This window comes from Pseudorca crassidens, chromosome 4 (genome assembly GCF_039906515.1).
Source record: "Pseudorca crassidens isolate mPseCra1 chromosome 4, mPseCra1.hap1, whole genome shotgun sequence".
Classification (NCBI taxonomy): domain Eukaryota; kingdom Metazoa; phylum Chordata; class Mammalia; order Artiodactyla; family Delphinidae; genus Pseudorca; species Pseudorca crassidens.
Genome location: NC_090299.1, coordinates 114,473,911 through 114,762,268, shown reverse-complemented (window position 1 = coordinate 114,762,268; position 288,358 = coordinate 114,473,911). Strand labels below are relative to the sequence as shown.

General features: G+C 38.2%; 5 protein-coding genes across 41 annotated transcripts; 3 read left to right on the top strand and 2 right to left on the bottom strand.

The window, feature by feature from the left end:
- The first annotated feature begins 7,921 nt into the window (after positions 1–7,921).
- PLAC8 (placenta associated 8) lies at positions 7,922–44,209 on the top strand. The gene is made up of 5 exons (XM_067734731.1): positions 7,922–8,085; positions 20,319–20,460; positions 22,654–22,778; positions 27,907–28,021; positions 43,885–44,209. Exons 2-4 carry the CDS (start codon positions 20,349–20,351, stop codon positions 28,009–28,011), a joined length of 342 nt encoding a protein of 113 aa, XP_067590832.1. The 5' UTR covers positions 7,922–8,085; positions 20,319–20,348; the 3' UTR covers positions 28,012–28,021; positions 43,885–44,209.
- Positions 44,210–50,052: 5,843 nt separating this feature from the next.
- On the bottom strand, positions 50,053–85,638 carry COPS4 (COP9 signalosome subunit 4). Of its 2 annotated transcripts, XM_067736400.1 has the most exons (10): positions 85,421–85,635; positions 76,708–76,787; positions 74,217–74,368; positions 73,023–73,126; positions 68,282–68,435; positions 67,971–68,121; positions 62,485–62,655; positions 57,647–57,762; positions 55,374–55,458; positions 50,053–50,573 (listed from the first exon to the last, which is right to left on the bottom strand). In XM_067736400.1, the coding sequence occupies exons 1-10, from the start codon at positions 85,492–85,494 to the stop codon at positions 50,440–50,442; spliced, it is 1,221 nt and encodes a 406-aa protein (XP_067592501.1). In that variant the 5' UTR covers positions 85,495–85,635; the 3' UTR covers positions 50,053–50,439. The 2 variants fall into 2 exon arrangements, with proteins under 2 accessions (XP_067592501.1, XP_067592502.1); XM_067736401.1 differs by lacking the exon at positions 55,374–55,458 and having other exon boundaries at positions 85,421–85,638.
- Positions 85,639–102,697: 17,059 nt separating this feature from the next.
- LIN54 (lin-54 DREAM MuvB core complex component) lies at positions 102,698–178,387 on the top strand. 7 transcript variants are annotated; one of them, XM_067736445.1, is made up of 13 exons: positions 102,698–102,852; positions 116,452–116,504; positions 121,515–121,632; positions 127,939–128,081; positions 160,080–160,296; positions 165,225–165,298; positions 165,666–165,863; positions 167,260–167,351; positions 168,162–168,233; positions 169,232–169,334; positions 169,494–169,631; positions 173,144–173,346; positions 176,064–178,387. In XM_067736445.1, the coding sequence occupies exons 2-13, from the start codon at positions 116,484–116,486 to the stop codon at positions 176,263–176,265; spliced, it is 1,581 nt and encodes a 526-aa protein (XP_067592546.1). In that variant the 5' UTR covers positions 102,698–102,852; positions 116,452–116,483; the 3' UTR covers positions 176,266–178,387. The 7 variants fall into 7 exon arrangements, with proteins under 7 accessions (XP_067592546.1, XP_067592541.1, XP_067592539.1 ...); XM_067736440.1 differs by having other exon boundaries at positions 116,452–117,164; XM_067736438.1 differs by lacking the exon at positions 102,698–102,852 and adding an exon at positions 103,495–103,611 and having other exon boundaries at positions 116,452–117,164.
- Positions 178,388–182,320: 3,933 nt separating this feature from the next.
- Positions 182,321–205,113, bottom strand: THAP9 (THAP domain containing 9). Of its 3 annotated transcripts, XM_067736436.1 has the most exons (7): positions 204,857–205,110; positions 202,453–202,547; positions 198,101–198,296; positions 195,807–196,110; positions 193,659–193,809; positions 184,286–186,271; positions 182,321–184,054 (listed from the first exon to the last, which is right to left on the bottom strand). In XM_067736436.1, the coding sequence occupies exons 3-6, from the start codon at positions 198,242–198,244 to the stop codon at positions 184,291–184,293; spliced, it is 2,580 nt and encodes an 859-aa protein (XP_067592537.1). In that variant the 5' UTR covers positions 198,245–198,296; positions 202,453–202,547; positions 204,857–205,110; the 3' UTR covers positions 182,321–184,054; positions 184,286–184,290. The 3 variants fall into 3 exon arrangements, with proteins under 3 accessions (XP_067592537.1, XP_067592536.1, XP_067592538.1); XM_067736435.1 differs by lacking the exon at positions 202,453–202,547 and having other exon boundaries at positions 204,857–205,106; XM_067736437.1 differs by lacking the exons at positions 198,101–198,296; positions 202,453–202,547 and having other exon boundaries at positions 204,857–205,113.
- Positions 205,114–205,184: 71 nt separating this feature from the next.
- Positions 205,185–278,046, top strand: SEC31A (SEC31 homolog A, COPII coat complex component). Of its 28 annotated transcripts, none has more exons than XM_067736406.1 (33): positions 205,185–205,362; positions 205,829–205,948; positions 206,310–206,405; positions 208,045–208,118; positions 210,593–210,667; positions 224,122–224,204; positions 224,840–224,963; positions 226,247–226,445; positions 228,391–228,486; positions 229,754–229,894; positions 231,268–231,410; positions 235,550–235,649; positions 237,962–238,123; positions 238,324–238,476; positions 240,884–241,120; positions 242,018–242,092; positions 243,525–243,563; positions 244,059–244,136; positions 247,009–247,084; positions 247,517–247,695; positions 248,905–249,031; positions 249,984–250,129; positions 251,390–251,563; positions 253,448–253,621; positions 256,328–256,420; positions 257,111–257,237; positions 258,907–259,248; positions 267,105–267,143; positions 268,644–268,702; positions 270,203–270,466; positions 273,410–273,529; positions 275,944–276,015; positions 277,461–278,046. In XM_067736406.1, exons 6-33 carry the CDS (start codon positions 224,126–224,128, stop codon positions 277,638–277,640), a joined length of 3,798 nt encoding a protein of 1,265 aa, XP_067592507.1. In that variant the 5' UTR covers positions 205,185–205,362; positions 205,829–205,948; positions 206,310–206,405; positions 208,045–208,118; positions 210,593–210,667; positions 224,122–224,125; the 3' UTR covers positions 277,641–278,046. The 28 variants fall into 28 exon arrangements, with proteins under 28 accessions (XP_067592507.1, XP_067592508.1, XP_067592513.1 ...); XM_067736407.1 differs by having other exon boundaries at positions 205,725–205,948; XM_067736412.1 differs by lacking the exon at positions 205,829–205,948 and having other exon boundaries at positions 206,379–206,405.
- Positions 278,047–288,358: the final 10,312 nt, after the last annotated feature.

The window sequence follows — 288,358 nt, the reverse complement described above, 5'->3', positions numbered from 1 at the left end:
AAAAGAGATCATGAGAGATTACTACAAGCAACTCTATGCCAATAAAATGGACAACCTGGAAGAAATGGACAAATTCTTAGAAATGCACAACCTGCCAAGACTGAATCAGGAAGAAATAGAAAATATGAACAGACCAATCACAAGCACTGAAATTGAAACTGTGATTAAAAATCTTCCAACAAACAAAAGCCCAGGACCAGATGGCTTCACAGGCAAATTCTATCAAACATTTAGAGAAGAGCTAACACCTATCCTTCTCAAACTCTTCCAAAATATAGCAGAGGGAGGAACACTCCCAAACTCCTTCTACGAGGCCACCATCACCTTGATACCAAAACCAGACAAGGATGTCACAAAGAAAGAAAACTACAGGCCAATATCACTGATGAACATAGATGCAAAAATCCTCAATAAAATACTAGCAAGCAGAATCCAACAGCACATTAAACGGATCATACACCATGATCAAGTGGGGTTTATTCCAGGAATGCAAGGATTCTTCAATATATGCAAATGAATCAACGTGATACACCATATTAACAAATTGAAGGAGAAAAACCATATGATCATCTCAATAGATGCAGAGAAAGCTTTTGACAAAATTCAACACCCATTTATGATAAAAACCCTGCAGAAAGTAGGCATAGAGGGAACTTTCCTCAACATAATAAAGGCCATATATGACAAGCCCACAGCAAACATCATCCTCAATGGTGAAAAACTGAAAGCATTTCCATTAAGATCAGGAACAAGACAAGGTTGCCCACTCTCACCACTCTTATTCAACATAGTTTTGGAAGTTTTAGCCACAGCAATCAGAGAAGAAAAGGAAATAAAAGGAATCCAAATTGGAAAAGAAGAAGTAAAGCTGTCACTGTTTGCAGATGACATGATACTATACATAGAGAATTCTAAAGATGCTACCAGAAAACTACTAGAGCTAATCAATTAATTTGGTAAAGTGGCAGGATACAAAATTAATGCACAGAAATCTCTGGCATTCCTATATACTAATGATGAAAAATATGAAAGTGAAATCAAGAAAACACTCCCATTTACCACTGCAACAAAAAGAATAAAATATCTAGGAATAAACCTACCTAAGGAGACAAAAGACCTGTATGCAGAAAATTATAAGACACTGATGAAAGAAATTAAAGATGATACAAATAGATGGAGAGATATACCATGTTCTTGGATTGGAAGAATCAACATTGTGAAAATGACTCTACTACCCAAAGCAATCTATAGATTCAATGCAATCCCTATCAAACTACCACTGGCATTTTTCACAGAACTAGAACAAAAAATTTCACAATTTGTATGGAAACACAAAAGACCCCGAATAGCCAAAGCGATCTTGAGAACAAAAAAAGGAACTGGAGGAATCAGGCTCCCTGACTTCAGACTATACTACAAAGCTACAGTAATCAAGACGGTATGGTACTGGTACAAAAACAGAAAGATAGATCAATGGAACAGGATAGAAAGCCCAGAGATAAACCCACACACATATGGTCACCTTATCTTTGATAAAGGTGGCAGAAATGTACAGTGGAGAAAGGACAGCCTCTTCAAGAAGTGGTGCTGGGAAAACTGGACAAGTACATGTAAAAGTATGAGATTAGATCACTCCCTAACACCATACACAAAAATAAGCTCAAAATGGATTAAAGACCTAAATATAAGGCCAGAAACTATCAAACTCTTAGAGGAAAACATAGGCAGAACACTCTATGACATAAATCACAGCAAGATCCTTTCTGACCCACCCCCTAGAGTAATGGAAATAAAAACAAGAACAAACAAATGGGACCTAACGAAACTTCAAAGCTTTTGCACAGCAAAGGAAACCATAAACAAGACCAAAAGACAACCCTCAGAATGGGAGAAAATATTTGCAAATGAAGCAACCGACAAACGATTAATCTCCAAAATTTACAAGCAGCTCATGCAGCTCAATAACAAAAAAACAAACAACCCAATCCAAAAATGGGCAGAAGACCTAAATAGACATTTCTCCAAAGAAGATATACAGACTGCCAACAAACACATGAAAGAATGCTCAACATCACTAATCATTAGAGAAATGCAAATCAAAACTACAATGAGATACCATCTCACACCAGTCAGAATGGCCATCATCAAAAAATCTAGAAACAATAAATGCTGGAGAGGGTGTGGAGAAAAGGGAACACTCTTGCACTGCTGGTGGGAATGTGAATTGGTTCAGCCACTATGGAGAACAGTATGGAGGTTCCTTAAAAAGCTACAAATAGAACTACCATATGACCCAGCAATCCCACTACTGGGCATATACCCTGAGAAAACCAAAATTCAAAAAGAGTTATGTACCAAAATGTTCATTGCAGCTCTATTTACAATAGCCCGGAGATGGAAACAACCTAAGTGCCCATCATCGGATGAATGGATAAAGAAGATGTGGCACGTATATACAATGGAATATTACTCAGCCATAAAAAGAAACGAAATTGAGCTATTTGTAATGAGGTGGATAGACCTAGAGTCTGTCATACAGAGTGAAGTAAGTCAGAAAGAAAAAGACAAATACCGTATGCTAACACATATATATGGAATTTAAGAAAAAAAAATGTCATGAAGAACCTAGGGATAAGGCAGGAATAAAGACGCAGACCTCCTAGAGAACGGACTTGAGGTTATGGGGAGGGGGAAGGGTGAGCTGTGACAGGGCGAGAGAGAGTCATGGACATATACACACTAACAAATGTAGTAAGGTAGATAGCTAGTGGGAAGCAGCCGCATGGCACAGGGATATTGGCTCGGTGCTTTGTGACAGCCTGGAGGGGTGGGATAGGGAGGGTGGGAGGGAGGGAGACGCAAGAGGGAAGAGATATGGGAACATATGTATATGTATAACTGATTCACTTTGTTATAAAGCAGAAACTAACACACCATTGTAAAGCAATTATACCCCAATAAAGATGTTAAAAAAAAAAATAGTCACAGAGCCACAATAATATTCATATTGATTTTTTAAACAACTAATTAGATTCAACGATTGGGCAATGTACACGTTTCTTAATTATGGGTACAGAACAGGATGTGAGTTTTATCAATTTCAAAAACACAAAAGTAAAAACAGAGAGGTCATCTGAGTGCAGTGGGATGCCAGTGAAACCAGAGACACACAACTCAGTTCCTGGGTTCCTACTGAGTCATCACACAGGGACCAAAGGACACACTGGGTCAATTGTGCCCTCCTCTTCAGCATGCTTCTCCCAAGTGCCAGGCAAGCCTGTGATAAAAGAAATTTTCACATATTGAGATATACGGAAGTCATTCTGGCTTATGCATGAGTTAACTTGAATTTTATGCTAACTAAAATAGCCTGTTTATGGCCTATCAAACATACATTGTACATCTGCTTTAATTAGTATAGAAAAGGGCACACTGACCAGTAGTAAAGAATGTCCAAGTGAAAAATAAAGATTAAATGCCTCTCTTCCTGGAACACTAACCGTGGTACTCCTTTGATGATAAGACTCCCTTTCCAGGGGCCAAGGCCATGCTGACTTGTGCTGATCTATGTGTTTTGTTTTGTTGTTTTTATATGTGCTGATCTATGTGTGTTTTTTTTGTTTGCTTGTTTTTGAAACCTTGAAGATATGTATCCCTAACTTGTTTAATGTTCTTTGTTCTGACAAGATATAAAACTGTGCTGGAAACCATGCTTCTCCGGAGCAGCTTCTCAGAGTAATCCGGGAAGCTGGCTTCCAGGTTAATCCTTAGTTTGGCTCAAATAAAACTCTTTTGTTATCAGAGATTATTTATTAATTATTTTCATTAACACTGTGCTACCACAGGTTGAATCTTTGCAGTTTCCACTCCAGCCTGTCAAGATGAGTCCCATCATTTTATATGATTTTGTCTATCCTGAGGCACACACCCACTCCCTATTTCAGACAAGGACAGTCTGCAATAAAGAAGAACAAAGATGAGACAGAAAGAGATAGCAACCCTATTCAAGTCCCTGGTTCCAGTCATTTTGAAGAGCTCTTTATATCCCTGCCCTCAGGCTCTTGCTTTCTTATTTTTATGTTTCGTTTGGGAAAAAGGGGCAGGTAAGTGGGTTCTGTTACTTGTAGCCTATACACAGCCTCTCCCTAATGGAAGTTACTACATTTCATGAAGAAAGCTGGGCCTGTCTACAAGTCTGTAGCCACTGAGTATGCAGACAGGGTCACTCCAAGAAATGGAGAATCTTCCATCTAGCTGCAGGAGGACAGGAATTTAATCTGCAGTTAGGATTCCCACAATAATATATAGGGAAACAAATGTCACAACTTCTTCCATAGCACCTCCTCATTATCATAAAACTGTGTTCTCAGTTGCAACCTTCTGGAAAGGTATTTCCACCAGATATAAACTGACGAGTTGCTGGCATGAGCTGGGGCTGAATGCGCATCTAAGCACAGAAATAGATTTCCATATATACTGGTTTTGTAATATTGATCTTCTCCTTTACCAAGCGTGTTGTAAATCATCTGGTCTTTATTGGTTCATTATCCTTCCCCAGGAGACAATGTTTGGTTAGAGAAATAACTACGTGAGCTGGACCCCTTCTCTGTGCTGCACTTACTGCATGAGCCAGCTCCTCCCCATTTAGAGGTAACAGACTCTTAGTCTTCTCTCCACAGGAAGGTTAAAGACTTGTATACTTTAACTAAAAAACAAGAGCTCATAAACCAAAATGATCTTTGGCATCCGTCCTGTTTCGTACAGGATATGACTTCTTCTGCAGAGCTGCCAAGATTTCTAACAACTTTTATAACAATGGGCCCAGAGGACAAGCAAAGGAAATCAAGATTCATTTACACGTGACCTGATAAAAGCCTGAGACATAGAAATGTTTTGCCCTCATGTGCATCTGGAAATGCTCAATTTTCTATGAAAATTTTTATATCATGGCCAGTTTTCTGGCTAGAAGATTATTAATTATAATTTCACAAGAAACTGGCCCTCTATTCGATATGATAGCTCCAGTTATTCCAGATGCTGATTAGAGAATAGCATTGAACACAGAGTTTAGCTCCAGCTGTTTCCTTTTTAAGAATAAAAAGGATTTCTAACTCACGGCTTTTTAAAATTTGACATATGATTCACATACCATAAAATTCACCCTTTTAAAGCACAATTCAGTGGGTTTTGGTATATTCACAAAGGTGTGCAAAGCTGGGGCTGTGGGTTGGGTCTCAGTTCCTCTCCACATAAGTACAAAATAGATAAAGGAAGATAAACCAGAAACTAAAAAGACAGGGGATGGATAGGAAAGGGGGGTGAGGGGATGGTAACAGGACAGCAGAGATGAAGAGGGAGTGACCTTTTTCTGAATAGATCTTACATTACCACACCAAAGGGGACAGGAAAGAAAAGAAGTAACCTAAGTAACTTTGGAAAACAGTGTTTTGACTTGATCCTGTAAAGCTAAAAAAGCAAAAAGAACTGTACACAACACTGTAATCTAGTTGGTAAATTGGTTTCTTACAGAGGTGTCGGTTAGCAATTCTGAAAGCACCATGTGTACATAAAAGGGTTGGATTGAACAAATAAGTAAATATATTGTAGATAATGAAAGCTAAGTTTTTTACTGTCTGAAAAAGAACTTAAAATAAGGCAAGGAGGAAAGCTAGAATTAAACCTCATGGAATTGGATTAGAATTAGAGGTATCAGTGTGAAGTCACAGTTTTGATTGATAGTGATGGGCATATGTATGCATATCCATATATGTACATGTACACACATTCATTCATGTGTATGAGTAAATATACATATATCCCCTCTCTTTACTGAAGGAGCCTAAAAGCAATGAGAACCCAACAGCAATGAGCCCGCCTAGCACCCAGATCTTTTCTAAATGCTGTTCTCCAATGAAAAGACCCAGGGCTCCTTGGAGAAGAGGTTAATTCCACATAGGTACTCTTCAAACATGTCAAAGTCATGAAAAGCAAGAAAAACCTGGGGCACTTCTCCAGATAGGAGGAGACTAAAGAGAGAGATGACAACTAAATGCAGGGTGGAATCCTGGATTGGATCCTTGAACAGAGAATGGAAAAACTATTAAGATTCAAATAGTTTTGTCTGTGGTTGAGTTAATGCTCTTGTACCAATGTTAATTTTCAATTTTTGATCATCTTACTATATGAGATGTTAATTTTAAAGGAAGCTAGGTGAAGGGCATATGAGAACTCTTCTATTTTTGCAACTTTTCTGTTAAGTCAAAAATTGTTTCAAAATTTTAAAAAAGGTTTACTTCACATAGAATTCACTGTCGTTGAGTGTTCTTCTCCCACTGCCCCCAGTGTAGCTCAAAGGGGTAGACTATGTAGTTAAGCTCTTTTATCCCTTACTCTGGGTAGCATAGCAGGCTAAACACAGACTTGACATGATTTGACCCTTTCTTTCCTGTATTCTTTCAGGCCTGGGACCAGGGTGAGGTAAACAAAATGCCTATGAGCACAGAATTTAAGAAGACACTCACTCTTAGTGAAATTGCTGGGCCAAAGGATAAATCTATTTTTTGATTCTGCTATGTATGTATAGCCAATACTGACTGCCAAAAAGAGAGTACCATTTTATAATGCCACCAAAAATCAATGAGTCTATCATCCATTTTGCAAAACCTTGTCAATACTGGATGTCACCTGGGTGGGAGGTGTGCGGGGGGATCATTGTTTCAGATTATAGTTGGTATCTCAACAGTCTTTCAGTGATATCAGCTAACATACATTGAACATTAAAATGGACTAAGCCTGACTTCCCTGGCGGTCCAGTGGCTAAGGCTCCACGCTTCCACTGCAGGGGGCTCGGGTTCGATCTCTGGTCAGGGAATAAGATCCCACATGCAGTGCGGCGTGACTAAAAAAAAATTTTTTTTAATTTAAAAATAATAATAAAATAAAACAGACTAAGCCTTATCAATGACACCCAATGACTTTGGTAGGTAAACCTTATTTTTCTAATTTTAGAGGTAAGGAAACCGAAGTTTAGACTTTTTAGTTGACTTTCCAAGTCCACACAGATAAGAGGTTGAACAACGAGGATTTTATCCCCTGTCAGCTCAGCTACAAACTATGGCACTTTTTACTACATCACGCCCAATCTCTTTATACCGTTTCTTTTACATTTGAATTTCTTCCTTTTGAAATACCTGTTCAAAACATTTTGATTTCTGATTCCGTAATTTGAGCCTTTCAGGCATGAAAGTGGCCAGCCTTCTCACTCCCTCTGAGGTTGTGAGGAACAGCGGATGTTTCCCACTAGAGCGAGGCTAGCGTCAGACTATAGAGTGAGAACATGAGGCAGGATGTGGTGCAGACCTCAACAGACACAGATTACAGTCCTTTTTCAGCCAGTTCCTAGCTGCCAACTTCTAGCCACTTAGCATTGCTGTGACTCAGTTTCCTTGCCAGTTAAATGGGGATGATAATACCCCACAGACTTGTGAGGAGAATTCAATAAATTAATACATGAAAAGCATTTAGTACAGTGCCTAACACTTAGTAGGCATTTACTTAACCAATGTCAGGGAGAACAAAGTAGTCCAAAGAGGCAGAAGAAAAAAAGAAAAGTGTCTGATTAGGTATGGAATTCCAGATAGCCTGTTTTCTCCTTAACCCTACCTACAAGCTCCCCAATTTAAAAATGGCAATAAATACACACTAAATCTTATTTATTGTATTAAAGGGAAAAAGTAAAATTTAAAAATTGGTAAGCTCTGCCAGACATGTAAAACCAGTCAAATTATATAATGAATCAAATCTTCCCCCCGCCCAAAAAAAAAGATACATGAGTGTACTTAACACAATGTAGGAGAAGGAACACAATTCTGCAGGCAAGAAATGCTTTCACTTTCAAAGTAACAGAAACATACCTTGAACACTCCTCTGCCCAGACTGCACTGGCCAATGAAAAATCACTGATTATGTACTTTGTACTGCATACTGCGATGGAAACATACTTCTCTCTTTTCTGTATCTTTCACTTCTAGTGAGATTCTCTCTCAAGCCACAAGATACAGCCTGCCCAGAACCTATTTCTTAACTGTAAGTACTTTGAAATGAAGCACTTCTTTAAAAGCTTATCTAGCCCTGGGGGGAAAAAAAAAGTTTTCTTTAATAGTATTTGATTTTCTTGTTATTATTTCTAACATGCAATATTTCGAGGTCCAGCCGAAAGACCAATGTTCTCTTATCTAATTGCTTTAAATTTAGTTAAGTTAGTCAAATTCAACATGTACCAGGCATGTGTGAGATGCCATGCTTTTCATAAGGTAGTCTTGAATCCTCATCAACTATTGCTTTCAGCAGGATACATATATTAGGCATTGTGTTTATAACTTTATCATTAATTTCACTCTTTATTTCATACATAGGCATGTTTACTCGTGCTAGTCTAATTTCTTTTGAAACTATTTTGCTTGATTTTTTTTCCATTAGAAAAAGAAGACGGAATTTTATAGATTTAGCTAATGAATCATGAGAATCCTTGAATTTTTGGTATGACAGTAAGAAAAACACACTAGAAGCCTTCAAACTTAAATTCTGGTGCTTTATTTATATGTATAAAGAAAGAGACCCTTCTCATCTCACATTTGTTAACTTCTGAGATGAGAAATTAGGAAATAGAAATGTTTCAATCAAAGCAAAAAAAATTAAAATTTAACATTGATAAACACTAGAAAGAAAAGGAAAATCTAAGTGATATATTGATTAATATTAACGTAATTAATGTAGTAGATTAATACTAATTAATATTAATAAGATAGGGGCTGTCCTTCTCAAGAGTGAGGTTTTCCAGGGCAGGGAGACAGGTATAAGATTAGTTGTAACTAAAACTAATGGATGAAATTAGGGTGTTTAAAATGTGGGCCAAATCCTGCAAGGTTTCTGGGCATTGAGGTCATTCCATGAAAGGGGTCTTCTAAAGAAAGGGGTCTCAGTCTCTCTTCAAATCTTGTCCACCAAGATTCCCATTTCAATTCCTCCTGCCTCCATTTTTCCTTTTTCCGGAGTGGCCCCCACCAACTTTTTTTGTCACCTGTCTGCTCTGTGGCATCAAAGACAACATGAAACGAAACAGCTGTGTGGTCCCTCAGTGATGGGCAGAGCTACCGGCTGTGGAGAGGAAACTACAGACTCTCCTGAACCCCTACCATATCTAACACAAGCGCTACACACGTTGGGTGTCCAGTAATGTTTGCTAATGTGGGCTGGATCTGCAGTTATTCTTAACAGAAGAGAAATAAAAATGCCCAGGGCCGTGGGTTACCAAGTGTCCTCTGTAAGGGCACTGATGCTGGAATCTCCTGAGACGCCAGGCCTCTGCATGGGCAGGCAGCCCAGGGGTGAGTGGGGCTAGTTCAGCCTGTGCTTCTCGGGAAAGCTGGAAGCCCTGGCATGGCTACATCTGCCTGGAGAAAGGGATGGTATTTTTCTAATTCTCACCAAGCTGTGTCTATGCAGAGGGGCCACATTTCTCTACATGACAGCACCCTATGCCATAGGGGCAGCAGCCCTGAGGGTGCTCGGTACAGATTCCTGGACCCCAGCCCATCCCACCTAAATCACAGTCTCGAAGGATAGTGCCCAGGAATCTATATCGTAAACAAACTCTCCAAGTGGTTTTTACGCACAGTAAGCATTGAAAAGACGACTGAACGGAGGAGACAAGCTTGTAGACAAGGTCCCAGAAATTCTTGGAAACATTACTGTGCACTAAAATGATTTCAGGGAAGTTGTCTTTTGTTATCTTCCCCTTAACTCCTGCTGTCGATCTTTTACCTTGAATGGTTAAGGTTAAAGACTATTGGGTATTTAATGGCTGAAGCAAAGAGATTTGCAACCGTTTAGGATACTTTGAGTTCGTTTTTATTTTATATTTTATTGTAACCTAAAGGATGCCTAGAATTGTGAAATGATATTTAAACCACAGAGCTGCACAGGAGTAAGTGTGCTTGTTTTCTCTTCCGTTTGATAGCTACGAGGGAGCTCTTTCTGGAGTAAGAAATCTCATGTGAGAAGTTACAAAACCTCTTTCAGAATAAGCCACATTGGTCAAAAAGAAGTCTGGGGCGCTGGTTCCTAGTGCTGTTGTTCTGGGCTGGGCCGGATAGAGTAGCCTTCCCCCCTGCTGTAGGTAACCTTCACTAGAGGTGAACCTTGAAACCTCCTGGGGCCCCCAATCTCTGCTCAGTTCTAGGTGCTAAAGTCCACAGAAACACCTGGGGTGCCCCAGTTTTCCGTATTCAAAAGAGGAAGTCAAAAGTAGTGAAAGAAACAGAAACAGAGAGCTTTTAACTTTGGGGCTAAAGACTGTTGAGGCCACTACACTGAGAAAGTAAACTGTGGTACAAACTAACCGGCAGTCAGCACATGGATATTTCCCACGAAGCTGCTGGCTACAAAATGTGCAGATTACCATTGACTGAACTTCAAAGGCACTCAGAGAATGCTCCAGTCTCTGCTTTAAGGGCTAACAGCAGCCAATCTGAATACACAGATATATAAAGTATGTACAGAGTGAGGACAGTTAGGAAAAGGAAAGGATGGTTAGATAATTGCAGGCAAGTTTTTATTTTGAAACCTTCAGATCATTCTATTCAAAATCACAGCATAGACTTCTTTAAAAAATAAGCAAGTTAAATGAACATGTTTTTCCTGAGAGAGATCATGGGAAGGGTATAAATTCATTAATTCAGCAATTGGTTACTGAATGCCAACTTGTGCCAGGCACTGGCCAGGGGCTAAGGAGAAAAAAATTCAGACAGCTATAGGATAATCAGCACAACCCTTTACTTTCTTTTTTTTTGTTGTTTTTTGTCACTGCATTTGCTTTTTGTTTCCAAAATGGGTATTTCTTGTGTTGATTATAAAAGGAATAAATGCTAATTGTAAAAAATTTTTTCAGACAATGCTCAAAATTATAAAGATAAAAATATCTACCAGCCAATCACCTAGTGATAACCACCAAACATTTTGTATAGCCTTTCCTGTTTTTTTCTGATATTTGATTATTAAAAAGAAATACAAAAGAAAGTTTGAATTTCCTTTTTTTTTTTTTTTTTTTTTTTGAGGTACCCGGGCCTCTCACTGTTGTGGCCTCTCCCGTTGCGGAGCATAGGCTCCGGACGCGCAGGCTCAGCGGCCATGGCTCACGGGCCCAGCCGCTCCGCGGCATGTGGGATCTTCCCGGACCGGGGCACAAACCAGTGTCGCCTGCATTAGCAGGCGGACTCTCAACCACTGCCCCACCAGGGAAGCCCTGAATTTCCTTTTTTTAAAGCATTTCCTGCAACACCTCTTCTTCCCAGGCCCCAAATATGGGAAGCTATCACCCAAAACTATGGTTTCTGTCATGTGAGTACTGGGGTTTGGGATATAGGATGTCTGGCAGTCTAAAGGAGTTCTAGGGAGAACTGCCACTGCGTTTTCAGGGCTGAGCACTAGCCTGTGTCTGATGTGCACCGGCTCCAGCGGGCATCACGCACTAAGACCGCGGTAGCGGGCGTGTTAATGGGCACCTACTGTGTGCCAGGGCCTGAGCTAAGCTTTTGCGTTACATCAGAGAACACAGTCCCCAAAAATTCCCTGCCCTTGTAGAGTTTACGTTCAGGACTGGAAGCTTTCCCCCAAACCAAGGTGATTATTGTAAAAAGGGTGAGCAACAGAAATGACACAATTGCAATTTCTTTATCTCCTTTTTCATGAATCCACAGAACGAGTTTGTTTAGAAAGCTGTGGATGCTTCTTACTAAAATGAAAAACAGGCATGCGCACTAGAAGTAGAATCTGGGGACCACCTAAGAGGTGTTAAAATCATTGGGGCCAGGGGCAGGGGGTTGCTGATGATAGTTTCCTTCTGTATTACTTCCTGATCAGAAGTGAGCTGATCAGCCCATTCACCTGATGAAAACTTTAAAAAATGTATTACAAATGCCTGGTGAGACTGAGCGGCCGCGGCTGGCGGAGCGGCAGGGTGCCGGGCAGCGGCACCCCGACCCCGTCCCAGACCCCGGGCTCCCTCGCGCCTGCCCGGCCAATCTCGGCTCCCACCAAGTCCGGCAGGTCCAGCCGCGTACGGCGACAGGTCCAGCCGCGTACTGCGTCCGCGAGACGCAGCCGCCTGGAGCTGGCCTCGCCCCGACTGCGGCCGACCCTGCCCTCGGGCTCCGCGCTGCCTGCCCAGAGGGATTCGGGGGCAAAAAGTCGGGTCCCAGCAGAGGAGACGGCCGGGTACACAACTCACGTACTGGGAGGCGGAACGTGGGTGCCTGGCGGAGAACACCTTCTGCGCCGCAGCGCTGCGCGCAGTCACCATCCTGAGGGGCTTTTGAAATTTCAAAATTGAAAAATTTTGAAATTTTTTCAAAATTAGATTATGGTGGTGGTTATGCAAGTATGAATATACTAAAATCACTGAACTGTATCCATTTTAAACAATTGAATTTTATAGTATGTAAAATATTTCTCAATAAGATATTTTTTTAAATAACAGGGACTTTCCTGGCAGTCCAGCAGTTAGGACTGCACGTTTCCATTGCAGAGGGTGCGGGTTCAATCCCTGGTCAGGGAACTAAGGTCCCACATGCATACGGCACAGACTAAAAAATACAAAAATAAAAAAGTAATACGCAGAGTCCCCATATACCCCTCACTGGCTTTCCTTGTTAATGTTTTACATAACAATCGTACAAATACAGAAACCAGGAAATTAATATTGGCAAACTGCTATCACCTAATTAATCTACAGATCTTATCCAAATGTTACCAATTGTCCCACTATTGCCCTAAGGAAGAGAAAAGCAGCTCTTGCCATTGTGGAGCTGGCCCAGTGCTGTGAGCTAGGCTTTGGTGTTGCAGCAAGCTGGCCTGGCACTTACACCAGGTCTTTTTTTATTTTTGAGATATAATTGACATATAACATTATATTAGTTTCAGGTGTACAACATAATGATTTGATATTTGTATGTACTGTGAAATGATCACCACAGTAAATCTAGTTAACATGCATCACCACACAGTTACAAAATTTTTTCCTGAGATGAGAACTTTTAAGATTTATTCTTTTAGCAACTTTTAAATATACAATACATTGTTATTAACTATAGTCACCATGCTGTACATTACAGCCCCAGGACTTATTTATTTTACAACTGCAAGTTTGTACCTTTAGACCACCTTCACCCATTTCTCCCACACCCTATCCCTCACCTCTAACAACCACAAATCTGTTCTCTGTATCCATGAGTTTGGTTTGTTTGCTTGTTTTAGATTCCACGTATAAGTGAGATCATCTTGTATTTGTCTTTCTGTGTCTGACTTATTTCACTTAGCGTAATGCCTTTAAGGTCCATCCATATTGTCCTTCCCACTGGGTCTTGATGTTCCCCTCTAGCACATGAACAATTTCACAGAGCATCAACATCAGATAAGACCATGATGGATCAAATAAAAACACTAACACTCTGTAATCATATTTGAACACAGATGAATTTTAAACATTATCAAGCCACAAAATACCAGACATTTCCCTTTCCTGACTAATATGAGTGATTGCTATTTCTTTACCTGTTGCAGGGTTAGGCTTGCTCTAGTCACCTTCATTCCCATAGATAAGATTTATTAATATACCCAGTCATAGCATTGTCTCCACTTTCTGGAGCACATCAGTATGTCCCATTACTGATAATATCAACTTTGGTCACTTGACTAAGATAGTGTCTGTCAGATTTATCCACTAGAGAGTTGCTGTTTTACTCTTTGTAATTAATAAGTAGCCTGTGGGGAGATACTTTGAGATGTGTAAATATGTTGTTTCTCATCATACTTTCAAAGTCTAATTTTAGCATCTATCTGTGAGTCTTTCCTATAACAATTATTACTGTAGTGTTTGCCAAATGGTGATCTTGTATTTCCATCACTCCCTCTATATTCATTAATGGGAATTCTCCCTCATTTTATTTATTATTATTATTATTATTCTGGCCGTGCCGTGTAGCCTGCAGGGTCTTAGTTCCCTGAGCAGGGATCAAACCTTGCCTCCTGCAGTGGAAACGTGGAGTCTTAACCTCTGGGGACCACCAGGGAATTCCCCCCTTCTCCCTCAGAGTAAATAAAATTTACTCTTTTATTTATATCAGTAGAGAGTTACGGATAGTTTAGTCTATGAATTATAATCAGATATTAACATTATTTCGTTACACAAATTGTCCCAGATTTAGCCATTGGAAGAGCCATCAAGTTGGCTCTGAGGTCCTATCTCTAATCCATATTTGCACTCTTTTTTACTTTTTGGTACACAAGGTGTTCCAGGCTTATCTTGTACTTCCCTTTCCCAGCCCTGGAATCATCCATTTCTCTAATGAACTCAGGCTCTTTTTAAAATTGGAAAATGGTATTTAGAAACCAAGATTTGGGCACAAGGTGTGTTCATTGATAGTGGGTTGTTGTTCCTTCTAGGTCCTCTCAATGGAGAGGGCTAGGAAATATTTATGTATTCATACACATTTCTATATCTCTCTGTGTGTATGGGTGTGTGTGTGTGTACTGTAAAGTTGTTGTTTGTTGCCTCAGTGGCTTTCTAAGTGCCTGTTTTGAACTTTTACCAAGTTATTGCCCACTTCTAAGTACCCATCCCCAGTACATGCGTTCATAAGCCTTATAATGACTTCCCCATCTTACCCTTTTCCTACTTTCCACATTGACCAAGTTACATTTAAATTACCCAGTGAGAATGCTTCCTGCATGCCACAAGCTACCCCACTCATGACCCTCAATAAAGGCATTCGCCCATGAGTCCTGGCTCTGCTCTCTCGACGCCTGCTGTTACCAAACTTCAGGCTTTTAAGGGACTTTGCATGGCCCTTTGGGCATGTCATGCCTCCCCCTTTAGGACCTGTGAGTAGAATAAATTCTTTAATTTCATATGCTTGTCTGAATGGGATTTCCGTAGCTGTGTTGGAGTGACCCTTAAAGACCCCACAAAGGAGTCTTACCCCCTCATTTACAACTGTGTGTGTATGTAAATAACCATGAGTTCATACCAATGATTCCAACTCAATAGGACTCATACTAGCTGTCCTCCTTTCCTTATTTGTAATTTCTTTCTCTGACAGGGAAAAATCTCAATCTCATTATCCACAGTATATTATTCAAGCCATATATAGATAGATAGATAGATAGATTTCGGAATTGCTAATTCATACCTCTGTGAAAAACAAGTTTAGTAACTAGAGTATAATATTTGTCAGGTTTTTTTTATAGCTTTATGTTATATAGTCAAAATACTTTCCAAGTTTATTTAGGTTACCTTTTTCTTCCTCAGTGTGGTTATAATATTAATTGTAATACAGTCAGGTCTATTTGTTACTGTTTATATTGCATTTTGGGATCCTGCCACATTCTCTTTGATTTTGACTATCCATTTATGCGTTGACTTGATATGTGAAATATTAGCATGGTTGGAAGAGTCAGAGCCATATGAAAAGGTACACTTAGAGAAGTGTTGCCCCCAGCCCTGCTACTCCATTTCCATTCTCTCATTCTTTCCACCTCATTTACCCTGAACATAACAAGTTTCATTTGTGTCTGGTTTATTCTTCCTGTATTATTTATTGCACAATTGAACAGATACATGTGTGTTTTCTTATTTCCCTTTATCTCTTACATGAAGGATATCATACCGAAAACATTCTTTTGTGCATTTTTTTCCCACTTATATATATCTTGGAAGTTACTTCATGTCAGTTTATAGAGCTCGTCCTCCTTCTTTTTTTGATAGCTGCATAACACTCCACTGTGTGGGTGTACCATAGTTTATTCAACCTGTCTCCCATATAGTCCTTACAATTATTTTGCAAAAACAAACAATGCTGCTAGGAATAACCTCATGCATATGTGTTTTTGCATTTTTGGAGGTATATCTTCAGGATGAATTTCTAGATATGGGATTACTTGGGCAAATGGTAAGCATAAGTGTAGTTTTGTTAAGTATTGCTAAAGTTCCTTCCAGAATGGTTGCACCAGTTTGCATTCTCACCAGAAATATATGAGTACCTGTTCCTCCACAGCCTTACCAAAAGAATGTGTTGCATACTCTTTAATTTTTGCCACCTGACAAGTGTTTAATTTGCATTTCTTTAATATTGAGTGAGTTTGAACATCTTTTTTAATATACTTAAGGTCATTTTCATGTCTTCTTTTGTGAATTATCTGTTCCTGCCTTGTCATTTTATCAACCTTGGGGCTTTTAAATTTCTCTCATTTTAAAGATTTTTTTTTAATACTTAATGTCAGATTTTGTCCTCTCTTTGTGTACCTATAATCATTTTATTAAAACTTAGAAAAATATATGTTTGCAGACCACACTCACTAATGGGAAGGGAAATACCTAGAGCTGTTTTCTGATGGTGATAAAGTTCAACAGACAGAAAGCTTTAAAAAAACGTTTTAAAGCTTCTTCCTTCTTTCTAAAAAAATAAAAATAAACTCGTTTAATAGTCATCCAAAAACACTGTGTCCTTCACATGAGGCTGTTTGCTAGGACTCAGGGGACCATTTATAATGATTGACCTGGTTAATTTACAATTAGCTATGATGAAGCCTGGGCAGATTTAGACATGTTTGAACCATTGTTGATACGCTTTCAATTGTGTGGAAAAACATCCAAGATGTTGCCTTGTTTCATATACTGCTCTCCCTTTTTGTCCATGGGAACTACCAAACTAGCCAGGCATTACTGGGCAATGCAATCTAGAAAGAAACCCAGTTAATTCAAGAAATAGAAAAAGTGTAAAGTAATATGGAACAATGGAGGTAATTTGCTTGTTTTTGACACTGCCCTATGAGGGAAATAATACAAGAAAGCATTAGTATAATCACATTGCCTGAGTATCTCAAAGCACTGTATTTTCAATTTTAGTGTTTTTCTTCTGTCCTGAATTCTGAAGTGGAAATGTATTACATCTCAGTGTCTAGCACACTGTGAGTAAATCAGACATATAATAAGTACTTAATTCAAGAAGACAAGGAAAAGTACCTTCTATTAGACTACATTGAAGTTGGTGCTAAAGGAATAAATATGAAAAGAGAGTTCCAGTTCTCAAGGAGATCACAACAAACCAATGAAAATGCTACCCTGTAATAAGTGCTGTGATGGAGCAGGGCTCTAAAGCTAAGGGGCAAAGGGAGGGACAGGGACTGTGGAGTGAGCCAGAGAAGGATTTGAATTTCATAATTTACTTAAACTCTCTGAGCCTCCATTTCCTCATCAACTCAATAAATATAATAATTCCTACTTGGCAGGGCTGTTGCAACATTAAGTGGACAGTGTGAGTCTAGCACAGTGCCTGATATAGGGTAGAATTTCAATGAATATTAGCTGATATTATTGCCAACAGATATTTGTGGAAATCATCAAAAGAAATTTCCTTGCTGCATTTTTGTACATTTTAGCCGTACTCCCTGATACTAGTCTGATTTTTTTTTATTGTTCATTAAATTCATCCCTAGACTTTATCTCATAGAAGGTACTCATAGAAGGTAATTTTCATTGTCTTCTTGAATTAAGTACTTATTATATGCTTGATTCACTCACAGTGTGCTAGACACTGAGATGTAATACAGTTCCACTTCAGAATACAGGACAAAAGAAAATACTCTCAATAAGCACAGAAGGTGGATAGGTCAGAAACCATTTCCATTTTTAAAGATTAGTAAGAGGAAATTTAAATGATTAGTTAAATAACTAGGCTGATCAATGACTAGTCCAAGATCACACAGTTTAGGAAACCAGAATTTGAGCAAAGATATTCTCACTTCAAATCAAATCAATGTTGCATGACCCCACACTGCCTCTCATGATGGAGAGAAATTAGGACTAACCTAACAAAATGTACTTCATAATAAACGTTGCTGGGGCACACCATCAGGGCTTGCCCCTAACACGTACCAAGGGTCTGTCAGCACTGACAGTCTGCACTGTCAGAGGGATACAGGCTCCAGGTAAATTTGAAGTGAAGGACCAACTTGGATGAAGGAAGATTGGAGAGGACTACTGTGATGTTGTGGTTTTTAATAAGAAATACATATTTGGTCTTCATTCCCGTTCATGGCACAGAGCTCCTAAAATCTTTGGAATTTCTTACATGGTAAGAGCAATAAAGGTGTCTTGTTATTCATAACAAGCCCCTCTCAACTACAGAGGAGTTTATGCTAATGAAGTGACTTTTTTGAAAGCCCTTGAGGGTGCTGGTTGCCAGAGAAACCAATCTTTGTTTAGAGGGTTGGAACTTTTTGCGAAGCTCTCAGACTTCCAGGGGAGGGGAGAGGGGTTTGGAGACTGAATTCAATCACCAATGGCCAATGATTTAATGAATCATGCCTGTGTAATCAAGGCTCCATAAGAACCCAAAAGGACAGGTTCAGAGAGCTTTGGGGTTGGTGTACTGGGAAGGTGGCCCACCCCAAACTCCACAGGCTCTGAACCTCACCCTCTGTATCTTTTCATCTGGTTGTTCATTCTTATCCTTTAATAGCCTTTGTAATATATCAATAATCTAGTAAGTAATCTATTTTCCTGAGTTCTGTGAGCCAATCCAGCAAATTTATCAAACCTGAGGAAGGGGTCATGGGAACCTCTGATCTAGTTGGTCAGAAGCACAGGTGACAACCTGGTCTTACAATTGGCATCTGAAGTAGGGGAGGGAGGGCAGTCTTGTGGGACTGAGCCCTTAACACGTGGAATCTGACACTGTCTCCTATAGACAGTGTCAGAATTGAGCCAAATTGTAGGACACTGTATGGGCAGCCTCCTCAAGATGTCTGTTCTCTTGTTCTCTGTACATTCTCTGCTTACCAGTCCCTGCTTAACCTACATTCTATTCAGATGACTGACCTTCCCTAATCAGCAAATACCTACGTACTTGCCCCCTGCCCCAGCTAGTGATTGTTCTAAGCTTTAGATCAGAATATCTCCCCTGTGATAGCTTATCAAAGGGGTGGTGAGAGGCTGTGCTCCTCTGCTTGTTTCCCTGGTAACCAGTGAGCCAACCTGATGTCAATCCTCCCTAAAACTGGTAACCTCCCTCTCCCCCCATCCCCTGCCCTGGGAGCGAAGACTGGTGGGCTGTCACTCCAGGACCTTGCTTCAGAAATGTAAGATCCCCCTATCCATTAAACCATTGATGTTTCTGTCACTGACTCTGGGCTCTTTCTTCGGTCTCCGGACAAGTACAGGGCTCGCAGGCCTGCAGGGTGCAATCCAATGGACCCCCATCTGGTGTTGCAGAATTGCTTGGTGTGGAAAAAAGCTACCACACATTTGGTGATCACAGGTGACAGTGTTCTGTGAGTAGACAGAAAACAGGGGAGTTTTTCCTTTACAACTGCTCATCAGAAACAAGTCCACAGCAAAAGGGAACATAAAAGAGGGGCAAGAGGAGAAAGGTTGCAAGTAAACAAAAGCTTAGGATGGTGCAATTTTACAGAAGTCCGTTTCCGTAATTCACTACTCCTTCTGTCAACTGAAAAAAAATGCACAACGTGAGTGTTGTGAGTTAAGTTTTATTTGGAGCCAAATGAGGACTATAGCCTAGGAGAACAGCCTCACAGATAGCTCTGAGGACCTGCTGCAAAGAGGTCGGAGGGGAGGTGAGTATGCACGCGATTTTGGTGAAGGGGGCACGTGCGTCAAGCACACATTTTGGCAGAAGGTTGCTGCTGGTCACGGGGAGCAGACGCCTCCGTTAATGATTTTAGTGCTTTTCTAGATATGAGAAGATGTAAGAAATGGGGCTCATAAAATCTTCTCCTAAAAAATATCTAACTCTCTGAAGGCCTGTTCTGCCAGTGTTTCCCAGAACACACAGTGCCTCATTCCTGATCACCGTGCTGAACTCCTTTCAGGGTGTGTTGAAGGTCAGCGACTGCAGTGGCGGGTGACTTCGTTCTTGTAGAACCAAACAGCGTGCAACAATTTTTAGTTGGCATGGTCATTATCACGGGTTTTCTAATTTGTTTCCCTGTCTTGTGTGGAGACCAGGCACCTGTTTAAAATAGTTCTTACAACCCTGTTACGTTCCCTAACACCAAGAGAAGAATCTGTACGTTTTACCAGTTCAGTGAATCCTTTCCCCCAGGGGCCTCTGCAGAAATTCTGGTCTTCAAAGATCAACAAGTCACTTGGTCTAAATTGCCTCACTTGCCCGTGAAGCAGAGTACCTCAAAACAGGCTTCCAAGAGCAACCTCCAGGCTACTTACACCAAGTTTTTCCTTTCAGACCACTGCCACGTAAGACCCTGCATCGAAAATGCAAGCTCCATCTCCAGTGGTCATTGTAACTCAGCCTGGAGCTGGTCCGGTTCCTCAAACCTCTAACTGGCAGACGGGCATGTGTGACTGCTTCAGCGATTGCGGCGTCTGTAAGTGCTGGGGAAAGTGCGCCCGTATCTGATGCGGAGGTGAATTACCAAAGACCAAATCCTTCCCTCACTCCTCCCTTATTGTGTAGTAAACGTTCCCCACTGATGCCAAAGTACCCTGTGTGTCAGGCAATGCTTTGTTAACAGAAAAAACCTGTACGGACTGTAAATTAATTGTTCTCCACCCTTCGAAGAATAGTCTTACTCCTAAAATAAGTTCTGGAGTTAAGATAATAGGCAAAAAGCTGATAACTCTAACAGTGAACAGACTTGGCCTAATGACTATAAATAGACCATACATCATATTAAAAGAGACATTTCAAGTTTTACTTGATTAAAAAAAAGACTGCTCTTGTTACACATAAATTAAACTCATTATTTTATAGTTACACTGTGCCCAGTAAACAAGGGATAATTTTCATCCATGGTTTCAGCATGAGCTCAGAGAAAAATTATTTTATTTGTACATTTAGCTTTGTTATACACCTAAGAATAAAGAATTCTAAAGGCAATTAACTTCTCATTGGGTAAAATATCTCTGACCCTCCTTGTTTTTTGTTTTGTTTCTTTTATGAGAGCTCTCTAAGTAAACTTGGGAGAGAGGAAGTTTGAGAGAAGATGGGGGTGTCAGAAAGGTCAAATGCTTAGTTCTCAACACCAAGCAGGAAACAAACAAACCTGCCTATATAACAAATTTTGCTCTGAGGTTTTTGGTTTTGTTTTCCTGCCTCCTTGAAGTCTACACAGTGTTCTGAGACAGGAAAGGAAAATTTGTTAACCTCTAACTTATCACTGGAATTGAAATTTGAAATCGAGTTAATAATTACATTGAAAAGCCTAAAGGGGGGCTTCCCTGGTGACGCAGTGGTTAAGGACCCGCCTGCCAATGCAAGGGACACGGGTTCAAACCCTGGTCCGGGAAGATCCCGCATGTTGCAGAGCAACTAAGCCCATGCGCCACAACTACTGAGGCTGTACTCTAGAGACTGCAAGCCACAACTGCTGAAGCCTGTGCGCCTAGAGCCTGTGCTCCGCAACAAGAGAAGCCACCGCAATGAGAAGCCCGCGCACCGTAATGAACAGTAACCACTGCCTTCTGCAAGTAGAGAAAGCCCGAGCGCAGCAACGCAGACCAAACGCAGCCAAAAATAAAGATAAATAAAATTTTTTTAAAGTAGATTGTAAAATAATATTTAAAGTAATATTAGATATTAAAAATAATATTTTTTAAAAAAGCACAGAGGGAAAGAATTACCTAGGAAATGGAACAGTTGGGTTTATTGATTTGCTGTCATTGTCCTACTGGATGACCTGGGGTGATGACTTACACTTCTCGGGACATTAGTTCAACATCTGCATATCATAGTGATAATGAAACCACAATAATAAAACCTTCTAAAGATGAACATTCTAATCCCCTAACCCCTAGTATTGTTACTCAAATAAGTGAATTACAAGTCCTAATATGAGCTTAATATCTTCATACAGAATTTCTTAATTGTAGATCTGACCAAATCATTCTCCCTTCTTAAAATATTTCAGAGGTTCCTCATGACTACCATGACCCATTCTGAGCACTCGTACTTCCTCTTTATCCAGTCTCCAACTCGCCATGGGTCCAGCTTCATCCCCGTCCCATCCCTGGCTCCAGCCATGTTGAATGAAAACCAGCCATTGCCTAGACATACCATGTTATCTAAAGAGGGTCTTTTCCCTTTCCTCTACCTACAAAATTCCTAATCATCCTTCAATATTCAGATCAAGCAACATTTCCTTCCCAGAGCACTGGAGGCCCCATTTGTGTGAGTGACTCCTTGGCATCCTGAGTAGGTTTCTGTTGGAGAATTTTTCATATGATCTAACTTCCCTTCTAGACTTCAGACAGAGGCATTGTCAGTACTGAGGATAATCTCTGGAACATGGCTAGGTTTCAGTGAATCATTCAATACATGGATGAAGGCAGTACTACAAAAAGAATACAGACTTTCCAAGGTGTGGTTATTCCAGAAATGATTGGGTGGAGAGAAGGGAGAAGCTGATGCGTTGCTGAGCAAAAGCAGTGAAGATGGACTTGGCAGCAGGATGTGTGACAAAGGCCCCCGGATTTGGACCACCATTCATGAAAGCACACTAATTTTCAGCTGTGGTGGGGGCAGAGTGGAGTAATTTGTACCTCTGATTTCATGTGTCCAGGTCTCTGTGGCATATTTTGCTTCACGTGTCTTGCATGTCAAGTTGCATCTGATATGAATGAATGCTGTCTGTGTGGAACAAGTGTTGCAATGAGGACCCTCTACAGGACTCGATACGGCATCCCGGTGAGTCTCTTATGACACTGTATCATTCAAGTATGCGCCCATGTTCAAAATAATTGTCATAAACATGGAGACAATTTGATGGTACCCATCATCATACGAATTTGATTAGTAGGAGTTTCCTAGCATCTGCAACCTTGTATTCCATTACTGTAGCAATAGATCCTCTGGTTATGGGACCTCCTTCTATGTTTCTGTGAAAACCTTAGAAAATAAACAACTCTTGTATTTGCAATGTATGTCATAGAGTGGAAGAGGAATGTTCAGAGCCTACTATGTCCCAGGTATATTACATATGTTACATCATTTAATCCTTACACCAACCCCGTAAAGTAAGTAGGCTCACCAGGCAGAATTCCTTCTTACTCAGGGGAAGTTGTTCTTTCTCTATTAAGGCCTTCAACTAATTAGATGAGACCCACCCACATTATGGAGGGTTACTCTAAGTCTACTGATTTAAATGTTAATCTCATCTGAAATATTATCTTCACAGAAACATCTAGAATAGTGTTTGATCTAATATCTGGGTACTATGACCTGGCCAAGTTGACACATAAAATTAACCATCACAGGAAACAAATATCAATAAATAGACAGAGGGCTTCCCTGGTGGCGCAGTGGTTGAGAGTCCACCTGCCGATGCAGGGGACACGGGTTCATGTCCCGGTCTGGGAAGATCCCACATGCCACAGAGCAGGCTGGGCCCAGTGGGCCATGGCCGCTGGGCCTGTGCGTCTGGAGCCTGTCCTCCGCAATGGGAGAGGCCACAACAGTGGGAGGCCCGTGTACAGCAAAAATAAATAAATAAATAGGCAAAATATTTTAGGAACTTATCTTATTCCATTGAAATTATTTTATTTTTTATTTGAAAATATTTCTTACTTTTTTAATTATACAAGATAATACATATATAGGTAATTTTATGACAAATCCAAACACAGAGGTATATAAAATAAAAAGTGAAAATCTCTACTCAGTGATAAATTCTATTAGTAACTTGGTGGTCTCCTTCCTCAGGTTTCTTTTTCCTATGCCTATAAGGCATATACATATAGATTAGATGTAGCTATAGCTATAGATCTAGACATATGGGGTTTGGGATATGCAGGGCTAATTTATTGCTTTTTTTTTTTTTAATGAGTTCATACTATATTGTAACCTGTTTTTTCCACTTAATATATGGTAGACACCTTTTATGTCTGTAATACAGATTCTTTTTAATATCTGCATAGTATTCCATCATAGAGATAACATACTTAATCACTTCCTTATTGATGAAAGGTTAAGTGATATTGCAGTTTAAATAGTTGTACGTATATGATTTTGTACATGCACTGGTATTTTTGTAGGATAGTGTACTAGATTAGATTGACAGATCACAGGATATGCACATTCAAAATTTGAAAAATACTGTTAAGTATCCCTTCAAAAAGATTATATCCATTTATAATTTATTAATATTATACGTGTGCCAATATAATATTTTTTCATGTTGCCTGTCAGAGAGGAAATGATATTTCCTTGTCGTTTTAAATTTTTATTAGATAGATCAAGCAACTTTTTGAAAATTTATTGTCCTTTTTCATTTCTTCTATAAATTATCTGTACATATACTTTGTTCATTGTTTTATTGAGTTGTTTTTCTTTTCTAATTGATTTGTAGGAGCTCTTTATTTATTACGCTATGACTATTTAACATGAAAGTTATCAACTTTTTTAAAGGCTTAGTACATAATCAATTTTTTTAAATGCTCATTAGGAGTTTGAAAAATTAATAACAGTCTAAAACTAAAACTTTAGTTGGTTTTGACAAAATTTGGAAGATTGGAAGGAAGAGGAAGAAACTAAGATATTCTAAAGGCTTTGTCTGGCATTGATAGATAAATACACATTTTTTTATAAAAAGAACATTACTGAGGTATAACTGACTTACAATAAACTGCATATATTTAAAATGAACAATTTGATAAGTTTAGACATATGTATATACCTGTGAAACCTCACAGTCAAAATAGTGAACATATTCATCACCCCCAAAATTTACTCACATCCCTTTGTAATCTTTCCTTCTTTCCCCTCCCCTCTTCCCCAAGTAACCACCAATATGCTTTCTGTCACTATAGATTAGTTTTCATTTTCTACCATTTTATATAATAGAACTATACAGTGTGTAGCTTCTTTCACTCAGTATAATTATTCTGGGATTCTTCAAATCGTTGTGTTGTGTAAACTTAAATGTGTTAAGAGGGTAGATCTCATGTTAAGTATATATTTTTAACCCAAACAATAAAATTAGAAAAAAAAAGAAAACATTTGAATGGCAAATAAGAACATAAGAAGATGTTCAATATCATCAGTCATTAGAGAAATGCACATTAAAACCACAATGAGATACCACTACACACCTATTGGGATAGCTAAAATTAATCAGCCTAAACCACACCAAGTGTGAGCAGATATGGAGGAACTGAAACTCTCATGCACTGCTGATTGGAATGTAAAATACAGTTTCTTAAAAAGTTAAATATACACCTACTTTTTAGCCCAGCCATTCTGCTCCTAGATATTTACCCTACAAAAATATATATCCATACCAAGACTTGTACACAAATGTTCAGAGCAGTTTTGCTTGTAATAGCCAAAAACTAAAAACCACCCAAATGTCCCCCAGCAGGTGAATGGATAAACAAATTGTGATCTATCCATTATATGGATACTACTTAGCAATAAAAAGGAATGAACTATTGATACCCACTACAACGTTGATGAATCTCAAGATAAATATAATGTTAATAGCCAGGACATGGAAGCAACTTAAATGTCCATCAACCGATGAATGGATAAAGAAGATGTGGCACATATATACAATGGAATATTACTCAGCCATAAAAAGAAGCAAAATTGAGTTATTTGTAGTGAGATGGATGGACCTAGAGTCTGTCATACAGTGAAGTAAGTCAGAAAGAGAAAAACACATACTGTATGCTAACATATATATATGGAATCTTAAAAAAAAAGAAAAGAAATTGTTCTGAAGAACCTAGGGGCAGGACAGGAATAAAGACACAGATGTAGAGAATGGACTTGACATGGGGAGGAGGAAGGGTAAGCTGGGACAAAGTGAGAGAGTGGCATGGACTTATATACACTACCAAATGTAAAATAGCTAGTGGGAAGCAGCCACAGAGCACAGGGAGATCAGCGGGGTGCTTTGCGACCACCTAGAGGGTTGGGATAGGGAGGGAGGGAGGGAGATGCAAGAGGGAGGAGATACGGGAACATATGTATATGTATAGCTGATTCACTTTGTTATAAAGCAGAAACTAACGCAACATTGTAAAGCAATTATACTCCAATAAAGATGTCAAAAAAATTTTTTTAATATATAATGTTAAGTTGTGGGTAAAAATTTAAGGGTCATTGCTAATAAAAATTAGTTGTGGAACATCTAAAACTACTAAAGGGAACAAAAGGAACCAGGAAAGTTCTATTCAGCCAAAAATGAAAAGAAGGAAAAAAATACCATTTGATGAATACCAAACGTAAAATAATTTGGCTATCTCATGGGTGGGAGTGATTTAGATTTATCAGCTGTGCTAAAATGTCTTTACCTTTTATTATTTCTTTTAGTGTGTTTGTGGTGAGTCTTTGAGAGTCTGACCTCTTATGTGATAGGTGAATAGCTGCCCCACTTATCTCACCCCTCTTCTCTTCTGGGGCCCCAAAGCCCACATTAGGGTCATCTGTTAAACTGCTCTGCAGGCTGTGTTCCAGGCAAGGCCACAGCTGGCAGCTCTGGGCTGGCCCAGCTGCTCAAGCTGGCATCAGTTAACCACTCATCTTTCATTCCCCAGCCCATTCTTCCTCCTTTCTGAACTGAGAGTTTTTGGTTTGGGGTTTATCAAATACCGTGCCTCTGACTATGTTAGGTTTCATGTTCCTTAGCTCTGTTTTACTTTCTCCATCAATGTAATCCCATCTGCTTCATTTTTTTTCCCAAAAATTGCTCATGATTTCTGGCTCACTAAATCCCCCCATCCCTGTTTTCTAGTACAGCTTTCATTTCAGTTAACAAAGCTCTGCAAGCACATAGTTTTTAAAATTATCTAATTTATAAGGTTTGTTAAGGAAAATAGTACTCCCCAAACTTCTCTCCCCTACTTCCTCTTTCCAAAGGCTGATCTTTGGGTGTTTACCTCCGTATCTCCAAATAGTAGACTTGTATTGCTACTTTTTGACTTTGCAGTTTGGGGCATTGTCTCTGGACTTCTTACTGTGGAAGATGAGAATTTAGTTCTGTTTTATCCCCCTTCCCCACCATGGACATGCACCCTACCCCTACCTCACTCCTTCCAATATAGTTATATATAATTTTGGTTAAATCCGTATTTAGTATTTATATTATGATAGCTCTGCTTGCTCTTCAGAGTTGAGTTGAATCGTGTAATGAACTATGATTGCCTTTTCTACTAAACTTTGTTTTTCCTACTATTAATAATGCTTGGCTTTTTCATTAGGAGTTTTTCATTTACTTAAGAGTAGTGCAGTCCCAAACTCTTTCCCAGTTTTCTAAATCTCTTCCCCAAACATTCAATACATCAGACATTCTATCATTTTCGTCTCCTTGATGAAATCACTCCCTGACCCGCTACCCTTTGAACTAGATGCTTTTCACTCCTGGTGCTCTGCTTTTGCCCCGAGATCTCCTTCGCCATGACTGGAGATTCCATTAACCGCTCCCCCATGTTAGTCTCTGGTTTCTTATACCTTTCTTGGTTTGCTCCTTCACTTTGGTGGAGACATCCTCTAGTAGCTTCCTGAGAAAGAGAGAGGGTAGAGGAGAAAAGAGATTTTACTTCATGAAACTCCTTATTTTACCCTCATATTGATAGTTTGGTTAGATATCTTCTATTTTCAATATCACAAATTATAGGAAAACATTTGATTTCATAAAAAGAGACAGGAGCTATATAGAGAAATCAACTAACATTTTCCTAAATGTATCCATCCAAACTCCAAATTCAAAGGATGAATGCCTTCTGCTTCTCTTCAAAATGTCTTGAAAATCCACAAGTCTTAATTCCCAAATAGGTGGATTTTACATTTCTGTTTCTTTTATATTTTCAAACAGGGATCCATTTGTGATGACTATATCGTGACCCTTTGCTGTCCTCTGTGTTCTCTTTGCCAAATCAAGAGAGACATCAACAGAAGGAGAGCCATGCATACTTTCTAAAAAAACAATGGTAAGTCCCAGAATCTGTGAATGTTGAGAAATATAATCAAGGGCTTTGTAAACTCAGCATTATTTTGAATAATAATTCAATAATAACAATTATTTAAGTCTCTCAAATGTTATCTTAATATAAAGATTGACTTTGATTTCTTCAAATGAAGAAAGCTTGTTTGGGCTGCCATAACAAAGTAACATAGCTTAAACAGGTTAAACAACAGGAATTTATTTCTCATAGTTCGGAATGCTGGGAAGTCCAAGATCAAGTATGAGCCAGTTCGGTTCCTTGGTGAGGATGCCCTTCCTAGCTTGCAGTTGGCCACCTTTTTGCTGTGTCCTCAAATATTGGAGACAGAGAGAGAGTTTTTGGCCTTTCTTCTTATGAGGACAGTATTCCCATCATGGGGCCCTCACCTTCATGATCTCATCTAAACCTAATTACTTCCCAAAGGCTTCACCTCCTAATACCATCACACTGGGGGTTAGGGTTTCAACATATGAGTTTTGTGGCTGGGGGGACACAAACATTCAGTTCAAAAAAATAACTATATTTTGAAACTATATTTTAGCAAATAAAGGGATGGTGACTTCTCTAGACTTCTCAGAATTCTGATGGTCTATTAATGAAGCACCACTTGCAAAATACAAGAGTGTGGTGAGATACAAAAGAAGTGGAAAGCACTTTCCCTGCTAATACAAACAAATTGATGAAAGAAACTGGTAAATAATTATAAAGTAGTAGAGCAAATGAAAATTATGCTATGTAATATTTGGATTAATTGTGGCATAATGCATCTATAAATAATGAGGTGAGGTTAAACAGGAAAGAGAAGGTGAACTTTGAAAGAGGTGGAATAGAATACAGAATATTTGGAAATGTTCTGTAGAATGTCATCATCTGAAATTCAGTCAAGTCATTTCCAACTCATTTTTCCAAGATTCTCAGAATTAGCTATTGAGGATATAGTAAAGTAGAAATCAACATGATTTTGTCAGTATTCTATAGAACGTATCTTGAGTATGGGAAGAAAACATTAATTTTCCCATTCTTTGCAAAAATCCCACTTCCTTTCTCAAGTGAATGAGAACTTTGTGTAAGTTAACAAACATAACTCTTGGAAGATATATTTTCAAATATTCATGCATTTAGCAAATAATGCCTCACGTACCTAGTACCATGCAGGACACTGTTAGGGACTGTGGGGAATGAAGGGAAATAAGCTGGTCCTCTTCCCCTTAGAGACTTTATACTCAAAAAGAAGGCATTAGAAAATCCCTCAAATAAAATGCAAACTTTGAATAATGCCTTTAGATGAAGTGCTATTTTATGCTCAGAGGAAGGAAAGATGATATCCTGTGAGAAGTGTAAGTGAAAGTTTCTTGAAAGAAGTGGTTTTAATTCTAAAGAAGAAGTGAGCATCAGGGTCACAAGAGGAAATAGATGGCACTCAAACTGTGATAATACAAGGATTTAATGAAGACCATTTACAAAGGTGTGGGTGGGAGGTACAGGGAAATGACAGGGGATTGTGCAACAACAGCTGAACCGTTACCATCCCTAGGCCTCGGGAGGATGGGAGGGAGCAGTTACCTGCATCCCAAAGGAGAAAGCTGTGTAACGGCTGCCCTGAGAGGACCTGAGCAGCCTGGGGTAACCCCTCAGGAAGGAAACAAGGGGAAAACTACCCTGACCTCATTTTCTGATGTCCTTCTGGGCTTGCCATTGGTTGAACACACCAGGAAGGCAGAGAGAAGAACAGTATTGCTGGGGACCACAGGTCAGCCTCCCAGACCACAGGGCAGGACAGACAATGGTAGAAATGGATTGGATGGGGAAAAGGGAAGATTTTTGACACAAGATGAATAGAAATGGGTGTTGCTTCCCATCAGCAACATTAGTGAAACTATAGAGGCAAAAAACAGAAAAAACATCTTTATGAGCTTAGGTTCGACTTGGCAGGGACATATGGTATAAGTAGGAAAATAATGAGAAATGAAAGATTTTAAAAACTGATTTGGGACCTTGGCATGCAATGTAGTGAATACTGGGCTAATGATTTGGCCTTTTATTTGGTAAGCACTAAGGAGTTATTGCAGGCTATAAAGGAGTAACATATGTAGACTTATACTTTAGAAAAATTAACCCGGTAATGGCAAGTGGCACAGACTGGACAGGATGAGGTCAAAAGCAAAGATTTGGCCTTACACCATTTCAACACTTTACCTAAATAAGCACATGAGACTGTTTGGAAAAAATATCTACCCACACATATACAATAATAAATCCTGGCATTTGAGCTTTTTTTTAACCTCAAGGAAATTATCTCACTGAAATTTTGAGCTGGTTTGACATAAAATATCTTGGTGGTCCCGACTCCTGCTCATCAGCTTGGACCCTACATTATTCATTGACAATAACACTTTAGATATACAAATATCTGAAATGGGAGAATAAAGAGATAAAGATAAAAGAATAATGTGATTTACGTTAAAAACAGATTGAGACAAAGGGATACAAGAACGAACTGAAAAAGTTCCCAGTAGCCAAAACTGGAACAACTTGAGCAACAAAATAAGGTAGTATTGGATTATAACCCAAAGTATAAAATAAGTATCTGAGTATCAGTCCATACTGATATGTATGTAATGGCAATCTTATTCATTACTGTGACCAACCTATATGTAAGAATAAGTTTTCTTCAAAAATACACTAATGCAGGGACTTCCCTGGGGTTCAGTGATTAGGACTCTGTGCTTCCAATGCAGGGGGCACAGGTTCAATCACTGGCTGGGGAACTAAGATCCCACATGCCATGCAGTGCTAAACAAACAAACAGATCAGTGCGGGAGACCTTCAAGATGGAGAGGAGGAGTAAGACGCGGAGATCACCTTCCTCCCCACAAATACATCAGAAATATATCTACACGTGGAACAACTATAGAACACCCACTGAATGCTGGCAGAAGACCTCAGACCTCCCAAAAGGCAAGAAAGTCCCCACGTACCTGGGTAGGGCAAAAGAAAAAAGAAAAAACAGAGACAAAAGGATAGGGACGGGACCTGCACCAGTGGGAGGGAGCCGTGAAGGAGGCAAGGTTTCCACACGCTAGAAGCCCCTTCGCGAGCAGAGACTGAGAGGGGCGGAGGTGGGAAGCTTCGGCGCCGTGGAGGAGAGCACAGCAACAGGGGTGCGGAGGGCAAAGCGGAGAGATTCCTGCACAGAGGATCGGGGCCGACCAGCACTCACCAGCCCGAGAGGCTTGTCTGCTCACCTGCTGGGGCGGGGTGAGGGGGTGCTGGGAGCTGAGTCTCGGGCTTCGGTCACAGCGCAGGGAGAGGACTGGGGTTGGCGGCGTGAACACGGCCTGCAGGGTGTTAGTGCACCACGGCTAGCTGGGAGGGAGTCCGAAAAAAGTCTGGACCTGCCAGAGAGGCAAGAGACCTTTGTTTTGGGGTGTGCATGGAGTGGGGATTCCTTCCCAGTGTGCCCACAGAAGGCAGAACACTGCCTAAGCGAGCTCCAGAGATGGGCGTGAGCCACGGCTATCAGCTCGGACCACAGAACGGGACTGAACTGCTAACACTGCTGCCGCTGCCACCAAGAATCCTGTGTGCCAGCACAGGTCACTATCCACACACTCCCTGGGAGCTTGTGCAGCCCGACACTGCCAGGGTCCCGGGATCCAAGGACAACTTCCCTGGGAGAATACACAGCGTGCCTCAGGCTGGTGCAACGTCACGCTGGCCTCTGCCGCCTCAGGCTCGCCCCACATCCCAATAATGACTACCGTACCCCTCCCTCCCCCTGGCCTTAGAGAGCAAGAGAGCCCTAATCAGCCGCTGCTTTAACCCCCAGCTCTCTGGGCAGGGAACAGACTCCTGAGGGTGGCCTACTCACAGAGTTGGGGCCAAAACCAAAGCTGAACCCCAGAAGCTGTGTGAAAGAATAAGAGAAAGGGAAATTTCTCTGTGCAGCCTCAGGAGAAGCAGATTAAATCCCCACAATCAACCTGATAAACCCTACATCTGAAGGATACCTAAATGGATAACGAATGTTCCCAAAATTGAGGCAGTGGACTTTGGGAGCAACTGTACACTTGCGGTTTGCTTTCTGCATTATTTTTTTTCTGGTTTTATGTTTATCTTAGTTTAGTATTTAGTGCTTATTATCATTGGTGAATTTGTTTACTGGGGTTTGGTTGCTCTCTTCCATATATATATATATATATATATATATATATATATATATATATACATATATATTTTTTTCCCTTTTCTCTTTTTTGTGAGTGTGTATGTGTATGCCACTTTGTGTGATTTTGTCTGTATAGGTTTGCTTTTACCATTTGTCCTAGGGCTCTGTCTGTTCGTTTTTTGTTTTTGTTTTTTTCTCTCTTCCTTTTCTTCTGAGCTGTATGGCTGGCAGGGTCTTGGTGCTCTGGCCGGGTCTCAGGCCTGAGCCTCCGAGGTGGGAGGGCCAAGTCCAGGACATTGGACCACCAGAGACCACCCGGCCCCACATAATATCAATTAGTTAGAGCTCTCCGAGATCTTCATCTCAACACTAAGACACAGCTCCACCCAATGGCCAGCAAGCTCCAGTGCTGAACACACCATGCCAAACAACTAGCAAGATGGGAACACAACCCTACCCATCAACAGAGAAGCTGCGTAAAGTCATACTAATTTCACAGACACTCCAAAACACACCACCAGACACGGCCCTGCCTGCCAAAAGGACAAGATATAGCTCCAACCGGCGGAACACAGATACCAGTCCCCTCCACCAGGAAGCCTAAATAAGCCACTGAACAAACCTCACCCACTGGGGGCAGACACCAAAAACAATGGGAACTACGAACCTGCAGCCTGCGAAAAGGAGACCCCAAACACAGTAGGTTAAACAAATAGGAAAACAGAGAAATATGCAGCTGATGAAGGAACAAGGTAAAAACCCACCAGACCAAACAAATGAAGAGGAAATAGGCAGTCTACCTGAAAAAGAATTCAGAGTAATGATAGTAAAGTTGATCCAAAATGTTGGAAATAGAATGGAGAAAATCAAAGAAATGTTTAACAAGGAACTAGAAGAACTAAAGAGCAAACAAACAATGATGAACAACACAATAAATGAAAATAAAAATTCTCTAGAAGGAATCAATAGCAGAATAACTGAGGCAGAAGAACGGATAAGTGACCTGGAAGATAAAATAGTGGAAATAACTGCCACAGAGCAGAATAAAGAAAAAAGAATGAAAAGAATTGAGGACAGTCTCAGAGACCTCTGGGACAACATTAAATGCACCAACATTCAAATTATAGGGGTTCCAGAAGAAGAAGAGAAAAAGAAAGGGACTGAGAAAATATTTGAAGAGATTAGAGTTGAAAACTTCCCTCATACGGGAAAGGAAGTAGTCAAGTCCAGGAAGCACAGAGAGTCCCATACAGGATAACTCCAAGGAGAAACACACCAAGACACATATTAATCAAACTATCAAAAATTAAATACAAAGGAAAAATATTAAAAGTAGCAAGGGAAAACCAACAAATAACATATGAGGGAAACCCCATAAGGTTAACAGCTGATCTTTCAACAGAAACTCTGCAAGCCAGAAGGGAGTGGCAGGACATATTTAAAGTGATGAAAGAGAAAAACCTACAACAAAGATTGCTCTACCCAGCAAGGATCTCATTCAGATTCAATGGAGAAATCAAAACCTTTACAGACAAGCAAAAGTTAAGAGAATTCAGCACCACCAAACCAGCTTTACAACAAATGCTAAAGGAACTTCTCTAGGCAGGAAACACAAGAGAAGGAAAAGACCTACAATAACAAACCCAAAACAATTAAGAAAATGGTAATAGGAACATACGTATCGATAATTACCTTAAATGTAAATGGATTCAGTGCTCCAAACAAAAGACACAGACTGGCTGAATGGACGCAAAAACAAGACCCATATATATGCTGTCTACAAGAGACCACTTCAGACCTAGGGACACATACAGACTGAAAGTGAGGTGATGGAAAAAGATATTCAACGCAAACTGAAATCAAAAGAAAGCTGGAGTAGCAATTCTCATATCAGACAAAATAGACTTTAAAATAAAGACTATTACAAGAGACAAAGAAGGACACTACATAATGACCAAGGATCAATCCAAGAAGAAGATATAACAATTGTAAATATTTATGCACCCAATATAGGAGCACCTCAATACATAAGACAAATGCTAACAGCCATAAAAGGGGAAATTGAGGGCTTCCCTGGTGGCGCAGTGGTTGAGAGTCCACCTGCCAATGCAGGGGACATGGGTTCGTGCCCTGGTCCGGGAAGATCCCACATGCTGCGGAGTGGCTGGGCCCATGAGCCATGGCTACTGAGCCTGCACGTCCGGAGCCTGTGCTCCGCAACGGGAGAGGCCACAACAGTGAGAGGCCCGTGTACCACAAAAAAAAAAAAAAAAAAGGGGAAATTGACAGTAACACAATAATAGTAGGGGACTTTAACACCCCACTTTCACCAATGGACAGATCATCCAAAATGAAAATAAATAAACACAAGCTTTAAAAGACACATTAGACCAAATATACTTAATTGATATTTATAGGACATTCCATGAAAAAACAACAGAATACACTTTCTTCTCGAGTGTCCATGGAACATTTTCCAGGATTGATCATATCTTGGGTCACAAATAAAGCCTTGGTAAATTTAAGAAAATTGAAATCATATCAATTATCTTTTATGACCACAATGTTATGAGACTAGATATCAAATTAGAGGAAAAAAATCTGTAAAAACTACAAACACATGGAGGCTCAACAGTACACTACTAAATAACCAAGAGATCACTGAAGAAATCAAAGAGGAAATCAAAAAATACCTAGAAACAAATGACAATGAAAATACAACACAAAACCTATGGGATGCAGCAAAAGCAGTTCTAAGAGGGAAGTTTATAGCAATACAATCCTACCGCAAAAAACAAGAAAAATCTCAAATAAACAACCTAACCTTACACCTAAAGCAATTAGAGAAAGAAGAACAAAAAACCCCCAAAGTTAGCAGAAGGAAAGAAATCATAAAGATCAGATCAGAAATAATTGAAAAAGAAATGAAGGAAAGATAGCAAAGATCAATAAAACTAAAAGCTGGTTCTTTGAAAAGATAAACAAAATTGATAAACCATTAGCCAGTCTCATTAAGAAAAAAAGGGAGAAGACTCAAATCAATAGAATTAGAAACGAAAAAGGAGAGGTAACAACTGACACTGCATAAATACAAAGGACCATGAGAGACTACTACAAGCAACTATATGCCAATAAAATGGACAACCTGGAAGAAATGGACAAATTCTCAGAAAAGTACAACCTTCTAAGATGAACCAAGAAGAAACAGAAAATATGAACAGACCAATCACAAGTAATGAAATTGAAACTGTGATAAAAAAAATCTTCCAACAAACAAAAGTCCAGGACCAGATGGCTTCACAGGCGAATTCTATCAAACATTTAGAGGAGAGCTGACACCTATCCTTCTCAAATTCTTCCAAAATATAGCAGAGGAAGGAACACTCTCAATCGCGTTCTGCAAGGCCACCATCACTCTGATACCAAAACCAGACAAAGATGTCACACATAAAAAGAAAACTACGGGGACTTCCGGGAAGATGGCGGAAGAGTAAGACACGGAGATCACCTTCCTCCCCACAGATACACCAGAAATACATCTACGCGTGGAACAACTCCTACGGAGCACCTACTGAATGCTGGCAGAAGACCTCAGACCTCCCAAAAGGCAAGGAACCCCCCCACGTACCTGGTTAGGGCAAAAGAAAAAAATAAACAGAGACAAAAGGATAGGGACGGGTCCTGCACCAGCGGGAGAGAGCTGTGAAGGAGGAAAAGTGTCCACACACTAGGAAGCCCCTTCGCGGGCGGAGACTTCGGGTGGCGGAGTGGGGGAGCTTCGGAGGTGGAGACTGCGGGTGGCGGAGACTGCGGGTGGCGGAGACTGCGGGTGGCGGAGAGGGGGAGCTTGGGAGCCGCGGAGGAGAGCACAGCAACAGGGGTGCGGAGGGCAAAGCGGAGAGATTCCAGCGCAGAGGATCGGGCCGACCGGCACTCACCAGCCGAGAGGCTTGTCTGCTCGCCCGCTGGGGCGGGCGGGGCTGGGAGCTGAGGCTCAGGCTTCGGTCGGAGCGCCAGGAGAGGACTGAGGTTGGCGGCGTGAACACAGCCTGCAGGGCGTTAGTGCACCGCGGCTAGCCGGGAGGGAGTCCGGGGAAAAGTCTGCACCTGCCGAAGAGGCAAGAGACTTTTTCTTCCCTCTTTGTTTCCTGGTGCACGAGGAGAGGGGATTAAGAACGCTGCTTAAAGGAGCTCCAGAGACGGGCGCGAGCCGCGGCTAAAAGTGCGGAGCCAAGAGACAGACATGAGACGCTAAGGCCGCTGCTGCCGCCACCAAGAAACCTGTGTGCGAACACAGGTCACTATACACACCGCCTTCCGGGGAGCCTGTGCAGCCCGCCACTGTTAAGAGTCCCGGGATCCAGGGACAACTCCCCCGGGAGAACGCACGGCGCGCCTCAGGCTAGCAACGTCATGCCGGCCTCTGCCGCCGCAGGCCCGCCCCACACTCCGTGACCCTCCCTACCCCCCCGGCCTGAGTGAGCCAGAGCCTCCAAATCAGCGGCTCCTTTAACCCCGTCCTGTCTGAGCAAAGAACAGACGCCCTCCCGCGACCTACACGCACAGGTGGGGCCAAATCCAAAGCTGAGCCCCTGGGAGCTGTGAGAACAAAGAAGAGAAAGGGAAATCTCTCCCAGCAGCCTCAGAAGCAGCAGATTAAAGCTCCACAATCAACTTGATGTACCCTGCATCTGTGAAATACATGAATAGACAACGAATCATCCCAAATTAAGGAGCCCTGTGGATGAAAGACTCTTGGTGCTGCAGCCAGGAGTCAGTGCTGTGCCTCTGAGGTGGGACAGCCAACTTCAGGACACTGGTCCACAAGAGACCTCCCAGCTCCACATAATATCAAATGGAGAAAATCTCCCAGAGATCTCCATCTCAACACCAGCACCCAGCTTCACTCAACGACCAGCAAGCTACAGTGCTGGACATCCTATGCCAAACAACTAGCAACACAGGAACACAACCCCACCCATTAGCAGAGAGGCTGCCCAAAATCATAATAAGTCTACAGACACCCCAAAACACACCTCCAGACGTGGACCTGCCCACCAGAAAGACAAGATCCAGCCTCATCCACCAGAACACAGGCACTAGTACCCTCCACCAGGAAGCCTACACAACCCACTGAACCAACCTTAGCCACTGGGGACAGACACAAAAAACAACAGGAACTACGAACCTGCAGCCTGCAAAAAGGAGACCCCAAACACAGTAAGATAAGCAAAATGAAAAGACAGAAAAACACACAGCAGATGAAGGAGCAAGATAAAAACCCACCAGACCTAACAAATGAAGAGGAAATAGGCAGTCTACCTGAAAAAGAATTCAGAATAATGATAGTAAAGATGATCCAAAATCTTGGAAATAGAATAGACAAAATGCAAGAATCAGTTAACAAGGACCTAGAAGAACTAAAGATGAAACAAACAATGATGAACAACACAATAAATGAAATGAAAAATACTCTAGATGGGATCAATAGCAGAATAACTGAGGCAGAAGAACGGTAAAGTGACCTGGAAGATAAAATAGTGGAAATAACTACTGCAGAGCAGAATAAAGAAAAAAGAATGAAAAGAACTGAGGACAGTCTCAGAGACCTCTGGGACAACATTAAACGCACCAACATTTGAATTATAGGGGTTCCAGAAGAAGAAGAGAAAAAGAAAGGGACTGAGAAAATATTTGAAGAGATTATAGTTGAAAACTTTCCTAATATGGGAAAGGAAATAGTTAATCAAGTCCAGGAAGCACAGAGAGTCCCATACAGGATAAACACAAGGAGAAATACGTCAAGACACATATTAATCAAACTGTCAAAAATTAAATACAAAGAAAACATATTAAAAGCAGCAAGGGAAAAACAACAAATAACACACAAGGGAATCCCCATAAGGTTAACAGCTGATCTTTCAGCAGAAACTCTGCAAGCCAGAAGGGAGTGGCAGGACATATTGAAAGTGTTGAAGGAGAAAAACCTGCAACCAAGATTACTCTACCCAGCAAGGATCTCATTCAGATTTGATGGAGAAATTAAAACCTTTACAGACAAGCAAAAGCTGAGAGAGTTCAGCACCACCAAACCAGCTCTACAACAACTGCTAAAGGAACTTCTCTAGGCAAGAAACACAAAAGAAGGAAAAGACCTACAATATCGAACCCAAAACAATTAAGAAAATAGGAATGGGAACACACATATCGATAATTACCTTAAATGTAAATGGACTAAATGCTCCCATCAAAAGACACAGATTGGCCGAATGGATACAAAAACAAGACGCATATATTTGCTGTCTACAAGAGACCCACTTCAGGCCTAGAGACACATACAGACTGAAAGTAAGGGGATGGAAAAAGGTATTTCATGCAAATGGAAACCAAAAGAAAGCTGGAGTAGCAATTCTCATATCAGACAAAATAGACTTTAAAGCAAAGACTATTAGAAGAGACAAAGAAGGACACTACAGAATGATCAAGGGATCGATCCAAGAAGAAGATATAACAATTGTAAATATTTATGCACCCAACATAGGAGCACCTCAATACATAAGGCAAATACTGACAGCCATAAAAGGGGAAATCGACAGTAACACATTCATAGTAGGGGACTTTAACACCCCACTTTCACCAATGGACAGATCATCCAAAATGAAAATAAATAAGGAAACACAAGCTTTAAATGATACATTAACCAAATGGACTTAATTGATATTTATAGGACATTCCATCCAAAAACAACAGAATACACATTTTTCTCAAGTGCTCATGGAACATTCTCCAGGATAGATCATATCTTGGGTCACAAATCAAGCCTTGGTAAATTTAGGAAAATTGAAATTGTATCAAGTATCTTTTCTGACCACAACGCCATGAGACTTGATATCAATTACAGGAAAAGATCTGTAAAAACTACAAACACATGGAGGCTAAACAATACACTACTTAATAATGAAGTGATCACTGAAGAAATCAAAGAGGAAATCAAAAAATACCTAGAAACAAATGACAATGGAGACACGACGACTCAAAATCTATGGGATGCAGCAAAAGCAGTTCTAAGAGGGAAGTTTATAACAATACAATCCTACCTTAAGAAACAGGAAACATCTCGAATAAACAACCTAACCTTGCACCTAAAGCAATTAGAGAAAGAACAAAAAACCCCAAAGTTAGCAGAAGGAAAGAAATCATAAAAATCAGATCAGAAATAAATGAAAAAGAAATGAAGGAAATGATAGCAAAGATCAATAAAACTAAAAGCTGGTTCTTTGAAAGGATAAACAAAATTGATAAACCATTAGCCAGACTCATCAAGAAAAAAAGGGAGAAGATTCAAATCAATAGAATTAGAAAGGAAAAAGGAGAAGTAACAACTGACACTGCAGAAATACAAAAGATCATGAGAGATTACTACAAGCAACTCTATGCCAATAAAATGGACAACCTGGAAGAAATGGACAAATTCTTAGAAAGGCACAACCTGCCAAGACTGAATCAGGAAGAAATAGAAAATATGAACAGACCAATCACAAGCACTGAAATTGAAACTGTGATTAAAAATCTTCCAACAAGCAAAAGCCCAGGACCAGATGGCTTCACAGGCGAATTCTATCAAACATTTAGAGAAGAGCTATCACCTATCCTTCTCAAACTCTTCCAAAATATAGCAAAGGGAGGAACACTCCCAAACTCCTTCTACGAGGCCACCATCACCCTGATACCAAAACCAGACAAGGATGTCACAAAGAAAGAAAACTACAGGCCAATATCACTGATGAACATAGATGCAAAAATCCTCAATAAAATACTAGCAAGCAGAATCCAACAGCACATTAAACGGATCATACACCATGATCAAGTGGGGTTTATTCCAGGAATGCAAGGATTCTTCAATATATGCAAATGAATCAACGTGATACACCATATTAACAAATTGAAGGAGAAAAACCATATGATCATCTCAATAGATGCAGAGAAAGCTTTTGACAAAATTCGACACCCATTTATGATAAAAACCCTGCAGAAAGTAGGCATAGAGGGAAATTTCCTCAACATAATAAAGGCCATATATGACAAACCCACAGCCAACATCGTCCTCAATGGTGAAAAACTGAAAGCATTTCCACTAATATCAGGAACAAGACAAGGTTGCCCACTCTCACCAGTCTTATTCAACACAGTTTTGGAAGCCACAGCAATCAGAGAAGAAAAGGAAATAAAAGGAATCCAAATCGGAAAAGAAGAAGTAAAGCTGTCACTGTTTGCAGATGACATGATACTATACATAGAGAATCCTAAAGATGCTACCAGAAAACTACTAGAGCTAATCAATGAATTTGGTAAAGTAGCAGGATACAAAATTAATGTACAGAAATCTCTGGCATTCCTATACATTAATGATGAAAAAACTGAAAGAGAAATTAAGGAAGCAATCCCATTTATCACTGCAACAAAAAGAATAAAATACCTAGGAATAAACCTTCCTAAGGACACAAAAGAACCATATGCAGAAAACTATAAGACACTGATGAAAGAAATTAAAGACGATACAGACGGAGAGATAAACCATGTACTTGGAGGGGAAGAATCAACATTGTTAAAATTATTTATTACCCAAAGCAATCTACAGATTCAGTGCAATCCCTGTCAAGCTACCAATGGCATTTTTTTTTTTTTGCGGTACACGGGCCTCTCACTGTTGTGGCCTCTCCCGTTGCGGAGCACAGGCTCCGGACGCGCCGGCTCAGCGGCCATGACTCACAGGCCCAGCCGCTCCGCGGCATGTGGGATCTTCCCGGACCGGGGGCACGAACCCGCGTCCCCTGCATCGGCAGGCGGACTCTGAACCACTGTGCCACCAGGGAAGCCCTACCAATGGCATTTATCATAGAACTAGAACAAAAATTTTTACAATTTGCTTGGAAACACAAAAGACCCTGAACAGCCAAAGCAATATTGAGAAAGAAAAACGGAGCTGGAGGAATCAGGCTCCCTGACTTCGGACTATACTACAAAGCTACAGTAATCAAGATAGTATGGTACTGGCACAAAAACAGAAATATAGATCAATGGAATGGAATAGAAAGCACACAGTTAAACCCACACACATACGGTCACCTTATCTTAGACAAAGGAGGCAAGAATATACAATGGAGAAAAGACAGCCTCTTCAATAAGTGGTTCTGGGAAAACTGGATAGCTACATGTAAAAGAATGAAATTAGAACACTCCCTAACACTGTATACAAAAATAAACTCAAAATGGATTAAAGACCTAAATGTAAGGCCAGACACTATTAAACTCTTAGAGGAAAACATAGGCAGGACACTCTATGACATAAATCACAGCAAGATCCTTTTTGACCCACCTCCTAGAGAAATGGAAATAAAAAAAAAAAAAAAAACAAATGGGACCTAATGAAACTTAAAACCTTTTGCACAGCAAAGGAAACCATAAACAAGACGAAAAGACAGCATTCAGAATGGGAGAAAATATTTGCAAATGAAGCAACAGACAAAGCATTAATCTCCAAAATATACAAGCAGCTCAATATCAAAAAAAAAATAACCCAATCCAAAAATGGGCAGAAGGCTTAAATAGACCTTTCTCCAAAGAAGATATACAGATTGCCAACAAACACAGGAAAGGATGCTCAATATCACTAATCATTAGAGAAATGCAAATCAAAACCACAATGAGGTATCACCTCACACTGGTCAGAATGGCCATCATCAAAAAATCTACAAACAATAAATGTTGGTGAGGGTGTGGAGAAATGGGAACCCTCTTGCACTGTTGGTGGAATGTAAATTGATACAGCCACTATGGAGAACATTATGGAGGTTCCAAAAAACTAAAAATAGAACTACCGTACAACCCAGCAATCCCACTACTGGGCATATACCCTGAGAAAACCATAATTCAAAAGGAGGCATGGGGCTTCCCTGGTGGTGCAGTGGTTAAGAATCCGCCTGCCAATGCAGAAGACACAGGTTTGAGCCTTGGTCCGGGAAGATCACACATGTCTCAGAGCAGCAAAGCCCATGTGCCACAACTACTGAGCCTGCGTTCTAGAGCCCGTGAGCCACAACTACTGAAGCCTGTGCGCCTAGAGTCCATGCTCCATAACAAGAGGAGCCACCACAGTGAGAAGCATGCACACTGCAACAAAGAGTAGCCCCTGCTCGCTGCATTTAGTGAGAGCCCATGCACAGCAGCAAAGACCCAATGCAGCCTATAAATTAATTAATTAATTAATTAATAAAAAGAGTCATGTACCACAGTGTTCACTGCAACACTATTTGTAATAGCCAGGACATGGGAGCAACCTAAATGTCCATCAAGAGATGAATGGATAAAGAAGATGTGGCACATGTATACAATGGAATATTACTTGGCCATAAAAAGAAACGAACTTGAGTTATTTATAGTGAGGTGGATGGACCTAGAGTCTGTCATACAGAGTGAATTAAGTCAGAAAGAGAAAGACAAATACCATATGCTAACACATATATATGAAATCTGACAGAAAAAAAAAGGTTCTGATGAACCTAGGTACAGGACAGGAATAAAGATGCAGAGGTAGAGAATGGACTTGAGGACACGGGGAGGGGGAAGGGTAAGCTGGGACAAAGTGAAAGAGTGGCATGGACATATATACACTACCAAATGTAAAATAGATAGCTAGTGGGAAGCAGCTGCATAGCACAGGGAGATCAGCTCGGTGTTTTTTGACCACCTAGAGGGGTGGGATAGGGAGGGTGGGAGGGAGGCTCAAGAGGGATGGGATATGCGGATATATGTATACATATAGCTGATTCACTTTGTTATATAGCAGAAACTAACACAACATTGTAAAGCAATTATATGCCAATAAAAATGTTAAAAACAAACAAGGAAGGGAGAATAGACAAATCTCCCAGAAATACAGAATTTTAAATAATTTATGTAGGTACACCTCCCCCAAGGAGATAGAGCATAATTCCCCACCCCTTAAGTGTGGGTTTGCATAGCAACTTTCAAAATGTATAGTATGAAAAGGAGGGAAAAAACTAACTTCACAGTGGAAAAACCTGACAAAACTACCTCAGCCAGTTAATATCAAAGTTAACATCATCAGTGGTGTCCTGTTGATAGCACGTACCCCTAAAATGATGTGATGAGATTGGCACCTTACCTCTAGGGTTTTCCTCTCAAAACCCCACAACTCCAGTCTAACCATGAGAAAAACATTAGACAAACAAAAATTGAGACCCATTGTACAAAATACAAAAATTGAGGCAGATTCTCCTCAAAAGTGTCAAGATCATCAAAAACAAGGAATGTTTGAGAAACTATTGCAGTTTAGAGGAGCCTAAGGAAACATGATGACTAAAGGTAATACACCAGCTAGATGGGATCCTGGAACAGCAAAGGAACATTAGGTAAAAACTGAGGAATCTAAATAAAGGATAGGATTTGATTAATAATCTATCAACATTGGTTCGTGGTCACAAACCTAACACAGTAAGATGTTAACCAATAAGGGAACTGGTGCAAGTTATATGGGAACTCTCTGTACTATCTTTGCAACTTTTCTGTAAATCTAAAATGATTCTAAAATTAGACCTTTATTAAAATTTAAAAAGTAGATTGAGAAAATTTAACCCTATTTTTTGTCTGTCCCTTATAGGTGAAGAGCTCTTTTTTTTCTTTCCTTTCTCCTGTGGTCTCTCTCCTGACCTCGTGAAGAGCTCTTACTGAAGCAACTAAAACCAGCTCTACACCTCTTCAGCTTGAGTGCTTCTCCACTTTTTGCAATTGAAATATGATTGGTATGTTTAATCACAATCAATGGGGTAAAAAAAAATTGAACTTTGATTTATTTTAAAGGAGTGTTGTCCCTTAGTTTTTCTAAATGGTCCAGCTTAGTTTCTCCTTGCTATTAAATTTTCTGGCTTATAAATTTTGTATTACATTTAAAATATAAACCAAATAAAAGATTTTACTAACATGAATCTTTATGCGTCTTTGCTCTCAATAAAATGTCCTTACGTCATTAGTCAATTTCAGGGGTCAATCTCATAATTTGGTTCTCGTAGTTTGGTTTCCTAACAGGAGATTTCGGTCCACAGCTACTCAGCTCTCTTTCCTCTAAGAAGTTTAAGAGATAGAGAAAACGGCTACAGACAACTATTCTAAGACACTTATGGTACATTTAGCCAACACTTTTGCTCCTTTTCACGTAATCTATAAGCATTATCAATGCTGACAAAGCAACAATGCGCTATGCTCTGCTTCCCAACTGCATACCTGATGGTTTCATTGTTGTGTTATTGATTTTCTTTCTCTTTTGGATATGAAGTATCAGAGCAAGTAATAAAAATTCAATTCAATATGATTCAATTTTGGTTAAATATTGATGCATAAATGTATGAAGAAACTATTTTTTCACATTTCTCAACCTGTTTGATCCTCTGCAACATTGTACCCTGATGAAAATCTCACTTCCTAATTTCCTTTCGTTCTCCTCCTACACTTCTGAGTCCATTTCATTTGTTGGGGTGGGGGGTTGAGGGAGGCAAAACTATCTTCTATAATTAGATATTTCACTATAAGTATATTGTGAAATTTCAGTGAGATAAAATGTAAAAGCACCTGGAACTTAAGACGCATTCAACAAACTTGAGTGTTTTGCCCTTCTTTACTTGCCTTATAGATGTAGGTACTTTGCAATGTTCTTTCCTGGGTCCACTCCTTTTACAACTCATGTTCTTCTTAGAGTCCTCTAGTCCCGTGTCTTCAAACGCCCCTACACACCAAGGAAGACTGTATTCCTAGTTTCTCCCTTACTATTGATCTTCAGAATGTCTCTTCAGCTGCCTACTAAACAAGTCCATATGGATGTGCCCTACCCCTTCTCTACACAACAGGTCAAAAGATATTACCACTCAGTTGTTTAAGGTGAGAAATCTAGATATCAGTGAAACCTGAACTGTCTCAGCATACCATTCTCCCTTCTCACATCTAATCCAACACCAACTTCTGTCACTTAAACTCCACTTAATACCCCCAATGGATGATCTATTTTGTTTGTTGCTGTATCTGTGGTGCCTAGAAGAATGCCTGACACCTAGTAGATACATACTGAAATCACTTATTGAATGAATTAATCTGTCCTCTCTTCTTTGTCTGCACTGCCATGGATGTATTCCAAGCCCTAATTATGTCTTTGGAGACTCACATTCATAGCTCCTGAATTAGTGTCTCTGCCTCTAGTAACTCCAGCTCCCATTGCCTTCTCTCCAGTCCATCCTATACACAGCTTGCCATGAGTAAACTGTAAACATCCTAAAAAAATTTGCCTGGTGCTTCACAATATAACCTTAATCTACCTCGTTAGCCTATTCTCCCACTATTTTTTCACTCTACAAATTCCCTATTTTCCCTACTTTGAACACACATACTTTTTTCAAATTTCAAATTCCAGCTCTTCATTGTTATATATATAGGAAAGAAACTGACTTTTGTATATTAACCTTGTATCCAGCAACTTTGCTATAACTGCTTATTAGTTGCTGGAAATTTTTTTTTGTTTTTGATTCCTTGGGATTTTCTACATAATCATGTCAACTTTGAATATAGTTTTATTTCTTCCTTCCCAGTCTGTATTTAAAGTTTAATTTCCTTTTCTGGAGTTATTGCATTACCTAGGACTTCCAGTACAAAGTTTAATAGGAGTGGTGAGGGAATTCCCAGTGGTTAGGACTCCACACTTTCACTGCCAAGGGTGTGGGTTGGGGAATTAAGATCTGAAAAGTCATGAGGTAAGGCCAAAAAAAAAAAAAGTGTGGTGAGAGCAAACAACTTCACTTTGTTCCTGATCTTAGGGGGAAAGAATCTAGCAATCTAGTTTCTCACCATTATGATGTTAGCTATAGGTTTTTTGTACACGTTCCTTATTAAATTGAGGAAGTTCCCCCTGTATTCCTAGTTTGCTGAAAGTTTTTATCATGAGTAGGTGTTGGATTTTGTAAAATGATTTTTCTGTACCTATTGATGTGATCAAATGATTTTTCTTCTTTAGCTTTTAGATGTGATGGATTACATTAACTGATTTTTGGATGTTGAGCCAATTTACACACCTGGAATAAATCCCACTTGGTCATGGTGTATACTTCTTTCTCTGTACTGCTGGACTTGATTCGCCAATATTTTGTTAAGAATTTTTGCATCTATGTTCATGATAGATATTGGACTGCAGTTTTCCTTTCTTGTAATGTCTTTATCTGCTTTTGGTGGAAGGGTGATGCTTGCCTCATAGAATGGATTAAGAAATGTTCTCTGCTTCTATTTTCTGAAAGAGATTATAGAGAGTTGGTGTGATTTCTTCCTTATATGTTTCATAGAATTCACCAGTAAACCCATCTGGGCCTGGTGCTTTCTGTCATGGAAGGTTATTAATTATTGATTAAAAATTTTTAATAGATATAGGCCTATTTAGATTATTTCTTCTTGTGAGGTTTTTGGTAATTATGTCTCTCAAAGAAATTGGTCCATTTCATCTAGGTTATCAAATCTGTCAGCACAGAGTTGTTCATATTATTCCTTAAATATCCTTCTATTCTTCATAGGATCTGTAGTGATGGCCCCCTTCATTCCTGATATTAGTAATTTGCCTTCTCTTTTTATCTTAGTCTGGCTAGAGTTACCAATTCTATTGATCTTGTCAAAGAACCAGACTGGTTTCATTGATTTTCTTTATCAACTTCCTGTTTTCAAGTTTCACTGATTTACACTCTATTATAATTTTTATTATTTCTTCCCTTCTTCTTACTTTGGATTTAATTTGCTTTTTTTCTAGTTTCCTAATGTGGAAGCTTAAATTATTGACCTTGGATCTTTATTCTTTCCTAAGATATGCACTGCTTTCACTGCAACCCACAAATTTTGATAAGTTGTATTTTCATTTTCATTTAGTTCAAAATATTTTTAAATTTCTCTTGAGATTTCTTTCTTTTTTTTTTTTTTTTTTTTTTTTTTTTTGCGGTACACAGGCCTCTCACTGTTGTGGCCTCTCCCGTTGCGGAGCACAGGCTCCGGATGCGCAGGCCCAGCGGCCATGGCTCATGGACCTAGCCACTCCACGGCATCTTGCCAGACCGGGGCATGAACCCGCGTCCCCTGCATCGGCAGGCGGACTCTCAAACACTGCACCACCAGGGAAGCCCGAGATTTCTTCTTTAATCCATATGTTATTTAGAAGTATTTTGTTTATTTTTTATTTATTGGCTGTGTCAGGTCTTAGTTGCAGCATGTGGGATATTTGTTGCGGTATGGAGGATCTTTCGTTGCGGCACGAGGGCTCTTCACTGTGGCTCACAGGCATCTCTCAAGTTGTGGCACACAGGCTCCAGGGTTTGTGGGCTCTGTAGTTTGTGGCATGCGGACTCTCTAGTTGAGGCACATGGGCTTAGCTGCCCCACAGCATGTGGGATCTTAGTTCCCTGACCAAGGATCAAACCCACGTCCCCTGCATTGGAAGGCAGATTCTTTACCACTGGACCACCAGGGAAGTCCTGAAGCATGTTGTTTAATTTCCAAGTTTTGAGGGAATTTCCAGGTATCTTTCTGTTATTGATTTTCAGTTTCATTTCACTGTGGTCTAAAAGCATACATTTTAGGATATCTATTTTTTTTTTAACTTGTTAAGGTGTGTTTTATGGCCCAAGATGTGGTCTACCTTCATGAATGTTCTATGTGAGCTTGAGTGTACTCTGCTGTTGTTGGATGAAGTGGTTTAGAAATAACAATTAGATCCAATTGATTGATGGTGCTGTTGAGTTCAACTATGTCCTTACTACTTTTCTGCCTGCTGAATCTGTCCATTGCTGATAGACGGGTATTGAAGTCTCCAAATATAGTAGTGGCCTCGCCTACTTCTTCTTGCAGTTCTATCAGTTTTGGCCACATGTATTTTGACACTCTATTGTTGATGCTCTGATTTTAACTGAGCAGTTTATGATTACATTTTCTCCATCCTCTTAGCTATCAACTATATTTTTAAAAATTTTACAGTTCCGAAACTTCAATTTGTCTGCTTACATTACCCACCTGTCCTTGCATGTTGTCTACTTTTTCCATGAGAGCCGTTAGCAAATTAAACATAGCTGTTTTAAATTTCTATTCTGTTCTGAGAATTTCAACATCCCTGCCATATCTGAGTCTGGCTCTCATGCTTGATTTGTCTCTTCAAATTGTGCTTTTTCTTGCCTTTGATCACCCTTTGTAACTTTTTGGTTGGAGGCCAGACATGATGTATCAGGAAATAGGAACTGAGGCAATTAGTCTTTTAGTAGAAGGTTTTATGTTAATCTAGATAGGAGCTAGGCAGTACTTAACATTTTCTGTAGCTCTAAGTGGCAGAGGCTTGTTTCCTCTGTTTTCCTTGTTGTTTTGTCTTCTTCCCTGTTGTGTTTTTTCCCTAAGAATTCTTTGTTAAAGAGTCTGTCTTGGAGCTCTCAGTCATACTGCACAGATACTACACTGGAACTCTGTTGTCATGGTGGTAGGGTATTCGGGAAGCATTCAATAATCTTATATCTCTGTCTTTTATTTGGCCTGGGTCCCTGGGCTGTGATTTTCAGAAGTATTTCTTAGACATTTTTTTCTCTTCTCCCATGATATAAGAAGGCTAAAGGGGGCTGAGATTGTCTAACTTGCTTTTCCTCAGGTGAGATAAGGCTCTGGTAGAGTAATTTCCTTCAGAGGGCAGGACTTTGTCATGGAAAATGATATGGGTGTATTTCAAAATAGTTATCTTCTCCTCCTCTGAAACACAAGGGGATCCCTGATCTTAATCATGAGAACTTGGTGGGGTTCCTGGGGATAAATCCTATAAAGTGTGGAGGTTCTCCTAAGAGTGGGGTTTTTAACTGTCAAGCCAGTTAGCATCCAGTAACTTGTCAAAGTTACCATTTCACTGTTCATATCAGTTACTGGCCCAAGCAGGTCTGCTCCTGGTAAGCTGATCTCTAATGTGATTCTATCTGGCTGTTTCTCCAGTTTGGGAGTGGTGGTTTGCCCTATGACCTCAATTCTCCTTCAGATCTAATAAAAGGCATTGATTTTTCTGCCTGTTCAGCCTTTTTCTTATGATTCCATTTTCTCCATCCTCTCTTAGCATATCAACTATATTTTTTAAAATTTTATAGTTCTGAAATTTCAATCTGTCTGCTTACATTATCCATCTGTCCTTGCATGTTGTGGGATATGTCTTGCTGTGAGGATGGAGTGATGACTTCAGCTCCTTATATGCTGGAGCTGAAACTGGTAATTGCCTACAAACTCTTTTATTTTTTATTATTTTTATTTATTTATTTTTTTTGTGGTACGTGGGCCTCTCACGGTTGTGGCCTCTCCCGTTGCGGAGCACAGGCTCCGGACGCGCAGGCTCAGCGGCCATGGCTCACAGGCCCAGCCTCTTCGCGGCATGTGGGATCCTCCCAGACCAGGGCACGAACCTGCATCCCCTGCATCGGCAGATGGACTCTCAACCACTGCTCCACCAAGGAAGCTCCCAAACTCTTTTTTAAAAGTTCTTCCCTGTTTTCACTATAAAGCAAGGCTGAAATAATCCTGAGGAGTCTTCCCTGATCTCTCTCTGCTAAGTGAAAAGCTCCTGCCTATGTACTCTAGTACTTGGTACAACTACAAGTATTTCATATATTGACTCTTAGCTCTGTGACTCTGTGAATGCCTGGAGAACAGGCTTTTTGGCTTATCTTTGCATTTCTTGCATATGGTATAAATAAGTGTCTGCTTAATTGAAAGGAAAAAGGAACAAAACACTGTTCACTAATTAAAAACAAAGTACTACTTTTATTTGGCTCACTTCTCCATTTATTAGATAACCACATGTGGAGAGGCACAAAGCACTTAAGTTTTACATAACTACAAAGTTATCACAAATCCCAAACTTTTTAGCCACAGATACTTCACTTACTCTGTTTAAAGAAAAAGCTTTCAAAACATCTGAGTTAGCCTGATACAGAGACCCTGAATAAATGGGAACTACATATTTTTAAATGCTTGTACTTCCTGCTCTAATAATGTCTTCTTTAAATTGAATCCAGCATAAAAGGGATTGAAATATGTAAGGTCATGATGCAAATGCTTTTGAGAGATAGTGAAATTAATCTGTACAACATGGAAAAAGATGTAATGTGCACACAAGGTCTGCAAGGATTCACTGAGCCATCTGGGCTTCCATGGCTTGTGCTGTCCATTCTGGTGCTGTCTGACTGATTTTCTCCAAAAGGTTATTCACTTGGAAACAAAGCGATTGGATCTGTTTGTCCCATGTTGGCAGGGCTTCTCGTGCTAAAGAAAAAAGGAATAATGTACAAAGTTGAAATTACTCCTTTGCAACCACAGTGAATGTTGAGTTAGAAGATAAATACAGTAACATTGATTTTTAAAAGTTTACTCCAAAAATCTTAGTTAATGAAATTAAGCTAATTAAAAAATAGTTAAGAAAAGTACCCCAATCACTAGTACAAAGTATAAACAAAACAAAACAAAAAACACAAAATAAAACCAAACCACCTCAACTGCAGCAGTCAGACAGACAACTTCACTGAGGCCACCTGTTCCCTCACCAATGTCTACTGCTTCGTAAGACACTGCCACCAACTGGGGAAAGTGAAACTTGAAAACACTACGATCAGTGAAAGAAGCTAAAAGGTCACATATTGTATGGTTTCATTCATATCAAATATCCAGAACAGGTAAATCCATAGAGACAGAATAGAAATTGGTTGCCAGGGGTTGGGGAGAGAGGTATGAGGAGCAATTGCTTAAGGGGCATGGGATTTCCTTTTGGGAAGATGAAAATGTTCTGGAACTAGGTAGAGATGGTGGTTGCATAACACTGTAAACATACTAAATGTTACTGAATTTTTCACTTTTAAATGATTAATTTCATGTTATGTGAACTTCAACTCAATTAAAAAATAGTAGTGGAGGAATAGGTATTCCTTTATTAACAGTAAAATTTACTATAAATTTATTACCTAATATTGTTACAGATCAATGGAACCAAATAGAGTACAGAAATAGATCCGAACATATATGTGGAACCTAATATACGCCAAAGATCAGAAAGGATATTTTATTTAATAAAAGATATTTGCATAATTGGCAATCCATCTTAAAAAAAATAACTAGACCATGCCTTAAAATTATACACAAAAATGAACTGCAGACAGATTAAATTTCTAAATATAAAACAATAAATAAAATATTAGAAGAAATTTTAGGAAAATATTAATTTTATCCCAAAATGAGGGAGACTTTCTTTTTTTTTTAACATCTTTATTGGAGTATAATTGCTTTACAATGGTGTGTTAGTTTCTGCTTTATAACAAAGTGAATCAGCTATACATATATCCCCATATCCCCTCCCTCTTGCGTCTCCCTCCCACCCTCCCTATCCCACCCCTCTAGGTGGGAGGGAGACTTTCCTAATCAATACAGAAAACACAAAAGCCATAAAATTAAAAATGGACATATTTGGCTGCAAAAGAGCTTTTAAATGTGTTTATGGCATGCATTGCGTTACAGAAACACAACTGACAGAAAGAGAAAAATATCTGTAACAGATAGGAAAGGTGTGGAGGGGGAATGAAGGAAATAGACAAGAAAAACTAACATGAATTCACAGAAAAGGAAATACTAATGGCCAATACATGGAAAGATATTAAACTTCACTAGTGCCAAGGAAATGCACAATAAAACAATAACAGAGTATTTTCCCCTCAACAATTGGCAAAAGATAAAAAGAAGAAGAATATCCAGATCTTAAAGATTCATTCTCTCATACTGGTGGAAGTGTAAATGGCTACACCTTTCTGGAAAGCAAACTGGCAGTAGCTATTAAGAATCAAAATATGTATATCCTTTGATGCAAAGTATGCAACTTCTGAGACTCTGTTCTATAGAACTAAGTGTCCCAGTATATAAAGATACGCACAAGGAAACCACCTGAATGTCCATCAACAGGTGAATAGTTGAACTCCACGAAATACTATGCAGCTATTAAAACAAATAAATTAGATTTATATCTAGTGACTTGCAAATATATTCACGGTACATTAACTTAAAAAAAAAAAAAACCACTTTGGGACTTCCCTGGTGGTCCAGTGGCTAAGACTCTGAGCTTCCACTGCAGGGGGCATGGGCTAGATCCCTGGTCGGGGAAGTTCCACGTGCCAAGCAGTGTGGCCAAAAAACCCCCCAAACAAACAAACAAACAAAAAACAAAAAACACTTCATAGAACACTATGTACTTTAAAGTATAATGCCACTTTAAAAAATCTCTACATGTTTTTACTTATCTATATAAGCATGTAGAAAGGCACACGAGACTTTAGACTGACATTAGTTATGCCAGGCAGCTGGGATCAGAAGAATGCAGGTGAAAGTGGAAAGACATTACGGACTCTTCCTTTATTCATCCTTGTAATGTTTTACTTCTTATTATGAGCAGATTTACCATTGTAGTTTTTAAATCTAAGAAAATTAGAAAGTAAAATATCCCATATTCTATCAAGTTGGTATACGTTAATTTAAATTGTGTTTACTTTGTGACGCTTCTGCTATACTCTTCATCATACACTGTGTTTGCTCATTCAATAATTATTTATTTCCCACTTACAACGTGCAGGGCACTGGAAAAGATGTTGAATATACCATGGAGAACAAGAGACACTTAATATCTATCACTAGGAAGCTGAGCTTGGTTAACAGAAACAGACATTTAGACAAATTCAGAAATTCAGGGTGACAAGCATGTATGACTTAAAGCCATACCTAACCTGGGAAGTCAGGAAAATCATTATTGATTAACATTGTTCAAACTAAGACATGGGGACAAACAGAAGATGGCTGGAGAGGCTGCTTGTGGAGAGGGATGACTATTTTGGAATGTTTCAAGTGGGAAAGAATTTACAATGCTGGAAAAAACAAAAAGTCCTGTGAGCTGGATTGGAAAGAGAAAACCATAAAGGATCATGCAGGACCTTTTGGAGACTTTGTAGAATCTTACTCTACAAGCAATGGGGAAGCCATTCATCAGCATGTCAAGGAAGAGAGTCACATTTAATAATTTGGTTTTTATTTCTTTTTTCTGTTTGTTCACATTTTTAAAAGATCACAATCCCTCTGGCTCTACTAGGGCAACTGGACTAGAAAGGAGCTATTGTAGATGTGAGAAAAAAAGCTAAAAGGCTATTTCTTAAGCCCAGAAGGGGTTTCAGGGGTTCAGAACAGGCTGGTGACAGTAAGAAATGAAGAAAAGTACATGGATTCCAGATACACTACAAGGTAAAATTCGAAGGATTCTGGGCAGTGAAGAAGAGAAGGGGTCAAGGATAAGGAATGCTGGAGAAAGCGAACAGTGTAGTTTCTGGCTGGCTGGCTGTTTTGGGAGGCAGGCAGTGGAGGAGATAGTGAATTCAGTTCTGGGTATATTCATTCTGAGAAGCCCACGAAGCAATCAGGTGGGAAACACCTATTAATCAATTAGAGCCGCTGAACCTGGGACTCAGAAGGGAGATTTACACTAGAAATCTAAGCGCTGTCTGCATAGAGATGGTAACTGAATCAATGGGAATAGGTGAGATTACCTAGGGTAACAGTAGAGGAGAAAAAGGCCGAGGAGTATGTCCCAAGCAACCCCAATATTTAAATTTAAAGCACTATAGAATCTACAAAGACAACTGGGAAGAATACCTGGAGAAATAGGAGGAAAAACAGGAGAACAGGGTGAAGGAGATGACAGAAGTCAAGAAGGGGCGGGGGCACTCAAAAAGGAGTGAGTGATCAACCCTATTCAATATGTGGAAAAGTCAGGATGAAGCCTGAAAGATAAAAGGATTTTTGTTAAAATGGAAGAGACCTGACCATGTTTAAATATTGATAAAAAGAAGCCAACAGAGAAGAAAAGGATGAAAATAGACAAAATAATTGCTAAGCTCAGGTTCCTAAAAAAGATTTCTTTTGGAGCAGGGAGTGGCAGAGTTCAGAGAAGGGATCCAAAGTACAAGAGGAAGAACTGGAGAGAGAGATAGAAACCATCTCCCATAAAACACGGAAGAAGAAAAAGACAGAATTAGATCTATATTGAACAGAGAGTGAAGGAGGAGAAAAGTCAGAGGTTTAGGAAAATGAAATTTGAAATAGTCATTGCAGAGTAGGGAAAAAGTGGACTAGAGAAAAGTATCAAGAATCCCAGGCAGCGTCGAGAATTCAGGACCTTGAATTTTGTAGTGGTATCAATCTGTCTGGTGCTCTGACTCTTCTCCAGCAACGTTAGTTAGTTACTTAAGTACAGGCATGGAAAAGATGGAGAATGGGTTCATTCAAGGTGAAGTTTTGCTGGACAGCAGGAACAAAAAGTTCGCAGGCAAGTGTTCTGGGGCATCTGTAAAAGAAGTAACTGAATCATGAAAATGATTGAAATCCTGATTTCATGATTCACGATGAATCATGAAATCTAAGCTGGATAGGAAGAAGAGTAAAGGTTAAAAAAGGGCTGAGCTGACTGAAAGAAAGTGAAAGCAAATAGACCAGAGGCTCCAATGCAGTCAAGGAAGAGGTGAGGTAGAAGTACCTGAGAAAGACCACTAGAAAGGCTGGGAAAAGGTCATGGTCAGAGTGGGATACTTCAAATTAAAACTGTACAAGTGGAATGGTTCTGGGTAAGGTCCAGGGCATAAATGAGGTGGGAAGAAGGGCTGAGGAGGTATTAGACAATGAGAAAGACAAGAGATCTACTTACCTGTCTGTCTTCATCAGTTTAGTGAGCTGCTAAACAGGAAATGCAACTGTCATTTCTACATGCCCAATACACGGTATGTGGTCAATAAATGTTTGGTGAGTAAATGAGTGAACTAACATAACAATTCCAATTTCAAATTTTTCCACGGCATAGAAAATGCTGCATTAATTAGATTCATGAATATAAGTTCATAAAAATTATTTTAAATTATTTCTTTGGGAAATAAGCTCATTCCAGTAGTAAGATTCTGGGTCAAAGGAAATTGCTCAACATGTTTTAATCACAAATATACAACACTTCACTGCCATTTCATTATGATATAAACAAGCAAAACTTCTTACTTTCAAAATGAACTATTCCATCAATCTGATCAATAAATCCATTCATACGTCCTTCTGTTATCATTTGCGATGCTATCTTTTCTGCCTGTTAAAAAAAAACAATAAATTCTTAGACACTTTAATTATCATTTCTAGTTATTCACATATTCTCACCAAGAGAACTGAAAGCTCTTGGTTTAGCTACCCGTCACTAAACTTTACGTATTTGTTCATCTGCCAATCATTACAAGAATAAATCCTGTAAATCTGCCTGTTATATCCCCCCAATTCTTTCTGGGTACAATCCATTATTTTAAGTTAATTGGGATCTGTTTTTCTTGTTGTAAGATTTTAAGCAAGAATCTAGCCTTCTAACCAACTTTTCTCTCTGCTCAAAATCAAACTAACAATTTTTCCTCTCACTGGGATCCACATCTCAAAAAAATCCCTAGCTTTTCTTATTTTATTTCATTTCAATTTTCACAGTATTTATCACCCCCAAAACTCTCTAAGACAGTAATATTTTTGAAGAAAATATTGAAAGGAGGAATAATGTTCAAATTTAAAAGGGAAACGAAAGGATTTAAAAGACCATTAAAGGGGAGCAAAAGGTCCTCTACCTAATTCCTAAAGAAATACTTCATGTTTACTGTCTGTTTAGTAAACTGGGTTGTGACAGTCATTTTAGTAACTCTGACCATCTTCACAATCAACCCTAAATCACTCTTGAACAGACTGTGACTAGCATTTATTGTTAAAAATATATTCACTTCCCTTAGTCTCAGCAAGGGATCAATATGTCAAAGCCTAAGAAGAAAGCACCTTTTAATGGTAACTGAAGCCTTGGTTCCGAAATTGTTCCACGTCCTTTACTGTGTGTTGAATGTGTACACGTAAAGGAATTGTATTAGAAAATACTAAATTTAAATTTCAGTAACAGATAAAAGGGGATGTGACCATAACTACATGACTCTAAGCTCTACAAGTTTTGTAGTGAGGTGGATGGACTTGGAGTCTGTCATACAGAGTGAAGTAAGTCAGAAAGAGAAAAACAAATACTGTATGCTAACACATATATATGGAATCTAAAAAAAAATTGTTCTGAAGAACCTAGGGGCAGGACAGGAATAATGATGCAGACGTAGAGAATGGACTTGAGGACACAGGGAGGGGGAAGGGTAAGCTGGGACAAAGTGAAAGAGTGGCATGTACATATATACACTACCAAATGTAAAATAGATAGCTAGCGGGAAGCAGCCGCATAGCACAGGGAGTTCAGCTCGGTGCTTTGTGACCACCTAGAGGGGTGGGATAGGGAGGGTGGGAGGGAGACGCAAGAGGGAGGAGATATGGGGATATATGTATACATATAGCTGATTCACTTTGTTATACAGCAGAATCTAACACAACAATATAAAGCAATTATACTCCAATAAAGATGTTAAAAAAAAAAAGTTGTACAAGTTAGGTAAAAGTAAGGTTGATTGCTTGCTTTTACTGTTACTTAAAATTAAGAGAATGTTTTATAGATGTTACGTGAAATACCCTCTACATACGACCGGTACTTTTTGGGAATTTATACATAGCCAACCAAACGTTACCACGATTAAGAATAAAATTAACTCCCTAATAACTCAGTCAACTTCTTAAGTTAAATCAAGCACAGAAGTTACAATAGAATAGCCCAGAGTATTACCATAGTCATTCTCTCAAAGAGATGAACTTTTTAAACTTTGAGTCAATCTAGGGCAGAAAAAAGAATTAAGGCATAGATCAAATGTTAGTTAAAAATCAGAAACCACTATGAAGTGGATTTAAACAGATACTAAACAAAGATATTCTTATAAAATGGGTATCATAACCTGGAACCCCTTTAAGATTTCCATTCTAGGTCACTTTACCATAAAATACAACTTAAAAAAAAAACCAAATCAAAGAAAATTCCATTACAGTACTATTTTGACATTCAAATAATTTATTTCCATTTACCTTAGGCTTTTAATGTATATTTTTGTTGCAACTGCCAATATTTATCAATTACAGTCGTCTCTTGGTATCCATGGGGGATTGGTTCCAGTAGCCCCCATGAATACCAAAATCCATGGATGCTCAAGACCCTTATATAAAATGTAGTAGTACAATGAATACAGTCGGCCCTCCAAAATATTCCTCCAAAATATCCACAAATTTTGTATCCGCAGATATGGAGGTCCAACTGTATATATTTTATTTTCTCTTTATGTCAATAATTTAGTCTCTTAACTTCCTTTTATGTATTGGAAATAAGAAAATACCTTAGCTGCAGGAATCTCTAAAAGGGCTCCAAGTTCCTCAAAGGTAATATTATTATATAATTTGCTTGCAGACAATAAATTGTGTTCAATAACAGCTCTGTCCAAGATGCTAGAACCTTAAATATAAATAAGAATGTTATAACTTTGAAACTAGTTTTACACTCTTAAAAGATGCATCTTGTTAAAAATTTTCTAGGCATGTACTAACTCATAATCATTGCCTTTATTCTTATCAAAAATTTAAAAGTAACCAAAATCCCTTAATACATTTTGAATAACATGCAGTTAAATACAAATAACATTTAGAAAATGATTGGCAAGTATTTATTAACTAACTGAACAGATTTAATCCTCTGGGTTTGGGGTTTTGCTTCCTCGGACTAGCTACCAACTTCACTAACTTTTCTTTTCTTGCTATAAGCACATACTTTTATTAGCAAGCAGCAGCAAAACAAACATGCAAACAATCATGCTGTTTGTAAGCCTGATAAGTCAAAAAATACTGCTCAATGGAAATATCTATTCCCCTGGGCACTTCACAAGCACTTTACTCTGAGGCAAACGTGAGAAATGTTTGGAAGGCAGGATCCCTTCATGAGATATCAGGCATAGGATCCTCCCTTAAGTAAGATAATACAGGGCATGACAAAGTTATGGACCTCAGGCCCCATCCTGAAGGTGTGGCTCACTCACTTCTTTTTTTTTCCTTTCCAGTTTTATTGAAATATAATTGACATATAACATTGTATTTATTTAAGGTGTACAACATAGTGAGTTGATATATGTATATATTGTGAATTGATTACCACTATAAGTTTAGTTAATTAACATCATCACCTCACACAGTTACAATTTTTTTTCTTGTGACAACTTTTAAGATCTACTTTTTTAGCAACTTTCCAATATAAAGACCTAAATAAACAGGAACATATGGAAGACTTAATATTGCTAAGATGGCAGTACTCTCCAAATTGATCTACAAATTCAGTGCAATCCCAACTGGCTTCTTTGCAGAAACTGACAAGCTGATCTTAAAATCTATATGGAAATTCAAAGGACCCACAGAAACCAAAACAATTTTGAAAAAGAACAAAGTGGGAAGACTCAAATTTTCTGATTTCAAAACTTACTACAAGGGACTTCTCTGGTGGCACAGTGGTTAAGAATCTGCCTGCCAAAGCAGAGGACGTGGGTTCGATCCCTGGGCCAGGAAGATCCCACCTGCCGCAGAGCAACTAAGCCCGTGTGCCACAACTACTGAGCCTGCGCTCTAGAGCCTGCAAGCCACAACTACTGAGCCCACATGCCACAATTACTGAAGCCCGCGTGCTGCAACTACTGAAGCCTGTGCACCTAGAGCCCATGCTCTGCAACAAGAGAAGCCACCGCAATGAGAAGCCTGCGCGCCACAATGAAGAGTAGCCCCTGCTTGCTGCAACAAGAGAAAGCCCGCGTGCAGCAACGGAGACCCAACGCAGCCAAAACTTAAAAATTAAAAAAAAAAAAACTTACTACAAAGATACAGCAACCAAGACAGTGTGGTACTGGCATGAGGACAGGCATACAGAATAATGGAACAGAATTTAGAGTCCAGAAATAAACTCACATTTACAGTCAACTGATTGTCAACAAAGATGCCAAGGCAATTCAGTGGGGAAATAAGAGTCTTTCCAACAAATGGTGCTGGGACAACTGAATATTCACATGCAAAATAATAAAGTTGGACCCCTACTTTACACCATATACAAAAATTAACTCAAAATGAATCAAAGACCTAAATGTAAGAGCTACAATTATAAAATTTACAGAAGAGGGGCTTCCCTGGTGGCGCAGTGGTTGAGAGTCCGCCTGCTGATGCAGGGGACGCGGGTTTGTGCCCCGGTCCGGGAAGATCCCACATGCCGCGGAGCGGCTGGGCCCGTGAGTCATGGCCGCTGAGCCTGTGCGTCCGGAGCCTGTGCTCCGCAACGGAAGAGGCCACAACAGTGAGTCCCGCGTACCAAAAAAAAAAAAAAAAAAAAAATTTACAGAAGAAAATAGAACAACTTTTCATAACCTTGGATTAGGCAATGGTTTCTTAGATACAACACTGTAAGCACAAGCCACAAAAGAAAAAACATAAATTGGACTTCATCAAAATTAATAACTTTTGTGTTTCAAAAGATACCATCAACAAAGTGAAGAAACAACACACAGAATGGGAGAAAATATTTGCCAATCATTTATCTGATAATAAGATCTAGAATGTGTAAAGAATTCTTACAATTCAATAATAAAAGCATAAATAACCCAATTTAAAAGTGGTCAATAAGCATATGAAAAGGTGCTTAACACCATTAGCCCCCAGGGAAATACAAATCAAAACCACAATAATATACCACATTTCATACCCACTAGGATGACTAAATCAAAAAGACAGATAATATAACAAGTGTGGGAGAAAATATGGAGAAAACGGAACCCTCACACACAGCTGGCAGGAATGTAAAATGGTGCAGCCACTTTGGAAAACAGTCTGGCAGCTCCTCGAAAGACTAAATATAGAGTTACCATATGACCCAGTACTTCCACTCTTAGATATACATCCAAGAGAATTAAAAGCTTATGTCCACACAAAAACTTTTACATAAATGTTCACAGCAGTATTATTAATAGCCAAATAGTGAAAATAACCTAAATGTCCACTAACTGATGAAGAAATAAAATGTGGTTAACAGAATGTTATTTGGCAATAAAAGTGAATGAAGTACTGATGCACACTACAACATGGATGAACCTTGAAAACATCACGTTAAGTGAAAGAAGCCAGTCACAAAAGATCATATATTGTATGATTCCATTTATATGAAATGTCCAGAACAGGCAAATCTCTAGAGCAGAAAGTAGACTAGTAGTTACATTGTAAAACTCTGAGAATATACTGAAACCACTGAATTGTAATAACAACAACAAAACTATGTCTCAAGGTTGCTAGCCTTAGGGTTGTAATGACAATAAACAAAGATGTCCAAGAAAGATAAATAAGGAAGGCAATAAAGTCTAAAATGGAAGAGGAAGAAGACAAAATGCCTGTCCTATATATTGATACATAGTCTCGTATGAGAAATTTGAAAATCATTTGCATTCTCTGAGATCCTAGTGAATAGCCCTCATTTGAGAAAAGAACTATCTGATGTTATCTTTTTTTTTTTCATGGCCAGAATGCTCAAAGTCAAATGTGAAGCTCAACTACATCAATTCTAGAAACTCTTTCTTATTTATCTAGCTTTTGTTTGTCAGATATCTTCTTGCAAAAGAATTTATTTAAAGCTGCTCAGAATACACAGAAGACAAGAAAATTTTAAAGTTAAAAAGAAAAAGAATAACAACAATCAAAACACACACATTACACGTGGGCTACAAGTTTAATTTTTTAAACTTTCTAGCAGCCCATCAAATTAAGAAAGCTGGGACTTCCCTGGCGGCACAGTGGTTAAGAATCCGCCTGCCAATGCAGGGGACACGGTTGGAGCCCTGGTCCGGGAAGATCCCACATGCCATGGAGCAACTAAGCCCGTGCGCCACAACTACTGAGCCTGTGCTCTAGAGCCTGTGAGCCACAACTACTGAGCCTGCACTCTAGAGCCCACAGGCCACAACTACTGAGCCCACATGCCACAACTACTGAAGCCCGTGTGCCTAGAGCCCATGCTCCGCAACAAGAGAAGCCACCGCAATGAGAAGCTCACAAACCGCAACAAAGAGTAGGCCCCGCTCACTGCAACTAGAGAAAGCCCAAGCGCAGCAACGAAGACACAATGCAGCAGAAAATAAAAATAAATAAATACATTTTTTTAAAAAAATTAAGAAAACCAACCAGTTTATCAACTCACAGTGTTTAAATAAGATAAAAATCAATTGCTCTGGAGAATCACAACTAATCCTAAGACTGAAAAGGAATTTTTCTGAGGATCTGCATAAAGAATATCCTATAGAATAAATATCTCCTTTAGACAGAAAGATAATAATCAATTGATTTGTTTCTTAAAGTACAATTAAATAAAAGAAATTCTATAGGTCAATATAATTGCTTCAATAATCTGTAACTCAGGGCAGTAAGACTGGTGAGGTATATACCTTTCAGCCAAATCTTACATAAATAATTCTTTACAGCTAGATTCTCTTCAATATGGGATGACAGTGAATCCAAGGCAATGAGTCTGACAGCTCTGCACGTTTGTCTTGACCTTTTCCATGTTTCTGGTGGCCTACATCTATATTTTTATTATCATGTGTGTTACTATTATAAGCTACTTTAAAACCTCTGTAGATAAACATACATAAAATAATTGATGTTATGAACAAGCATCTATTACAAAATTCTTTCCCAGCAAAGGCAGTCTGACTTAAGCAAATACCTAGGAAACATGACACCAAGTTCTATTCTTATTGGAAACACTTTCCCCTCAGTAACCTTGGGCAAGCTATTGTGCCAAATTTTGCTCTAAAATAGGACTGGATAATTATGCTCTGTTACAAATTGATGTTTAAGATTAATTAAGGTACTTATCAAATGGTTTGAGTCTTTAAAAAACCAGGCACTATAAGCCTAGCCTATAATTCTTCTGCTCTTAGAGTTTCCAAAAAATGCTTTATTCCATGAAATGCTTTCCAATAGAGCTACTCTTATACTTCAAACTCATATCTGTGTATAATATTCATCTTCAGTCAATACTTCTTTTATCAAGTGTTACATAAAAATATTACAGAAAGATATCAAGATGCTTCAAATTTAACATATGTTCTACTAGTGTGACCTCAATATTTACTACCACATACTTATAAGAAGTAATCATTACCATCAGCTGTAGTTGCTTTCTGGTGAGGCATCAGCATGGCAGCAAATTCTTGAAGTTGATTTCCTCTGATGATCCTATCTAGGTACATTTTCTCGAGGATTCCATAAGCAGCAAGTTGCTGGCACCTTTCATCCTTAAAAAGAGTAGCAAGCATCCGAGAACGCTGCTGTCCTAAGGGGAACAAATGAGCATCACATATTCTCACAATCCGTTTTTTCAATGAAAAGCAATCTTTTTTATGACCCCATTTTTGCCTACTAAAATATGCAGGCTGATTCTCGTTATTTCTGGTAGTTATGTTCTATAAATTTGCTGCCAACACTGTATTAGTGAATACTCAACTCCTGCTCCTAGGGGATATATGGGGTTAGGTTCCATGAGCCTCTGGTCACAACATTTTTTTCAGCTGGTCACTATGTAACCTTGTTTTGTGTATTTCTGTTTAAAGGCACCACATTCAATACGTATTGTTGATTCAGTAACATTGAATTCATGGCTTACACTATAACTCATGCCTGAATTAAGCTTACCTAACTTAACACACATCGTTTCTCCAAAAGGCACATCACAGACTTCCCACACATAAGTACACAAGATAGTACTTCAGCACTATGCTAGGGGCCATTTTAGACAGCAAAACCACCAACAAAATGCATGAAAATGTGGAGAATGTGGTATTAAATAGACCACAAAAAGGACACTTGTTTATAGTATGAGAGCTGAAACAAGGTAGAGCATTGCCTTGTTCGATCCCAGCTAGAAACATAAACAGGGAGACTCAAATTTTTTGCTGCTCTGCACATGTCTGCAAATGACTGTGAAAGCATCATACTTTGAGTACTGATTTGGGGGTGATAAATTTTAGGAAGCAGGCAAAGTCACAAATGTGGAATCTGTGAATAATGAGGATTAACTGTATATTCATTTGTGAAGACTATGATATACAATCATTCCCTCAGTATCCAATGGGGATTGGTTCCAAGACCACCCCCCCAATAAATACCAAAATCTGCAGGTGCAAAAGTCACTTATGTAAAGTGATATTGTTTTTGCATTACCTTCATACATCCTCCCCTATACTTTAGATCATCTCTAGATTATGTATAATACCTAGAGATGATCTATCTATGTAAATGCTATGTAAAGCGTTGCTGGCACATGGCAAATTCAAGTTTTCCTTTTGGAACTTCCTAGAATTTTTTTCCCCAAAATATTTTCAATCCACAGTTGGTTGAATCTGCGGATGAGGAACCCCTGGATATGGAGAGCCAACTATATGCCAAAATGCTACATGTGGTTCCAGTTATAGTTGTTATTTTCTTCTTCTTGCTTATCTGTACTTCTACAATGAACATGCATTCTTCCCCTAATAATAAAAAATTTATAAAAGATGAACAAACATTTCTCAGATGGGAAACTTGATTTTCATAGTTTCAATTTATACCTTCAAGGACCTTTAAATGGTGAAAAAATACATGACAACCGATGACATTAAAAACTGAACTAATGGAAATAATATGAACAAACTTTTTCTTTTTAAATTTATTTTTAGCTCTATATACTGAAAGAGCCTAATGACAACGATACCCAGCATCAATGAGCATATCTAGTAACCTGATCTCACTATCCTCATTAAAAGGAACTAGAGATCCTCAAAAAATAGCTGATTTCATGTCTGAAACAGGGAAAATACAAAAGGAGCCTGAAGCATCTTTTTATGCTATTGATACATTTCAGGCAAGTACTCAAAGACTAATGGGGCTGTGTCAAAAAGACATAATTTGGTCATATTTGGGACAAGTTGAGCATCAAAAAGAATAACAACTATAATTTATTGTGACACACTGAATAAATAAAAAAGAGTCAAATATACAAGAATGTTCACAGCAGTACTACTACTAATAGCTAATAAGAAGGCAATAGGATAAACAAATTGTGGTATATTCACATAATGGGATACCACATAACAATGAAAATGAAGAAACTGAATGTAACAATGTGGATAAATTTCATAAAGCTGAGCAAAAGAGGCAAGACAAGAGTATATATACTATATGATTTCATTTATATAAATACAAGAAGCGGGCAAAATAACAATTGCTCTTGGGGGATAGGGGTTGGGGCCAGTGGTTAGGAGAAAGCAGGACAGAATATTTCAGGGTGCTGGTAATATTTTGTTTCTTGTTCTGGATGTTGATTACGTGATGGTATTCATTTGTGACAATTCATCAAATTGTACACTTCTGATATGTACAGTTTTCTGTGTGTATATTATACATGCAGAAAAATAAGCTAAGAAAAAATCCACAGTGATATTTGGGAAAAAAAAAAAAAAGGAGAAAAAAGGAAAGCTCCTGAAGAATACTATCTAATAAATACAGAAGAAAAGAATTAGTAAATCAACATTTTTCATTTTTATTTTATATTACACATATAATGAGTGATCCAGGCAAAGATTATTAATAGATATTAAATTATGGAAAGGAATATGTGAAAGGAATTTGGGGAACAGGATTTTTGTAGTGTCAAAGCAGCACCCCATGAATTATTTACAAAATACACAGAGGACAATGTACCTTTACAATGGAATTTCTACCTTAATCAAATGAACAAACTCAGCATCACTAACAGTGGGACCAACCTGACAGTGTGTGCTCTCTGACGTGATTCAACAGCAAGTACACAGCATCATTATAAGGTATTCTTGCTAGAAAAAAAATAACCTGAATCTAATCTCACCTCTGGCTAACTTCCATTTTACAGGAAATATAGGGGATTAAGGAATAAAAAAACAATATATATGTATCAAAAAATCTAGGATGAAGGACATTTTACCTAACAACTTCAAAGTCAGTATTTTTTCTTTTTTTAAGTGAGGCAACTATACAGTGTTGTATGTCAACTATATCACAATAAAGTTGGCAGGAAAAATAAGGAAACTACTCTAGACTAAAAGAGTCTAAAGATTAAAGAGCCATAATCACCAAATGCCACACATGAAGTTGCTCCTTGTTCAAGGGGAAAAAGGCAGGTATAAAAGATATTCTTGAGCTAACTGGGGCAGTGATAACATGGACCAGCTGCTAAATTCTACAGTGGAATCACTGTTAATTTTTTTAGGGATGATGATGGTATTGCAGTTATGTAGAAAAATGTTCCTGTTCTACAGAGATACATAATGTATAAAGAGGCAGTGTCATGATGGCCTACAACTTACTTTAAAATGATACATCAAAAAATATGTGTGTGTGCGCATTAGAGTGAGAGAGAAAGCAAATATGACAAAAAGCCAGGAAAGTTTAGAAAAAGAGTAATGAAGGGGAAGTAGATCTGCAAGATAATAAAACACTATAAAGCTATAATAATTTGAAGAGCATAGTACAAGTATATTCATAAATAGACAGGCTAATTAACGGAACAGAATACTATGTCCAGAAATCTACTACAGTGTGCTTCAAATCAACAGGGAAAAAAAAGACGGATTATTCAATAAAGAATGCCAGGTCAAATAACTAGCCATTTAGAAAAACAAACAAACAAACGTTAATTTCCTATCTCATTTCTTACACTAAAATAATTCCAACTGGATTAGGATTTATAGGTAAATTTAAGTAGGTGAAACTAATCTATACTAGTGATTACTCTTGGGGGGCAAGGGTTAGAGATCATGACTAGGAGGAAGCATGAAGGTAAAAAATGAAACCCTGAAGCAGCGATTCTCAAAGGCGGTCCCCATGACCTTTTCAAGGGATCAGTGGTTGACACTAAATTTAGAATAACAAAGACATCCTGTGCCTTCTTCATTGAGTTGACATTTGCACTGCTGGTGCAAAAGCAATGGTGGCAAAGACTACTGGCACCATAGCACAAATCAAGGCAGTGGCACTGGCAACAAACTATATTATGCCACACACTCAACAGTCAAAAGAGATAGTTTCACTTAAGAATGTCCTAGCAGCAGTAAAAAATTATTTTCATTAAATCTTGACACTTGAGAACATACCTTTTTAATATTTTGTGTGACGAAATGCAAAATGTACTTACAGAACTTTTGCTATAAACCAAAGTATAATGGTTGTCCCAAGGAAACAGTGCAAGCTGAACTAGTCTCTCTTTCATGAAACACATTCACTTAAAATAACAACTGACAAATTATGGTTTCCAGACTTAGGTATTTGGCAGACATTTTCTTAAAAATGAACAAAGTGAGCCTGTTACCACCAATCAACAGCATTTGCTGCCCTTGATAAAATTTGAGTTTTAAAGAAAAAAATTAAAATTTCTGAAAACTTCTATCTGCCACTATGAAGCTGACAACCTTCCAATACTTAAAGGTTTTTCTGATGAGATCAGTGGTAATACATTGGATATTGGATAATAAAGTACATCAATATTTGGAAGCTCTGCATAAATCAGCAAACCAACATTTTCCAAACAACAATACATGATGGTACAAAATCTTACATGGGTAAAAGATCCATCAATGTTGAAGACAGACCAAGATTTTGACATTATAGAGTGCAAAATGTTCACTGATATGGTTTCAGATGCCACATTCCAATTAACTCATAAGAACTACACTACTTGTCAAGTTATAGTATCAAAGATGAATACCCACGATTATCTGAAAAAATCACTAAACATGCCTCCTTTTTCCAACTACATATCTGTGTGAGGCTGGCTGAACATGTCATTAGGCTCTCAACTAAACACAGTTCAAAAATAGACATTCTGGGCTTCCCTGGTGGCGCAGTGGTTGAGAGTCCGCCTACTGATGCAGGGGACACGGGTTCGTGCCCCGGTCCGGGAAGATTCCACATGCCGCGAAGCGGCTGGGCCCGTAAGCCATGGCCGCTGAGCCTGCGCGTCCGGAGCCTGTGCTCCACAACGGGAGAGGCCACAACAGTGAGAGGCCCGAGTACCACAAAAAAAAAATAGACATTCTAAAATGATTTAGAAAAGCAAGCCATGGCTTAGAATTATCAGCATTTCCTCTCAATGCCCTTTCCTGCTTTATAAGTTGAATGATTTACATGTTACAGTTTAGTAAAAAAGAATACAGAATAGTTTATTATTTATATTTATGGAAGAAAAAGATAAGCACCAGGTCTAAAACTGAGGCTTGAATATAAAAAAAAAAAACCCCAAAGCAGTACATTATCACAGCACTCATTTCTAGATTTTAATTTTCATTTCCCTTTGTCTAATTCTCAATTTAATATCCATTTTTTCAGTGATATTTTAGGAGAACTAAACTTCAGATTACCTCTTAACTACTCCTAATACCTGACAGGCTGATAAATGCATATTTTAAAATGTCTTAAGTTAGCAATGCGCTGTTTTTAACTGTTTAAATTTATCATAATTTTATTAACAAGACATCCTCTTAAAGAATAGCTCCTTGCTAAATCCTCAAATAGTAATGAACCTGAAATTATTAAGCAAAGATAACTTACTGTTCATTAAAGTGTAAATGACATATTTACCTGCTGATGCTAAGATGGTACAGTGCAGAGCATGTTTTAAGGCCTCTAGTCTTTCACTTTCGTGCACTATTGTCTTGTAAGAGAGCTCGTTGTACCTTTGTGCAGCTTCAATGAATTTTCTTCTATAATCAAGAACACGTGCATAGCAGACCTATACGAGGGAAAATGTTTCAATTAGGGAGAAAAATTAAAAATAAAAAGCAAAAGAAAATTTCTATTATATAACAGTATTTATCAGATATTCTGGAGCACCTTATTACTGAAGGATTCTCCAATACAAAATTAATTTTCCAAATTAGCTCATCTGTTACCTTATAATGTATCTGTAACTGTTCATTGGTTGATTCATTCTGAAGCAATGATGCCCGATTTATGTAAGCCTCTGCCTGGACTGGATCATCATCCTCCAGATATAGCCTAGCAATCTTCAGGTATGTCTCCAGTTTATAATCTACATTGTACTGTCTAGGGTATAACAGAAAGACACAGAATAACTAAATATTTCATCAAGAAAATTTTGGGAGTGGTAGGAAATACATTATTTTTTCCTTATATATATTCTGTTAATATAAGGGAATCATACTTTTATTGCAGTATATTATGTAGACAAGCTAAAACATATTTCCAGAATAAGATTTATTGAATTTTTATTATTTTTATCATTGTTCATTTTATTTTAGCTTCTTCTAATCCTCAGATAATCTCACAAATCAAAGATCTTAAAAAAAAAAAAAAAGCTCAGTTCAGGGACATATCATATACTACCAGGGAAACTATGAACATGTACAACCATCCTGGAAAACAATTTGGCAGTATGCTCTCCAAACATCCTTTGAATGCTTTAAAAATGCATATCCTCTTTACCTACTGTATTTTACCTCTAAAAAATAAATCCTTAAAAAAAATCATGGTTGTACATACATATATATGTACAGAATATTCATTTGTAAAGTTATTCATAAATATCCGTAATAAAAAAAATGGAAATCGCCCATAATCATATTTGTGGTAATCAATTAAGTTGTGGTACATAAAGATGGTAGATGCTATACAGTTATTATAATAATTACTTCTGATAATAGTCATAAGTTTTTGCTAAGTGAAAAAATTGGATAAAACAGTACATAAAACACCATCCAAATGTATTTCTATACATGCATATCAAGATAGTAATAGCAATTATCTCTGAGAATACAGGTGGTTTTCATTTTTCTTCTTTATCCCAATAGTCACATTTTATGCAAAAAATGTATAACTGAAGACCTAACATAATTCAAAACTCACATAATTCAAGATTAATCCTCACAGAAAAATTAATTCTATTTACCAGTAAAAGTGGAGCCACCATTTGGCAAGAACAGAGTTTACAACTGACTTGGCCCAGCTTTGAAATTAATTCTGCAAAAATTTTTATATCGAGCTTCCCTGGTGGCACAGTGGTTGAGAGTCCACCTGCCGATAAAGGGGACACGGGTTCATGCCGCGGAGCGGCTGGGCTCGTGGGCCATGGCTGCTGGGCCTGCACGTCCGGAGCTTGTGCTCCACAGCAGGAGAGGCCACGGCAGTGAGAGGCCCACGTACAGAAAAAAAAAAAAAAAAAAAAAAAAAATTTATCAATTCAAAATTTTCCATAAGTCATATATTATTATTTTTTATTATATTATTTCCATTCACAACTCATATTTACATAAACTGCTACAAATAGCACCGTATTTTTTGCATTTCCATATTTTATGCCAAGATATCTATTATGTCCATTATTTTCAGAATCAGAGTGAATCATTTTTTAAAGAAACAGGCTCTCAGTAATTTACCCAAATCACTTTAACTTGTTTAGAAAACCCACTGAATTTTCAGTTCTTGGTATCCTCACAGATAATGTTATAGTACTCTCAAAATGATAATTACCACCACTGCAAAGAACAATATCTATTTTATATTTACATCAACTACCAATGAAAATAAATCATTTGCTCTGTGCTAGGGAGAAACTGTTCCAGACAGAATAAGACCAAAGCAATTAAGAAAGCCTCCAGCCTTTTCAAACTATCCAAGAAAAAACCCAAATTAACAAGAGGCCTTAGAAAACAAAATTCAACATCTGCGTATGAATGAAGGCTTTTTAATATACTGATTGCTTTTTCAACGGGCATCACTGTCTAACAATTTCATAAATGCACAAAAGGCAAGATGCCTGAAGTAGTGTTTGACTTATGATCACAAATATTAATGAAGACAAAAAAAGAATCCCTTATTCACCTGGTAAAAGAGAAGTAACTGAAAATATTTTTTGTCATTCAGTTGGTATTTTTATACTTGCCAACTGAAAGAGGAAGTGTGTTTAATAATACAACCAAGAGTTTCACACCTTTCATCCTTCTATACAATATACTTTGGAGGAATGTTTCATAAAGAACTATAAATATTTTTTAAAATACATATCAAAGGTAAGACTGGCTGGATAACAGTCATCTTAATTTTTTCTAATTGTTTTTCCATCTCATTTTCTCTAGTATCTCAAACCTAACAATCCATTGAACCCATTGTGACTCCAAACCACTGATCCTACTACAGTTATTGTATTTTTCCCCTTAAAGGCCTCACTTCCTCCTTACCTGGCTTAATTCCTATGGTCAATCATTTCCATCACTGAATTGCACGTGCGCTCGTCTCCCTTGCCCCTCTCATGCTGTCATACTGGTTGGGCGAAATCATAATGCTGGTTAAACCTAATAGTTCATCTACTCCTTTCCTGCAACCATGTAGCCGAACTCTGATGAAGAAAAACACCCAACCAATCTGACTGATCCCATTTTAGTGACTACGACCTTTAAATGAGCCTTAATGCTGTACACCGTCTCACTCTCCCAGAGAATTTTTTTTGATATTCTTATATCTCCTCAACCTCACAACTCTCACCCCCATCCACACTTCAGCTGATGACTCTGATTCCAACTTCACTAAGAGTATTGAAACAATCAAAGAAAACAGTACTTGCACAAACTCCATCACCACATTACTAATATCTGCACCCATATACTCTGTGTTCCTGGCTGTTACCATAGATCACTGGGACTATTCTGCCCACCAGGGAACAATCTGCAATGTTTACAGACATTTTTTTCTTTTTTCGGTATGCGGGCCTCTCACTGTTGTGGCCTCTCCCATTGCGGAGCACAGGCTCCGGATGCACAGGTTCAGCGGCCATGGCTCACGGGCCCAGCCGCTCCACGGCATGTGGGATCTTCCCGGACCGGGGCACGAACCCGTGTCCCCTGCATCGGCAGGTGGACTCTCAATCACTGCGCCACCAGGGAAGCCCTACAGACATTTTTGATTGTCACAACTAGGCATAGTGGTGTCACTGGCATCTAGTGAGTAGAGGCCACTGATGCTGCTAAACATCTGTAATACACAGGACAGCCTCCAGGACAAAGAATTATCCGATCTAAAATGCCAAGAGTGCCCAGGCTGAGAAATTCTGCCACAAATGAACTGTCCATGCTCCTATCTGAAGCCTATCCCTCCACTGGATTCCTTCCCCTCTAGTCTACTCCTGCAAGAATCCTCTCCACTACTCCCCTATGTCAAATTTTTGCTTTCCACTGAATCATAAAAGAAAAAATAATCTCAGCCTAACCTCCGCTGTCATCTTCTACCCTACTTCTCTGCTCCGTTTTATGAAAACTTCCCCAAAGAGCTGCCCATGCCCACCATCTCCAATTCTTCTCTTCCCATTCTTTTTTAAACAGCTCCAATCAGGCTTTCACTCTCACCATTTCAGCAAAACAGCTTTTGCCAAGGTCACCAATGACCTCCACGTTACTACCTTTTACGGTTCACCTTCAACTCCTCATCTTACTTGACCATCAACACCATGTTGATCCCTTGCTCCTTCTTGATACATTTTCCTCATTTGGCTTCTGAGATATCACACTCCACATTCTTCTGGTTTTCCTCTTACCTCAATGGACGATCCTCACTTGCTGTATCTTCCTCCTGCCCCTGACCTCTTAATGTCAGAGTGCTCAGTACTCAGTGCTCTTCTCTACCTATATGCCCTCCCTTGGAGATCTCGTCCAATCTAAAGGCTTTAAGTTCCATTTATATATCAATGACTCCCAAATGTACATCTCTAGTCCAGACCTCTCTCCTAAACTCCAGACTAATATATTCAACTCCCTACTAGATATTTCCACTTGGTTATCACATGTCCAAAACAGAACTCTTGATCTTCCCTCAAAATCTATTCTTTACCACTCAGTAGATGGCAACTTTATTTTTCCAGTTATTCAGACCGAAACTCAGGACTTATCTTGGCTCTTTTTCTTGTACTCCATGTCCAAGTTGTCGAGAAACCCTTAGCTTTACCTTAAAAACACATCAAGGGTCCAACATTTCTCACAATCTCCATCTCACCTGCAGTAGCTCATAAGCCTCTTAACTAATGTCCCTACTTCTATCATCGCATGTCTACAGTTTACTCTCAACTCGGTAGTTAGAATGATCTAACATGATCAGATCATGTCAGTCCTCTGTACAAAATCCTCCAATGGCTCCCCACTGTTTTACTTAGAAAAAAAGCCAAAGGCCTTACAATGGCTTACAAGACCCCATGTAATCTGGTACCCAATACTCTCTGATCTCACCCTCTATCACACTCCCCTTTGCTCACTCCACCCACAGTGGTCTCCCTGCTCTTCTTAAAACACTCCAAGCATGTTCCAGTCTTAGGGCCTTTGCACTAGCCATCCTCTCTAAGAGGATCTACTGATAACTCTTCCCTCAGGCAGCTCATAGCTACTCTGTTACCTCCTTCAAGTGTTTGAAAAGGTGATATCAGGACTACCCTACCACTCTAATCACCCTATTTAATAATACATCCTGTCCCCACTTTGCCCCTTTTCCCCATAGCACTTATCACCTTCTAAAATAGTACAAATTTTACTTATTTATTTATTAAATTGTTCATTATCTGTTTCCTGTAACAGAATGTAAAAAAAAAAAGTAAGTGAACAATTATACATGTTTTATATCCACTATTTACTATACTTTTGTCCTGTTTCCAAAGGAATTCCCACCAACACTTGGGCTGCATTTCTCCAATCTTCTTCTTTTTCATATATGGATGCAAGATGCTGTCTTATGGAAGCAACCTGGAATAGGAGGTATACATGTTAAATTACTTCCGCTGATATTAGTAAACTAGTTAAAATAAATAGATGATAATCTATTGTGACAATGCTCTCATTCAACATATTATGCAGGCAAGTAAATAGTAAAAGTTTACCTAGACTACCCAAATTTTTAATGACTTTTGCATTTACAGAATATCAAAAGAGTGAACTAACACATTCTGCAATGTGGATTATGGCAATAATTTAGTTGAAATATTAAGTTTTGCTTTTGTGTCACTGCATATATAATGCTGGAGTTCTCCTATGTTCTTAGCCTAATCAACAATTTTACTGATTTTTAAAAATTATCTAGGGACTTCTCTGGTGGCACAGTGGTTAAGAATCCGCCTGCCAATGCAGAGGACATGGGTTTGAGCCCTGGTCCAGGAAGATCCCACATGCTGCGGAGCAACTAAGCCTGTGCGCCACAACTACTGAAGCCTGCGCTCTAGAGCCCGCATGCCACAACTACTGAAGCCCGTGCGCCTAGAGCCCGTGCTCCGCAACAAAAGAAGCCACCGCAATGAGAAGCCCGCGCATCGCAGTGAAGAGTAGGTCCCGCTTGCCGCAACTAGAGAAAGCCCGTGCGCAGCAACGAAGACCCAACGCAGTCAAAAATAAAATAAATAAATACATAAAATTTTTTAAAAAATTATCTAAAGAGTAATATTTGGTTCATAAAACCAAATTATAGTATATGAGCAAATGTCAGCTGGACTTAAAACATCATGATATTTATTTGATCTTACATTGTAAAATGCTGTTTGGCACGCTGTTTGGCACACTGTTTTGTAAAAATGAAGTTGAATGATTACCTACTTTAAAAATTTAATAGTATCTCTCAAAATAACTGCTGCTATCTCAAGTTTAAAAATCGCCACTCTAATAGCCAATATTTTATAATAACTATAAATGGAATATAACCTTTAAAAATCGTGAATCACTATGTTGTACACCTGCAACTTATAATAATATTGTACATCAATTATATCTCAATTTTTAAAAAAAAAAAACACATAATAAACAGAGTCCTAAAAACAAAACAAAAACCACTGCTCTAGGTTTTTACCTGCTCCTCAAATGAAATGACTCTAGGCTGGATCTTTTCCAAGGTGAAATGATAGATTTCTTTGGCTGTGCTATCAGGTAGGTTAGGGAGATGTGTGCAGAAATCAGTCAGCAACTGGCGAGAGATCACGAGGCTGACATTCTCATTTACCACTTGTTAAAAAAAGTAAGGGATAAGAAAACATGAGTAATTTATGTTTTCATTAAGCAATCAATTTTCACCTAAAATTAATACTAAAAATAATATATACCAGTGTACTCTTCAAAGCATTATTTAGGGATCTCCACACCCCTGTGACCTTATATTATAGAACCAGTTTTCCTTATGCTGAATTATCTGATCACATAACAACTACAACAAAACAGTAAAAATACCACAACTTTTCTAAGAAACAGAAATGGCTGGGAAAAAGTTTTAACAGTTGAGAATTTTAAGTCATTCTTTTCTCTTCTTTATTTTTCTACAAAGTGAAGGCACAGAAACACTTAATATTTTTATTTATGTTCTTACATTCTACCTAGCTACAAAAAAAGAGTTAAAGAAGAAACAGTGAAATAATTTTCACGAAGTTTAAATAAAGCGAGTAGTGACAGTCACTGCCACTTGTACTTTCCTGATAAAAACAACAAATAAGAACTTAGGTCAGCACTAGATGCATAGACATATTTTATGACACTGTTTATAAACATTTATGAGGTATTATTATATATGATTAAGGATGAAAACTCTGGAGCCACACTGCTTCCAAATCCTCCTGATTACATGCCCTCAGGCAAGAGACTTAACTTCTCTGTGCTTCTCTTTCCTCTTCTGTAACATGTGGATAAGGTTGCTGTGAAGCTTAAATGCAATATACATAAAGTGCTTTAAACAATACCTGGCACATAGCACTCAGCAAATGTTAGTTATTATTATCACTATTATTACATTTTAAAAAGATGCATCATGCTTGTGAACCACTCCTTAGATAAGTTTAAATCAGTAGTTACTGGGGAAATAAATGACAGTTCAAAACTATTCAGTTGATGCAAATGATTTTAACAGTAGACTGCTTTTTTTTTTTTTTTTTTTTTTTTTTATGCGGTACGCGGGCCTCTCACTGTTGTGGCCTCTTCCGTTGCAGAGCACAGGCTCCGGACGCACAGGCTCAGCGGCCATGGCTCACGGGCCCAGCTGCTCTGTGGCATGTGGGATCTTCCCAGACCGGGGCACGAACCTGTGTCCCCTGCGTCGGCAGGCGGACTCTCAACCACTGCGCCACCAGGGAAGCCCGACTGCTTTTTTTTTTTGGTGGTTCATTGGATTCAAAGTTTATATAAAGATCAAAGTTTATAAAAAGCACTACTCTTTTGCTACTAAGTGTAACGGTCTTAAAAAAAAAAAGCCACTAAAAGAGTTTTTCTGAAACCATTGCCAGTTTGTCTCACATTGCAGGCCCCAATTTTTTGAGGCAGTAACTGACAGGCCTTGTAACTAATCAGTTTATAGTATATTAATTGGAATTGGATGATACTGGATGTGACTGAGAACAGTTTCATTACAAGTGCCATTAGGTACCTATAACTGTTAGAAATTACTATACAAACTAGGACTTCTCAGGGAAATATAATTAAATAAGAACTATAAGTAAGAAAACTTAGTTTCTAGTCTGGGCTCTGTCACTGACTAACTGAATGTCCTTGGGGGAAAAAGTCACTTAATCCTGAGACTCATTTTATAATATATTATATAGGGCTATCTATACCTGCATTGTTAGTCACAAGGTTATGAAAAGGAGCCTGTGTGATGGATAATGTGTATGAAAGCACACTGTAAACTGTAAAGCACTATCAAGTATCATTAATATTGTGAACTCAGGATAAATTCCAGCCTGAATGTTGAGTAATTTTCCAGATAACTGGATATGTTAGAAGTCAGGGAATGGGGAAGAGTGTCTTAAAGAATGGAAATTTCTAGCTCCCATTCAAAAGAAATGTTCTTAACATTAACAACAGCTAACACTTATCTAGTACTTATCATGTGCCAGGTACTATTCTAAGCACTCCATTATGGATATTAACTCATTTAATCTCCCAACAATTCTACAGGGTAGGTATCATATCCCCATTTTATAGACAAGGAAAAGGAGGCACAAAGAGGTTATATAACCTACCCAAGATCACATAGCTAATAAAATAGCAGACCAGGATTTGAATCCAGACTATTCTTTTTTATCATTTGCTATATTGTCTCTCCATCAGTTGCTTTATCAATAACTATACAAAACCTTAATTGTAAATGTAACAATGGCTTCACATTGAAAAACAATTGAAAAACAATCAAATATCAAGTTGTAAGTAGTTTAAATTCTAAAATCAATCAAGCTCAATGCATATTTAATTTAATCTCAATGTAAATTATACTGACAATCTGATATAAAACAAGGCTTGAGCAAGCTTTTAAGTCCTAACTCAGTAATACAAGGCAAACACAGAATTTTCATTCCACTTACTTGCTTCCACAAAAGCTTTCAAAGCTTCTAGCTGTTCTGCCCCAGATAACTGAATGGCTTTTTCCAGTATCTGACGATACCTAAAACAATACCAAAAAGAAAAAGTGTTTAGAAGGCATTATATAGTCTAATGCTAACTTTGATGTTTGTTCATTTCTATTTACCCTGGTTTCTTTCATAGTGCTCTAGTTTGTGGTTTTCTTCATAGTACACTACAGATTTTTTTTTTAAGTTTCTAGTTCATCACAAGAAACACTAATCTGTAATTCAAAGTGCTACTTCTTCTAGTTTTCTTTACAGTATATCACCATTTTTTAAGTTTTCATGTCTATCACAAAAAGAGTAAATCTAAGTTAATGGATCTAAGGTGCCACTTTTTCTTTCAAGTTTTAGTTTTGAATTTGAAACGTCAATTTTCTTTCAAGTGCCTCAAAAGATAAGCTATATTTCCTTCACTAAAGTACACACAAGAACATTACTTGAGGTGGCCCAGAACCTTTTCCTTATGGACCTAATGAATCTAGGTTTACCAACAATAGAATAATGTTGACTATGCAATGAAGCCAAATATTAGAGATTAAATGTCTTAGTGTGTACAAAATACATTCCACCAAGCCAAATGTCCTGACAGAACATCCTTCAGTGCCTATTAGTTCTTTATTTGCATTCAGTTCCAATAATCATTCTGCCTAATATTCATGATCACACAAAATTCAAATCAGCATTCTACAAATGATGGGGAAATGTTGAAAACAAGAACACTAACAATTATTAGGCAATGGTAAGTTCCTTCCTAAACTGTAAACTCCATGAGGACAGGGATTTTTGTTTTGTTTACTGCTATATATACAATGCCTAGAAGAGTACTTGGCACATCATAAGGACTCAAAGATACAGCAGTATTAGTAACATTTTATTTCTTAAATTGAGTGGTTGGTACATTGGTATTATACTATTCTTTATCCCTTTTGTTTGTCTCAATCATATTTATTAAAAGCATTAGTTAATGCATTTTACAAACCTAACTGCAATTATTCAGAGCATTATCCAGAATATAGTCAAGAAATAAAAATATACAAATAGGGCCCAAACTCATTCAAATTTATGACTTGTATTTGTAGGGCACACCCTCAAGCTACAATTCAGCACTTACTGATTATCAGCTCATACAATATTCTCACAGCCTTGGTGATACGATTTCTCAAAACAGCAGTGAATCAAACTGGCTTTGTAAGAAAGCAGGTATACTGACAGAAAAGATAGCTAACTCCAAAAGAAGAGACAAACAATTCCAAGAAAGCAAGGAAATATTATCAAGCTTTAAAATAAAAAATTGTCATTTTAAAAATTGCTACATTTGAGGGATGAAATACAGTTATCTAAAAATTTATTTACATTAAATATCTCATTCTCGGGAGTTTACCAGTGGCCTAGTGGTTAGGATTCGGCACTTTCACTGCCGTGGCCTGGGTTCAATCCCTGGTTGGGGAACTGAGATCCCACAAACTGTGCAGCACAGCCAAAAAACAAACAAACAAACAAAACTCATTCTCTCTCTCTACATATATACATATATACACACACATATACACATATATTTTCCATATCTATATTTATACATTTACTTTATTGCCCTGGGCATGGTTCTAGTTAATGCATTCAATGGTTTATTATTTCTTTTTTAGATTGGCTTGTTTTTCATAATCAATTAAATGAAGACTATGGCTAAACCCTCTTACTCTTAAATCCCAGTTATTTTATACTAACAATATTGTATTCAAAGATGACAATGTCTCACTTATAAAAATTTGCTAATAATTTAAGTTTTAATATATAGTTTCATAACTTATCAATCAACTAATCTGTACTGAGAACACCAAAAAAAACCCAATCGAAATCAATGGAAAAGATGGAAAAGTGACTGATGTGGAGAACATGACAAGTACCAAATATTTTTTCATTAAAAAATATTATGGAGGAAAAGAAAATTAATTAAGGCACTTTGCATCTGTCCTATCCATTCATCATCATCAACAAATGTTTATCGAGCATCTATTATGTATGTGAACTAAAGTTCAGTATGTCAATTTCTGATTTCTTGGCACTTGAAAGGAATCTGGAGGTAAATAAAACATACACACATGAAACTGTACCACAGTCACTATCTATGCTCAAAATTAGTGTAACAGATATGTATTCACAGATCTTTCATTTACAGTAATGGTGAAATAGATATTGGACCAATCCTGCCTCCAAAACAACATAAAAAGTTGAAAGAAATGAAAAAAAAATTTAATAGCATAAAATCCTAACAAGAAAGAGTAAAGAGAAGAGACTAAGCGCAAAGACGTGAACCATAGCTTCTGTCTGAAAGCATTTGCTGACTGTGGAAAGAGAGCTGAGAGGCAGAGAGGCACTTCTGCTGGGGAAAAGTGGGCTCGGCTCTGGGGTGTTCTGCCATCTGCTGGAAACGCTGAAAGGCAAGTTGCAATTTCCGGCTGACTGATAAAACTAGAACAGGAATCTAAGGTGTTTTACCTGCCAAAGGAGGAAACACTAGCACTTTGGAAGTATGGTTACAAATTCTATTCCAAGGATCATCTAGTAAGAAGACCAATAAATTTGGAAGCCTTGGTCCTAGACTCCTAACCCTGTCAGGTGTCCAGCAGAAGGAAATGAAAATCCTCCCTGAAAGGTAACATCATAGACCTCCAGTTGTTTCTAAAAATACATTTAAAAATAATTTGCCCAACAACAAACATTACAATGCATATGACAATATTAGCTGGAATCAACAAAAACAACAGTCAATAGCAACAAACAGGGACTCCAGATACTGGAGTTACCAGAAAGACTGAAATACACTTATGTTTATCAAGTTTATAGAGACAAAGACAGGCTTTTAAAAAGTTTCAGAAGAAACTAGGAACCATAAATAGTGTCATTTGAAAAAAGAATCACCAAAAGCTATAGAACTAAAAAATAATATTACCAAAACTTGAAATTCGGTGTAGTTCTTAACAGCAGACTAGACACATTTGACGAACTGACAAACTAGAAAGTAGGAGAACTTATCCAGAATAAAGCCTTGAAATGGAAAGTACAGAAGACAGAGTAAGGGGCACAGAGGTCACAGTAACAAGGCCTAACAAGGGTTTCGCCCGGGGCCTAGAGGAGAAAATAGAACGGGACAGAGGCAACATTTAAAGAGAGAGAGGGCTTCCCTGGTGGCGCAGTGGTTGAGAGTCCGCCTGCCAATGCAGGGGACACGGGTTCGTACCCCGGTCCGGGAAGATCCCACATGCCGCGGAGCGGCTGGGCCCGTGAGCCATGGCCGCTGAGCCTGCGCGTCTGGAGCCTGTGCTCCGCAACGGGAGAGGCCACAACAGTGAGAGGCCCGCGTACCGCAAAAAATAATGATAATAATAAAATAAAATAAAGAGACAGAGAGCTGAAAAACCTCTCAGAACAATGAATGATCCAATCCATTGATTCAAGAAACAAAATGAAGCTTAACCAGGATAATGCGGTAGAGCAGTGGTCCCCAACCTTTTTGGCACCAGGGATGGGTTTCGTGGAAGACAATTTTTCCATGGAAGGGGTGTGCTGGGGCGTGGCGGTGGTTTAGGCGGTAACGCGAGCAAAAGGGCGCGATGGGGGGCGGCAGATGAAGCTTCGCCCGTAGCTCACCTCCTGCTCTCTTCTGCGGTCCGGTTCCTAACAGGCCTCGGACCATTAGCGGTCCAACGCCCGGGCAGCTGGGGACCCCTGCGGTAAAGCACTCACAAAAATTGCCCACATTTCTTTTACTCTCTGTATCTATGCCCCTTTGCAATGTGACTTCGTAACTCTTCACATCAAGAGGTAGAGTTTATCTCCCTACCCTTTCATCTGGGCTTGTTTTGACCAATAGAAGGCAACAGAAATAGAAGTAAAGTGCCCGTTCCAAGCCTGGACTTTAAGAGAATTTGTCTTTATCTGCTGGAACGCGGCTGTGCCACATAAATGGGTCCAGGCCGACCTATTGGATGATGAGATATGTAGCCCAGTCACCTGCCACCGCCACAGCCAACAGAGAAGCAGAGCTGCCTACCTGACCTGACTGCCTACATGTAGCTGACTACAGGTGCACCTGGAGCCCCTGTGGAACCAAGACCACGTGGAATACGGAAGAATCAACCAGCTGGGCCCAGCCCAAAGTACAAAACAACAGAACTATGAGCTAAATAAATGATTGTTGTTTTAAGCCGTGAAGTTCTGGGGTGGTTTATTTCACAGCAGAAGCTAATTGACATAAGTAAAATCAAATCCACAGACACATCATAATGAAGTTGCAGAATATTAAAGACAAAATCTTACAGCTAAGTGCTAATATAATTTTTTAGAAGACAGAAATAATTTCCTAATGAGGTTGATCTTTTTTTTTAACATCTTTATTGGAGTATAATTGCTTTACAATGTTGTGTTAGTTTCTGCTGTATAACAAAGTGAATCAGCTATACGCATACATATATCCCCATATCCCTCCCTCTTACATCTCACTTCCACACTCCCTATCCCACCCCTCTAGGTGGTCACAAAGCACCGAGCTGATCTCCCTGTGCTATGCAGCTGCTTCCCACTAGCTATCTATTTTACATTTGGTAGAGTATATATGTCAATGTTACTCTCTCACTTCATCCCAGCTTACCCTTCCCCCTCCCCCTGTCCTCAACTCCTTCTCTATGCCTGTGTCTTTATTTCTGTCCTGCCACTAGGTTCATGAGAACCATTTTTTTTTAAGATTCCATATATATGCGTTAGCATATGGTATTTGTTTTTCTCTTTCTGACTTGCTTCATTCTGTATGACAGACTCCACGTTCATCCACCAATGAAGTTGATCTTTAAGCAGTCTAAATATTTGGACTTAGTTAGTGTTAAATGGGAAAGAGTAGGAGAAGACAGAAATTCTAGGCAAAAAAAAATTTGTCTGAAATGCAGTCCAGTTTGCTGAAAGTAATATAAAACCAAAAGGTAGGTAGGTGTTTCGAGTTAAGGGCTCTGAGCCAAGCAGACAGACTGTATTCTGGCTTTGTCACTAGCTATGTGACCCCAGAGCAAAGGGTTTCACCTCTGTTTTCTCACATGTAATGTAAATACTATCACCTACTGTTTAAGATTTAAAAATGTAAGTAAAGTTGTGCTTGGCATATGGTAAACACTAGATTTTAGGGAACTCCACTCTTCAGATGGGAACCGCTGAAACTTGTGTGTGGGAATAACAGAGAACCAGAGAATCTGCGTTAGAAGAGGACTTTGAGGTCTGACCTCTGTTTCGTGTGTGTGTGTGTGTGTGTGTGTGTGTGTGTGTATCCTCTATTTTTTGACAATTCTATTCCACTGTATTACTAGAAAGCTGTGATCCAAAGTCTACCTCTGTGAGGTAGAAAAGTCTATTTTCTTTTCTGCAAAACAGCTTTTTTAATAGTCAAGGGCAGCTAAAAGGTCTCCCTTTCTCTCCTTTCTCCAGATTGACAGCTTTTTGTAAAATGAAGCATTTAGATTTCAAAGGCCTGATATTTTCCTCTGAATACCCTCCATACCACAGAACTGGGAAGGAAGAAAAAAAAAGGTCATATTTATATAGGATTGACTCAACAAAGACCTATAATCCATGACCTCAAACCTGCCCTCAAAGAGATAACATTCTAGTTGGAAAAGCAAGAAGTAAAAAGACAAAACAAGTAAGTGCTATCATAGAGGTAAACATAGGATGCCACTGGGCATGGGAAGAGCAACTAACCATGTCCTCCATGTGTTGATGGTTGTTCAGAGAAGGTTTTTTGGAAGAAATAACATCTGAACTGAATTTTGAAGAATCACACAGGTTTTAGCCAAGTGAATAAGATAAGCTATCACAACAAATGCTCCCTCTCTCAAGGCTTTTCGCTTCTTCTAAAACTTTATATGAGATAACGAACACAATGCATAATATGTACAAAAGCAGTCTATATAATTTGCAAAAATGCTTCTCATGTGATAATTTCTTACATCAATTTCAGACTGTTGTGTTATTTCATAGTTATGGGAAAGCATTTCTAATTGAAGTTTTGACAAGAAAAGCAGTGTAGTCTGATGGGTTAAAAATGAGCTTTTTAGAGTAGACAAACCTGGTTTCAAATATATGCTCTGCACCTTTTCAGCTATTCATTGAGTCAACCAATATTTATTGAATAACTACTGTTATAAATATTCTGCAAATTGCTGGTAACACACAGTATCAGTATTTTAAAAAGGAATTTACTCCATTACTTCTTAATATGGAATCCTTTGTTACTCAGCTCCTAACATAAAGCCTAAAACCACTGATATGTTCCAAGAGTATTTCTCTCATAAAGCATGTAGCTGGCAGAACTGTTTTCTTATGAAAATAAATATGACACGTTCTTGCCCAGATAGGACCAGGTATGTACCCACAGGCAAGGCCAAGACTTTCCTCAGGAAGCACTGGCTATCAGTTATCAAGCACATTATTTTATTTTATTTAATCTTCATAATAATCCTGTGTACTAGATTGTTACAGTAATGGTATCCAGTGTAACTTGGCCACTCTTCCCATAAAGAGGTAGACTCCATTTCCCCTCCCCTTGAATCTGGCCTGGTCATGTGACTTACTTTGACCAGTATTTGAGAACTGATGTTGTGAGACTTCCAAGGGTAGCTTTAAGAGACCTCGCAGCTTCCACTCTCACCCTCTTGGAACACTCCCAAGGCCCTGTAAGGAATCCTCAGCTAAACTACTGAATGAGAGGCAGTGTGGAGAGAGACCCAGCCAACAGCTAGATGTGTATGTGAGTCCATTTTAGCCCCACCAACCCCAGCTGAGCTGCCAGTTGACTGCACTTGTATGAGTGGGCCCAGACAAGACCAGCAAAATAGCTCAGTAGACCCAAAGCATATTGAGAAATTATAGTTGTTTTACACCACTAAGTTTCTGATTTGTTTACAGAGCAGTAAATAACTAAAGCACCCAATAAGGTGGATACTATTGTTTATCTGCAATTCAGAGCAGAGGAAGTAAATGCTTAGCTTAAGTTTCAGAATCCCGCAAATACATGAAAACTTTATCTCTTCTGATAACTAATAAACTTTTTTTTTTTTTTTTTCTGTACGCGGGCATTTTTTTTTTTTTTTCTGTACACTGTTGTGGCCTCTCCCGTTGCGGAGCACAGGCTCCGGACGCGCAGGCCCAGCGGCCATGGCTTACGGGCCCAGCCGCTCCGCGGCATGTGGGATTTTCCCGGACCGGGGTACGAACCCGTGTCCCCTGCATCAGCAGGCGGACTCTCAACCACTGCGCCACCAGGGAAGCCCTAATGCACTTATTTTTTTCACCAAAACAAAAAGGAGAGCAGGCATGGAAAAAAATATATAAGCTAGTTTTACTTTCATCCAAATCTATTAAAATTACATGCAAAACGGATTGAGCTACAAGACATATTCAATTTATTTCCAACCCAGGGATTATTACGTCCATACGTATTTACTAACTGCTTAATAATAATAGTAACAACGACAATCCTATGGCTGTTTCTAAGTATCAGGTACTGTTCTAAGTGATGAAAGTGTGATATAAGTGCATATACACACACATACTCATTTTGTCCTCAGACAGGATATATATGATCATCCCATTTTCCTGAGAGGGAAATTGCCCCACAAAGTAGTTAAGCCCAAGATACACAGCTAAATTTCCCACTGATAAAGCAGATTACATTTACCACCAGACAAAAACATAAAACAAAGTCAAGGTTTCAGCGGCCAGGTTAGAGCAGTCGTATCCTATTGAATGGATCAAAGTGATCTCAGCCGTCGGGATGTAAATTGGATCAACTTGACAAGCACACTTTAAATAGAATGCATGTTCATTACAAAAAAACCCAAAAAAACAAAAAACAGTGCTGTGAAATCTACAAAGAGAAAACTGACATCTTTCTGTAACTAACACCGCTTGCAGGGCAGGCACATATCACAAATTTTAAGTTGGAGTGCACCTAAGTCTTCCACATAAATTCCGACCAAATTCCTAAACAATCCAGATCCCTGCAAACATCACTACTCTAGACATCCCGACCCATGTTATGGTGACATGCCGCCTACGTGCCCTTCTTCAGAGTTGGTGGCGGAGAGTACCCAAAACACAACCCACAGAAGATGGTTCAAGTGGCTCTGAACGACATGATAGAGGCCATACCTCCTCAGCCCTCTCAGCCTCAAGAAGCCATCTCCCCAGAAAACTCTACACCAAGGTCCCAGAATATAAATTTCCCTTCAACCAAAACGAAAAAAGGGGGGAGCAGGGGCAAAGAGAGGCCACGATTCAGTGTGAGAGGCCGGCAGGCGATGGGAAGGGGCACCAGGGAAGGCTTAGAAGGCCATGGAAGCAGTCGTCCCACAAACCGCGCTTCTAGAATCTTAAGATACAGGAAAGGATGCCATCAGGGACTGCAAACGTTGACAGTCACCCCAGATCTACGGTCCTGAGGGCTCCTTACACAAGGTCCCTTCCAGTTTTCTGCTGCTCCCAACATTTGCCTACACAACCGACCTCAGGCCCGCCCCCTTGGTCATCAGGCCCGCTCCTAGCCTCACATCCGAAAGCCGCCGTCAATCCAAGGAGAACAAGTCTCTGGCTTTACTCTCCACCTCCCAGGCCCCTGGGAAATACTCACTTGCCCGCCAGATCTTTATGAGAGCCGCTCGAATTCATGAGCTGGGCCAAATCCTGTCGCACGGCTGCCGCCATCTTTCTCCCAGCTCAGCGAAGGCTGCGAGGCCTCTCACGGCCAAAAGAAAACGAGTGTAGGCCTCCAGAGTGCGGCTAGAGGGAACCCGAGATGCCACAGAGTAGCGCCTGTGTGGGCCAGACCGCCGAGAGTGGGAGCCTGCGTTAGGCCCGCCCCCAGGGTTGAGTGACGCGAAGCTCCACTCCTCAAGTCCGAGGCCGGCCCGGGCTTCTCTCACAGGCTCAGGCTCGCACGCTCCCACTTCGGATTGGCGGATGAACTCCAAGAGGCTGTGTCGCTTGTGCAACCCCAACAAATGCCCGATACGCAAAACTACCGGATTTTCATCAAGTTCCGTGTCTCACGTCTGTGGTTTACCGTTCCTTGTTCTTTAAGGCAGCCCTTAACTACCCGTGGTAAAGAACGAGTTGTTTTTGGTTACAATTCACCACAGACCGGTACTTTTTGTAAAGTACAATAAAAAAGGTCCCCATTCCCCTTCCCACTCTGCCCCTTTATATAGGTTGATCATACCTCCCAGTTTGTCCAGGACAGTGCCATTTTCCATCTGTTGTTCTGGAGTAATTATTAATAACATGCCCTTTCACTCTACCAACTGTTCCATTTGGATGACAAATTATATGATCACCTTACCTTGATATGTAATTATATTCATTACTTATGTATCCTTGTAGAATTTGCAATTTTTTTGTCCTTTCTAGCTTTTGCAAAAGATAGCACATTCTGCTCTTGATTTTTTTCTCTTCTTGAAGATTTTACCATGTAAGTCCAGAGAGCTTCCTCATTTTTTAGAGCTGGAGAGTATTCCATATAATGAAGGGATGCCATGGTTCATTTAATCCGTATAGCTAGACACTTAAGTTGTTTTTAATCAATCAACCAATGCTGCAATGAATAACCTTGTATGTACATCATTTTATATGTGTACAGGTAGAATACATTCAAGAAGAGAGTCAAAGCTTAGATGTACTTACAATCTTGAAAGATATTACCAAATTGCACTTTATAGGAATGGGACCATTACAAGCAGCAATACATAGGAGTGCAAATTTCTATAGCCTTGCCTACAAAGGATGTTAAACTTTTGAATTTTTGCCACTTTATATGTGAAAAGAAGCATGTTCCCTCTTTTGGGAAGGGGAAAGAAAAGAAGACCAGAACAGGGAAATCCTTTGGGAAAGTAATGTGGTGATTACCCACATCAATTCAGATCTCACTCCATTGTTAAGAACTTAGTCAAATCACCATGCCTGGCAACAATGAGACTGGAAACTTAGTTTCCTTTTCCAGGGAAAAAGGAAAGGATGGTTTTGGAGGGACAGTAGGCAGTCTTTACTGCCATCTGTCCCTCTGACCATAATATCTGTGTGTATCCTTCTTGTAATAGAACACTCATCTCTAAAGAAGAGTGTTCAATTTCCCAATTCAGTTTCTCTAGCAGCTTAAAATCCAGGATGTCTGATGATGCACAACCCTCTCCATCAGGTTGGGATGAAACTTTTCATGGCACTGTAAAACAAATTATCTGCCTCATGCACAAACATGTAATACAAAACAATAGTGGAGCAAGAACAGGAGGAACAGCATAACCACAGTTACAATCCAGAAAAAGTAAGAGTGGGAAACACAGCAGTTACTTGTCCACAGCAATGGTAGAATCCTGGGCAGGAATTATGAACACCCACTACCCTGGTTAGACCCTAGTAGTGCATTTTGAGAGGATCATTGCATTGTTCATTGTATTCTGTGAGCCTGAGCTTTGCCCTCTGAATACAAGTTAACTGGATGTTGGAGAGTAGTCCCTCTTTAGGGAAATGTTTTAGAGCTTGAACAAGTGAGGGCATTTGTAGGCCAGGTTTATCAGTGTTTTTTTTTAACATAATTTCACTGAATAGTCAGTAAACTCTGTTCGCTTATAGACAGTTTCAGGGGCCAATAATCACACCCAAAGTTTTTTCTAGAAGTAGTCGTTAAATATGCCCTATTTCCTGACTTCCACATGCAGCCCATTCTTAACATCTTAATCATGGCATCCTTGAAATCACCTGAAACAATAAGATTAGGTGTAAAGAGGACTCTATTAGTTTGATTTTTGCTTCAGTTTATCTTTCTTTTCTGATGCTTTTTTATTTACTTGCATTTGCAAAAAAGTCATAATGGGCTCTGAGAGATCTTTAAGCCAAGTCTTGTCTTCTGTTATTTAAATTTATTTATTTATTTATGGCAGCGTTGGGTCTTTGCTGCTGCGCGCGGGCTTTCTCTAGTTGCAGCGAGCTGGGGCTACTCTTGTTGTGATGCGCAGGCTTCTCATTACGGTGGCTTCTCGTTGCGGAGCACAGGCTCTAGGCACGTGGGCTTCAGTAACTGTGGTGTGCAGGCTCAGTAGTTGTGGTGCACGGGCTTAGTTGATCTGCGGCATGTGGGATCTTCCCAGACCAGGGCTCAAACCTGTGTCCCCTGCATTGGCAGGTGGATTCTTAACCACTGCACCACCAGGGAAATCCCTCTTCTGTTATTTAGGTTTACACAAGCAGTTGGCTTTTTCAACTTAGTGAAGCTCCAGAATTTCTGGACATTCTGTTCCCTTTTTACCCTGACTTCAAACTTTACTTGTAATACCTTGCTAAAAGACAAAAAGAAGCAGCCACATACACAAACTGGCTCTTTCCAGATATCTCCACTAGAGCTACAAGCTAGGGAGGGAGGTTGTCTGCCTTTCTAGTTATTGTAGGCAACAATTTTACTAAATTTTTTTGACATGACAAGGCCTCCCCCTTCCAAACTCTTTATTACCCCTGCCCAAGTTCTAAGGGAATACTACATATTTTTAGTTTTTGCTCATAGCATTGAGAAAAACAAATCTGGATGGCACTGGAAGCTTATTCTCTCCCTCTCTCCAGTTGCTTAGCAGGAAAGTTACTAGGCACATCCGAGTTAAGGGAAGTGCACTGATGCTAGTTCTTTTTTACTAGGTAAAAACTTGGATCCTAGCCCCAACATACTGAGTCAAAATTGCCATGTTAACAAAATACCTCTAGTAATTTTGCACATTAAAGTTTGAGTAACAATGCTCTAGCAGATGTCACCACTGGTATATGAGCTCTTCTCATTAAATGCTTATTTAATAAGGCCATTTCTCTGGCCAGGGATCTCCCATTTTCACATAATCAACTAGATGATCTCTACCCCCTCACAATTTCCCTACAAATATGCAAAGGGAGACATCCTAACATCTTTTTCCTAGCACATCTTCCACTCAGCATCCCATGTGCCCAGCTCAAATATGCCTTGCTATAGAAGTAATAGAAAAAAAAAGTATAAGTGAGTGTATGTAGTGCTGTTTTCTGAGTACCAATTGCTTCTCTGAATTTGTTCCATATGTTGTTAGTGCTGTTATCAAAATTGTTCTATAGTCATCTTGTGTGTTTACCAGCCTAGTCCCTGAATCAGCCATTTCTCCAAGAAGCCCTTGTTCCTTTAGTTCCTTTTAGGAATGATAGTTACAGATAACAACCTGTGTGCTAGGGATGCTTACTGCTACTGTGTTGGTCATTGGGAACCTTTTCATAGGATGGATGTAGGATATATATATATAGATATAGATATAGATATATATCCTACATATATATACACACATACACACACATAATTAAAGATAAAATAACTCATGAGTTCATAGTGATACTTCCAATTCCAATTTAGGTGATTTTACTTAACCTCTTCTGTATTACATCTGTATCTCCTTAATTCCACATCCAAAGTCCTGGTTCACAAGTACATAGAGGATTACAGAATCAGAAAATTCCATAATTATTCATTTAATTCATCCCACATTATACACACAACAGTTTCAGAAAAACAATACTAAAACTAACACCCTCAATACGATTGCTGAGAAGAGTTCAATCTTCTGCTAATCCTCTCCCATTTCCTTTCATTTTTCATAATTGTACTGTAACTATATGATAAGCAAATACAGCCAGTACAAATGGTACTTTCTTCCTTTTAATCCTTATTTAGTCTTAGTTCTATAAATAATACATATTTAATGCTCACTGTCAGCTCTTATATTGATATCTCTCTAGTCCTTTTTGTTGTCTGAAGGTAGTTCTTTAACAGGTTTCTCAGGAAGGGCTCATAGAAGGCATATTCTCAGTAACATCTTCTGCCTTTTATGTTTGAAAGTCAGTTTTGTTAGATATAATCAACCTTGGCTCACTTTTCTTGAGAATCTTGAATGTGGTACTCTATTTTCTTGGGGCATAAAGCATTGCTGAAAAATATCTCATGAGAGTCTAATTTTCTTTTCTTATAAATGACCTACTCTTTTTGCCTAGATGTCCCAAATTTATTTTCCTCTAACACCGAGTAATTTTACTAGACTAAGTGTTGGTATTGGTCATTCTGGGTCAATATTCTCAGGTACACAGTGTGCTCTTTTAATATGTAGTTTTAATTTTTTTCAACAACATTGTCTTTCATTACAATCTCTTGTACCTGCTCTATTTCTTTGGTTTCTTTCTTCAGAAACTACTATTATCTATATGTTAAAACAGAAGATCTACCTATCTTTAGTATTAGTCACCCATCCTCAAAATCTTTTTATTCCTTTTTTCACATCATTTTTATTTTAAAAAATTTCCTCCTTTTCATTCTCTATTTCTCTTAAGGCATTATTTTTCCTTTTTATTTACTCCTGGTTTCCTTCTAGTCTAGTTTTCATTTTGAAAGTAATATTTTTACTTCTAATTCGTTCCTGAATTCCACCGCTCATTCTGGGTATATCTGATTTTATTATGGTATCCTGTCATGTCCTATATCATATTCTTTTCTATTTAGTAATTACCTTCCCTTTTCTGACATTCACTATCAAACACTTTTTCTTTAATAATATATGAGAACAAGTTTTCAGCCATTTCCTTCCTTCTAGACACTTTAGTTCCCCGTTACCTGTTTATTATACCTCAATAAATGAGGCTTTTAGAATATTTTCTCTGCTATACCCTTCACTCCTAGTGGAGACTTTCAGAACCTACAGTATTTACTTCTGCCCCTTCTACCTCCACTTAATTCCTAGGTTTCGCTGAGAAAAGTTGGTACTTTCTTTCCATTTCACCAAGTTTTTTGTTTTGCTTTGCGGTATGTCTCTTCTATTTTAGGAATCCTTAATTTACCACTGTGTTATAATTCCCACATTGTCATTATTCACTTACATTACTATATAATAAATTCAAGGTGAATTACTCACCACAAATTTCCCTTCTCTTCATCTTCCCTATCTTGATATGAGGTGTCTGTTCTGATTGTTTTATTGTTTGGTAGTATTTACTATTTTTTATTTTCTTTTTTTTTTTTTTTTTTTGCTGCACCTGCGCAGCTTGTGGGATCTTAGTTCCCTGACCAGGGATTGAACCCGCGCACTCTACTTGGCAGCAAAAGCACGGAGTCCTAACCATTGGACCGCCAGGGAATTTCCTGTTCATATTTACTCTTAAGTAGTCACTCAGATGCTGTGCATGGCTAACAAACTTGTGAATCTGTGTACATTCACAAATATCTTTCTGTCATCCTGACAGTTAAATGGGATTTTGTCTGAGCTGCCGTCCTTTTCCCTCAGTGACCTGCAAATGTTATTCCACAGTTTTCTAGCTTCCAGGATTTCAGATAAGTTCAATGCCAGTGATTTCTCTCTCTCCCTCTCTCTCTTCCCCTTCCTCTTTTTTCCTTCCTTTCTCCCTCCCTCCTTCCCTCCCTCCCTCCTCCATTCTCTCTCTCCCTGTTTTTCCCTTTCTCTCTCTTTCTTTCTTCTCTTTGAGAGACTAAATATGCAAACCGGCAATGGCAAGACCATATATGAAAATAAAACTCTGACCCACAATCTGTAGCAACCAGTCCAAAAAATCAACTCACTATCTGCAGCAACCCTTCTAGGATCCAAACAACAACTCCTGTAGCCATCAGCCCAAAACAGCCACTACCTGATCAATAACTACCAGATTCCCGAGTAATTTAATTTCTAATTTAATTTCTAATTTAATTTAGTTTAGTAATTTAATTTCTAATTTAATTTCTAATTAACTTCTAATTTATGGCTAACCAGAGAAGGACAAATATGCCCCCTTACATGGGATACCCCACTTCAAGCTAGGCTGATTACAACCCCCTCAGGTCCACAGCCTCCAATCAGGGAACATTTAAATTCCTTTTTTTCCACTATAAAGCTTTCTCTGCCTGCCTCTGACTCGCTGTCAAACACAAGTGATGGTGACCAATTCCCTTGCTATAGAAAGTTCTGAATAAATAGCTTTTACTTGTTGTCATCTGGTTGGTCTTCCTGTCTATTTCCAACTTTCTTCCTCCTTTTTCTCCCCTGCCCCTCCTCTCCCTCTTCTTCCCCTCCCCCACCTCTGTGTCCTCCCCATTGTTCTTCTTGTTTTTCCTATTCTTTTTGTAGGAAACTTGTTCTTTCCACCTGGAAGTTTTTAAGATCTTTTCTTTACAGGAATTTCCCTCAAATGTGCCTAGGTGTGTCTTTTTTCATTGATCTTACCTGAAATTCAGTGACCCCTTTTATCTGCAAATGCAAGTCTATCTTCAGGTAAGGGAAATTTTCTAGTATTATTTGTTTAATATTATCTTCCTTTTATCGTTTCCTTTGTTTCCTTCTGGAACTCCAACTAGTCATATATCAGGTCTCTTGGGTTTATCTTCAAAGTGACTTGCCTTTTTCTTCATAATTTCTCTCTTTATATTTTCGCTCTGTTTTGAGATATCTTTTCCACTTTTCAGGCCACTTAGCAAGATTCAGTTCTCCTTCAATATATCTTCAACGTTGTATTTTAAAAATCATGATTTTCATATGTCTACTTGTGTAAAAATGTTATAGCTGCTTTATTTATAATAGCCCCAAGTGAAAACAAAAAAAGTTGTCAGGAAAGTGGGTAGAAAAAGTGTGATATATTCATTCAATAGAACACTACTCAGCATCAAAAAGAAAAACTGCAGATACATGCAACAATGTGAATGAATCTCAAAAACAATATGTTGAGTGAAAGAAACCAGACGTTAAAAAAATACATGTAATAAGGTTCCATCTCATGAAGTTATGAATTAGAAAAAACTAATCTATGATGATAGAAAATCAGAAAGTGCTTGAGGAGGAGGAAATGGAGAAAGGTAGGAATTTACTGGGAAGTAGCAGGAAGTGGAGGTGACGGAAATGTGCCATATGTTGGTAGGCGTGTGGGTTACATGGGGTGTATGGATTTATCAAAGTTTATCAAAGTATACATTTACGATCTATGCATTTCACTGAGTGTAAAACCTTAATTTAAAAAGGGAACAAAATCATGCTTTTTGTTCCATAGTCTTGTGTGTATGTTTTGAATTTAGTCTTCTTGAATGCTTTTATTTATGTATTTTTTGTATTTATTTACAGTTAAGGTGTCTTCTGTCTTCTCTACTAGTTTCAAAGGCTAGTGCTCTTCCAGCCTCAGAGGAAGAGATGCTCGAACACAACTGTTATGCTTCCCCAAAACTCCCTCTGGTATCAAGATGACCAACAGATCCTCTTAATAATAGTGTCCAGGTAGGTCTTATCCTTCCACTTGGAGGTCCATGCATCTTCACAGGCTACACTCTCTTCACTATCTAGTGTGTTCTGATACTCTTACCTTGCTATCTCTAGATTCCCTGTAACCTGAGGCTTCATTTGTGCCATCTAGTGCCCACCATGTCTTTCTGCTTGTTCCCTTGTGTTCATATTTCAAGTGGGCTCATATAGTTGAAAGTGAGTGAAAGAGATGTGGTAGCTTGATTGACTTCTATAAACCACCCAGTACCCAGAACTATGTTCTTTGTATTAAGTAATCACTCAAAAAATACTTGTTAAATTGAGTAAAGAACATAGTTGGATAAATAGGAGACCTAGAAAATCCCAGCATCATTGAATGTGCTGGTGTTTCCATCTAAATCTCCCTTCTCTGGAGGTGGCACTAAAATCAAGGAGTATGTAAATCCAAAGGCTGAGTAAGAACTAATGTGGGTAAGGTGGAGAAGATTATCCAAATCTGCCACCAACTGTGGCAACAACCAGAAGCAGATATTAAACTCGAGTCATAAAGCAAGAGTTCTGAGAGCTAGTAAGACAAATAGGAAGGGGTGGGTTAAGAGAGTAAGTAGAAGGACTATCCTGGGTAAAACTTGTGATAAGCACTGTGGTCCAACAATAGAGACCGTCTGACTCTCTTAATAAAATAACACCTGGAGGACTTCCAGCTTCTGCCTAGCTGGAGGGAGCTGCAAAAAAGCATTGCTCCCTCCACACAACAATAATCTAGGTAATCTATAAAATCATAATTTTTTATTAAGCCAATCAAAGATCTGAGGTCATAGGGCAACCCACTAACTTGAAATCTAAGGAAAGACAGGTGCTTCTAAACACAGATGAGATGCAGGCACTGTGTCATCTATGGCAGAGCATGGGAAGGAAGATGGGGCAGCCATACAAACAGGAAGGAAGAATTCTGCTAAATTTTTAAATAAATTGCTAAAGACTGAGTGTGGGCTGGCATGCTTGTAGAACACCATAGAAGCCACAGTCATAAAAGGAGTCACAACTATTCACAGGCTCTTCTCCAGAGACCACCACTGGGAAGTCAGGACAAAGACTGGGGGCAGGGTGGTAGGTAAGGAAAAGACTCCTGGGTCCTTCAAGCCTAGAGGAGAGGAGTGGCTGCCATTGCAGGAAAGGCAGGAAGAAACCCAGACACTTCTCCCCCAAGGAACAAAAGACTTAAATTGATGGGAGAAGGCAGCAAGCCCTGTTGTTCCCCAAGGCACCAGTAAAGATCCATTGCAGCTGGAAGAATAGGAAAAATGAAAAGAAAAGAAAAAAACCCCCAAACCTCTAATCCCAGGGAAGAGACTGGAAACTGTCTACTCTTAGAGGTCATAATGCTCTGGGAGGGTCTGGATTACCCAGACCCAGGGACACAGAGCCTGTCTAAGAATGAAGTTGGAACAGGACCACAGAGACACTGTCTTCCTTCCCCATCACTACAACCATTCTAGTAAGCACCAAGTAACAAGCAGGTTACTGCTGGGCGAAAGGCATGAGCTTAGAGTGACCCCCTCTGAGTGGTAAGAGCATAGAAAGCCTAAAGCTGAAAGTGGAATATCAGCACTGAGAAAAAACTTTAGCAAACCCGCCCCAACTCTAAGCACAAAATAACTTTAGAGGAATTTGAAAATGATGATGCACTGAAGGTAACCATAGCAACAATAAAACCCAAGCCCAGTTCAACTCCTGACTAGAATAACTAAACCTCTTACACTAACAGCTTAGCAGAAAAAGATGCATGCCCATTTTAAAACATAAATAATATTTATCTCCATCTCTCCTGTCTGCACACAAGGTCCAGCATCCAATCAGTAATTATGAGAAACACACATACACACACACTCACACAAACACACACCACTTTCAAGAGACAAAACAATCTAGAGATGTTGAAACTATCTGACAGGGAGTTTAAAATAATTATGATCAATATGTTAAAGTCTCTAATATAAAATGTAGGTAACATGAATGAACAGATGAAGAATGAACAGAGAGGTGGAAAGTAAAAGAAAATATAAAAAGGAAATGCTAGAAATAAAAAGACATGTCAACAAAGATGAAGAATGCCTTTAATGAGCTCATGAATAGACTCAACACAGCCCAAGGAAAGAATCAGGGAACCTGAAGACAGATCAATAGAAAGAACCCAAAGTAAGAATCAAAGAGTAAAAAGAATGTGTAGGTAGAAGAGTGTGGGGTGGGTAGAGCATCCAAGGACTGTGGGACAAAGTGATCCAAAGTATGTATAACTGGAATGCAAGAAGCAGAAGAGAGAAAGGATAAGGCAGAAGAAAAATTTGAAGAGATAACAGCTGAGAATTTTCCCAAAACTATGAAAGATATCAAACATATCAAACCGTACATCCAGAGAATCTCAGAGAGCTCCCCAAAGGATAAAACACTTATACACACACACACACACACACACACACACACACTCCTAGACACACAATATTCAAACTACTGAAAGCCAAAAATAAAGAGAAAAATCTTAAAGGTTTCTCGGGGGGCACATTACATGCAGAGGAATTAAAACAGACTTATAGTCACAAATTATGTGATTCAGAAGACAATGGAGTGACGTGTTGGTAACGTAAGGAGTCTGGACTTTACATTTTAATGGTTTTCCCTTGAGGTGTACCTTCCCTTTGGGGATAATTCACTAAACACTATCATTCCCATAAAAGAGAAATGAAAAGCCACTGCTCCCCCATAACATTCTGACACCCATGTGGACACTGACTTTGCCTTTAATTTACCTCAGGAGTGGTGAATAATGGAACTATTCAGTAATGGTTAATAAGATCTTACTCAAGGCTTGGGGAGAGCAGAAGGAAATTACACATATGTGATATGGTGGACCTAACACTGGTATGGTGCTCAGGGAAGGTAGGCCTTTCTTCATCCCCCAAGGTATATCATGGTTGATCTAGGCAGGAGTCTGCAAACATTTTCTGTTAAGAGCCAAATAGTATTTTAGATATCGTGGGCCACATATGGTATCTTTGCTTCTTCTTCTCCTTCTCCTTCTTTTTGCATTTAAAAATGTAAAAGACACAAAAACATTCTTAACTTGTAGGCCTAACAGAAACAGGCCATGGGCTGCATTCAGCCTGTGAGTCTTAATTTGCTGACCCCTACTCTAGGCCATTTATGGTAATTCCATTTCCTTTTGCTAGTGAATGGTTTAAGAAGACATATATGGTCTGGGTCTGACCAGTGCATCATGATGGGAAGTCTTCTGGGGGACTTACCTTGCAGATAAAAAGTGGTGCATGGGAAGAAATACCCTTCCTCTGTGGCTGATATTTGTGTGTGGTGTGTATTATGTCTATGTATGGTACTAAGTGACAGCCACTGGAAGGCAAGCCTACAATCTAAGACAACACCCTGAGACTGGTGGTGTGGAAAGGAGGAATGAGCCAGGATCTTTGATAATATCTTTTCTCTGCTGAATTATCCTGGGAAAGCCTATTTCTATACTATTTATTTTATGAGCTGTGCAGACAGTTATGAAATATATAAGCTACTTTTACTTGCAGCTGAAAGCAGCCTAGTTAACTGTAGCTAGTAAGTTACAACTATGTAGCAGATAGCTTTGTGGGTAGCTTTGTGAGTTCACAGGTCCCAGGCCAGAGCCAACTCTAGAATTTTTACATTGGAAGAAAAAAGAATAGCAGTTTAACTGGAATAAGGAGGTTAATGCTGTATAGGTATAGCAATTTACAAAGGACTGAAGAGTCATTTGTATTTGTTTTTAAAAGGGGTGTTTTCATGGAGATTGTAAAGTATTAAAGCATTCTGATCTCCTCCCTAAACACCTGTTTAGGCCGATGTGCAAGGTGTCTTCTTGTGCTGGTTTGGATCAATACTCCCAATTCTTTATTCCCTCTTTGTACTAGAATTTGTACTACATCTACACCCTGTGCCATGTACCTTTGCAGTACCTCTCACTAGAGTACCAAGGAATACATATCCTCCATCTCATTGGTGCTGGGCTTGGCAGTAGACTTGTTTTGGCCAATGAAACATAAGCAGAAGTGACAGTGTGCCAGTTGGTTGAGGGGGAGGGGTAGCCTTAAGAAGGATATCATGTTTCCACTCATTTTTTGTTGTGTTCCTGTGATCGACTAGAAGAGCATGCCCTAGGTAGCTAATGCCCTATCAGCTTGGGCCCAGAATTAAGATATATGGAATAGATGGGAACCCAACCAAAAGCCTGGGTTCCAACCTGGCCTACCTGAGCCCAGCCTAGATCAATTCATACAAATCATGAGAAAAATAAATGCTTGTGGTTATAAGCCATGAAGAATTTTAAGATGTTTTACAATTAAAACAAAAAACAGAACATCAAACAGTCCCTCTGGAGGCAGACTTTTCTTTCCCCGACTAGGTGGAAAGGTGGGCACATTCCTTCAAACACATTAAACTCTCCGTGTCCAAGTCCAAATAAGTAAGGCTGAGAGAAAGGAAGTACCTCCCTCTCTCCGTGTGAGCCCTTCTTGCAAGTTCCCATATGCTGTCTCAAGATGTGCCTCCTAGGATGACTGATACTGGCAATATCTACTTCCTCCAAGGGAAAACCCTGCTCTTAACCACAGGGATGGTTATACCCCTAGCAGGACAAGTACATCAGAACGTTACAGAGGAGCCCCTATTTCTATCCTTTTAATTAGAAAGACAAAAATGACTATTAAGGAGGCCAAGAAATCATAAAGCCAGAGGAAAAGTAAATGAATGCTGCCTGACACCAACAGATGATTTTAGTGGTTAATTTTATTTTTTTAGGTGGTTTGACATTATTAATCACATCCTGCACCATAAGTGAAAAAACTTGGAGTGTGTTCAAAGTGATACTGATCTACATTTCCTTATTCCAAACCCTTGGGTACCAATGTGTTTTGGAATTGAGGATATTTTGGATTTTAGATGGCACATGCACAAATTTTAAGAATTGTCTTTTTTTTTCCTTTTAAAACCAACTTTAGGGACCTCCCTGTTGGCTCAGTGGTTAGGAGTCTGCCTGCCAATGCAGGGGCCACAGGTTCGATCCCTGATCCAGGAAGATCCTGCATGCTGCAGAGCAACTAAGCCCCTGTGCCACAACTACTAAGCCTGCTCTCTAGAGCCCGCGAGCTGCAACGACTGAGCCCGTGTGCCACAACTACTGAAGCCCACACTCCTAGAGCCCATGCTCTGCAACAAGAGAAGCCACCGCAATGAGAAGGCCGTGCACCACAACGAAGAGTAGCCCCCACTCGCTGCAACTAGAGAAAGCCTGTGCTCAGCAACAAAGACCCAATGCAGCCAAAAAAACAAAAACAAAACCAAAAACTTTAATGGCGTATAATTTACATACAATAAAACACATCCGTTTTAAGTGTACCCAATGAGTTTAGGCCATTGTATATATCCTTATTATTTTTTCAGGGTGGAATAGTTTTTTTTAATTAATTTTTTAAACGTATATACCCTTATGTAACCAATACCACAATCAAGGTCAAAAACATTCCCATCACGAAAGATAGGATCAAAAGAATGTGTGTAAATAATGTTAAATTAAATATATACACATTCTGGGAAGGGTACCTGCTGGGGAGCAAGCCTGAGTGGGAGATTACTTTGGCTATGTAAGGTACTTTTTTTGTTTGTTTGTTTTGCCATATTGATGTGTAACCTTTATCAAAATAAAAATGTTTAACTTGTAAAAAGAAAAAATTCCCATCACCTTGAAAGCTCCTTCCAACCCCTTTAGCCTTTAACAAGCTCCATAGTGAAACACACTCATGTTTCTGCACTGATATATATTCACACTAAATGTTCTAGAGACTATTAATACCTTATGTCATATTGATTTTCCTACTGAATGCGTTTGTCATAAGCTTCCAGAAATTTTTCAGTTTTCAAAACATTTTGTATTTTAAAATTGTTGATAAGGGGTTATGGATCTGTTACAAAAGAGTTATGTGATGATGAAAAATAAATAAAGGTGATAATTACACTTGTATAGATTTATACATGATAGTTGCTTTACAGAGACATCCTGGATTTATGACAAAGGAACTAAAGAGCAAAGGAACGTCTAAATAATCTTTTGGAACTAATATATTTTAAGAAAATTTTATTAACTAGTGTGTACTTTGTATCTAGCAGTATATCTGGCACATAATAGGTGCCCCATAGTACATTTTGTTTTTTCTTCTATGCAACTCATACCTCTATACAATCTTTTTATTTTTTGTATTGATATCTTCTTCAGAAACTCTATTTTTATTTAAAATCTCTAATTTTTTCCTACTAGTTTTTGACTGTCACTTCCTATAGAACTGTGCTGTCCAATGCTGTAGTCATTGGCGACATGTGGCTATTTATTTATTTTTAATTAATTTATTTTATTTTATTTATTTTTGGCTGCGTTGGGTCTTTGTTGTGGTGCGCGGGCTTCTCACTGCATTGGCTTCCTTGTTACGGAGCATGGGCTCTAGGTGCGCGGGCTTCAGTAGTTGTGGCACACGGGCTCAGTAGTTGTAGCTTGCGGGCTCCAGAGCACAGGCTTCAGTAGTTGTGGCGCATGGGCTTTGTTGCTCTGCAGCATGTGGGATCTTCCCTGATCAGGGCTCCAACCCGTGTCCCCTGCGTTGGCAGGCGGATTCTTAACCACTGTGCTGCACCACCAGGGAAGCCCCGACATGTGGCTATTTAAATTTAAATTAATGACGATGAAATGAAATGAAAATTTCGTTCCTTATCCACACTAGCCACATTTCAGTTGCTTGACAGGCACAGGTGACTAGCGGCTACTATATCAGACAGAGTGGATATAGAACAGTTCTACCATGGCGGAACATTCCATTGGATAGAGCTGCTCTGTCTTGTTTACCACTTTATTCCCAGTGTCTTGTCAGTGCTTAGGATTTGGTAGATGATCAACAAATACTTGCTGAATAAATGCTTTTAGTTCATCTAGGAAAGCTGTCATGCAAATATAAACAGATTCTGTTTTGTTTGAACAGCAGTGGTTCTTAGGGGCTAAAAATGCTCTCCTTGAAAAAGTAAAAAATTACATTATATTTTAGACTGTATTGTAGCTTAGATTATTATTAGTTTTCAGTCATGAGCTCTTACCATATACCAGGCACTATTCAAAGTGCTTTACACATAGTACCTCATTAATCTTCACAACAACCTTATGATGATACTTTATTCCCAATTTACACATGAGGAAACAGAGGTTCAAGAGGAAAGTAACTTGCTTAGGTTCACACAGCTATTAAGTGGCAGGGCCAGAATTTGGATCCAGGCAGTCTGGCTCCAGAGGCCAAACAGTTAACCACAACACTGAGCTCTTTGTGATTATTTTTAATAAGGACAATTTTGTCTCTTCTTTCCACTATTTCAAGCTTTTTTTTAAACGTTCTTATTTAATTGCATTTAGCTAGGACGCCCTGAAAAATGTTAAATAGCTACTATAGCCCTGCATCCTTGTGGGTCCCTGATTTTTTAAAAAGAATATTCATTTATTTATTTATTTGGCTGCACCGGGTCTTATGCGGCACTCGGGGGCATGCGGGATCTAGTTCCCTGACCAGCGATGGAACCCGGGCCCCCTGCATTGGGAGGGCAGAGTCTTTATCGCAGAACCACCAGGTTAGTCCCTGGATCTGTGATTTTAACGAGAGTACTTCTGCCATTTTACTCTAATGTATGATATTACTGTCATTTTTTTATAATTATCTTGATCCAATTAAGGAACTGTTCTTTTATTTCTAGCTTACTAAGAAATTTTTAAAATTCAGAAATGGCTGTTGAATGTTATATGGTACATCTCTAGAGAATATCATTTGGCTTTTCTCCTTTACTTTAATAAATGTCATGAGTAGATTTCTTAATGTTAAACCACCATTCTTTGTTATGGTGTGAATTCTTTTTACTACCACGTTACTGGATTTTATGTCTTAATACTCAATTTTGTCGTTTTAACAAAGTCATGGTGAGAATAGAAGAATTTTCCTTTTTTTTTGGTGCTCTTTGCCTTGGGTTTTGGTAACCGGTTTATGCTAGCCTTGTGGAATAAGTTGAGAAATTTTCTCCTTCTGAAGGTGATTCTTTGTTTCCCTAGATTCCAGCCGGATTTGGGTACCCCATCTCACTCTCTTCTTCCTTCCAGAGGTGCCCCACAAGTACCACCCATCATTTAACCACTTTTTTTTTTTTTAACTGCCAAGGCCCTTTTCTTTTCTTTCTTTCTTCCTTTAATTTTTGGCCGAGTGGCTTGTGGGATACTAGTTCCCCGAGTAGGGATGGAACCCAGGCCCCCTGGGGTGCAAGCATAGAGGCCTAACCACTGGACCACCAGGGAATTCCCACCACCAGGATGTTTTCTTACACCAGCTCTCAAAGCTTCTCATAAACTGGACTCACCTACTGATCCTCAATAAAGCCTGTGTATCATGCAGTTTTCTCACATTCCTTGCACAGGCTCCAGACCTTCCGGCTACCAAGCCTTTGCTAATTTCATGCCACTTGCCTTGCTAAATCCTAACCATAGAGTTTGAGGTGGAAGGTATGGGGTGCTGTTGATTATGGTAAAATAGAACTAACATTTGAGGCAGAGACTGTGTGTAGCTGCTTGACACCTCTCACTTTATATGATCCTCAGGATCTTGGAAAGCTATGTTATTTTTCTTTTGTAGATGGGAAAAGAAACTTGATAAATGTTATACACTTTAGTGGAGGTGCCAGAATTTAAAACTAGGACTGCTTAACCCAAAATGATTGTTGCTTCCACTACAGCATGTCTCACCTCCTCCTTTGTGTTTCCAGGTTACAGTCTCTCACGTTGACCTGCAGGTCCTCCGTGCTTCACTAGCAATTACAAACTGTACCACACCATTTTATACTACGTATATACTCTTTTGTATTTTCTATTGTTTCCTCTGTAGTCTTCTCATACAGGGCAGTTATTCACTGAATCTCTGCCTGTTTATCCGACTCCAAATTTGGGCATCTTTTCTTACCTTATAAAAAGAATACCGGGAAAAATAAAAGTAAAAGGTTACCAAATACAAAGAATTTTGATTGTGTTAGTCTTGACTGTATACCGTAAAAAAAAGTCCCTTTCAAAATAAGTTTAACTCTGCGTGGTCTTCCAGGGGCTTTTTTTAGCGACCCCCGCAAAATCAGTGCCTAAAAAACAAAGAGATTTGGCATTTGTGATTACTGATCACTTCCCCACCCAAGAACATCAAACAACGGCAAGATGCTGGAAATCGCACCTACAGCACAGACTTCCTAACAAGGAAAGCTAGAAGATAACACACTCCCTCCCAAGCTCGTGCGCGACCCTGCCTTCCCCCTCCCAGCTTCAGCTGGATGGAACATTCCGTGCGAAAGCTTTGACAGAGCGCACACTCGGAGTCACGTGGAGCAGGAGCGTACTCGCGGCCGCCTTGCGGGATGACGCTAGCTAGGGTTGCCAAGGGGCGGGGCAAGGCGCCGCGGAAAGGGCGGGGAGAAGGAAGCCGTGGAGGCGGGGCGGGCAGAGTGGAGGGGCGGGCGGAGAGGGGCGCGCGGGAGGGGAGGGCCCAGCGTATTATGGGATGCGGCGGTGGAATGGCGCTGGGCGCGTGATTTTGAACAAACCCGGGTCTGTGTCTTGGAGGCGCCGCCGCCGCCGCGGCTGCGGGGAGCCCAGAGATCGCGGCGTGAGAAGGAGGCGGCGGCGCCGCCGGCTTTGGTGAGTGTCAGCCCCCGGGGTGGGGGCCTCTGGGCAGGCGGGCGGGAAAGGGGGCGCTGCGGGTGGTGGCGCGGGCGGAGGGCGCCGGACCGCCCCCTCCGGGAGCCCGGGCTAGTGGGTAGTGGCGGAGAGCGGGAACCTGCAGTCTGGGGGACGCCGCGCCGCATCCCTGGGCCGCAGGGGAGGGAGGATCCTCCGGGCTCGGCCCCTTCCCGCCGGCACTCGGGAGGGCGGCTGTCACCCAGCGGGGCCGGCGCTCTGCCGGCAGCCCGCCCTTCCCGGCGGTCTGGAGGAAGGGCTCCCGCGGCTGTTGACACGCACACTGCGCGGTCCGAGGAGCCCCCGTGTCGGCCTCGGGTTTCTGGGAACCGGTTTTGCTGCTGTGTCATTTTGTACCAGCTCCTCCTTTCCCTACTGCCCGCCGCCCCGTTCTTCCTATGCCCCTTTGTATGGTGTCTTCTTCGTGTATGTCCGTTTTCCTCGCGAAGCCCACCAGTCAAATGTCACAATGTTCCCGAGGTGCACGGGGGAAGGGAGCGGGCCAAGACTTAGCTTGGCCAACCAACGGTAAACACCAAGCAGAGTGGGGGTGAACAGGGATGGCCGTGGGGAAATAAAGTTTAAAGATAAAGAAATTGGGAAGACTTGATACTCTCAGAGTCTAGCAGGCTGCATATAGAAACGGCGACTGGGCTGGGTGATAGTACTTGTTTAAGCCTGAAGCTACCGACTTTCATATGGAGTTGTCATTCAAGCAAGGTAAGGAAATTAAATGCCTTTTTTCAACTTCTGCCTTTCTCTTTTTAAACTAACTTTTAAAAAAGGCGGTAGAGTGGCTCTGTTCGAAACCTTGAAATTCAATTTGCTCATTTCAGACAGGTCTTTTAGAGCTTATGCTGTAGTTGAATGGTAGGTATAGAATTCAGCTTTTCAATGGGTGGTTATCAAATCTGAAATTAACAAAGGTAGTCAACTTAGTTTTTTTTTTTTAAATTCTGTTCCCATCAGAAGCCTTGCAGCTTATGTTTTCCTGATATTTCTTTGATGATTAAAATTTGCGTATATTCTCTTTTAGTTATTTATTAAACTGCATGATGAGAGGAGCTGGTGGAGCTGGGTGGGTAACTCTAGGGTCTTGCTCTGAAGCAAGCTGCTTATTTTCACAGTATCAAATAAACATATCAGCGGCAGATTTTTTTTTTAATTTGGTGACTTAGATTCTAAAAGCATTTGGCAAAGAATTTTAACTTAGAGGTATATTTTCTGTATTTTAGAAATTGTTCACTTATGAATAGGTTCAGTACATTTTAAACCTAGTGGCACTTTGACGTCTTAAACTAATGACAAACGAACTGGAAGTCACAGTGTTTATGGACAGAAATGATCAGACGAAATTAAGTGGAAAATAGTTGAGAAATTTATTTGAAAACTAGACCTTTTGACTACAGTATCTGCGTGAGAATCAATGCCTGTAACTTACAAATGTATCAGAGAGGTCGGACGTGCAGTTGGAAGTAGCCCATTCTGTCAAAAGTAGTGCTGACGGTGGAGGAAAATGTCAGAGCTGGTGAATGGCATTAAAGGTCTTGATCCTGTTTTTAGTGTCTGAGAGGGACACAGTGAATAAAAGGCATTCCGTCAACTCTCTCAAGTTGCTTTCCTGAAAATGAGAGAGTTTGGGCTCTTTATTGCCCTTCTGCCCCCTTCCGCATGTTTTTTGCTCTTCAAAACAAAAATGTGCCGGACTTGGGGCCCCGCAGGTAGCACGACTTGCTTTCGCGTTGCTACCGGGCCCGCCGGAGCACCATCTTTCGTGGCAGGGTGAAAGGTCTCAGCGTGGACTGTGTGTGCATTAGTATCTCCCTGAGCATTTGAAGGTTGGCGGGGCCGGCGGGAGGTTTCCCCGGATATGTGGGTGTGCGCCTCTCCGGAGGGGAGGGCCGGGGAGGGGAGGAGGAGGAAGGGGGAGGTTACTGGCGGCGGCGGCGGCGGCGGCGGCGGCCCGGGCTCCGGCTGTCGGGGAAGCTGCTGAGCTGTGATGGTGATGACGAGGTGAAAATGGCGGATCTTTCGAAATACAATCCCGGCCCCTGACATACCAGAGGCGGCGGCCGCGGCGGCGTCGCCACCCGGGCTCCCTCCTTGGCCCCCGGGATCCCTGTAGCGCTCCAGTTCGTGCAGACTGGGGAAGGAAGCGGCTGGCCGGAGCTACCGTGCACAGGCAAAACAAGCACCGCCCGGGCTCGGAATTGCCCGGGACCTTCTGGAGTCCCCACCTCGGAGCCGGAGGGAGGAGACAGCGGCAGCCGCCGGAGGTAGAGGAGAAGGGGATACCCGAGGGCTGCTCTGTTTTGAGCTCTCTTTATTTGGGGGAGGGGGTGGGTGGGAGAAGAATTGCGTCGTGGGTCAGGGAATGACTAGTTCAGAGGGCAAAGAATCAGTAGCCTCATAATGACATCAACATTATTCTTTGAGTGTTAAGAGGGCTTGAGTTTGCTCTTACACCTAAGGCTGCTGCTGAGGCCTAGATGAACCGCTAGCAGTTATCATGATTACCTGATTTAATATTTAAAATATCCACTCTGGCGGGTGTTGGTTTGATGATGTTCAGCAGTTTATGGGGTTGTATGTTTCTTTAGGGAGGCAGAGCATTGACATTTTATTCTGCATTTAAGCTCTGTGTCTTAGATCATAGTCTGTGACTTGTTGGGGTGTGGATGTTCACATTTTTTGAGCATATGGACCAGTTTTGTAATCATTAAAACTGTTGTCGTTTTCTTTTATGGCTCTGTCATCTATAGAGGACCCCTTGGGCCCTGCCATTTGGCAAATAACAATTGAGATACTGTCAGTCATATTTGATATCCATGTTTTTCCCTGCCTCTCATCCATTTCATGAATTCAGAGAGTAAAGTTATGGAAAATTTCACAGTAGATTTTATGATCCAAGTGAAGTGCAGCTCTGGGCGCTCTATTTTTGTTCACAAGTTTTACCTTCATTATTAAGAAGGAAGTTGTGATGGCTTGATGCTCGCACTTGATACAAGTCAAATTTTAAGTTGGTTAAAGATAAATTGAGACCTCTGTTTTATTTTACATACTTGACTTGTTAGCCCTTTGTTTAAAGAGCTGGAGAATTGGCTTGATTGACTCTGTGACAGCCATTGTCTAATTTTGTTAGGTTACCTAAAGATTCATGTATGTTTTAGATTGTGCTGCAGATCCCCAACAGTAGTGTTACTGAAAAGTTACATGTGAATCAAATTTTTATACATTAATTTGGGGCCCTCTGTTTTTTTCCAGCTTTTGTAGTGGAAGGTTGGGTCACTGGAAGGTTGAATATATGAGTGAACAGAGAGGTGAATGTTTAAGAAATGGCCCCTGGTCATGTTTATGATAGCAGTGATTTTCCTTATCCAAGTTTCCTACAAAGAGATGATGTCATAGTATGTCATACAATATTATTCACTGAGTGTTTTATTCAGAGAGGAAATATTTGTGTGTATAGCTTGGACATTTGAGTGTCCGAATTCATTCACTAGAAGAATAAGAGACCAAAAAAAATTTTTACGGGAAATAACTGAGATGTACTCAGAGGTTTTAGTTAATGAATTTTCTAAATCATTTTTTTCCCTGATATTCTCGTTTTATCCAGTAGGAATTTGGTTGTTTTTGTTGTTGTTGTTTTTTCTTATAATGTTTATGTTGCAGTTATTTGGGCGATGCCAACCAAGCTGCTAAGTTAATAGTAAAACTAAGAATTTTTAAAATAATTAAAATAAAGAGGGAGATTTAATGCTTTTTCACTGGCTTTCTTTTTTTTTTTTTAAATCACCGAGTGCTATTGTCTTTTTGTGATTCCTTGTGATTGTCTTTCAAGACCAGCTTTTAGATTATTGTGGTTAAAACAATTAATAATTAGAAGTGTGTTAGAAAGAAATGAAGAGTTATGCCAGTGGAGGTAGTCGGTCGTCTGTTTTGGTGGAGAGGAGCATTACAGATTCCTGTTACTTTTTTCAAATATTACTATTGGGTATCTATTATGTGTCACATACTATGCTAGGGATGGGCGATACCTCAGTATCTTTGCCTCAGGAAACTTTCACTTTAGGAATTGGAGATAAAGTTGCTAGGTTGGGTAGGACCTTAATACAGAAGGCCTTGAGACTTACAGAAAATTTTTGAGTAGGAGAGTGACAGCCTCAGAGATGCACTTGAGGGAGATAAGTCCTGTAGCTTTTTCTGTAGGAGGTATTGCAGGTGAGAGGAGATAAAGGTAAAAATACGTAGTTGGCTCTGAGCTTTGGAGATTTGGAAACTCTTGGTTACAGTGGGAAGGAGACATTGTGAAGGTGTAATCTGCATGATATATGACAGATTAAAAGTTCTATGGAGAGGGAATTCCCTGTGGTGGTCCAGTGGTAGGGACTCCATGCTGTCACTGTCCAGCGCCCAGGGTTCAATCCCTGGTCAGGGAACTGAGATGCCATGTGGAGCTGCCAATAAATAAATAAATTAAGTAAGTAAGTAAGTAAGTAAATAAAATTTTTAAAAAAGGGAGAAATCAGGAGAAGCTAATTTAGATAGAAAAAGAAGAGAAGAATTTTCATTTGAGCTTTACTGTACCGCATAACTGTCTTCCCAGTAACCCTGCAAGTAAACTAGGGCTTAGGGCTTCCCTGGTGGTGCAGTGGTTGAGAGTCCCCCTACCGATGCAGGGGACACAGGTTCGTGCCCTGGTCCGGGCGGATCCCACATGCTGCGGAGCGGCTGGGCCCGTGAGCCATGGCCGCTGAGCCTGCGCGTCCGGAGCCTGTGCTCCGCAATGGGAGAGGCCACAACAGTGAGAGGCCCATGTACTGCAAAAAAAAAAAACCCCAAAAAACTAGGGCTTAGAGAGATTATTGCTTAGGGTTACATGATAAGCAACTAGGAGAGTCAAGATTTGGAAGCAGATCTTTCTGATGTGAATCCCCATGTTTTTTCCACCAGGTTAATCTTGAGCATGAATAATATACAATCTCCCTTTAAAGGGAAAAAAACATTGTGGATCCTCAGTATTGGCCTAAATAGTTTTATTTTATTAAAATATTTAATTTTTAGATGTATATAAATTCCTTATGGTTATTGCTTATATGGAAGTATAAAAGAAAAGTAAATTTATAAATGAAATATAAACAAAACTATAAAGCCAGTAAAACCAGTTAAATTTAGGGTGATGGATGATGTTGTTTTGCTGAAATGAAATCTTTCTTTGCATAGTGACTATACTATTGTGGGCCTTGGCTAGGTGTGCAGTTTTCTATATGCTGTATATCCTATGATAACTCAACTCCTACACTACTTTTCTGTGTTTGAATGCCGCAGAGCTTTCCTCCTTAAATCACTGATTAGGTGGTTTGGCTTTCACTTGGCATAAATATATCATTTACCTTGTAAGACCCTTCTATGCCCACTCTAATTCTGGTACCATTGATGGTAGATATGAGGTGGTTATCAAGGTGATCCAGAATATACTTTTAAAAAATATATATTATTGAAATGAAAATATGAACTTCTCAAAATTTCTTCAAGACTCATGTTTTATAGTTCACTGCTCCCACCTTAGTTTGAGAAATGTAGTTCTGTACCTAGTTTTTGAGTTGTTGATGTTTGATCTTAGAAATGAAAGCTAAAATCCAAGTAGTATAGTTAACCAGATAGTGCTGGTGGTAAGCTCTAGGTACAAAAGTGTAATTCTTAAACATTCAAATGTTTCTGTCCCAACATCTGACCAATTACTCACCTATAATATGATGATAGGTCATCACCATTTTATATTAGTATGTGCAAGAATGAAAACAGTTGTTTACCAGGTTGTCCTCCACCTGTAACTAAGGGAAAGAAGAGTGTTTCAGCACTGGTAATATTCTCTAAGAAACCATTTAAAAATGTGAAAGCATAGAGCATTTATCATTTCTATCTTATATTATTTTTTATATTATATTTAACTCATTTCTTTTACTGCCCTAAATCCGTCCCTCCATTTATCTCTGTCTTGAACTAATTACTGTACTAGCCTTCTAACTGATTTCCCTGCCTCCAGTCCAATAAAATACTGAGATGAAGTTAATCCTCCCAAAGTACAGCTGTGATCATGCCACTCTTCTGTTGATTTCCGAGGTCTGTCTGGTTAATTTCCCTCCACAAAGTTGGGAAGCAATACATATTAATTAAATGCTGATAAAAAACATAAATAAGTTTAAAACTAAGGCTTTTAGAACTTGATTTTATGAGCAGAAATGTTGGAGGCATGGAGAGTGCATTGTATGTTCAATATTCTTTTCTCTCCATACCTTGAAAGGTAACCTTTCATACAGATGTGGTAAACTAAAGCTCCTCAGTCCCATTGGCTTGTGAAGATCCTCTCTTTTCTTGGAGTGGTCCTCAACACAGAGATGATGAGGTTGCATGTGCTAGTACATATCTTCCATTCCTAAGGGATAAAATTAGAGTGATGATTCATGTAACTAGATGGCCAAACCCTTTCCTGCCATGCCCACAAGCTCCTTTTGAGAGTTTCTTTTCGCATAGGCCACCATGCCCTGCATGTGACCCTGACTGAAACAGATATGGATGTCTAATCATAAAGCAGTTATCACAGTCTGCTCAGTGGCCTGTGAGGTGTGCTGGCTCCTGAACTCTGCACAGCCCATACTGCTTAGAGACTGGCCAAACGAATCAGACCTTTTCTTGTTACAAGTTTGAACTTTACTCCTACTTCCAAGGGAGACTCCTAGGTCTATAGCTCCTAGTTCCTTTTAATAGGACAAATAGGAAGACATGTTCTGCCTAATAACAGAGCTTTAAAATATATGAAGAAGCAAAAATGCATAAAAGAGGAGAAAATGACAAAGCCACAATCGTATTTGGGAATTTTAACAGCCTTTCTCAGTAATTGATAGAAAAGGAAAAAGAAAGACTATGGAAGATATGCACAACACTATCAACCAACTTGACCTAATTGACTTTTATAGGGTGCTACCCTCAGCAACCATAGAATACATGTTCTCTTCAGGTGCACGTGCAGTGTTCACCAAGATGGACCATACACTGAGCCTTAAACTAGTCTCTAAATTCCATCTACACATGATGGAAATGGTAATTACAGTCTCTGACAATAGTAGGAGCAAATTAGAAATCAATAATAAAAGGTAGAAAATCCCCAAATATTTGGGAATTAAATAGCACACTTCTTTATTTTCCGTGTATCAAAGATGAAATCACAAGGACTATTAGAAAACATTTGAAGCGAATGATAATAAAAACATATTGAGATTAGTAGAATGCAGTTAAAGTAGCATTGGGGGAATTTTTAACATTAAATGTTTATTTCAGAAAAGAAGGTTTAAAATCTTTATGGTAATAAATTTGGCAACTGAGAGGAATAGACAAGTATCTTAAAAGATACAAACTATCAAATATCAAAGGTTTAAAATCAATGATCTAAACCAAGTGTTGACAGATTTTTTCTATAAAGGGCCAGATGGCAAATATTTTAGGCTTTGTAGGGTAGTGTGTGTGTGTGTGTGTGTGTGTGTGTGTGTGTGTGTATACACACACATACACAGTGTATATATATGTATGTGTATATATATGTCTGTGTATATATATATATATACATATACATATGTGTATATATATATGTATATATGTATATATATATGTGTGTGTGTATATATATATATATATATACACACACACACATATATACTCACTCTCGCCCAACTATTTACAAATGTAAAAATCATTCTTAGCTGCAGAGAAATACATAAACAGACCGTGGGCTTAATTTGGTCTGTAGGCTATGGTTTGTCGAATCCTGATCTGTGCTTCCATCTGAAGCTTCTAGAAAAAAATCTAAAGTAAGCAGAAGGAAGGAGATAAAGGTAATAGTTAAGTAAAAAATGGACAAACTGTTGGGAAAAATCAATGAAGCCAAAATCGTTCTTGAAAAGATCAATAAAATTGAAAAATCTCCAACTAGACTGATCAGAGAAAAAAAGGAGAAAAGACAGAAACTACCAAAATGAGGATGGAAGAGTTGCTATCTCTACAGACATTAAAATAAAAGAATATTTTGTATAACTTTATGCTAATAAATTTGGCAACTTAGAGGAATAGACAGATTCCTTAAAAGATACAAACTATCAAATGTCAAAGGTCACTCAGAAAGAAAGAGATAACCCGAGTAACCCTACTCGTATTCAAGAAATAGAATTTATAGTTAAAAACCTCACAAGAAAGCTTTATGTCTAGATGGCTTTACTGGTGAATTCTAACAAACATTTTAGGAAGAAATTGTAACAATTCCATGAAGACTCTTCCTGAAAATTGAAGAGGAGTGAAGACCTCCCAACTCATTTTATTAGACTAGCATTATCCCCAGAGAGCCACTACAAAAAAACTACAGACCAGTAGTCCTCATGAGTATAGACAAAATTGATTAACAAAATATTAGCCAGTAGAATTTGGCAATATATAGAAAATATGATTTTATACAATTTTATATAATTTTGAGTGGAGTTTATTTCAGGAATGCAGAATTGGCTTAATAAAAAATCAATATAACTCCCAGACTAAAAGAGGAAAGCCATATGATTATCTCACTAGTTGTAGGAAAAAACGTATGATTAGATATCCATTTATGATTATGATTGAAAAAAGAAACAACTACAAACTGGTACTATAAGTTAGCTTTCTCAACCTAATAGAGGGAATTTATGAAAAACCTACAGCTAAGGGTAAGTTTGGGAACAAGGTAAAGATGTCTGCTCTTACCACTTTTATTCAACATTTTACTGTAGGTCCTAGCCAGTGCGGGCGGTAAGGTAAGGAAAAGAAACAAAAGACATGCAGATTGGAAAGGAAGAAATACTGATCTTATTCTCAGACACCATGGATTATCTTTCTAAAAAATCCTAAGGGCTCTACATCGAGATTTAGTGAGTTTAGCTAATTGTTAGATACATGGACAATATAAAATAATCAGTTGAATCTCTGTATACTAGCAACAAACAGTTGGAAAATGGAAAAAAAAAAAGACCACTTACAATGCATCAAAAAAACGTGAAACACTTAGGGATAAATTTACCAAAATATATATAGAAAGAAGACCTATACACTAGAAGTACAAAAAACATTGCTAAAATAAATAAGTAGAGAGAGATACTTTTGGGAAACAGTTTTCCCTGGGTCTTTGCATTTCTGTACTTCTTACAAGTGAGGCGGTGACAGCCCTTTTTTCTACTTTTTTTTTATTTAAAAAACTTTATTTATTTTTGTCTGCGTTGGGTCTTTGTTGCTGCGCACGGGCTTTTTCTAGTTGCAGCGAGCGAGGGCTACTCTTCGCTTTGGTGCGCAGGCTTCTCACTTCAAACTGAGCTGTTGTTGCAGAGCACGGGCTGTAGGCATGAGGGCTTCAGTAGTTGTGGCACGTGGGCTTCAGTAGTTGTGGCTTGCAGGCTTTAGAGCGCAGGCCAGTAGTGTGACAGCCCTTTTAAACAATTTTTTCCAGGATGTTTGTATAGCATAAAGCCTTGGATGATAGTTAGCGACTCCTGCTGTTGCAGAGGGCAGATTTGCTTATTGTCCAGTATAGTAAAGATAATATCGCCCTTTGGACAAAGGGCAGGTGTGCTTCAGGTTATAAATGATTCAGGTTCCTTAAGCTCAGGGTCCCTCAGTTGTGATGCAAACCTGCCTGCACAGTGTCTACCTGGGCTCCTCTCCACATCTGCCCTGTAGGACTTGGGGGCAACAGGGGAACTGATACACGCATGATACTTATGTTCCTTGCTGTGCTTGGAGTAGTAAGTCCTGTGTCTCTGACCTAGGCCTACTGTGTTGTCCGCCAGTATCCACGAAACAGTGACAGGCTACTTTGTTAGCTTGCAAGGAGAGGCTAAAATCTCAGCCCCCTCCCAGTACTTGACAGTTTTAGCCATAAGAATGGAGTGCTGACAGAGACATGGCTTTTTGAAAGAGGAAGGATGAGGACCTTGAGGGCTGGGCTAGGGGATATTGAAAGACTCTCTGGCATCTGGCAGCAAATGCTCTCACCCAAGTGGTGGGCAAGGGTGGCAGAGGCAAGGGAAGTAGGAGCCCTTTGGTGTTCTACCTCTTAATGAATATTTAGGGGCTGAGCTGAGAGATAGCCTGAATGGTTACCTTGGTTGTTGTACACTCAACTCCATGGCCCTAGCAGAAGGGCGGTGGGGCTGTAGCTGCTGAGTGAAGGAGTCCCCAAAGCTGAGAAAATGATGTTAGAAATGAGGATCTGGGTGGATCGAAAACATTAGAAGTTTGTTTGGTTGAGCTGCAAGTGTGGGGGCTTGAAACTGAAAGTAAATGCACCGTCTGACCACTGTCTCCTTCCGTGGGGTGACCTCTCCTCCTCTTACACCTTGACTTCAGGTGTTTTAAGGAGAAAGATGAATAAGGGTTGGGCTGAGGTCTCCCTATCCTTAAGGGAGACCAGAGGCCACACCCATCTGTCTAAACGTGCTGGGGGAACTTCAGGGAGAAGAGGGAGTCAAACTTTTATGGTTGTGTTGGATGCTGACACCCAAGTCATCATCCTACCTTGTTCTATGGGGGATGGAATGTTCAGAGACAACTGACAGGCCTTGGGCAAGGTCCACGGTAGGGAAGGGAAGCTAATGTGGCACTGTGGGTGAGGCCGTTTATTGTTGTGTACTGTTATCTGGCTTCCACTGCAGAAAGTATAATTGGTGTTGATGTTTTAAAGAGCCTGTCTGTAAATGCCCTGTTCTGTAAGTGCCAGAGGGGATTCTATTGATTAGGAAGAGCCGCATCTAGAGAAGTGCTCATACTTTGGAAACCTTAGTGATTCCTCTGAGCTACAAGTTACTGTGACTGATGGTTTTGCAATATATGTAAAGAACTCATCCAACTCAACAAGAAGATAAAAAACCCAATATTTTAAAAATTTGGCAAAAGGCTTTAACACAGGCACTTTTTAAAAGAAGATACACAAATAGATAACATTCATATGAAAAGATGCTCAACGTCTTTAGTCATCTGGGAATTGCAAATTAAAACCACAATGAGGGCTTCCCTGGTGGCGCAGTGGTTGAGAGTCCGCCTGCCAATGCAGGGGACACGGGTTCGTGCCCTGGTCCGGGAGGATCCCACATGCCACGGAGCGGCTGGGCCCGTGAGCCATGGCCGCTGAGCCTGCGCGTCCAGAGCCTGTGCTCCGCAACGGGAGAGGCCACAACAGTGAGAGGCCCGCGTACTGCAAAAGAAAAAAACCCACAATGAGATACCACTTCACACCCACCAGAGTGGCTAAAGTTAAAAAGACCGACAAAACCAGTTGCTGGCGAGGATGTGGAGCAGCTGGGAGCCTCATGCATCGCTGGTGGGTGTACAAAATGGTACAGCTGAGCTGGGAAGTAGTTTGGCAGTTTCATGCAAAGTTAAAAATAAACTTATCTTATGACCTAGCAAGTCCACTTCTAGGTATTTATTCAAAAGAAATGAAAATATCTATCCATAAAAAACTTGAATGTTCATAGCAGTATTATTCATAATAGTCCCAAAATGGAAACAGTCCAAATGTCCATCCACAGATGAATGGATAAACAACTTGTGGTAGATTCATCCAGTGGAATGTTACTCAGCAATGAAAAGGAACTGAGCTGCTAATAAGGGTAAGAATAAAGATAAATCTTAAAAAACATACTGAGGGAAAAGGCTTATACTGTATATTCCTTTATGTCATGAGTATGTAATATATGATTCCATTTATATGAAGTTCTAGAATGGGCAAAAAGGCAACACTAATCTAGTGAGGTGATAGAACAGACCCGTGGTTGTGTAGAGTAGGATTTTGGGGTAGGAGGTTGACTGTAAAGGAGTAGACTTTTTTTTTTTCTCAATTTAAAAATACCAGTGGTAAAAATTTAAGGCAGTAAATTTTGTGATTAAAATTATGAACTTTGTGTCATAAAACATATCCTGAGTTTGAGTTCTGGCTATCATTTACTGGGTAGCTGTGTGACCTTGGGCAAATAGTTTAACCTTTCTAAGGTTTCCTCATATGTAAAATGGAGGTGATAATGATACCATATTAGAGTTGTCAGGATAGATTAAGTTATGTCAGGATAGATTAAATTAAATTATGCCATCACTGGTAGATAGTAAGTGCTCAATAATGAAGATTAATTTTGGCAGTATTAGTATTTGTCAACGCTAATAATTATAATTTGCTGTTCATGTCTGTTACTCTTAATCTTGGAATGGGTATTGCATGTTTATATTTTTTAAAAAAAGGGAAAAGAAAGAATTACTGATTAGGTTCCTATGGATCTTAGACGTTCTCTGGGCAGATAACTTATTTAGTCAGTCATAAATATGATGAACTCTTTAATATGTGAAGATAATGGTACTGACTCCTTTATTGGAAGTTCTGCATGACCTTTGGCTGAAAGCATTGCAGTTCTGATTTGTTCGTAATCTGCTTTATTATTATTACCATTTTTTTTTCTTTATGGGGCCTAGCTGTATTCCTCTTAAATGGTTCCCTTTGTGACATTTTGAATGGCTGAGGAGGATTTGAGAATCTTCTTTCCAAATAAAGCTTTCTTTAGTATGAAGCAAATTGATCAAACTTGGGCCAGATAAGCCATTTGACCTACAGTTGCTGAGATGGATTACTCTAGAAACTCCTTTAACATTAATTTGAGTCCTTAATGGATTTTTTTTTCTTCACGTCTTTATTGGGGTATAATTGCTTTACAATGGTGTGTTAGTTTCTGCTTTATAACAGAGTGAATCAGTTATACATATACATATGTTCCCATATCTCTTCCCTCTTGCATCTCCCTCCCTCCCACCCTCCCTATCCCACCCTTCCAGGCGGTCACAAAGCACCGAGCTGATATCCCTGTGCTATGCGGCTGCTTCCCACAAGCTATCTACCTTACGTTTGGTAGTGTATATATGTCCAGGCCTCTCTCTCGCTTTGTCACAGCTCACCCTTCTGCCTCCCCATCTTAATGGATTTTTATAAATGGTTTAGTAACCTCATTTTAGGACCTCGCTCACTGGAGATTTGAATATGTTGTCTAAAATCTGTTTATATCTAAATCTTTATTTCCTTGTGCAAATCAGCAGTTTTCAAGTTTGTCGGTAGGAAAAAGAAAAACAAAACCCATAACTGGGAAGAAGTAAGATGATCAGACATGTCAAAGATTAAAAGGTTTTATTTATGAGCAGGAACTGGAAAGGAGTTTCCTGTAATTATGTGACTTAGTGTTGCCTGAATGCAGTATACTTTTGGGTTGAGACATGGCGAATGAGAATGTTTGCTTTTAGTTTTGTGTCCCATATGACTTATATTTCAGATTCTTGAAGGTTGAGGATTTGTTAAAATGGTTTAACCCAAATATGCATCAGGAATGTCCTTCATTCAGTTATACATAAGTAAAAATTTTTGTTTTGTCATTTGTATTTTTCTTGAATAATTTTTTTTCTTCTCTTAAATCTGTTTTGAAACCTAGTAATTTATTCATTTTTCAAATTTTATTGCAGTGCCTGATCAACTTTCTAGCAGGAGAACGATCATGGAGGTGGTGCCAGCTGAGGTGAATAGTTTGCTTCCAGAGGAGATAATGGACACTGGTATAACTTTAGTGGATGATGATAGTATTGAGGCTGTTATTGTTTCATCCCCAATTCCCATGGAGACAGAACTGGAAGAAATTGTCAACATAAATTCTACTGGTGACTCTACAGCCACGCCCATTTCCACGGAACCAATAACAGTGTACAGTAACCACACTAACCAAGTTGCAGTGAATACCACAATTACTAAAGCAGATTGTAATACCACGGTGAAACCAGCTTTTCCAAGTGGCCTTCAAAAACTTGGTGCTCAGACTCCTGTGACTATATCAGCCAATCAGATTATTTTAAACAAAGTATCACAGACATCTGATCTTAAACTTGGCAATCAGACCCTTAAACCAGATGGACAGAAGTTAATTTTAACAACTTTGGGCAAGTCTGGTTCACCAATTGTTTTAGCACTACCCCATAGCCAACCCCAGGCTCAGAAAGTTACAACTCAGGCCCAGTCAGGAGATGCTAAGTTACCACCGCAGCAAATTAAAGTAGTTACCATTGGAGGGAGGCCAGAGGTGAAACCTGTCATTGGTGTCTCAGCATTGACCCCAGGAAGTCAACTGATTAATACTACAACTCAGCCCTCTGTGTTACAGACCCAACAGTTAAAAACAGTACAGGTAAAAAAAAAAAAAAAAAAAAAAAAAAAGGGCGCTTACTAGTTAAAATGCATGTTAAATTGATTCCTAGTTGCGTGTGTAGGGTGATTAAATGCATAGTTGTTACTGAATTCTTTTGAATGTTGCTTTTAGTAATTGTGTGGTTTTTTTTGTAAAGTTTGATATGTGCAATGCTTTTGAAAATTTCTGCCAGAGAACTTAGAACTTAATTTTGGTTAAATTCCAATTTAGTGTATTTATAGCTTTTTACTCATTTTAAAACAATTTTATTCTCAGTAGTAGTTTGAGTACAAGGATGTTCTGCTGGTATAAAGATGCCAGAGTTGATGTCAGGCTGTCAAAAAATCATTCAGACATGATATTTTCAGCTAACAGATGGCCAGAGTCTAGGAAAACTTGCTGCTCTGAGAAACCCTTCAAGCCAGCAGTAGTGCATACCAGCCAGTGTGTGCCTCTTCTTTGGAATTTACTCTCCATTGCATCGCTCATGTTTGCAATGTAGAAAGGCAGTGCCATGTGATGGAAGGTTTAGAATTGGACCAACTGGATTTCAGTCTCTTCTCTGCTGCCCTCCCAGCTGCGGAACTTTGGATAGGCTACTTATTTTCTCTGAGTTTTTGATTTTAGCTGTAAGATGGCTATTTGATCGTGATGAAACACATAAGAAAAGATAACTCTTTGGTATGGTTCTCAAAACATTGAGAATCCTTCAAAATGGTACCCATTGTTAGTATGAATAGAAACCTAAGATAGAAGGTTATAAGAACATATGTTAAGTATTTTTTCATGCCCAATAGGCCTTTTTAGGTCACCACTGCTCTTAGAAATACAATGATCCACTTAAGACCACAAATGCATTTCCTGTTTGAAAGAGTTGGCTTTTAGAAAGAAGGCATGAGTTAGAGAAATAAAGCAGGTGTATAAGGAAGGAGGAAGGTTTGGGGAACTGTCCACTCTCAGCTGATATTAGAAATATTGTTTTGGTTATTATGTTGACAAAATAGTTAGAAACTTATTTTTCACAGGCTTTTTATTTAAGAACTTCATAAGATTTCTCAAACTTTATAATTTGTCCATGTCCCTTCTGCCACTATTAAACATTTAGTGCTCTTTCTTGTTCATTATCATCTCTCACTTAATTCTGACTTCCTTTTACTTTTTTTGGTGAGGATCTCTTGAATGAGATATCCTATCACCATCAAGCACCTTGTCCTCAGCTTGTTTTTTAATCAGTTTTAAAACTTGTTTTTATTGGTTTACCAGAGTTTATCTGGCTTTGGGGATATGGATCATAACCATGTTCGCAAGATACTGTAAATGTAAATCAGAATGTCATTTTTTTTTCATTTACAAGAGCAATGTATACATACTATTTGTAAGACCAGTTTACTTGTATCCACTAGTTTTCTACTATAATCCCCTAAGTACCAACAATAAAAACAAAGACTGGGGTCTAATTCTTATAACTTCTCTTCTTGTCCTTACTTTTACAAAATCTGATTCTATTTATTTAAAAAGACTTCTATTTAAAAACAAAAACAAGGGCTTACCTGGTGGCGCAGTGGTTGAGAGTCCACCTGCCGATGCAGGGGACACGGGTTCGTGCCCCGGTCCGGGAGGATCCCACATGCCGCGGAGCGGCGGGGCCCGTGAGCCATGGCCGCTGAGCCTGCGTGTCCGGAGCCTGTGCTCCGCAAAGGGAGAGGCCACAACAGTGAGAGGCCCGCGTACCGCAAAATAAATAAATAAATAAAATAAAAACAGAAACAAAAGAAACCCCATTTAGAATATTGTTCTACTTGTCCAGTTATTTTTAGGCAACTAAATCTTTTCAACTCAAGAGTAGCCTATAAAGCTCTGAAGCACTGAAGCACAGAAAAAACAAACAAAAAGCTACACATCTATCAGTATCCATTTTGGGCAACAGAATATTTGGTTTACTTTTACATGGTGTGTATGATCCCCTGATTTTTTTCCCAGACGGTTCTCAGCATTGTCTTAAGTTTAATCAGAGTATTGAAACTTATTAGGGTGTGGACAATAGGAAAGGGTGGAAGAAGGAGACCCATCTCCAAAGGTGACAGTTGAGGCCAGAGGCAGTAACAAAGAGGTATAGTTACACTTAGTTACAGATATATAAACACTTTCCTGTGTTTCTTTTGCATAGTATATAAGAATAATAGATAATTAGCCATATGGAACAACATAACTCCTTATTAGTTCCTGAATCTGTATAACACAGTGCCCAAAATTACTGCATGTATTATTTGATCACATCTTTGGCAGTCTTATTTGTAAATTTCCTTCTTTGATTCATTTTTGTCTTAATCTGCTAATTAGATACATTTGTTAAAAAATGATCCTTTGGGCTTCCCTGGTGGCGCAGTGGTTGAGGGTCCGCCTGCCGATGCAGGGGACACGGGTTTGTGCCCGGTCCGGGAAGATCCCACATGCCACAGAGCGGCTGGGCCCGTGAGTCATGGCCGCTAAGCCTGCGCGTCTGGAGCCTGTGCTCCGCAACGGGAGAGGCCACAACAGTGAGAGGCCCGCATACTGCAAAAAAAAAAAAAAAAAAGAAGATCCTTTATGCTCTGTTTTATTTAATAAAGTAAATTTGTTCTAGGGTAGTTTAGAATTCATAATGCAAAAAGCCTGGTTCCTTGACAGAATTGGAAATCCTTATTTTCAGCAATGCTACACTAAAGAAACAAAACCACAAGGACAAGTTGAGATTGTTCCTTTGAATAATTAATGTGCTCTTGGTCGTATTTACATTTTTTTTCCTGGTTGGTAAGTATTCATATAGTTTTATGATTGTGAAAATTAGTTAAAAATGGGGAAACACTTTAAATTCCCAAACTCTATAGCTAAGATTATCTATTTCGAGACACAGATTTCCAAGAATATCAATACCTCTACCTCTTGAGATTCTTAATACTAAGTCAATAGACAACATATTCTAACTTATTTTAGAGTTTTAGGCCTGTAAATACACTTGGGAAATATTTTCTCTGTGTGTCTCCCAAATTGCATCAGTTTTTAAAACTACAATTATGGATTTATTTGGGTATATCAGAGTTTTACAAGCTGGATATTTTTTAATATAGTAGGGAATCTCTTTGGTTCGTTTTTTTAAAAGGTGATTTGTGTTTCCTTTACATTTTGTTTTGTCAGTAATATGTTCTGAGTGTAAGAAAGTAATATATTCTAAGTGTAAGAAAATGTTATTAAGTTTAATTTATAGTTTGAGCACAAAGCTGGTATTTACTTAGTTCTGTAATCAGTTACAGCTTCTGGTATGTTTTGTCGTTTAAGTTGGTCATGTTTGTTCATTTTGAGTTATTATTTCCAATAATAGTACTTTCAGGGCCTCAATTTTCAATCTGCCAAAGATAAAATTAGTATTTAATGTCCTTCCTGCTCTGAAAGTCCATGATTTTTATCATAAACTGATAAAAAAGTCTATGATTTTTATTATTGCTAAAGGCTATGATTTTTTATCATTGCTAAATTTCTGCTTCTGACTTTTAGAAAAAGCTGTGCCTTGCATACATTGCAATTTCAGTATAAGGACATTGGTAACTCTACCTTCCTTGACTTGTGGAGAATTTTAGTTTAGGGCAACAGTGTACCGTGTATAACGTAAAAGCAGAGATGAATAAAACATAGACCCTCCCTTCAAACAATTTGTAGTCTAGTAAAGTGTATTTTAGTAAATAATATTTCAGAGGCTTCACCTTTAGAATAGTCTGTGTTTTGCCAAACATGTCTCTTTGTATCCTAGGGTGTTAACTTGTGCAGTTCCTTATTTATCTGCCCCTGATATATAGATCTAAAGTTGAAGATATAATCATGAGCCTATCTTTTATGTGTATTTATATTTTGCTTCCAGGGGCCAATGAAATTATATTTATCATTTGCACTATGCTTTCTTAACATACTCTACTCCATCTTTTTATTATTGAATAATTAGCTATTTGGAAAAGGATATTGCTGTGCCATATTTGTGTTTCATTATTATTATTAAATGGTTATTTTAAACATTACTATTGAACATTAAACATTATTTTTACAAATTAATTTGTTTTTCATTATATGCATATGTCCCAGAGACTAAAATAAGAATTTGCAATAAAATCCAAAGGTATTGTTGTATAATGGCCTAAGGATGTGATCATATTAGTATTTTGGTGAATGGCTGCATTTTAAATGTTTTTAACGTCAGTACTTAGATATGTTTTGTTAAATGAGCTGGTTTCACATGTACTTCTGTATATCAATCTTGTCTAATTTTGATTGAATAGGTGTTTTATAGAAACAATGGTCTTTATAGTTATTTATATATTTCAGATTGCGAAGAAACCTCGAACTCCAACCTCTGGTCCAGTAATCACGAAGCTGATTTTTGCAAAACCAATTAATAGTAAAGCAGTTACAGGACAGACAACTCAAGTACCAGCCATTGCAGGTTATATTTCTTTATAGTTTGTTTAGCTAAATATTTACCTTCCTTTTAGGTTTAAAAAAGGCTGTTCTACTACCTTGAAATGTTTTAGTGCTTATTACTGTAAATCAGACTGGTTAGTAAGAAATGTTACACCTATTAAATGTGTCCTTCAAGCAAAATGCCTTATCTCAAAATCAGTCCATTACTTTAGCCTCTTTGGTTTTTGGTATACCTTGAAAGTAGTGAAGTCTCAGACTCTGATAATACTAGCTAACATTTACATAGTGTTTGCTACGGCTTCCACACTATTCTTAGCTCTTTACATAGAGTGACATATATAATCCTCTGGCAATCCTATGCGGTAGGTACTAATAACATCCCCATTTTGCCAGTGTGGAAACAGAGGCACTCAGCTAGTAAATGGCCAAGTTGGAATTTGAATCCAGCTAATGCTAGAGCACATGCTAATAAGTCTGTTAGGTTTAAAGTAATATATGTGAGAGTATCGTATTTCATGGTTTCTGTTTGAATTTTTGGTTTCCGTATTTTAATATTCTCTGTATGCAGTTCTCTATGAAACAGAAAATTATCACAATGATAATAATTACTTAAGTGAGAACAGAATTTTAGTTATATTACTTTTACCAGCAAATTCCTCAGCATGGCCCAATTATTTTATTATATACTTTTAAGATATGTCATCACTAATAACACCTCAGAAATCTTGACTTTGAGTATTTCACTCTTTATTATTCTAGTTGATCTGCCTTTGTACTTCCAATCTAGTAATTCTTTCACTTTGAAATCTCTGATCCATTAACTCTTCCACTTTCTCATTAATAATCCCTTTCCAGTCCTCAAATTCTTCCTTACTCAGCGTGGAGTTCATGACCCATCACTACTGCTCCCAGAAAACACCATTGATTCTCTTTTCACTCTCTCTTTCTATAATGGCTTGGTTAAGTCCAGCTCTCTTCTTGCCTGGCAAGCACCTCAGTACTTCTGGAGAAAATCACACAGCTGTGGTGACTGGTCTTTAATTCAGAGCTATACTAACATTACTTCTTTCACCATTTAGGAGCTCATTTTAAATTTCCATTGTTCTAATAGCTTATGGAAGCACCTCTGGGTGGTAGACTTTGACTAGAGACTTTCAAATGCTAATTACCCATTTCTAGAATGTGTATTCTTGATGAAGGTACTTCAAATGTTAATTAACCATCCCTGGGATATGTATTAAAACCACCTCCTACTGTCTTTGATAAATTTACAGACAGTATAGCAGTAGGCAACTCTGAAATCAGTGGCAGTGAAATGATCATTTTCCTAGGCTTTGAATTATAATATATAGGGAGGCTTCTCTGTTTAGCAAGTGAGAGAAGGAATGAGGAGATTGTAGTTTGAGGGCAGTGTTGGGTGAGTGAATGTTCTTTTTCTTTTGGCCTTCAGTAGAGACTTGGGATGGTATAGGATGCTCGTATCTAGAGGGCTGTCATGGGAGATAGGTGTGGCCCCAGAGGAAAAACTGGAAAGGGTTTGGATTTCGAGCTGCTTCAGGAAGTGGGCTTTAGTTGGCTGAAAGTAAGGAAGGCTTGGATATGTTGATGATAAAGGGACCACCAGACCCTTAGGAGTTTGGGTGAGTAGAGGTGGTTTACGAGGAGGGGTGTCTCAGTGCCATGTTCTCTACTGCTTTTGAGTTTGAGAGAATTCCTTAAAACTTTTAATTATGTAGGGGCGAAGGGGAGCTGTATGCTAAAGAATTGTGGTTTTGCAGAAGTGTCTGAGTGAATATTTGGTAATGTCAAGATTTCACCTCTCTTACATTTGACTATAATGGATTTCATTGCTGGGTCTTTGGGTGATTTACAGTGTGTTGCACACTAATCATACCTTCACCTTTTAATTACAGACAGACTTATTAGCCCTCCCAAAATACATAGAGATAGACTTCTATTAAATTTCACTAGAATTTGTTGGCATTAAGTTCAGTTTGGAGGGATAATTTCTACTGTTAACTAATAGTTTGTAGCTTTTTAAATTCATGTAAGCCAAATTTTAAACCACCAAAGTAGCTCTCCTGCTGAATTGTCTTATCACAAGGAGGTTCCATTATCTTTATATTATAGCTAAGGATCTTTCAAATTACATTTAGACTGCTTTTTAATGACCTTTGGGCTTTTCATGGAAGATGGATATCTTTTTCTGTCTTTTGATCAAGATGAACTTAGTGTTTGTATAAAATCAATTTTTCTAAAATGCAAATATGATTTTGTCACACCTTTGCTTAAATTTTCTTGGCCACATCCATTTCTTGGCCTTAATCCTTCAGGAATAAGTTCAGATGCCAGAGCTTTCTTAGCATTAAAGTCATTTATTATATAACATATACTTTTTCATTTTCAGCTTGTATTAGCTCCAGACCTACTGATGTAACTTATTTCAAGAGATCACCAAATGGCCCATGTTCTCTCAGAACTTAGGCCCTTGGCACTGTTGCTTTTACCTGAAATGACTTTTTTTGCTTTCCTTATGGCTGACTCATCCATTTTATCTTTGGATTATCTCCACCTGTCTTGGAAGTTTTTGATCCCTGGGTTTAGTTAGGTTCTCTTTTCTCTGACCATCTCCTAATATATTTCCATAAAACTTGGTTATACCTACCAAATACTTAACTTAAATCAGACTTCTGTTAAATTTCACACTGGCTTTTAATGTTTCCATTAGTCATGGTATATTGTAATACTTGGTTTCCTTGTCTGTCTGTCTCCCCTGTTGTCTGTCTGTCTCCCCTATTACACTTAAAATTTTTCTTAATAGTAATTTTGGATTTTGTTTGCCATCTAGTTTTTAAAGATTATTTTTTAAAAAATTATGATAAATACACATAACATAAAGTTGACCATTTTAACCACTGGTGGCATTAAGTACATTCATGTTGTTGTGCAACCATCACCACTGTCTGTCTCTAGGACTTTTTTCGCATTGCAAAGCTAAATCTTTGTCCGCATTAAACAATAACTTCCCAATTCCTTCCTTCCCCCGGCCCCTAGCAGAGACTGTCTCTATCAATTTGACTTTTCTATGTATCTCGTATAAGTGGAATCGTACAGTATTTGTCCTTTTATGACTGGCTTTTTATGACTCTCCAATACCTAGCACAGTTTCTAGCACATAGATGTGGTTCGGTGAATGTGTATTGTTGAGTGAATATGTGTATCACGGAGGCAGTGTGGTGTATGGGAGGAGCTATTAGGAGACTTGGGTTTTAGTTATGGGTCTTCTATTCATTTTCTCTGTGATCTTGGGTAAATATATTTTCTGTTCATCTTACTCCTTTCTGTAAAATGTTGATAACAATCACTTCACATGACTTTTGAGATGGTTAAATGAGGTACAGAGGTCCTCATTATCAGGTCCTTATTATCAGAGCTCCCAAGGTACAAGGTTGCTGCTATAGCAGAGCAAACTCCATCAATGTGAAAATATTCACTAATGAATTAATCTCTTATAGAATTAGTCCTGGCTCAGATAAGCTAGCTCTCTGCCCCCAACCTGTCCCATCTGTAGCTTTTTGGTTATGTCTCTTTTGATTCTTGGAGAATACCTGACAGTAGAGTGTAAAATGCTTTGCAAATTGATTTCAAGGTGAAATTGTATAACTTGTATACTTTCTTGAATCTGTCTGCAGAGTCAAGGATAAACAGGGATTTGGAGATTAATCAGGAGAAATGCTATCTGGATGAAAAACAAGTGGCCCTTCAAAAAAGAATAATTTGAATTTTAAAGGATATAGAGGGTTCTTGGGAAAATTGATGAAATCCTAAAATATTTTGGCAGAAATAATCTTCTGTATCATCCTGTTGCGCCCATCAAACAGAGTCTGTCATTGTAATGTCATTACTAATTTTCGGAAGAATCCTCTCCCCCTCAAACAGTTCATTCTAAGAGATAGTAGAGTTGTAATTATAAACTGAATTTTTGTTAAATATAAGCAAAAAAAGTTTTAGTTTTAGGGGTTTTTGTTGTTGTTATTTACAGTGAAATTTTTGTCCTTGTTTTAAATGTAATTCACTTTAACTGGCCTTTTTCTGGTATCAGTTATCCTCACTCAGGAATAGAGGATTTTTATATGTATGTTTTCTGAAATGTATGTAATGCTTAACAAATAAGAAATTATAGTAATAACTGTAAATGATGATCATTTTATGAAAATGTGTCTTTATTGGTAGTTTCTTTTCTTAAAATAATGGTTGTTGGGGCTTTAGGCTTATCCCAGAGGTATTAGTTTTGGAAACCAGAACAGACAAACATGCTACTTCAGGCAGGCTCCACATTTGAGGGTGCCCTTCTAAAAATATTTGATATAGATTCATTTAGTTTATATAGAATTGACTTATTTAGTTATGATGTAATTCAGCCTAAAAAAACCCTAGCAAAACTCTCAACTGAAATTCATTAAGGAATATGTCAATAATATAAAATGTAATCGTGTACTAAAAGAAATTGAAAAAATATATTTAAAATATTTTTAAAATTCATGTGTCAGACAAAACTTGATTCATCTTTAAAAAAAAAATACGTTTACTGTCACATTGTTATTAGAAAAAAAACAGCCTTGAAACTCTTACATGCTAGTTCTCTATTTTTGCTTGAAGGGTAAGACCCTTTTTTTTTTCTCTTTTTCCCTTTTTCTCTTCCTCTCTCCCTCTCTCTTTCATCTCTGACTGTATCTGTAAGTTAAATCATAGCATCTAAAGGGATTTTAGAGATAATTTAGTTATCTACCTTCTCTATTTCTTGAGTGCTTGGAGTTCCTCTTCAGCCAGTGGATTTGATTATCCAGCATCTGTTTTTGAACACCTTCAGTGAGTAGAAACTCACTCATATAGAAACAGTCGTTTCAATTGGAAATTTTTGGTAGAAGTTCTTTCTTACTGCTTAACTAAAAATTTTCTGTTTATATTAGTGTGTGCATCTGATGGATACAGAGTGGTTCTAATCCTTCAACTTGACAGCATGGATCAATCAGGACAGTCTTGGTTCTCTGCCATAATAAACAGTCTTTAAATCTCAGAAATTTAAGAAAACACAAATTTTATTTTGTATTCATACTTCATGGTTATCTACATGTCTACTGTGGGTTAGAAAGGGGGCTATTCTCATCATGGTCACTCAAGGACCCCGGCTGATGGAGGAGCCACCATCCAGACGCAGTGAGGAAAAGAGAGCTTTGGAAGGTCTTGCGTAGGCAGTAAATGTTCTGACCCAGAAATGACACACATCACTTCTATTCATAATCTGTTGGTCAGAACTAGTCATATGGCCCTAATCTAACCACAGGGAGCTGCAGGGACGGGTAGGAAGGGCAGTCCTGCCGTGTGCCCAGAATGGAAGGGGAGGAGGTCGGCGCCAGAATGCTGAATGGCAGCATCACACAGTCTTTCAGGAATTTGGAGCTGTGTCATGTCTTTGTATTCCTCTCTCACCTAGGACAAAAATTCCTAATATTTCAACTCCTTGTGATATGATTTCCAATTCTGTAAGCCATCCAGACACACTATAGTTTTTCTGTTTTGTTCCTGAAGGATATTTCCAGAAGGGAACACAGCATTCTTGTTGGAATCTGGCCAGGACAGCTAGAAGAATTTTTTTTCCTCTTTTTGGCAGACTAAAATGAGACAGTATTAAACCAGTGTTTAAGTTAGTTCAGTGACTATCTGTTTTATAGATGTGGACTTAAATTGTATCCTGAATGGTTTCAGTTCAAAGAGAAGAAGCTGAGGTATAGTAGAGAACAGAGACTGAAGTTTAAGACTTGGATTCAAGTCCTAACTTTGAGGAGCTGTGTTACACAGGACTTGTTCCTTAGTTGTCCTGAGCCTATTTTCTTATAGATATAACCTAACAGTATAGATGAGGGAATTCCCTGGCAGTCCAATGGTTAGGACTCCGCACTCTCACTGCCGAGGTCTCGGGTTCAGTCCCTGGTTGGGAAACTAAGATCCCACAAGCCGAGCGGTGTGGCCAAGAAAACAGACAAAACACAAAGCAGTATTGATGAGAATGTGAGCAGAAGTGTTTTTGTGGACTTTCATAAGGTGGTATTAAGATACTAAGTGTTACTAAGAAGCATTGTTTTGTTTCCTTCTGCCTAGGTTCACCATAGTTCATTAGACCTACTTAAGTGTTTCAGTTCATAAGTGGCTGCGTATGAAATATTGAACATATATATACTACAGTCCTTGTGGGTATAAATCATCATCAAATACATTTTTATACGATTATTGAAAAGAGTCAAACTGATGTGCTGCCTCTCATTTGCAGGTAGGGTTCTTTCACAGTCTACTCCCGGGACTCCATCAAAGACCATAACAATATCTGAAAGTGGTGTTATTGGATCAACTTTAAATTCTACAACACAGACACCAAATAAAATAGCCATCTCACCTTTGAAATCGCCAAATAAGGTAAAAAAAAAATTAGCCACAAAGGCCAAGTATTGTGGTTAATGACTTTATTTTCTCACTAGTCACTTCAGATACTTCAGTTTTAATATATTCCTAAAGAGTTAATAGGTATTTGGTAAATATCGGATTAATTTAGTAATCAAGGATGTACGACAGATAAAAAACTTACCCTGAACGCATAGTTACACAGTTATCATTTTGCATGCTAAGATTATTTTAATGGCCCTTGTGAATGTGGGTACAACATAAATCTTCTAAACGAGGTGCATTATGTAGGTGTTTGGTTCCTCTTCAGTTAATACTTGTGCAAAATTATTGTCTTTGGATCAGTCACATATATAGTGACTCTATAAATATAAAATGTTAAATGTAACTTTTTTAAAAATAAAATATTTGGTGCCTTCTGCTTAAGCTGTCCTTGATTTTATGGAGAGCTGAGCTTTTGCTGGTAACAGAGTATCCAGAGTACTAGAAATTGCCATCAAATGCTGGTGATCATATTAATTCGGGTTTTTAGGCTTAACACAGCTCATTCAGAGCATCTGAAAGCTTGTCTTAATTTATTTTCTTTTTAAGGGGGCAAAGTACCTATCATTTTAGGTCAAGTTAAGTAGTCTTAGCTCACTTTCCTAAAACATACAGATGTCATTATACCAGCATAAAATTTTGGAACAAGTATGCTTTAAAGGACATATTCAGGTGGAAAGCCAAGCATCATTATTTTGTAAGGTGCCACCCTTGCGATTCTGGAAACACACTGCCCTTTGTACCTGCCTTTTTCCTTAATTTGCTACTATTCATGAGTAGAACAAACATTAAACGTTTGCCTTACATTTTTTAAAAGTCTAACTGTTGGTTTCTGTTTTAATGAGACTTGACTCTAGTGTATAAATACGATGTCTGTTACAGTTTATTAAAATGAGATTCTACCTGCATGATAATACAGATAATTATCTACTTAAATGGAATGAATTCAACAGATATTTGAGTGCTTACTATGTGCTCTGCATAGTGATAGGCACTGGGGATAAAAGCATGAATAAGAAGTTTTAAATTTCAGGTAGTTCAGTAGGGAAGTTAGAGTTAAACATTAAGAATTGCCCTACAGAATCATAACGGTCACAGGTGGATTGAAGAGCCCTGTTGTGTCTGTCAGAGGAGGTTTATACAAAGGGTGCTATTCCTGAAAGGTCTTAACCTTAAAGGTGGTTCAGGCCTTAGCTATGGGTGAGCATAGGAGGTTTCCAAATTGAGATAATACTTTACACAAAAGTGTAAAAGCGTGGCCCCTTGTAAAAGGGTAGTGTAGGGAGCTACCTTTCTTTGGTAGTGTGAGAGCCAAGGGTGCTAAAGTTAGATAGAAGGTTTCATTACCCTCAGGGGAGTTTGGATTTTATTGTTCTTAAAGACTTTCTGTGACTTCCCATTGCTTCTAGGACAGTGGTTCTCAACCTTGTCTGCACGTTGGAATCACCTGGGGAGCTCTAATAAATACCAATGCCTGGTTCTTATCCCTGAAGACTCTGTTTTAATTGGCCTGGAGTTTGGCTTGGTATCAGGATTTTTTAAGGCTAAGTGATTCTAATGAGTAGCCTAGATTAAAAACAACTGCTCTAGGATAATATGAGATTTGCATTTCAAAAAAGATGACTCTGTAGCATAATGAAAGGAAGGTAAGCCTGGATTCTAGAAGAGACCAGTTAGGTTAGTTATTCTCAACCTTGGCTACACTTTGGAAGCACGTGGAGACCTTTCGAAAAAACTCATGGCTGACCTCCACCTGATCCCACTTAAATCAGTCTCTAGGCTGGGGCCTAAGTATTAGATTTAATATTTAAAAATTTTAAAGTATAGGCCAGGGTAGAGAATCACTAAATTAGATTATTTTAGTACTTCACATTTGAGCTAGACTAGTAGCTAAGGGGTTAGGAAGAAGAGATGTGTTGAAAGAGGTGTAAGACATAATGACTGGATGTCAGGGTATAGGGAGGGGAGAACCTAAGGGATGACTCCTAGACTCCTAACCTGAAGAACACAGTAGTGGTGGCACTGTGGGCTGGTATGTGGGCTATATCTGATGGCATACAAATAAGAACTAGCTTTATTTTTCTCTTATCCTTGACTTTAGCCATGTCATGTTGAATCTTCCTTCTCTGGCTCTTGACAAGACGTCGTTTTTACTATAAGAACAAGCCTTATTTTGATGATTAAATTCAAAGGTATGAAAAGTCTACTCCAAACCTTACATCTAGTTGAATGGATGTAACTCAGACCTAATCATGACTCAGGGACCATGCAGTAGAGGAGTATTACCTGTTTCTTCACTCTTCTACTTCTTCCCTCTTTCTGCTTTTGGCTTCTGATTGGAAGGAAAATTAGAAGAGAAAGGACAAAGTTTTATGTGACTGGGACTGTTGTAATCCAACTGCCAGTGTTCTCTGTGTGACAGGTGTCCAAGTGTGGCCTTTTACAGTTGTGCATTTAGGATGGTTTTTGGAGGCCCCCGTGGTATGCCCACATTGCCCAGGTCCCTTTTATGGTGCACACTCCAGCTACCGTTGGCAGGCCTCTAACTATCTCTTCCCTCCTGTAGTCTACCTACAGCCTGTTACTGCTGAGTCTCCTTCCTCAAGAAGGCACATGTCTTTGGCCTACCGAGATGCTTTAGCCCTTCTGCAGCATCTGTTGTATTTGGCTAATGGGAAACCTATAGAACCCAGTGGTAGAAATGTAGCTCATCTAACTGCTGTCCTCTGAGTCCTTGCTCTGCCGTTTTGAAGCTCCATCCAACTTCTTGCTTTCAGAATTCTCCAGGCTGGGACCAGTTTCTGTGTTCACATATGGCCTAAACTCCTGGGGATATGTCAGGTTCTTTTGGGCTTTTAAGAGTTACTTTATCTCAGTATGTTGCCAGCCAAAGATTCAGATGTCAATTTCCCTTCTTGTAGTTATCACCCAGTCTGTCCCAGAGGTTTTCTTGGAGAACCCCTGCTTTTGTTCTCACTAAGGTTGTAAAGCCCTAGCATTCTCTATGTTTATGAATTCACTTCTGTTTCTAATCTTGTTTTGTTTTGTTTCATTTTCAATAGGCGGGAGGTGGGTGATAGAGATGCTGTCTTTTAGCAACTCTGGCATGGATGTTTTGTTCTTTTTAGAGTGTAGGGGAGTTTATCATTTGTAGTTCTCAGCTTTGGGGGTTTCACTAGAGCCAAATTTTAAGATCGGAGAAAACATCCCATTATCCTTTTACACTAGAGAGGAAATACAGAAGGAATGGGTGGTTTAGGCAAAGAGATATTGTTTAGTTCTTGGAGATGTTTGTCATGGAAGTACCCACTGCTTGTCTAGAGGAGGATGTCCATTAGGAAGCTGAATATAGGCAGTAGCTAAAACTATGTGTACAGATGAACCTAACCAGGGAGCATGAGGTTTTGTGCAGAGTGAAAAGAAAAGCAGGACTGAACCACAGAATATTAAGAGTTAGTAGAAGAAAAGAGCCAATGGAAGAGAAGGAATGATAAGAGAGGAAGTATGAGAAACTTAACAAAATGAGAAGGGAGGATGGTTTCAAGAATGATGCCGGTCAACAATTTCAAATGTCATAGAAATGTCAATTAAGAAAAAGACTAAAAAGTAAGGATTTGCTGGAGATGTCCTTGCTCCCATTAATCAAAAGTGGTCAAAAGGAAAGAAACCTCAAGCACCCATTCTTCCTTCCCTGCCAGCACTCACAGTCTGACCACCATCTTCCTTGAATCTGCTGGGACTTCTCTCATTATTTGTTCCTATTTATACAGGGTGCCATCAAAACTCTTAGATTACCTTTCATTTCCCACATCTAATCTCCTTGAAGGTGTCAGTATCTTCTGTCCTGTTACCCACCACCCATCCCCAACTCGTAAAGTCCTTCCACTGTGCCCTATTTGGAGTTCATAAGCAAAATAATCCCCCAGTCCTCAACCTCTTTGCTGAATATTCCTTTTATTTTCTTACTCTAATGGATACCTGACTCTTCCCAATGGTACTGCTTCCCCTGCAGACCTCTTAAGTGATGACTCCTTCAGCCCGTATACCATCAAGCCTGGAAGGGGGCCTAGGGAATAAGTGTCTTCCTGGCTTGTTCTCATTACAATTTGCAGACTATACTCACTCTCTTCTCCATCTTTGAAACTAATGTTAACCAGGTTCCTTGTGGAAAGTCGGGCACGTCTAATGTCTTCTCAATTTACTTGATATTGTAGTTGTCTTTTGGGGCAGATTTCTTCCATTATATTTATTTTCTAAATTAATCCTCAGTTTTCTTAAGTATTTATAAGACATGCAAATAAGCATTAAGCTAATGAAAGCATGATTCTGCAAGGTTTGCTTTCTTTTTACTTTAGACTTTAGTAATACTGTTATCTTCTAGTTTCGGACATTTAATGTGTCTTTTGTCCTGTAATCTTATTGTTGCATTTTAGTATTTTTTTTCATGGCATATTTTATTTTATTTCAGAAGTACAATGGTTTGACATTAAAAAAAATCTATCCATTTAATTCACAACATTAATAAGAAAAAATAATTACATGACAATCTCAATACATGCAGAAAAATTCTGAAAATAGCCAGCCTTCATTCTGGTTAAAACTACTTGAAACAGTAAAAATAAATACTTTTGTAACTTGAAAATGAGGATGAATACATCAAACTTCATGTAATGGTGAATGTTGAACAAAGATACCCACTTTCAACACTTGTTCAGTTCCACTGCAGCTCTGAGTTAATGCAGTAAGGCAAGAAAAAGAAATAAATGGCGTAGAGCTTCAAAATAAAGTAAAAACTTGTCACAATTTACATATTACATTATAATATATGTGTAAAATATAAGAATCTGCTATTGAACTATTAGAATTAATGTATAAATTTAATTGATGGTTATACATGTGGTCAGTATAAAAAAAGATGATTAGATATGTGGTCAGTATAAAAAAATCAATATTTATAGACTTTTACACTTAATAAAGTTTTGTTATGATTGATTTTAAATCTTCCATCTTTTTTTTTACATCTTTATTGGAGTATAATTGCTTTATAATGGTGTGTTAGTTTCTGTTTTATAACAAAGTGAATCAGTTATACATATACATATGTTCCCATATCTCCTCCCTCTTGCGTCTCCCTCCCTTGGGAGATATACAGTATATGTATATATATATATATCAGTTATACATATGTTCCCATATCTCCCTCCCTCTTGCATCTCCCTCCCTATCCGACACATCCAGGTGGTCACAAAGCACCGAGCTGATCTCCCTGTGCTGTGTGGCTGCTTCCCACTAGCTATCTGTTTTACGTTTGGTAGTGTATATATGTCCATGCCACTCTCTCGCTTTTTTTTTTTCCCCCGCCCCATATCCTCAAGTCCATTCTCTAGTAAGTTTGTGTCTTTATTCCTGTCTTACCCCTAGGTTCTTCATGACATTTTTTTTTCTTATATTCCATATATATGTGTTAGCATACGGTATTTGTCTTTCTCTTTCTGACTTACTTCACTGTGTATGACAGACTCGAGGTCCATCCACCTCACTACAAATAACGCAATTTCGTTTCTTTTTATGGCTGAGTAATATTCCATTGTATATATGTGCCACATCTTCTTTATCCATTCATCTGATGATGGACACTTAGGTTGTTTCCATCTCCGGGCTATTGTAAATAGAGCTGCAATGAACATTTTGGTACGTGACTCTTTTTGAATTTTGGTTTTCTGAGGGTATATGCCCAGTAGTGGAATTGCTGGGTCATATGGTAGTTCTCTTTGTACTTTTTTAAGGAACCTCCATACTGTTCTCCATAGTGGCTGTACCAATTCACATTCCCACCAGCAGTGCAAGAGTGTTCACTTTTCTCCACACCCTCTCCAGCATTTATTGTTTCTAGATTTTTTGATGATGCCCAATCTGACCGGTGTGAGATAATAGCTCATTGTAGTTTTGATTTGCATTTCTCTAATGATTAATGATGTTGAGCATTTTTTCATGTGTTTGTTGACAGTTTGTATATCTTCTTTGGAGAAATGTCTGTTTAGGTTTTCTGCCCATTTTTGGATTGGGTTGTTTCTTTTTTTGTTATTGAGCTGCATGAGCTGCTTATAAATTTTGGAGATTAATCCTTTGTTGGTTGCTTCATTTGCAAATATTTTCTCCCATTCTGAGGGTTGTCTTTTGGTCTTGTTTATGGTTTCCTTTGCTGTGCAAAAGCTTTGAAGTTTCATTAGGTCCCATTTGTTTATTTTTGTTTTTATTTCCATTTCTCTAGGAGGTGGGTCAAAAAGGATCTTGCTGTGATTTATGTCATAGAGTGTCCTGCCTATGTTTTCCTCTAAGAGTTTGATAGTTTCTGGCCTTACATTTAGGTCTTTAATCCATTGTGAGCTTATTTTTGTGTATGGTGTTAGGGAGTGATCTAATCTCATACTTTTACATGTACCTGTCCAGTTTTCCCAGCACCACTTATTGAAGAGGCTGTCCTTTCTCCACTGTACATTCCTGCCTCCTTTATCAAAGATAAGGTGACCATATGTGCGTGGGTTTATCTCTGGGCTTTCTATCCTGTTCCATTGATATATATTTCTGCTTTTGTGCCAGTACCATACTGTCTTGATTACTGTAGCTTTGTAGTATAGTCTGAAGTCTGGGAGCCTGATTCCTCCAGCTCCGTTTTTCGTTCACAAGATTGCTTTGGCTATTCGGGGTCTTTTGTGTTTCCATACAAATTGTGAAATTTTTTGCTCTAGTTCTGTGAAAAACGCCAGTGGTAGTTTGATAGGGATTGCATTGAATCTGTAGATTGCTTTGGGTAGTAGAGTCATTTTCACAATGTTGATTCTTCCAATCCAAGAACATGGTGTACCTCCCCATCTATTTGTATCATCTTTAATTTGTTTCATCAGTGTCTTATTATTTTCTGCATACAGGTCTTTTGAAGGTTTATTCCTAGATATTTTATTCCTTTTGTTGCAACGGTAAATGGGATGTTTTCTTGATTTCACTTTCAGATTTTTCATCATTAGTGTATAGGAATGCCAGAGATTTCTGTGCATTAATTTTGTATCCTGCTACTTTACCAAATAAGTTGATTAGCTCTAGTAGTTTTCTGGTAGCATCTTTAGGATTCTCTATGTATAGTATCATGTCATCTGCAAACAGTGACAGCTTTACTTCTTCTTTTCCAATTAGGATTCCTTTTTTTTCCTTTTCTTCTCTGATTGCTGTGGCTTCCAAAACTGTGTTGAATAAGACTGGTGAGAGTGGGCAACCTTGTCTTGTTCCTGATATTAGTGGAAATGCTTTCAGTTTTTCACCATTGAGGACGATGTTGGCTGTGAGTTTGTCATATATGGCCTTTATTATGTTGAGGAAAGTTCCCTCTATGCCTACTTTCTGGAGGGTTTTTATCGTAAATGGGTGTTGAATTTTGTTGAAAGCTTTCTCTGCATCTATTGAGGTGATCATATGGTTTTTCTCCTTCAATTTGTTAATATGGTGTATCACGTTGATTCATTTGCATATATTGAAGAATCCTTGCATTCCTGGAATAAACCCCACTTGATCATGGTGTATGATCCTTTTAATGTGCTGTTGGATTCTGTTTGCTAGTATTTTGTTGAGGATTTTTGCATCTGTGTTCATCAGTGATATTGGCCTGTAGTTTTCTTTCTTTGTGACATCCTTGTCTGGTTTTGGTATCAGGGTGATGGTGGCCTCATAGAATGAGTTTGGGAGTGTTCCTCCCTCTGCTATATTTTGGAAGAGTTTGAGAAGGATAGGTGTTAGCTCTTCTCTAAATGTTTGATAGAATCGCCTGTGAATCCATCTGGTCCTGGGCTTTTGTTCGTTGCAAGATTTTTAATCACAGTTTCAGTGCTTGTGATTGGTCTGTTCATATTTTCTATTTCTTCCTGATTCAGTCTTGGCAGGTTGTGCATTTCTAAGAATTTGTCCATTTCTTCCAGGTTGTCCATTTTATTGGCATAGAGTTGCTTGTAGTAATCTCTCATGATCTTTTGTATTTCTGCAGTGTCAGTTGTTACTTCTCCTTTTTCATTTCTAATTCTATTGATTTGAGTCTTCTCCCTTTTTTTCTTGATGAGTCTGGCTAATGGTTTATCAATTTTGTTTATCTTCTCAAAGAACCAGCTTTTAGTTTTATTGATCTTTGGTATCGTTTCCTTCATTTCTTTTTCATTTATTTCTGATCTGATCTTTATGATTTCTTTCCTTCTGCTAACTTTGGGGTTTTTTTGTTCTTCTTTCTCTAACTGCTTTCAGTGCAAGGTTAGCTTGTTTATTCGAGATGTTTCCTGTTTCTTAAGGTAGGACTGTACTGCTATAAACTTCCCTCTTAGAACTGCTTTTGCTGCATCCCATAGGTTTTTGGTTGTTGTATCTCCACTGTCATTTGTTTCTAGGTATTTTTTGATTTCCTCTTTGATTTCTTCAGTGATCACTTCATTATTAAGTAGTGTATTGTTTAGCCTCCATGTGTTTGTAGTTTTTACAGATCTTTTCCTGTAATTGATATCTAGTCTCATGGCGTTGTGGTCAGAAAAGATATTTGATACAATTTCAATTTTCCTAAATTTACCAAGGCTTGATTTGTGACCCAAGATATGATCTATCCTGGAGAATGTTCCATGAGCACTTGAGAAAAATGTGTATTCTGTTGTTTTTGGATGGAATGTCCTATAAATATCAATTAAGTCCATTTGGTTAATGTATCATTTAAAGCTTGTGTTTCCTTATTTATTTTCATTTTGGATGATCTGTCCATTGGTGAAAGTGGGGTGTTGAAGTCCCTACTATCAATGTGTTAGTATCGATTTCCCCTTTTATGGCTGTTAGTATTTGTCTTATGTATGGAGGTCCTCCTATGTTGGGTGCATAAATATTTACAGTTGTTATATCTTCTTCTTGGATCGATCCCTTGATCATTATGTAGTATCCTTCTTTGTCTCTTCTAATAGTCTTTATTTTAAAGTCTATTTTGTCTGATATGAGAATTGCTACTCCAGCTTTCTTTTGGTTTCCATTTGCATGGAATATCTTTTTCCATCCCCTTACTTTCAGTCTGTATGTGTCTCTAGGTCTTAAGTGGGTCTCTTGTAGACAGCATATTTATTGGTCTCGTTTTTGTATCCATTCAGCCAGTCTGTGTCTTTTGGGGGGAGCATTTAATCCATTTACATTTAAGGTAATTATCGATATGTATGTTTGTATTTCCATTTTCTTAATTGTTTTGGGTTCGTTATTGTACGTCTTTTCCTCCTCTTGTGCTTCTGCCTAGAGCAGTTCCTTTAGCATTTGTTGTTAAGCTGGTTTGGTGCTGCTGAACTCTCTCAGCTTTTGCTTGTCTGTAAAGGTTTTAATTTCTCCATCAAATCTGAGTGAGATCCTTGCTGGGTAGAGTAATCTTGGTTGTAGGTTTTTCTCCTTCATCACTTTAAATATCTCCGCCACTCCCTTCTGGCTTGCAGAGTTTCTGCTGAAAGATCAGCTGTTAACCTTATGGGGATTCCCTTGTGTGTTATTTGTTGTTTTTCCCTTGCTGCTTTTAATATGTTTTCTTTGTATTTAATTTTTGACAGTTTAATGTGTCTTGGCATGTTTCTCCTTGGTTTTATCCTGTATGGGATTCTCTGTGCTTCCTGGAGTTGATTAACTATTTCCTTTCCCATATTAGGGAAGTTTTCAACTATAATCTCTTCAAATATTTTCTCAGTCCCTTTCTTTTCCTCTTCTTCTTCTGGAACCCCTATAATTCGAATGGTGGTGCATTTAATGTTGTCCCAGAGGTCTCTGAGACTGTCCTCAGTTCTTTTCATTTTTTTTTTCTTCATTCTGCTCTGCAGTAGTTATTTCCACTATTTTATCTAACAGGTCACTTATCCATTCTTCTGCCTCAGTTATTCTGCTATTGATCCCATCTAGAGTATTTTTAATTTCATTTATTGTGTTGTTCATCGTTGCTTGTTTTATCTTTATTTCTTCTAGGTCCTTATTAAATGTTTCTTGCATTTTGTCTATTCTATTTCCAAGATTTTGGATCATCTTTACTATCATTATTCTGAATTCTTTTTCAGGTAGACTGCCTATTTCCTCTTCATTTGTTAGGTCTGGTGGGTTTTTATCTTGTTCCTTCATCTGCTGTGTGTTTTTCTATCTTCTCATTTTGCTTATCTAACTGTGTTTGGGGTCTCCTTTTTGCAGGCTGCAGGTTCGTAGTTCCCGTTGTTTTTGGTGTCTGTCCCCAGTGGCTAAAGTTGGTTCAGTGGGTTGTGTAGGCTTCCTGGTGGAGGGTACTAGTGCCTGTGTTCTGGTGGATGAGGCTGGATCTTGTCTTTCTGGTGGGCAGGTCCACGTCTGGTGATGTGTTTTGGGGTGTCTATGGACTTATGATTTTAGGCAGCCTCTCTGCTAATGGGTGGGGTTGTGTTCCTGTCTGGCTATTTGTTTGGCATAGGGTGTCCAGCACTGTAGCTTGCTGGTCGTTGAGTGAAGCTGGGTCTTGGTGTTGAGATGGAGATAACTGGGAGATTTTCTCCATTTGATATTATGTGGAGCTGGGAGGTCTCTTGTGGACCAGTGTCCTGAAGTTGGCTGTCCCACCTCAGAGGCACAGCACTGACTCCTGGCTGCAGCACCAAGAGCCTTTCATCCACACGGCTCAGAATAAAAGGGAGAACAAGTAGAAAGAAAGAGAGAGAGAGAGAGGAAGGAAGGAAGGAAGGAAGGAAGGAAGGAAGAAAAGAGAGAGAGAGGGAGGGAGGGAAGGCAGAAGGAAGGAAGATTATAAAATAAAATAAAAATAATTATTAAGAAAAAATTTTTTTTAAAGAAAAAACAAGCAAACAAAAACGGACGGATATGGCTTTCCTGATGGCGCAGTGGTTGAGAGTCCACCTGCCGATGCCGGGGACACGGGTTCGTGCCCTGGTCCGGGAAGATCGCACATGCCGCAGAGCGGCTGGGCCCGTGAGCCATGGCCGCTGAGCTTGCGCATCTGGAGCCTGTGCCTGGAGCCTGTGCTCTGCAATGGGAGAGGCCACAACAGTGAGAGGCCCGCATACTGCAAAAAAAAAAAAAAACAACGGACGGATAGAACCCAAGGACAAATGGTGAAAGCAAAGCTATACAGAGAAAATCTCACACAGAAGCATACACATACACACTCACAAAAAGAGGAAAAGGGGAAAAAATAATAAATCTTGCTCTCAGCGTCCACCTCCTCAGTTTGGGATGATTCGTTGTCTATTCATGTATTCCACAGATGCAGGGTACATCAAGTTGATTGTGGAGCTTTAATCCTCTGCCTCTTAGGCTGCTGGGAGAGATTTCCCTTTCTCTTCTTTGTTCTCGCAGCTCCCGGGGGCTCAGCTTTGGATTTCGCCCTGCCTCTGCGTGTAGGTCACCGGAGGGCGTCTGTTCTTCGCTCAGACAGGACGGGGTTAAAGGAGACGCTGTTACGGGGGAGCTCTGGCTCACTCAGGCCCAGGGGAGGGAGGGGCACGGAGCGTGGGGCGAGCCTGCGGCGGCAGAGGCCGGCGTGAAGTTGCACCAGCCTGAGGCCGGCACAGGCTCCCCGGAAGGGAGGTGTGCATAGTGACCTGTGCTCGCACACTGGCTTCTTGGTGGCGGCAGCAGCAGCCTTAGTGTCTCATGCCCGTCTCTGGGGTCCGCGCTGTTAGCCGCGGCTCGCGCCCGTCTTTAGAGCTCCTTTAAGCATCGCTCTTAATCCCCTCTCTTTGCGCACCAGGAAACAAAGAGGGAAGAAAAAGTCTCTTGCCTCTTCGGCAGGTTCAGACTTTTCCCCGGACTCCCTCCCGGCTAGCCATGGTGCAATAACCCCCTGCAGGCTGTGTTCACGCTGCCAACCCCAGTCCCGAGGCTCAGCTCCCAACCCCGCCCACCCGGGCTGGTGAGTGCCGGGTCGGCACCTATCCTCTGTGCAGGAATCTCCCCGCTTTGCCCTCCGCACCCCTGTTGCTGCGCTCTCCTCCGCGGCTCCGAAGCTTCCCCTCTCCGCCACCCGCAGTCTCCGCCTGCGAAGGGGCTTCCTAGTGTGTGGAAACCTTTACTCCTTCACAGCTCCCTCCCACTGGTGCAGGTCCAGTCCCTATTCTTTTGTCTCTGTTTTTTCTTTTTTCTTTTGCCCTACCCAGGTACTTTGGGACTTTCTTGCCTTTTGGGATATCTGAGGTCTTCTGCCAGCATTCAGTAGGGGTTCTCTAGGAGTTGTTCCACGTGTAGATGTATTTCTGGTGTATCTGTGGGGAGGAAGGTGTTCTCGGTGTCTTACTAGTCCGCCATCTTCCCCATCCTCTAAATCTTCCATCTTACTAGTTACTTTTTCTTTTTCCCATCTGTTTTTTTTCTTTATTTCTTTTTTAATATTTATTTGTTTATTTATAATTTATAAGTTTTTTATTTTGGCTGTGCTGAGTCTTAGTTGCAGCATGCGGGATCTTTAGTTGCGGTACAAGGACTTGTTAGTTGTGATATGTGGGCTTTTTAGTTGCAGCATGCGAGATCTAGTTCCCCGACCTTGGATGGAACCTGGGCCCCCTACATTTGGAGTGGGACCAGCAGGGAGGTACCTCTTTTTCTTTAATTCTTTTTCTGCCTTTTTTTGGGAGCAAATTGAGTATTTTTTATGATTCTATTTTACCTGCACTATTGGCATATTATACTTTAATTTTTTTTTTTGGTTGCACTCGAGTCAAATATAAATTTTTGACTTATCACAGTTTACCTTCAAATTTATATCCCTTCGTGTAGGGTGAGAACCTTATATCGAGTGCTCCCAATTCCTCCCTCCCATCCTTTGAGCTATCATTATTAAACATTTTACTTTTACATGTTATAAACTCCATAATAGATTTTACTGTTTTTGCTTTACACAAAATTACCTTTTAAAATGATTAAAAATTAAGAAAAACAAATCCTGTGTTTATTTTCATTTGAACTGAATCCTACATATGCTTTCTTTATGTAGGCCCCGATCTCTGTCTGGTATCAAACTCCTCCCTAAAGAACTTTCTTTGATGTTTCTTTTAATGAAAGCTGCTTATAAGAAATTCTTTCAGCTTTTGTTTGCCTGAAGAAGTCTTATTTTGCCATTATTTTTGAAAGATATTTCTGCTGGGTAAAAGATTTTTGGTTGTCAGTTTTCTCCATACTTTAAAAATGTCAGTTCATTGACTTCTAGATTGCATAATTTCTGCTGAGAAATAATGTTGTAATTTTTGTCTATTTTCTCCCTGTATATAATGTCTTTTTTTTCCTTTTCCTAGCTGCCGTCAAGATTTTCTCTTTATATTTGGATTTCTGTCGTTTGACTATTATGTGTCCAGATGTCTGTTTTGTTGTTGTTCTTTTCTTTTTAAAATATATATTTGTCTTGATTTTAAAGCTTCTCAGACCTTTGATTTATTGTCTTTTATTTTTGGAAAACTTTTGACCATATCTCTTCAAATCTTCTTCTGCCTTGTTTTTTCTCTCTTTTCATTCTAGAACTCCAGTTTCAAAAATGTTAGACTGAGATAGTTCCGTAGCTCTTAGATGCTCTGTTCTGCCCCCCCCAGCCCCCGCCACTCCTTTTTCTTTGTGTTTCAGCTTGGATAATTTCTATAGACCTATCTTCAAATTAATTGTTTCTTTCCTCAATTGCGTGGAGTCTACTAAAGGGTCCATTGAAGGACTTCTTCATCTCTGATCATTGTGTTTATTCTATTTCTAGCATTTCCATTTGGCTCTTTTTTATAGTTTCCATTTCTCTGCTGCATTTCCCCTCTGTTCATTGCAGTTGTCTTCGTTTCCTACTAGGTCTGTTAACATATTAATCGTAGTTATCTTAAAGTCCTTATCTGATGGTTGCAACATCTAGGTTATCTTTAAGTCTGGCTTTCATTTTAGAATGGCCATCTAGGCTATTTTTTTTTTTTTAAAGCTTATACATCTAAGGTGGGGAAACTATATTCTATGAAAGGTAGATAACTTAGCACAAGGAGTGAAGCTGGGCTGTTGATTCATATCAAATCTGATCAGAAAGACTTCAGGATAGTTAAACTTCTGGATAACTGAAGTTCAAAAATGGTAAAAGTTTGCAGAGCTTGGGTCCTGGAAAACTGGATTAAAGAATTGAGGGTTAGAAACCTCAAAACCCTTTCTTTCTCACTAATTTGGTCTTAGAGTAAGTAAATATTTCAAAATGTCAGGCCTGTCACACTTTATGTAATGTTGATGGGTTCTTTTTTTTCCTGACTATCTTTATAATGAACATGAATACGTCTTCAAAATATACTACTCTTTTAAGAGTCTATGCAAATTATCCTGGACATCCTTGAATACACCTTATACATACTTCTTGTCAGTTTTTCTCTTCTACCCAGGGGAGTGCTCTTCTTTTTTGGCCTTATTTGGCAAACAGATTTTTCCTGTTTGCCCTGCCTATGGTAAGTAATTGAATCATCCCATAGCCATTTAGGATGCAGAATGTACTTAACTCCCAGGGGAGGAATTTCAGAGCATAAGCTATGTGCAAATGGTTTAAGAAAAGCTTCTTACTTCTCTGAAATCTATGACCAGTATAACTTATTGAACTCTTTCTACTTCTAGGTCTTTTAGCTTGGGTAGAATTCTATAAAGCTTCTATAATTAAATTCTAGATTCAACATTTTACTATAGTTGCTTCATCATTTATTTATACATCCCTCTATCCAACTTTTTTTTTTTTTTCCGCTGTACGCGGGCCTCTCACTGTTGTGGCCTCTCCCGTTGCGGAGCACAGGCTCCGGACGTGCAGGCTCAGCGGCCATGGCTCATGGGCCCAGCCGCTCAGCGGCATGTGGGATCTTCCTGGACCAGGGCACGAACCCGTGTCCCCTGCATCGGCAGGCGGATTCTCAACCACTCACTGTGCCACCAGGGAAGTCCTATCCATCTTATTTTTAAAATGCATTTCAGAGTAAGTTGCACATGTTCAGTATATGTCTCCCCAAATATTCCATCAAGCATACCATTAACTAGAATTCACTACTTGTTTAGAGGGTTTTCTTTTTCGTTTTGAGGTAAAATTCACATATACTGAAATATGCAAATCTTAAACATTTGGATGTTTTCAGCTAAAATGCATATATCTATGCAACAAAAAAAACCTCTGTTAAGATAAAGAACATTATCACCTCAAGAAGTTAACAATTAAAAATTTTTTTTTCCTATTTCTGAATGTATTAGGGTAAACAGTGCACCTGTCATTTGATAGGTTTTGGTAAAAAGCCTTTATTACCTATTTCCTAGAAACTGAGAAGCAAACAACTGCAGATTATTAATTCTTTTGCTTGTAGTTCAGAGTTTCCCTTTTTTTTTCCCTAATAAATTGAAGGAGGACATAAGTAAGTTTACAGATCATTAAAAATAATTTTTGATGGTAGAATACAATGTGATTTTTGTATAAAACTCAGGATTTCCAGGTATTAATGTATATTATTACAATAAATATCCTTCTGTTCATATAAACTTATTTGTGAAAATAATGTTTTTCACTATTTATAAAAACACAGGAATAGAGTTGATGCTGAAATGTCTAGTGATGTGAAGTATTCATTTATGGATACAGGAAGTAATCTTTTAAAATGAGTCTGATCATCTTATTGAAAGATGCATTTCAATAAAGTCTTTTTATATTGTAATAATAACAATTTGTAATATATTTGTTGTTTTAAGTATATACAATAATTGTATTATGAACTCAATCAAGACAAAATTATTTAACACTTAGAGCTTTACATAAATACATCTTTTTGTTTCAGAGAATTATGATAAAAGAATTTCAAGGATAAAAATGTTACACTAGAATAAAATTTTTAGAGGATATGGAATTCAAACACAAGTTCACAGAGTAAAAGGAATAATATAAATTTCTGACTGCTAAAGAGTTCTGTGTTTATATTTTTAAAAATATAATAGATACTTGTATCAAATCACTATGTTGATTTGATTCCATTGAATGCATTTTAAAAAGTAATGTGACAGTTTTACTTTTTAAATGCTAATATTTATAATGGGCTAGAAATTACAATAAACTGAGTGAAGTTCTCAGTCTCCCTGAAGGTTATCTCCACTCCAGCCAACTGGAAGGGAAAACACATGGAAAAGCACATGTTGGGAGGCTTTTATGGACCAGACCAGATGGATGTTGCATCGTTCACTTCACTAACTAAAGCTCAGTCTTGTAGGCTTACCTTACTACAAGGGAGCCTAGGAAATATAATCTGGCTATATGCCTAGGAAGCAGAAGAGAATGTGGATTTTGGTTAGCAGTAAGCAGTCTGTAGTGTAATCATCCATATGTAGTGTAGTAGTGCTATATTAACAAAGGTAGTTGACATTAGTTAGGCAGGAAACTGGAAGCCTGAACAATAATGAAGATTTCCTGTTACAAAGAGTCACTCTTCCATTCTCCATTTTTGAGTGGCTATCAATATTTATTGAGGTCCATGTGTGCTATGTGCTGAGGCTGTGGGAACTATGGAAGAGCTTACAGTGGTTGAGCAGACAAAATTCAATGCATGTAAAACAATAATGAACAATGAAATAGATGCTAAGTTGTGTGGTATAGACAAGGTGGTATGAAACTAAAGAGAAAAGAAAAAGAGAAGTCCTGACGTCCCTTCATTCACCACTCAGCAGTGCCTGCGCTGTGTTAGGGACTGTATTCTTTGGGGAAATAGAAGAGAGCAAAAGTAGACGTGTGGAACCTAAGGTCTACGGAGGTGTGGAAGGGAATGTGACAGAAATGAATTAAATGATATACAAAAATATAAAATTACAAAAGACATGTGATGTCACGAGATCCTATATAAGGGGATTCAACCACAGTTGGGATGATTAGAGAAGGCATCCCTGAGCTAAGGGTTTTTTATGGGTAGAATTAGAGTGGATGTCAGCCACAAGAGTGAAGGACTAGAGGTAATTATACATATGATGAACACATATGTATACGTATGAGAGTACATACACACAGAGTACTAAGACAACTACTCTGATTAGAATTAGTAATCCTTTGCAGGGAATGGAGAACATATAAAAAGATATGTTTAGATCATGGATAATTTTCAAAAGCAAGCAAATTTAAACTTAATTTTGTCATTAAATGGAGACTCATGAAATGTTTCTAAGGCAACAAGAGATATAATAAAAGTATGAAAGTGAAGTTTGCAAAAAAATTACTTAGGCAGTGTTTGTGTGGTAGATTCAAGGCAGGTAGAGACGAATCATAAAGCTGATTTTGAATTTGTTTTGCAAATATCCAGGCAAGAAGTGATATGAGCAATGACAGTATTGGAAAGTTGAGAGTTAGAACAGTTTTGGGACAGAGGTTTCAGAAGTTGATAGCTTCTTCTTTTGCTGTGAAGCTCTTAAATGTTTGAGTTAGGGGATGGTCCAGTGAGTACAGTTTGAAGTGAAGGGAATCTGTTTTCCTGATAAACTTTAACACAGGTGGTAAGATTGATAAGAGTGAGAGTTGAGGTGACTGCAGGTTGTAAGGTCCCATTGATTCTGTCGCCTGAATTATTTTGTACATATGTAGCTTCTCATGTCAGCACCCATTAGCCAGGATAAAGGAGTAGGAGTAAATGACTGAGAATTTACTTCTTTTCTATGTTATTATATTGTTTTTGTTTTTATGCTTTTATAATTATGTTGTTTGAATACCTGTGGGGTCCTGTTGCTGTATTAACAGCTTTTTTACTATAGAAATTTAAAATATATTTAAAAAGTTAGAATAGTAAAATTAACTCCCATGTACCCTTCATCCAACTTTGGAATTATCCACTTAATCTTGTTACCATCTTTAACTCTCTTCCCACTTTTTTTTTTTAAAGTAAATCATGTCATTTTATCTGTAGATATTTCTTTATGTATATAAAAGATAAGGACACTTTTTTTTAACTTATCCACATTCCTTTAATGCCATTAAATACCTAGTTAATTCACATTTCCCCAATCATCTTAAATTTTTACAGTGTGTTTGAATTCGGGATTCAGATAAGTTTGTGACTGATTGATATTTCTCTTACTTTCTTCATTTTCCTTTTTTCCTCTTGCCTTTAAAAAAAACATCAAGGGGCTTCCCTGGTGGCGCCGTGGTTGAGAGTCCGCCTGCCGATGCAGGGGACACGGGTTCATGCCCCGGTCCAGGAAGATCCCACATGCCGCTGAGCGGCTGGGCCCATGAGCCATGGCCGCTGAGCCTGTGCGTCCGGAGCCTGTGCTCCACAACGGGAGAGGCCACAACAGTGAGAGGCCCGCGTACCGCAAAAAAACAAAACAAAACATCAGGTTGTTTATATCCTGTAGTTTTTCATAGCCTGGAGTTTGCTGGTTGCATCCCTATGGTGCCGTTTAGTTTTGAGAATTTTTGGAATAGAACTCAGATGCCTCCTACATCTTTAGACCTTAGCATGTGTTTCGCAGGTATTTTCTCCCAGTCTTTGACTTGTCTTTTTATTCTTTTAACAGTGTCTTTTACAAAGCAGAAATTTTTAATTTTAATGAAGTTTGCCTTATCAACTTTGTCTTTCATGGACTGTACTTTTGGTATTGTATCTAAAAAGCCGTCACCAAATCCAAGGTAACCTAATTTTTCTCCTATTATCGTACAGGAGATTTATAGTTTAGTTTTATAGTTTTAGGACCATGATCCATATGTGACAGATGTTAAGATTTGTGTTGAAATTCACATTTTTGCATGTGAATGTCCTGTTGTTCCAGCACCATTCGTTGAAAAGACTATCCTTTCTCCATAGAATTGCCTTTGCTCCTTAGAGATGAGTTAACTGTATTTGTGTGGGTCTACTTCTGTGCTCTCCTGTTTATCAGTCATTTTTAGTCTTTGCCAAGCTGATTAAAATATCTCACATAGATTTGTATATTTAAAAATTGTTCATATTTTTGTGTCTTCTGGACTCCTCTTCTGAACTCTGATGCCCTTTGGGTGGTTTGTCTTTTTTTTTGCTTGCTTGACGTATTAAGGAAAGTACTCCTTTGTTATCAATGTGGTTACAAACATTTTTCCCAGTTGGCGTTGTCTTTTTTTTCTTGCAGACATTCTGCACATTAAATTTGTCAAAATAGTGTCTTCAAGTATGAATTTTGAGTTTTTGAGCTATGCTTAGATAAGTCTTCCTTACTCCAATATTTTAAAATATTTATCCATTAAAAAATCATTATTTGGTTTTACTTTATGTAATTATTTTACATATAATATTCTTTTACTACAAATTAAGTACAAGAACAGATAGACTTATTCTTGTTTTTTAAACTTCATGGAATGGTTCAATTAATATTAGCCTCTGTATCAGTTTGATCCTGACTGATTTTTATAACCCATCTTGCAAGGTGGGTATCTAATTTTTGTATTGTGGTAAAATAATGCAACATAAAAATTACCATCTTTATGTACATTTTTCAGTGTTCAGTTCAGTGGTATTAAGTGCATTCGTATCGTTGTGCAATCATCTCTACAGTCCATCTCCAGAGCTCTTTCCATCTTGGAAAACTGCAACTCTAAACCCATTCTTCGCTCTCCCTAGCCCTTGGCAGTCACTATTCTACTTTCTGTCTCTGTGATTTTGGCTACTCTGCTTCATAAAACTGGGATCATACATTATTTGTCCTTTATTTGTGATTGGCTTATTTTACTTAGCATAATGTCCTCAAAGTTCACCAGTCAGAATTTCCTGCCTTTTTAAGGCTGAATAATATTCCATTGTATGTGTATATTCATTTGTGGATGAACACTTTAGCTCGTGTGAGTAATGTTGCTATGAACATGGGTGTACAGATACCTCTTGGAGACCCTGCTTTCAATTCTTTTGAATGTATACCCACAAGCTGAATTTCTGGATCATATGGTAATGCTATAATATTTAATTTCTTGAAGAACCACCATACCGTTTTCCACAATGGCTGTACTGTTTTACATTCCCATCAATAATGCACAAGGGTTCATATTCTTCATATCCTTGCCAACACTGTTTTTCTTTTTCTTTTTGTCTATTCTCCATTTATTTATTGAAACTGGACTTTGGCGGGGGGTGGGAAATAGCAGTATTGAAAATGCCCTGGTTCTTTTGTTACATCCAAGAAGCTCTGCTAAGATACTCAGTGAGAGCATTTACGGATGAGATAAAGGGGGGCCTATGAAATCCTGAAATTGCAGGCTGAATTCTATATGCTTTTGTGCCTTTTCCTGGAGAAACTTCTATTGATTTAATTAGATTATGGGGAGTGGTGGGAAAGGGCAGAACAGGAAAGAAAGAGGGGAGGGAAAGAGGCGCGTACATGGTGGGAGAAGGCAGCGCTGTGAGGTTAGGTTAGGGAATTCGCATCTGGATGCTGCGGCCCCAGGTGCGCGTCCACCTGCAGGTCGTGGCGCCATGCGGTGCATTCCTGCCCGCCGACGCTGGAGGGCGCGCCCGCGCACAGCCCGCCACGCACGGACCCCGGAGACGCTCAAAGGGGCCGACAGGGGGCGCTGTAAAGGACGGAGGGAGCCCAACCCGGAGACTCTGATCCCAGCCACCTTCCCGGTGGAGGGAGGCTCTGCGGCCCTGGGTCTGGTGGGCGGGGCCGGAGGGAGGTTTTCCTTGTGCACTGGGGGAAGAGACCCCACCTCTTCCAAATCCTGAGGTCGCCTTTTGCTTTGGGGGCACTGGAGGGAGCATTGCCCCGAGTCCAGTGACCTTTGCAAAATCGTCTCAGGTTGTCTCGGAGGCAGGTGTCCCTGGATTGCAATCTCAGCTCTTCACTTCGCTGTGTGACCTTGGACAAGGAATCCACCTCTCTGAACCTCAGTTCCTTCCACCCCTAAAATGGGAATAATGACCATGCCCAGATGGTACAGCCGGGGCAAGAATTAAATGAGACCCTGTGCCTGCAGGGTACCCACGTAGCAGGGCACCTGGTACATGGTAAATTCTCAAACTACTATCTTACTATTATTAGTATTACCTATCATTGTTACTACAGTATTACTACTATATGATTACTATTACTGTATTACTATATTATTGTATTTATACATTGGGCTGCAGTTTGGCCATTCTAGATATCTGTTTCAAAAGACCCATGCTTTTGGTTAGAACACGTAGTTCTAAAGCTTTTTAATCTTTTCCATTCTTAAAAGTTATCCAAGGGACTAAAGTGTTTCTGTTTTTGTGCAATTCACTCCCATGCCATTGAATTTCACCCCATTTAAATTGATCTGACCAAAATACCTCTGTGGGCAGAGCGATCAGATGAAGACTCAGGATTGCTGGCTTGAAAGATTCCTGCCAGCTTCTTGCAGGAAAGAGAAAGAAAAGCCAGCCTCTTCAAGGATAACCCCAAAGGCCATGTGGCCCAAAGGCCCCAGGCTGGGAGGCAGGCAGTCTGGGTTCCGATTCTGGTTCTGCCCGCGTGACTTCAGCAGGGTACTCCGTCTCTGAATGTGTGCTCAGCTGGACACGAGGAGGTCAGTGGATTCGCATCCTTTTGGTTCCTGCAGCTGTGATGACCTGGCTCCTGGTTCTCCCTTACCTATTAGAAGAGTCTGGTATTTGCACGGATGTGTGGGTCCGAAGAAGGAGAAACCAGCCGTTGCCAACCTCAAGGGGAGGACATGGATTCACAAAGTCCTCTGTTGGACTTAAGTTCAGCCACTGCCCACACATGACCTTGGCAAGTTACTCCTTATTCCTGCCCCAGGGGTCAGCATGTGGTGACATTCAGGGTTGGACACGTGTCCTTCAACCTTCACTTTCAGCTGGAGTCCCAGCCCGAAGCCCTGCAGAGAGAGAGGTGGCCAGAGGGGTCCATCAGCTGGAGCTCAGGGTCACCAGGGACCATGTTATGAAGGGAAAAGTGCCCAGCACTGATTGAAGTCAGGCTCCGGTCAAAGGCAAGTCCACCTTCCTCTATGGAACTCTTCTCCAGCTGAGCAAGGTCACAGTGCCCTCTGCAAGGACTCTGGATAACCTAAGACTGGGTTCATGTCGAAGTCCATCCCTCTCTAGCTGTGCAAAGTTGATGTGATGGCCTAACCTCTGAACCTCAGTTTCCTCCACTGGAAAATGAGGGTGTTGATTCTCCAAACTGATGGCACAAACATCACCCATGGAGCACTCCCCCACCCCGCCCTCTCACTGTGCTCGGGTTTAGATGCTTCAGTCCTGGTGTTGCTTTCTTCTTCTCCGTAATCAGGAGAACTGATACATTCTGTCCACCATCAAAGCTGAAGGTCAGGAGTTTAAATTGTGAACTAAGCTCCAAGATAAATGTGTCTCTGCACCCCAATGTTCATAACAACACTATTTACAATAGCCAAGACAGAGAAGCAACCTAAGTGTCCATCAACAGATGAATGGATTAAAAAGATGTGGCACATATATATAGTGGAATACCACTCAGCCATAAAAAGGAACGAAACAATGCCACTTGCAGCAACTTGCATGAACCTAGAGACTATCACATTAACTGCAAGTCAGACAGAGAAAGACAAATACCATGTGATATTGCTTATATGTGGAATCTAAAAAAAAAGATACAAATGAACTTATTTACAAATTAGAAGTAGACTCACAGACAGAAAGCAAACATATGGTTACCAAAGGGGAAAGGAGGGGGAGGGATAAAGTAGGAGTTTGGAATTAACAGGTACACACTACTATATATAAAATAGATAAACAACAAGGTCCTACTATACTGCACAGGGAACTATATTCAATATCTTGTAATAACCTGTAATGGAAAAGAATCTGAAAAAGAATCGATTCATATTATATTATATTATAACTGAATTACTTTGCTGTACACCTGAAACCAACACATTTCAAATCAACTATACTTCAATTTTTAAAAAGGATACAACACTTTTTCTGATAGTAGCCATCCTAATGGATGTGAGGTGGTACATCATTGGAGTTTTCATTTGCATTTCACTAATGATTAGTGATGTTTGAGTATCTTTTCATGTATTTATTGGTCATTGTATATCTTCTTTGGAGAATTGTCTATTCAAATTCTTGGCCCATTTTTGAATTGATTTGTTTGAGTTCTAGAAGTTCCCTATATATTCTGGAACTTAATCCCTCATCAGATATATGATTTGCAAATTTCTCCTATTCTGTGAGTTACCATTTTACTCTGTTGACAGTATCTTTTGAGACCCAAAGTTTAAAAATTTTTAGGAAGTCCGATTTGTCTGTGTTTTCTTTTCTTGCCTGTGCCTTTGGCATCATCTAATAAGTCATTGCCAAATCCAATATTGTGAAGCTTCTGCCCTGTGTTGTCTTCTAAGAGTTTCCTAGTTTTAGGTCTTACAATTAGGTTATGGATCCCTTTTGAGTTGTTTTTTGTATATGATGTTGGGAAAGGCTCCAGCATCATTCTTTTGCATGTCGTTATCCAGTTTTCCCAGCACCATTTGTTAAGAAGACTGTCTTTTCCACATTGAATGGTCTTGGCACCCTTGTTGAAAATCATTTGACCAGGTATGCACATGTTTATTTCTGGACTCTATTCTGTTTTATTGGTTTATATGTCTGGCTTTATGCCAGTAGGCCTTATTTTTTAGGTTAAATCTTTGACCTATTTGGAATTTGTTACAAGGAATGAGTTACAGGGATTCAGCTTTTTTTTCGTCAGACTAAATGGCTAATCCATACCATTTATTAAATAACTCTCATTCTCCATTGATGCCAGATTTCATCATGAACTTTTCCAATATATGGGTCCTTTTATCTATTCCTTTGATCTTTAGCACTCTGTTCCTAGGCTAATCCCATATTTTTTGATTTACCCTATCTTGATAGTACATTTTAATCCTTAGTAGGGCTGGTTTCTGATTTGATTTTTGTTTGTTTGTTTGTTTTGGCCATGCTGCACGGCTTGCGGGATCTTAGTTCCCCCACCACAGATTGAACACGTGCCCCCTGCAGTGGAAGTGCGGAGTCCTAACCACTGGACTGCCAAGAAATTCCCTGGTTTCTGACTTTTTTAAGGCTGATGCCTTATAGAGCACATTGTCTAAACTTGCCGGATATGGTCATTTGACCCTTTTCTTGAATTCTTCCATAGATACTAACACATCACTTAAAAATTACTTATCTTTGTCACTATAACTCATGACTATGAATAAAACATAAGTTAATATCCATGAAAAATTTGCAAATGAATACCTTAACCTATTTCATATTATTTCACCAGTCAGTAAATCAGTGTTGAAAGTTCTGGTGCCCATCTCAAGGTTTGACTCTGTCTTTAGTCACATATATTTATCTTTTCTCATTTGTCTCTTTTAGCTTGAAAGCATTTTAAAACTTTCTAATTTGATTCTTGGTAGGTTTATTTATTTTAGTAACCTAAAGTTTGGGAATTAGGATAATATAAACATAGTTTTTCCATGAAGTTAAGGTCTATAAACATTCTGTCACAAATTTTTTTTAAAAGCATATTAAGATGGAACCCTATAAATTCCTGATTTCAAACTATATTGCAAAACTATAGTAATCAAAACAGTGTGGTATTGGTATAAACAAAGATAAATTGATCAATGGAACAGAATAGAGAGCCCAGAGATAAACCCACACATATGTGATCAATTAATTTGCAACAAAGGAGCCAAGAATATACAGTGGGTGTTGGGAAGACCAGACAGCCACATGCAGATAATGAAACTGAACCACTATCTTATACCATACACAAAAATTAACTCAAAATGGATTAAAGACTTGAATGTAAGACCTGAAACTATAAAACTCCTAGAAGAAAACGTAGGAGGTAAGCTCCTTGACATTGGTTTTGGCAGTGACTTTTTGGATTTGACACCAAAAGCAAAGGCAACAAAAGCAAAAATAGGTGGGACTACATCAAACTAAAAAGTGTCTCTATAGCAAAGGAAACCATCAACAAAATGAAAAGGCAGCCTACAGAATGGGAGAAATTATTTGCAAATCACATATCTTATAAGGGGTTAAAATTCAAAACATATAAAGAACATATACAACTCAATTAAAAAATAACCTGATCCAAAAATGGGCAGAGGAACTGAATAGACATTTTTCCACAGAAGACATACAAATGGCCAACAGGCACATGAAAAAGTGCTGAACATCACTAACCATCAGGAAAATACAAATCAAAACCACAATGAGATATCATCTCACACCAGTTAGAATGACTATTACCAAAAAGAGGAAGAAATAGCAAGTGTTGGCAAGGATGTGGAGAAAAGGGAACCTTGGTGCACTGTTGGTGGGAATGTAACTTGGTGTAGCCACTATGGAAAACAGTGTAAAGTTTCTTAAAAAAACTGAAAATAGAACTATCATATCACCCAGCAATTTCACTCCTGGATATCTATCCGGAAAAAATGAAAACACTAATTTGGAAAGATACATGCACCCCAGTGTTCAAAGCTGCAATATTTACAGTAGTCAAGACATGGAAACAACCTAAGTGTCTATCTACAGATGAATGGATAAAGAAAATGTGATACAGACAACACACAGACATAGACATATATACAGTGGAATATTATTCAGCCATAAAGAAGAATGAAGTCCTGACATTTGTGACAACATGGATGAACCTCGAGGGCATTATGCTAAGTGAAATAAGTCAGACAGAGAAAGACAAATACTGTGTGATCTCATTTATATATGGAATCCAAAAAAAAAAAAAAAAGGAAGAACTCATAGATACAGAGAACAGATTGGTGGTTGCCAGAGGCAGGGTGTTTGGTCGAAAAGAGTGAAGGTGGTCAAAAGGTACAAACTTCCAGTCATAAGATAAATAAGCTCTGGGGATGTAGTGTACAGCATGGTGACTATAGATAAGGTTGTATTATATATTTGGAAGTTGCTAAGAGAGTAGATCTTAAAAGTTCTCATCACAAGAAAAAAATTTATAATTATGTGCAGTGATGGATGTTAACTAAACTTATTGTGGTAATCAGTTTGCAATATATACATATCAGGTCATAATGTTGTACACCTAAAACTAATATAATATGTCAACTATATTTCAATAAAAAAGAAAAACATCAGATCCTCTTATGAAATTATGCAGAAATGAGTGACCAGTTACTTAGCTCTAAAACCTAGTCTTAAGTCATATTCTATGTAGAAATGCATATGAATTGCAACTTTAAGAGATTTCACCAATATGACTTTCAAGGTGCAGGGTACTTAGGATTCATTGTACTTCTACCATTCTTTAGCACAACTTCTGTGAAAAACTCTTTCCTGTCAGGTGTCATTACATGATACTTTCTCTTGCACCAATATATTACATTCACATTAAAAAAAAGAAGAGAGAATCGTTTTCTCCCCAAAAAGCTATTGTTAAGTAAGTTTGGGAAACACCCTGTACCATACCCATCTAGGAGTTTTGTCATGCTCATTAGCATTTTAAAAACTCTAAGAATTCCCATAGCAAAGACCTAACTTTGTTTACCTCAGGGTTTCATAATTAATGTGACAGAAGTAGGTTGTTTCATGTAATATCTGATTTTGAAGAGCTTATGTTTAATGAAACAAACGCACTATAGTAAATGCTACCCAGCCAGCATATGATTTTCTAGTAGATTAAACAAATAACAACTTAATGTCTGTTCAGAACAGCAAAATTTGTGCAGGTGTCCTAAAGCAGTATGTGAATTTCATTTAGTGGTAATATTCTCTCCATACAAATAGAGACAAAATATAAAGAAGTGTTAGGTTGCTCGCCAGAATACATACAAGATTGAGACAAACTGGAACCAAAGCTCATATGTCCAAACAATGATGTCTAGGCTGTGTTTACAAACAGAACCAAATTTCAAAGTGTACTCCCAACCCCCCCAAAAAAAGCAAACATATTTATATGGAATCCCACAAATTCAGTGTTTGGATATTGGTTGAGCTGTCTGTCAATCTCCAACTTCACCAAATAGGAATCCTCATTTACAGAACAGGAAGAGTGTTTTACTTATCCCTTTTTTAAAAAAAAATTACCAAAAAAAAAAAAAATTAATTAAAAAAATTTTTTAGGTAAATCTTCAATTAAGCAAGGACTTCTGGTATTTGCTAATTGGAAAATAATAAAGAAATTTATTCCTGTATATAATTATGACATAAATGTGTAAATAGAAATGGCTTAGGAAATAGTACAGATTTTTAAAAAAATCTTTCAAGTCCACGTTTTTCTGGACAATTACCAATACATGTTAAATGTAGCTATTTTGAATTTAAATTAAATATTTGCTTTTTAACCCAGCTGTCAAGGGTGTAAATCAGGAAATAGCAATAACTGAATATTTCTCTTGAATGTACATGAACTGTTTTTCTGGTAATGTGGTATGTTCAGAGAGGCATTCACATGGAGTTTCTCAGGCTACTTTACTTCAAGTAAGGTACCAACTTGTGAATTCTCAAAGCTGTTAAGTGTAGTATTCAAATGCTTTTGTCTTTTACAAAGTTGGTAGCTTTTATATGTTACTTAGTATTTTAGGTGTTAAAAAATGCATTGTAATCAGTGGTTGCCAAGAGTTAGGGTTATAATTATAAAGGGAAGTGCAAGAGAGTTTCTTTGTGGTGATGGAACAATTTTGTATCTTGATGGTGATGTAGGTTACATGAATTTATACAGTCTTTAGTGTACATCCAAAAAAAAGTCTGTATAAAAACTGGTAAAATCTGAATAAGGTCTGTTGTGTGGTTTAGTTAATAGTATTATACTAAATGTCAATTTACTGTTTTTGATAATGTCCTATGGTTATGTGAGATGTTTTTCTTTTGGGGAAAGTGTACATGGGAACATTGTATTAGTTTTGCAACTTCTTGTGAAATCTAAAATTATTTTAAAGTTTAAAAAAATGCTATTTATACTTCTATTCAGTATACTAACCGATTAAAAAAATACTTTCATGTTTCTTAGAGCCAGATGTGCAACTTTAGTTTTTAACAGAGTTCTTGAGGACTAAATGCTATTTACTTATATTCAGTCATTTAGTAACTGTTCATTAACTGTCTACAGTTGGAGGCATTACAGTGTCTTAAGAAAATGGGCTTTGGAATTGGCTCTGGTTCAAATCCAGGCTCTGCTACTTTTAGCTGTGTGAACTTGGGGAAGTTACTAAATCTCTCTGAGCTTCAGTTTCTCCATCTATAATGGGCATAATGATAATGATACACACTTATTGAGCATTATAATACGTGATGAGTTATTATTTGCACCGTATATAATTTAACTCATTTAATCCTTATAACAATCCTATGAGAAAGGTGCCATTTTAACATTTTCAAATGAGGAAACTTAGGCACAGAGAAGCTAAGTTACTTGCACAAGGTCACTCAATTGGGAAATGCTGGAACCTAGATTAAAACTCAGCTGGATTTTCTGTTTTTGCTATACAGAACTAGCTTGTTGATGACCAAGTGTCCCACCAAGAACAACTAAAAAGAAAAATAAAATTTAATTAAAAAATTTGTTTGAAGGTTTTTGAGACCTACCAGGGGAGCCAGGACATTATAGGCCACCATCCTGAAGTCACAGGAAGCCTAGAGAAGTTGCCTGGTGTTCAGTGTGACCCTTCCCCTTAGGGCATTTGCTGATTTGTAAGTTGTGGCTGAGAGACTGAGAAGATGAGCAGAAAGTGGTCCCAGAAAGTTGGGGAGCTGAGCAGACCTGTCAGTCTTATAGACCTTGTAGACAAAACTTTGGGTTCAGGCGCCAACAAGGAGGAGGAAGCCTGGTAGATACTGGAGTCTTGGTTGGGGGAGGAGTGAACCAGAAATGGACAAGGCCTCCCAAAGATTGAAGCTCAGCTTCTAATCAGCTCAGTTTGTTATTGGTTTAGGGTAATCTGCCCCTACTCTTAACTGCCTGCCAGAAGCCGAAGTGAATGCTTTCTGGAGAAATATAAAATCATTCTAAGCCTCAAGTTATTTACTTAATTTTCCACAAACGAAGTCTGGCACTTAGTCAGAAATCATTAGGCATATCAGGCAACCAGACCAAATTATTCAAAACGGAGAGGTATAAGTAGTGGAGTTATCAGATTTGCTTTTTAAATAAGATTAATATATTCAGAAATTTATTTAACAAGATGAAGAACTTCAGCAGAGAATTAGAAACTATAAAAAGGAATCAGGTGTATATTTTCAAACTGAAAATTGAGATTAAGAATTCAGTAGATGACTTTATCAAGCAAAAGAGAGATTATAAAAAAGGATTAGACATTTTTTGAGAACCAAAGTGTAGAGAATTTCTCATTAGCAGACCTGCACTTAAGAAAATCCAAAGTGCGTTCTTTAGGCAGAAGAAAAATGATCCCAAATGGAAGCACAGAAAGGGTATAGAAAGGACAGAAAGGGTAAATTTGTGGGTATATCTAAATGAATGTCTTATAGAGTTTAAACTATATGGAGAATTAAAGAATACTTAATGGTAGCACAAAGATGGGGCAAGAATAAATGATGTTAACGTTCTATGGTTCTTTTATTGTCTTGGTGATGTGTAAAGTACTAATTTAATTCCTACATTGAACATTGTAATCTCTAGGGCAACTACTATAATAGTAACATAATGTATAAATAACAAGCTACCACAGAGGAAATGAAATAATGAAACATTTGACACTAACGCAGGCAAAAAAGGAGAGAAAAAGGAACAGAAGAGGACAGGTGGTTCAAATAGGAAACAGTACAACGGTAGATTTAAATCCAAATAGTTAATTAACTATGTTAGATGTAAATAGACGTATACTGATAAAAAATATAGTCAGATCTGGTTTTGTTCTAAAAGAGCCCTGGCGGTCCAGCGGTTAAGACTTCGCCTTCCAATGCTGAGAGTGTGGGTTCGCTCCCTGGTCAGGGAGCTAATATCCCACATGCCTGGCAGCCAAAAAACCAAAACATAAAACAGAAGCAATATTGTAACAAATTCAATAAAGACTTAAAAAAAAAAAAGGTTCACATCAGAAAAAGAATCTTTAAAAGAGCCGGTTATTTACAGCTTGTAAGAGTTGTAGCTTGAAGTTTAGGATACAGAAAAGTTGAGGGAATTCCCTGGCGGTCCGATGGTTAGGGCTCTGCTCTTTCACTGCCGTGGCTTGGGTTGGATCCCTGGTTGGGGAACTAAGATCCCGCAAGCCGCACAGCATGGCCAAAAACAAACAAACAAAAAAGAAATGTTGAACGTAGAGTTGGAAAAAGGGTATACTGTGCAAACTTAACTAAACCAGCCCTGGTTCTTGTACCATGCTGTACCTAGCTCATAATTTGGTTGCTAGATTTAAATCAGATAATCTTAGAGGTTTCAAAAGCAATGTCCTCTGTATGTGTTAGGTACCCAGTAAATTTAACTATTACGTCTGAGGCATCTTGTTTCTTTTTTTTAAATATAATGTTTTTCTTATTAAAGAAAATTTTCAACTGAAGTATAGTTGATTTATAATGTTGTTAGTTTCAAGTGTACAGCAAAGTGAGTCAGTTATACCTATATATATTCTTTTTCAGATCCTTTTCCATTATAAGTTATTATAAGATATTGAATATAGTTCTCTGTGCTATACAGTAGGTCTTTGTTGTTTATTTTATATATAGTAGTGTGTAAACTCCTAGTTTATCCACCCCCCTTCTCCTACCTTGTTTCTTAAAATAGTATTCTTTTTTCATTTTGAGTCGATAGACCAAGGACAATGTCTCTTGTACCATTGTACGCATCTGACTCATAGGTTGCTTGATTTTTCAGTAGCTTCCATATATACACATTTTATCCCTTTTCAAGTTTTATGTTTTCATTTAACTCACCATCACAGCTGTTATCTCTTATCTTTATTTAAAATCTATTCTGTGGTGCCTCTGCCTACTGATAATGTATGAATTATTTTATGCTGAAGTAATCTACTTTGAGTATTATCTATAGAGTTTCCAAACAAATGACATTCTTCCTTTTTTCCCCTGCACTTTTATGAAAATGTTCAAATTCTTCAGAATTATTCTTTTATAAATTATCATCCATATAATGAATATAGGTTTCCTCAGTCATGTCACCTGTCTTTTGGCATGAGCGCTTTTTGAAGAATATGTAGTCGTGTAATTATTTATAAAATAATACCATAAAACTAATTAGAGAATCCTGTCTGGATCTTTGCTTTGTATGACAGTCTGTCGTACATTGGTTAAACATCAATTGGAGACATCTTAAAAGGCTTTTGTTCTGTTCTGCTTTTGATGTTTCATTTAGCTTTTTGGGAAGTCACATTGCTTTTTGTTGGACTGAAGAAAAGGATTAAAAATGATTAAAATGATTATATTGAGTCAGATCTGAATTAGATCTGAATCCAAAATTAGTTTCCCTAGACAACCAAAACAGTGGTAATTTTGGATTGAATTTGGCCTTCTCCCCATAGGTTAGTGGGTACATTTGTATCTGTGGAATATTATAAGCCTTTCAGAATTGGCTAGACTTAATGAGGGCTTTTCTTTGGGGTTTCTTCCTCTTTTAGGACATGTGAAAATGAAATTTGCCGTAGTTAATTTGGTGGATAGCAGTAAAACCAAATATCTGTGTCCTTTCTTTCTGAATATGAGGCTTAATACTGAAAGTTTTAAAATAACCTTTTTCTTATAAATTTAACTGATGTTAACAAAACTGTGTGAGTTTTTGCAATTTAAGTAATAGTTTCTTCATAGCAAGTCATCTGACCTGGACTGTCAAGGAAGTTAACTACTAGGGATGGTAGAACTCATTAATTTTGGTTTCACTCCTGTATTTATTACTATTCATTTCTCTTTGAACAGGTTGTTCCTTTCAACAGCTTTTGATGAAATTCAGGAACATACTTTTTTACTTGAGCAATTGTCATGAGTAAAAATGAAGTAGGAAAATAAAATCGCAGATTAATGAGAGCCATGTTGTATTGTTCACTAGGCAGTGAAATCAGCTGTGCAGACCATCACTGTTGGAGGAGTGAGCACATCACAATTTAAGACAATTATTCCTCTGGCAACTGCTCCCAATGTCCAGCAGATTCAAGTGCCTGGAAGCAAGTTTCATTATGTCCGACTTGTTACTGCCACAACAGCCAGTAGCTCAACCCAGCCAGTTAGTCAGAATCCCAGTACAAACACTCAGCCTCTTCAGCAAGGTTAGTAACCATTTTTTTAAAAACAATAATTAATGCTTTGAACATTATTATAGAAATTGGTCCTTTTCTTGCTGAAATCCTGATTAAGTATGGCATTTCAGCTGAGTATGAATCAGCAGCTGTTGCAGAAGGCAGTGAAATAGAATCCCAGTTGTATTAGTATTTTGTTCTGCTAGAAACTGATACACAGTGTGCTGTAATACCAGATAATCATACTTAGTCATCAATTTGTGGGTAGCCATTTTATTGCTGGTTTAAAAGCCTACATTATGCCAGTGGGATAGTTTAAATGGAACCAAATGATTTATCTTATTTTCTAAACTACAAAGCCGTCTAAACTACACAAGGTTTGGGGGTCAGTTGAAATGACCAGTAGGCAAGGTATAAATGATAAGTATGAACTTTCATCCTTTACTTATTTTGAATCTGTAATTGCTAATGAAAATCAGTTAAAATGTTTTTATTTTACTCATTGGTATTTTTCCTGAAAAGTATTCCTGTTTGTAGTCCTACTTTGTTTGTGTTTAATCCTTCCAGCCACCTGATATACATACACAGACTCAAACACATAACCTTTCTCCATATTTATCTACTTGTTAAAAAATTGAAACTGTGAAAGGATGAGGACAGTTTATATCTGGGGCCTAATTTTTTTCCTTGGAAGACTACTGCATATTCTGTCAATGTCAAAATGACGTGGCAAGTGAATGATCTATTGTTTGCTGGATGTAAATAGATGAATTAAAGACCATTTGTTTGCGCCTTCAGTTTTATTAAGGAATCAGAGGGTTGGAGCTGTCCATTGCTGATAGCTAGTTCATCTAAGGGAAAGTGGAAGAAAAATCTTGGATTTTAAATTACTGATGGGAGAAAATGGAGGGTGCATGAGGGAAACAGTATTTTAGTGTGTATTCTATTAAAATTAGACATAATTATATAAAATAGTAATTATATTTTCTATTCCCTCTTTAAACTGATTTTGAAAGGAAATCTTTTATTACAGTGTTCTTAATGAGAGGAAAAATGAAATTTGCATGTACTGCTGACTGAGGAAGTCAAGTGTATATTCTCTCAGTACTTAGCAAGTGCTACTAAGTGCTACAAGTCCAATTTTCTTATATATCATAATGATATAAAGCAGTCATTAGATATAGTTGGTTATATTTTATGTGTATACACACAAATGCTGAGTATCCATTTCCAGCATAACGTTAGCACTGGTTTACTCATTATCAAGCATAAGCGTTTGGTATGAGTAGAAGAGGAAGCTGAAGATCCAGGAAGAGTGGAGGAGCGGGTTGGACATTTCATAATTCTAGTGTATTTACCATTTCCTTCTTTTCCAACCTTATGTCTGTCTTTCTGCTTCTCTCTACTTCGCTGTTCTCTTTGCCTCCTAGCAATCCCTCACCCCTCTCCTGCTTCCCTGCTGCTTCCTTTTTTGCTTTCCTTCACTTTCCCTCTCTGTTCTCCCCTCTGTCTCTCTGGCTTCTCCACCTCCCTCTGTATATTCCCTCTTCCCACCTGCTCACATACATATGCCACCCATGCTATTTCCCTCATATCCACCCATATTTCCCTATTTTTGTCTTGCTCTCCTATCCCACAAAAGATCTGGGTATATGTAAAATATATTATTTCATAGGAATAATGAGTTAAATTTACAATCTTCTTTAGAGATACACTGAATAGTTGCTGTAGTTCATAAAATGTATTGATGTGTTTTTCTAAAGGCTTAATTCCCTATGAGGGATTTACTTAAATGCCAAAGGGAATTGGGCTCATCTTGTACATTTTCCCATCAAAGCCATACAAACACCAGTATTCAAACGTTCCACCATATTAATTACTGGCTGGATGGCAGGTAGCACAGTAAAAGGACCCAGAAGATTGCTTGGTTAATCTCTTTAGAATATAATCTACAATCTTGGTTAGGGAGGAAATCAATTTAAGAAATTAAAAACCCTCAAACACTTGCAGGTATGGTTTCTAAAGTTTCAAAGGAGACTGTTCTGAAAGGATTGTTCAGAATTGCTATTAAAGACCAAAAAAATTAAAGATTATGCCAGCATCTATGAAAACTGCAGTAGTGGTAATGTGGGACCATGCTCAAAAGTTGAGGAGAAAGCAACTATGCCCCAGTTTAAAAAAAAAAAGTTGAGAAATCCAGACTATTGACGTAGTTATATAAGTATGACCCCCTTCCCATGTATATTTTATACTGTTCTTTTTTCTGACCACTACGTTTTCTGTTTTCTGCATTCCCCAGATTTCAGTTAAAACGCAGCATGCGTATGCCAAGCTAATGTAAACCCAGAATTCCCCAGTTTTCTAGCTCTGTGTGCGTGTGTGCGTGTGTGTGGACACTTCCCTGTCCTATCCTTATGAGAATCATCCAAGTCTCCCATGGGATGTGGATAAAGGCAGGACACACACTCCTTCCCCGTCATTTCACAGACCACCAGGAAGTTCCTGCATTTCTCTAGCTGTGCAGTTACCTCAGAATTGCTGCTTGTGTGCTCGTGAAACAGTGACTGTCATTGCCTTGTCAAGGAACAAAGTGGTATAGGGTGTCCTCTCTTCGGTGTCCCAAGCACGAATTCAGTCTTTTAATTCCTTATAGTATTGCTACAGTGGTTATTATAATCAAAACAGAACAGGAAACAATTTCAAATCGGGTATCAGATGGCATGGCACTGCTCCTGTAATTCATGGTCATACACTCTTTTTGTATAGCAACTTTATTGAGATACAGTTCTCATCTACCATAAAATTCACCCTTGTTAAATACAGTACAGTTTAGTAGTTTTTAGTATATTCAGAGATATGCGATCACCACCACTGATCATACGCTCCTTCTGGAGGTCTCCCACCTTCCCACCTACCCACTTCTCCCTAGTTTGTCACCTTGCTGCCAGGGCCTGCTCCCTTTTAGATCTGAGTACCCTCTCTCTAATGTTCTTCCAGGGCTCTCAACTTCTCGTCTTCAGCCATCAACCCTTCCATCCCCACCAGAAGTAAAAAAAAAAAAATTGTTAACATTATTAACAGTCTTTCTATCCAAGGAAGTCTGTTCTTTTTCTTTTATTGTTCAGAACAGTTTGTTTGATTCAGTGTTCACAGCAGTTTAGATCCCGTTATCTCAACCTCTCTCTTTCATAGCAGGCTCTAGGCCTTTTGCATAAATAAGACCCGAAGGGATGTCCTTTCAGTCTTCTTAAATCCCTCCTTTAGACTGAGGAAGTGGCAGTAGGCAGTATTAGAAATGGTACTTCTTTTGATCCAAACATACAGGTCTAGTACCAACCTGTTTCCTGAACTTCATCACTGTATTTCTGCATGTCAGGTTTCATCTTCCCTTTAGATCAACTCATCCTTGAATTTTAAATTCTAATAGCTGTCATTTTCCCATTCACTTGAAAGCTCCATGATAACCGATTTTTTTTCCCTTGTACCTACGGTTCCTGCCGTCCTTTCACCTCCACCCTGTCTCTTGCAGCTGTTCTCTCCTTTCCATTCCCAGTGCCATCACCGCAGATTAGACTCTCATGTTTTGTACTCTTCTAACTTTCTTTGTTTCTTGCAGCTCTGTTCTATTTTACATACTGCTGCCGCGTACAGTTTCTTTTTGTGCCATTCCAGTGATGTTTCCGGACATCACAGTCCTCAGAAACTTCTCATTGCCTGCTGAATTAATAATACAGATTAAATATACAGATGTCTACCCTTACATTCAAGGCCTTCAACAAAACAGCCACAGTCTGCCTTTTTTTTTTTTGCCAGTGCTTGCCTACTTTAACCCTAGGTTCCAGCCAAACCGGTCTGTCCCGTAGCACTTTGTGAAGTGCCCAGCATCAAGCCTCCACTTCTCTTGCTCTGCCTCTGTGTGAACTGCCCTCCTCCAGTCTGTATGCCCGCTCTGCAGCCTGACCATTGGTCAGGACTGTCTCAGACACTGTCCTCTATGCAGCTTTCCCCGTTCCCAGCCCCTGCCAGTCAGATGTATGTTCTGTCTCCTTTGCTCTCCCACAGTGCTTTCTCTTTTTTTTTTTTTTAATAATGTTTATTTTATTTGGATACTCATCTAATCTGCTCTACTTGAATGTAGTCTCTTTGAGCAGGTGTCTTGTACTATAGTTTCCCTGGAACACTGTCTACAGTGACATTTATGTAGCAGTAATGGTTGTAATAACAACAAGAACAATAACAGTAATAGGAACTAATGTTTATTGAACACTTACTATCTGTTGAGCACTGTTGTAGTAAATTTTCATGAATTAACATATTTATTTCTCTTACCCTGTAAGGGAGATACTATCCCTATATTGCAGATGGGGATACAGGCAAAGAGAATTTAAGTAGTTAGAAAGCAGCAGAATTGGGATTTGAACCCCCAGGGTCTTATGATTTAGGAGACTACATTCTTTTTTTTTTTTAGTTTACTTTTTATTGAAGTATAGTTGAATTAAGGAGACTATATTCTTAACCTTGCTGCTATGCTGCCTTTTAGTAGTACTCTGGAAATAATGAATTGTACACAGAATTAGAAATAGTATAGAACAGCATTGTTACCCAAGTTCCTGAATGGCAGTTTTTAATTTATGCATCATTTCATCTCACTGGATTTAGTAGTGAATATATAAAGCATCTGAATACAGATTGAAGTATTTTCAGTAGAATATCTTAAATGACAGACATTCTCTCATAAAGTGGATAGACTATAGCTACCTTAGATATAAGTTCCCTAGTTAGATGGGTTAAAGAATTTTGAAAGTAACTGTCTTGATTAAAGATTCCTCCAAATAGGAAACCAGTGGAATTCTTTAAGCTGTCTCATGAGGATATCCTGAGGGAACTAAGTATCTTAAATGTTTTAAATACTATTTTCTGTAAACAAACTGTCCTTTTCCTCCCTCCTTTTTACAAAGCAAAGCCAGTGGTAGTTAATACCACCCCAGTGCGGATGTCAGTGCCACTTGTCTCAGCGCAGACTGTCAAACAAGTGAGTATCACATCACTTCTTCTCTCAGTCTCTCCCAAACAGACAATTTACTTTTAAAATTGAAAGTTAAGATTTACATTTAAGAGATTTATTTATTTATTTATTTTTATTGAAGTATAGTTGATGGACAATATTATATAAGTTACAGGTGTACAATATAGTGTTTCACAATTTTTAAAGTTTACACTCCATTTATAACTACTGTAAAATATTGGTTATATTCCCTGTGTTGCACAGTATATCTTTGTAGCTTATTTATACATAATAGTTTGGACCTCTTAATCCCCTAAGTTTAAGAGATTTATACTGAATTGAGAAACTGTGAAATTTATTTTCGTGGTCATTGACATACTTCCTTTCTTTTTAGGTTGTTCCGAAACCAATCAATCCAACTTCCCAAATAGTCACCACCAGCCAGCCACAGCAGCGGCTTATCATGCCTGCCACGCCACTGCCACAAATCCAGCCAAACCTCACGAACCTGCCACCAGGCACTGTGCTGGCACCGGCTCCAGGAACAGGGAATGTAGGCTATGCGGTGCTTCCTGCTCAGTATGTGACTCAGGTATGGGCAAAAAATTAAGTCATCGCATTTCAAAAAGTTTAATTGGGTCTAAGATGTCTAGCATTATCACATTCTAAAACTATTCAAAAACATCTAACTCAGTGTTTAGACTGTTTCCAAAACCTTGAATTGTTAATGAAAACTTCTGAGTTTATTTTTATATATCTTTAGTATTTAGAAATATACAGCACAAGTCAAGTATACAAGTCAGGCAATTTGGAGCTGAGAACAGTTTGGTAGGAGGGCAAGATCATGTAGATATAAGAGAAAATACGTTGAGTTAAAATCAGCAGAGTCCCGGGCTTCCCTGGTGGCGCAGTGGTTGAGAGTCTGCCTGCCAATGCAGGGGACGCGGGTTTGTGCCCCGGTCCAGGAAGATCCCACATGCCGCGGAGCGGCTGGGCCCGTGAGCCATGGCCGCTGAGCCTGCGCGTCCGGAGCCTGTTCTCCACAACGGGAGAGGCCACAACAGTGAGAGGCCCGTGTACCGCAAAAAAAAAAAAAAAAAAAAAATCAGCAGAGTCCCAGTGAGTTTAGAAAGCGCTGTGACTGTAATGGAGTTCCTCCTCACATTATGAATACGATGCCGCTCACCTGTTCTTGGAAAATAGACTGTGAGATGCACTTCCAGGTGACATATCGGTAGTGATCTGTCCAGATCTGGTCATCTTTAGATGACATCTGGTTATCTTTGGAATCAAAGCCACATATTATCCAATTGGCTGGCTTGGGTTAGGAGTGCTGCTTTCTAGGAAGAAGGTAGAAGTTGTTTTCTTTTTCATGTAAAAATCTAGCAAATTAATTAGCACCATATTCTAAGCTGTTGAGTTGATCTACTCAAGATTATAAGAGAGACAGAAACCTGTGTACTTTAAAGAAGTGTACTTTGGAGTATGTTATGTGGCTACTGATTGAAAAAATTAGTGTTCAGTATTTTTATCATTAGCATCTCTTTTCTTATGTTTAGAAATCAGTGTAAAATAGAAACTTAACTATTACGTATGTAACTTCTCATTCTCTATAACTTGTGATAAATGATCACATTTTATTTATTTTATTTACAAGTAGACACATTGCATTTTTCTAGCCAATACAAATTTTACTACAGTACTTTCAGGACATTCATCTGGAATTTCCTAATTCTGATATCCTGTGAAAGAATTTCTTACATTTATGCCATGTAGTACTTTAAAATGTCCACATTGTTTTTACCTCTGGTATTAGTTTTGGGTCTTTAGAAGAGCTCTATGAGGTGTAGTGAGTATGTTTGTATGAAATTCTCCGTTCTGTTTTTCCTATTTTAATAGATGAATTTGTGCTTCTTACCGATCATTATATTTAGGAGTATTGTCTATTTTTGTAAATATGGTCTGAAATTACCTTTCTTTATATGTAGCTACAGCAGTCTTCCTATGTGTCTATAGCAAGCAACTCTAACTTTACTGGAACACCTGGTATCCAGACCCAAGCAAGGCTTCCGTTCAATGGGTGAGTGAGTTATTTGAATATATGTAAGTTAAGTTGTTTGATCAGGTTAAATGCAACATCAAATATACATATATATTTCAAAATACATGTATTTAATTTTTTTCCCCTCAAAGCCATGTGAGTGTGCCTCTGCGGTACTTTTTATTTTGAAATACTTTAAACAGAAAAGTTGCAGGAATAGTCAGAGAACTCCCAAATTATCTTTTACTCCGATTCACCAGTTCTGGTACAGGTGATTTGTTATTTTCTCTCTCTTTTCTCTTTTTCTCTGTCTCCTCCTTAATATGTTTTAAAAATGATATTAACTAGTTTTTAAATTGTTATTTAGGTCTTTGCTTTTTCTTTTGCTTATTTGTTTTTTAATCTGTCAATTGCTGCCTTTGCAGTATTGAGAAGCAGTGCTTTAGTTAATTACATGGAACCAGTCTACCTCTCCTCTCCCCTCCTAAATTCCAACTTCACACACCCTTTTCTACTTACTACCTTTCATAATTGAATCCCAAAGAGTTTAGAGATTTCAACTTTAGTTCTCTTAGAAGAAAGAGTATATTTTGTGGAATGTTCTTCAGAAACTATTGATAACTTCCTTTTCTTTTTTTTTAATCCATATCTTGGCTCTCTACCTTTCTTTTCATGGTACAGCTTGCTTTTCAACTTAATGTAAATGGAACAACATAAACTTTTATTAGAGATGGGTACATTTGTTAAAGCTTTATTTTAGGAGGAATTTACAGATTAGAGACTTTTCTCAGTTTAAATAGTTACCTTTAATTGATTAAAATGTATATCTTTTTGTTTGTGTCTGTGTAGCATAATGCCATCAGAGTCTGCCAGTCGGCCCAGAAAGCCTTGTAATTGTACAAAATCGCTGTGTTTGAAATTGTAAGTCCTTTTGCTGCTGTTTCCTCATTTGATATAACTGAAAATGCTTTTAAAAGTAAGTGGAGTTGGGCTTCCCTGGTGGCGCAGTGGTTGAGAGTCCGCCTGCCGATGCAGGGGACGCGGGTTCATGCCCTGGTCCGGGAAGATCCCACATGCCGTGGAGCGGCTGGGGCCGTGAGCCATGGCCGCTGAGCCTGCGCGTCCAGAGCCTGTGCTCCACAACGGGAGAGGCCACAACAGTAAGAGGCCTGCGTACCGCAAAAAAAATAAAAATAAAAAATAAGTGGAGTTAACTAAAAATTCTTAACGGACCAATTTCATAAGTCTAAGTAATTAAACATACAAGTGAATGAACACATACGACGGTGTAAAAAGACTCTTTCATTTATTCAGAAGGAAATAATTTTAGAGTCTTTACTACAGATGAGGCACTGGAGTAGGGCTTAGGGATCCAGCTGCATGAGACAGACATGATCTCTGTCCTTACTAATAAATGTGATCTTATTTAGGACCTTTATATTTGGTCTCTTAAATGAGATGATACTCTGAGTAGTTTTTTTTAACTTGTTGATTAATTTGCTTGTTAGTACTGAAGAGATTTGACGTGAAACAGTTAAATAAAAAGCAGTGGTCTTATGGGGGTTTAGAATCCAAAGAAACGTGACAGTAGTTCACGTGAGCAGGTTCCACTAATATAATAGAATATAGCCCATGTTTTTCCTTTTTGTGATTTTGAAATAACTTACTTTTGGGGTGCATAAAAATCACATAGCTCTTGTGTTGACAGCTGTTACTACTGGAACTAAGTTTCTAAACCAAAATTCTAGGAGCTGGTGACTTTACTTTTGGGCCTTGTCAGTACCTGTTGTTAACTCTATAAGTTGGTGGCTCTGAATACATTTCTAAAATGCTTTACTGCATATATAATGATAATTTCTAGTTTTGTTTCTCTTAAAAATGACTTTTTTATATGACTTACAATGATTTTTATATTCCAGATACTGTGATTGCTTTGCAAATGGTGAATTTTGCAACAACTGCAATTGTACTAATTGTTATAATAACTTGGAACATGAAAATGAAAGGCAAAAAGCAATAAAGGTGATTATTTCTTGTTTCATTTAACTGACAAAAGTTTACAATTTCACCTGTTTTTTTGTTGAGCTCAAGTATTTTATGAAGAAAATTAATTCCCTTTGCAGAATTTAAGTTTAATCTACTGTGATTTAACATCACTTGATATTTGATCTGTTTTGATAGGCATGCCTTGACAGAAATCCAGAAGCTTTTAAGCCCAAGATAGGGAAAGGAAAGGAGGGAGAATCAGATCGACGTCACAGCAAAGGATGTAATTGCAAACGATCAGGATGTCTTAAAAACTACTGTGAATGCTATGAGGTGAGTTGAGGTTGGGAAAAATAATCTAACCATCTTTTGAAAATAACTTCAGAAAGTGCATACAAAAAAAATTTACTTGTAAACTGGGAAATTACTTTGCAATTGCAGTTTGAAAATATTGCAGTTTGAAAAGTCAGCCCAAGGGCCCTAATTTGAGGAAGACCTACCTTCTCGCCTCCCAAGCAGGGCTTCAGAGTAACAGTACCTTTGTTTTGTCATTACAGCTTGGGGTCTCATTAGCAGAGTTACCAGCTCATAACTTCGTGGTCATTGTACCTGAAAGTATGCAAACCACAGCACCAGTTTGTTGATTTTCAATAACAATAACATCAAAGTGGACTGGACACTCTGTAGTAGTGGTTCTCCACTGAGGGGTATTACTACCCAGTTTCTCCCCTACAGACTTTTCGGAAATATATACGGATAATAGCCTGCATTTCAGGGTGCAGTCCTGAGAGTATAGTCTTATCTTGTTCCAAATGCTAGTAGTGCCCTGTTGAAGAACACTGCTCTGTGGAAAATTAAATTATGTTAGAAGGTTTGCCTTGTGAGCATAAAAATAGGTAAGGAGGAATATGTAATTGCTGGATGAGGTTATTGGCTACTGTGAGGTGACTGCATCCATTTTACCATCTAATCATCCCACTCAACTGGCTGTTTTTATTTATGGGTCAGGCAGCATCTTTTCTGGAAAATGTATATTGAAACTCTGCTTTGATAGATGCCGTGTAAATGATCCACTTGTTTCAGACAAAGTACTATATAGTTTGTTATTTTTATTTTCAAAGCTTAAAGAAAGCAATCTAGTCATACCCAAGATTAATCCAAGGTTACTACAATTGGTTTCTTGGTGCATCCGAAACTCATTCCTGCGGCAGTTGGCTCTTCTCATCTGTTATATTTTCATTCGTTCAGATTTCATATGCAGAGGGAAACCTTATTTTAGTTTTGGCCAAAGGCCTGGCCTGGTAAAGTAATACCAGCAAGTACTGCACTCTCCCTTGGCCAGGTGTGCTCTGCTCTAGGAGCGCGTACCTGCAGCCCAGTGCCCCACCCCCATACCAGGTGTGTCGTAGTAAAGATTTGTGTACTGTATTCTCTCTGTAGTGAATTCTTAATTTACATATTTCAGAGGTCAAATACTCCTCTCAAAAACTACAGTAAAGCAACATTTTGTTAGTCCTAAAGTCAGTAGGAGTGAAAATTGCACATAATCAAGATTATTTTTGAAAGTCTCTTAAACAGTGTCACAGAGTCCAACAAGCCAGTTTTTCATTCACATTGGGAAAGACTGACTCTTGTTTGCACACCTGATGAGATAGGTGGCTTCTGTTCACAGACCGTATCATACAAAAATTGTCATGAATATGTAAGCATGTAAGCTATAAAACCAATTCCACACACAAAAAAGAGAAAATGGAAACTGTTATAAAGCTGGGTCAGAAGGGCAAAGAAAGCCTTTCTTGCATATGGCATTGAACAATCAATACATGCTAAGCATATGAAATTCAGACATACATGAACTAAATAATTGAACTGGTTGACAATTCTGTGAACTAATAGAAGTAGAAAAGGCAGTGGACTGGTTGAAATATGTTAGAAGAGAGAAAGCTGCTCTATCTATTTTGATAAAATCCTTGACATTCAGGACATAAACAATGTCTAATAACTAATATGTTGTTCTAAAAGACCAAGCAATGGAAAAACTTGGAATACAGTGAACTCTGACTAGCAGTGGCCAGTTGGCTCACTGTGAATTACTTATGATGTTGTCTGACAGTTTGTGTTGTTCATCTTTTGAACTGACTTGGCTTTTTTGGTCCAGTTGGTCTGCATCTGGATAAGACATTGATGTCCCTTTCACACGCCTTTCAGGGCTTGTTGATTGAATGAGTGACTGTCCACATTATTTAAGTGATTGTGACTTTTCTTGTGACCTTTTCCCCCCTCCCTCTTTTTTTTTTTTTTTGGCCACAAGAGAAGTTGAATTAGCAATGCTAAATGGATGACTTGTATTTGTAATTTCTCCCTCCTGAGTTCCTATTAGACATTATTAGTACCTTTCTTATAATTCTTAAAACTTAATCCAAATTACCATTATCAGTATGTCTTCTTCCCCCGGAGGTTAGGAATTTTATCTCTTCACCATTAGATACTTATTATGTATTGCTTCAGTTGGATCCCAGACTGGCTCCTGGTAAATAAGCCGGTTAACTCAAAAGGTATATCCATTTTTTTTTTCCTTTGGTAAATGGAATTTATTAGTGTATTGTAAAAAAGGAGCAGGGTAGGTGTGTTCATAATATGATCCATTTATCTTACTGTAGAGAGGAAGGACAGTAGGCTTGTTTATTTAAATTGATGTGGGTTTGCTCAAGAAAAAGTAGCCAACAAAAGATACTAAAATTTACTAGGAGTCTGGGAAATGTAAATTAAAGAACGAGATCTCACTTTATTAAAAAGAGCTATAGTATACATTGTTGGAGGGAATGTAGGAAAGGCTTCCTTTATCCATTGCTAATGAGATGTGAGGTGTTATAGCCTTTTGAAAAAACAATCTGGCCACATCTATTAAAATTAAAATACATGTACCCTTTGAGCAGTGAGCCCAATTCTAGAAACCTAGCTCATAGAAATAAAAGCGTAATATATACAAAAAAATGTTTTTATGCATTGTTTGTGGAACTCAAGAACTGGAAACAAAACAAATGACCATCAGTAGAGAAGTGAATGCCCAAATAAAATGTGGCACATCCATACCAGGGATTAATAGCCAGTCATTAAACAGGATGAATTCAGCCTATGCCAGATGACTTGGAGGGAGGGATTTCATGAAGTATAGTGTGAGAAAAGGAAGATGCAGAAAAGTGGGTATATGATTATGTAAAACAAACAAAAAAAAAGAAAGACTTCTGTATTGGTGAGTTAATATATGTACATAAAGCCTGTGTTTTTCATAAATATACATATAGTTTATATATCTTTACATGAAAGGACACACTGGTTTAATACGGACTGTTGAAGGGTTTGGGGACTCTGGACAGGGGATTTATTTAGGGAGGGGGAGGTATTCATAATAAAAATAGTGTCTGTGAAATTCCTTTGATATGATACTGTGTGTGTGTTAGCATAAGTGGGAGGTCACCAACATGTTAATGGTGATTTGATTGAGGTGGCTGGATTCTGAATGACCCTTATTTTTGAATATTGTATCACTCATTTTTTAATAAAAGAACATTTGTTATTCATATCAGGAGGAAAATCTATAGTGGGGGAAAATTGGCGTGGAAGGCCTCAAACAAACATAGTATAGCCACTTTCAGAGTGGCCAAGAATACTGGACCTATGCACATGCATAGCTGGCCCCTTTGGTGTTTGTCACAAGAGATGTTTCCATTTTATCTATGTCAGTTGACCAGCTAACTCTGTCACCTATTGACTTGATTGTGGAGTCTACTATAGTGATGTCTTTTGGTTTTGATTTGGAAGCTTTTCTTTTGTAAATCTTTTAGGCAAAAATAATGTGTTCCTCAATATGCAAATGTATTGGCTGTAAGAATTTTGAAGAAAGCCCAGAAAGAAAGACATTGATGCATTTGGCAGATGCAGCCGAAGTAAGGGTACAGCAACAAACAGCAGCAAAGACTAAGTTATCCTCTCAGATTTCGGACTTGCTTACTAGGCCAACACCAGCTTTGAATAGCGGAGGAGGAAAGTAAGTCAATATTTGAATATCTTTTTATAGTATGATATATTCATTTTTGGTGAAGTTTCTTTTTTGGGGCAAAATTGGGCTCATATTTTTGGTTGTTGCACACCTGACTTTTGCATTTTCTATCTTTAATTACTTGTAAAGGAATTTAAAAGTAACAGAAAAATCACTGTCAGATATATCGTACAGTTCTAAAATGCACAGTAGTGTATTAGGTCACTGTGCTTAATTTAATTGGATTTCTCCCTAATAAGATGAGGGAAATTTGAATAATTTGACAAAAATTTGAATAATTTGACAAACCTTGAAGAAAACCAAAATTTTTATACCTCTTACTGGTTGTGTTGTTATGCACATTTTTTCACATTCTTAACCTTCTTACCTTCCCGTGCCCATGTGGCACTTTCCCCACCCTGTTGGAGAGCCTGTCACACACTGTGTTATTGTACCTCCTTATTTCCCTAGACTGCTGAGCTCTGGAGTAGGAAAGCTGGAGCTTTACAGTCAGGCCGACCTGAGTTTAAATCCTGTCTGTGCTCTGTTGTAATTTGTGATTTTGCCAAGCACTTCACCTCTCTGGGCCTTACCTCGGTTTTCTTATCCTTCACATCACCCTTTTCACGTGGCTCTGAGGAGTAAAGCACAGCTTGGCAGGGCCCATTGCACATAGCATGCTGACTTGAATTTGTATTAGAGAGTTTGTTAGAGGTTAATCTGAGGAATTATTAAATGGAATGAGCCTTGAAAATGGTATTTCATTTAAAATGCCAAAGTTGAAATAAGATCCAACTTATAAAACTTATAAAAGTAAGGCTTTTGTACAAAATATTTCAGATATTAGTTCTAAAGAACTCTTTCTTGTAACTGGAGTATAATCAGCAAAAAGTTCTTGATTGAATGAAGTGGAAATGGACAGACACCTTAATGAGGGGTATCACAAAGGGTCCTTTCTGGTCATCTGCTTTCAGTAAACCTTAGGTTATTAAGTCTAATCTCTATGAGGAGATTAAAGATATTGCTACACTAAAATATTTACAATTAATTTTTCAACTTGGGAAGATATCTGTTATTATGAAGTGTGAAAGAACACAAAATTATGCACTGTTATCAAAACTAAGTATAAAAAAACTGTATTAAAGAAGTCCTACTAGCGTATTAACAAGCTTTTGCCTTTGAGTGGCAAAAATTTGATTTTTTTTTTCCATTTTCTTTCCTGTAGTTTCCAAATACTATATAATGAGTGCTACTGTTATACACTATTAATTACTTTTTCAATATTATTGTAATATTAACTTTATTGTAATATTTTAATATTATATTTTCTAATTTAAAATGCTTTTTATATTTTAAAGATTTCTATACAAATGTATAGCAGCCTAAATCCTGTCACCCTATCTTGTCATAGTGGGCCTTAAGTTCAGACTTCATTCTTTTTTTTGTTGTTCTTGTTTTAAAATTTATTTATTTATTTATTTTTGGTTGCGTTGGGTCTTTGTTGCTGCGCACAGGCTTTCTCCAGTTGCGGCGAGCGGGGGCTACTCTTCGTTGCGTCGCGGGCTTCTCATGGTGGTGGCTTCTCTTCGTTGCAGAGCACGGGCTCTAGGCACGTGGGCTCAGTAGTTGTGGCTCTTGGGCTTAGCTGCTCCGCGGCATGTGGGATCTTCCCGGACCAGGGATCGAACCCTTGTCCCCTGCATTGGCAGGCAGATTCTTAACCACTGTGCCACCAGGGAAGTCCCAGACTTCATTCATTTTGTTTTGCAGTTTCCTTCTATCAGTGACTGCTTACTTACAGGTTGTTGAGTTACTGGTTAGATTAGGTTACCTGGTTTTGTTTCTTAGGCTCTACGACTTGGCTACATATAACGAGCCTCGGGATGGATTCCTCTGCTTTAATACTCAATAGTTGAGGTCTTTATGAATAAATTCCATGTACAGAACAGCATTGGGTGTCCCTGTTGTTTCGTTTTTGATATCATGGAATAATGCAGAATTTTGGTGCGCTTTTTTTTTTTTCACAAACATTATATGGGACTATGGGAAAGTGCTTTATTTTCCATGTTGTCCAGGAGATAGTGCTTTCAATTTCCAATATTATTCATTCATTCAGCAAATATTCATGGGGTGTCTCTGTGTCAGGCACTGTTGTAGGCAGTGCAGAAACAACAGTAAATAAAACAAAAACTGCACTCAGAGCTTATATACATGAATCAGGAGGACTTTTGTTATAGCAGTATCCAGTTAACATGTAGAGTTACATTTCTGTTAACCAGGTAACTTTGTCTAGGTTATATGTATTTTACGTAAAACGTTATATATAATTTTTTTTTTTTTTTTTTTTTTTTTTTGCGGTACGCGGGCCTCTCACTGTTGTGGCCTCTCCCGTTGCGGAGCACAGGCTCCAGACGCGCAGGCTCAGCGGCCATGGCTCATGGGCCTAGCCGCTCCGCGGCATGTGGAATCTTCCCGGACCGGGGCACGAACCCGTGTCCCCTGCCTTGGCAGGCAGATTCTTAACTGCTGCACCACCAGGGAAGCCCAGGTCTAACTTTTTAAAAACTCTCTGGGATGTGCTTTTGTTCATCGCACATACTGTGATGTTCAGTGTGCTTGCTGAATCGTGAAAATGTCGACAGAGATTTCTAGGTGAAAGAATGTCAGCCACTCTTGCTGTTATTCAACACCATCATCATCTCTCTCTTTCTTAAAAATCATTTCAGATTGCCATTTACGTTTGTCACTAAGGAAGTAGCTGAAGCCACGTGTAATTGCCTTCTTGCCCAGGCAGAGCAGGCAGACAAGAAGGGGAAATCAAAGGCAGCAGCTGAACGGATGATACTTGAGGAATTCGGGCGATGTTTGATGAGCGTCATCAACTCTGCAGGAAAAGCAAAAAGTGACCCTTGTGCCATGAATTGCTAACTCTTGCACAAAAGACTGATAAATCGAACTGTACAGAAAATTGAAGGTGCAGGGACACTTGATTTTCTGGAAGATAGTTTAACAATTATTGTATTGTTAATTCAGTCTTGTGAGACCTGAAATTATAATATTGAAAGAGGAGAAATTTTAAACGAGGAAATTACATTTTAAATCTTAGTTAAATCTGCTTATGCCCCTTCTAAATTGAATTTTTCTTTATTGTATTATATGGATTTTTAATTTGCTTGGGTTTCTTAAGAACTAGATGTTCTGTCCTTCTCATTCTATTGACAAAGAACATTTATAAATTACTATTATATAATTTATAATGTATGGCGTTGTATGACTTTGTTCCAGTAGAAAAAGCCAAAGAAGCACTGGTATTACCCGGTCATTCTTTGGTACTAGATCTAGAATATAAGCAGATATTATGTCTACATAAACGATGTCTTATGAAACATATTCAAATGACATTTTGTGTTTAGAAAAGCACTATCTTTTTAAGAAAAATCAACATTTTAGGGTGGATTCTGGAATATATCCTGTTGTCACTTTGGGAATTGTCAGAAGGGGAAGTACTCTGTAGGCACACTTTAAAAAAGTTATTTTGTTTTTTTAAAAAACATATAAAGTGTTAACGGACAGAAAATAATTCTCAAAGGGCAGACAATTTGTTTCTATAATAAGAAGTGACTAAGAAATGCTCTGGGATGTTTCCATTTTCTTTCAAGGAGGCGGTATGTATTTGAAATAATAAACTGTCAGTGATTAAGGGGTACTATTAAAATGAGCGGTGCATATGAATAGAAGTAAACATTATGATTATGTAGTGATAAAATAGAACCTTACATAATTACCAGTTAACAAATTTGGCTTGGATGGAGAAATAAAGAATATTGAAGCTCTAAGAGATGAATTTAGAGAAGGAGTTTTCATCTATACAAACAGTTCTTTTTATAGACTTTTGAACTAAGATGTTTCAAACCAATCTATGACTCTTACTTGATTTACTGAAAGGGGCCTCCTAACAAAGCTTTCAAAATTGTAGTGGGATTTCTTTTTATAAGGGAAGCTTATTATGGCATTATTTTTAGCCAGTGATTTGGTTAGCTAAAGGAATGAGTGTTTTCATATAATTACTAAGATAACCTAAATCATTTTCAGTAATTCAGAATTCAAAAGCTTTATGAATTTAAGAGCCTGTTATAATAGGACTCTGGATTTTATGATGAGAAAAAACCATGTTGGAATTCAGGCATTTTGCTAGGTACCTTAATCCTCAGTAATTAGTAGTATATGATTATTACATTTCCTACAAGGAATCTATAGTTGTATGTATTAAGTGTGTATATATGTTCATATGAACATGCAAGATATAGGCAATAGAAATTAAGTAATCCAAAAAAGATTCCGTTATTCATTAAGCATCTTCCTTTTAAAATTTGGATTTATAAAATTATAGTGCAGTAACTTTAAATGTAGATAGTGCAAACATTCTTAGCACCTCAATCTAGTATGTTTAATTAAAATTTGTAAAAATGTAAACTAGTGTAAGAGGATAAAATAATATCTAATCAAGTTATTTTTCAAAAGATTACAGTACCTTTTTTGTCTAAACCTAAACTTTGTTCATTCTGTATATATTCTGTGTTTAATTCTAATTGCACCTTTGTGATGTGTATTTATATACAGTGTGCATAAAATGTTTGTGAAATTTGGATTACAGTTGTAGATTATGTATGATGGCATTGCTTGAGAATGTTTTGCTTGTAAAAATTTGAAGGTGCAATCAAATGCTACTAGTTTTTCTGATTTTCAGGAAGCTATCTAAAGTATTAAGACTTTTCCTTCCTGTGTAGTACTTACTAAACAACTTTTTGTATTTAGGCATTTGCATCAAATTGCTGAACAAGATTAATATCCACATTAATTCAACAATTTTAAAAGACTATTTGGGGAGGGTTGGGTATATAATTTTTTAGCTCTATTTACATCCCAAAGTAGAAAGATTAAATTTATATTTACTAGAGCTATTCAAAGAATACACTTTTCTATATTGTAAAAACAGGACAGCAAAGTAAATCATACAGAAAATAAACATTTATACTATTCTGTAAAAAAAGGGTTTGCATTTTTTCTTTAATAACACCACTTTTAACCATTTAAGATGCAAGAAACCTTTTAAAATATCTGCTATTAAGTAAATTTGACATTACTTCTGAAAGCACACAACTAAAAAATAAATCTATCATTTTGCCCAGTTATCATTAACTATAAATTGCTTTGAAATGAGAATATGTCTTGTCTTTTTTCCACTGTTTCTTTTAAGGGCAGAAACTCTTTTCTCTTAATGTTTGATGTTCTTATGATGAGCACCTTTCTTAATTTCCTTTTCTCTCAAGAACTAAAAGCAACCTGTAGGTCTTACCTCTGGACTATTATGGGAAACAGAAACTTAATGTTACAGGTAAAAAAAACAAGCGGAGCAGTGACCTTGGGGGAGAGACTACTGTTTTGGCTTCCCCATTCTTTGATATGGACAACTGACATTTTCTCAGTCTTATGTAAAATGTGAATAAAAATACCTTTAGAAAAGTTTTCTATTTTTATTATTTTATAACACAAATAGCTAAGAAAATGAATGCTTCTTAAGTAAATGCAGCTTCAAACCAGGACCTCCAGCCCTGTGATCATATTGCATCCCTTATGTGTTTTATAAAGGAATTGTGGAGCAGCAGCCCAAAGGAGAGGGAAGCCAACCAGCTAGAAAGCCTTGACTATTGCAGTTATTTTTCATTATGTAAATAACTTAGGACTTTTTTTTCCTTGTTAGGGCTTCTTTAATGCACATTTTGTCCTTATCTATAGACCAAATGTGAGCTTTTTATAATCCAAGTGATTTTATAAGATGTTAAGATATAAAGGCTTTAATTAAAATTTTGTTTAAAAATTGTCTTATGAAAGCATTTAAGGCATTTTTAGTTTATTCAAAAGCCATAAGGGTATATGCAGGGTAATGTTTAAAGCCACAGACTTTAGTGTAACTCTGTAGTTTAGTATATTAGTAAATGAAATCTGGCAATATGTAAAAAAAAAAAAACCATCATGACTAGGTTGGGTTTATCCCAGAAATAAAAAGTTGACCCAACATTCAAAGAAATCCATGTAGTTCAGTGTGTCAGCATACAAAACAAAAACTACATGACCATCTCAAAAACTGCAGAAAACCACCTTTTGAATATACCAAGTACTACTAGATTATATGCTTTAAAAGGGTGAATACTGTGGTATGTAAATTATCTCTCAAAAAGTTTTTTTTCCAAAAAGGTGCAGAAAATCCTCTGACAAAATTCAACACCCATTTATGATTAAAAAAAAAAAAAAAAAGCTCTTCAGCAAATTAGGAATAGAAGGGATCCTCAACCAAAAAAGCCTACAGCTAACATCATATGAATAGTGAAGACTGAATGCTTCCCCCTAAGATTGGGAACAAAACCCTCCTCTAAAACGTTGTGTCTGAGGTCACTGTACAATAAATTTTTTTTTAACAAAAATTATAGATTGGGAATGAATATGACTATCTATTTGTGGATGGTGTGATGTGATTGCCTATATAGGAAAGTCAAAGGATCTTAATAAAAAGGTACCAGAACTAATAAGTGGGTTTAGCAACATTAGTATGCAAAAGTGTATTTCTATGTAGTAGCAATGAACACTTAGAAACTGAAATTCTAAAATTAGCATTTATAGTAGCACCACAAAACATGAAATGTACAAAAATATGTATAAGATCTGTATGTGAAATGTAGAAAAACATTGATTTAAAAAAATCAAAGACGACCTTCAAAAATATATACATATTATCGTATTCATGGATTGGAACATTAAATGTTATTAAGATATCATCTCTCCCCAAATTAATCTATAGATTCAACGTAACTCCAGTCAAAATCCCAGCAGGAATTTTTGTAAAAACAAGCTGATTATAAAATTTATATGGAAAGGTACTAGAATAGCCAAACATTTTTTTAAAAAGAACAAAGTTTGGGCTTCCCTGGTGGCGCAGTGGTTGAGAGTCCGCCTGCCGATGCAGGGAACACGGGTTCGTGCCCCGGTCCGGGAAGATCCCACATGCTGCAGAGCAGCTGGGCCCGTGAGCCATGGCCGCTGAGCCTGCGCGTCCGGAGCCTGTGCTCCGCAATGGGAGAGGCCACAACAGTGAGAGGCCTGGGTACCACACAAAAAAAAAAACAACAACAAAGTTTGAGGATTCCTACTTGACTTCAAGACTTATATAAGGCTAATCAAGATAATGTGGTATTGATGAAAGATCCATGGATCAAGGGAACAGAATAGAGAGCCCAGAAATAGATCCATATTTATGTGGTCAGTTTTTGACAAGGGATCAAAGGTAATTCACTGGAAAAGGATAGCCCTTTAACAAATGGTGCTGGGATACCATCAATATGTGAAAATATGAACTTATACCACACACCAAAATCAACTGAAAATAGATCATAACCTAAATGCAAAACCTAAAACTGCAAAATATCTACAAGAAAACAGGAAGAAAAATCTGTGTCCTTGGTTTAGAAGAAACTAAGAAGTATGATCCCTAAAAGAAAAAAGAGTCAATAAATTAGACTTATCAAAATTAATGTCTGTTCTTCAAAACACTGAAAAAGTAAAAGCCACATTATAACCTTTAAAAATTGTGAACCACTATGTTGTACACCTGAAACTAATACTGTACATCAACTACACCTCAGTAAAAATAAAAAGCCACAGACTGGGAGAAGGTATTTGCAGGACTCATTTGATAATGCACTTGTATCCAGAATATATAACTAACATTCAATAAGAAAACAACCAACCAACCTTAAAATATGGGGAAGAGACTTGAACAGACATTTCACCTAAGAAGACTGTGAATGGCACATAAGCCTATGAAAAGATGTTCAGCATCATTAGTCATTAGAAAAATGGAACTGAAAGCCACAGTGACATATCACTGCACACCCATTAGAATGGCTAATTCAAAACAAAACCCTGACAATACCAAGAGCTAGGGAGGAAGCAGAAGAACTAGAACTTTTCATACATAACTGGTTGAAGTACTGCATGGTGGTACATCACTTTGCAAAAAAAACAGTTCAGGCAGTGTGTTATAAAGTAAAACATACACTTACCATGTGACCCACTGTATGGGTACGACACATTTTTTATTTACCCATTCATCAGTTGGACATTTTTTAGCTATTATAATGCTGCTATGAAATTTGTACATTTCTCTTGGGTGTATGCCCATTGGTAGAACTGCTGGGTCACATGGCAATTCTACATTTAACTAACCTTTTGAAGAACTGCCAGGCTGTTTTCCAAAGTGTGCATTCCCACCAACATTGTATGAGGGTTCCAGTTTATCGATATTCTTGCCAACACTTGTTACCTGTCGTTTTTATTATAGCCATCCTAGTGGGTGTGATGTGACATCTCACTGTGGTTTTGTTTTGCATTTCCCAGACGGCTAATTTTGTTGAGCACATACTCATGTATTACAGGCCATTTGTGTATCTCCTTTGAAAAATAACTATTCATATTTTTTACCCATTTAAAAATTAGGGTTATTTGTCCTTTATTATTGTTCTTTGTATACTCTAGATACAAGTCCTTTATCAGATATATGATTTGCAAAAATTTTCTGTGTGTTGTCTTTCACTTTCTTGATGGTGTCCTTTGAAGCACAAGTTTTTAATTTTGCTGCACTACAATTTATTTTGTTTTGCTTGTGCTTTTGGTGTCATATCTAAGAAACTATTGCCTAATCCAAGTCTCCAAGATATACTCTATTTTATTCTAAGAGTTTTACAGTTGTACCTCTTACATTTGGGTCTTTGTTCCATTTAGAGTTAACATCTTTGCATGTGCATATCCAGCACTATTTGTTGAAAGTAAGAAGAATAAATTTCTGAAAGGAATGTCTGTTTTCTCCGAAGGGGGAAAAAAAAAAAAGAACAAGGGTGTTGAGTAGAAATTGTAAACTAAATTACCCTAATCAAATATGAACAAATAATTTATTTAAAAAATTTCACTGTCAAGCATATCATATCAAGTAAATCTGACATCACACTTGTACCACTTCACTAGGGCAAGAGCAATTAACTGTGCTAATGGCAGTGATGGAAAGATTCTTGTCTTCAAAGTTTGTCCAATTTATCCAGCACTTAAACAGCGCAAAACACTATTTTAAGAAATTACAGAATATATAGGACGTGAGTGAAATGTAACAGCAAAGAACATAAGACGCTACAGATATGAACCTAATTTTAAGTAAAGATCAAGTACAAAACTTGGATTCATATAAGCAATAAGATAAAGGTGGTGATCTATAAACAGGCTTCCTTTAAATAAGATTTATCCCAGTGCATCTAAACTCATTCTACTGCAAACAAAACAAAACCCACAATATTTAGACTTCTCAGCAATAGCCCCTCATAAAATGTAGTACAGTACAACTCTGGTTACATTTCAGAATTGAAGCCGTTGTTTGAGGTAGAACCAGCAGAAATATATCAAAATACACTATTTAAGGGGAATTTCAACTAATAAAACTAAACTTTCACCTACTCATTAGTCTTTTACAACTTTAAGTTTTCATATTAACTGTACTTTGTGAACATTCACTCAATGACAATAAGAGTAGATATTTTACATACACAGGCAAAAAATGTGCTTGTTTCTTCTTTTTCCATTAAAATACTCCCATTTGTGAAACAAATGTTTTTCTATTTATCGTTTCAGATCTGGGTATTAGAGAATGGAGAATATTGTTCTTAGTATGTTTCCATCTTCAGATTAAGCTAAATTTCTGAAAAAACTCATTATGTAATTAAGACAAATTTTTTCACTCTCATTGACTCAACTGACCATCTTTTTCCAATTTATTAATCACATGCTATGAAATGCCATTATTCAACACTGAAAATATGTTTCATTATTTTCCTCTTCAGAAAGAGAAGTTGAAATAAGGGCTTCTTTTCATTCTCTGATGAGCACTGCGCTCCTCCAACAGGAGTCAAGTAAGTATCCACTCTATTTTATTACTTGAAAGTAGTATTTTGAAGTCCAGAGACAATGGACTGTGAAGATTACATCTCCTATGTATTCCCCAGACAACATTTCCCAGCTTGGTTGCAGCACAAGGAATCATCTCATGGTTCGTGTTTACCTTCTGCCTGATAAAGCATAATGATTTCTATTTTAGGGTACCCCAGCAAAAGGATTTTGATGGTGGTGGTGTCTGATGTTTAATTTAGCCTAATTTTCATGTGTAAGTAAAGATTATATTCAAGGTTTGATAGGCATTCTATTTTTTTTTTTTTTTTTAGTGTTAACATTCTTAAGAGCTGAAAACCAAAGCTCTTTTAGGGAATGTAGTCTTTATAAAAAGGGTCGATGTTTTGGTGACTCCTCGTCATTATTTCCCTTGTTTTCGAAGTATGTCCAGTCAGATTAATCAGTCGTATAACAGTAAATTCAAAGACAGCACCTGTTGGCTAGTCTGTTCCTACTGACTGACTTACTGCTTTCTACATTTTGGGTAACTCTGAAATGCTTGCAAGTTCCACCAAAGTCCGAGCAGATTTGATAATACGCATGATAGAAATTCCTAAGTCGGAACCACAAACTTGTCCACTCTGCAGAATGGTCAATTTGAAAAATATAGTAAGTTGAATTTTAAAGTAAATGTTGACCAATTATTTTTAATAAAAATTTTAATATATTTTAGGTCCGGGCTTCCCTGGTGGCGCAGTGGTTGAGAGTCCGCCTGCCGATGCAGGGGACACGGGTTCGTGCCCCAGTCCGGGAAGATCCCACATGCTGCGGAGCGGCTGGGTCCGTGAGCCATGGCCGCTGAGCCTGCGCGTCCGGAGCCTGTGCTTCGCAACGGGAGAGGCCACAACAGTGAGAGGCCCGCGTACAGCAAAAAAAAAAAAAAATATATATATATATATTTTAGGTCCTTCATTTGAACAGACAGCCGTCGTTCCTTAGCAAATGCCTGTATTTATTGGTATTAGCAAAACTTGAACATCTGTAATTCTGTAAAGATGACCAGTGTTTCCTTGACAAAGTTTTCGTTTCAGTTCTTTCTGAATGGTGTTTTAAAGGGTACTGAGTTACACCTTTAGCTCTGACCTTTAAGAAACAGATTATTATGTCCTTTAGTAACTTTACAAAGTGATTGATGGCACACACTTCTCCATCAAAGAGATGCTTATCTAAATCTACAAAAAGATAAATATGCCCGGAAAGCTCATGTAATATTTTTTGCTGAAGATAAAATTCCCTCTGTTTAGGAAGTAGTAGTTCATAAACTGCCATCCTTGAATGGGTTCTTACGACTCGCTCACAAATATCTATGACTCGGCACAAACTTTCTGAAGGGAAATGCAAGCCATTTTCCTTTTTAACACATAACAGTGATCCAATTTTAGAGGATTTGAGATCTGATGCATATAGTGCACTGATGCAGTCCTCACATGTTAAAAGAGCTGATAACTTATTTGCAATATAACCAGCACACCAGGTAAGATTTTGCCTATGATCTGACAGGTCTAGTAATGCCTCACTTAGCGAACAGTCAGACCAGTCTTGGCAAATATCCTCTTTGCGAAAAAGAGTCTTTATAACGCTGATACCATACTGACGCTGAACTGTCCAAAGGGCCAAGTCCGTCCTTCGAGCAACTGAAATGTCAAGGATGCTTACTTCACCTAGAAAAACCTCATCTTGTAATCTGTATCTGGTCTCCAAATTATGGTAAGCTTTCTGGAATGCCATGCAGGTAGGGTTAGAACTGGTTACCAATACCTGTCTAAGCATCTTTAGAAATAATTCCAGATGATCTTGACTGAATTTGTAAGTCAGAAGATATGGAAAAGGCATGACTTTTGGGGAAACGTAATTTTGGTAGAGCCATTTTAAGCTCTCAGCATTAAGCAAAAATCCCAGGAATCCCAGTTTTCGCTTACCTTTAATTATTTGATTATTGCTAATGTCAGATAATGTAACAAAAATAGTCTTGGCTTCAATTAACACATGGTTGATTTTATTAAAAGTTTCGGGTAATAGAGGTCCTTTAAGTCCCTTTCCATAATAGTTCCTACTATTAAAAATGTCAAACAGATTGTTAATTAAGCGTAAGAACTGGATGGTACCAATACAGTTTTGAAAAGGAGGCAGGCCTAATGACAGCAAACATTCTAACGCGCTGGCCACGCTCTCACTGAAGAGTTGGGCAGCACAATTCATTTTCAGTATGTGGTTCTTCAAATTTGCAAGTTTTCTTGGGATTCTCTCCATATTTGATAATTCCTGTTCCTCTAGTGCTGCTAACCCCACAAGGTGCTGCCAGTGTGCTGTGCCATTAATGAACTGAATGCTTTGAAAATTCTGAAATGCATTTCTTATTAATCTAAGCAAGTGGCAAGAATCAAAGAAGTATGCAATCTGTTGACTAGAAGATGAAGGATGCTGAAATGTACACTTCATGTTGTCTCCATCAAGATGTATCCCCAATGCTTTTGCCATCTGAACACTGTGAGCTGTAGCATCAGACGTGACAGCTAGAACTGTGATCCCTATGTCACTCAGTTTGCCAATCGTCAGACGAAGCAGCTGAGCTTGCAAATATCCAGACGTCCTGTTTACAAAAAAATAACCAAGAGGTGTCCTCCAGTGACCAGAAATACCCACTGCCATGAGCAAAATAGTTTCTGAGGCAAGTGGCGTTTCATCAGCATCAAGTTTGCCAAGACCAAAGTCCATAAACCCTAGCAAATGGTGACTGCTGGGGTCCCACTGAAGTTGTTGCTTGAGAGATATACCTTTTATTATCAGTGAACAATACTGATATAGCTGGTCTCCATTCTCTACTTTTCGTTGAAGAAAAGAAAAAACGTTGCTGCTGAAACCTGGACCGGGTTTGCATTTGGACAGCCATCTAGAAAATGTAAAAAATGAAAAACATAAAACACAAATGAAGAAATTAAAAAAGGGAAAATGCCTTAAATGGCATTTTCTACTAAAGTAGCCTCAAATCGCTGTTGAAATAAAGCCAAGTATAGTAGCCAAATTCTATCAACATTTCAAGCATATATTCATAGTTATGATAAAATAGATAATAGAGAAACTTAGAAACACAGAATAGCAACCGAAGATGCAAACATACCACAACATTTTTAACTTCTTACTCACTTCTTAATAAAAATCAATTACCCAGTTTGTTCTCATTGATGTGTTTGTAATTTAGATCATAAACCAGTCTTACCTGTACATTCACTGAGATGAGAAAACTGTTGAGGGGGAAGGAAACTGAGAACAGCTAGTACATCTACCCCATTTTATAGATGAGGAAACTGGGAGGAAGAGGGAGAGGTTAAGTTGCCTGGCCCATGTTGTGCTGCTAGTCATGCACAAATGTGAAAACCAGCTTTCCTGAGGCCCTTGTTCAGTGCTTTTTCTCACTGCTCTTCGAATTATGCCCTTTGGGGCAATAGAGTGTCTGCATCTGTTTGCTCCTATCCAAAGTACCTACGCTATTATCTTTATCTTAGGAGTTCTTTCATAGTATTTCTTTGATCTTCCCAAACTGCTGATTATTCTTTTCTATTTCTGTTAGTGTCTGTCACTAACAGACAGAATTCTTTTCACTCAGTTCTAATTTACACTTTCTAATTTGTTATAGATCAGGAAAGGAAGTAGCCAAGTTTAATAATTGTCTAAAATAAGACTAAATGGATTCTGAGGTAGACTGAAGTGTTCATCTTCACTGAAGTTTACTTTTATAACTCAAATGACTTTTTTTTTAAGGTTGAATTTCTGATTTTGGGGCTATATTCCAGGCTGCCAAGGTTTCTTCCTGGACAGCCATCTCTATTTAATAGAAATTTTAATGTACTTCCAGAAGTATTTCAGGACAGGGCTTTCCAAATATTTTGCTGCAACCAAGAAGTTTCATGAACACAATCTACCCTTACTATATGCCAGGTACAAATATACGTGTGTATATAAATGTATATACAAAATTTAATGCCACTTATGACCCACTAAATTTATTTCAAGATGCACTAACAGATCTGAAAAACAGAGTTACAGAATGCAAAAGACATACTCTGACTATTTAGGAGACAAAAGTATTAATCAGTTGTTTATATTTAAAAACAGGGCAAAATAATAAGACAATGAGAAAACAGAATAGTGGCTCTCCACCAGGGTGCTACAGCCCACTAGTACATTGAAAAGCCTTTTCAAGTGTGTCACCAAATTTTAATCAGTTGTTTAAAATTTATTCTTTTGCAGTAGGATTCTCAAATGAACACTAAAGATGCTAAATATGTTACATGTGCAGTAAGTATCTAATGAAACTACTTAATGCTTCAAGGTAAAAGTTCTAGTTTAAATAGGTTAAAAAAGCTTATGTTCCGGTGAGCTTGCTTTTTAAATGAAAATTAAATGGTATCTTAATGTCCAGAACTACTAGAATGATGTTTCTCAGGCAGAAAAATATGTGGACTTGTTGATTTTTTCTTTTTAAGTTTTTAAAACTGAGAGTAGAAACACTCAAACCAAGTTTTTAGTGTTGTAGGGAAGTGACTGATTTCTCTCTCAAACCAACTTTTTTCCCCCACTCAAAATGAAAAAAAACTTTTTCTGATTGTATAAAATGACACATCCATTTTTTAAAATACTGAAAGAATATAGAAAAGTGCAAAAAAGTAAAAATCACTGTTAATACATGAACTTATTTACAAAACAAAAATAGACTCAAAGACATAGAAAACAAACGCATGGTTACCAAAGGGGTGGCACGGGGTGGGGGCCCGGAGGGATAAATTAGGAATTTGGGATTAGCAGATACACACCACTATATATAAAATAGAGAAACAACAAGGGCCTATTGTATAGCACAGGGAACTATATTCAATATCTTGTAATAACTGAAAATGGAAAAGAATCCCAAAAAGAATATATATATGTATATCTAAATCACCTTCCTGTACACCTGAAACAATATAGCATTGTAAATCAGCTACACTCCAATAAATAAATAAATAGATATTTTTAAAAAATCACTTGATATTTCAGGGACATTCTTCCAGATCTCTTTATGTATACATAACTAGATATAATTTTCAAAAATTATACTGAACCTATTTTTCTTTACTATAGTAATGTTATAGACATACTTTTGCATGTTCTTAACTACTGACCTACAGCAATATTTTAAGTGTACACATAGTAAAACTAAAGCATAAATAATTGAACCAACCTGTATTGAAGGACACTTAGGTTGTTTCTAATTTTTAAACAATACAAAGAGCAACACAATGTGTGTTTGTGGGCACACATACACTTATACATATCTATGTCATTTATGCAATTCCTAGGAGTAGGATGCAGGGGTAAATTTACTTATGCATGTATTAGAATAAATGAACTCAACTTTTAAAGAAGTTTTGGGCCGCAGGTGCACATAATTGAGTCAATTTAAATATAATTCACATTCCCAAATTGTCCTTCAGACAGTTTATACCAATTATAATTGACATACTCATCAATATATTTTAAATTAAACATTAGCTTAGTTATGGAATAATTATAGGGAGTCACTTGGGTAGCTTAAAGCTCTGCTTAGGAAAAATATTGTGCTGAAGAGCCATAATGCTGAGCTGGGTGTTCTTTTTTAAGACTATTAGCTCCTCCCACTGTCTTGGTTATTTCTGAAGCTCTCACATCAACTCACCTATACAGGGAGCTAATTTACTAAACTGCAATGAATACCAAAATAGAAAATTAAATTAGGAACAGAAAAAATCTACTAAGATCATACTAAATGTATCACTATTATAATTAGGAAAGCTGAGGGTGCTATGACATTATTTCAAAGGAGCTGTGAAAACAAACTACCTTAAAGACCCAAAGCTCTGGAATTATAAGAAGCAGAGCCGTGGGAAGGTTCTGGACATAAAGAATTCAAGGGAGAACTGAAAAAGAATCCAACTTCAGTACAGAGAAAATTAGGGAGGTGACTGATAGTAGCTAAGAACTGAAGAAATAGTAGTTAGAAATGAGTGAGTGAGGTACCTATCTAACTGAATCAAGGGTTTTTTAAAATGTAAGTCTGGCTTGGTCTGTCATCCATACAATTGTTTCTCCATTATCATGGAGGGAAAAAACAACTATTCATATTTTCTCCTTTCTCCCAAACTTCTAATGCTTCCTTCCCCAACTCTTAGCTATTAACTTCATGTCACTGAGAAAATAGAAGCAATTCGATAAACACTCATTTTCTTACCACCAAATCTGTTAACCTGTTGCATCTGTATCTCTCTCTTTTTCCTGTTTCGACGCATGATTTGTCCCTGCTCCTAATTAAGGCCAGACCTCCCTCCATAGCAGTGTTGGATGTTGCCCTCCTGCAGTTATCCTTTCTGTTGTGCATCACTGATTTTCTTATCTGCACTAGATCACTCCCACGAGCAGGCAAACAAGGTGCAGCATCTGCTATCTCATCAAATATCCTCCCCTCCATTTATGTTCCTTCCACTTACGGACACATTTCTCTTCTCCTTTCACAGCAAAACTCCTTGAGAGAGTCCATAATCACTGTCTCTGCTTCTTTGCCTTCCAGTATCTCTTGATTCCACTTCAGCCAGGCTTATCTCTCCATCACTGTACTGCAACTGCTTTTATCAAGGTCATCACTGATGTCTCCATCTTGCAAAATCCAATGGTCAATTGACTGTCCTCATCTTACTTGATCTCCAGCAGCATTTGACACAGTGCAATACTATCTCCTTGAGATACTTTCTACACTTGGCTTCTAGGCCATCACAATCTCCTGGTTTTCCTCCTGTCTCACTGGCTGCTCATGATCAATAAATGTTTCTTGAATAAATGAATATTCAATATGATTAGACATCTAATACTTAAGCACAGATGTGCTGAAAATAGATATAAACAGGGGAAATGAAGGGAAATGTAATCAAATAAAAAATTTTGACCATTCAGATTTCTCAGTATAAAATCTAGGTATTTCTAATATGCTGGAATAATAGATGGCCATGAAAACAAAATTTGGGTGATGGATAGTTTTTTTTTAAAGTCTGGGAGAATACATACCAAATTGCTAACTGGTTATTTTGTGGGATTAGGGGAATGGAAGTATTATAAATATTTTTCACTTTCTGGTATTTATATACTTACATATTGTTTCAATGTTTTATACTAAGCATGTATTACTATCACATTAAACAAGGTAACTTAGTTTCAGACAAAGTATCCAAAGAAATAAGCAACCCTTTGAGTACTAAAATTGTAAATCAAAATAATGACACAGCAAAGGTTACAAAATGAAAAATGACATGAAGAGAAAAAAGATCAGTGTGAGCTGGAATTACCAGAGAAGACTTAATTCAGGAGTTGATGCAGAACTATAGAAATGAAGAAAACCATGGGGGATGGGGTGGGGGGGAGATGAGAAGTCGTATGGAATGTCTCACATAAACCGTAGTGTAAAATCAGTAACTAATGCTTTAAAACCAGTGCAAAGGAGAGGACTTGACTAAAAAACACGTGGAAGTGATAGCAACATAGTGTCTATAAAAATGTCCCCTGCTTACCAGAAAGTAGACGTTTATAAATAAGTGTAATATCTGGCCTAAATGGTAAAATCACATATGGAAGAGAGTGAATCAGCCTATACACAAATGTTCATCTCAATATACAAAACAGCAGTTACAACCAAAAAATAAAAACAATATAAATGTCCAATAGTTGGAGAATGCCAAAGTTAAGTAGGGTACGACTACCTGATATTCTGCAGCTATTCAAGATCATAACTATGTAAAAAACTAGTAAATCTAAGCACAGAAAAAAGACTGGAAGAAAATTCCCTATGTTAATAGTAATTGTTTAAATATAACCTAGAGGAACAATTAATGAATTTTCCTCCTTTTTCTCTCATTTCTAAATTTGTTAGTAGTAGTATTATGTTAATAGTATGTGTGGAGGAAAATTCTCATTCATGTTTTTTTTTAAAGGGGATGTGATGTACATCATGGTGACTATAGTTGATAATACTGTACCTATATCTGAAAGTTGCTAAGAGAGTAGATCTTCAAAGTTCTCATCACAGACACATAAAATTTGTAACTATGTGTGTGATGGATATTAACTAGACTTATCTTGGTGGTCATTTTGCAATATATACAAATATCGAATGCAAATATCAAACACATAATTACATTGTATACCTGAAACTAACATAATGTTATGTGTCAATTACATCTCAATTTAAAAGAAGAGAAGTTTCCCCCCAAGTGGGAAAAAAAAGAACCCTCATAATAATCAAGGTCCTTCCTCCCACCAAGCCTCAGTTTCCCCCTTCTTTAAAATGAGGGGGTTGGGGCTTCCCTGGTGGCGCAGTGGTTGAGAGTCCGCCTGCCGATGCAGGGGACACGGGTTCGTGCCCCGGTCCAGGAAGATCCCACATGCCGCGGAGCGGCTGGGCCCGTGAGCCATGGCCACTGAGCCTGCGCGTCCGGAGCGTGTGCTCCGCAACAGGAGAGGCCACAACAGTGAGAGGCCCGCGTACCGCAAAAAAAAAAAAAAAGAGGAGGTTGGACTACACGATCTCTAGGAGTTTCTCCAGCCCAGAGCCCCTATGAGTCTGTTTTAAAGTTGAAGCAATAAGAAACCAAGAAGCACCTTCCAGGAGAGAAGGCTCCTGCCATTCCTGGGCGGCCTCTGCCCCAATAGCAGTGGATTAAATGAAGTGCTGCTCTTTAGACAGCGATTTGAGGTCCAATGCAATTCTTCTTTACATCTGTTCAAAATCCTAAACAACCATCCAGGCATCCTTTCAGTCCACAAATATTTATCAACAGACCATTGTGTTCCAGGCACCCCTCCAGGGCAGGAGGTGTAACAAAGAACCAGACACAGACCTCATACTTGGGCAGCTCACAGTCTAGCGGGGAAGACAGTGTTAAGTACTAAGATTCAGTTCCACATTGTGTGTGCAAGAGGGTACCTAGTCCAGAATCGGAAGAATGGCAGGCCAGGATTCAGAAAGGATGTGATACCTAATCTGAGCCTGAAGGGTGAGGACCAATCTCCAGGACTAACAGGGAGAATGGGCATTTCAGGCAGATGGACTAGTAAGTCTCGAAGGTAAGGAAGCAGCAAGAAATGCCTTACAATAGGAATGTGGAATCTAAGAGGGCAGGGAGAGAGGCAGGAGATGAGCCGCAGAGTCCAGCAGGAGCCACATCACATCACAGAAGCTCAGTGAGCCACAGGAAGAAGTCTATGGGTAATGGGAGGCTTGGGCAGCAGGAAAGTGACTGGTATGGGTTGACTTGTGTCCCTCAAAAAAGATATATCATAGTCCTAATCTCCAGTACCTCAGAGTGTGATCTTATTTGGAGATAGGGTCTTTACAGAGGTAATCAAGTTAAAATGAGGTCATTAGGGCACACCCTAATCCAACATGACTTGGGTCCTCATAGAAAGAGGAAATTTGGACACAGAAACATACATGGATAATGGAAGACGATGTGAAGAAACACAGGGAGAAGGACCACCATCTACAAGCCAAGCAGACAGGCATGGGACAGACCCTTACTTCACAGCCCTCGGAAGGAACTAACCCTGCCAGCACCTTGATTTTGGACTTCTAACTTCCAGAACTGTGAGGCAATAACACATTTCTGTCATTTAAGTCAAATAAGTAAATAAATAAAAATAAAAGAATCTGTAAATCCTGTGATGAAAAAAACAGTAAAAATTGAGTATTAAATTTATAAGGCATTACTATAAAAGTCACTGTTATTTGCTTCCCACTAAGAGAATATAAATATAGCTATGTATTTTGACCACAAATTCTAAAAAATTATTTTTCATAATCTGGTCTCTGGAGAGCCTGCATTGGCACCAACTACAGTGCTTAGGAAAAATTCAGATTTTTGATCTTTGCCTCAAACCAATGGTATCAACCTAGATACCAATCAATTGTTCTCGATTTTCTAGATTAGTCACATATTAAAACTACTGAAGTGTCTGAGAAATTCCAATATTTCAAGATTTAGATTTTACCACCCAGAGTGTCTCTACCAACTGAAAGATGCAAAAAAATTTGTCAGCCTATATGTCTTCATTCTGTGGGTGAAATATCGACTGTGATAACATGCAAATACCACCTAGAAGTTTTTAAAAAGAGAAAGTGGACAAAAGGAGAGTATGAATACTAATAGCATTAATGTATAAACTACAGTGAAAGAACAAAATGTTTATTTTATTTAATATCTAAAATGTAATTCACTTACGTTCTGAGGATAGAAGAATGAGGCAGTTTAAGAATCTTTCTTACATAATCATAGACTTTGCTACTGCACAAGTAGAGTGTACACGCAAATTGCTTCATTTCTGTGGAGTACTCAGCTGTTTCTCTCCAGTTATACAACTCCCACTTAAAATCTGTTAAAATAAATTTATTCTTTGTGATGAAAAATGTGTACAGTAACATTTTCAGGCATAGACCATAGCATTTGGATATAAAATGTGATAAGCACCAAAATTCAAATAGTTACATTTTAACTGAGTTTGTTCAGAGGTTACTATCCAATCTTAGAGAGTGTTAACCAATTTATCCTGTTCATCTTGGATCATTTCACTACAAAGAGGGACGAAAAATGTGTCAACTTCAGTCGTTATGTTTTACTATTCACTGGCAGCCTGAGTGGAGATTTTTAGAGGAACAGGGAAGAAAATGACATAAATGGATAAATTAAGTCTCTGGATTATGAGGACATTTATCAGTTTTAGTTTGTTCCCTGGTCATCATTTATCTGAGAGTGAAAATTAGACACAAGAAATATTTTGGGGGATAGGGAACTATTCAGAATGAACAATCTTCCCTACCACTGAGAGAAAAAAAAAAACCTCTGTTCCTGGTGCAGACCCCTATTTATAACCTATATTCCCCTCTTGGAAAAACACAAAATACTCTCTTCCATTGGAGATACCTACTCTTGTCTAGAAAAGGACATGCTTCTTTTACCAGAATGCAAATCCAAAATCTCTGCTGCTTTCATCAGAGAGTAAGTTGGCAATTCTTACTTTGCCCCTCTTCAAATATCCTGGTTCACAAAGAAGACTAGGTAGTCTTTCAATGAACATATATATACTCTATAGAGTATTACAGAAAAAAATTTGGAGACTTAACACAATTTTCAAACTCAAAGGGATTTTGCAAATTATCTAGTTCAACTCACTGCAAAAAAAGACTTTAGTGATAAATTATCTAGCAGTTAAAATTGTTTACAAAGAATTTGCAGTGACAAGTGTGTGATTATAAAAAGTGAAAAGTAGGGACTTCCCTGGTAGTCCAGTGGTTAAGCATCCATCCTTCAATGCAAGGGATGCCGGTTTGATCCCTGGTTGGGGAACTAAGATCCCACATGCCACAGGGCAACTAAGCCCACGCACCACAATTAGAGAGCCCGCATGCCACAACTAGAGAAGCCTGAGTGCCACAACGAGGAGCCCATGTGCCGCAACTAAGACCCGAAGCAGCCCAAAAAAATAAATAATAAATAAATAAATTAAAAAAAAAAATTTTTAAATATTTTTAGAAAGTGAAAAGTACAGGGCTTCCCTCGTGGCGCAGTGGTTGAGAATCTGCCTGCCAATGCAGGGGACACGGGTTCGAGCCCTGGTCTGGGAAGATCCCACATGCCGCAGAGCAACTAAGCCTGTGCGCCACAGCTACTGAGCCTGCGCGTCTGGAGCCTGGGCTCTGCAACAAGAGAAGCCGCGACAGTGAGATGCCTGCGCACCACGATGAAGAGTGGCCCCCACTCGCTGCAACTAGAGAAAGCCCTCGCACAGAAACTAAGACCCAACACAGCCAAAAATAAATAAATTTATTAAAAAAAAAAGAAGTGAAAAGTACAATATATGGTATAAACCATATGATCTCATTTCTGGGTAGTAGGATTATGTGTTATTTTTATTATTTATACATTTCTTTGCTTCTCCTGTAATAAACATATTACTTTTACCTTTTTTTTTTTTTTTTTTTTTTGTGGTACGCGGGCCTCTCACTGTTGCGGCCTCTCCCGTTGCGAAGCACAGGCTCCGGACGCGCAGGCCCAGCAGCCATGGCTCACGGGCCCAGCCGCTCCACAGCATGTGGGATCTTCCCGGACCGGGGCACGAACCCGCGTCCCCTGCATCTGCAGGCGGACTCTCAACCACTGCGCCGCCAGGGAAGCCCAAACATATTACTTTTAAAATTGTAAAATCATAAAAGGATTTTGGTGATTATTTTTCATTCTTCTTGCTTATGCTAGAGACTTTTCACTTCTCAGCTAAAAGCATATTTCCATTGGCAATACAAAATAAATATGTAATGATATTTCAGAAAAATTAAGAGCTACATTGTAAGTATTACAGGTCATTAGGGAAGATACCGGAAAATTGTGCTCGTAGCAGACACTCTGTTTCCTCTGAAAGTAGCTTCTCTTCTACAAGTGCATCAATTAATCGTAAGCCCTTTCTCTTCTTGATCATCCTGTAGTTTTTTGCGGAAGCCAGTCTTTTTCGGGACACTTGTAGCATCTGTTGCACCTCAGCCAATTTCTCTGCTCCTATTGTGAGAGGTCTCTTTAGACTGTAGTTATGGTCCTCAGTAGCAACCTCTTGAGAATTATCAGGAAGTGGCTGTTTTAGGATTTTCTGTCTTGCTTTACCTTTAAGGTGTACACCTTGGAGAACCTATGACACAAATAGAAAGTGAAGTTTATTTTAGAAATTATCACACAATGACTATCTATAAAAATACCACTGAATACAAAGCACTCACCTGGTTGCTGTGGAGAGTTAGTTATGAAAGAAAAGGTCATAATCTCTGACTTTTTAAAATATATGATCTCTGGGATAATGTAAACAAGTTTTGGGATTTTTGTTCTCGTTTTTGTTTTTTTTGGCTTCTATACAGAAATAGTAACATGATGCTGAAAGTTTCCGAAATGATTAAAGTAACTAGAGAAAGGTGGTGGTAATTTGGGAAGGTTTCACAGGAGTTTTGAGTTGTTCTTTTTCTTTTTTCTTTTTTTAAAGAAGATGTTGCAGGTAGGAGTTTATTAATTAATTTATTTATTTTTGCTGTGTTGGGTCTTCCTTTCTGTGCGAGGGCTTTCTCTAGTTGTGGCAAGTGTGGGCCACTCTTCATCGCGGTGTGCGAGCCTGTCACTATCACGGCCTCTCTTGTTGCGGAGCACAAGCTCCAGACACGCAGACGCAGCAGTTGTGTTTCACGGGCCCAGCTGCTCCGCGGCATGTGGGATCCTCCCAGACCAGGGCTCGAACCCGTGTCCCCTGCACTAGCAGGCAGATTCTCAACCACTGCGCCACCAGGGAAGCCCCTTGAGTTGTTCTTTGAAGGAGTAATAACATGGTTTAATGGAGGGGACAGGGAAGTTATTTGCACAAACAGGAAGGCACAGGACAGAGCATGGGCTTTGGAATTAACACTCCTGGCTCCCCTCACTTGTTAGCTGTGACTTAACATCTATAATCCTTTATCTTCTCACTTATAAAATGTGGATAATAATACAGAGTTGTTTTAAGGATACAATAAGATACTTTACGTAAATCGCCTAGTGCAGTGCCTGGACCACTGTAGGTCCCAATAAATTGTAACTATTATTGATTTTAAACGAAAGCATAAAAGCAAGTCAATTTATCATATATACAGAGGGTAAGTACATGTGGTTCAAAAAGAGAATTCAGGGCAGTTAGAGATGCACAAATCAACTAACAGAAAGCTCTTCGAACTTATGAGTTTGGATTTGATACCAACAATATTCTTTTGAAAGAGGGAATAAGGTAAAACAATACCGAAAGAAGGAGACTCCAATGAATAAGAGGAAGGTGAGGGTAGAGTAAGGATAGAACAGTTGGATGACTATTTGCAGACTGCAGACAGTGATTGAGTCATAGATGAGCATGTGGCTAAGGGGTAAAAGGATAAAATAAAAATAATCAAAAGAAACATAAGAATGTAACACCAATACTGGTGACTGGGATAAAATAAAAGCAATCAAAAGAAACATAAGACTGTAACACCAATACTGATGACTGACTCATAGAAAGTCTTCTATTTTCCGTATACCTCTTTCTGTATCAATGCTAACAATCAGGTATGTTTTTGGTCAAGATCAATAACATTTTTGGGGAGAGCCAAAAAAAGGAGGGGGTAGATAATTTCAAAGTATTGTGAAAACTGTCTCATACTTAAACAAAAGCCTGAATTCTAAAGCTGTTTATATCTACTAGTTGATTTTTGTGATCAGTTTAGTAACCTTTATGTATATCTAGACATATGGTTTACATTTATACATTTTATTTATTTACTTTTTTGGCTGCACCACATGGCATGCAGAATCTTAGTTCCCCGACCAGGGATGGAACCCGCACCCACTACATTGGAAGCGCAGAGTCTTAACAACTGGGCCAACAGGGAAGTCCCGTATATGCTTTATTTTTATTTTTTAAAAAGCTCCAAAGCACAATTACTAATATTACATATATATTTTTTTAAAAAACTAATTTTCTAGGCATTTAAAGTGTATTATAGGATTTATTTTAAGTCCTAGGTTTTTGGTTTTGTGTTTATCTCTGTAAAATCTAGCTGTAATGTGAGCTGTCTTGATTTGTAAAGGCTCTGTAAAATTTAATATTGTTTACACCTAGATTTAAATACCTTGTATAGAGAAACAGAAGGCACAGCTCCTTTTTTCAGCTTTCTTCTTATGCCATATGACTCAAAGTCACTTTCTTGAAAGTGTTTGGAACATAGCATAGCACCTGGTCCTGGAATCCAAATCTTTTTGCTTCTGGGGTCCATACGATTAACAGCCCTGATCCATTTTGAGCGCTGAATGGTATCAGTTGGAAATCTACAGCAATCATATTAAAATTCCATTAACATGAAAATATAGTAATACTACAGTAGTATTTATTATATAAACCGATTTATTATTTAACTGCTTTACATAAACATTAAGTCCAGTTAATTAAAGTTTAATTCACTTGATCTGATTTCATTTTTCAAAGTTCTTTGACTTTTTAAATACAAAAGCTCGGGCTTCCCTGGTGGCACAGTGGTTAAGAATCTGCCTGCCAATGCGGGATACACAGTTTCAAGCCCTGGTCCAGGAAGATCTCACATGCTGTGGAGCAACTAAGCCCACGAGCCACAACTACTGAGCCCGCGCACGCCTGGAGCCCGTGCTCCGCAACGAGAAGCCTCCGCAACGAGAAGCCGCCGCAACGAGAAGCCGCCGCAACGAGAAGCCGCCGCAACGAGAAGCCGCCGCAATGAGAAGCCCACGCACTGCAACGAAAAGTAGACCCGCTCGCCGCAACTAGAGAAAGCCCGCGTGCTTTTTTAAATTTACTGAAATAAAATAAATTTAAATCCAAAAGCTCAATATCTAAGTGATCTCATCTGTTTCAATTTGTATGTGGACAATTCTTCTATTAAACACCCTGCACATTCTATCTTCATAGCTTACACTTAACAGAATCTGCTCAAATTTAATATGTGTGTCTTTCCTTTCCTGTGTCAATTTCTTTTTTAATTAATTAATTAATTTATTTTTGGCTGCATGGGGTCTTTGTTTCTGCGCGCGGGCTTTCTCCAGTTGCGGTGAGCGGGGGCTACTCTTTGTGGCGGGGTGCGGACTTCTCATTGCAGTGGCTTCTCTTGTTGTGGAGCACAGGCTCTAGGCGCGCGGGCTTCAGTAGTTGTGGCTCGCGGGCTCTAGAGCGTAGGCTCAGAAGTTGTGGCGCACGGGCTTAGTTGTTTCGTGGCATGTGGGATCTTCCCGGCCCAGGGCTCAAACCCATGTCCCCTGCACTGGCAGGTGGATTCTTAACCACTGCACCACCAGGGAAACCCTATGTCAATTTTAAACGATGTCCACAAATTCTTCAGTACTCCTCCTTTCAAGGAGTGGAACCTAATTCCCCTCCCCTTGAGTGTGGGCTGGGGTTAGTAATTTGCTTCTAAGGAATATAAAAAAGCAGACGTGATAGTGGGCATTAAACATGATCATAAAAAGCACTGAGGATCTGTCCTTGCTCTCTCTGTTGAATGGTTTTTCTCTGGGGGAAGTTACCTGCCATGTCATAAGGAGCCCTAAGGAGAGTCCACTTGGCAAGAAACTTGAGTTCTCCGGCCAAAGGCCATGTGAGGGAGCCTTTCTGAAAGTAGATCCTTCAGTCTCCGTCAAGGCTTCAAATGACTGCAGTCTTGGCTAACATTTTGACTGCAATCTTATGAGATACTCCGTAACATCCACCTTATCCACTCCTCAATTCCTGACCCTCAGAAATTTGTCCCCTCTTCTCCTTCCTTTTTCTGGGCCACGCTGCGTGGCTTGTGGGATGTTAGTTCCCCAACCGGGGACTGAACCCGGCCCCTCAGCAGTGAAAGCACGGAGTCCTAACCACTGGACTACCAGGAATTCCCTGCACCCTCTTCTTTGATTTATTTTGGAGATAGATCTATAGGTAGCCTATGACTTTTATATATTTTAACTCAGGCTTTAAAACACATAGTTGTTAGAAATGAAACTGGTGAAAATTTTAATTTCCTTAGCTACTTGTTAGGGAAATGATATGACAGTTATGATAAAACTTAATTCTGAGATACTCTCTCAATCACCTTGAGAAAGAACACTGAACTGGTAAACCTCTAAGTCTCAATTCCCTTTTACTAGCCATGTAGTATTAGATACATCTCTCAATCTGTCAGCCTCCTCCAGGGCGATAGTTAAGAGTACCTGAGGATACAGATGCGTTCAAAAGCACTTTGTAAATGGTAAAGTACTATCCAAGGTTTGTTCTTTCTTAGGAACAACTAATTCCACTTTCGGAACTTTTTATTTTATTGTTCCAGGAAGATAATGCTACTTGATCAAGAGAGAATGTACAGAGAATTATTTTTCCAATAAAGATGAGGCACACCTTTCTGTTTTCACTGGACTCTTTTCTTAACTGATGGCACGTGTTTGTGAGGCCACATTTCTAGACTGGGTGTAGTCTCTAACCATGCAAGGGACCATCAAAAGTTGACTAGTCCACCAAGTTACATTACCAGCCTGATTCTCTGATGCAAAGCTTCCCAACTGGCATGCCTGCTCAGTACAGTTATCAATCCCCTTAGCCCATGGGGTGGGCCTGGGCCACCTGGAGCCCTTGAAGTAGTTACTAGTCCCAAACTGCTTTGTAGGTGTGCCCCAAAGTATTAAACAAATATTTCCAATTTTCAAAAAGACATGAAAAGGGTTGGTAAATACTGCAGTCTAACCAGCATGACTGACTAATTTGCGTTCTGGACAAAATTAAATTGGTATTAACAATTGATACCACTTTTAAAGCATTTACCTTGTGCTATATATATATTTTAAAGACTTAGTTTTGGTCTTAAAAAACTCTGCAAGACAGGTTTTTATCCTTTTACAGAAGATGAAACCAAGACTGGAGCAGCCAAGTTTAGCTACCAGTAAATAGTCAATTAAAACTGGAATTCATGTCTCCCTAGTCTAAAACCACCTCTGACAGAAGAAAAATCCCAAATCCATCACCATCTCATATACACAGTAATGAAATGGCTTACACTGTAATACAGAATCCATTTTCTTCCTCCTATCGACTATGTCTTTTTTATGCTATTAGCAGAGATTTACTTCTTGTATCCTGCACATCAAATATTTTCCAGAAAAGTGGCTAACAAAACCAATTCTACTGTGGTTACATCTAGCGAGGGAGAGAAATGATTGAGGGGCAAGGCTTCAACTATACCTATAACTTAAGTCTCTTCTAAATAGAACAAAAGCAAACATGTTAACATCTGCTTATTCCTAGTGATGGGTAATAGGTGTTTGTTATGTATAAATAAAAGTTTAAAAATAGAAGTCATTACAACAATTAAGGCAAAAACTCTTCCAAATGATCATGCATAAATTCCTTGGTTATGAAATAAATTGAATTTCTTAATCTTTTTATACCTACAAAAAGGGAATGAATCAAAGGGACACTTTAAATTTTAACTTGCCAGTCCCACTTTGTATTTAGCCATTTATGTGTTTGACAGAGCACCAATATTCTCATAGTAACAGTTTCCACACTTGTGAGTCATTTTGATTCAGGCTTTTCAACCACAGTGCCTTGCTTATGTCCTTACAACCTCTTTCATGACTGTGGTGATGGTGCTGGGGATGCTGGGAAAGGCTTCAGAGGACATAATATCTGAGCTAGAGCTGAAGAGTCAATAGGAGTTTGCCATGCAGAGTGGCCACTCCAAGCAGATGCAAAAGACACAGAGGTATGAAATGATTACTTGGAACTTTCTGGCTGATAAAGCTTGGAAAAGTAAACTAATTCGGAGGCTTGAAAGGAGAGTGCAGAGGTAGCTGGGAGTAGTTATAGATGGGAGATAGCTAGAGGTCAGATCACAAAAGGTCTTGTATGCCTTACATAAGCTTTCGATCCATCCTTCAGGTCAATGGCCACCACAGAAGTCTACACTCATCTATTGAGAGTTGAAGAAATTATTAGAATTCATTTTTATAACTCTTTGCCTCATCTTCTAATTTTTGTGTTTCATAATATATATTAGTATATCACTTCATATATAAATTTATAAATTATTATAAATCACTATCCATATATCAGAGGCATGTATTCAGGTTCTTTGTTTTTGTTTTATTTTGTTTTTTATGGAAAGAGCTCCAGGATCACATAGCTTGAAGATGGAGGCTTCAGGCAACAGCAAGTTGACTAATTCTCTCCTTCTCAGATTACCTTTTTGCTGAGCCCTTACTTCAGATCAATATTACCTTGTCACCAGAACTAACACCATAGTATTCTAACTCCTTTTCCTGTCTCTATTCTTTCCTGCCTTGCTTACAACTTCCTAGGTGTCAAGAAGACAGACGATTCCGTGTGTTTAATTCCGCACATATGGATTATAAAATAATAGAAATATATTTCAGATTGGAAGAGAGGTGTATGAGGAAAGGATTCACAGAGGAGCTTGGACTCTACCTTGTAGGCACTGAAGAGCCCAAGGGATTAAAATCCTTCCTTCAGGGAACAAGCATGATAAAATTTGCATTTTTAGGAAAATCATTTCCAGAAATCTAGAAAATGGAATGAATGGGGAAGAAATCAGGCTGGAAGAATCATAGCAGACTACTGTAATAAATGCATCACTTTTTTTTTTAATTAAGCAGGTCTTACTGTGGTTCTCAACATATAAAACAAATAAAAGCAATAAGCCAGTTCTTCCCTATTTAAAGAAACTAAGAAAAAGGCACAGGAAAAACAGAGCAGCAAAAAGTTGAGAAAGAAATTAAAGAAAAGGGAGAGAACGAGGGAGAGAGTGTCAGTACGGCTATGGGAGATGAGAGTTTCAAGGAGTGGTCGATATGACTGAAGGTTAAAAGAGGTCAAGAGAAAGATTTACAAGCGCTTATTTAGATTTGGCAAGATTACCAATGACCCTCAGTTAGTGCTGTTTCATTATAGTGGTGATAGACATCTGGCTACAGTAGGGTGAAAAGGCAACAGGACTTAGGGAAATAGGTGTATGCTTCTGTTTTGAGGAACTTGGTTATAAATGGAAGGGGAGGGTAGTGTAGAGGTGCACAAAGGTTCAAGAGTGTGTGTCTGTTTAAAAGTGGAAGTCATGTGAACACGTTCAGTGTTTTTAGGCAAGTAACCAGTAGAGCAATTTACAATAAAAAGAGGACAGGAACTAATTGATGGAAACAAATCCCAGAGAAGAAAGGATACAATTATAACAGCTTAGGTGGAGGATGCAGCCCTACTTAAACTAAGCAATACTACAAATGGCCTACCATATATAGTTGAAACTACTTAACTTGACATGTTAAATTTTTTTAGATAATTTGTCTCCAAGTTACTTTTCCCACTCTTCTACATTACATCTTCACTTTCCATCCCTTTATATTTTTCCATGTTATTCCTATTTAAATACTATATTCCTTCCGCCCCACTCTCCAATCTAGGTAAGGTTCAAGGTCCAACTCAAATACCACTTGTCCCACACAGCTCTTTTTGATTTTTTCATAAAAGTCCTTTGTCAGGGGTTTGACTCTCTACCCCTCATATTGCCTTAATAGGCTACCACTTTAAAAAAAACACTGTACATTTCTTTTTGTCTGTGAGTATCTATTCTATGCACTTTTCCACTTCTCATTGATCTCAATGACCTTTACTAGACTACACCACAGATGTGGGTTCAAATTAGATCGGTCTGAAAATAAGCCCCACTCTTGTGCCAAATATAATTTCCTTGCATAACCAGTTACAGCCAGAGTCGGACCAGGCTTGCAGAGCTGGGCTAATGATACTGAACAACTGGTAATGACAGTACTGGTGAAAATCTGAAACTGAGCAGGTCCCTTCAGGGCCCTCCTGGGTACAAAAGCCCTCTGTGTCTCCCATTTTGTGTCAAAAAAACAAACAAAACCCAAAAATATTCAGTCTCCTAGGCCTTCCCTGAGTTCCAAAGAGCGAACCCAAGCAGCGACTAATTAGGGAAGTTAGGGGAGTTAGGGAATGGGTAGGGGGTAGGGGGGAAGCAGTTAAGCCAGATAGCCTGAACAATAGTTCAGTGATAAATAGAGTCCTAGTTCCTCCTCAAGGGATATACAAAACAATCTGATGGCATATCTTTGGGTAGTTCTGCAAAAACTAACCCCTCAACCTGGTGGAGGATGGTGACTACCTGCTGACCACAAGTACTTAGACCTCAGACTGGCTAGAACCATAAGGCCAATGATTCACATCCTCTAAACACCAGACTGTTATCTTACCCCCCATTCAATCAGAATGTCATGCACCCTGCAGCCCTCACCCCAAATGCCTGCAGCCCTCACCCCAAATGTTGCTTTTAAAAGTCCTAAAAGCCATCAGGGAGTTCGGGACTTTTCGGCACCGGCTGCCCATTCTCCTTGCTTGGCACCCTGCAATCACCACTGGACTTTCCTTCACTACAACCTGGAGTCAGTAAAGTGGCTTTCCTGCGCGGTGGGAAAGGGGACTCCAGTTCAGTTCCATAACAAACTGATCTGTACTCATGCTCCTGAGCAAGCCACACACTCTAATGAAAGGGCACGCCTTCAGCAGTTCTTCTAAACTGCCTTCCCTTCCGGTCTCCCGAAAGGAAGCAAGACTCCTTTCGAGTAACCCCTGCTGAAAGCTAATGGAGAAAGCAAGCACTTTGGAAGCAAACACTGAGCAGGAAGACGAGGAAAAGCGTTAGCCCTCAAAGTTGCCCAATTCCCTCCCCCGCCCCCACGCTACGCACGTCACGCCACGCCACGCCACGCCGATGGCATGGCGCCCTACCCGCCCCGTCCCAGCCAGCCCTGCCTCCCGCCTCGCCGTGCTGGGAATTAGCGCGGAGGCTGCTCTCACGCACTGGTGGAAGGAGAGGCCGCGCTCCCGGCTCAGCACGGTATCCCGGGTGCTGCAGCCCACTGCCGAGCAACTTCGGGTCATCTTCTTGCTACGTGGGGCTCCACCGTCGGTGTTCCCGCGACAGCATGAATCCTCATAAAGTTAGCTCCGCCTGCAGACACTGTGTCTATGACCTTTATTTGTCGAGAAAAGCGGGCTCTTAAGGCGCAGGGTTCCCACCCTTTCTCTCCGGGCGCCCTGCGGCATTCTCTGTGGCCAATCACAGACCACGTCGTGTCGCAGCAGCCAATCGGAAAGGCCAGGGGCATTAAGACGCGCATTGGGCCGCCCCTCCCCGCTTATTGGAGGGTGGTTACTGGATTTAGCTGGCGTGGGCTCCTTTTCGTCCGTGCTCTCTGGTTAAATCCAGTGCCATCGCGCTTCTTGTGAGTCCCAGCGGGAGAATGCGAAGGGGAGAGGCAGGACCAAAGTTGAGGCGAATCCAGTGGCATGCCGATGGGTCTCCAGGTGCGAGCTCTGAAAGTGACGGGAGGATGTAACGGGAGGGACAGGAGGGAGAGGGGTAAACGCAGCGCCTTAGAAATATTGAAGACAAAATTGGACCCCGAATAAATGATTTACTGGGAGGCATGTCATTTCCTTGCATTTTATTTTCTTATAAATTTATTTATTTATTTTTGGCTGCATTGGGTCTTAGTTGCTGCGCGCAGGCTTTCTCTAGTTGCAGAGGGTGGGGGGCTACTCTTCCTTGCAGAGCGCGGGCTCTAGGTGCGTGGGCTTCAGTAGCTGTGGCGCACGGGCTTAGCTGCTCCAGGGCATGTGGGATCTTCCCGGACCAGGGCTCAAACCCATGTCTCCTGTATTGGCAGGTGGATTCTTAACCACTGTGCCACCAGGGAAGCCCCTTGCCTTTTATTTTGTAGTTCTCTGATGCAGAGATAATGTAGGGGCTATTGATATGGTTGACTGTTAGGTATGTGACCTCAGAGGAGCTTGAATGAGAATGTAATACCAAGATAAGTCGACTTTCAATTCAACTGACTCTTTCCTGCAAGATCCTTTGCCGCAATGGGGGAATTAAGAAGGGAATAAGGTAAGAAGGTCCTCAGGGTTTGGGGGTAAGCGCACGGTCTAGTTTGGACTCATCAATAGCAGTGCTAGGAGGTGCAGGAGAGAGGGCCAATGAAATGGTTTTGGTTGGGGTGTGGGGCATCCTGGATAGCTTTCAGGGTGAGAAGATCTTAGAACGATGTCTTCGTTAAGCTCTTTATGTTTACAGTATAAGATTTAAGTTTTCATAGAGGAAACAAAATGGGGCCAAGGTAGGACATAGTTTTTATTTTGTATCTTTGAAGAGGTCCTTAGTATATATTATGTGGCATCTTTCCTGCTTAACTGTAGAGGCCTATTTTAGGAAACAGAAATGTTCCTAACTTTTTTGTTTCTATCTCCAGCTGGCAAGAATGAGTCAGACATTTCCAAGCAAGATTGTTTTTTTTTCCCTTTTTGTTTACTTTATCCAGACTCTAGCCAAAAAGATTCATCTCGAGGTATTACTTATTCACGATTGCTTTCCATTATAATATGCTTATATCTTATTTGAATGAAATTAACATAGCTTTTGCTTATGTAGTTTTGTTAAAAATCACAAGGTCTAAGGATAGTACATGAATGGGGGAAATTGGTTCATGGGGGATGTACTTAACTTGGCTGTAAGATGTGCAAAGGGTAGGACCTGGATTTAAATCACTGTCAGCTGGTTAGACTATTAGAAGCTTTTTTAGCACTCAACCAATTAAATCCTGAATAAGGGTAAATAGAAATAAATAAGTTTTCAATTAAAAATTGGTTGCCTTATTTTTTTTGGCAAGAGTTTTATTGAGATATAATGCATATGCCATACAATTAAGCCATTTAAAGTGCACAATTCGATGGGTCTTAGTGTATCATGAGTTGTGCCACCATCACCACAATCAATTTTAGAACATTTTCATCACCCCAGAAAGAGACTCCCTTTTCATTAGCAGTCACTGCTTACATTTTCCCTCCCCCAGTCCCTGGAAACCTCTAATCTTCGTCTGTGTAGATTTGCCTATTCTGGATATTTCATATAAATGGAATCAGAAATTAGTCTTTTGTGACTGGCTTCTTTCACTTGGAATATTTTTAAGGTTTATTTATGTTGTAGTACCAGTACTTCATTTCTTTTTATTGCCAAAAAATATACCATTATATGAATATATACCACATTTTATGTGTCCATTCAGGTTGTTTTCCTTCGGGGGCTGTTACAAATAATGCTGCCATGAACAGTAGTGTACGAGTTTGTGTCGGGGCATGTGTTTTCATTCCTCTTGAGTATATGCCTAAGGGTGGAATTGCTGGGTCATATGCTAACTCATGTTTAACTTTTTGAGGAAATGCCAGACCTTTTCCAAAGTGGCTGCCATTTTACATTCCCACGAGCCATGGGCGAGGGTTCCAGTTTCTCCACATTCTCATGGGTGTGAAGTGGTATCATTGTGGTGGTTGCCCTTTTTTAAGGACTCAAAGTTTGTAAGAAACTTGCTAGAGGATGCTCCTTGAGTGCAGAGACAATGTCTGAGGTGAATTTGTGTTTTCAGTCCCTGGCGCGCAAATAGATACGTGTGTTTCTGCTGCATTGTTTCCTGATAATATGGCTCGCACATTATTCTGACAATATTCTTCTAATTATTAATTACAGATGAATTACAGAAAACTGCTATGTTGCAGAACTGATTTACTTAAATGTAGACCTGCTAAATGAAAATAACCCACTTACTTTACAGAAGCCACAAGGGGTCGCTGCTCTTGGTATTCTTAGTGTACTTTTGGATAGGGAAGTATGCAGTCCCTTATAAATGGAATCATTGATTTTGAGTTGTATTTATGTATTTTTACATTTGCTTATAAGTTTTACATGCTTTTTGTTGCTATTTTTTATTGTTTTACTGGTGACATTGAAGTTCTCGATCTAATCATTTGATTACATCTTTGCTTCCTTTGATAACTTCATATCCAATGATTAAACCTTTTTACTGTTCACATAATGAACTGTTGTGATTACTGCATATGTAAATGAGGATATGTCAGCTGTATTAAAGATGTTATTTGTCAAAAGCATTGACCACTGCAGAAAATAATTTAAAATAAAGTATCTCTTTTCAGGAATTATATTCTTGGAGATGTTGGGAAAAGATTCCTGGGTCTTGGAAGATAATTACTAGAAATATGCAGGGGAGGTAGTATATCTTTCTTTTTTTAATGTATTAAGTATTCCTGGAACAAAAGCAGTGAATTGGAAGGGGAGGATTGTCCAAGTAAAAAATGGATTTATAAAGCCTTGAGTGAAATCTAATTTTCTGTTTTATGGTATAGAATCTCATTAATTGGTTACTTGGGGGAAAAAATAGTAACAGCTAATGCTTATTGAGTGGTTACATGTAAGACATTGTACTAAGTGTATTATACACACAGTTTTTTGTTTTTCTTTTAAACACTTCTCTCAACACCCTATGAAAGTAAATAGACTTTTTGCCTTCTAGGATTGGTATCATTCTTATTGAATACCTACCTTTTTGTCAGATTTTTAGCTAGTTTTACATTTATTTGTCATCTTGATATAATAAAATGTATTTCTAGTGACTGACATATTCTTGCTGAATTTTTCATCCTTTTAATTCTCTGGGGTTTTTTCTGCTTCAGAAAGCCTTGGGGTCTTGAAATTATTGGTGATTAAATATAAAGACAGTTCTGAACCTGGTCCTTTCCCAAGAATTTTAGACCTTTAGAGCTAATTTATAAGTTGTGCGTTTTAGTTTTTGGATATGGATTGTGACCTTCTGTGTTAGTTGTTTATTGCTGTGTAACAAATTACTCAATATTTGGCAGTTTAAAACAACAAACACTTACGGAACATTGGGGAGAGGAGGTAGAAGAGAGACAGCAGCTTCCAAACTGTCTCATTTGGCAAGCCTGTGTTCCCTGATGGCTGTTGGCTAAGGGCTTCAGTTCTTCTTCATCATGTGAACCTCTCCATGGGCTGCCTGAGTGTCTTTACCGCATGATAGCTGGCTTTCGGACACTCGTCCAAGAGAGAAAAGCCAAGATAGAAGGTTGTCTTTCAATAGTCTTGAAAGTGACAAAACACCAACAGGACCCTATCCTGTTGGTCCTGGTATGGTATAGATGGGCACTATACAAAGGTGTGACTGCTAAGAGGTGTAGGATCATTGGAGACCATCTTGGAGGTTGACTGCCACACTTTAGTTAAATACTTTTTTTAAAAAACTTTCAGTTTATTAAATCAAGAGATTTAATCTTTGACCCTCAAGTCAGATGAAGTATGAGAGCATATGATCCAAATGAGTGCTCTCTTTGCTATGGTGCATGGTTTCTTTCTCGCCTATGTATATATAAACTACTTAAGTGGTGCTACATTCATTTTGGAAAATTTCTAAGGAGTTTATAAGAAAGTTCAGGGCTACCCTGGTGGTGCAGTGGTTGCGAGTCCGCCTGCCGATGCAGGGGACACGGGTTCATGCCCCGGTCCGGGAAGATCCCACATGCCGCAGAGCGGCTAGGCCTGTGAGCCATGGCCTCTGAGCCTGCGTGTCCGGAGCCAAAGAAGAAAAGAAAGTTCAGTTTATAGTCAGAATCTTCTGCCTTCATTAAATATTGTTTTTCTCGGACCCATTTCCCCTCTCCCAATTCCTCCTAGGTGGAGGCGGTTAGAGAAGCTGGTGGCACTAGACTATAGATAGAAATTGTGTGTCCCCTTCCTCTATTATTTTGCTTGGGGTTCAGATTGACTTGGAGGAGTTGACAAACCCTTAATGTTTAGAGTTTTTCAAGGAATGTAGTCCAGTTACTTATAGGCAGTTACACAAATATTTGACATAGGATGGAGTAAAGATACAAATATGCAGCAGCAGACTTAGAGCAGTTTGCCCTTTTCCCCAAAAGCTTGATTTTTATCCAATAGGGTGAGTATACTTTCTTTTCTTTCTGCTACTTTCTCCCCCACCATGGGCTCTGTCCCTCTTAATGAGCAAAACAGACTTTGTCAAGAAGTCAGAATGTTCCAAATTGGCAGAATTCTAATTAGTTCCTGAGATTTGTAATCTTTTGAGTCTTTTCCCATTATTACTGCTTAAAAGTTCTTTGTTAACAGAGACGACTTTCCCCCTTTTCCTTTAAAGCTTTAGTGCTTCTGATCATTGGAAACCTTGTCTGATAACAAAAACATTACATATAAAGCAAGGCATAACCAGTTTGGGAATGTATTAAGGTATAGTTACCCTTCCCATATCAGGCTTGATCTTGAGAAGACGACACCTCCAAGTTAGCATAAGGTAACCTGTGCAAAGTAGTAAATGATATGCTTGAAATTATCTTTGTTATGGGTTTTTTCCAATCATAGTAAAATTGGAGGTCTTATCTGTTCTATGTGAGAGAATTTAAAACTATAGAAATGTGCATTTATTACGTATTTTTTAAAAGGAGCTAAGCAATAAAAACTTTAAGGCTAGAGCTTAAGTTGAAAATAAGAAGAAAGTATAAATGTCCAATGATTAAACTTTTCCACTGCTGTTCACATCATGATTTGTTGTGATTAATGTATGTGGATGAGGACATAATGAAAAAAAATCATGAGGCTTATAGATAAAATGTGGGTTTTGTACATTGACTTGCCTGTAAATGTTTTTCATTTTAGGAATAAAATTGAAGGGTGTTTTTCTTAGAGAACATCATTTGTCCTATTTATCAGGAATTCGAAGATTTATATAAGGTAAGAGGTTTATAAACTTTTCAGTTTTGACAAAAGAAGACAAAAAATCAAATCTGAGCAAAAAATTTGATATTGTATTCATTATATATTGAGCATAATGTGGATATCATATTCAATTAAAATTTTTCCTTATTTTTTCAGCTTTCAAAGATAATAAATACTATTTCAAAAATAATATAATTTTCCAAATCAATAGATTTAATACAGCATAGGCAGTTGGGTGGGTGGGGGGTAGGACTTTTAACCTTGACAGTCATCTTTTCTTAAAAATAATACAATTCTTTCAGGCCCTGAATTAGAGATCATATGTTCTGGGATTTAAATTTGCTGAATTATTGGATATTCTGTGCATAATTGTTTGGTGTGCCAGTGGATGACCATCCTATAACTTTAGCTTTCTTCAAGAATAACAGATAGGCCAGTGGTCAGAAGCTAAGAATCTCAAATCTAATACCAGATTAATCTGTCATTAATCAGGCGTGTAATCTTGGGGTGTTTTTCAAATTGGAGGAATATAAAGCGGGAAAATTTTTGTGAATACTCAATGTTGATTTAAGTTAATTTTCTATTTCTTAAAGTTGATATAAACTTTGTTTATTGCCCTTAATGAAAAGATTTACAAAATAAATGCATTCGAAAACAAAATGTAAACATTAACGGGGTGGATGCTACTGTTTTGCAGAAGTAAACATAGTACTGGCTGCTATCCAGTAAATTTTGTGCCTTGTGCCTTGTGATGATTGTAAAGTTTTACAATCTGGACAGCAGTATGGTTGTCCAGAACTTTACTCTTTTGCAGACCTAAAGATTATTGAAATGAGGGAAGGGGGCCTAAATTCACAAAAGGATGTCTTTGGACTGTCTGCAAATCCTTATTTGAAGAATTCTATATTATATTACTTCCAAACATTCTTCTAGCTCCAATGAGTAATTCAGAGTCTTGGAATTAACATTCTTTTGAGAAAAACTGAAGTTTTTATTTGATCTAGGATTTGGCTTGGCTAGTAGTTAACTAAATTGGGTTAAAAGTTGACTGTTTTGGGCTTCCCTGGTGGCGCAGTGGTTGAGAGTCCGCCTGCCGATGCAGGGGACACTGGTTCGTGCCCCGGTCCTGGAAGATCCCACATGCCGCGGAGCGGCTGGGCCCGTGAGCCATGGCCGCTGGGCCTGCGTGTCCGGAGCCTGTGCTCCACGGCGGGAGAGGCCACAACAGTGAGAGGCCCGCGTACCGCAAAAAAAAAAAAAAAAAAAAAAAGTTGACTGTTTTGTTAACTACCAATACAAGTTTTTCTTTTTAGATACAGGTAGTCCTTACTTTGCACCATTTCACCATGCGTGAATATCAGTTTTCACAATGTAGTTAAACAACAGCTGTCCCACAACAACACAGCTGAACTTTTAGTTGTCACAGTATTAACTGAATTATTGCATAAACTTTGCTACTGGCTCTTTATTGCAAAATCATTATGCAAAGATGTGCATCATGAACAGTAGCAGTTACATGACTTCTTTCAAAGTCTTGGTGATTGGTCACTGAACATCTATTAGTTACACACAGATAGTAAAGCATATACTTGTGTTGCCTCCTTGTCTCCTAGGGATAAACCCATGTGAGATTTTGCAAAAATAGAAAATCAGAAGACGGAATTGGTCAACAAATATGACAGAATAGCAAAGAAATGAAAAGTGATAATACTGGAAGTGAAATTAGATGTGGTTAGATTTGAAAATGGCCACAGCAAAGCAAAGATAGGATGAGACCTAGGCCTACATGAAGCTACAGTACAAGCCACATTTTAAAAGTCTGATGAATACAAAAACAATGTAAAGTTGCTTCAACATCTTTTCGTTTAAATTGTACTAGGAACAGAAAGCCGCTGATGGTTGAAATGGAGCATTTACTTCTTTGGATTGAGGACTGTAATCAAAAACAAATCCCAGTCAGTTTGGCATTGAAGTTAGTTGCTGCATTGAAGGAAAATGGTAATTACAAGGACATCTATTTACTGCCAGTGAAGGCTGGTTTCATTGTTTCAGAAGTCAACATGAATTGATTAATGTTAAGCTACCTGGTGAAGCTACAAGCTCAGATAAGGATGCTACTGTGAAATTTGCACTCAAGATTCCAAGAATTACAGGCAGTCCTTGCTTTGCACAGTAGTGAGAGACTGTACTATGCAAAAAACTGCAGGATTTGGATGGGATGTAAATGGAGTTAGAAGATAAAGATGATCCTGGGAATGTTGACACTGGTGCCATTCAAGAAATAGTTCTAGATATGCAGGAGGCAGAACGTAGTGAAGGCAAATATAAAGTTTTACGTGAGTAAAGCAGTTGTAAAGGATGAACGTGTCTCAGAAGTCATGCTGTTGAAAAACTTCACATTGAAGGAACTTTCAGAGATGTTTTATGACATTGACGGCACAAAGGATAAAATTTTGGAAGCTGATTCAAACTTAGAAAGGAGTATGACAGTTTGCCAAGGCAGAGATAAGATGCACACTCCATGTTATAAGTCATATAATGTGAAGAAAGCAAGCACTTTTCAAACTACTTGATACATTTTTTATAAAGAAATAAAACATTATAATTTTCAGTGTTTCTAGTGGTTTGTTTTGGGGTTTTGTTTGTTTGGGGGGGTTGTTCGGTTTTGGGGTTTTTGGGTTTTTTTGTTTTTTGGCTGCGCTGCGTGGCTTGTTGGACCTCAGTTCCCCTACCAGGGATTCAGTCCGAGCTCCAGCAGTGAAAGCGCCAAGTCCTAACCACTGGACCGCCAGGGAATTCCCAATGTTTCTAGTGTTTTAAATATTAATTTTACTATATTACATTTATAACCAACACCAGAGGGTTTTTAATGTTTTGGCAAATTTTAAGGTTACAGAATAATCATAGATTGTTAATCCCATAGATTAAGACTTTGCAGAGTTTCAGCTTGCATAGTCAAAGCCAGAACCGCCTGCATTTAAAACAAGCTAAGGAGTCTTTGTATTCAACCAGATATAAATACATCAAGTTGAGAAACCACTATATTTTAGCCTTATAACCATATATATTATAATTGACATTTTTCACATTGTCTTTGTATGCTACTACATCAAGTCTTTGAAATAAAAATTTATAATACTAAATGTCTCATTTGGACTTTGAGCATTAATCCATTTGTAGGTAAAATCCTGTCTAATAGAATAGGGGTTGGCAAACTTTACTGTAAAGGGCCATATAGTAAATATTTTAGGCTTTGCGGGCCACATAGTCTCTAGCAAATACTCGTTTGCCTTTGTAGCACCAAAAACAGCCATAGACAATAACAAACCATTTAGCATGGCTCTGTTCTAGTAAAACTTTGTGGATACAAAAATTTGAATTTCATGTAATTTTCTCATGAAACATTTTTCTTTTGCCATTCTTAGCTCACAAGGGTCTACAAAAAGGGGGTTCCGGGGTGGAGAGGTTTGCAGTTTGATTTATGCAATAGGGACATGTAATTGAACTGTACGATTGTATACCAAAGAATGTAACCACTGCTTGCATCATTGAGTTTTGAGAAAGTTGTTCTTATGAATACTTTTCCATACCATTGCACACTTACAGGTAGTAGGGTGGGGGATCTTTGGGGAATGGGGCAGTAGGAAATTCAATGTTTCTTTTCACTTGACTCAAATGATGGTCCCACTTTTAAGTCAGGGATTTTTACTGACACCTTTTTAGGTAAACTAGTCCTTGCAGCGGTAAGTAAAAATGGAAGGCTTTTTAGAATTCTAGAAATTAGCAACTCTATCCTAAGACTCTTGAGCAGGTCTACTACAGCCCTACATAAATAAATTTGCTTTTTAAACGGAACCAGAAGTATAAAACGCTAAAAGGGTGTTGGAAGGAGTACAGTGAGTACAAATGTGCCTACTGTCTTAAATAAGAGTGTTTGCTATATTTTGCTTTGTGTGTGCAAAAAAGAGATACTACTTCCAGTGAAGGTGTTTAGAAAAGACCCTTGACTGGTGTAATGGGAAGGGAACTATACAGGTTCTGTACTTTAGCAAGTGATTTTCCCCTGGCTTTATTTGTTCGCTGTGAAATAATTCCTCCGTAAACTATAAACAACATCCAGGCAACGCACTAATTAGATGCCAGGCTCTGGTGCAACTAGTATAGTTACAGTGACTGAAGGCAAATGCTAACATCTCAAATAGTACCGCAGGATACTAACTGGAATACCTTATTTACCCCAGTATGCCTCTTTAGAGTAACAAATCAAGTACGTCCACAACAGCCTTTGGGTATAAACAGATCCGTTTGGTTTTAAAGAAGTCTCAGTAAGCAATGCCGTAGAACCAAGTAAGCAATTTTAAGAGCCCAGTCACAGTTACAGTTGTTGCAATAAGGCCCTTGCAGCCCGATTTTCGGTGGCTGGTCGCGTTGGCAGTGCCGCGGGGGCTGCTGACGTTTCACAGGACCAGTGCTACGTGGCGTTCCTGCGGGCCGGGGCCCTTCTTCCGCTAGGCAGCTACGCCCAGCAGGATTTTTCTTTTTCGCGTCGTCCTGGCCGCCACCGCACGCCACCTCCGAGAACCGATCCTTAACCTCACGGGGGCGCGCACGGCGCGGGAGCGAGCCCCCTCCTCCACCATCGCTCCCGGAAGTGCCGTGGCCGGCCGCGCGCCGGGGCGGGCGGGGCAAGGCGTCGCTCCCGGAAGCGTCGGACAGCCGGCTGGGCGGGGTTGCGACTGCCACGTTGGAGCGGAACGTGGAGGTGGCCCTGGGCAGGAGGAGGGGCGGTGGCGAATGCTGGGAGAGTCCGACGATCGCGGCGCTACTGTAGGAACTGGTCGCCGGGGGTCCCCACCAGGTGTGTCCGCCTGTCCCCTTCTTTCCTCTTTGAGGGCCCTGGCCCTTCAGGGAGAGCCTGGGCCAACGCTGGTATCCCGGCCTCGGTCTCCGCTGGTCGCCGCCAGCCTGCGGCCCGGCCTCTGGTGGAGGCGCGCCCGGGTCTTCGTTTCGGGCCCGGCGGGTCAACGCCTGGCGTCACGGCTGCTTTGGAGATCGCCCTGTCCGCATCCGCCGACGTTTCCACTGCTGAGCAGAGGCGCCGCTGAGACTTGCGACAGGGTGTCCTGCCGGCGCCCGTAGCTGGCGTCTGAGGTTAGGAGACCTTCAGATCCTTGTGCACAAAGAGGTGCGGTCCCCAAGGGCGAGGGAAGGAAACAAACCTCAGGATTACTTTGGTTGACTTTAGTTTGGTTGGGATTTTTTGTTGCTATTTGAACTGTTGCCAGATTTAAAGGTTCGTGGGTTTTAACTATATAGGCTGTTGTCATTTAACCAGGATTGGATTATTTTAGGGCAGTAGTCGCCGGTCGCAGCCTATACCTCGAAGGAAGTATCATTGAGTGTTGTATGTTTTTGCTAATAAGTTACTATTATACGAGGTTAAATTACGGGGCAGGTGTAAAATAAATCAAAATATTGCCTGGGCTTACGAGCATTATAAACTTTTCCGTGAGCGCAAGGAACTAATTTTACCTAGGTCATTCTGAAGTTGCATTGATGGTGACAAATCCTTCCTCCTAAACTGTCTTTCTAACCACAGAAAACTGAAATTTGATTGTCTTTGTGGGCAACTGTAACTCTATTTAATCAATAATTATGAGCCTCGTCCTTGTTTCATGCTGTCTTAAGTTTTCTGAACATAACGATTGTTCTAGAGTTGGCTAAAGTTTACTTACCTTTTCTTAGTGGTTCTTCTGTGCTCCTGGTTTCTCATTGTCCCTTAATTACAGCTCTGGGAAAGTTTCGTAGACTCTAAGAACTTTTGGATAAGTTGAACTGTTTTGTTGTTGTGAATTTCTGTTACACACATCTAAGTTTACTTAGGAAATGTGAGATTTTGAGTGGATTTACAGTTATATTTCTTAATTGTATATAAGCAAGTTCTTTTCTGAAACTAATAGCATAAGAACGGAAAGAAATTTTTGTAGACTGTAAAGAGCAATGATTCTCAACCTTTTGGGATTCCACTCTTTTAAGGATCTGATGAAACCATTGGATCATCTTCCTAAACAAATGCACATATACACACGGATAGGATTTTCTGTATATTTTCATGAGGTTTACAAATCCCAAATTAAAGATTCTTGTAAGTTGATATTATTAAATTGATTTTTCAATTGTCTTTAGAAGTGTTGTCATTCTTAAATAAGTTAATTTCAGCTCAGAAAGTTTTGTTTATTAAGACTGCAGATAAGCGTGACACCATTTAGTTCAGTTTTGTTTATTAAGACTGCAGATAAGTGTGACTCCATTTAGTTCACCAATGCACAGTTGCTTCTTTGATTTGGTTTTTGTTGAGTGAGATGAGCCTAGAACATCAATAACATTAAACAAATTCTCTAGAACAAATGTGCCCATCCATAATGAGGTATTTTGCCCACACAAGATGGATTTTTACTAAAGACAGTGGCAGCTAGGGATTGTATTCCTGGTTTGGGAGTCAGAGTTTCCAGTTCTGTTACCTCTTGCACTTTTTACTTTCTGGTTTAGGTCAGCTCTATATGTAGCTTTGTAAGGTTGGTGTTTTTTTAGAGAATAGTACTGTTGGGTTTTAGTGTTGCTTCACAAAATTAGCGTTTAGAAAATGCAGAAAGAAAAAAAGTTTTCACTTAACTGCACACAATTGCTGTGGAGACAAACTGGATGAATAAATAAAAGTTTTCTGGATCATATATTTTCTTCAGTAGATGTATTCTTTTGAAGATTCACTGGGGTAAACATTTTAAATTGTGACTTTTGTATTAGCTGCCATTTACAAGCATTGATTGACCAGGTGCCAGGGACTGTTCTCTGTGAATTCTCACAACAAACCTATGGTGTACTTTTATTACAGTTATTTTACCAAATGGTTAGCCATGACACACATAGATAAAGTTACATGCTTAAAGTCAGAGCTAGGACATGGTGAAGCTGGGATTTAAACCAAGGATGTCGGCTCCAGTCTCCATACTTTTAACTGCTGTGCTATAGATGTTGTCTTATAGGGGGTATATGTAAACAAACCATTGTCCTCACAATTTTCTTTTAATATTTTCACAACTATGTTCTGTGTAAAATAGTCTTGAATGAAACAAATCTACATAGCATGAATTCTAATCACATACAATATTGAAAAAAATTACACAAAGTTTTCAAAGCAAGTCTCACTTGGGAAATACACGTTTTAATCTAAGACTTCTTTCTTCATATTTTCAAGAAAACTAGTTACAACTAAGTGGTCATTTTTAAGAGGAAATACACATGTATCTAGATGAAGCTGTATTTCCATAGTATTCTTAATAGTTTTGAGAATGATATGTAGTTTATGGTATTCTTGTCTAATTAGATTCAGACCGCTTAATGTAGTTCTAGGCTATTTGTAGTAGAGTGATTTGATGTTTTTTTAAACAATGGTATTTAAGCCTTATGTTCAGTACAGGTTCATAAGTGGAACTGCTTCTGGTGGAACATTGAGTACTAAGGCCAAGAAATAGACTTTATAAATGCTTTGAATTCCTACTTAACCATTTTATGTTCTTGTGAATTTGTCTCTCTCTCTCTCAGTAAATGTTACACATTAACTAAGTGTTCATGAATTCAGTAGCCCTTGTTGTATCTTTACTCCTAAAGATACTGTAATTATATTCAATTTGGTTTTTAAAAAACTTTATATATATGTAGCTATTTTGTTTTCACTTTTAGAAATTATTCTAAAGGCACTTTAGTACTTTCCCCTATTTTTTAAATAAGTTAAGTTTTAAACAGTGAAGAATTTAAAAATTAAATATTTTACTTGAAATTGGTCTTTCTAGCTCATCAGTCTTTTTGTACTCCCATAAATACAGACATTCAAAATCAATCAAGCAAAACTGTGTATCTCAGTCTGTGCTAAGCAATTTTGAGTCCGAAAAGGGTAAAAGCTGTAACACTTGATTGAAAAAATGACAGTATTTGTTGATTTGGTGAGACAAGATGACATATAAAACAGTTGGTAAAACAGGCGATGGGAAAATATGTACTAATAGAATGTTAAAAAGTTTTATTAAGATAAATAAGAGACTTTATTGTAAGACACTTGAAGTGTGGTACAGACTAATGTAAAGAGTTAAGAGACTATTTAGATCAGTGTGGATTGGACCAGTAGGGCAGATTTCATGAAGGACCTGGGATTTGAACTTATTATTAAAGACAATTGGCTGAGAAGAAAAAGAGGGTATTTCATATAAAGAAAATAGGCCTCTTTTTCATTTCTTAGAAAATTGGGATTTTTTTTTCCTTTTTTTCTTCACAATAATCTTAGGAGACTAGATGTGCAGTTTCCTTGATTAATCTCATGATAGTAATAATCTTTAAAGTAGTTAGCATATTAAAACACATTTTAGGGCTTCCCTGGTGGTGCAGTGGTTGAGAGTCCGCCTGCCGATGCAGGGCACACGGGTTCGTGCCCTGGTCCGGGAAGATCCCACATGCCGCGGAGCGGCTGGGCCTGTGAGCCATGGCTGCTGAGCCTGCGCGTCCGGAGCCTGTGCTCTGCAACGGCAGAGGCCACAACAGTGAGAGGCCCGCGTACCGCAAAAAACAAAACAAAACAAAAAAAACCACATTTTAATTTGTGTTTGGACCTCTGTAAAATACATTATCTCATTTCAACCTCACAATATCCCCTAAGGTAATCATTCTTAACCCCATCTTACAAAGGTAAGTAGGAATTGGGGCTCAGAGAGGTCAAATGATGTGTCGACGGTGTCAAAAGTAACAGACCCAGTATTCAAGTTGAGGATTAACTCCAGAGGCCCTGCCTCTAAGCTATGTAGTTCAACCTTCTATCCACTTTGCCTAAACTGGGCTGTTTCTAAAATACATGTCTTCTTCCCTTAATTTCATCATGCATTGTAGTTTCTTTGCCATTCATTATTTCTCCTAAATGTTAATATTTCTTCTATGATTAAAATTGAATACTTGAGCTTGTTGTAATAACAAGTAAGAGCTTGGACTCTGGAGCTAAACTTCTGAGTTCAAATCTTGGCTCTGCCCCTTGCTAGTGTGTTCAAATTATTTAATCTTTCTGTGCCTTCATTTTATTATCTGTAAAATGTTCATCAAGTATAAACAATTTGGACATGTAAGACTCAGGGCATGTTTTTAGTCTAAGGCCCTCTTAAGGAAACTGTTAGAGGATGAACTTCATCCTCCAGAGATGAGTAAGAAAACTGGCAAGAGTACTGTTGGAGAACATTGAGTATATTTAACTACAATAGACCTGAGGCTAAAACAAAAGTAGGAATAAGGAAGAAAGAATAAAATGTACATGTTAAATACCTGATGATGTAGGAATTGGTCGTAAAAGTAAAAAATTAAGAGCACTGGGAAGTAAGAAGAAAATTGGATGTAGAATAAGTTTGTGGATTGCCTAATCTATAATGGCTAGGAGTCAAAGAACATTATTTAAAGCTGACAAATCAGTTAGTAGAAGTATAAGCATATTTAGCAGTACAAAGGTAAACACTGAGAAAGATAATACTGTGATTATAACTGTGTGATGCAAGAGAGGCAGTAAGATTATATAAGCTAATTTTGTTAGTGCTCATAGTAGTTAACTGTGTAAAGAAATAGAGGATTAATAGTACTAAGTGAAATTATTTAAAATTATAGTAACAAAGATGGAACCAGAAACATATACTAGAACAAAAATACAAATCACTCTAATTATCAAAAAAATTAAAAATACACAAAAATAGATAACAGTGAAAGACATTTTTTAACATTATAAAACCAAACATAGCAGACTATGATAGAAATGAGAGTAACCATTTTTGTCATATCAGTAAGTTTTAAATACATTTATTAGCTAATCTATTAAAATTTTTTCAAATTGGATCACTAAGCAAAACCTGATTTTTTTTCACTGTATTCAAGATAGCCAGGGAAAACAAAATTGTTCAGAAGTTGAAAAGGCCAAAGAGCACACATAAAGGCAAATAAAAAGAAAGCTAGGCTATTGATCTCAATATGAGACAAAGTGAAATTCAGGCCCAAAGGCATTATTTAAGATGAAAAATATCCTGTAAAGCTAAAATATGTATTTGACAGTGAACATTTAGCATTGTGAATATCTGTCTACCTATGTATTCAATATGTAAATATGTAACTATGTACTGAATAACAAAGTAACTTTCATAAAGCAAGTTTTAGGAGATACCAGGAGAAATAGGCACAAATGCACTAGTAGCAGGATACTTTTAATTTGCTGTTCTTGATCCAGGACAGATCAAGTGGGGAAAAAAATAATAATAAGTATATAGAAGACTTAAACAATTAAGTCAGTAGGATAGACTTGATTAACATATATTGAACTCTGAAAACAGAGCACCCCTTCTTTTTAGGTCTTCTGGAACATTCACAAAAACTTGCATAGGCCCCAAAGAAAACTTACATAAATTTCATAAAGAAGAAATAGTACAGAAAAATCACAATGCAGTAAAAATAAAGGCCCCTCCACTTGGATATTAAATTCAAACTGTTGTATCAATGGAGAATACAAATGGAAATTGTAAAATGGGTGATCATAATGATGAAAACACTAGTAATGTATAGGATCCAGTTAAAGCAGTGTGCAGAGAAAATTCAAAGCCTAAAGAAATAATAAAAATGGGTAAGTGAAGCATTAAGTGGTAAGTGGTAAGTGAAGTGGTGATACAATAGGCTTTCTCACTGAAGAACAAAACAAGACAAAAATACCGCTGTTATCACTACTCTTGAATATGGTACCATTAGTACTGGCTAGCTCACACAAGAGAAAGATATCAGAGGAATGACAATTTGAAATGAGGAAATAACTGTCACTGTTGGCACATGGTATGAGTGTATATGTGGAAAACCCAACAGAATCTACTGAAGCACTACTTCAAGAAGAGAATTCAGTAAGATAGCAGAATTAAAAATGAATGTAAAGAAATCATTAGCCTTCGTATAACAATAAGAACATAGACATTATAATGGAAGGGAAAAAAGCCACATTTACAAACAAACCAAAAGAAAATACTTAGGAGTAAGCAAACCCAATATAGCAAAAAAATTTCAAACGATACTGAAAGATAAAAAAGAAGGCTTAAATCAAAAGACAGCAAGTTCTTGATAGGAAGATTCAGCATTGTGTCAGTTCTCCATAAATTAATTTACTAATTTGGGTACAGGTTCAATAAAAAACACTAACGTTCTTTTTTTCTTCTAAAAACTAAACTAAAAAAAATAGTTTTTCTTCAAAAACTATTCTGAAGTTTAGTTTTAAAAAAAAAAGTAGGGTTTCCCTGGTGGCGCAGTGGTTGAAGAGTCTGCCTGCCGATGCAGGGGACACGGGTTCGTGCCCCGGTCCGGGAAGATCCCACATGCCGCGGAGCAGCTGGGCCTGTGAGCCATGGCCGCTGAGCCTGCGTGTCCGGAGCCTGTGCTCCGCAACGGGAGAGGCCACGACAGTGAGAGACCTGCGTACTGCAAAAAAAAAAAAAAAAAAGAATAAGCCATAAATGAATTTGCTAGAAGAAAACTATTGATGAATGTCTTCATAACTGTAGCATGCAGAAAGCCTTTTCTAACTAATCAAAATTCAGAAACCAGTTTTTTTAAAGTGAGAAATTTGACTGTGAAAAAATAAAAATGGTACACTGATACATTGGAATATTTTTTCAGTGCTAAAAAGAAATGAGCTATCAAGTCACAGAAAGACGTTGAGGAACCTTAAATGCCTATTGCTAAGTGAAATAAACCAATCTGAAAAGGCTACATGTTGTATGATTATAACTAAATGATGTTCGGGGAAAAGGCAAAACTATGGAGACAATAAAAAAGATCAGTGGTTACCAGGGAGGGAGGGAAGAGGAGGGACAGAGGAAGAGAGGGATGAATAGGTGGAGCACAAGAGAGTTTTTAGGGCACGGAAGCTTCTGAATGATACTAAAACGGTGGATTATACATTTGTCAAAACCCATAGAACGTACAACACAAAGAGTGAATCCTAGTGGAAGCGATGGACATTGGTTGATAATGATGTGTCAGTGTTGATTCATTGATTGTAACAAATATATCACTGCGCTGTACAAGATGTTGATGAGTGGGGAGGCTGCGTTTGGGAGGCAAGAGGGCAAGGGAGGGAGGTATGTGGGAACTCTCTATACTTCTCACTCAAATTTTCTGTGAACCTGAAACTGCTCTAATAAATAAAATCTATTTTAAAAAAATGGAAATTTTGTGAAAGGTAAAAAAAAAAAAGCAAAATCAAAGATAAAGTCTGATAGCTTAATAGAAAAATGGGCAAATGATATAGAGAAGAATAGACGGAAAAGGTGACAGAGAAGGAAATATGGATGACCCATAACCATATAAAAAAAGATGTTCAACGTTATTTATAGTATGAGAAATGCAAATTACAACTATCCAGAGCTAACATTTTTCACCTATCATGCTGGTTACACTGGAAGGTCTGTAGGGCAGCAGCTACTTATGGATTACTCTTGGGAGTATGAAAAGGTACAGTTGCCATGGAGGGCAACTTGGGAGTATCCATCAAAATTAAAATTACTTTTATCCTTTAACGCATCAGTTTTACCTCTGGAAATCTACAGCTTTCCTTGCCCATGAGTGAAATAACATGTATATATGGCCATTTATTTCAGCATTGTTTGTAAAAATAGCAAAAGATTAGAAACAGCTCAGGTGTTCATCAGTAGCAGGCTAAGTAATTAAATTATGGTACATCTTACAGTGGAATAGTATGCCATGTGAATGCATTTATGTAAAATAACAAATTTTTTTTTTATGCTATAGCACAGTACCTCCTGAATTTTTCTACCAGAGTAACTTTAACAGAGAATATATAAAATAATGGCATGTGGGTTTGTAACTTGGAGTGACCATTCAAAAAAAATTTTCTGCTTTATCTTTATCAAATCTGTGGGTTTGCTTTATTCTCCTCTGTGTTAGCCTGTTTTAATTTAAATTAATTTTTCAAACTGCTCTTATTGTTGAGTAATTCTGCTCCAGGAAGATGCACTTTGTTTATTATGTGCCGTCTCTTACCCCTGATATACTGCCACCCATATTGTCTTGTCTGAGAAACATATTGTGTACCAAGATTAATTAACCAAATACTGTCCCTGTTTTTGCAGGTTTCTTTCCAGACTGATTTTTCAACTGAAGAGCTATAATCTGTAAACAGTTAGAATAGCCCTATATTTGTCTCAAAATAATTTAACAAGTTTCTCTTCTTTCTAATATTGAACATTTCCCAACAAATGATACGTAGACCAATTTGACTTACTGGCATTCCAGCACTACTAATGATGTATTGGTTTGTCTAGTATATTTCTATGTAAAAAAATGTTTCTTTGTTCCGTATTACATGTTTATTATATTTCTGTGTGAAATATTCTCTTTAGCAGGATGAAGTTAAAGGAAATAGATCGTACAGCCATGCAGGCATGGAGCCCTGCCCAGAATCATCCCATTTACCTAGCTACAGGTAAGTTCAACAGAGAGAAGATAGTATGAGTCACCTAATTCCTTCTCTTCCGCATCTGACTTATTTACACTTGTCCTTTAAAATTCAGTTCAAGCTTCATCTCCTCTAGAAAGTCTCTCCTTCCCTGACGAGATAATGTCCAACCTTCGGATCAGCTGAGTTCTGTGCTTGTACATCATAGCATTAATCATGTGTCTTCCCCACTTCATAGAATTGTGCTTTATCTTTATTCCTCCAGTATTAAGCACAATAGATAACATGTAAAAAAGTTAATAAAATATCAGTTTGAATGAATGAAAAACAGTTTTGATGCTAGCATTTTTATATAAAAAGTTGGAGTTATATCATATGTAACTATAAGCATGGGGCTGTTTATACAGAGAGGTTTTAAAATATCTATAGGCTTAAAAAATTATCTTCACTACCCACTCGTACAAACATCATCTCTGAGCCTTGCATCAGAATCTTATTGCTATAGTAATTTAAGCATCTGCTCAGTGGTATATGTGCTGAGATTTCAACCACTAGTGCAGCTTTCATGAGTGAGATAATTGAAAAGTGTGCATTCTTTTGTATGGTTTTCTCTGAGTCTTTTATTTTTGCATGTGTAGTTACCATAAATGTATTTTCTGTAGGAACATCTGCTCAACAATTGGATGCAACATTTAGTACCAGTGCTTCTCTTGAGATATTTGAATTAGACCTTTCTGATCCATCCTTAGATATGAAATCTTGTGCCACTTTCTCTTCTTCTCACAGGTATGAGATTCAACCTTAAATTCACATGATTATTCAGTATGTTGTGGTTGATGCCTAGTGTGTCTACAAATGTTCCGTTATTAGAAACTGTAAGGAATACTATCAATGACGTGAAATATTTTGTGAAAAAATATGAGTGCATTTCTACGGAAGTAAAAGAAGTGTCTATCTGTTTTATTGAATTTTTTACTACTGACTGTTATGTGTAGGATAGGAAGGAGAGGCTCTAGTTTCTAGTATTTTCTTCTTATGATATAGTAGAGTTACTTTCTTTTATCTCCTTTATCTCACCTGTTTACAAAAAAAGGTAGATACGACTAGAAAAAGGAGTAGTTGGATGAATATTAAGATGTTAATAGTGATTTTCCCTGAATGGAGGTTGGTTTTTTTTTTCCCCTTGTACTTATCTATATTTAAAAATACATTTCACAGAGAATTTTATTGACATGATTTCTGATACAATAGGTGTTTAGATCACCTTTCCAAGTACTTAAGCTGTATTATAATGCAGAGAAGGACACTTTTCTTTGAGTAGTAAAATATGCTTTATTGCCTTAATAGCTTGGCAAGTTTTGGGGAAGAGTTTTACCTTAGCTAACAATACAGTTCAGATGATGGAGTCTCATGGGACCTCCCATAGTCTTCCAAGCCCTCCCACTGTGATGGGAACCCCAGATACCTTTTGTCTAGCAGTTTTTCTCCTCACCACCATTTGTCTTGTATATCTCCACGCTGCCACCTTACCAAACCATAATCTTTTATTCTCCACCAATGGGGTACTTGTCATAATAGACATAATTTTGATGTCACTTTTCTACTCTCAGAATACATTATTTTTCTTAGAAAATTTCAGATGACTCCCTTAACTCCTTTACTATTTAACAAGTAATTTGTTAGTACTTCTGTAGTCAAGTAAAATCAGGGAGGTGGTTGATTAGCTCTATTTTATAAATGAACCAAAGTAACTGGCTTAGGGTCTCACAGATTCTAAATGGTAAAACCATTCTTAAGCTCATATCTTTTGACACACAAATCAAGTGTACTTTGTCATATTAGCTCTACAAAAGAGTTTTTATACTCTTCAAGATTACAAAATGAAACATGTATGTATGAGTATAAATAAAAACTAAAATGCCATTTCACCAAGTTATGCAGTTACCAGAAATAGAGGAGAAGCAGTGTTTTTGAAGTATTTATGAAAACAATTAAATGTATAATTTCAGATTCTTTTCTACATTTATTTGACTTCAAAAAAGAGTTATTTTGCTCATTTTCTCTTAAAGGTACCACAAGTTGATTTGGGGGCCTCATAAGATGGATTCCAAAGGAGATGTCTCTGGAGTTCTGATTGCAGGTGGTGAAAATGGAAATATTATTCTTTATGATCCTTCTAAAATTATAGCTGGTGATAAGGAAGTTGTGATTGCCCAGAATGACAAACATACTGGCCCAGTGAGAGCCTTGGATGTGAACATTTTCCAGGTTAGACTTTTGACATTTATTCTTAATTCTTGAGATAATGTGCTGCTTATTTTATATAAGTATATGAATCTGCTGTGCCTCAGTCTTGAAATTGAAAGCTAAAACTGTGCCTGTGCAGATTGATGAGTGAGTGTATTTGTTTGAAGAATGGAGGGTTCAAGGGCTTCCCTGGTAGTGCAGCAGTTGAACATCTGCCTGCCAATGCAGGGGTCACGGGTTCGATCCCTGGTCTGGGAAGATCCCACGTGCCGCGGAGCAGCTCAGCCCATGCGCCACAACTACTGAGCCCATGTGCCTAGATCCCGTGCTCTGCAACAAAGAGAAGCAACTGCAGTGAGCAGCCTGCGCACCACAACGAAGAGTAGCCCCCACTCGCTGCAACTAGAGAAAGCCAGTATGCAGCAATGAAGACCCAACACGGCCAAAAATAAATAAATTTTAAAAATAAATAAATAAAGATCTTGAATTATTAGGATACTTGAGTATAACCAGAAAATGAATATTATCTTTTTTTTATTTTTATTTTTTTTATTTTTTATTTTTTTGCGGTACGTGGGCCTCTCACTGTTGTGGCCTCTCCCGTTGCGGAGCACAGGCTCCGGACGCACAGGCTCAGCGGCCATGGCTCACGGGCCCAGCCGCTCCGCGGCATGTGGGATCTTCCCAGACCGGGGCACGAACCCGTGTCCCCTGCATCGGCAGGCGGACTCTCAACCACTGCGTCACCAGGGAAGCCTGAATATTATCTTAAGAAAGTTTAAAATAGTTATTTTTCTTGTATTATAAATAGATACTCTGGGTATAGAAATATAGAAACCCTAACTTCTTCATTTCTGCGTCTACTCTTCAGATTAGATAGCTAATTCCTTTGTTAATTGGATTAATCAGCTGCTGATTTTTGGTTAGTGTCTTGTATCATAGGTGGCTACTACCAGAATTCCTCTGTTTTCATAGTTATATGTCAGTTGTTTATAGAAGTATTAATGAGAGTGAACAGTAAAGGATGAAGGTCAGTATATGAACCTCATTATCTTCCTGTACTTCATATCACAATTTTAGGGTCTTTTTGACCCTAAAATTGTGCCACCAGGAACTAGATTGAACATAAATGAAATGTAACAAGATTGAGCATAAATGAAATGTAAATACGTGAGGACAAACATAGAAAACAAATTTATGGTTACCGAAGGAGAAAAGGCTAGGGGAGGGCTAAATTAGGAGTTTGGGATTAGCAGATACAAACTACTTTATATAGAATAGATAAACAATAAGGTCCTACTGTATAGCACAGGGAACTATATTCAATATCCTGTAATAAACCATAATGGAAAAGAATATGATGATATATATATATATAACTGAATCACTTTGCTGTACACCAGAAACTAAAACAACTATTTTTTTTAATTGAAGTAAATCAACTATACTTCAAAAAGAAATTTTTTAATAAATAAATATGTGAGGATTTAAGACAAGAGATTTTGCTAGCCCTATCTTGGTCCAGCTCCAGAGGCTGGCTTTGAGGTATCCTGAGATAGATGCCATTATTTTAGGATTTGACTATTTGTCTGAAGCAATAATTGGTGACTTATTTTTGTCTCCCACAACAGGTCCCCTTCCAGAGATGCAAACCACAAGCAGTAATGCCCATATAGTTGCATAATTAAGAATTTATCCATGCAATTACTTTTTAATGTCTTATATTAAAATGTCAGTAGATGTATTGTCTTTTTAGTTTAATAGAATTTTATAATGTTTCTTTAAAAAACTATATACATTTCAGATTGTTATGCATAGTTTTTAGGAATTCATACATTTTGCTTTTTTAATTAGAAAAATTATATGCCTTAAAACAGACAGGTCTTTCCACCTCTGAATTGGATTATTCTGAGTTCTCTTAATTATTTGTAAGTGCTATTTAGTTGTTAATTGTTTCTTATTACAGACTAATCTGGTGGCCTCTGGTGCTAATGAATCTGAAATCTACATTTGGGATTTAAACAATTTTGCAACTCCAATGACACCAGGAGCCAAAACGCAGGTATTACATTGATTTCAATGTAATCAAAAGAACCAAAATCAGTTTTTCTACACTTTGTTTTTTTCACACAGAATATATTTGTTTAAAATCAGTTTTTAAATGTCACTGATTTTCCTTCAACATAGTAAAGTATTAATAAATATGTTTCTTTAGAGTATCAGTGAATCCTTCAATAGTAAATATTTATTTAGCACTTACCATGTGCCAGACACTGTTTGATATACTAGACTTATGGTAGTAAATAAAATAAAGTCTTTAATAATTTTCTTAGGTATAATATTTTATATAGTTTAGTATTTTATATAATATGGTATCTTAACAATATCCAACCTTACAATAAAAATCATAGACTAGAGAGGAAACTTATTTTTAAAAAAAACACTCAACCTGTTTCTTATGTAATTCTAATAAGTTGAGAAAGAACAATCCTCCCCCTGCCTCCTTGAGTTTCTTTATGTTGTATAGACCAGTGGTCCCCAACCTTTTCGGCACCAGGGACTGGTTTCACAGAAGACAGTTTTTCCACGGACTGGGGTGGGGGGGTGGTTTTGGGATGATTCAAGTGCCTTATATTTATTGTGCATTTTATTTCTATTATTATTACATTGTAATATATAATGAAATAATTACACAACTCACCATAATGCCGACAGGAGGTGGAGCTCAGGCAGTAATGTGAGCAATGGGGAGCAGCTGTAGATACAGATCAGATGAAGCTTCGCTCATTCACCCGCCGCTCACCTCCTGCTGTGTGGCCTGGTTCCTAGCAGGCCGTGGACTGGTACCGGTCCGGGGGTTGGGGACCCCTGGTATGGACTATTCAATTTGAGTGGCCATTATAACGGGCCCTAACATTTTGGCGATCTGAAAGGTAGCATAATAATAGTGTGTGGCCTACCATTTATTAAAGATAGTTTTCTAGGTCTAGGTTGTAACTTTTGCTCTGCTTAGATGTCTGTCATATTGACCAGCATCTACTTTGTGGTCTGTTATCTACCTTGGAGCAGTTGCAAAGTAAAGAAACAGTGCTTGGTTTGTAACAGGAGCTTAATAAATGCCTGGTGATAAACAAGGTAAAATACTTGAATTGGCATATACCTGAGCCTTAAACTCTATTGCATGATGTTGAGAACTTAAAAATATAAAAATAAATTTTTGGAATGAATAGATCCGATTTTTAAGTAATCCAGTTTTTAAAAAGAATTATATTTTGTAGTTAAATTTGATTATTATTGAGAAATGGCTTTTAGTAGTTTATTCCTTATAGCCCCCAGAAGATATCAGCTGCATTGCATGGAACAGACAAGTTCAGCATATTTTGGCATCAGCCAATCCCAGTGGCCGGGCCACTGTGTGGGATCTTAGAAAAAATGAACCCATCATCAAAGTCAGTGATCATAGTAACAGGGTAAGTTTGTGATTGATTTGTGACAAACATGTTTTATTCCTGCTGTAGCTATTCCTATATAGTTTGTCAGAGTAGGCAACAAATCAAATTTCTATAAAGTCAAATCCTGTCTTTTTATGGACCAATCATGTTGGAATGAGAGGTTTCTTCCTTTGGGGAAAATAATAAAATTCCTACTAAACCACACTGGATATATTAATGATGAAGAAAAAGATTGGTTAATCAAGGGGGTTATTCCATGATATACTGGTTGTTTTGCTTTGCTAGCTGTTACAAAGCATTATAGCAACTTTTTAAATTCATCTTTAGCTTTCTCAAGAATGTAAAAATTTTCCCTGCTAGTAATTTTATGACTATGAAGCTGTAGTTTCCAGACTCCTGGCTTCATCTTTTCTGATTAGGCACTGCTAAAGTGAGCTGATGTTCTCCCACTTAACACAGTATATGCTGTTGTATAACACATTACATTTTCAGCTTTATAGATTCATTAATATTATGTCATCATGTGCTATAAAGTAATTTAGACACAGTTTAGGCCTTGTCTTGTTAATTTGTTTTTAATTACATTGTTTAGTTGGACATTTAAAAAAAAACAAGTTTGCCTAAATCAGAGAATACATATATAACTTAAAAACAACAATAATAACAACAACAACAAAATTTTACAAGAATGTTTCTTCAGGGTATTATTTTTCAGTGAGTCAAAAATTTTAAAACAAATTTCAGTGGAATAAAGTATACAATAAACATTTCAGTCATCTTTTGGAATACTTAATAGTATCTGAACTTCCAGGTAGTTCTCAATAATAATGTTAATTTATCCCATGTGAAAATTGAAATAGTAGTTGTTGCTTTAGACACTTTATCTTGATTTTTATGGTGAAATAGAGGAAAGATATGAATTTTTTTGTCATTTAAATCTTATCTCTTTATTTTAATTTTTCTGAAAGTATTAAATTTTAAATTTATATAAAACTTTTTCCCTAGTTACAATTTTGACAGGAGATCTCATTTTTGGTATAGAATTATTCTGGCCCAGAATGATTTTATGTATCAAAGGGTTGGCTGAATTGAAAACCTTTAAACTTTTTATGTTTAATACTACTGTTTAAGAGTGTTTAATAGAATTTAATAGCTGTATGGAGTTTTTTAATAAACTGAAATTTTAAATAAATAGAAATAGATTAAAATAATGATTAAATAAATAAGAATTCTTTTTTTTAATAAGCCTGAGCTGATGTTTGGTACTGTTTGCTTTAACAAAGGCATATTCCTCATGTTCATTTTGGCTTTTCATAAAATAGTATGACTAAAAATAAATAAATAAATAAAATAGTATGACTGATAAAAATGTGAGCCTTAACTATGTACAGATGCATTGCTCTGGGTTGGCGTGGCATCCTGATGTTGCTACTCAGATGGTCCTTGCCTCTGAGGATGACAGGTTACCAGTGATCCAGATGTGGGATCTTCGCTTTGCCTCCTCTCCACTCCGTGTCCTGGAAAACCATGCCAGGTATCTTGCTGCTCTTCCAAAAACACTTAATTTGTGTATTTAAAAAAATGTATTTACTTACTACTTTGAATTATCAGATAATTTTTTTTATTTACTTATATAGTTAGTTATTTTTGGTTGGGTCTTCTTTGCTGTGTACGGGCTTTCTCTCTAGTTGTGGTGAGCAGGGGCTACTCTTCATTGCAGTGCACGGGCTTCTCATTGCGGTGGCTTCTCTTGTTGTGGAGCACAGGCTCTAGGTGCGCGGGCTTCAGTAGTTGTGGCACACAGGCTCAGTAGTTGTGGCTCGCGGGCTCTAGAGCACAGACTCAGTAGTTGTGACGCACGGGCTTAGTTGTTCCGTGGCATGTGGGATCTTCCCGGACCAGGGCTTGAACCTGTGTCCCCTGCATTGGCAGGTGGATTCTTAACCACTGCACCACCAGGGAAGTCCCAGATAATTTTTTTAAATTAGGGAATCTACTTTGTCTCTGTCTTGTAAAAGTCAATGTAAATGGTTTATTTTTATTTTAAGCAATAGTCATCTGATATTCTATACCAAAAAATGGTAATCAAATCATATCACAAAAACATGAAAATGTGTTAATGGATTTTCCACTACTTATTTCAAATAACAGTTAATAGATCAAAATTCTAGTATATCACAACATTTTGGGACAACTCATGACCTTATACAGTTTGATCTTTATTTGGTTCATCATACTTATCAAGAGTCTTCCGTAACATTAAATGTCAAGCAACAATTGAAAAGTTTGTTTTATTTCTGAGTGTTTATCTTTTTTTTTTAACATCTTTATTGGAGTATAATTGCTTTACAATGGTGTGTTAGTTTCTGCTTTATAACAAAGTGAATCAGTTATACATATACATATGTTCCCATATCTCTTCCCTGAGTGTTTATCTTAATTTAAAAAGCAAACATTTTTGAGAAATTAGGTGGTTCATTCTGCCTTTAATTTTAATAAATGTGTGGATGCTCTAAAAAAGGTATGAGAATTGTCTTGTGTTAGTTTTAGTAACATTAAATTTAGTTTGTGGGAACTCGCTGCTGGTCCAGTGGTTAGGGGTCTGTGCTTTCACTGCAGGGGACACGGGTTCCATCCCTGGTTGGGGAACTAAGATCCTGCAATCCTCGCGGCGTGGCCAAAAAAAAAAAAAAAATTTAGTTTGTAATTACGCACATTTCCTATCATTAATATTCAGGTACCCAGGGAGTTCATGCACATTTGTTCAATGTTTTTAAACGAGAAACAAATCCCTTTTAATGTTATAGTACTTTCTAAGTACTTCGGGCTTTTTTTCTTCTTTCCTGTTTGGGGATATGTAAACTAAAATTTTAAATCCCTTCACGCCCCACCCCCCCACCCCCACCCCCGCCCCCGCCCCCGCCCCCGCCCCGTAGTGGAATTACACACTTTGAGAAGTCTTAAGGTTTGTGACCTCTCCTTGAGCTTCTTATAAAGGAGAAAAGAGTCTGGTCAGAATGTAATCCTGTTTAGATATTATGCTTCAATAAGCTCTTTGTAAAGAAAGGATGATTCTGAGGTGTTTTAATATTTTTCTCACACTGGGTAAGGTTTTATTTATTCATTCAACACTTGCTTATTGAACACGTACTCTGTACCAAGCACTGTGCTAGGATTCAGTAATATAACAGACAAAAATTCCTGCCCTTTTATTACAGAGTATTGAGCAGAGTTCCCTGTGCTATACAGTAGGTCCTTGTTGGGAATCTGTTTTAAATATAGCAGTGTGTATATGTTAATCCCAAACTTGCAAATGTTAGCTTGATTTAGGCTCATAACAAACCTATGGTGTAAATACTATTATCCCATTTTACACATTGGAAATTGAAGCTTGGCAAGGCTAATAAGCTTGGCTTAGGTCTCAAAACTAGTCAAGTGCTGACTTCCAACCCATACATACTGATCCTAGTATCTATGGTCTTAACATTACATTCTGCTGCCAATTTTAGGAGTGGTCATAATTTAGCAAGATAGAATACCATACTGGGTGCCAGGAGCAAATCAACTTCACTAGTTCTCAATTTTCTCCCTCTAGTAAATGCAAGAGTTGGAGTATATTATGATTATAATATGATCTTTAAGGTCCCTTCCAGTTCTACAATTCAGTGATTTTAATACTTAGTAAGAACCTAAATGTTCCTTAACATGTGATATTAAATATGATATTGATTTCTTTAAAAGGCTTTCTTGACATACCTTGAAATTTTTGACATGCATGATTAGATTCTAAAGAGCGGAGACAATAAAAGTTCATTATTGCTACAATTGGGGAAAGTTGAATATGGACTCTAAAGTATTGCATATAAATGATAAATATTTTCAGTATGTAATTGTATTGTGATTATATAGGAGAATGTTCTTATCCCCAGAGATAAGTGTAGAAGTGACATGTCATAATAGCTGCATTTAACTCTCAAATGGTCAATATATAGAGAGAAAGAGAAAGACATAAAGTAAATGTGGCCAAATCAGTGAATCTAGGTGAGGAGTATAAGGGTGTATATCACACTATCCTTATAATTTTTACAAAGATTTTAATGCTTAAAAAATAAAATGTTGAAAAAAAATAATAAAATAAAATAAAACGTTGGAAACAAAAGGCATTCTTAAATAATTTGGGTCCTTTTCCTATAGCGTATTTTCCTGATTCTGAGAGGACTTAGATTGTAAGAAATATCATCAAATTAAAAACAACTTTTGGGGAAAATAAAAACAATATATACTTTGATGATAAAGTTTATCTGTATTTTGGAAATTGAAAAACTGTATCTTAGAATTACTGTAATGTTTTCAGGAAAATTTAAGATTATTAATTTGTATGTTTTTGTTTTAAGAAATACACAAACGTAATTCTAGTTTCTAGTGTTTTTCTAGTCCCTGTTATCTACTAGCTGTATTTCTACTATTTTCTAGTATCCAGTATTTAAATTGTAGTTTCTAGTATTTTTCTTCATGGTCTGGTAATGTTAACTTTCCTTCTTTCATCTCTAAACAGCAGAGGCATGAATGTAGAAAAAACAAACTATTATATAGCACTTTTTTCTGGATGGTGGGATAGAGGGGTTTTTTTTATTTTTACAGGGGATGCTAATCTGAATTTTCAAAATATCTACCAAAAATACTACTCTGTTTATACTTAGTATAAAAAATCCAAAGGATATTAAAACACAAAAAGAATTATAAAATCAAATCTTTAGTATTTAGATCTGTAATATTTCTTTGTGAGGCAAATTTAAAATGCTTCCTTTCAGTTAAAAAAAACTCATGTAATAGGAGAACTACTCCAGTAACGAAAAGTAGAAAGTTAGTAAACAAAGAGTAGAAAACATGAAATAGATTTCCTACCCATCCATAGGTAAAACTTTTATTGTACATATCCTTATATATACATAACCCCATTTATGCAAGTATTTAATGTAATTATATGTTTTATACAAATTTATGTACAGAGTTAACCTTTTTTCATTGGTGAACAGTGTATAATAATAAGAAACAGATTTCTACAGCATAATTTTTTTAACATCTTTATTGGAGTATAATTGCTTTACAATGGTGTGTTAGGTTCTGCTTTATAACAAAGTGAATCAGTTATACATATACATATGTTCCCATATCTCTTCCCTCTTGCATCTCCCTCCCTCCCACCCTCCCTATCCCACCCCTCTAGGTGGTCACAAACCACGGAGCTGATGTCCCTGTGCTATGCAGCTGCTTCCCACTAGCTATCTATTTTACGTTTGGTAGTGTATATATGTCCATGCCACTCTCTCACTTTGTCACAGCTTACCCTTCCCCCTCCCCATATCCTCAAATCCATTCTCTAGTAGGTTACAGCATAATTTTTAACTACATATTTTCTCCTTAAAAGATGATCTGCAATTTATTATTACGCTGTCCGTGTTATTGGGCATTTGTTTTCATTTTTTGCTGTCATACACTGCATACTGTATTGAGTATCTTTGTAATGATCAAAGAGCATACACATTGCTAAGTTGCTTTCCAGAAAGATTATATGAAATTATACTTCTCTTAGCAGTGTGTGTCTCCAAAACCTAGAGAAAAATAATTTGGTTTTCTCAAGATTAAAAATTTCTTCATCTGTGTTTCTTATAGGGGGATTTTGGCAATTGCTTGGAGCATGGCGGATCCTGAATTGTTGCTGAGCTGTGGAAAAGATGCTAAGATTCTCTGTTCCAACCCAAACACAGGAGAGGTATGGGGAGGAAATGTTTCTCAAACTTACAGCTATTATAATATTTTATCTCTGGTTGAATAAGAAAATTTCCATATGAATTCTTTAGTACATGATTAAAATTAAGAACGTGAAAGTAGACGGAGGTGTATGTGAAATGTAACTCTAGCAGAGATTTTATTATGAGCATTATCTAAGCTCAGCTGTTTCATCTGGGGATATCAATCATTGAAATAGTGTCTTTGAACCTAGTAATCACCCCCCACCCGCCATTTCCAATCAAAGGTGTTTAACTAGACTCAGAAATACTTGGTTTGATTTATTTAATGTATTTTCTGGAAATAAGTGTCCTCAAAGTAGGAGTGTTCAAGGTTTGGGTCTTTTTCTTGCTTTACCTTTCCTGAAGATCCTCTTTGATTTTTGGAAATCAGTGGATGCAGGTTTTTAATCTCTCTTCTGAACTCTACAGCAAGAATATAATACTTTATAATAAAATATTTGTCATATGTTCTACCCATGGAAACTTAGATGGGGGATTTTACCTTATTAAATATAAATATTATATAAATATAATTTCATTTGCTTTGGGTTGTGGGCTAAAAATCTCTTTTGCCTAATATTTTTCTTCTTCTTAATGGTTGAATGGTTTCCCTCTCTTTCACTAGTGGGCAAGGCACCATGGATTCTAATTACAGCTTTTAAACTTTTATTGCAAGTGCCTTCCTAGTTGCCCTGATGGTATGCTAGTAAAAATAAGTATCTTTGATGGGTATTTTTTTTGTTTTTAATTAATTAATTTATGTATTTATTTATTTTTGGCTGCATTGGGTCTTTGTTGCTGTACGCAGGCTTTTCTCTAGTTGTGGCGATGCGGTGTGCGGGCTTCCCATTGCTGTGGCTTCTCTTGTTGCGGAGCACAGGCTCTAGGCGCGTGGGCTCAGTAGTTGTGGCTCGCGGGCTCTAGACCGCAGGCTCAGTAGTTGTGGTGCACGGGTTTAGTTGCTCCGCGCTATGTGGGATCTTCCCGGACCAGGGCTGGAACCCGTGTCTTCTGCATTGGCAGGCAGATTCTTAATCACTGCGCCACCAGGGAAGCCCTGTTCGATAGGTTTTAATCTGTAACATTAAAATTAAAGCAAGCACTTTTGTTATTTGATTTGTGGTTTAAAGTTTTCAGTTGCAGTGATGTCTGTAAGAATATAGAAACATTAATGTTAGAGGAGACAAGAGAAAAAATAATAATTTTTGCTTCATAAGATTTGTAGACCAAATAATGAAAGTGTTTCATTTTACACTGCTTTCCCAAGTGAGTTCAAAATTCATGGAAATTACTGTTCTTTTTCAACTATGTAATTTGATAAAATGATTTTTTGCATATGCTTAGTTGTGTGTGCTTGGACTTTGAAGGAATAAACTTTTAGTGCATGCTGCAACTAAAAATTGTAATAGATTTTTATTCAAATGCAAATTAGGAATAGACAAGTGATTCAGATATCAAGAAGCTAATAGTCTTATAAATCAGTTTAAGCATCAAAGAGGAGCAGGCTAAATGCCTTTTCACTTTATTTTGTTTTCTTATAAAATAAAACATTATTTTAAATGTCAAGGAAGCCAAAGTTAAGTAAATTTGATTCATTTCTTAAAGCCATAAAACCTGTGCTCCTAAGAGCATCAGTTACCATCACACTGAGTTCGCAACAATTATTACATTATTACATTGTAAAGTTAGTAAACAATTATTACATTATTTATTTATATCAGCCATTTTTAATAGTTTTTCTATATTCTTTTCCTTCTAAAGAAAACTGGTAATGCCAAATTCTCCTTTGATTCTGCAATAATAAGAATGATGTGTACATGTTTTCTCACTTGACAAGAAGCCAAACTTCTCGGTGAATTTTTCCTTCTCAAGAATTTTTTTTGAAATTTGATCTTCAAATAATCTAAACGTGGTTCTTTGGATCTTGGCAGGCAAAGTCGGTTGGCTAGGACCCCATCGATCTTTTAGAGTTCAGCAAGTTGACCCTAATAGAGTATTCTGGTCTTTCGGGTGCATCCTCTAGTACCATTTCAGTAAAAACAGGAAAACCTCATTTTTTAAGATGTACTTATTCCAAATCTGGTCAAAATTTTGAGCAGCATTTCTTTTTTTTTTATCATAATGAACTTTTCTTGTACTTTAAAGAAATTTTTACAATTGTTGTTTTTCCTGGCTGGATACTTTGTAAAAGTAAATGTTTAATGAAGTTGTATTTGTTGATCATATTTATTCAGCTGTTTTGGCTATAAAGTGGCTATACTTTTTTCTGACTTTTTTTTTTTTTGCGGTCTAGGTGTTATATGAACTTCCCACCAACACACAGTGGTGCTTTGATATTCAGTGGTGTCCCAGAAATCCTGCTGTCTTATCAGCTGCTTCCTTCGATGGGCGTATCAGTGTTTATTCTATCATGGGAGGGAGTGCAGATGGTTTAAGGCAGAAACAAGTTGACAAGGTAATAAGAAGTGTTAAGGTTTTTTATTATAACACCTGAAAAAAATCATCTTACTGTGTAATTATTTTGAAAATAACTTTACTGATCAATGATACCAATTAATTGGATAATTGTGATAAAAAATTTTTTGGATATGACTTGAAAACATGTAATATAGTCTTGCATAAGTTTCAAAAATCTCACTTTATTTTATTTTTTAGCTTTCATCGTCTTTTGGGAATCTTGATCCGTTTGGCACAGGACAGCCCCTTCCTCCGTTACAAATTCCTCAGCAGACTGCTCAGCATCGTATAGTGTTGCCTCTGAAGAAGCCACCCAAGTGGGTCCGAAGACCTGTTGGGGCTTCCTTTTCAGTAGGTGGATTTGCTTTTATGGTCCATAAACACAAAGGACTTACAGTAAAGTGTTATTATAGGATCACTCAGATGGAAGAGGGCTGAGTTTGAGATATGTTTGTGAGTTTTCATCACTCAGAAAGGTTTCTCGGGAAAAGTGAAACCTACTCCCTTTTTTTCTTTTTTCTTTTAAATTGTAATAAAATATACATAACAAAATTTACAATTTTAACCATTTTAAAACTTACAGTTCAGCAGTATTGAGTACATTCACCTTGTTGTGCAACCTTTGCACCATTCTCCCTACCCCACTTTATTAAACTTGTTTTCCTTCTCTATCTCTCCTTCCTTCATTCCTTCTTTTCTTTTTGAGAGGGTCTACATTCTAATTGTTACAAGGTCCACTATGGTTGTACATCTAAACTATAGCCTCTAACCTAACAGCACTTACGACAGCACTAAAGCTGATATTTTGATTCTCCATCTCTCGTACTGGGTTCCAGACTCACGTGGGGAAGAAAGGAGTGTTATTTGTTGTCTTTATAATACTTCAGTATTAGTGAGTGGACATGCGCTTTTCATTCCAAAGATAAATATATAGTGAACATCCTCTGTTTGTCAGGTACCACTTTAGGCACTGGAAACATACCTGTGAACTAGATAGAGTCTCTGTCCTCAAGTAGCTTATATTGGGGGGCGGGGAGGCTTTTCTGTACAGTTTGATTTTTCTTTTAAACCTTGTCCATACATAATTTTATAATAAGTGTTTTATTATAACTAACTAGATGGATGGTTAGGATTCAGTAAGTAAAGTGGAAAGTGATAAAAGCAAAGATTCAAAGGCAGGAGAGCAGATAGTGGAGAAGACCAGACAAGAGGGATGAGAGATTAATTAAATCCCAAAGTGATGTAATCAAAGGTCTATTATTTAGGAAGATGAGAGTATGTAGTATGGTTTGGAAGGGGGAAAGACAAGAGTAGATGTGCAGTCATACAGCAGTTCAGTGCAAAAAGAATTAGGCAGAAAAATAGCAATGTAAAAGAAAGAAATCAAGAGATTTCAGAAGAGATCAATACCTAGACCTGAGGAATGAATTTGAGAGGCCAAAGGAAGAGTTCTGAGCCTGCTTAATAGGAGAATGACAGCAAACATGTACCTGGGAGCCCCCCCATAGAGAAATGAAAACCCCAATGAGTGGCAAAACCTAAGTGCTTATATGCTAGGTTGAACAAAGAATGGCAGTTGTGGAACAGTAACTAAAATATGTAGAGACTGATGGAGATAATTTTTTTTTTTTTTTTGCGGTACGTGGGCCTCTCACTGTTGTGGCCTCTCCCGTTGCGGAGCACAGGCTCCGGACACGCAGGCTCAGCGGCCATGGCTCACGGGCCCAGGCGCTCCGCGGAGGGGCACGAACCCGTGTCCCCTGCATCAGCAGGCGGACTCTCAACCACTGCGCCACCAGGGAAGCCCTGATGGAGATAATTTTTATTTAACAAGGTCTGTTTGTATAGAGTTCTCCCATCCTGGACTCCCATATCTGGTGATAAGGATGTATCTTTCCTCCTGGTGTAGGGAGAGCAGCTCTCACATGTGAGTTTCATCTCCTGCTTTCAGAAAGAAAAGAGGAGGTCAGGGTGCCTTTCTTGCTCCTGTTGTTTTTCAGTATTCTTCAGCTCAAAATAATCCTTAGGTCAAATGGCATATTTTGTAGCAGCATAATCCACCACCTTTTAAAACGTGGAGCCTAGAGTAGAAAGGCAAATACGTACAGCTAATAGTTGAATCAAAAGAGAGAGATAGGGCTTCCCTGGTGGCGCAGTGGTTGAGAGTCTGCCTGCCGATGCAGGGGACACGCGTTCGTGCCCCGGTCCGGAAAGATCCCACATGCCGCGGAGCGGCTGGGCCCGTGAGCCATGGCCGCTGAGCCTGCGCGTCCGGAGCCTGTGCCCCGCAACGGGAGAGGCCACAACAGCGAGAGGCCCGCGTACCACAAAAGAAAAATATATATATATATATATGTATGTGTGTGTATATATATATATATATATATGTACACACATATATATATATATACACGTACATATATATATATATATGTATAAAATATACTGAGGGTGTCTGGGATGGCAGAGGTGACATTTGCCCAGGCTTTGAAGAGGAGTAGCATTTAGTATGTGGAAGTTAGTAAAAGCAAGTAGGTGAGAAATTGTGGGGCACAGCAACTGGGACCTTTTATGTAGTAGGTGGGTGGTGTGAAGAGGAAAAATAATTGAAGGCTGGGGTCAGATTGTGGAGTAGGGGAGTGTATCACCAATTGCATCCAGAGCCAGAGTTCTTTTCCTTTAGCCGGTTTACAGTCAGTACGTTTGAGGGCCACATCCTTGTCGTTGGAACTGATTTTGTTTACTTGTTCTATTCTAGTTTGGAGGCAAACTGGTTACCTTTGCGAGTGTCAGAACACAGCCTCAGCAGGGAGCTGAGCAGCAGCTGCAGCAGCACCACGTGCGCATCAGTCAGGTCGTAACAGAAGAGGAATTCCTTAGCCGGTCAGCCCAACTTCAGCAGGTCGTGCAGTCACAAGGATTTGTCAGTTATTGTCAGAAGAAGATTGATGCTTCTCAGACTGAGTTTGAGAAAAATGTGTGGTCCTTTTTGAAGGTAAAGTTGGTGTTAAGCAATTTTATTTCATTATCTGCAAATTCACCTATTTCCATCATATTCTAAATCTGTCTTCCTGTTGAAGAAACAATCGAGAGAATGTGATTTGGGGATCTCCTGATGAAATTAAACCATATGGAGAGTACATGACCTAACACTTTATGTCAAGAGTTCTTCCTTCTCTGCTGTGAAAAGCCTAATATGAAATACTTTTTTAATAAGTAAAAAATAATATAATAGCTAATTTTAAGTGAGAGAGACATAACATTCAACAGACCTATTTTAAAATTAGAACATAGAGCTTAGTATAATAAAAACACAGAGTATTTAATTTTTGTAGTAGGTCTAATTAAGGAAAATGGGGAAAGAGGGAAAAGGTATAGGGGAGAGAGGTTGGAGGCATTTCTCATTCCTTTTACTGAGTTGCATTTACGACAGTAGAATAATAGAATTTTCCGGTTTGTCATTTTGTCTCCATGGGAATATCTATTTCTCAATTCTGTTTTCCAAAGAAAAGAAATCTTGAATGCAATCAGGTTAAATTTATTTTTATATTTTGTGAGTAAGTCTTAGTTTTAAGAAAGAGTTTTAGGACATCACATGTTTCACATAATGTGAGTTTTGCACTCATGTAACCTTTGGACATGACTTTGTTTTTACAAAAATTAGTTTGAATGTAAGTTTTATTCAACCTGGGTAATTAATTACTAGTAGGCTTACTATTTTAAAAAATAACTTCTTTAGAAAAACTTCTTTGGATTCTCTTATAAACAACCTTTTGGTTGATATAGTAAACTTTAGGTAATTTTAATAATTCTGCTTGGAATTTGAGCAGTTAATTAAAAATTAGGCCTTTAAATGCAATTCTTTGTTTCAAGAATATGTCTTCTTTTAAAGGTAAACTTTGAGGATGATTCTCGTGGAAAATACCTTGAACTTCTAGGATATAGAAAAGAAGACCTAGGAAAGAAGGTAAACTTTTGGAAAAGTTTAAAGGCTGTGCTTACACAAATAAAATATTTATGTAGCAGAGGTGTTTTTATTTTTTAAAAAGTTCAACACAGATTGTTTCAAATCATTCAGTAAACATTTAATAAGAATTTATGCTTGGTTGCCAAAGTTTTTCATACACGTTGTTAAAGGTGAAACTCCTCATTGTACCTGAATTTAGAAGCTGCTAGAACCACCTTTAATTCAAACTCGATTTAAAGAGCTGTGTCAGGGAGAATTGGGCCTTGAAAGAAAAGAGGCTGTGAACCTCAAACACTGGAATGACATTTAGTTTTTTAAGAGGAGGTGTAGCCAGCGGCCCTGGAGGAAAGAGAGGGGGGAAACTTAAGAGATCACCCTGCATTCACTACAGCTTAAGTGATGAAAAAGAGGGTACTGTTTTGCACCCCCGCTGTTTATGCCTTCAGCCCACAATTCCCAAACTGTTTATTAAGTTGGTCCAGCTCACAAGTAACTAGTAAATATTTTGGAACAAGGGTGTTTTATTCTACTAAACCTGAATAAACAAAAAGCCCAAGTGATTTGCTTAACATTTTAATGTAAAAAAAAAAAAGATTACTTTTTAAAAAAGGAGGTTATATTCCAGTTTTATAGTTTTCTTCTCAGAGCGGCTTAATAATTATTCCACAGTGTTGACATAAACAGCAGTTAAAACACTCTGACTTTGGAAACCTTGAAGGATATATTTAGAATTCTTTGTATAATTTGTATTAACCCTTTGTCATTCTTTGAAAATGACTGAAGTCTTCTATAGCATTGCAGAATTATCGCATATGCGGAACAGGTTGAATACTGTGCACTCTGGGCAGTCAGTGCTGAGCACATTGAAGATTAGTCCCCTTTAATGTCAGATAGACCTGAGCTCACATCACAGCTCCGCTGCTTACTGGTCATGTGTCTTTCCTCACTCCTTTAGATTTTTTATATTTAACTTTATTATTAGTCTAAACTTCTTGATGCTATAACTTGGTTTGCAGGAGATTAATATGAAAGTTTTACTGCAAACCTGTTAGCAAAAAATGAGGAAATAAAATTTGATTGTCAAAATACATCTAGTAACAGTTCTTTCCATAGTAAGTCTCTGAAGAAATATTTTTTTAAATTATAGTTATTTTATTTAAAACAAAGTAGACGAAAACATGCTTGTTTTGAGGTTAGTTTTACAATTTGAATAGCAGAGTAAGATGACGTGTGAGCAATAAAATAGATCCATGTAACTGAAACTAGCACCATTGAGAATCAGTTCTGCAAAAATTTTATTCTTTTCTTAAACATGCTACCCCTGATCTGAATTTTGGATTTTTGCCAATGACAATGGAGTAAGAGGTGAACATTTGCTATATGCCTTGAAATAGAATTCCATTTGGTAGCTGAGTTGTTGTCTTTATTTCAGATTGCTTCGGCCTTGAACAAAGTGGATGGACCTGATGTGGTAAGAGAAGGCCTTTAAAAATAGCTACCTTCTAAAATTTTGGTTTAGGTCATAAAGAAGAAAATATAATTTAGGAAATTTGTTTTATTGCTTTACAGTTTAAAAACAAATGCTTATTGTAGGCATTTTAATACATGAATAATTCTCTTTAAAATAGCATAAGTTATAGCTAGTAGAGCTAGCTATAGCTAGTAGAAATTCCTATGTTTGAATTTCACAACAGAGGCAAAATGAAATCAGTGACTGCTCAGATACTTAACGTTAAGCTCTTTGTTGCTGAGGGACGTTTGGCAGGAAAGAAGTGTTAGGTCTTAGCAGTAATGGCTCCCTGCTTTTCCTCTAATGTTGTTCCTCAAATAAATTTACTTAGTGTTGCTTCTTATGATTAAACTAGCTCTGAATGTTGTTGGTTGGGTCTTTTGTCTTCCTTGTTCACTAATAACCTTTTAATGCTACATTCTTCACTTTCCTCTGTCATTGTTTTGTGTACCAAAGGCTCTTAAAGACTCTGACCAAGTAGCACAGAGTGATGGGGAGGAGAGCCCTGCTGCTGAAGAGCAGCTCTTGGGAGAGGTACTTATTTTTCTCATTTTTAAGTACATTGGGAAAATATGTGATATTTGTTCATCTCACATTGAAATATGGAAAATTTTCTTGACTACTTGTTCCAAAATAAAGCTGGAGTTTTCTTAGAGATGTTTAAGGTAGAAGTCTGTTTACTAATTTGATAGAAGTATCATCTCTAAAATTTTTAGTTCTCTGACCTAGCTTCTGGATTATATGGTTTAAAATTAACAGCTGATGTGAGATTGACTTAGTTTGGTCAGATGCATATCAAGATGTCAAATTGAAAAGATACTTTATTCAGAAATCCACATTGCATTGCATATAAAGGTAATGTTTTTTCTTGACACATTAATATTTACAACTCACTATCAGTGGCATAAGCTTCTGAATTAATCTTGAACTTTGAGTCCAAGTAAAGAATATTTCACTAAATAATCTGATCATCCTGATTCACTATAAATGCATCCTGAGTTGTAGTGACAATTTTTATAACTAGGTAAAAAGAGTCCTTGAAAACAGAGTTGTATCATTAATTTTTTTCCTTTTAATTTTCTGAGTTTTTTTAAGCCACTAATATATAATTCTATAATTTACTTTTCTTGCTTTCTAATTATATTTCATCTTAGAAAATTAATCAACAAGTTCTTGTTTCTCATCTCATATTTGACTTTTTCATTGTTCTTTGTGATATGGGGATATTCTGATTATATAAAGTTTCTTACAACCTTTTACTAAGTTATAATTCCTCAGTAAACAGACTATTACAAGATGATTATTAAAAAATACTTTCCTTAGAAGTGGATCTTCTAACATTTATTTAACTCAGGAATACAGGATATGGGTAAAATCTTGCTGAAAATTTGAACTAATTTTGGGAATACATAGAATTGTAGGATACATTAAAGAAACGTACTTTCATTTATATACAACTGGACTAACTATGTATTATCAAAGAGAGGGCCATTTGTAAATACACTCGTGAATTAATAGGTAAATATATATTTAACAAAACAGTAGTCATCAATGTGTGCTTTCAGAATATTTGAAAAAATGTTGTTTAAGGTGGTAATATCTTCCCCTTTATCTTGATGATGCTATTATTATGTAAAATAAAACATAGTAGCTTACACACTAAAGATAACCAGCACATAATAAGTTGTGCATTTTTTCACTTTATGTATATTTCAGAAGTCCATATATAAAAGTTTATTAGTTGCTTTTTGAAAGCAAATTTGAAAAATTGTTAAAAGATTTTTTTGATAAGTTTGTTAGTGAATATAATCAGATCAGTATCTGATTTATTCCTCAGTATGAATAACAAGTTTTACAATTTTTTTTTTTTTTTTTTTTTTTTTTTTTTGCGGTACGTGGGCCTCTCACTGTTGTGGCCTCTCCTGTTGCGGAGCACAGGCTCCGGACGTGTAGGCTCAGTGACCATGGCTCACGGGTCCAGCCGCTCCGCAGCATGTGGGACCTTCCCAGACCGGGGCACGAACCCGTGTCCCCTGCATCGGCAGGCAGACTCTCAACCACTGCGCCACCAAGGAAGCCCAGTTTTACAATTTTTTAATTTCAGTTTTTAAATTCTAAAATGCTTCTCTTTTGTTGGGGAGAGAATTAAGGTTATAGTTATTCTCCTGTAATAGTATTAACTAATTAAGCATTATTAACAGATGATGCTCTACTGTGCTCTACACTAAAATTATCCAATTCAAAAATGCTCCTGACTTTGAATTCTAGGCACTAACATTGAGATGTATAGGTAACACGAGCACAGAAGATAGATATTTTATCTCATGTGAGACAGATGTGTTTTTTCTTTTAATTTCTCTATAATCTGACACATTTTATTTTTTGTCGTCTTTTGAATTTTTATGCATAGAAGAGAAAGCATTTAAAGTATTTGCCAGCAGTATGCCTCCATTATATTTCTTTTCTTCTAAAGAAAGAAAATATTGAATTTATTTTTACTCAGTCTTACAAGTAGTTTCAGAAATTTGTAACAGAACTGTATATATTTTTACTAGACCAACCTGCTGTTCCAGGTGTGACTAATTTAAGAGAACACAAAATCTCTAATTGAATTTTAGTATATTTATAAATAAACTGTTTATATTGCATTTATATAAGGACGCCAGGTGGTTTTCTTTTTTTCACGACTGAGTCAGTTAAAACCGAAAGACTCTTATAACTATACCTATTAGACAGAATTTTTAGATGTGTTGAAACAAGATGTGTTGAAACCTTAAAACAAGGTTGTTTTAAGATCTGAATTAGAAAAATGTAAAAAAAGATCTAAATATAGTATAATTTAAAACATCTTGTGGGACTTCCCACAAGTGGGAAGTGGCTAAGACTCTGTGCTCCCAATGCAGGGGGCCTGGGTTCAATCTCTGGTCAGGGAACTAGATCCCACATGCTGCAACTAAGAGTTCGCATGCCTCAACTAAAGATCCCTAACGCAGTAATGAAGATCCTGTGAGCCGCAACTAAGACCTGGTGCAGCCAAATAAATAAATAAATATTTAAAAATAAATAAATAAAACATTTTGTGTGTTTCAAGCTACTGTTAGTTGAGGTATCTAAGAAAACAAAAATTCTTCAGCTTCAGTATCTTCTGAGCTCCCAATATGGATATGTACACTTAAGTTTGTTTAACGTTATTTCTGAGGACTTTGGATTTTATTTATGATTGTATAATGAGAGTTAATACTTAAGGAAATCATAGTTCTTAGTTTAAACTTGGATCTGAGAAATTTTCTGGGATAACTTGGCATGTCATCTAGTCAGTAAGTGAATAATCATATTTAAATTTTGTTTTGCTGGTAATTTATTCCAGTTTCATCTGGCTAAATTGCTGCCCTTTTCATCTCCTTAGCGCATTAAAGAGGAAAAACAAGAATCTGAATTTCTACCATCAGCTGGAGGAACATTTAACATCTCCATCAGTGGGGGTAAGAATCTGTTGGTTTTGATTTCTAATTTCTTTTAACCATTTGAAAGCAAATAGTCCCTGAGTTTAAGTTAGAAACATTTTGTCACAGGTGGTAGAGGGTTGAAAAGAACTCAGTTATCATTTAGTACATGTAATCACTACCTTAAAAATGATGGTATGATCTGAAACCTATGTGATAGAAACTGTAAATGATCTTTATTATTACATTTTAGGCAATCTGGAAAATATGTTATTTTACCTGATTTTACTTATATGTATCTCAGTATATTTCCATAGATATCAACAGTTTGTGTTAGAAATTAATCCACCAGTAATATTCAGAAATCAGCATTGTGTTCTCCATTGTGCGTGTATGTAAAAATTCATAGGTGTAGTGTTTTTTTCTTGTAACAAAAAACTTTAACTTGGGTGTGTTATTTCTTTATTGCAGATATTGATGGTTTAATTACTCAGGCTTTGCTGACGGGTAACTTTGAGAGTGCTGTTGACCTTTGTTTACATGATAACCGCATGGCTGATGCCATTATATTGGCCATAGCAGGTGGACAAGAACTCTTGGCTCGAACCCAGAAAAAGTACTTTGCAAAATCCCAAAGCAAAATTACCAGGGTATGTTATTTTAAAAATAAACAAACAGCAGCATTTGTTTATAAAAGCAAAGCACTCTTATTATAGATAATTGAGATTCAGATAGCAGTAAAGAACAAAAAAACCCATCCATAATTCCTTGACCCAGAAATAGTCATTGTTGATAGCTTGGCATGATTATCCCAGTTTTTGTTGTTTACATATATAATATTTTAAATGAAATATTTTTATTGTAGAAAAGTTAGAACATAGAAAATGTTAAAGATAATAATTTTAATACCCCCTAATTCTTCCATCAGATTGGTACATATCCTTTTGTATCTCTTTCTATGTATTTGTAGAATTTTTAAAAACAATCAATTATACAGGTATATATGTGTGTGGTTTTATGTATAAATATTGTCACTTACATTGTAATCATTTTCCTGTATCATTTAAAGATTCTTACCAAAATTTTTAAATTGCTCTATAATATTCTATAGTAGGGATTTATTATTTCTCTTATTTGGGGATGTTTAGGTAGTTTCTAATATTTTCCTAATGTAGTTGAGATAGCAGTAAACATCCTTGTTGTGCCTAAAGATTTGTGTGAATTTCTAATTGTTTAATGAGGCTGTAGTCCTAGGAATGGAATTTCTGGTGCAGAGGGTCTGTACATTTTTAAGCCCCTGCTTGATGATATTAAATTTCTTTCCATGAAAGTTGTCCCAGTGTTCAGTCCCAGCAGCTTTGGTTGCTGTCGGTGTCCCCAGCCTTGTCTTGTGTCACTCCCTCCCCTGTTATCTTTTAGCCACACTGGCTGCCTTTCAGTTCCTTACACACTCCACATGCCTTTCTCTCCCAGGACTTTGCCCTTAGTGTTCCATTGGTCGGCAGTGTTTTTTCCTTCTCGATGAAATTAATTCTGACTTCATATCTTAAATGTCTATATGCTCAGAAAGCTTTTCCTGATCCATCAGACTAAAAGGCATGTCCTCCTGTTAAATGTTTTGGTAACACCCTATAGTTCTCCTTCTCAGCATTTTATAAAACATGTTAGTGTGATTTTGTTGTTGTTGAGGAAAATATCTTTTATGTCAGTTGGTTTAAGGATATACTTCGCTTTGCTGCTACTTTATTTTTCATGAAATACTGTGAGTAGTAGTTTTGAAAGATTGATTGATTAGCCAGAGTTAATTTTTATCAATATACCAAAAGCTTTTAATTCTCCTTTTGTTTTCCTTTCCTAAGCTAATTACTGCAGTAGTGATGAAGAACTGGAAAGAGATTGTCGAGTCTTGTGATCTTAAAAATTGGAGAGAGGCTTTAGCTGCAGTATTGACTTATGCTAAACCAGATGAATTTTCTGCCCTTTGTGGTAAGAAAATGAGCTTTATATTTATATTATGTATATGGCGTGGTATATTGTAAATAAAATTAATGGCAGATTTTATTTAGAAATTTTTGTAAACCTACTAATAACATAAGAAAACGAAGCTCTCATTTGAATGCTTTTCTCAGTTATTATTAACTGCGTTGCTTCTCCATACCTACTAGTCATTTTTTAAAATAATATTATTTAATGATATTGGTTTCAGACAGACCAAACTGAGACTCTTGCTTCTGCCACTAACTAGCTATATGACGTAGGAAAAATTAATTTCTAAGTCTTAGTCTTTTCATATGTAAAATGGCACATAATCAGCTCTCACTTAATAAATGTTAGCTTGATAAAATTAATAATTATAACATTTGAGTAGAAATTACCATTAAAGGCCATGACTGAACTGATGACTAAGGAATAGTATTCATTATGTACAAGAACAGAAGCTTTAGGCGGCTAGTATAAAAATGAACAACCTTGAAAGTTTTATGAGAATGTAAAACTTACAAGATATTAACTTTCTATCATAAATAATTTAGAGTAGTCTAGCTATCATTGATGTTTTTTCCAAATGTGCCATATTTTAGTCCACTGCTTACAAAAGCACCAGACATGATGAAATGCAGTTAAATGTTCATTAGGATTTTTCTGTTCAAATATTTTTCCCACTTTTAATTTTTTTCTAATATAATAAATATAAACCCATTCTACAGCTAGGTATAGAATCTTGTGAAATTGTTTATTATATAAAATTTGTCACTCATTTTCCACTCATTTAACAAATAAATATTTACTGAACATTTACATGACAGTGATTTTATTTCTGCCTGCTACTCATTGGTTATGAAGTTTGATCCATACCTCTGAAAATATTATTGGGCTGCTCATGACCTCATACACAGATTGCCTTGTATATAATCTTATTTGTTTTCCTCTTGATCTATAGATCTTTTGGGAACCAGGCTTGAAAGTGAAGGTGATAGCCTCCTGCAGACTCAGGCATGTCTCTGCTATATTTGTGCAGGGAATGTAGAGAAACTAGTTGCATGTTGGACTAAAGCTCAAGATGGAAGCAATCCTTTGTCCCTTCAGGTTAGTATCTTTGAAACAAAAGGTGCTTCCTTTCTAGTACTGTCTTTCACCCTATTTATATTCTAGAGATTGATTTGTTCCAGAAGTTCATTGCTTTCACCCTACTTAATTATGTTTTAGAATCTCTTTTGCTGGATAATTATGTGTATTTATTGCTATGTTTGGAGAGGCAGAGTTTGAGATGATGGGATGGTAAAATGGGAATGCAACTGTTTGTGAGAACCAAGTTGTGATATGGTAGTTACTGAGGGAAGTAGGTGGCAAGAGCATGAAAACAGCCATAGAGTTTACCTCTTTTCCTCCTGCTCCTTTCTCTGCCTCCAGTGATCCTGTGTGCCTTGGGCAAAGAAACGGTGTGAGGTAAGGAATGGGAGGGGTCCCCAGTACCAATGGGCAGTCTTCATGGTTCGGGGAAAATGAAAGTAAGAGGTAAATGGGATCCCGTGCAGCACTAAATACATGGGCAAGAGAGGAAGTGAAAAATGTGGGGACTATTCTCTGGCGCTGAGTAACTATATATTTAGATTTTTTTTTTCCTAAGCAGTTAGTCAGCAGTCTCAAGAAATTTCAGTCTAATGTTTCTTTTTGCCTCTGCAGAGAGATTTTCTCAGTATGGTTGTTGCTTTAAAGATCACTATTGAAACCAAAAGTCTTGTAGGAATCAAGGTTTTTCCTTCTAAGTGCTTCTGAGAGAAAACACACTTGTTTTCACACTTCTGGATTGGTGTACTTATGAAGGGCAGATGGGATACTCTTGTACTTTATACCTGAAGCATAGCTCTCTAGTGTTGAAAGAATAGGTATTGAAGAGCATTATGAGAAACTTCGGGTTGAAATACTAAGCCTGTTTGGAGGCTTAGTAGTACTATTTTTATAGTATACATAGTATAACAGTATAATATTTCCTCTTATATATTCTGGTAACCCTGTTTCTGCCTTCAGACATCAGCCTGTCACTTTCACTTTGGATATTTGCCTGTTTTAGCTCAGGAGACAAGTCTCTGGCAATTTAAGGATGTTTGGGAGAAGATGGTAACCTATTCCTTAACCATGAGTAGGAGACCTTCCTCCTCGCTTTTTCAGTTACCTAGATGGTGGTCAGCTCTTGCAGACCTTCTTAATATTGGTGATAATAGGTACCGTACTTTTGGTAGGCTTTGGAAATCTTAGTAACTCCTTCTCTTTTCCTGCTTCCTCTCAGTATACATCTTGGTATCATTGTCTGTTTCTCCTTCACTCTCCTTTCTTTTTCTCATTTAGGATCTGATTGAGAAAGTTGTCATCCTGCGAAAAGCTGTACAACTCACCCAAGCCATGGACACTAATACTGTAGGAGTTCTTTTGGCTGAGAAGATGAGTCAGTATGCCAATTTGTTGGCAGCCCAGGGCAGTATTGCTGCAGCCCTGGCTTTTCTTCCTGATAACACCAACCAGGTAATTAGAACTGGCCATTTTTCTTCTTTGAATATATGAGTAAGGTGAGTTCAGTAGATAGCACTCAGTATGAAACATAAATGTACTAGTGGGTGGAATGATTTGGAGCAGTTGAATTTCTGTCACGTAATAGGTGAATATTATTGACACGTCTTCAAGGGTAATTTCAGGTGTATTCAAGTATTCAAGGCAGAGAAAACTACATCATATTCCTAATTTAGTGTCCTTATTTGGTGTGCAGTAAAACTTGGGCTTTTTCATGATACTTGTTTCAATTCAATAAGTGACTGAATATGTAGTGATGAATAGGATTGCCAAGATCCTTTCCCTGAGGGAGTTTCCAAACTCAAAATGATAACAAGTATACATGGGATTCCAAAGTGATAAGGACAATGATAGAGGTAGTGGGAGCACAGAAGAGGGAAATCTAAACCCAATAGTGCAGCATGGGTGGAAGCTGGGGTGGGGAGTGAGGCAGATTTTTCACAAGTAGGATATTTCTGCATTGTGTATCTGCTAGAGCTTAATTCGGAGGCTTTTCTTATTTCTGTACTTTTTGTTCTAAACTTTATTCTGTTTTTGACGAAATTTTTTAGTTAATTGTTTTCAGTATTTTGTCTGTTCTAGGGAATTGTCAGTAAATTTCACTGAGTAATTTCATTGAGTAAAAATACTTTTATCTGTGTTCCAGGACTGTGGAGGTATGACTCTCTAGTTGGTTTTGTATACACTTATATGTAGGATCCAGCTCATGTCTTTCCGAATTGTTAATGAGAATATTAAGTAGAATAGAAACAAAGTCTTTATCTTTATAATGACTTTGGTATAATAGTTTTATAGGATTTTTTACTTAATAAGGTCTTATTATTATATTGAAGTATAAGACCCTTTATCTTAAGACTAACTTACTCTAAGACCTTTAGACCTTCTGGCCTGAGAATTAAACTCTTTATTTTTAATACTGTTTATAATCACATACATTTTCTATACATTATTCTTCATGCTTTTCTTTGGACTTTTAAAGAACAGTCTTTATGCAAAACTTGTAATTTTGACGTTACTTCCACCTATATATCTCAGTATACCCTTAGTATTTTCTGGGGAATATTTCCTGAGACTTTGTAATATCATTATAGTATATAGTTCCCCTCCATAAAAGGCAGGTTTACCTAAGTATACCTACAAAATTTAAATGGTGTGTTTAAACCTTTAATGAATTTATAGAAATGTATAATTTTTCTAGATATTAAATGAACTCTTGCTGAAACATTTTAACACATTGCTTTTTTGTTGTTGTTTGGTAATAACTAGAACATGTATGTGGTAAACTCATACTTACTATAGATCTATATAATTATAGATCTGTGTGAGCTACCCTGAGTTTGACATCTTAACTCTTTTATTTCAAGCATCTCTTTTTTTTATTAATTTTCATGTCTTTCATAGATCACCATTTTCTTCCATCACCATCTTTAGCAGTTGATTCTCTTTTGGAGCCTTTTTTCCCTGCAGAGAAACAAAGTTGTATTTTTTCAGCTGCTTTTGTGATTTGTGAGCATTACTCAACTGCAAGAGAAACAGCAAAAGAGCAGTGATGATAAGTGACATTGATCTTGCATACTACCATGTGGTAGGCATAATTCAAATCCCTGCCTCAGTTAAATTACAAGTTACACTGTATATAATGGACCTTTGGTGTCAGTCTTGAGTATTAGAAACCATGATGTCAGACCCTAATGTGCCAGGGTTTATTGTATAATATCCAGCATATGAACAAAAATCATATGAATGATCAAGCTTACTTTAAGAAGATCAACATGCTGTCATATATAGTTGGGTGAACTCTTAACAATTTGCTTTGCTTTCTTCCATTGCTTCTTATAGCCAAATATTGTGCAGCTTCGTGACAGACTTTGTAGAGCACAAGGAAATCCAGCAGGACAACAGGAGTCACCTAAAATTCCTTATGAGAGGCAGCAGCTGCCCAAGGGCAGGCCTGGACCAGTTGCTGGCCACACACAGATGCCAAGAGTTCCAGCTCAACAATATTATCCCCATGTGAGTGATATGGTCCAGATTAAGTAGGAACATTTATATATTTCAAATTGGTGGTTTTAGTTTCTTGAGTAAGAGACCAGTGATAAAACTAGACAATGTATTATTTTAATGGTTATAGTTTTTCTGATCTTGAAAATAGCACTTATGATGTTTTTAAAAATTATCCCTTTGATCTAGTCAAATAATTTACAAACTAGGTAAAATTAATTTAAGCTCTCTGGGGAGATTTCTTCTTATTTCTCCATCACTCAAACTTAAATTACACATGTACATCTGTTCTTGAAATTTTTACAATTTGATTCATCTAACAAACTGTGAGTAAAGTAGTGGGAACAATTTTGTGGGTAATTTGGTCAATTTTTTTAAACGTTTTTAGAAAATAATCTCTTTTTAAGTATTATTTTCTGAGTCATTAGTGTGGTTTTACTGTGTCTTCTGTATCAGCACAGTAAAGAGTATCCAGAATACAAACATTTTTTTGGACAACTTTATATTAGAGAAAAGTGAGTGACCAAAGGTATATGAAGTTGTAGGTCATGGGGAATGTAAAGATGATTAAATAATTTTTATTAATTAATTTATTTATTAAATTAAAATTGCCAAATGGTTAGTGGCATAAAATGTGACCTCTTACTGTCTTTTACTATTTCATGTAGAAACTTATATTTCCAGACCAGCAGATAACCTTCATGTTCTTAAATAAAAAGTATATTTTCGTAAGTAGTAAATGGTCTTGATCGATAACAAAGTTAGTAGGTACTCTGCCCATTTTATTTATTTATTTATTTTTGAGATGAAACCACCTCGATGGCAGTCTCTCTTATTTATTTATTTATTTATTCATTCATTTATTTTTGGCTGCGTTGGGTCTTTGCTGCTGCGTGCAGGCTCTCTCCAGCTGTGGCGAGCGGGGGCCATTCCTCGCTGTGGTGCCTGGGCTTCTCACTGTGGTGGCCTCTCCCAACGCGGAGCAGGGGCTCCAGGCACGCGGGCTCAGCAGCCGTGGCACCCAGGCTCAGCCACTCCGCGGCACACGGGATCCTTCTGGACCAGGGCTTGAACCCGTGTCCCCTGCACTGGCAGGCGGGTTCCCAACCACTGCACCACCAGAGAAGTCCCTCTGCCCATTTTAAAATAGAACAAATTGCTGATAGAATTCATGGGGTCATTTTTACATTTTGTAGCAAAAGTAATCATAAAACCATGAAAAACTAAATTAAAAAAAATTCATGCTCTTTTGTCTATTATGCTTTTGATTGCTACTTAATCAGGATAGATTACATTTGAATATAATTATAACTGTACTACTCTCTTTTATTTTTTGGTTCATTTGACAAATATGAATTTAAGGGCCTGTCTTTATTCTCCCTGTTGAGGGTATATTGGTAAACAAAACTAAATTCCCCACTCTTGTTGCTAGACTTAGGAAGTGTATGACATGGATAGGGCAAATCAGGTGATGGCTGGGAAACTGAGAGGTGGAGAAGTCTAGCGACTAACCAGAGTTTTAAGACATAGAGCTTGAATTTGTCAGCATGGCTAGTTAATGGTTAACAGGATTGGAACTCCTAAACTAAGCACCTTGAGCTTGACCTCACTGTGTCAGAGCACTGAAGTAAGGCATTCTCTACATTGGGAGAAGAGAATATTTACTCCTTATGTCCTTGGGTTTAATCTATCTTTCTGGGAAAATGTAAAAACCTTGAAAGACTTTTATTATACTGTGACTTAGCAGTCTCATACTTTAAGAAAAGGAAAACAAATTCAGTCATAAATTACACAGTGATTTTTCTTGATTAAAGCTTATGATATGTTGAATGAGGACAGTGGCTTGTGGTTTTAAAGACATGCTTATAGGCAGGAGTAAAGGGATTTCTGAAAGGGAAGCCAACTGAGTAGGAGTTCTCCTCCTACTACAACAGCACATCTTTGCTATTAATTGTTTATATGATAGAGTTTCTTCTACAAAGATTTACTTGACAAAAAATATTCTGATGGCTTAAAAACATTTTTTTTGAAAACCTCTGGACTCCAGGGTAAGCAACATGGTGTAGTGTAGCAAACACTGGCCTGGGAATCAGGAGACCTAGAATCCGTCCTAGCTCCATCATCAGCAAGTTGTATGGACTTCAGCCAGCCCCTTCATTTCTCTGGGCCTTGGTTTTCTCAATGGTAAAGGGTGGGGATTAGATTGGATGATCTTTAATATGCTCTGATTGTATGATTCTAAGCCTCATATGGAACTAACATAATTTTTGTGGCTCTAATGAAATCCGGAAAAGGGAGCTTATAGCAATATGTTTACGGATCTAATAGTAGCATGAATACAATTAGTGCTTCAAAAATCACTTTTTTACTCAATTACCTTTTTTTTTTTTCCAGAATGTCTTCTTTCCTTCCCTACTTACAGAACTTACCTTTTCCCACTTACTCTTGACACTTGAACGGCATTGTTCTTTCTGCTTTGATTTAGTTTTCATACTGATTTTTCTACTACCTCCCTTCCCCTGTTCTGTTATGAAAGGTGTTTTTTTCTTTTGGAATCCCAGCTACCTTGAAAGCAATTGCCTGGCTAATGTGTGCTATCTTGCTGTTCTTATTTTTTGCTTTGCATCTGGCTATTAATGCCTGTTGGGTTTTTTTTTTTCTTCTTTTAACATTTTCATGTTTTATGTTCTGTGATTGGTATTTCTTTGTTCAATTCAGGTTAGAATTGCCCCCACTGTCACTACCTGGAGTAACAAAACTCCTACCGCCCTTCCCAGCCATCCACCTGCAGCCTCTCCCTCTGATACACAGGTATATCCTTCATTATTCCTCTTTGAGCAGAATTCTGCTCACCTAAATATATAGTTATATATTCTCTACCCACCTCCCTTAAGTTCCCCTCCCCCCATCTGTCTATCTGCTTATTGCATTTTAGTGCCTTTAGGATGCAAGAAGCAGTTTTTAGCACAATTAATTTATTTTCTTATCACTCTCCTCTTCTTTTGCAGTTCTAAATTGACTTGAACTAGAAAAACATCAACCAAGGTTCTATCAATGGTTTAAATCTGATTTCACTGAATATTTTTTCCTTTCTTCTTCTTCTTCCTCCTCCTCCTCTTCTTTTTTTTTTTAGCATCGTAGAGAAGATAATATCTCCTTGTAGCATTTATACTTAATATTTTCGAAGCATTAGTCGTGAATGGACTTCAGTAGAGATGGAAAATCCTAGTGACTTACTATAAATATCATAGATCCTATTTTATGAGGCTGTTAGCATCTCTTGCCATTCATTGTTATTATTACTTTGGACCTGTCTAATCTTTAAATCACACAAAATGTGTTGCTCAGAAAATGTGTCTTGAAGAAGATAGTATGCACAAAATGTAATTTTTTTACACAAAGTTTTTTTTTTTTAATTACATTTCAAAGATTATAAATCCATCTGGTAAGATTCTTGGTTCCAAATGTAATCCTCCTTTCTACCATATTCTCATTTCCTAGGGAGAAAATCCTCCACCTCCAGGCTTCATAATGCATGGGAATGTTAATCCAAATGTTGCCACAGCTCAGCTTCCCACATCTCCTGGTCATATGCACACCCAGGTACCACCTTATCCACAGCCACAGCGTAAGTAGTGTGACCCTGAAGTCCTGTCACAGCAGCATGTCTTGTCTTATCTAGTGTAGTAACTGTTTACTTTGAAGCTCCAAAGCCATGATCAAATCAGTTTTAACAAGTAAAGAAAGAACCATTCTGTGTAGGACTTGAGTCCTTGCTATAGCAAAGCATGGTTTCCCTGGGAGGCATCCTGAATCAACATGCTAGGAAACAGCTCCTGTGTCAGTCCATTCAGAACAGTTGGCTCTTATTCCTGAGCCTGTTAAAGTGAGTCAATTGTCCCATGATTTTGGTATAAAAAAATAGAATTTTAGAAATTATTTAGTACATATTCTTTTCCTTTAGGCAAGATGATGCAAATCATTTTTGGAAAATTGGTTCCAAGGGGCATTTGTTGTCGTCTTCCATTTATTTAATTTTTTTAGGAAACAGACTATTTTTTAGAGCAGTTTTAGGCTCACAGCAAAGTCGAGTGGAAAGTACAGGAAGTCTCGGTATACCTCCTGCCTCCGTGCACAGCCTCCCCACCACAGACATCGTGCACCACGGTGGTCTGTCTGTTACAGTCAGTGAGCCTACACTGACTCAGCATTTTTGCTTGGAGTAGTTTATCTTAGGGTTCCCTCTTGGTGTCAGACACTCTGTGAATTTTGACAAATGTATAATAATGACCTTTCCCCATTGGCTTTCATTTTTTTTTAAGAAACTACACTTGCAAAGTAAAACATCACCTCTATTTTAAAATTTAAAACAAGCAAAAATGCAGACCTCAGAGTGGACAATTATATGACTGAACAACTACTGTAAAACACGAGGATGTTACCTAGCAAGATCTAATCTTAACGAGCGTGTTCTGTGCTCCTAAGATGTGTGTTCTTACTTAACATGAGTACAAATTTGATACAGCTTTTCACTCAGTGCTCAGTGTGAAAGTGCTGTCTTCAGAGTAGGATGAGCACAGTTCTGTTAGATTCCCTCTGCAGAGGTTCATATTCTACCCATGGTCACACAAAAGGTAATGGTATCTGGGTTCAGGTCTTTGCATTAAAACATTAGTTGGCTGTCTGATTGCTTATTAACCAACTTTGTACAGTGTAAGAAATATAATAATTGTCTTGTCAGGGATCATACAGAGTTGCTTATTCATCTGGAACTGTGCTCAAACCCAGAATTTGAGTAGCTGATGATTTTACTAGATGTTGGAGAAGGTATCTGATTCATAACAATAGTGCTCACCCTACAGTTGTTATGGTGGAAGAGGTCTTGAGCTGCCACCAAGCTCCCTTAACTTTTACTGTAGAGGGGACTGCTTTGGATGTGTAATTCCTGCATGGCTCCATCTGATGGCTAGTAGGTATCACTGCAGTCTTCACAGGAACAGGATGTCTCAGAAAAGGGTCAGTCTTCTGGTTCTTGGGTCTGATGACTCAAAGATTTTCATAGCCAGCAGCAGTCTGGAGATGTCAGGGTTCAAAGACTGGATCCAGTGACTTTTGGTATAGTTAGGGCATCCAGACTATTAAAAGCATAACCTGTTTTAAGTGGGTAATGTTTGGTTGTAGCTTATTATTAGAAGAATTGAAAATAATTTCCATAGAATGAGATAACTTTGGTTTTCTGTTGCTGTCTGAATAAATTAGTAACTAATTAAAATTTCTGTTTCTTCTCCTTGGTGTAGCTTATCAACCAGCCCAGCAGTATTCCTTCGGAACAGGGGGGTCAGCAGTGTATCGACCTCAGCAACCTGTTGCTCCTTCTGCTTCAAACGCTTACCCTAACACCCCGTACATATCTTCTGCTTCTTCCTATTCTGGGCAGTCTCAACTATACACAGCACAGCACCAGGCCTCTCCACCTACCTCCAGCTCCACTGCCTCTTTCCCTCCTCCTCCTTCCTCTGGAGCATCCTTCCAGCATGGCGGACCAGGAGCTCCACCGTCATCTTCAGCTTATGCGCTGGCTCCTGGAGCAACAGGTACACTGCCTGCTGCCGGCGAGCTGCCTGCATCCCAGAGAACAGGTCTGCGCTTGAAAGGGACTTGGTTTGGCTCCGTCTTTTATTTTTTCGTGATCACGTGGGTGGATGGAGGGGAATTATTTCTAACTGTAAACTGGGCAGTGTGAGGTATTGATTTAATTGTATAACAAATTCTAAAACTATTTCTAAAAGTGTGATTTTCCCATAATGAACTTTAGTTGCTAAAAGAGGAAAGCTTTAGAGCTTTAAAAGGGTAAGAGCATATAATCTGCCATTGAATTTAAAATAAGCGGTAAGAAATTAGTTGGCCAGATAAGTGGGGGTTGGAACTAGATTTAATTGACACTAATTTCTTTGCCAGAGTAAAACGATACTCTGTGTTCTTCCTGAATTTTCAGATTTTAAGAAATGAGGCTGTACAAATTTTGTAATTATGTTTGTTTGTAAAGGTGAGCAAGGATCTCGACATGTGTATTGAAAGGAAAAAAGTGAAAGAATGCAACTCTGACAGAATCTCTAAGACAGCAGAAAGTATACAGTAGTGCAGGGATTCTCTCCATTAGGACAATTCTACCCTCACAAACATTTTGGAAATTTCTAGGCATTTTTGTTGTTGTTGGCAGTATAGTTCTGCCTGAAATTTTCTAATTAAAATCATAATTTAAAATTATTTTTATAGTAAACACACATTTTATAAATTCTTTTTATCTTTCATGTTACAATTAAAGCATTCTATTAATTTTTTATAAGGGTAATATTATCTGATTTTCATGTTAGGATTGTAAAAGGGACCTCAGAAGTATTACAAAAAGAGATCAATGAATCGGGGCAAGAACCACTAACATAGTAAAGAATTCAGACTTTGGAATCAGACTTCCTGTGTTTGTACGACAGCTTCACTCCTTTCTAGTTATGTGACCTTGAGTAAGTTACTTAACTTTAAGCCTCAGTTTCCTCATAATAATAATAGTATGTACTGATAAGCTTATGAAGAGATTGAATGCATTAGTACATTGAGAGCATTTGGGGACAGTGACTGCAAAGTTAGCTGTGATAACACATCACTCAAAATTAGAGCTCTGTTCCTTTTTTTTTTTGTCCCTGCTTTAATGTATACTTGTTACTAAGGGTATTTGAAAATAGTTTCCTTTTCAGATTATAATTGATGGTTTTAAACTAGAGGGGCAAAACAGGAGTGAGTCTTGCTTTCTAATACTGAAGTTATTCCTGGAAGTCCAGTATATGTTGTTCTCTTTTTATCTGCTAAGTAGTAGCTTTAATAACTGAAAACACTGAACATATAATAGGATTTATTGAGGAAGTATTTTTTTTCTTGGAAGTCTTATGGATCCAGAATTATACACATATCTCCTTCTCTCTTCTTTGATAAAGAATATTAAAGTCCAAAGTACCAAAAATCATACACACAACATGTATCAGCCTTTACTGCACAAATAAAATTTGTATAATTTTCAATACAGATATTTCAATAGGTTGATATTTAGAGAGGAGTGTTAATTCAATTGTAGAGTTCAAAAAATTACCTTTTAAAACCTGGATGAGTGAAAGCAGTATATATTCTGAATAGTTGGGTAATAGCTTGAGTGAAAGATGGATTCAAGTAAATCCCCACATAAGAAAGTGGTACAGTGAAGTAGGAAAGTGAATTATCATTTATTGAACATACATTGGACATGTACCAGCACTGCCATATATTTTCTTTTTTCTCATAACCATGAGAAATAGGAATAATTATTTTTTTAAAAATTGCCATGAGGAAGCTTGAGTTTCCTAGGGTTATGTATAATGTTTTCATGATTGCACAGTGATAGTCTCCAAGTTGAGATACAACTGAGATACCCCAGTCTCTCAGTCTTCAGAGCCCATGTTCATTATTCTTTACCAGATAGTCTAGTCCTGATGAAAGGGGTAGAAATAGCTATCAGTGTTGGAATTACAGAAACATTTAGCATCACTATTTTAAGCATTTGTTACTTCATCATCTAAGTTAGATATTTGCATGGGTATTTTTTTCCTCCTTAAGCTAAAGGGCATTTGGCCATATAATAAAGTCTTTGCTTATGTACAAAGTAACAGTGTTCTAACCTGGCTGAGAAGCAGAGTAACTAATAGGAAGATGAAGCCATACATTTTTCAATACTCAGCATGCACTAAGCTAGCTGCTTTGTTACCTCTTGCATGTTAGTAGTCCCTGTATTTTAATTAACAGTTAGAGCTTTACCTTATTTTTATTTTTTGATTTCCTAAAAAGTTTGCTTAGGTTATACAGATAACTGTGACTAAAAGTTTTATCTTTGTCCTAATATGTCTTAGATTATTATATCATGGTTTTCTACGGGACTTGGAAATTCCACTTATCCGGTGGATTCTTCTTGATAGACAGTAGGATTTTCAAGCCCTGTAACTATTAGTGAAACAAAAAATTATGTGCCCACTGCTCAGAGAAACTCATGTTACAATCATCAAAACATTCATTCAGTAAATTCTTAATGAGAACCTGTTCAGTCTATAATCAGAATTATTCTAGGCACAGGTAGGAAGGCAGAAAAGTACAGTACATTTCTAGTGAACAGCACATAGCTTTGTTGTAAGTTGGAACATAAAATTTGTATTGGGGCCAAATTTTGGAAAACATTAAATGTCAGGGGAAGAAATTTACACTTCATACAGTAAGAAGAAAAATTCTAGTGGAGGAGTTTGAACTACTGAGAGGCATGGTCAAAGGGTACTTTAGGGAGGTTAATCCGGAGCTGGTTCTGCAAAACGGATTGTGAGCAGCATGGCAGAATCAGAGGCAAGGAAAAGAGGCTGTCTCCAAGTTCTATGTATAAAGTGCTAACAGCCTAAGTTAGTATAGTGCAACATGTTTCAGTGGTGGCAGCACAAAAAGCAGGAAGTTTTCCTAGCTCTACTGTCCAGGATAAGTAAGATACTGCTGGTATCCCCCCACCTTTTTTTTTTGTCCCTGGTTTAATGTATACTAGTTACTAAGGAAGAGCACTTTCAAATGTGAAGGCCCAAGAAGTTTACTTAGAAAAATTTTCTGATAAAATGACAAGCTCTCTCATGAAGCTGTTTTTGAGTAAACAGTATTGATTTCATTAAACAATGGAAAATTTAATTTGGGTCTATATATATATATATATATATATATATAGTCTTGTGCTCCTTCACATAGAAGAGTCTTGAAGGGGCATAATATTGCATATTTTCGTGAAACAGTGTGCTGAAAAAAAATTTTTTTTTTAATTTTCATAAACACTCCGTAGTCAAACTATAAGTACCTGGTTTTTAACCCTTTAAACAAAGGAAAGGAGCATGATAGCCTTCCTTATTTTTCTTTGGATAAATTTGTTTTATCGCATGTCATTGGAAAATGACCTTAAGGATTCATTCTTTCTAAATTTAAATTTTTAATTTTGTGATGCCTTTTTTAAAATGTGACATGTGAGGCTAACGGGGAAGGGGGAGGTATATGATTAACAAGGATGCTGTATTCTCTCCGTCTCAAATTATCTTTTAGCCAAAAGGCTCCATACCATTGGCACTAATATTTTTCTGTGAATCCACTGAAAGTATCTTAGCCAGTGCCTAGATCCTACCGTTATGCAAGGACACCTTGAGAAGGTTCCCAGTGAGAAGTGAGATTGAAGTAAAGATGGTAGCAACTCCACTTCTGTGTGTGAGACCAAGCGCTTCTCTCTTCCTTCCCTAAAGACCATGTGGAGGACTAATCCCTACACTAAGGTGGATAAGGGTCTCCAGAATCCAGTGACCTGCCATATTCAGTTTTTAAGTTAATGTTCCCTTGATTTTTATTAATTTTTTATTGTAGGATTTTGAAAGACCTCAAATAGTATAGAGAATAAAATTAAAATTATCTGTAATTCTGCCACCCATATATAACCACTAATAATTTAGGTGTATTTATTCCCTTCATACACATATATGCACACATATATGTATGTATGCATGTATTAAAGTTCTTTTAATGTTGAATATATATAACATAAAATTTACCATTTTAATCATTTTTAAGTGACATCAAGTGCATTTACATTATTGTACAATCATCACCGCTAACTAGGGAACTTTTTTGTCATCCCATACTGAAATTATGTAGCCATTAAAAACCTCCTGTTTTCCCCAACCCCTGGTAACCACCGTTTTACTTTGTTTCTATGTATGTATTCTAGGTACCTCATATAAGTAGTCATACAGTTTTTTCTTCTTGTAACTGGCTGTTTCACTGTCTTTAAGATTCATCCATATTATAGCATGTATCAGAATTTCATTTTTAAAGCTGAGTAATATTCCACTCTAAGTATGTACCACATTTTGTTTATCCATTAACCTGCACATGGGCATTTTGGCTGTCGTGAATAATGCTGCTGTGAACATGAGTATACAAATATCTATTCAAGTCCCTGGTTTCAGTTCTTTTGGGTATATACCCAGAAATGGAATTACTGGATCAAATAGTAATTCAGTGTTTAATTTTTTGAAGTGGTGGCACTATTTTACATTTTCACCAGCAATGCGTAAGGGTCCAATTTCTCCACATCCACACCAACACTTGTTGTTTTCTGTTTTTTTGTTTTTGTTTTTAATTCTCGCCATTCTAATGGGTGTGAAGATAGTAGTATCTTATTGTGTGCATGCATTTTTAAAGAATTGAGATCATAACTCGCACATACACTCATAATTTACATCTTACTACTTTCCTTAATATTACACCATGAACCATTTTTCAATGTTCTTTAAAGTTATTGTCATGTTTAAAAAGAGTAAGAAAGAGATTTATGCCCATTTTTAAGGTTTTTTGAAAAGGTAAAAAAGATTATCTTCCCTTACTAGTTTTATGAGAGAATTATGTCCAAGATTAGTCTCTGCTATGTTTTTTTAAAAATATTGACCAAGAGTATCATTTTGCACATCCGTAATGAACCCCCACAATACTGTCTCCTGTAGATATTCATGTTCTTCATTTAGTTTGCTTTACCTAGTGTTGCTATTAAAGTGTGTCTCAATAAAGTAGAGGTCAATTTAATTGTGTTTTTAAAAAGTCATATTTAAACAATTTAAAGACATAAAAGCAAAACTATTGAGGGGTTAGAATCATAGCTAAGATAAAACTGTTAAATTGATCAGAGATTTGAACAAGGATTTTTCTGGGCTGAAATAAAACATATTGCTAAATATATTGCATGGTTTGAGGTTAGGAGGGGCCAGTTAGGCATATATTTTGGTGGGAACTTTGATTATTGTACAATCGTTATTTTCAATTCAACAGGCAGCCTACCCTCAAGTTACGAGGGATAGCCAACTGGCTATATGTTCCTGTTGAAAATCTTTTTGTTTCTTATTTCATTCAGTTTTACTCGTAACTTTCAATTTAATTTGATTTCATTATAACTTTGGTGTCATTCTACCAAAGGGTCATATGAAATTGTTCCACATACTTTTTTGTGCTGCTAATAGTTGGTGAAATCAGGATACCCCCTCAGGCTTTAATATCCAAGGCTAAGATCACTGCCATGAGAGGTTAGAGGAAAAACTCGTCTCACCTTCTGCTCCCACGTTTCATAGGGCTAGAGAGGAGGCATGTTGTTGAGACTGCTCCCTGAAAAAACTGATCAAGGCCAGGGTACCTCCAGTACTTTTAGGTTTTTCACACCGTCGACTCCCCCCTGCCCCGCCCCAATACCAAAATCCAAGGATGCTCAAGTCCTTTATATAATGTGGCGTAGTATTTGCATATAACCTACACACATATACTTTTATGTCTAGATTGCTAATAATACCCAATACAGTGTAAATGCTTGCAGCAAATTCAAGCTTTGCTTTTGGGAACTTTTTGGATTTTTTTCCTTCCTGAATGGTTTTTCCCCCCCCCCGCACCCCCTCCCCCCGGTACGTGGGCTTCTCACTGTTGTGGCCTCTCCCATTGTGGAGCACAGGCTCCAGACACGCAGGCTCAGCGGCCATGGCTCACGGATCCAGCCGCTCCGTGGCATGTGGGATCTTCCCGGACCAGGGCACGAACCCGCGTCCCCTGCATCGGCAGGCGGACTCGCAACCACTGCACCACCAGGGAAGCCCCCTGATTGTTTTTGATCCTCAGTTGGTTGCATCTGCAGATGTAGATCTTGCGGATGCACTGTATAGTGTCCCCCTCAGCCCAGAAGCTGAAGTCTGGTGCTAGAGAGTACATCAGTAGTTGCAAATCAGGTCTGTCCTCTGTCATAATGTACACACAGTGACTCCCAGGGATTTATTAACTGTAGTGCTATGAGGTCATATCTTGCATGGGGAGTTAAATTGTAAAGTCATCATTTAAGACAAAAATAAATCACTTAGAGTCAGTTATCCATGATCACCCCTTTCTTCAGTTAAGCCCTCATGAAGAAGTTGCTTGTGGTTAGAAGCCATATTGTATGAACAACATCTATCCTTAGCTCCATACAGTGAAATTTCAAACTGTGGGATTAGTTCTCCCACCTCACAGTTCCTCTGGGGCATGTGCTTCTTGAGTAGAGCTCAAACTGAATTGAACTCACTAGTTAATGCTACATTCTCTTGATTCCTCTCTCCCCAAGTGAAGATAGTTGAATTCCCCTAAGTTGTGTGTTCATATGATGTATCTACACTGCATGCTTTTGATTGGAGGCTGGACCTGGACCAATCCTGAATATCCGACAATTTTGGAATTGCTGTATTAGTTCTCAGCCTTCTTTCCTCTTGTCCACTGCCAGAGACTTCAGTTCTTTTAAGAGAAGTAGTGATTTCTGGAAGATTTGTGCTAAACAGTCTGCAAATCTGTATATTCTTATAGAAAAGACCATATGGGATGGTTACATATTTACTGGGCCTGTTCCCATTTATGCTCATACTCATGGTGTGACCCCAGAAATTAGTTCCTTCAGAATGCAGATCCTTGGGGCCTCCCAAATCCAGCAATAAAGTAGCACCTCCTTGTTAAGATTGTCTAACATGCTTATTATCTTTATCAATGTAGTGTTGAAGTCCGCACGACAATGTAGAAATCCTCCCATTTCTCTTTAAAACCCTACTACTTAAAGAGGATTTGGACCAGCAGCATTGGCATTACCTGGGAGCTGGCTGAAGCAATAGAATCTCAGGCCCTACGCTATACCTAGTGAATTAGAATCTGCATTTTTACAAGATCTTCACCTGATTTGGATTCACAGCTTTAAAAAATACTAAAATGGACACAGTTATAATATGTTAGGAAGTGCTCTCAGCCCTCCCCGCACCATGATATTACTGAGCTTCATTGATCAAATAGTAGAAAAGTCATCTGTGCAAATAATTAGGGAAATAATGTTGTTTTAAATAGGAAGGAACAAAATTTTCTCTTAAAAGAGACAGCTGGCACAGTGAGAGAAAAAAAGTGTTTAAGAGTTGATTGGATCTGACACATTTAAATGAATTAGCTTTGCCCACAAACTGATTACTCTCTTAATTAGATAGAAACCATTTCACATGACTTGATTAAAAAGTAAGTTTTATTCCCTTATAAAATTAGTTCTTTCTTGGGGTTGATGGAGGGAGGAGAAACAATTATAAAATGAGTAGAGTTTACAGTTTGCAGGGCAGAAATAGAGACACAGATGTAGAGAACGAACGTATGGACACCAAGTGGGGGAAAGTGGTGGGGTAGGGGGTGGTGGTGGTGGGATGAATTGGGAGATTGGGGTTGACATATATACACTAATATGTATAAAATGGATAGCTAATAAGAAACTGCTATATAAAAAATAAAATAAAATTCAGAAATTCAAAAAAAAGTGAGTAGAGTTTAGAATGTCTTTGATGATAGTACTGTTTAAGTCACTTTTACATTTTGTCTACAGAAAATCAGTCTATGCAAGACCAGGCATCTATGTTGGAAGGTGAATTAGTTACAAAATATATCTTTGGAAATCTTTGAATCACTGACTCTAATTAATGAGTGGATATTCACAATTATGCATGTGAACTTTAAAGCCGATAATATTCCTAAATCTGATCAAATCTTAGAACTGATTGAATTAACATAGTGACACAAATGATCTTGAATCATAAAAGTTGTCTGTTATACAGACTGAAAGACAAGGCTATACCAAGATTGTCTTAGATATAAGAAAGATTAGAAGGTGATGGGAGAGATTTGAATGATTAGTCTGTGTTTAATGAGAACTTTTAAGAATTTGTTAAGCAAATAGCATCATGTGGTTTAATATTTTGTGATTAGTTCTTGAGTGCTTTGAGGCTCATTTGGTGCTCTGTCTCCTAGTCACGTTGTAGAAAATTAATTCTACTTTTAAAATCAAGGCAAATGAGTGCATGCTGGTTAGGAGAAGATCTTGTTTTTAAAAAATTTCTATGACATTATGTTCTTTGGTTTGCTAAGCAATTTTGTTGTGATTTAATATCGTGGATATCAATAAAACAAGCAAAAGTATAATACTGAAAGAATGTTTAATTTATTGAAAGAAGAAGAAGGTTTTGCTTTTACATATACACATACACAAAACCTAATAAGATGTAAAATGATTATATTTTGATTTAGTAATTATCCTATCTCTGGCATGTTTTATTCCTTTTTTCTTTAAAGATACAGGCATTTAATAAAGATGTTTAAAAGAAATTTTTTTTAAGATATAGGCATTAAGTACCTTAATGAGTTCTGCTACCTATGTTCATTTCTCACTTTGAGATGACAGGTTTTGGGAGATTTGGGGGGGGAGGAAATTTCCTAAAGGTGACAGTAGTTTAATTTTATATTTACTGCCAGCTGGAAATTTTTTGTGTGTGTGTGGTATTAAAAAAAAAAAAATCTTACCACAGATATTTGATGCCTTTTTCTACTTTATAGGTTGTTCTTAATGCAAAAGTGATAAAACATACTGGTGTTGCGTAGTTGGGCTCTGTTTGTTTTTTTAACAGTGTTTCTACCATGTGGATGATTTGGGTATGCTGAATTGCTCTCTGGGAAAATAGGAGATTGCTACTTTTTTTCTTTTTTTGTGTGTGCAATATATCAGAAGCCTTTTTTTTTTTTAGCAGACTCAGGTGATTTATTTTTTCTTTATTAGGAGAGAATTGTTTGAAGCTTATATACCAATATAGACATAAAAACTTCACTATCCTTAAATTTAGTACAACTCTTTCACTTTAAAAGGAAATAATGTCAGGATATGCTGCTTTCTAAGCCAAGGCCCTGTGATTATTAGAGGTAATGAGTTTGAGAGTCCAGGGCTACATAGTGATCCCAGCAGCTCAGCTGGTAAAACTTTTGTGACAGTTATCTCAGGGTGAAAGTAAAGTTTGAAGGTATTATATGATAGATACAGTTTAGTTTTCTTTTTTTCAGGATTCTAAAGGAAAATGCCTTCTATTATCTGTTATAGGTTCTCAGAATGGTTGGAATGATCCTCCAGCTTTGAACAGAGTACCCAAGAAGAAGAAGGTACTAGAAAAAGATGTCTATTCAGTTGCCTACAGGTGTCCTGTCAATCATGTAGCCATCTGAAGCACACCACACTTCACTGTTCCTTTAAAGGCAAAGCTGACTGACTGATATACTTAATATGTGTATTTCAACTTACATCTTCTAATCCATGAAGGGAAGGAAAGAAAGTACAAAATAGTATGGTGATATGAATTAAACCCTTTTTAAAAAACAAGATGTAAATTCCCAGCACATCTTTTTCAAAGAGTAGGAAACAAAATTTCATGCTTCTCAAGTGGTTTTTTTTTAGGAGTTACTTTGGTTTTGGGTTCTAACAGTAATCATGAATTTGTAATTATATTTTGGACTATTTTTGTCTATCACATATAATATGAAACGAAATAGCCTTGTAGTTGAGCATCATTTAGATGTTAGTAACTGTTGAGAGCTGTTAGAGCATAACTTAAGATTCTTCTTTTACCCCAAGACTTTTTTTTTTTTTTTTTTTTTTTTACTCCTAGTGATTTCTGTCCCCCAAGTATAGTAATGAGAGGCCAGAATATAAAATTGGGAGATACTAAATGAGCAAACCCCCCCCCAAAATGAGATCAATGATAATCAGAAATTTAATCTACTACTTTGAGTGTGATTGATCACTAAGTAGGTATCACTTAATGATCTAGGAAAAAGGTATTACATCTGATCACATTAAACAAACACATATTTGGCATATCTGATCCCAGTATGGCTAGATATAATTCTCCAGACTTTGACATCCTCTTTCAAAAACACCATGGTTTTGGCCCATTATGGGATAAGTGTGGAAGGTAAAGGGGAAACAAAGGTCCAGGTTTGAGCTCCCAGCCCTCTTAGCCAGATTAGCTTTACTTTTTATGTTTTTCTCTAAAATTCTGCATAAAATTTCATTTTAAAAAGTGTTCTCCTGTTATTTAAAAAAAATTTTTTTAACCATGGAATAGTCTAACTCCCTTATTTATTTTTTTAAATTTTTTTATTGAAGTATAGTTGATTTACAGTGTTGTTAATTACTGCTGTACAGCAAAGTGATTCAGTTATACATGTATGTGTATATACATTCTTTTTTAAATATGTTCTTTTCCATATGGTTTATCATAGGATATAGAATATAGTTCTCTGTGCTGTACAGTAGGACCTTGTTATTTAACCATTCTATATATAAAAGCTTACATTTGCTAACCCCACCCTCCCATTCCAACTCTCCCCCAACCCCCTTGGCAACCACCAGTCTGTTCTCTATATCCCTGATTCTGTTTCTGTTTCATAGATAGGTTCATCTGTGTCATATTTTAGATTCCACATATAAGTGATACCATATGGTATTTGTCTTTCTCTTTCTGACTTACTTCACTTAGTGTGATAATCTCTAGGTCCATCCATGTTGCTCCAAATGGCTAACTCCCTTATTTAAAGCTGAGGAAATGTTGTCATCATACCGTTTTTTTCCTTACTCTTGGTGCCTTCTATTTCTTTTAAAAGATGCCTGAGAACTTTACGCCTCCTGTTCCCATCACATCACCAATCATGAACCCCTTGGGTGACCACCAGTCACAGATGCTGCAGCAGCAACCTTCAGCTCCAGTACCACTATCAAGCCAAGCTTCATTCCCGCAGCCACACCTTCCAGGTGGCCAGCCCTTCCATGGCATACAGCAACCCCTCAGTCAACCAGGCATGCCTCCATCTTTTTCAAAGCCCAATATTGAAGGTGCCCCTGGAGCTCCTATTGGAAATACCATGCAGGTAACAGTAAATCTGTGGAAGTGGGAGATGGCTTTATTTCGGTATGTTTTCTTAATGTTTTAACTTTTATGGTTATACCTTTATTATTATCTCAATTTGATTTCAATTTAGGCAACTTAAAAATAATAACTTTTTTTTAAGATTGTTCATGTATGTATATTATTTTTCAATGACAAGGCCACATACAAACTTTCCAGAAGGAGCTTATGTATTTACTAGTATATGTTAACAGTAACTTGGCAATTACAGTATTTCATTTGATCTAATCAGTAGCCGCAATTTAAGATCAGTTGAATCCATATTTGCATCCAAGGTTGCTAAGCAGAAGCTGTTTCCAAAGGTTTTTTCCTTTAAAATATAAAATAAAAATGTAATGAGTTATATATTTTCTTGTGTATGTGTAAGAGCTAATAAGAGAGCCATATCTTTAGATGGAGATATAAATTTGTGGTTGCTTTTCACATACAAACAGCTAGTTGGCAAGGCTCTAGATGATGAAAAGTCTACCATATTTCCATATAACTGACTTAGACATACAAAGATAAACATTTTGATCTGTTCATGAAAAGTAAAGAGGTTGGGTCACAGTTCAACATAAGATGAAATAAATCCTGCCCAATTATAAAACTAGCTCTTCTTTCTGTTATTGTCTTTGACTCTCTAAAGTCAAATTTGTAAAGATTATATCTCTACCACAAGAGTATGTTTTGCTGTTAAGAGATTTCTGCCTAAGGAACTTCTAAACATTAACAGTTGCATTATAAAAACAAGTGTTTTGATGGAGGTGGGAGGACCTTCTTCTTTCCACAAGAATATATAAAATTATAAAGATGCACTGTTAATTTTTATAATTACAAGTCTGTGGTGTTTGTGAAGCCATTCACTTTTGTTTAGACCTGGGTGCTCATGCTATACTCATCTGACCAGAACCTCAGTTGCCATTGAAAGGGAGAGCTTCATGGATGTGTGTGTTCAGCCAGGCCATAATATCCACCTTCCTGTCCACTTAGATGTCTCTGAGGCACCTCACACTTAACATATCCAGAATCTAATTCATAGTCTTCCTTCCAAACCTAGTCGTCTTTTGGTGTGTTCTGTTTGAATTAATGGCACCATAATCCTTCCTATTTAATCCAGCCAAAAACCTGGGCATCATCTTTATATTCTTCTTCCTTTAACCTGTTTTTCAGAGCTATCCCTAAATCTTGCTATATTACTTAAAAATCTCTCTCAAATCTCTTCTCTACATTTCCAGTCTAGTCCATGCTACCTTCATCTCCAGTCTCAAGCAGTGCAGGAGCCTCTAGTTGGTCGGCCAGCATCTACTTTCACCCATCTCTTATCTGGTCTCATCTCCTCATTGCTTAAAACATTACAGCTTCCCATTGTTCGCAGGATAAAGACCAAAATATTTCACATTGTCTGGATTCTCTCAGCTCATACTCTTCCTTGCTGTCTCTCTCTGCTCCAGTTACCGTGACCTCCTTTCAGTCCCTTGTATCATGATCCTTCCTGTGTACACGTTCTTCTGTCTGGAATGCATTTCCTTCCCCATTTAACTGGTTAACTCCTACTTATCCTTCTGATATAACTTCCTTAAAGAGCCTTCCCCTCAGTTAAATCCCAATTATATTGTCTCTTGGTTCCAGTGATGTTAACTTAACCACAGTTGCTATTTTACATACATTTATGACATTTTAAAACTTTCTCTCTCTTCCATCACCCTGTAAACTCCCTGAGGGATGAGATCATTTCCGTATTGGCTCACCAATACTTAGCCAATACCTAATACATAATTGCTTAATGTTTTCTATGAATGAACTAATCAGTCAAAACTTTAAACACTTATACATTCCTTCTTTGTTTTCCCATCTGTACATTCAGTAAGATCATGGACTCTTCTATCCTAACCTTTGGTTTAATCTTGCAGTTTGATAATAGGCCAGTTAACACCCTCCAAGGGTAAACCAAAGAATAGAAGAATGTCAGGATAAACATGTCATGAGGAACCTAGGGGTAAGACAGGAATAAAGACACAGACCTACTAGAGCATGGACTTGAGGATATGGGGAGGGGGAAGGGTAAGCTGTGACAAAGCGAGAGAGAGGCATGGACATATATACACTACCAAACGTAAGGTAGATAGCTAGTGGGAAGCAGCCGCATAGCACAGAGAGATCAGCTGGGTGCTTTGTGACTGCCTGGAGGGGTGAGATAGGGAGGGTGGGAGGGAGGGAGACGCAAGAGGGAAGAGATATGGGAACATATGTATATGTATAACTGATTCATTTTGTTATAAAGCAGAAACTAACAACAACAAAAAAATGTTACCATAAAATGCTTTAAAAAAAAAAAAAAAGGGCTTCCCTGGTGGCGCAGTGGTTGAGAGTCCGCCTGCCGATGCAGGGGACACTGGTTCATGTCCCGGTCCGGGAAGATCCCACATGCCACGGAGCGGCTGGGCCCGTGAGCCATGGCCGCTGAGCCTGCGTGTCCGGAGCCTGTGCTCTGCAACGGGAGAGGCCACAACAGTGAGAGGCCCGCGTACAGCAAAAAAAAAAAAATGAGCCAACAAGCAAAGCAAGCAACCACTCCAACCAGCCAACTTTGTAATTGCCTTGTTCTTTTTATTTCCTACTGGCACAGGTCTCCTTCCTATCAGTTATATAAAATAGTGATCAACATATGTTCCATAATTAATCAAATACTTTATATCCAATCCTATTTTTGAAAATAGAAGCTGTAGAAGGAGTACCTGTATCTTCTACTGAATATCTGATTTTTATGTTTGCTTATCCCAAGTGATTTCACATGTTAATTTTTCATTTGATTTTGAATAGCCTATCTACAAGGTTGTTGGTTTCTCTTTATCACATATTCAGGGCTTTGTGTATAGGTAGCTTCTGGTCATTTCTAGTCATTTTATGGTATTATTTATTCCAGCATGTGCAGTCTTTGCCAACAGAAAAAATTACCAAGAAACCTATTCCAGATGAACACCTCATTCTAAAGACCACATTTGAGGATCTTATTCAGCGCTGCCTCTCTTCAGCCACAGATCCTGTATGTATTTTTTATTTTGCTTAATTAAAAGAATCCCTTATGGAGCGCTTCTATAATGATTGCTTAAAGTCTTACAAGATGTATTTTGAAAGTTTATGCAAAAATTGTAAAGCTAGCACTTATATATAGTTTGCTGTACATATAAAAACACATTCAACTGCTTTTTACATATAACTTTAATCCTTAAAACAACCTCATGGTAGGTAGGTTTGTCATATTTATTAACAGAGGAGGAAATTAAGGCAAAAAGCATTTACATAATAATTAAGGCAGAGCCAGCATTCGAACCTAGTCTGGCTCCAGAATTCATGCTTTCAACCACTATGCTGCCCTGAGTCTCATCGGCAAACCTTATGCGTAGCACAAAAATACAACAGAATGGTGAAACTCAGATTTGGGGGTTCTTTCTGAGCTTACATCAAAGCTTTTAAAAGTAGATAGACAGTCTTTAACTTTGCAAAGACCTTAAAAATAGTTAAGTGCTTTAGATATTGGAGTCATATTCATAGTCAAAGTAACTGATTTTACTCAGTTTATTAGAGGATGACTGTATTGGCAACAACAAAAATTCCACAAAGCCAGTTTTGTTTTAGGTGAAATGTCACTTTCTGCCAACAAACATTGAATATGTTTATTTAGTCACTGGCCAGTTGTCTGCTTGAAAAACAGCTTCTAGAATTTGTTGTTTCATCAAACATTGAGTAGTAATATGTACAGCCTTCTGCTAGTCTTTTGGAAAGCAATTCCCTGTACTGAAAGTGTCAGGAAAGCAGAGGCAGGGGAAAGTTAACATAAACCTTAGCTCCTGGCATTCTGGGAGTGATGGAAGGACGAAACTAGGAACAGAGAACAGGTGAAGCTGTTAAACAGGTAAGTGTACAGTGTCTCCTAGGCAGAGAGGTCCTCATCATACAAAATGGAGGAATCATAATAAAAATGTGGGAAAACTCCAGTCTTCCTTCAGGCATGAGTTAACGTAAACAGAGGTTGGGAGGACACCTCGTACATGGCCTAGCTTAATAAATTTTTGTTGAGCTTCACCTCCGCTGGGTCACCATATCACCTCCCTTCTGGTTATCCAGGACCCCTGGGCAGAAGAGAAAGACAAACTGTTCCTGTCACTAGTTGGGGAGGCAGGACTCCTGCTGGTAGCTAGGTGGGATTAACTTTGAACCCTCCACAGAAGTCCATTTTAATCAATACTTGAAATCATTTTTATAGTATGACTTTATTCTTATTTCTACTTCAGTTATGTCCAAACAGCACAAAGTAATTTTGCAGCACAACTTAGTTTGTAAGGTTATCCTCGATGGCTTCACCTCTTCTGCACTCCTCTTCAGACACACTGACATGCCCTCCTCAAACATACCAAGAATGTGTCAGCGTCCGAGACTTTGTACCTGTTGCTCCTTCTGCTTGGAATTCTTCCTCACAGAACTGCAGAGCTCTTGCTCACTTGTTCCTGGTGTCTGCTCAGATGTCCCATTAGCCATCAGGACTTTCTTACCACGTCATACTGCCAACACTGCTGACCCCCTTACCCTGTTAACTTTTCTTCATGGCACACATCACCATCTGACATACAATATATTGTTTATTTAGTATCTTTTTCCCACCCAATAGAATATGAGATCCATGAGACACAACACTGTCCCAGCATGGCATGTAGTAGTCCCTCAATAAATATTGAAAAGCAATGTCACTTTTAAGGCTGTTGCATAATGTAGATATTAAGTTAATCACAGTATAATTTTAAACCTTTACGTTTAGGATAATTTTCTCTCACTACACTTACAGTACTAGGATGAGGGTAGGAGGACTCCTTAATTTAAGAACTCATTTTAACACTTCCCTCTTAATAATCTTAAGTCACCAAAAGATAATTTTCTCCTTTTTTTGGTGTTTTAAAGGCCCAGAATAAGACAGGATTAAATGTACCAAATGTGACTGAGTGTATAAGTAGTACTTTTGAGATTCCACAGTTCACCTGTATGTTTGCCTTCTAGCTCCCATAATGTTCATTTTATTTAATTTACAGTAACTGTTAGACCTTCTTTTCTGTAGTACACTGACCCATTGCTGCCTCCAGATGGCCCCTTCTGTTGCTTGTGGATATAGTGTAGATGGACACTCACACACCTCAAGTGAGTTGCAGTCCCCGTGGAATCCAGCCAGTGCTCCATTTTGCATACTAGGAGGAAGGGTCTCAGTTTCTTGCCCTCCCTGCCTTAATAGATTACTGATCTCTGTTCTAATAATCTGTCCAAGTTCATCAGTCTTAGCTATCTCCATTTCTTTATAAAATGAAGCTCTCCAACATCATGACTGTAAGGTTTAGTGAAATGAGATAAGGCAAGTTCTTGGGATAAAAGTTATTGTTCATACATAACATACCTGTTTTTTCTCTCCTGCAGCAAACCAAGAGGAAGCTAGATGATGCCAGCAAACGTTTGGAGTTTCTATATGATAAACTTAGGGAACAGACAGTAAGTTTGTGGGGAAAAGAAGGATTTATGATAATCATTTATTCCTGGTTGCTAGTAAAATAAGTGTCTCATCAGCACTTGCATGTAATATAGTATGCGTGGGGACAAAATGATCATGACAGTTCATAGAATGGGCTTTTCTCTGTCTAAATCTTACATTTCAGTCACGGGGGATAAGGGGATAGGGCTGTGTGTGTGTGTGTGTGTGTGTGTGTGTGTGTTAAGAGGGAGAGAGAATTTTTAGCCTTTTTTTATAACAAAGGGCAGATATACAAACTGGCCTGTACTGGTCCTACGGTAACTGGCCTTCTATTCATTTTTATATGTCCCTTGAATTAAGAAATCAGAGAGTGGGCAGCTACTCTGTTTTCCAGAGACCAAATCTGTAATCTCTCTCATAGTGTAAGACTCTGAACCTTTTCTTTTAGAATAGCTATTACACAAAGGCAAAGCCAAAGGTAACCACAAATTGAGCAGATCAATGTGTATAACTATGAAGATGGTTGGCAGTAAGGAGTAAATGCCCTGTGTGTTCTGTTCTCTTGTCCCTCCCAACCTCTGCATTCCTTTCTAGAATTGTTTTGTTTTATTAATGAAAGCACTAGGAGAGAAAAAAAGAATTGAGACCTTTCACATTTATGCATTTTAGCATTTCTCTTCCCCATTCCCCATATCAATGCCATCAGCTAAAAATAACCATTTATCTCATGAGAGCCAAACCAGAGAAAGTTGATATAACAGTGGAAGTGGTGTGGCCCATGGACTGATCCAAAATAAAGTCTTCTCTGAAAAGTATGGACATGTATGCCAAGTAATGACATGGGGGGAAAAAAAACTAGAGGTCTTATGATTTTAAGAGATGACAGGATTATGAAAAGCAGTTAAGAACTGGCAAATTGCGTACATGGTGAGGACTGTTGCCCTCCTAATGGCAGTGGACCAGAAGTGCAAGGTTTCTATTGTCTACAAGGTTTTAGAGTAAATTGGGCCCCTACTTCGAGATGTCATGATTAAGAATCTTTAAACTCCTTCATGTACATAGGAAAAATTTTAAAAGGTGTGAGACAGTATCTAAAATAATTTAGTTATTTAAAGTAGTTAAGTTATCTAAAATAATAAGAATTAAAACTCTTAAGTGGAGAGAGACATTAACATTTCAACTTGGGGAAGGAAATCTGGCTTTTCTGTAAGGAAATACCTGGCTTGTCATACATGTATAATTCGTAAATAATTCCTTACATAAATCATTTTGTCATGGTTCCATTTTATAACTTAAGTGTTGTTTGGTCCGAGAAGCTTTCTGGAAATGCTCACCAGTTTATACATTTTTTTAATAATGTTTATTTCAAGCTCCTCTTAAATATCAGGGTTTAATGTTTATAGAGGGTCTCATGGAAAATTCTTCCTTAATTTAATTCTCTCTCTCAATTCCACCTTTATTTCAGCTTTCACCAACAATCATCAATGGTTTACACAACATCGCAAGGAGCATTGAGACTCGAAACTACTCAGAAGGATTGACCATCCATACCCACATAGTTAGCACCAGCAACTTCAGTGAGACCTCTGCTTTTATGCCAGTTCTCAAAGTTGTTCTCACCCAGGCCAATAAGCTGGGTGTCTAAAGGATGGCTTCACTCTCAGCCACTATTGCCATTTTTCCAAAGAAACATGTTTTAAAAAATGATAAGATGTGGACCAGTCCTCATTAGCATGTTTCCATAGCAGCCAGTCAAGAACATTTACATTGTTTCTGCAGATATACTCACCTTAGACCTGCTCAAAGCCCTGGTGCTTTCGTTTTAATCTTTTATTGCCTGTGATGATTTTCCTATTCTGCAAATAATGTATTTCCTGGATTACACATAGTATGCTTTCCTGAAGTATTCTGATAAAATATGGTTTTTGAAACCTCAGGTTTACTTTTTGGAAAAGGAGCCTTTGGTTATGTGTAAAGCAGAGCTGAAACTAAATTTCTTTCACGTCCTCCCTACTTCCTCCATGTCAATCAGATTAAAGTGTGTAATCCTATTTATGTGTACGTAGTCTTTTTTTTAAACAGCTACTCACAGTTTAGTTTAATCTCTGTTTTTTGTGGCTTTGGCTTCACTTTGGTCCTGAACAAATAACTAAATCTACAGGCTGCTACATAGATTTTAGCAAATATTAATGAAAAGTGGGCTCACTAGTTTTAAGTATCTATAGGAAAAGACTGAGCATTTTCATTCTGTAGGATGCATTGAACTTTTTTCTATTAATGTTTTCAGTATTCTGTTTGAGTTTTAAGATTGAATTGTCTCCATTTTATATTTAGAAATCTATTCATCCATTTTTTTAAAGTTACCTATTTCTCTGAGGTTTAAGTTCAGAAAGAAAGCTTTAACTTCTGTCAGCCTCCTGAATCGACATATTTTCAGACGGTATTTTCATCAAATGATTTTATTGTAATCTGTCTTAAGAACAGTGTGGTAAACAAAAGATAATGGTCCCCATAGAATCTTGAGGAGAATTAGATACTAATAATTTTCATTGTTTAAGCAACTTTACCTAAGTGAGTTGGAAAACTAGAAGATAAAAAGTATGACTGCTGTGAAGACAGGTGCTGTTTCAAGGACTAAGTGTAGTTCATCAGGCATTTTGCAGCCTAAGTGACATAGTTTACAAGATCCTCTTAATTTCCTTTGCTGGGATTCCCTGCTCACCAAATAAAACACCTCTTTTAAAAATAAAAATAGGGACTTCCCTGGTGGCACAGGGGTTAAGAATCTGCCTGCCGTTGCAGGGGACACAGGTTTGCGCCATGGTCCGCGAAGATCCCACATGCTGCGGAGCACCTAAGCCCGTGCACCACAACTACTGAGCCTGTGCTCTACAGCCCACGAGCTGCAGCTACTGAGCCCACGTGCCACAACTACTGAAGCCCGAGTGCCTAGAGCCCGTGCTCCACAACAAGAGAAGCCACCGCAGTGAGAAGCCCGGGCACTGCAACAAAGAGTAACCCCCACTGGACTCAACTAGAGAAAGCCCACGCACAGCAACGAAGACCCAATGCAGACAAAACAAAAAAAGACATTAAAAAATAGAAATAGTTTTATAACTAAAAAAGGAGGACCTTGATAACATGTATGAGCATTGGAGCCTCACAAGTGGGGTGATATATCAGCTCCCCGGGATTTTGGTGGTCTGAGTCAGTCCTAGGACACACTGAAGTGGCAACTTGACCTTCTGGACCTGACCCTCGACTGTGGTGTCAGCCCAGGACCCCATCTGAACAGCAGGCTGGCCTCTAGTAATTGTTTTGATGTATTGCCCTTATAGTTAGGATTTGTGTTATGGCTGTATGGTTACCTTGACATGACAATGGCAAAACTGGCAGCGTTTTACAAAAAAACATTCCAAAAGATGAGAAACAGGAATAGGTGGCAGTGGAGCCCTGACCAACCCCAAAGATTTTACACGTATAAGTATGAAAAAACGATTTGCCACTGACATCTGAGCAGCTGTTACAAGTGGATGGAGGTAAGAAGACTTGAACCCAAAATAGAGTTTAGTCTTGAAGTATGAAGATAACAGGAGATTATGGGAAGAGAGCAGTTTGTTTTCCTGAAGAAAAGCGAACAAGGAAAGGGGTGTGAGGGAAACTGGTAGGTGGGGCTGGGTGTTGGCTGGGAGACATATCAGATCTCTGGGACGTGCTTTCTTATACTTAACCTGCTCCTCTCCTGCACTCCGCGTATGACCTTTTGGGCTGGATGGGATGGATGTACCTTAGGCCCCGTCTGAGAATCTCTTATGTGTGTGGGATGCACAGCTGATGGAGATGGTGGTTCATTCTAATAGTGTGGCAGCAGGAGAAAGTTGGAAACAACTGCTGTACATCTGACGAGAGTCCAACAAGCCTGTATATTCCTTTGGATTCAGAAAATTCCCATGTATGCTGGAGGACAGAAAGATGCAGTAGGATTCCTGGCAACCAGATGTACTCTATTTAACACCTGCCTGAAAGATAAAGGGAGGGATGGTGATTGGTTAACACTTTTCTGATAACCACATGTCTCCTGAACCAGATTTGTGTTCACCTAAGAATGACTGCAAGGCCATCTGTTGACTGCTCAGCCATGGTGGAGACTTCATTTGGAATGGACATCTACATATGCACACATACATATATACGTATGCACCCCTCTTTGTCATTCAACTGCTGCGGTGGCAGCATCCCCAAATGTCACCCCTGACAAATCTATCAGGGTGTTCAACAGATGCTGAAGATGTCACAGGCAGGTAGCATCTCCAGTTATTCAGTGAAGAAGGACTGCCTATGCATAGAAGCTCTTAACTGTTTCCTCTAATAGATAAATGCTCCAAATCTTTTAACCAAACTAAATTACAAAGAAAAAGTGCTCAAATTAGCTTTATAGTTCCACTTTTCCTGGCACACTGGTTTTATATACATTTCTGTAGCATCTGCTCTGCTCAGGGCTTTGGTGACCATACCATTCACTCAGGCTCAGGTTGAGTAGTGCACCTACGAGCTGACTGGGGTCAGACTGTGCCATTCCTAAATTTCCAGCTGTTTGCTTTCTCTCCCCTCTGGGAGATACGGAATGTGTGGGGTTTAGGGTGTTGGGACAGACCTTGAAAAAACTAACAAAATCAAACAAAAGGAAATAGACTTTGGTTTAACTGTGGTGCATGTTTTTTACACTCTGGATTAATGTTTCCAGAGACCTGCTAAAGTATTTATTTGGCAAACAATGTTAGTCACCTAGAATAACTTTGTATAAACATCATTACTCAGTAATGTCTGAGATCATTTTTTTAGTGGAGCTGCACACCCTGTTGATTTTTTTAGTCCATTTCTTTTTTTTTTTAATAGGTTTATTTATTTTTGGCTGCGTTGGGTCTTCGTTGCTGCGCACGGGCTTTCTCTAGTTGCGGCAAGCAGGGGCTACTCTTTGTTGTGGTGCGTGGACTTCTCGTTGCAGAGCACGGGCTCTAGGCACGTGGGCTTCAGTAGTTGTGGCTCAGTAGTTGTGGTGCATGGGCTTAGTTGCTCTGTGGCATGTGGGATCTTCGCGGACCAGGGCTCAAACCCGTGTCCCCTGCATTGGCATGTGGATTCTTTTTTTTTTTTTTTTTTGAGTAGCTCTTTATTGGAGTATAATTGCTACACAATACTGTGTTAGTTTCTGTTGCACAACAAGGAGAATCAGCCATATGCATACACACGTCCCCATATGCCCTCACTCTTGAGCCTTCCTCCCACCCTCCCTATCCCACCCATCTAGGTCATCACAAAGCACTGAGCTGATCTCCCTGTGCTATGCTGCTGCTTCCCACCAGCTATCTAGTTTACATTTGGTAGTGTAATATATGTCCATGCTACTCTCACTTCACCCCAGCTTCGCCCTCCCACCCCATGTCAAGTCCATTTTATATGTCTGCCTTTTTATTCCTGCCCTGCAAGTAGGTTCATCAGTACCTTTTTTTTTTTTCCCGATTCCATGTATATGTGTTAGCATATGGTATTTCTTTTTTTCTTTCTGACTTACTTCACTCTGTATGACAGACTCTAGGTCCATCCACCTCACTACAAATAACTCAATTTCATATCTTTTTATGGCTGAGTAATATTCCATTGTATATATGTGCCACATCTTCTTTATCCATTCATCTGTCGATGGACACTTAGGTTGCTTCCATGTCCTGGCTATTGTAAATAGAGCTGCAATGATCATTGTGGTACATGACTCTTTTTTTTTTTTTTTTAACATCTTTATTGGGGTATAATTGCTTTACAATTGTGCGTTAGTTTCTGCTTTATAACAAAGTGAATCAGTTATACATATACATATGTTCCCATATCTCTTCCCTCTTGTGTCTCCCTCCCTCCCACCCTCCCTATCCGACCCCTCCAGGTAGTACGTGACTCTTTTTGAATTATGGTTTTCTCAGGGTATATGCCCAGTAGTGGGATTGCTGAGTCGTATGGTAGTTCTATTTTTAGTTTTTTAAGGAACCTCCATACTGTTCTCCATAGAAGCTGTATCAATTTACATTCCCACCAACAGTGCAAGAGTCTTCCCTTTTCTCCACACCCCTCCAGCATTTATTGTTTCTAGATTTTTTGATGATGGCCATTCTGACCAGTGTGAGGTGATATCTCACTGTGGTTTTGATTTGCATTTCTCTAATAATTAGTGATGTTGAGCATCTTTTCATGTGCCTCTTGGCCATCTGTATGTCTTCCTTGGAGAAATGTCTATTTAGGTCTTCCACCCATTTTTTAACTGGATTGTTTGGTTTTTTTTGATATTGAGCTCCATGAGTTGTTTGTATATTTTGGAGATTAATCCTGTTGTTTCATTTGCAAATATTTTCTCCCATTCTGAGGGTTGTCTTTTTGTCTTGTTTATTGTTTCCTTTGCTGTGCAAGTTTTTAAGTTTAATTAAGTTTAATTTAAAGTTTAATTTAAGTTTAATTAAGTTAATTAAGTTTAATTAACTTAATTAAATGTAAAATAAAATTTACATGTAAATTTTATTATGTAAAATAAAATGTAAAATAAAATGTAAAATAAAAATTAAAAAAAATAAAGAATTTCTACGTGTAAAAAAAAAAGCTACTAGAGAGCCTGCTCTATCCCAGTTGCTATAATTACATCTTCACGAGGGACAGTGAAGCAGACCACCTATCTGAGAGTCAAAGAGCTGGGTTCTAGTGTCTTCTCTGCCACTTACTGTTGGTCAAACCACCCCATTTCCTTTTGCCTCCATTTCTCACCTATAAAATGAGGGGGTAGGACTAGATGATCTCTAATTTCACTTACAGCTCTGGAAGTCTATGGCCCATCTACCTGTCCCACGGTGTCTCTGTATGTTACCTACAAGTCTTCAGAAGGAACCAAAAACAATTTTGGGATAGTACCAAAGCTTTGAAGAAAGATAACAGCAACAACTCAAGCCTATTTATATTTGGATACCTTTTTTCTTCTCATACAGTTGATTGATTTTTCTGAAGAACAATCAATGCAGTGCTTTCCTTGGTTGGAAATGAATAGGCGGGCATTTAAGAAATAAGTTTCTAATTTGAGGACTTGGGACAGATGTATTTGCTTGGCCTTGAGGTCCTTAAGTAGTGAGTCCCCCTCAGCAATGATAAATATTTCCATGAAATTAACCTTTTTACACACGCGTTTCCCACATCAAGAATATGCTAGGCCTTCCCTGGTGGTGCGGTGGTTAATCTGCCTGCCAATTCAGGGGACATGGGATCGAGCCCTGGTCCGGGAAGATCCCACATGCCGTGGAGCAACTAAGCCCGCACGCCACAACTACTGAGCCTGTGCACCTAGAGTCCGTGCTCTGCAACAAGAGAAGCCACTGCAATGAGAAGCCCGTGCACCACAATTAAGAGAAGCCCCTGCTCACTGCAACTAGAGAAAGCCCATGCACAGCAACGAAGACCCAACGCAGCCAAAAATTAATTAATTTTAAAAAAAGAATATGCTATATTTGATTACATAGGACACTCAACAATGAATGAGTTTTCCCTGCAAATCTGGGTCACCCTTTTGACATTCCTGAACGCTATTGACAAATACCCTCTCCCAGCTAGAGAACCACAGGGCCTTTGCTTTAAGAGCAGCCCGTGGTAACGGACACAGCAAGAAGAGAAAGAGGTCACTGAAACAGTGACAGCAGCTAATGCTGAGAAGTAAATAAGAGCTTCTCTATGTTCATCTGCCCTAGGAAACCAAAATAACTATCCTAAAAGAAAACGGGGTGGGTGTTGTCGGAGGACAGGGACTGGAGAGCGGGAAGAGATGTGGGTGAAAACCTCATCAGCACTGTCTTTCTTCTGCCACAACAATAGGGATTGTTGATTCAGAGAGCTGGGATTTGGGAGCAGGGAGAGAGAGTGGGGAGGAGTGTGGACCTTGTTTTGGTTTGTGGACCTCGTTTCTAGGCAGCTGTTGGTCAAAGGGGGATGTGGTATAGGTACTGACAAATGTTCACGTTTCATGGCTGGGTCATAAAAAGGAGTGGCTCCTCCGTAGCACTGGTTAGCGTCTGTGCATGCACTCCCTGTAGTGATTATTTGATCCCTCTCTGCCTCCCTACCGGGCTGTGAGTTCCAGGAGCACAGCCGTGCACTCCTCTGTCCGTGGAGCTGAGCTCGGTGCTTCTAGAGGAGGCTAAATCAATAGATGCTTAAGGAAGGACTCTTAATTGATTCAAACTGAAGATAACTTGGAAAGATGCAGGGGGCAGCATGTCACTGACAGGTGGTATCAGAGTCAGGTTTGGCTTGGGTTTTTCAGTAAGTAGACCCTCTCTTGTCTATGAATTAGGAAGTAGGGTCTTCAGATCTGGCTATTTCCAGTGCCCATCTTCCTGCTGCCAAATTGGAGCACTCTATGAAGAGTGGTCAGGAAATGGGGGGGAAGAATCTTAAGCAGTAAGGCTGGGGTTTTGTTAAAAGAAAACCCCTTCCTCTCTTCACATCCAAAGCAATAGAAGCATTCCTTTCAGAGGAACAGCTTCCCCTCATCCACTGCTATAAAATCTTAATGGGGAAAATGTTCCAATCCATTTAGTACAGAAGCAGGGATGACAACTCTCCTGTGATCGAAGGAAGCTGAGAAGACTAATTTTCTACTATGCCGTGGCGTTGCTGTATCTCAAAACCGATCCTCCCATAGTCTTGGAGGCTAACTTCCCAACTTTATGCTCCCCTGAAATCACTCTAATCTAAAGCCTATGAGTGGTTTTCTTACTCTGGGAGCAGAAAGAGGTTTACATTTGAAATTGCTGTCATCCATTTGCTGCCATTCCATGCATCTCATCCAAGAGGCAACCCCCTGACCTTTAATCCACAAGAGCTGCAGAGCTCATTCCTTCCTGAGCCAAAGGAGTTGCCTTAAATGATTACCTCTGATAAAGTAGAGCAGGAGATTTTATTTTATTTCATAGTTCCCTTCAGAGCAAACGAATCCTGGTGCAGCCAGAATTCCTTCCTTCAAGGTCTGAATCCCTCCAGCCCAACCAGGGATGAGTCTCTTCCCAAGTCTGGGGTCCCCAGAAGCATCCTGGTGTCCTGGCCAGGCAGGTTTCATAACTGCATGGAGTCTATCTCTCTGGTATGATTAAAAACCGATGAAATACCAACATTATTCAGCACATAAGTAGGTATTAGACATCGTCCTGAGCTCTCTTCCTGTGAGGTAAGGGGTATCTCCATTTAGCACAAGAAAAAAACGAAGTTAGATTATTAGGTAAATTGCACAGAGAGTATTCCCAGCGTGGAGCTGTCTTAATTCTTACGTTATGTAGGATGAAATTGAAGATCTAAGAGACTGTCATGGTCCTCAAATCACAGAGTACTCAGACTTGCTAATTCAGAGTGGTGCAGCCAAACTCAAACCCAGGTTTTCAAATGCCAAACCTGGATCATTTTCACAACACTGTAGTTCCTGTAGCCAAAATCTAAATTTCCTTAAGAAAACCATAAGCATGAAAATCACTGTAAATCTCTTACTTCAAGAATGGATCTTCGCAAAAAATAAATAAATAAATAAAAGAATGGATCTTTTCTTTCTCTTTCCTTCCTCCCCAGAGCTTGCATTTTCTCCACAAACTCCTTTTTTTTTTAATTTAATTAATTTATTTACTTATTTATTTGGCTGTGCCGGGTCTTAGTTGCAGCATGCAGGACCTAGTTCCCTGACCAGGGATTGAATCAGGGCCCCCTGCATTGGGAGTGCGGAGTCTTAACACCACTGGACCACCAGGGAAGTCCCTCCACAAACATTTCTTACACAATTTTTAAAAATCTTATATTAACGCTTTAGCTAGATACTTTGCCAGGCTCACTCCCATCTCTGAGACTTCTCTGGCACAGTGTTCCAACTGGGAGTTGCTACCAGGTCATTCTATCTTTCAGGGCCTTGTTTGCTGCCACCATCTCCATGAAGCCCTCCTGACCACACCAGCCCACACACCTCAGAAGCAAGTCTCACACACAGCTTTTTTTTTTTTTTTTTTTTTTTTGCGGTACGCGGGCCTCTCACTGCTGTGGCCTCTCCCATTGCGGAGCACAGCCTCCAGACGCACAGGCTCAGCGGCCATGGCTTACGGGCCCAGCCGCTCCGCGGCACGCGGGATCCTCCCGGACCAGGGCACGAACGCGCGTCCCCTGCATCGGCAGGTGGACTCCCAACCACTGCACCACCAGGGAAGCCCTCACACACAGCTTTTATAGGTAGTGTTGCCATCCAACATTTTCATCTTCTGTCTCTTTCTCTCCCTACCTGAAGCAACTTCTACTCCGAGGCACATACTATTGTCCAGAACCTAGGCATTTTGGCTATGATGGTTTTCTCCCAGTACATCTCAGAGCTGCCCTTTTGTAGTTTGTGTCTGTAAACTTGTAACTGTTCATTGACATTCGAGAACTGTTACCTGTCCTTGTTTAGGAAGCCTCCCCACAGCCCTTGGACACCTGGCTCACAATCTTCTCCAGCTAAACCCATAGGCCTCGGCTGTGGGATTTCAGTCTTCTGTGGAGGTGCTGTCCAGATACCTCAGCGTCCTCAGCTCCAGCGACCGCCACCTCCTATATAACCCTGTGGCCTCACCTTGGAGTTTATCATTGGAAACTCTTCGACCACTATAGGTCCTAAATTCCGAATCCCACTCTTAGTGCACAGTGGCCATTGCTTCCTTTATTCTCATTCCCTGACAGATAGAAATCTACCCTTCAACTTCCTCAAAACCTCGATGCCTTTGCTTCCTCCACTACCTGTGAGTCCTTAGCTTCCTTCTGATCACATTTCCTCCCCCTTTCCCCAGCCTGGACTCCTCACAAACTTCTGTCTCACCAGCACCTCAGTTACCTGGCTCTCTCTCCCATCAAGTCCCCATCCCCACTTCAATCTGGAGATCCCAGCCAACTGCTGAGTGAGGCTGTGTCAACATGACTGTGCAGACTGGCGCCTTACGAGCCTGTGGCTTCCATTCTTACTTGGACCCTTAATTTGGCTCTACAACCTTTTAGGGGTCCTGGTCAGCTTCCTCTCTCATTCTGCTCAACAGCTCCTGGAATCTTTCATCACTTTTCCCCAGCTTTCTACCAAATTCCCACTCTGCTTACCTAGCAGGTGATTTGACCTTCCCTTCAGAGCAAACCAGCCATCACAGCACCCTGCCTCACTTTACTGGCTCACTCTGCAAGCTAAATCCGCCCTCATCCTCATTTCCTTCCAGTGTCAAGAAAAAGCTGTCCCTCTCTTCAAAGTGAAGCCAACCATCTGATCACCTGATCCCATCCTGTCTAACCCTGAACCCTAGGAAAATAGTTCCATCAAGCATCCTCTTTCTTATATTTTTGACCTTTGACCTTTCATTATCATTCCCTAACCCAATAGATATATTCAGATTCCTCAGAAACACACTCAACTTCACCTCTCTGTCCTTCGCCCCTTCATTGCCAAGCTTCTTGAAAATTAATTTACATAGGTATGCCGTGCTTGTCTCCTCCTGCTTATTCTTTTTTTTTTTTTTTGCCGAGCCCCGCAGCATGTTGGATCTTAGTTTCCCAACCATGGTTCTAACCTGACCCCCCTGCATTGGAAGTGCAGGGTTAACCACTGGACCACCAAGGAAGTCCCCCTCCTCCTCCTTATTCTTTTTTTTTTTTTTTTTTTTTTTGCGGTACGCGGGCCTCTCACTGTTGTGGTCTCTCCCGTTTCGGAGCATAGGCTCCGGACGCGCAGGCTCAGCGGCCATGGCTCATGGGCCCAGCCGCTCCGCGGCATGTGGGATCTTCCTGGACCGGGGCACGAACCCGCATCCCCTGCATCGGTAGGCGGACTCTCAACCACTGCGCCACCAGGGAAGCCCTCCTTCTTATTCTTAAACACAACTCTGTGTAAGGTCTGTTCCCACCACTCAATGAAAAGGCCTTGGCAAAGGTCAGCGATGACCTCTGTACGAGGTGGTCTCTTCATTCCCATCCTCCCCAGCCTTTCTGTAGTATTCAAGGTTGCTCCCCCACACTCTGCTGCTTCTTCCCCATCTCTCATCAGTCCTTCTTTGTCCACACCACTGGCTTCTCTTTCTTTGATATTCTCACAAATAGCAGTTCACTAGATGGCTGTCCTGAGTCCTTTTCTTACCTTCCCTGGGCAACTGCTTCCACTGCCATGGATTTTACTAAATTGAACTACCACTAAGTTACTCTCTCCAGCCTAGACCTTTGCTGGGCTCCAGGCCTATATGTATATTTAACAAATGTTGAATATACTGAATATTTCTTCAGTTCCTTCTCAAAAATGATGAT

Excerpts from the sequence above, each read along its gene's own strand:
- SEC31A (XM_067736419.1), top strand. The coding sequence starts at position 224,126 with ATGAAGTTAAAGGAAATAGATCGTACAGCCATGCAGGCATGGAGCCCT. Across the intron at positions 224,205-224,839 it reads TCCCATTTACCTAGCTACAG|GAACATCTGCTCAACAATTG; the intron begins GTAAGTTCAACA and ends TATTTTCTGTAG. Across the intron at positions 238,477-240,883 it reads CTGTTGGGGCTTCCTTTTCA|TTTGGAGGCAAACTGGTTAC; the intron begins GTAGGTGGATTT and ends GTTCTATTCTAG.
- PLAC8 (XM_067734731.1), top strand. The coding sequence starts at position 20,349 with ATGCAAGCTCCATCTCCAGTGGTCATTGTAACTCAGCCTGGAGCTGGT. Across the intron at positions 20,461-22,653 it reads CTTCAGCGATTGCGGCGTCT|GTCTCTGTGGCATATTTTGC; the intron begins GTAAGTGCTGGG and ends TCATGTGTCCAG. Across the intron at positions 22,779-27,906 it reads GGACTCGATACGGCATCCCG|GGATCCATTTGTGATGACTA; the intron begins GTGAGTCTCTTA and ends ATTTTCAAACAG.
- COPS4 (XM_067736400.1), bottom strand. The coding sequence starts at position 85,494 with ATGGCGGCAGCCGTGCGACAGGATTTGGCCCAGCTCATGAATTCGAGC. Across the intron at positions 68,436-73,022 it reads CCTTTGGAAACAGGACAAAA|ACAGTACAATGTAGATTATA; the intron begins GTATAGTAAATA and ends GTTATACCCTAG. Across the intron at positions 62,656-67,970 it reads TACCATCTTAGCATCAGCAG|GACAGCAGCGTTCTCGGATG; the intron begins GTAAATATGTCA and ends TGTTCCCCTTAG.
- THAP9 (XM_067736435.1), bottom strand. The coding sequence starts at position 204,936 with ATGACCCGAAGTTGCTCGGCAGTGGGCTGCAGCACCCGGGATACCGTG. Across the intron at positions 198,297-204,856 it reads CGCGGCCTCTCCTTCCACCA|ATTTCCAACTGATACCATTC; the intron begins GTGCGTGAGAGC and ends TGATTGCTGTAG. Across the intron at positions 193,810-195,806 it reads GCTACGAGCACAATTTTCCG|ATTTTAAGTGGGAGTTGTAT; the intron begins GTATCTTCCCTA and ends TTATTTTAACAG.
- LIN54 (XM_067736438.1), top strand. The coding sequence starts at position 103,590 with ATGGAGTTGTCATTCAAGCAAG. Across the intron at positions 169,335-169,493 it reads AAAGGCAAAAAGCAATAAAG|GCATGCCTTGACAGAAATCC; the intron begins GTGATTATTTCT and ends CTGTTTTGATAG. Across the intron at positions 169,632-173,143 it reads ACTACTGTGAATGCTATGAG|GCAAAAATAATGTGTTCCTC; the intron begins GTGAGTTGAGGT and ends TAAATCTTTTAG.